General features: G+C 39.0%; 5 protein-coding genes and 2 long non-coding RNA genes across 11 annotated transcripts in view; 2 read left to right on the top strand and 5 right to left on the bottom strand.

Annotated features, from left to right (window-relative positions):
* Positions 1-206: 206 nt before the first annotated feature.
* Positions 207-44052, bottom strand: erf (Ets2 repressor factor). Of its 2 annotated transcripts, XM_088010492.1 has the most exons (6): positions 43877-44052; positions 43376-43516; positions 14129-14363; positions 7575-7690; positions 3699-4570; positions 207-3380 (listed from the first exon to the last, which is right to left on the bottom strand). In XM_088010492.1, exons 2-6 carry the CDS (start codon positions 43395-43397, stop codon positions 2778-2780), a joined length of 1848 nt encoding a protein of 615 aa, XP_087866618.1. In that variant the 5' UTR covers positions 43398-43516; positions 43877-44052; the 3' UTR covers positions 207-2777. The 2 variants fall into 2 exon arrangements, with proteins under 2 accessions (XP_087866618.1, XP_014857012.2); XM_015001526.2 differs by having other exon boundaries at positions 43376-44051.
* Positions 44053-70072: 26020 nt separating this feature from the next.
* Positions 70073-137028, bottom strand: pou2f2a (POU class 2 homeobox 2a). 2 transcript variants are annotated; one of them, XM_015001170.2, is made up of 16 exons: positions 135885-137028; positions 84196-84261; positions 83453-83481; positions 82702-82752; positions 81625-81771; positions 80723-80959; positions 79817-79931; positions 79621-79712; positions 78349-78603; positions 78134-78275; positions 77031-77179; positions 76333-76530; positions 75068-75116; positions 74506-74647; positions 74325-74398; positions 70073-72416 (listed from the first exon to the last, which is right to left on the bottom strand). In XM_015001170.2, exons 1-16 carry the CDS (start codon positions 135982-135984, stop codon positions 72055-72057), a joined length of 2208 nt encoding a protein of 735 aa, XP_014856656.2. In that variant the 5' UTR covers positions 135985-137028; the 3' UTR covers positions 70073-72054. The 2 variants fall into 2 exon arrangements, with proteins under 2 accessions (XP_014856656.2, XP_087866617.1); XM_088010491.1 differs by having other exon boundaries at positions 82702-82746.
* A 22408-nt stretch (positions 137029-159436) lies between these two features.
* On the top strand, positions 159437-162753 carry LOC148156591 (uncharacterized). Its single transcript, XM_088010490.1, has 5 exons — positions 159437-159657; positions 159864-160019; positions 160995-161032; positions 161118-161225; positions 161741-162753. Exons 1-5 carry the CDS (start codon positions 159590-159592, stop codon positions 161875-161877), a joined length of 507 nt encoding a protein of 168 aa, XP_087866616.1. The 5' UTR covers positions 159437-159589; the 3' UTR covers positions 161878-162753.
* A 368-nt stretch (positions 162754-163121) lies between these two features.
* LOC148156590 (uncharacterized) lies at positions 163122-164106 on the top strand. The gene is made up of 2 exons (XR_015764567.1): positions 163122-163464; positions 163555-164106. It is a non-coding gene; the product is annotated as an uncharacterized LOC148156590 (long non-coding RNA).
* Positions 164107-169672: 5566 nt separating this feature from the next.
* On the bottom strand, positions 169673-183972 carry atp1a3a (ATPase Na+/K+ transporting subunit alpha 3a). Its single transcript, XM_088010489.1, has 22 exons — positions 183840-183972; positions 183330-183389; positions 182857-183060; positions 181228-181341; positions 180815-180949; positions 180614-180731; positions 179567-179655; positions 179068-179247; positions 177030-177228; positions 175884-176128; positions 175589-175781; positions 174927-175102; positions 174373-174509; positions 174059-174209; positions 173792-173960; positions 173458-173612; positions 172445-172568; positions 172208-172353; positions 171927-172057; positions 171353-171454; positions 171039-171130; positions 169673-170919 (listed from the first exon to the last, which is right to left on the bottom strand). The coding sequence occupies exons 1-22, from the start codon at positions 183867-183869 to the stop codon at positions 170891-170893; spliced, it is 2979 nt and encodes a 992-aa protein (XP_087866615.1). The 5' UTR covers positions 183870-183972; the 3' UTR covers positions 169673-170890.
* Positions 183973-200767: 16795 nt separating this feature from the next.
* LOC106924781 (uncharacterized) lies at positions 200768-204931 on the bottom strand. Its single transcript, XR_001419707.2, has 2 exons — positions 204828-204931; positions 200768-202213 (listed from the first exon to the last, which is right to left on the bottom strand). It is a non-coding gene; the product is annotated as an uncharacterized LOC106924781 (long non-coding RNA).
* A 16797-nt stretch (positions 204932-221728) lies between these two features.
* pvrl2l (PVR cell adhesion molecule related 2 like) overlaps positions 221729-243793 on the bottom strand; it is a 318248-nt gene continuing 296183 nt past the window's right edge. The window contains exons 7-10 of one of the 3 annotated variants that reach the window (XM_014998419.2): positions 236207-236336; positions 233796-233853; positions 230665-230760; positions 221729-227183 (exon numbers count right to left, since the gene is read on the bottom strand). In XM_014998419.2, the coding sequence (XP_014853905.1) occupies positions 227019-227183; positions 230665-230760; positions 233796-233853; positions 236207-236336 (449 nt within the window). In that variant the 3' untranslated portion in view covers positions 221729-227018. The remainder of the gene's footprint in view (positions 227184-230664; positions 230761-233795; positions 233854-236206; positions 236337-243793) is intronic. The other 2 variants (XM_088010488.1, XM_014998496.2) reach the window with 2 other exon arrangements.

The raw sequence follows: 243793 nt of genomic DNA, 5'->3' as shown, positions 1-243793 counted from the left end.
ACTTTCCTATGATAACGGAGCACTTTCAGTACAGAGGAACAGTGACTGTACTTAGAGGTTCCTAGAGGCAATAGTCGCTTCAAAACAAAGGAAAAGCAGTGAAGCGGCATCTTCGTTGTTGGAAAATGTAAGACTTTGTTACTCTGTCCATCTCTCATTCCTGAAGAGGAAATCAAGATGTCAACATTAAATAAAGATAGAGGAAGTGACCATTTTCACCTTTTTAATGAACCCTGATTATTGTTTAATTACAAATGCAGATGAACAGATACAGAATGGAAACAGAAGCATGATAAAATAAAAAGCTCCGCCTCTCCTCCGGAGTGAAAATAACAAGAACATGAGAGGAGAGACGGAGAGGATAAGAAAAAAGGTGTCAAATAATACAAATGTTAAAAATGTTAAACAGTACAACACTCATTTTTTGTCCTTACAGAATCCACCATAATGAAAAATATATATACAAACAACTAAAAAAAAAAGTTAAAAAGACTTCTTCCCCCTGCTGTATGAGTTTTATCCAACCCTCCTCCTGCTGCTGTCTGCGGGTAGAAAAAGAGTGCAAACCAGTACAAGAACTCATAAACTGGGAATTCATGGGGAAGAGGTTGGGCCGCGGCACGAGGGTACGACATAATCATAAAGTAGTCATGTTAATAATATAAATCATTACAGGAGTAACAGTAATGCATGGAGGAAAGAGAAGAGGCTGTAAGGCAGCACAGGTCCAACAGTTCAGGTGGTTTAGTCCTGAAAACGTCTCCGAACGGTTTGGTGAAACAGGAATGAGGCGACGAACTATTTAAAAATGACAAATGTTGAGCCTTTTTCACAAAAAAGCTGGATGTTTGTAGACGGGGTAACCACAGAGCGCGCACACATGCAGAATGAGGGATTATGGGAAGTCCCTTGTCGCTCTGAGGTTTCCTGTGTGTGTGTGTGTGTGTGTGTGTTTGGGTGTAGTTTCTGCGACTGCGGAGGCGTCTAATGTCAGATGTGATGTCATGTTTCCCTTTATTGTAACCGCACTAACCAGGACGCTGCATGTTGTAGCTGCTCGAGTCTCAAACCAAAGTCCCGACCGTCCAATCAGAGCGAGCCGCCGGATCTGGGTCGCCGCAGCTGCATCAGAATATATATTTATATACACATCTTTGCTATTAAAAATAGGAGGATTTAGCTAATTCGTATCAAATGACCATATTGAAATAGAATATCTGATTCTAATATATATTTGAATAAAATATATACGTTTAGTTTTACAAAAAGCCGAAGGCATGGTGGTTTTCTGAGAGATAATACATGTTCCTGGGGGAGAAAACTGACAAAAAGGCACAATCTTTTTTAAATCTGATTGATAAAATGGGCACAATCTCTGTTTATATGTTAAAAATATACTTTTTTTTTTCATTTCTCAGTGAAGGTTTGCCTGAGTTAGCCTTGATGCTCCACATTCATTATGTTTCCCTCCCTCCCCCAAAAGACACTAATCAGTTTATCGTCTCTGCAAATGCCCGAAAAATACTGTCCATTTAAATCCAGAGGAAAAAATAAGTCTTTTTATTTTATATATATGTTTATATATATATAAAAAAGATAGGAGAAGCTGATGATGGGTAAGGTTGAAGGCAACAACGCTGAAAATGCCCTCGTTGGCGAAACTGGAGAGGAAGATAGTCTCTTCCAGACCAAACCAATCGATGCGTCTTTTCTTCTTCTTCTGCATTTATAATCTGCAGTGACGGGGCGTCTTCCAGGCACTTCTAGAATCTCTGTACAGGCGGCTGATCTTCAGTAACATCAGGATCTGTCGGCTCCATGTTGGGTTAAAGAAGAAACATACAAGAACCGGAGGCGACTCCCAACGTCCGGTCGCCTCTGCCGAACATTTATCGACTGGATTGGGCACGATTGTGATCAGAAGTGGACCGAGAAAACTCTGTAGTTGGGTTAAAGTCTGAGTTTTAGTGTTAAAGAAGTGATGATGTGTCCCAGAGCCGGTCCGGCTGGATTCACCAAGCAAACACCATGATTTCTACAGGATTCTGCGCCAACAGCTCGTTTTGTTCCCTGCTTTTCTCCGAACGGGTCGCTGCATCACACGGAGGAAGATGATTTGTTCATTTAGCTCAATTAAAAACTTTTACCTAAACTGTCAAGTTAAAAGTAATTGAGGGCCATGAGATTGAGTTTTAAAACATTTTAAATTAGAATTATTTTAAAAACTGCTAAATGTTAAATTTTTATCTGTGGGCAGATTTTGTATTTCTGCAGTGAACACAAAATTTATTAAAATAAAGAAATCTGATTTAATAGAAGAGGGAACTGCGACTTATTGTAGATCTGAAACATGAAATCTATTTAAAAAAAATGTAAATTTCTAATGTTGATTGTTTTTCTATTATCTTTGGATTTTTTGTTTATTCTGAGCAATGAAAACAGAAAACAGGTTCTCAGTCTTTAAAATGTTTGCATTAAAGTGTTCAGTAAAAATCGCTAAATATTAACTTTGTGTTGCACCTTCCATATTTAGGAGACTTACGGCCCTCGGGCCACACCTGAGACACCTGATTGAGCTAACTGAGGCCAGAATTTGTGAATTATTGCATGAATCTTCCTGCAAACGACCCAAACGTGTTCAGATAAAAGCAAAGAACAAAACAGTTGGTTCTGGTTTTTTAAAACATGATATGAAACCTGCTACGTTTACCAACGCCAGACTTTCAGATCGGTCCCAACGTCTAGATCTGCAGAACCTGCCATGTAGGGATTGTTTTTCAGCAGCCGGCGTTTTCCAGCGACAGCTGCGCCGTTGCTCTCTGCAGCTCGGAGCTCGCTCTGCGTTGGGTCGGCGCCGGCGGCAGCATCAGGCCCAGGATCACTCCTCTTCCTCCTCCGTTCTCCTCCTCTCCCTCTCTCTTCCCGTCTTCCTGCTCCTCCCCCTCTCCTCTCACTTTCTTGTCCTCCGCTTCTTCCCTGTCTCCGTCCGCCTCCATCCGCTGGTCTTCGCTCCAGCGGCGTTTGAAGCGCAGTTTGAGCGGGATGCAGCGGGTTCCTCCGGGACTGACGGGCGCCGCCGCCGCCTGGCCCGGCTCAGTCTTCAGGCCCATCAGCGGGAAGGCGCCGCCGCCGCCGCCGCCGGGAGGCGGAGTGGCGGGAGTTTTGAACACCTCTTCGTCATCATCGGGGTCTTCCTCTGGATGAGGAGCGGACGGGCTGCTGCCGCTCCCGTTCTTCAGATGGTGATGATGATGACGGCTGTGAGGAAGAGGGGGGAACATGTCTCCCTCCTCATCCTCGCTGTTGGGGTTCAGCTCGTCTTCTTCGCTGATGTCGGTCACCTCCACGTCTTCCTCGGACAGGTCGGAGACCGGCTCCACCTGCAGGCGAACGACAGATCAGCGATAAAAACAGAATCTCAGAGTTTTTGATTACAGAACCGATTTTAATAAAACTTTTTATCCATTTGTAGCTTGGCCCTAGTATCGTGTTGTGACCTCAAAATCCAAATAAACAGAAGCTGTAAAACATGTTTGTGAAACAAGATGGCTGCCCTGGGCGTGCTGACATCACTCTGAGCTACGGAAACACGAGGTGTGCATCAGTGAGAAAAGTGTCTTCATTTTTATAAATTACTAAAACTAATAATTGTATTAATATTCCAGCACTACTCTGAGATGCAACCAAAGCCGACTCACCTTGATCTTCGGCGGCGCTCCACCCACAGCAGACCCGACGTTCGGACCAGCGCCGGTAAACGAGGAAGCGTGGTTGGAGGAGGAGGCGGCGGCGGCCAGAGAGCTCCCCGCCTCCCTCTGCTTGCGGCCGAGCGGCGGCGGTTGCAGCTTGAACTTGAACGGCGAGGCATGCGCGTCGTCGGCCTGCTGCTGGCTGAGCGGCAGCGGCATGGGCGGGGCCTGCAGGTGGTGGGGGGCGGGTTTCTCCGGGGTGGGGCGGTGCGGCTGGGGGACGACGATGTTGGGGTAGTGCAGGAAGGCCCGGGGGCTGAGGTGGTAGTTGTAAACGGACTGGGTGTGGGCCTGCAGGTAGTGCTTCATGTCCTCCGTGTTGAAGGAGAAGTGGGAGCCCATCATGGGGGACGACAGGGAGGGGGACGGGGTGTAGGCCAGGTGGGGGGTGGGGGTCATGGACAGGGCGGGGGACAGCAGCCCTCCAGGCCCGGGCAGGGGGGACACGGGGAACGGGGACAGAGGGTCGGGGTGGACCCTGGGCGCGGGCCTGGGTAACCCTGCTGGGGTCGGGTGACCCCCGTAGAACCTGAACAGGGACTCGTGAGGCAGGCGGGGGGCGAGGAGCCCCCGGAAGGCCCGGTCGGGCCCGATGGCGCGCTCGTCTGCTGCCGCCGCCTCCTCTAGCTCGGAGTTGGTGGAGGTGCCGTCGCTGCAGTCGCTGACGGAGCCGCGGGCCATGCGGCGCGCCACGGTGCTGAACACGCCGGGGCTGCGCAGCTCCTCGCTGGAGGACAGAACCTCCGACGGGGTGGAGGGCGGGAAGCGGAAATGTGTTCCTCCGGTCGGGACAGGGGGCGCGCTCTGAGGGACTCCACGACCTGCGACGAACAAGAGAACAGTTCAGACTCACTTCCTGTAGCGGTGGACGTTTATAAGCAGTAAACTGTCCCATAACTTATCACGATAAATCATAATGTTGTTGTTTTGAGACCACAAGATACGGCAATGGTAATAATGGTAATGGTATAATAACCATTACCATTATATTAACAGTAATAGTTATTACCGTTCTCAGAGATCAATAAACTTTAAATTCAAATGAACATTTAACACTGGAACTGGAAGACATTTTAAATATCCAAAATAAATAAAACAAAACAACAAAATGAATCAAATAAAATGAATTATGAAGTCTCAGTAAACAAAATTGTCCTTCAAAAGAAGTTTTAGTTGAGATCAAAGCACCAGACTGATTCCTTCCTTGTTTTCCCAAGACATGGAGAGGATGGTCAGGGTTGTCCATAGTTTTCTTAATTTTATGAAGAATCTGCCTTTGCATCATCATCTCCAGAAATAAGGTTTAATTTCCACAGTCGTCCCCAGAACAGAACCGGCTTCTATATCAGGTTGTTGAGACTTTTTAGGTCCCTTGCTCTGATGCCGTGGCAGAAGAGATGACGTTCTCAACAACAAACTTGTGGAAGATCTGCAGCATCTTGCTGCAAACCTCAACGGGTCTTGGCTTCCTCCAGACGCTCTGTTTCTTCTTACAGACGCTTCTCTGCTGCGTTTCCAGTCCAGCCTGTTGTCCAGATGAACACCGAGGTATTTATCTTCCTCAACCACCTCCACTTCTTCTCCCATGATGGAAATAAGGTTTGATTTAACCTTCTTTCTTCTGAAATCTACAATCCTCTCCTTTGATTTGTTTACATTCAAGATGAGAGGAAGAGGATTCTTATATTTTCTCTTTGACTATAAGCCTTAGAAGCTGAGAGGAACCAAGAGTTTAGGCCGAGTCCTGATGAGCTCCTCATGCCTCCCCATTCTGAGCCTGTGGCACTGCAATAAATTCTTGGCATCTGAGCACATGCCGGGATTAAATATTGGAAAAGTCGACCCGACTGCCATTACAAACATGGGCTGGGTTCCTCAGTTTTTTTTTCCAGCGCCTGTCGTTTAAAAAAAGAAAAACACATCTGTGCCATGTGTGTCAGGAATGACGGCTGGAGGAGAAGCTGCAAGCGCGTACGAAACCATCGTATCACAACATGTCAGTGTGTGGGCCACATCACACAGAGGCTATAATTAAAGTTTCGTGCTTCGCTTATGTCACCCGGTCTCCAACGCTCCATATGGGCCGTGTTTACGCTGGGTGGCTGGACCCAAAGCGGCTGCGCCCCACGGAGGAGGGGAAAAGCGCAGACGTGGCGCTGGGGTCTGGAGACGCACGCGGTCGGTTACCGGGCAGATTAAGACGAATGTCAGAGAGCAGCCCATACGCCTCCACACCATCAACATGTTTCTGATTTGTCCCACTAATGAAACAACATCTTTAGGGGGATTTTTTTCTGGCAAACTGAGCCTGTGGAGAAAAAAGCTGCTCAACAGCTACCTCTAAAGGTTGTTGGAAACAAGAAATAAAACTTAAAAACTGAAATCTGAGTCAGTTTGGACAAAATGAAGCTTAACATCCACTAAAAATTTTTTTTATTTAGCTCCTCATTGGCTCGTATTTTCTCTCCTATTACAGCAGAAAGGTCCAACAACGGTGAAGCTGAAACGAGAATATTTCAGCTAAAACACAAAAGGTCTTTATAACTCTACCTATTGGAGTAATAAAGGTCGTGACCCCTGCCGTTAGACGACGGAGTGAGATTTATTTGTCCCATTAGCTGTAACTGAATAACATGCTCGCTTCTCTTTCCCATGTTTAAGAGAAATGTGATTCATTCGTACATCATGTTTATGTCCAGGTTGTCGTCCTGACCTGTAGCCTGAGCTCCAACCATTTAAACCATTTAAATTGAAAAAGCGTTTGTATTTTATTTTACATACAATAATTAAAAAATGTTTCAGAAATGTGAAACTTTGAAAGAATTTCTCTTTCGTGTAAAACATTTAAGCTCATGTTTGATGAGCGTAATGGCGATGCTCAAAGTCAGTTTTGATTTATTACAAATGGTAAAATATCTCTATACAGTAATTTATTTCAGTGCTTATTCTGTACACAACTGTGGGTGGCTACTTCCAATTCAGTAGACAAATAAATAAATAAAATCAGTAGCTGGGCCACCCCCAGTGATACGCTACCCTGGGCCATGAGCCACATCAGAAACCACCAATGTTATCATGTAAGGGAAAATGGGACTCATGGATGTAAAAAACTCTGAGTGGCTTAAATAAAAATTAAAAGAGGCATCAATTATTCCTAACTACTGTGGGTATTTCACATTCTACTCTTCTTACAGTTTTTGTTTTTAAACTGCAGCAGTAAACTTGCTTTAAAGACTTTTATGTGTTTTTGCCAGAGGTGCCAATAAATGTACAGTAAAGGGTGTAGTAAATGCAATGTAAAGGCAATTAAAAACAACAAAGCCAGTCTGCAGTTTTTTGTTTTTAACTGGATTTTATATGATGCAAAAAGTTCCAAACTATTTAAAATATGCATAAAATAATAAAAGTTATGCCATTTTCAAAAACAGGGTTAGAAAATGTATCAAAAAGAAGAAATAATCTTATTTTTGCGTCATCTGTAACCATAAGTAGTGTGAATCCTTTGCATCCATTTCCCCAATAAAAGTAGCAGATGTTGGAATATAAAATAATAAAAACGTGCATAAAAACAAGAAAGCTTAAAAGATTAAAATGAAACTGAATTATCTGTAAAACCTGAAAGTTCAGGAAGTTGAACATCTGATGAGTAGAAGGTCCAACAGCTGGATCTCGTTTTTCATGTTTCAGATTAAAATCCGACACAAACCAACAGAACCTTCCCCAGAAGGAGGCGCAAATCTTCCCTTCCTCGCTGCGTAAATCACCTCAGCGCGCTTTAACACCGAGCAGCCAGCAGTTTTCACGTTGCTGCGAATGTGTACCTACCAGAGCTGCCCATGTCGATGAAGGGGTAATTGACGAGCACCAGTTTGTTGAAGTTGAACTTGTAGGTGAACCTCTTCCCTTTGGTCTTGTGGAGGATCCGCTTGTTGTAGTAGTATCTGTGCAGAGAGAGGAGGACAGGAACGTGTCATCACCTGCAGGTTATGCACTGTGGAGCCAGATTTACTGAAGTTAGCTGCAGTTTAAATTCATCATGTGGAAATGGAAACCTTAGGAGAGACTTTCAAGCTTATGCAACACATTGAACATATTGGAAATTAAATGCAGACTTAGAAGCTACTCTCAATGCTACTTGACACACCATTTCCTGGTGTTTGTAAATGCCAATCCAGCAGCTTTATTTATTTTCTTTGAAGCTGATTGGCTGTACCCCCAAGAGTGGGGATAACTTAGTCTGAATTAATTAGCTTCTACAATATCAAACCAATCAATCGAAATTTTATTTTTCTAGCACATTTCAGCAACAAACTGCTTCACATCATAAAAACACAAAAAATCTTGGTCAGTGTTTCATTTATATTGTTTCAAAAGCAACGCTAGTTTTTAGTCTAGGAACTCGGCGTTTCGGCTGTTTTACAGTTTTCTGGACGTTTGTTCCAGATTTGTGGTTCATAGAAGCTGAATGCTACTTCTCCATGTTTGGTTCTGGGGATGCAGAGCAGAACCAGAACCAGAGCCAGAGCCAGAACCAGAACCAGAGCGGTCTGGAAAGTTCATACAACACCAGCAGATCCTTAATGTATTTTGATGCTGCACCATTCAGTGATTTATAAACTAACAGCTTTTTAAAGTTTATGCAATAATGCTAAGATGGTTTCTAATATGTGTATTTATGCATGTTGAGTGTTTGAATTATTAAAATAAGCAGTTATAATTGTTTTTTTTATTATTTAGTTTTGCTGTTTCAGCAGCTATTGGTCTCTAACTCTCATGAATACTTGAGGTCCACTGTAAAAATGTAAACATTTTTATTAACATATTGTGACAAATTTGTCACAATATGTCCTCTGTAATATTTATATTAAAGAGGATATATTATGCTTCCTTTTAAGTAAGTTAGGAAATGTCTGTGGGTTATAAGAACACAGTCATTCTCATACAATGAGATTTTAGCTCCTCAGTTCTGCTGTTTATGAACTTCCAGAATGAGCCGTTTTAGGGCTCTGTCACTTTTATGCAAATAACCTGTTGCTGGCCACGCCCCCAAGAGCCCTTTAGACTCTTGAAAATGGCTGTAAAACCACACATGTTGATGCTGAAGAGGCACAACCATCAAGGATGCAGCAGAGGTTTCTGAATGTTAAGCACTAAAACCAGCTGACCAATCGGGCTCGTCTTCAAATAGTGGAGTGGGCGGAGCTCCGCTTCGGTTGCTAGGTAACTGGGCTCTACCCAGTTACCTAGCAACTGGACTTAATCAATGGGTTTTTGAAACGGCTTGTTTTCAGACAACAAAACCCATCAACTTATTGGTAGAAAATGGTTACATGGGGTTGTTTTTAGTGTTGAATGGTTTCTAGAAGCAGTAAAGACCAGGATAGAAGTATAAAAACAAGCAAAAAGTGAATTTTCCACATAGATCCTGCAATAAACTAAATTATTTTTTCTTAATAGAGTCCCACCACAACTTAAAACCTAAAAATGGAAATAATGTGTCCTAATTAGAAATTCACTAAAAATGACCCGTTGTCATTTTTTCCAAAAGGTCATGTGATATTTGTGGCTGTAAGCAATTTATAAATCTGGATTGAGGGTAAAAGTGACTCTTTGGATCGTAAAGGTTGTGGACCCCTGATTAGAGGCTCGACACTTTGCTTTTCTCCACGTGCATGAAAGCACAGACTTATAAAACATCGTCAAAGGTTCTTTGATGCATAAATAGGAATAATAATTCCTTCCTTCCGTTGTATTCAAAACTACAGCCTCCATCAACGAAACTGCAGAACATTTCTTTTCTCTTTTATGCTACAATCCTTAGAATAAAACCCCACACAGACCATCCAGGTGGGTCAGCTCTCAAAGAAATAAGCCAGGAAAAGCCTGTTTGGTGCAGAAAAGAGCAAACACACCAAACAAAATGGGTAAAGATACAATGATGCACAGTGAGACTGATCAATACAGCTTAAAGAAACAAAATGCTGTCAAAGGAGGGGAGTTCTTGATGGAAAGAGTGATGTAAACCTCCATAAACAGGCCGCTTCCTGACTGAACACAACGCTTCAATTCAAAGCCTCACTGTAAGCCTGAAGGAGGTGAGACATCCATTCAGATTTAGTCTTATCCAGGCGGCTCCATTAGTAGGAGTGCATTAGTCATCGTCAGCACACAGAGTGATGCAAAGAGTGAATAGGCAGCTGCTGACAGCTCCTCCAAAAGACAAGAAAATGGCTCAGTGTGACTCACCAACAGCCACATTCATACTTCTTTACACAAAAACAAGTAAATCGTAGAGCCTCATTCAGCAGGGACTGGCGACTTCATTCTGGGAAATGTAATACGTATCATTTCCAGTTACATGAAGCACAGAGGAGCTCGGTGGGTGAATCTGCACTGGATTTAAGGATGGATATCTGGTTCACACTGCAAAAACACAAAATCTTACCAAGTATTTTCTAGTGCAAATGTTTTATTAAACTTGAAATAAGACAAAACTGACCAACATTTCAGCAAGATAAAGGGGCTTGTTTCAGGTCAATAATTCCTTATTATTGATTAAAGAAATGCTACTCCACTGGCAGGTTATACAACTGAAAGTATCTGCAGTGGAACCCCTTTTTATTAGGACTGGATTAATTGTGATTAATCGATTATTGAAATAATCGTCAACTAATTTAGTAAGCGATTAATCGTTAACAGACTTGAAAAATGGTTATTTGCTGGGAAACATACAAAATATTACATTTTGCATTTAATATGAAAAATATGTAAACCTGTTCAACCCAGAACTCCTCAAATGCCTTTTTTTCCCCACTTGCATGGAAAAATATCTCCCATTATGCCAATTCAAATATTAATCCCAAAAGAAACAAATTAGTAGACAGTATTTTTATTTTTTGTAGTGCAGGCTGAAAGAGATTATAAAAGCTTGTACAACTGCGCCCTATGCATCAATCAATTCATTTTTACACATCCATCCATCCATAAAGATCAATACTATTATTTACGGACACATGCGTAACAAATATTCATTCTGGCACAGGAAGAGAGATGATTAATCTTCAGGAAACTGAAGGTAAACATGAAGAAACGACAACTTGAGGTGATCGGTCACATTAGGAGCGACGGTTACAGAAATCACACAATGGTGGGGATATGAGTCATTCTGCTCAGGCTGAATCCAGCGTGGACACGATATTCGTCACGGGAGTTTTTCACAAAGGAGGGAGAAAGCAGGGGCTCATCGAGCCCCTCGGTGACTCAAAGAGTGAAGGGCCTCTTCTGAAAGAAACGGCTGCAATGAACTCCCACACTCTCGCATGGAGAGCGGCCGCACAAAGCGGCAATCGGAGAAAACCGGCCGGAACTGTGAGCAGGGGAAGTAATCAGATCATGAAGAGCTGAGGTCATTTAATCACTCAGGAACAAACAGGTGGGTACAGCAGGCAGGCCGCCTTCATCAGTACTGATCAATAAGAGACAATATGAATCCTGATGACTGCAGGTGTGGATCTTCCTTCCTAGACGATTCCAAGCACAAATGTTTGACTTTATAATCTTAGAGAAGATCTTGGAATCAATATTGTACATTGACGCTTTAAAGTTGTTTTGTTTTGTTCTTTTTTTGCAAATTTCAACATTTTGACAAAGATTAATCTTGAAATCTAGAGTTTGTTTTTTTAAATTCAGTTTGAAAAGTACTCCTCTGTGACTATATTGTTTCTTTTTTCTTTTATCTAGAATAATTAAAAACTACTGCTGACATGATGAATCTGAACTGTCAGCTAATTTAGTAATCAATTAATAGTTAACTAGGGAATGCAGACTCAAAAAGAGACAATTTAAACATTTTTAAGAAATTCTCTTTACAAAGTTCGTCTTCATCAGAAAAATGGCTTGAATGTACTGAAATGTTTAGTCTGAGATGTTCAGCAACGTTAAAACATTTAGGGCTGAAATGATGAGTCCGATTAATTGTGATGAATCAGTTATTGAAATAATTGTCAACTTATGGTATTGATCAAAATGTGAATTGTGAGTCTTTTTACAGAACGGTGATCAGGCCGAAGATTGCAATCTGTACACTCCTACCTACTTGCACAGACTGCACTCCTAGTAGGTTGTCAACAGGTAGTAGGTAGTTGTTAACAAAATCAGAAAGATTTGTAAACTTCTGGATGAAGTAAATATTCCAGCTGGGACGTGTGGACCACTCAATGTGAATCTAAGCAGAGCACATGGAGGACATGTGGTGAATCCTTTCCAAACAGTAAACATCTGGGTTTTAGCAAAGGTGCAAACCGGAGCAGAGCTGTGAAAGAAGCAAACACCAGGAGGAAGCAGGCGAGTTTAAAATGCATTGACACACGCCTCTTCTTATCAAATATCTTTGTTTAAAATAGACAGAGGAGTCATATTTCATCCATAAAATGCAGTAACATAGCAACACGTGCATACTGTACATGCATGAATGAAAGCACACGTGTGCACCACTGCTAGCTCACTTCAAAAGACGAAGAGAAGCATCAAAGATTAAAGGAAGTTTCTTCAAACGACGTCAGAATCAATTAACGGCCTGCGGTTCGTATAAAAGCTCCAGAAACCACAAGAAAGAAACTAGCAGAGTTCGGTTCCAGCTTGTCGTTGATGTGAAACGCTCAGATCAGAGAGAAAGTAAGACTTCATCTTTAAAACCGATTGTTTACGTGCTGATAAAACTTTAGATGTTCTGAAGAGTCTAGGACAGACTGACTTTCCAAATACAAGCACTGACACTAAATACCACCTTAATGTCCTGCAATCAGTGCTCCAAAGCACCAATTAATTAGCAATTTATTGTAAGTGGCCAATTTTCCCAGTGACCAGCAATCAGCAGGTCAAATACAAAGAGACTTTAGATCCCATCCAAAACTGAAACATTTCACTTCTTCCTGCACCTTAAAACAGCCTGCATCTTGTTTCAGTCAGACAGATTATCTAGCAATTTATGGCGCATTTGTGTTAATAGATGCCAGACATGTTTGCTTATTCAAACTATCCATTAAGGTGAAGCTTTGTTTCTATATCTGAAATGTGCTATACAAATAAAATTAGATTGACTGATCTGTGCTGTATGTAAAAATGCCCCACCAGGTTCCTGGAAGTGCCTGAAACCTGAACATCTCTGCTCTTCATTCATGCATCGTGTGGTTTCATTTCAGTCCAGATAGTTTAATTTTTGATGCTAAATCAGTGCATCATGAATTGCTTAAATTTAAAATCACATATGATAAATTGTGTTTTTTTATAAATATTTAAATGGCATAAAATACAATCTTCTTGCAAGAAGAAAGTTCATAAGCAGACAGGACAGATGGGCTGGAGGAGGACTGACACGGAGCAGGGTGTTAAGAGTGTGTGTGTGTGTGTGTGTGTGTGTGTGTGTGTGGGCATGTCTGCGTGACTGTGCGTGTGTGTGTGTGTGTAAATAAGGATGAGAACATACTGGTGGCTAAATAAAACCCAGCAGCATCCCACATGTGCTCCGCAGTGGGTGAAGGTGTGTGTTTCTAAATTGGCCGTCACCCTGGAGCTTCGGCGCGGAGAGCAGAGGCTGCTTCAAAACATGACAGGTCCTTTTAATTACACAACACAAACAGCCGCCACCACGACCCAACACAACGAGAAAAGATGGAGAACAAACCTGAAAACCACTCCTCTCTTTCCCAGATGGCCTGCACTTTTCAGGTCAAAGTTTCATCAAAGTTTCGTCCTTTTATTTACGCAAATTTCTGGAGTTTTCTGTCCTTTTAGTCAATGTTTAACAATAAAAGTGTAGCATGGACCAATGGAAGACATTTCTACAGACACAAATGTAAAAGAGACCAGAGAGGAAGAGTGAGGGTGAATAATGAAAGGATAAAAAAAGAAAGATGAAGGGATGACTAGACAAAGAGACACACGGATAGACTGATAATTGGATGGACCGAGAGATAAATGGACCAAGGGGTTAGGTGGGTGAATGGATGGATGGAGATAGACTGACGGATACACATAAGGTGTTACGGAGAAACTGATGGATGGATGGATAAGAGATGGATGGAAGGATGAAGGGATGATGCCTGGATGGCAGAACAGATTTAGGCAAAGCCTTATCTCGATCTGGAAAACACTTCAGCTAAATCCCAGGCTGAATTACAGCCGTTTTCACGTAAAATTGTAAGTGTTGAATTGGGGGGAGGGGACACATAAGAGGCCACCTTTAATTAAAAAAATTAATTAAAACCTTACTGGAGAGGAGAGAAAACTACCTAAACATGCCTGCAGAGTAAAGTCGAGTCTGAACTTCTTAACCAACCCGAGTTCTGGTGAATTAAAGAAGAAAAGGCAGAAAGCTTCACCTCAGAGCCCGACTCAGCTTGTCATAGTTCATCTGCGGTTTGCACTTCCGGGCCCCCCACAGGCGGGCCACCTCGTCCGGGTCCTTGATGACGAACTCGCCGTAGTCGCCCTGCCAGGCGATCACGTCGTTGTACTCCTGCTTCCTCAGCAGCTCCAGGATGAAGTGCCACAGTTGGATCTGCCTGGAGCCTGGGCTCGACTCCGGCTTGTAGGCCCACTCCGGGAAGGCGAACCCTGCAGGAAAAACACAGAAAAAAACATCTTACTGATGTTTCACCACAGAAAACACTTCATGTTCAGTTGCAGGGCTGGACGATAAATCCAGCTTTGGGTTTTTGAAGTTTTTATTTTTGGAAAATCTGGATTCCCTCCCCATCAATGTTGTTTGGTTTCCATAGTTTAGAGTGAAGTCAGTACATCCATGGCGGCCATCTTGTTAGACAAGCATGTCTTACAGTTTCTGTTTATTTAAACTTTGAATTAGGGTCAACAATGACGATGAAAAGGAGAATAAAGTGGTAATTTTATGAGAACATAAAAAAACAACATAAAATGAAGAATGTTGAGCATATTGTGAAGTTCTACAAGTTTCACAAATAATTCTGAGTAGAAATACTTCCTCTGTTATCACATCAGCATCAAATCATTATCAGGACTTTGAAATGATTATGTAAAACAGACTATTTCGAAGAAAGAACCACAAACTGAGCTGGTCATGTCAAACTTTTTTTTCTTGTAATTTTTTTCCTATACATTTTTTTTTGCTAATATTATGCCTATATTCTTGTTAAGTAAGTGAACTGGCTCTGATACTCTACTGTATAAAACAGAAAGAACGATTGAAAAACTACTTTTCTGTCATCTGTAATTTCTTTCTTAGAAAACGAGCAAAATGTAAACCCCAATCATTGTCGCCTCAAGCTGCAGCTGATGATCACTCCAGTTGAATCTGTTCCCACAGACGGCCGATGTATCAAACCACTGCCCCTATCAGCATCAAAGCTGGAAAATCAACACTGTTTTAAGAGATTATCAGGCCTTGAAACACGAGCAGACTAAATATGAGATACGGCCTGATAACTACTATCAGGACACACTCTGCGAGCCACACACTATTATGCAAAGGTTAAAAGTATGGGCTTCATGCTGCAAGCGCAGTAAAAGACTCAACACTACTTGTGCAGAAGGCCAGACTGAAAGGCTGGAGAGCGGAGGCGTAGTGACACACACACGCATGCATACACATAGAGAAACACACACACACACACCTTATTAGGACCAGATGTGCCTTGGCAATCAGGCTGAGAAAACTCAGGCTGGGAAACATATGGGCACAATATAACAAAGCTTAATTCTCCCTCTCTCTTTCTGTGTGTGTGTTTATGCAACTGCTGTAAAAAATCGTGCTCGTCTAAATACCAAGATTACAATTTGTTTCCCACACTTTAAAGCCCCTTGTATGTGTGCAGCGGCGGCGTACATGGTCACGGCCGCCGCCGCCACGCCGTCGTTCTGCGTCCGATTGATCACAGCAGGATGATGCAACACGACACGCCTCAATGTATGCGGTCATTACCCGAACACGCCATATGATGCAACTGTACTTTTTACTCCTTTTATCCTTTACTGCTTTCTGCGTTTGATAGGAGGAACTTTATTAAAGCTCACAGTAACAGTGGAGAAGAACCACAAAAAAAACGTAGACGAAAAACAGACGTGAGCTCCTAACTCTGTATTTTACAGGAAGTCTGGACTGTTTAACACATGTTTTAGGAATATTTACTTTTCTCGAGCTCTTCTTAAAATAAAATTCACTTTTTCAGTCTGACATAAAGAAGTGGAGCTTTCAATTAAAAACTAAACCTTGAAAAGTGGGGTGTATATTCATATGTTGCCACCAAAATAATATCTAGTGCAAACAATCGCCTTCAAAGCCAGCCAATTAGTAAATGGGCCCAGCTGTGTCTTAATTGAATCTCAGAATAAATCCAGATGTTCTGGTTCTGGTCTCAGAGGTTCTTTAGCATCATAAAGACCAAAACTCAGCAGACACTCGTGGAGAACGGGAATCCAAGCAGAACAAAATAAAATATATATTTTTTGTATTGGGGTTTGTGTAACTGTACCATGCAGTCACAGTCATACAATTACACTAAAAAACAAAAGTAACAGATGGTTCATTTCGTGACTTTCAATTGCTATCCAAACATTACCACAAAATAATGTGATAAAACTTTAAGTCAACATCGACTCCCTCTGTTAAACGGCACCACTCCCTCCCTGCATCCTCCATTTTGGTTTTACAAAGCGTCATGAAGAGAGCGCCACCTTTCTGCAAATAACCTCCGCCGTGGATGACAACATTGCAATTTACATTCACTGTGTGCAAATATTGCAAGCAGTGATGCCCAGTCTTCCCTGGTATTCGGTAAAAATCAAAATTGAGTCCAAATGTTTGCCTTCAACATAGATTGAGCCAGATGAATCTCTCTCTCTTTTGTTTTCGCTTTATTGTGTACAATTAATCAAAATATGATTCATTCTCGACAAATGGTTTATAAGATTAAAATTACTTCCAATTGATTGATTAATATCCTATGCTTAGACCTTTTTTAATGTTGTAATCTGCCAGTTAATACAGAAATAAAGGTGGCGGGGTCATACCAGAATGGGATGCGAAATGCACTTTATGCAGTTCTGTTCTGAAATATAAACACTCAACAACCTCCTTAAGTTTCACTTTAACAGAACTCAAGCAGTGTCAACATATGGAAAGTTTTACCCTTTATGTTACGGAAAGGCGGTTGGCCCCCTAGATACAAAGGAAATTCAGGTTTTTTAAGTAAATGGCCACTTATCAACTTTAGATTAACTGATAATTTGCACCCCTAATTATATATGTACTTCCCAGTAACGTCAGATGTCCAGCGTAGCAACAAAATGGCGGTTGACAAACAGTGAATTTGTTTTATTTTTTAATTAATTCTGAATCATAGTAAATGAGAATCTGAATTCTTTTGTGAAATAGGAGTGTGCTTTTCTTGGCACACTCCTATTTTTAGTGTTAGGATGATCAAGTCAAAGTCCAAACCTAAACACAATTAAGAATCTGCAGCAAGACTTGACTACTGACCCTCACTAGATGCTCTCCATCCAATCTGAGGTCGAAAACATCTCTACCTGTAGAAGCAGGTAGAGACGCCATAAAAGACGTGCAGGAGAGGCGGCTCTACAAACCAGAATGAGCTGAGTCACCTCAGAAGGCAACTGGCTGATTTTATGTAGGACTATGAGAGTAAAGTATCACTTCACTTCAAGGTTGTACTAATGTGTGTTGTTTTATTACATAAAACACACAAAAGCTTTTGTTTGCAAAAAGATAAAGTACAAAAAAGTTTAAATTGCAGACCTAGTTTTTCATTAGAAATGAGTTTGTGTTGCCAATTTGTTTTTGTTTTTTTAAATATACAATAAACCAAACGGGTAGTAAAAGGAGGTGTTTGGTTGTTTATTTACAAATCTGCACGTGCTCATTGGTTAATTTAATGCACACTTTCTCTAATCTCCACCCAGACTGACAGCATTTACACCTGCTGATAAAACCCAAAGTGAGTCATGCAAAAAGAGAGCTGGGGAGAGCAACACCAAAGTCCAGCCCTGAATGTGTGAAACGCAGCAAAGTTCAGCGCATGCAGCCGGCAGAGACCTGGCAACAATCCGGGTTTTAATAGCAGCTCCTGTCAAAGTAACACATTAAACAGAAGCCTGTCATTAAACTAGAAGCCCACTCAGACAGGAACAAACTATTCAGTCAGATTTTAGTGTGGCTGCTAGTGAACAGCGTTGCCACATTATAGCCAAAGGTCAAGTTCAAGGCTGTGGATCTACACTGTATCAATATTCATCAATATAGTTACACAATTTAGAGGTTAAAGACTAACTATTGAACTCTTTGGTTGCCTTTGAAGTTGAACAGAAATAAACACTGACTTTAAAAAACACCACAGTACTGAACTTAATAGCTTCAAACTGATTTTTTCCTGCAATACCGATGATCCTTTCTTGTTCTGGCCTTTAAAAATCATTAAAATAATTTGAACCTGATAAAAAAAAACTTGAGTTTCATATGAAAAGCAAAACTAAGCAAACGCATGCCTAGAAAGTAAGCTCGTTGCAATAAGCAATGAATCAAATAATTTAAATAGAGTTCAAGTGAATTTCCATTCTGATGATTAATGTATTCTGAAAGGCAACTTTATGTGCGTTTGTAATCCAGTTTTATTTATGGTTTCAGTTGGTGTGGTTTTTACTTCCTTTGTATTAATCATTTGTTGTTTTATTTTATTTTGAGTATTTAAAATATCTTCCAGTTCCAGTGTGGATTGTTTTGTAAGAAATTAAAGTTTACTAGACTATGAGAGGGTGTATTTGCATTATTATGCCATTGATTATGATTATAATAATATACAGACTCTTAAAAAGCTTATTTACTAAAAGAACAGCTCAGCCAGAGTGGTAATTAAGACAAAACTAAAATATATGTATTTTGTATTTCAGATTACAAACTCTTCTTTGTCTACAAATCTTTTCTACTTTAAGCTCAAGTTGCATTTTTAGCTTCACCTGGTTCAGATTGTGTGAATAAAAATCTACTATATCAATCTATTTGTTAATCCAAAAAATGATCAGTAGATGGTATTTTTCCTTTGCTACAAATGACTAAACGTATACTAAAGGAATGCTGACATTGCATTGAAGCAATAAACTCTTTATTTTCTTATTTTTTCAAAAACTAAATTAATTATTTGCATAAATGTGTAAAAAAAAAGCTTGAGTAGTTAAATAAAAAAATCTACAGAAGGTGCCAATTTGTAATTAACTAATCGTCAGAGTAATCATTTACTATAATAATCGTTTGTTGCAATCCGAGTTAGATTTATAAAAAGAAAAAAAATTGGAAGGAAAGTTTTGAATAGAAACATGTGGTGATGCAAAGCCAACAGCTGCACAACATCCTGCAACACATTTCCAAAAATTCAGAGCATGGAGAAAAACTTGTGTCTGGAAAACTGGAAAAACTTTATACTACACATAAACCCTGAATACATCCTTTATATATGATAAAAATGCAACTTTCTTGCTTTCCTTCATGTTAATCTAATGGCCGAAAGCATCAGATGCAGCAACTTTGTGTTTTAACCAATAAAGATTTGAGAAACGGCGTCATAAATCCAGGAAAACCGAATCGTTCCTGATGACTAATGGACCACATGCTGCATTCAGACCTCCTGTGGAGCTCAGAGGGAACGCCAACTGAGACAGACAAGCTGGCTGAGATAGCTAGCAGCCATCTGAAGACAGATTACTAATTTGGTCTGAGCATATGATTCATACTTCAGACAATAAGCCGGGTGTCACTGGGGACAGGTGAGGCGCCATGACAAAAAACGCTGCTGCTAAACGACGGGGCGTGTAGGAAAGTTCGATGTGTACAGTCAGGGTGTTTTAAACTAAAGTAGGTGAGCTAATATTTCACCGGCACAAAGTACAAAGATACACGAGACAGGTTAGTGAGGAGGTAAGTGGGTTCATGCGTGGGTGCGCAGAGCACACAGACAGAGCGCAGGAATAGCAACCATGCCCACTGCGTGTGCGCTGCAGATGTCCCCGCTGACTCATAGCTCGTTCGTTTGTCGTTAAGCTTTCACAGATTTCGCCTTTCTCCCCCTCAACGCTGCTGCCGTTTCTTTCTTTTTTCCCTTTTCATACGGGTCCCTCCCTCGCTCAGCCTCTCCTAAGACAAACCGTGTCCTAGCAACCGGAGCTTTCAGCGCCGAAAATAAACAGCAGAGTCACGACAAACGAGACAAAATGAGATTCTGTAACGGAAAAAGTTGCCATGGGAGTTTGAAGTTTTGGGCCTGGGTCCAGATAAATGGCAGTGGTGGTATTATCGGTTTATTGCTGCATGATGCTGGCAAACATAAATGATGCTGCTGCGGTTCCGAAATCCTGTCTTGGAAACATTAACGGAGAGAATCTAGAAGGACAGGTGATGCTGCAGCTAAATTATTAACGTTTGTCGTTTGATCTTGTGTACTACAGCTGCTCTAAAGTTTGCATTAACTTTTTAATCTGATGCACCAGATACAGATGGCATCACCCAATATAAATTATGGCTGGTTTTTATGTTCCTAGTGGACTGGGCCGATGGTCACAGATGTTGAAGATCTGATTGCTGTAATAGTCTGCTACTTATACAAAGATGGGAATGAAACTAGAAGAAACCAGAAGTACACCACCCAGCTTCCTGGCATCTGTGCTGTTATTTTAGCTTGTATTGGTCTGGAAAATAATTTATTTTATTTAGCTAGTTAAAAGAGAGAGAGAGAGAGAAACTGGACTGTTCAGATCTAATATACTGGACAAGTTTAATCCCTTGTCCTTTTCTGCTACAAGAAATGTTCAGAAAGCGATTCAGGCTGCTTCCACACCTAATAGACTTGGTTTGATTAGGAACTAAAATTGAAACATTTGTTACATTTTCAGCTGCTGTGGTTCTAAAAACTTTGAAAAACTTATTCCCCTCCTCGCCTGTGAGGGCGCAGCACCAAAAAAAGCCACTGAAGGAAACACCACCAAAACCTCTGAAGAAGACACTGAGCACAACTTTCTTCACGAAATGTAAACAAAACCGGAGTGAAATTGGATTTTAGCGGTTGTAGGATTTCTGTTTTGTGTTTGGTGAAGGATTATGAGTCATTTCTGCTGCTAGTGCTAGCATGCGCGTTTGTGTTGGTTAGATTTGCCCAGAATGCCCTGGGCTGTAGTCTACATGATGTTCACACATGCATTTGAAACGGACCAGAGTTCACTTTAACCAAACAGAGGCTGAGGTTTGTAAGTGGACCAAAGTTTGCTTCTTTGGTCTGAATCAGAGTTTGGTTTTGCATTCACAGCTCCCTGGACTTTCTAGGCAAACAAACAAGAGTTTGATTAAAGTGAACTTTATTTTTAAATCGCTCTCAGAAGACGTTTTAGCGCTACAACAGAATGTATGACTGGATCCTTTAAGTGACTTTTACTCAGCCTCAACACAGCAGCAAATGACTAATTTCAGTGAGGAACCAGTCTATATTTAAACACAAAGCGCGACCTTGTCCGTGTGTTTATTAGTCTTTATTGAAGGAAAAATGATTTTTAGGCTCTGTCATTTCCACCAATAGTAACACCCAGCTGTTGATCACGTGACGCCTGTGATGTGAATAAAGTGAACCACCTCATCCTAGCACAAAAAAGTATCAAAAAAACAAGTTTTTGCAAAATTGCCGTGTTTCCGTTAAGCAAATTTATTTTTGTAATTTCACTTTGCACAATTTTGTGATTAATGGAGTTTTGTACAGTTTGTTCTGGAGGCTAGAACTGTCAACTAACTAGGGTTTGAAAACATTCGCAAACTTCAAAAATTTGTAACAAGAAAAAGAGGCATCTATTTATCACTTTCTGAGAAAGACACTACATGGAGTGAAACTTTCTGGTTTGATAGAATTGATTAAGAAGCACCACCAAATAATAAAGCTAATGTATCATAATCATCTTTGTTAAAGATTATTGGAGTCAAATTAGTCTTTAAAGACAGCTCTGCCCCTCAGTGATCAGGTAATTTTCAGGAAGTGTACAAGCAAACACTCAGTTCTCACGGGACAAAAGCCTTTGTACAATAAAACAAACTCCGCTCCAGACAGGAAGAGGTGAAACGCAGCATTTCAGACCTCGGCTGAGTCTAAATATAGAAAAAGAGCAAAGCAGAATTCCCCATTAGCCTGCAGAACCGAGCCACCTGCGTTCTCCTTTCCAAGAGAAACACGCCAGCAATCAGTGAGTGTGCAGGTTCGACACGCAGCTCGGCTTTCCTCGGGGAATCTGACGTCACGGACGTTGGACCGCTGCTCATAATAACAGATTAACATCACTGGAGTATTGTTAGAGGGGGTAAGAGCAAACAGAGCCTCCAATAGAAAACTGTTTTCTCTAGCAGAAAGAAAAAAGTTTCTGCAGCACGCTACTTCATCTATCCATCTATCCCCCGTTTATTTTTCCCTCCCTTCCTCTCATTCTTTGCCGGATCTAAATTTAGCCTGTGGAAAGGTCGGTGTGCGTTGCAGGGGCACGCAGAGCAACGCGCGGAGGTAACAGGCCGGCTGGGATCTGCATCGGGTTTATCGGCGCCGGGATCAGGACAGCGCAGAAAAGCAGGAAATAAATGGGTACAGAGCAGGAAACGGGGAATCTCTGCTGGGCGGGTTATATTCTGGGGGGGAAAAAAACACAAATAAACACCCTGCTGCAAGCTAGGAAATCCAAAATAACAAACAGTTTACAATGATCAACTTATGGCCATCTTCATCAAACTGTCTGGTTTCCATGTTTACTTTACAATAACCATCCCTCTGCCACACTGGAATCACAAAAAGACAGCCTAACGCCGCTTTAATGAGGAGGTCTGAGCCTCAAACTGCTGTTTAAAAACAATCTTCTCCTCACTGAACTGAGCTCATAATTGCCCTTAAAGGATGGAGTACAGATGCGAGGAGCCAGGGGCTTACAGCAGGGAGGAGTCGGAGGCGGCACGAGGAGGAACTCAGGTGGAAACATAGAGATGAGGATGAGACGGAGAAAGAGACAAAAAAAAGATCAAAGAGAAACGAGGACAGCGTGAACCCTCAGGTTTCACATGATCACTTCGGCTTAAAGACACACATCCTAGGTTAGAGGATACCAGCTAAAGAGAACTGAGAATAATCTCCAACCAGGATGCAGACAGAAGCTTTTAAAGGTGAGCTAGAGTTACCTTTTCAGCCGCAAGACAAACAACATGAGACAGAAGGGCATGAAGAGAGACGGGAAACGTTCCAGGAAAAGCAATAATTGTACAATGAAAAGCTTGAACACAAAAATCAGATGACACTTTTCTGATCTATTAAAATAAAGTTGTTGGAAAGAGACTAGATTAATTTTTTAAATTGTATTTTAAGGTTTTTTCCCACCTGATAATGCAGTAGACTCAGTTTATTTCTTACATTTTCAGCTGGTATGGTTTGCTTTCACACTGCACTGCATCAATCTAAGCCAATTGAAAAACTTGTTCCCCTTCTCGCCTGTGGGGGCGCTGCACCAAGAACCACTCAAGGAAACGACACAAAATCTCCAAAAAAGACATGAACGCAACTCTCTTCTTCATAAAATGTCATCGAAAATAGAGTGGAGTCTGATGTTAGCAGCTGAAGGATTTCTTTGTTGTCTTTGGTAAAAGACCATAAGACATTTCTCTCGTAAGCGCTAGACACGTGCATTTGTTTTGGTTGCATTTACCCAGAATGCCCTGCACAGTAGTTCACTTCCTGCCTTTGAATCAGTCTCTGGTCCACTTGCCGTTCACATGTGCACTTCCAGTGAAACCAGATCAAAGTTTGTAGGTGGACCAGATTTCGCTTTTTTGGTTCCAATCAGTTTGATTCACACCTCCTCAAACAAACTTTCCAGAAAAACAGACCGGGGTTTGACTGAAGTGGACTAAACAGCGCTGGTGTGAATGCATTCATTCAGGTGCACTCAGTCATTTGAGGGAAAAAACCCCCACATTAGACTCATATTCTGGTCTAAACCAAACTGAAGTAGTGAAGTGTAGGAACCCCAAAGTGAGGGCGCGGTGAGACCGATGTCAGCGCATACACCGATGTGAACAAACAATTTATGGTGCATGCATAGCATGCGCTCGACTCTGACTCAAATGCTCCATAAATGTTGATAAATATCCCCTATTTCAAAGTGAAATGCTAAAAAAAAAAAAGTACAAAGCATCTAGAAAACACGCTATCCGAGTCCCTTCCTCAGATCTCAGAGCTAGAATCTGGCTTCTATGTCTTTGGTACTTCCTGCACTCTGAAACCAATAATTCAACAATGTTTCACCGTTTAGGGATGGACAGTTTCAGAGCAGGGAGTCACATTACTGTCATGTGCAGAACGATAAAGAAAATGTATTTTGTCATTACAAATCTTGCTTTGTTGCTTAATAAACGTAAAGTTCAAACACTCTCCTGTCTTTTTTTTTACTCTATATTTACACAACAAAATGTTTCTTGCTGCGGACTGCCTCCACATTTCAAATGAGCTGGAAAAGCAACAAAAAAAGCAACAAGAGGAATGTTTACAGGGAAAAAAGATTTATCTATCACAGATCTTTCTAATTAGATCAAACTGAGTTCAGTCAGAGGAAAAAGCAGAAAAGTGACTTCCTGGCTGCTTCTGAAACCTTCCTGCAGGTCCCAACTCCACAGTCAGAGGCAGGAAGTTGGCACCCAAACTTTTTCTTCTTACACGTTTTGTGGCAAAGATACCTTGAAACTTCTCCACATTCTTCTTCTTTGGTTCAGTCAGATTAGATGTCTAATTCTATGCTTGTCAGTATCAGTTTTTTATTTATTTTTACATTGGCTGTTATACTACTGATCTAAAAAAAAATCTAAAAACATCGTTTTTAGATGTTTGACCAAGTTTGCAAAGCTATTTAAGTGTGCGGTACTGGAGCAGATTTATCAAATAAATTTGTAATTCAGTACATTTTATGTATCGGCTTAAAAAAAACTGATTTAATTTAGTCAATTTAATTTAGCTAAATTGACTAAATTAAGTAAATTTAGCTCCGTTTTTCTGTATCGGATCGGAAGTGAAAAAGCGGATCGGTGTTGGATCAGTTTCAATGTGCGCCTCTTCATGTTCAGTCAGTCATTATGATGTGATACAACCAGCGAAGTCTTCATTGTTACACAGCTGTTTTGATTTTTCATAATTCCAATCCAATTAAAGCTCGTAATTAGGTCCTGGCAGCATGAGTGGGTGGAATAAAACTCTTCATGGGAACGCATCATTACTCGAGCGTTAATGAGAAACAAAATCCTTCAGCAATTGCATCGGTGATGATCTCACAGCTCAGGACTCTATCTGCTAATCTGGAGCGCCTGAGCCAAGGTTGAAGCCTTATCAGTTTTCCCAGCGAAGGAACACATACATGCATGTACACGTGCTGCCGAACGCGTTGGAGCATGCTTTCCCTTCCAGAAAATGACAACCCTGTAGAACATTCACCTGTAATGAGCTGCTGGCTGCGTGACTACCCTGCAGGAGATCTGCAGTGCATCCTGCCACCGTCGGGGCACGAGGATGAACTTAGTTTAAATGATTGAAAGAAAAAAAAAAAAGAAAGAGTGAAAGTTTTAAAGTTTGCATCTGTCTGTGCGCAGGAAGTGAGCGAAGCCGACACCCTGCAGAGTGAAGTCAACCAAACCAGACATCTCCACAGTCGGGCAGGTTCTTCGCTGATTAGGCGAATCAAACTGGGCATTCGGTCGGCGGGATGAAAAAGAGAAACTTTTTTTTACTAGAAAAGCTTGTTAAAAACCTGAAAACCTTTAGAAGTGGTTCTCGTGGCTCGTAAAGAATGATCAAACGAGACGTCAAACACAAAGCGTGAGGAGAAAGAGGCAAAGAAATAAAAGGGAAATTTTGTTTTTTACCGACTTAGATATGGCAGAAAATCCAAAATAAAATAAATATTATAGTTTTTTGTGGGTAAATCAATTGTTGTCTTTCCATAACAGATATAAAAATATGCAAAAAAGTAAGCAATGACTTACAAAGTAAGGTGACATTAAAGTTGAAAAACCAACTCTGACATTAATACACAACACCATTTCCACCAAACACAGCAGGAATAAATTCTCCACCTTAAATTTTAATTTATTAAGAGAAGATTTATATGACCAATCATCCAGTAAGGAAGAAGGCAGTCAGGAGAAATGTTTTCTGGGTGAACTAACTTGAAGACTTAACAAACCAGGACTCAATAGAAGGATTTAAAAGCTCAATATGCCTCATATTTACTACCGATATGTGAAAACCCAAAGTTCTGGCAGTTTAAACAATCTGCACTGGTTCTGACCTACATTTTCACTCTGTTGTGTAAAAGCATAATTTAAAACGACACAAAAGTTGGTTGTGTAGGTCACATTTCTCAAATGCTTTAAGTGAGTTTACCTTCTCTGAGCTTTTCTGCTGTTAATATTCTCACAACCAGTCAATAGTCCGCCATGCATAAATTCAAACTTTTACAAGATAATTGCTGTTTTGGTTTTATCGTGACTCTACAGTATAAAGAAAGTATGCAACTGCGATAATATTGCTAAATACTGTGATGTTGATTATGACCTGACTATATTTTCGCTGACTTCAGGAAACATTAACATCTCACTAGCCAAATATTTTATTTGCATGCAGAGTGAATGCATGTCACTCGAATATGATATATTGCTTCACAGTACTTATTTGTAATTGCAAACATTTACATTACAAAGATAACTGATTCAATCCATTGTGCAGCCCTGTTTCTGGAGTCAACAGGTTAAGAACAGCAATCAGAAACCCAACTAATATAAATAAGATGAAACAATTTTTCAAAAGCAAGAGTTTATCAGATATACATGTAACATATATTAATGATTATTTATCTTCATAATCATGAGAACTTTTTCCAAAATCTAAGAAACAGTACTTCAAGTACATGGGTATAACAAAAGGTGATTATTATAGCAATCGATTATTCTTACAATTTATTGACAAATGGGGTAGAAAAAACCCAAACTGCCACATTCTGCAGATTAGGGCTGAAACGATTCCTCGAATGATTCGAGTACCTCGATTACTAAAATTCCTCGAGGAAAATTTACCTGCCTCGAAGCTTCGTTAATTTATGTTTTATTAGTTAGCGCACCGTGTTCCGGCCGGGACTTCATTTGCGTTGCGCGGAGCTCTCACTTCCGCCTCTGAGTTGTTGACAAAAGCTAAGTCTCAGCGGCATAAAGTCCAATCTTCAACATTGGTCCGTGGGGATTTTATTGATTGATGATAATGCCCGACTTTTTATCGTTTTTGGGGAACCAATAAGCATCATTAAAATGACTGGGGGAATGCCTGGAGTACGGCAGCATTTCTCCTCCGGGGCTGCTGGTTGAAAGCGAACGGCGGGAAGAGCGCTGAGGTGAGCGGATAGCCTGAACAGGGCGGGCGGCTGAGTAGCTGATGCTTACCGTGTAAATGTAGCTTTACCGACGAACCGCACAATAAATTTCATATCCCGGTCTGAAGAAACGGGTGGCGGAGCGCATCGTACATGGCTGGTAGATGAGTTTCTGAGTGTGACCAGTGAAGGTGTCGTAAATATCCCGTATTGCTTCCCCCGTGTTCGTCCCCCGGTCTAACGGTTCGTCAGTCCGCTGGTCTATTTCCTCCCCTCCACCCCATGTTCGTTCATTCGCCCTCTCCTCCCACTCCAGGCGGCATTTCCCGTATTTTCAAACCCAAAGCGTGACAGGTTAGGTGGCAAGGTGAGTTTAATTAATCTATTAAACTCACTGAAGATGAATACATAAACTAAAAGCTGGATTGTAGACATTTTTTATAAGCATATTTATGAGCCTGCCTCTTTGTTATTAAATTCAATATAATTTCAGATTTTTCTATAAGTTTTCTTCTGGTTAACTTAGAAAGTGAGCTATTATTGTTACAGGTTAGTTTTCTAAACTACAAAAAAGCAACTGTTAGGGATGCTCAAATGTGAACAATTGGACTGATATTGATATCTGATAGTAACACCGGTATTATGCCAGATTTACCAATATTTCATTTTATAATTTTTTTTTATCCGATTACTCGATTAATCGTAAGAATAATCGATAGATTACTCGATTACTAAAATATTCGTTTACAACAGCCCTACTGCAGATTATATAGCATTAGAAATACACAAAGATGCAAATATACAATTCTTACTTAGAAATAAGAAAAAAAAAAAATATATATATATATATATATATATATATATATAATCACTACTCTGTTGTTCTGTCAGCAAAATAATTTTTTTGAGTCTGTATACTCTAGTTAACGATTGATCAATTGCTAAATTAGTCTAGGATTATTTGAATAATCGACTAATCATGATTAATCGTTTCACCACTGTACGAAAGTCGACTCAACCATGTTACCCCAAAAACATTTACATAAAAATTTAATTCAAAGTATACTGGTCCTTTATTACTTTACCTAAATATTTAGCATTAGAAACGCGACTTGTGACTGGATTAATGCAGAGCTGTGGTTTAGCACAGGGATGACATCTGAGGAAAGCAATATCTGCTTTTAAATCTCAAATCTGCCTTCTGTGTTGTGGTTTGTTCAGCAGACTACTCTCATTTTACTCCAATACACACACAGACACAGTAGCAAACCCAGCACCGCTCACTGAGTGACTTCAGATATCAGATTTAGCCGTCTGAACACTAGTGTGCATGCATACACGCACAAAACCACGCGCATACATGTGTCACCACAGCCCTGAATAGATCTATAGCTCTGAATCCGACGAGCTACATGAATGAGTCACTCTCGCTCTCTCTGCCAATCAAATGTCATCTTCTCATTTTGCTTCTTTCCAATAAGGCAGTTTTTCCTTTCAGCGCGTTTTCCAACAGACGGAAAGGCTCCAGCGTTGATTAAGACAACTGCATACAAGCAGTTGGGAGATGCGACAGAGGAAGGATGAAACGGCATCCATCCATCTATCTGAAATTAGCAACGACGGTGTCATAATTCCCCCTGAAGTCACAAAACCTCCCGACCCCGCCGAGGAGACATCACAGCGACTTTTATTACTACACGGTGCCAAACTCATAACACACAATATTCATATCTGGTACTGATTAACTCTCATTCCAAGGGTTTTTAAAGTGCTTTTAAAAAGTTAGCCTACACTCTAATGTATTAAGAATCAATATAAAAACCTTTTCACATCTGTTTAGGATGAGAACAACAACCACTGGGAGCTTTAAGACAAAAATAAGAAAACTAGCAAATAAATTACTGTATTATTGACAGATTTAGCTGCAGCTTCACACACAAGTTAAGCAAAAAATAAAGTAACATCCATAAAATACTGTTTCCATAATAATTAAAAAAGTCTGGAACTCTGGATTAGACAGGTGTTCTAATACAACGCCAAGCTGGAAAGACATCAGCAATGGCCTTGAGAAAGAAACATCCTGCTCCGCTTGGATGCATCCCTGCTCCAACACACCTGAATTTATAGCCTGAATTACCTCCTTGACACGTCAGCAAAGTCCTGCACTCGAGGACTGGAGTTGCACGCCCCCGCTCCATGGTGAAAAAGATTTGCAAGTGGAATTTCACCCCAAGGTCAGATCGAAAAAATGCTCAGATAAAATGCAGCAAAACCTGTAGCTCCATGTCAGGCCTCGGTTAACATGCGAGTCAAGAATCAAGGGGTGGGGTGGTCTAGTCAAAGCTCAGACCTCAACCTGACCAACCAATACCTTCACTTAGAGCCAATCAAGCCTATTTAAAACTTAGATGGATTCATTTGATTTAATTTCATTGTACAGTAAACTGCACAGTGAAATTAGTAGTACAGCTGTTCTTATGGCATTTATAAACAGTCAAAGCACATAAAACTGGTGTGATCTGGGGATGAAAGTCTCTGTGGTGGGCAGGACTTGAAGGATAGACTATCGGGAGCTGGAGATTTCAAGCAGCTGCTCTTCATGCAGCCTGTTGATGGTTGAGCCAATAATCTCTCTAAAACAAATTCACATCAAACTGGGGCTCCAGCTAACAATTATTTGTAGTAATCAATTATTTTAGGGCTGAAACGATTAATTGGATAAATTGTGATAATTGAAATAAATAATTCAAATAATTAATCTTACATAAGAAAATAATCATTTTACTGCCTAAAATGCAATTACACAGCATTCCCTTAATTTGCACTTAATCATTTGTAGCAAAGGTAAATCTGCAGCTAAATAAAACCAAGATGTGAAAAACATCAATACAGTGTAGGCTAATCTGTTTATTTTTTGGATAAACTGATTAATATTTGGACAGAAAGAAACTGCTTGAGAGATTCTTTTAAAGCATTTTTTCACAGCCAACAATTATTAATTGAGATTAATCGTTTCAGCCCTCGATCAAATATCCATAAACAACAGCCTGTGGGTGAAGGAAAAGCCCCGTCCTGAAGGGGTTGTGGGAAAAAAGCCAGACTAAAGTGCTGTTAATCTTCTGATGCATGTTCTTCATGTCTGATTAACATTATCAGTCAGTGTTTGTGGGAAGTTTGTTGATTGGATCCATCTGGCCTCTCAGGCATTCCTGACTAATAGTTTTCAAGCCCCTCCTAAACAAAAGCACCTCATCAGCGCCGCATGCAGCGGGTCGTCACTTCTGCAGCTTCATCAAGACTGTAACATGAATATTTGTTTTCTCGCCAGACGGCTGCGGTTCTGCCCCTGCCACTCTCCGGCGTTGGTTTGTGTAATTTATCTGCCATTTGAGACTTATAGAACAATCACAGTGACAGTGATCCGCTCTGGAGAAATGAGTCTGAACTTCTGAAAATCTTTAAAAAACGAGTGTCAGCAGACACGGGACTTTCAACATATGTGACGTCTGGGAGCGTTAGTCAGCCTTTCCTCAGAGGAAAAAGTCGCCGCACTCTTAATTCCTCCATTACATTAAATCTGGATCTTCCAGTCTGCAGACAAAGTGGCTCGCTCCGTTTGTAAAAACATGAAAGATTGGAGGCACGACGGCGTCACCGCAGGGAGATGGCAGCCCAAACGAGCGCAACACGCTCACGAGCTGCAGTGAGAAAATTAAGAGTGTGTGTGTGTGTGTAATACAAGACAGATATCGGCCGTTTTCATGGCACGTGGGGGGTCCAGACCCGTAATAAACGGAGCATGCTCAGAGTGGGCGAGGAGAATGAGTGGGAGTCTGAGAGATTAACGGGTTTTATGTTATGATTCTCGCTCATTCATCAATGTCACCGACTGGTGTTCACACAAACTACACAGACAGAAAACAAGTCAGATTATTAAAAAAACAACTGAAGTTCGCTCTTTACACTAAACTGCATCTTAAATGTTGTTTAACTGTTATTTTTATTAAGACTTGAGTCACGATCAGGTTGGTTTGTGTGCTGCAGGTGATTAAGCAACAAAGATCACCATTCATTCCTGTAGCCATTACATTTAATGGTCTTTTTTTACTACTTTATGAAACAGTTTTTAACATTTTATATGACTTTCCCCCAGTTATTATGCATCTATGCTTAATTACAATCTCCTACCTGCTAAGACAGTATGTTTTGATCAAATTCGAGACCTTTCAAGGTTGTTTTAGTCTCATATGCATATTGTTCTCGATATAAAACATTTTTAAAAACCCAGAAAAACACAAAATGGAATGGATAAACCAAGTAATAAACAGCCCTTTCTATTTTTTTTCTGGTAGATTGTCCATTGCATCTTAGACCAAAAAAGGAATCGCATTACAGACGCATCAAACATTTTAAGGTCAATTTGTGACTTCAGATTTTCTGAAATGCAGATTGGAATATCTCATTAAGACTAATAAATGTCATTGATTTATAGATGCCAACATTTTCCTATCCAGCGTGTTTTTAATCACAAATCAAAGTAGGAAACTGAAGATAAAACAGAAACTTTGCTGTAGAATGTTTAGCCTTCCTGTTATCCCCTGAAGTTGCTCTCTCTAGCAGTCTGAATGAACAATAGCAGCTTAGGCCATATAGGGCTTCACGTTTTTCAAAACCGTCAACATCAATAGTGAAAAAGGTTATTGCTAGTATGACCTGTTAGCATTTAGCCACACTGAGTTTCCAGTAAAAAAATTTTTAAAAATCCCCCATCCTGCTTTGAGTTGGGATGTTTTGCAGCATTTTATTGAGAGTCTATAAAGTTTGCTTCCGTCTCGTCTTTAAAGTAGGCGTTTGAGCTTTAGCGGTACGACACCTTCACACAGAGTCACAACAAACACACCACACACTGATTCCCAAGGCTGGCCCTGACGGCCATAAGAGAGAGACAAAGCTGTAGGATTCCCAGCGGAGTGATAACTGGAACAAACACGGTGTGAGCGCCGCTGAACCTGATCATCACCTGTTTGCTCCGTTCCCAGCAGAGATCCACACTCTGAACCTCTGAGGAACTTTCACACCTGAAGCTAATTTGGTCCAATCTGCTGATGAGTTTGTTAGCTTGATTCGGTTTCTAAATCTGTCGCAACAAACCAAATTAGTTCATTTATTGGTTTGATGTGTTCAGGGTTGGAATAGCTAGTGTGAATACAGGTAAGCCTTACGCAATAAGAAATAAATCAGTTAATTGCGTGATAAATTAAAACAAGCTCAATCATTTCCATTTGCATGATTCATCATTTCTCTTCTAAGTCCATTGATCTTTGATAATGTTTTCTTGCATTATTATGGCATTACCACTGACTTGAATGGTCTCAAAACAATATTATTGTTCATTGCAATAACTTCTAGCACAATTTATCAATAAAATTTTTTATTGTGACAGGCCTATAAGTGTCTGCCCCTCTTTTCTGGGTATTATTTTAGGCAATGTGAAATGAATAAAAGTGAGCTTTAAACAGATTCAACACCTCAGAGGTGAAAACACGCTCATAAATATGCCAACCTTTCCTAAACTTTCTCTAAAAGCCAATCCCAGTACCACAGACATGGCCACTATGTGTGATAATAAAACCTCCTGTTAGATTTTTCAGACATTATCCTGTGGTTCAGTACCAGGTGTAAGAGTTTCATGCCTCGCTGGATTTCAGAAGGAGCAAAGAGCTGCAGGAGGTTCAGGAAGCTCATGTTGGAGTAACTTTAACACTTCAAAAACCATCAAAAACAACAAACTTCAAGGCTTTTCAGCATTTACAGGTAGCGTGAGAGCTCCAGGTAAAAGTTTATGATTCATCTAGTTAAACTGTATTCAGAAATATCTTCTGAATAAAAGACATTTAATGCAGGAGAAAAAGGAAGCATTGTGTCTTCTGTGTGTTCCTGGTTTCTTTCACAGTGTTTGATTATGAAAAATAAGTTTTTAGTTCAGCATAAAACCTGGATTTAAGAAGGGTGGCCTGCAAATCAAAAGATCCTAGATGTTGAGAAGTGTGGACAAAGTGTCTCTGTCTGCCTTGCTGGGTCAATGTCTGTCCCAAAGGGATTCAAACAGAACCTTACTGTTGACATAAAGATAAAAAAATTTTATATTTCTACAGCTTTTCAGCAAAACTCTTCTTTGCAGAGTTTATTTGTGGGGTTATTAATAAAATATAGATAGTTTTCTGACAGCTGGATGTTTTCTATAGAGCAGTGGGAGCTTTAAAATGCAGGTGCAAAGCCAACAGAGATGCAGGGAAGGTCTGGTCTGGATCAACCAAGTCCAAACAACCACAAACCGAGCCGCTGCCGCCAGTTGGCAGGTTTCCCCTCAGAGCCTCTTCAGGTGGTCTTCAGGCTTATTCTGCATCAATCCTAAACGCTTTCTAAATTCAACAGGTTTGTTTTTACTATCAAAGACTTTCCACTGGTGAAGTAATGCACTGCTGATGAATGGATGGAAGTCATGTCAATACTCCCATTTTATTGCGAATTAATGACAGTGCCACCCACAGTGGGTCACCCTAAATACTTGGACATAACCTGGCTGGCTCCAATCTACCGCTCATGTTTGCTGGATCCAACCTCACAAACATGGTGGTGGATTTGGCTTCGACAGGAACACTGGAACTACTTTACAGAGCCATAAAGGCCTGAAAAACGTGTCTCAAAACATCAAATCCAGTAGGGAGCGTGCACCCTGTGAAAGCCTGTGTGTTTTTATACCACATCGGGAAAACATGGATTTGTTACATTAAAAACAAGAATGAAAAATGACAACATTATAAACAAGAATATGATGAAAATACCTTAATTCCTGCAAAAATTACTAAAAAAAAAATGTGAAGAATCAGGAGAACCTTACAATTATTGCTCCTTAAAATAGCTAAAATCACACACAGTGTTTGAGCAGCTTTGCCTCTAGTTAAACCTCAAATGTGTAGTTTGGAGATCTAGAGCTTAGAAAGAATCTAAAATCTGTTGTTTCAATGTACAAAAAATAATCTAAAACTGAAGAACATTCGAACAACCGGCAACCGAAGCAAGTTTACTCTGAAAGCAGACCACAAGATGCTAAAATAAATCTCAAATAGGGAAGCAGAAGATATTAGAAATGTATTCTTATCGCAATAAATCTGTACAAGTAGTGACTAAAGAAGGAAGAAAAGCACGCATGCATGATGATGGTTGTTGGATGATGTTGCACTTAGGTCTGTCGCGATATCAAATTTTGTTGGATGATAAATTGTCTCAGACGTTACTGCAATAAATGATAATATTGTTGTTTTGAGACCATTTTCAAGTAGCAAAATAATGCAAAAACACTCTTTTATGTATTAAAAAAGTGATTAAAAGTGTCAAAACCAATTAATCAAAATTAAGGCGTTAAAGTCGCCTGATTAAAATATCTTTCTGCGGGAAGCCCAGCATCCCGTCAGGTGTTTCAGAAACATCTGAGCTCCTCCTTATCTGATCGCTGAGGTGCATCGCTGGTTCCACTCGACCTGTTCTGCTGTTTTATTGGCCTCACTGGAGGTCAAATGTCACAGAGATTCACTCAGTCATAAATACTTACAGATAGGACCAAGCCAACAGGTCAAGCTGACACAGGTCCTGGACACATTCTTTCACTTTACTTTTGTCGTGCAAAATAAAATACTAAAACAAATCCTTCAATCAGGCAGCAACACGGCAACCATTTTAGTTCCTTTAGGCAAGGCACTCTGAAAGCCTTCCTGTTTAGATAGATGTTTAAACGTGAAGTGAAGCGTGTAAAATCAGAGAACATCACAGCTCACTGCCTGGCAGCCTGATGGAAACGTTCATTTAAGATCCGCTGTGAGAAAACTTTACACCTCCAGGCTCTTACAGATCAGCTCAGAATAAAATGCATTTTCAGTAACCAGAATAATACCCTGTGCTGATTATTTAGGCTTTCTAATAATTTGCAAATCCTCTAAATTTGAAAAAAATTAACTTTACAGGAAATATTCTTCCATGTAATGATGACATAGTAAGGAGTAAAGAAGTGAATATTTTCCTTTAAACGCTCTTCAGGAGCAAAGGAATCGTTTCAACCATGGATGATGAGCATTTCCACTCAGATCTAAGGGATAAAGTTGATAAAGCATCCTGTGCTGAAGAGTGATGGTTATCAGATGGAGGTAAGTGCAAACAGAAAGTTCACTCAACCACAGCAGGTTGTGGTTTAGTTCTGTTTCCTCAGCTGATTGAAGCTGCTAAAAAGATAAAAACACAACCTAAAATAACTTTTCCTGTAGTTCAACTTAAAGTTATGAGCTACAGTGAAACAAACAGGCAGAAATAACACATAGAAAATGGGACTAGGTGTTATTGTGTTAGGAAATCTTGTGATAATGTTGGTAAATATTGGAACCTTTAGCATTTTAAGCGACATCATTAACATAAATACAAGTTTATAACATTTGGAATATAGTTTATAACATTTGGCATAGCAAAATCCCACAATATCTGTGCTACATTTTGGTTTCTACTAGCAGGAAAAAACAAAAAAAGAAAAAAGCTTTTTTTGATTGTTAACCAACTCTGGGCCTCCAGAACCGGTACGAGCCTAAACCCAGCCCTGAGGAATCTGATCAGCAGGTAATCTCAGCTGGAAGCAGATAAAGAATCCCTCTTGGCTGTTGTTTTAAATTAGCATTTTATCGCTCCTCTCTACACCCAACAGCAACATTTCATTGATCCATTTATTGTCAAAACGCTTTAATTTGGCTTTTTATCTGTAAATTCTTTAAATTTCTCAACTTGTGATTATATCATAACACAAACTCACCTTGTTTTATTCATTTCTAAAACAATAGCAATTCTTCCACATGTAAATGGGCAAGGCACTTAACTCCAAGTTGCCCAACAGTCCAGCTATTAGATTATGAAAGCATCTGTTTGTCTGGTTTTAAACGCTTTAAAATTGTTGCTTTGATTGGAACAACAGTAATAAACATTCATGAAGACTCCATGTTTATGACAGTATCATATCAGTCTTATGCAAATTAAGCTTTACCAAATTTCCTTTGTGGAAACATTATTTTGAAGCCTGACTTTATATATTTTAGTAATAAATAAAGATGTGGGTGCAGCTGCCAGACTTTCCTGTATGTGAGATTTCATTTGTTTAGCCAGCATGGTCGAGCTTTGAGCAACCTGTTGTCTGGAGTCGGCGCTTGCTACAGGTCACAGAGCCACTGTGCATACACACTTCCAGGAAAAGAGGCCCGCCATAACATCAGGAGACGATCGAAGCGGCGCTGACCCAGGCTGCCGCTCAACGGCACATCAGAGAGGCACTGACGTCACTCTGCGGAGGTTTTTCCAGGCCCTGCTTGCCCAGACTTGGCTCGCTAGCAATCAGGAATGTGATCAGGTCGACCTTTGTCGAACTAATCACTCACAGTAACCGCATAATGGGAGGAAAACCTGAGGAAAGTACAATCTGTGAGTTTCTGTGTGGGTGTGGGGAAAAATACGTTTGGCTTTTTTCCAGTTGTCACGATTCTGCAGCTGCTGGATCAGCAAAAATAAAAGAAAGACTTGTTTTATGGTCTGATGTTACGTCATCTGGCTGATCCTAACATGACCCCAGAGATTGCAAAAACAAATTGTTTCTACTTTTAGAATTTTAAACAAATAATAAAATATACTTCTAGATCCATTTTATGCACCAAAATTTCCTCGTGTAGAGATTCGGAGAAAGGATGCATCTAAAAGTTGCAGGATCAGCTCAGGAAATCTGGTATTAAGCATCTCAGGTTTAGATCAAAGCGTATTTATATGTCAGGACGGCCTAGTCAAAGTACAGACCCAAATCTATTTGCTAATCTGTTGCAAGGCTATGAATCTGGTCCAATCCAAACTAATGTTGAGTTACGTTCCAGTCGCAGGAGGGTTGGGGTGTAAAGCATGTCTTCAGGGGGCTTGGATACTTCTGCTGCTTCACTTTTCAGGTTTTTATTTGTAGACTTGCTGAAGACGAATTTGTTTTGACTTTGCAGCTCAGCACTACTTGGTGCAGGTTGACCCAGTTTAGGGTTGTAGATAAGTCTGTCGCAATAAGCAATAAACTAATTAATAACATGATGAATTAAAACAAGCTTGATCATTTAAATCTGGATGACTGTTTTTTTTGTGTTTCTCTCTTTCTACCAAAAACTGGATGATAAAAGTCTTCAGTCTGGTACTTTGGTCTCAACTACCCCCTTTTTTTAAGGTAATGTTTTCTTAGGGAGACTTCATTTCATTTGTTTCTGTCTTCTAATTCTGTGTTAAATGCTCATTAGATATTAAAGTTTATTATTCTTATACAGGGAATACTTATATTTTATGCCAATATCATTATATTATTAATTTAAAATGGTCTAAAAACAACATTTTAGTATTAATTAATTGGACAATTTAACATCCAGCAAAGCTTGTTATTGTGAAAGGTGATAAACTAACAGAACAGGACGAGGTTTAAGGGTGTGAATACTGATCTGAGGCACCGAGTGGCTCCAATTAATAACAACCAAGTAGGGCTGTTGTAAACGAATATTTTAGTAATCGAGTAATCTATCGATTATTCTTACGATTAATCGAGTAATAGGATAAAAAAAATTCTAAAATGAAATATTGGTAAATCTGGCATAATACCGGTGTTACTATCAGATATCAATATCAGTCCAATTTTTCATATTTGAGCATCCCTAACAGTTGCTTTTTTGTAGTTTAGAAAACTAACCTGTAACAATAATAGCTCACTTTCTAAGTTAACCAGAAGAAAAGTTATAGAAAAATCTGAAATTCTATTGAATTTAATAACAAAGAGGCAGGCTCACAAATGTGCTTATAAAAAATGTCTACAATCCAGCTTTTAGTTTATGTATTCATCTTCAGTGAGTTTAATAGATTAATTAAACTCACCTTGCCACCTAACCTGTCACGCTTTGGGTTTGAAAATACGGGAAATGCCGCCTGGAGTGGGAGGAGAGGGCGAATGAACGAACATGGGGTGGAGGGGAGGAAATAGACCAGCGGACTGACGAACCGTTAGACCGGGGGACGAACACGGGGGGAAGCAATACGGGATATTTACGACACCTTCACTGGTCACACTCAGAAACTCATCTACCAGCCATGTACGATGCGCTCCGCCACCCGTTTCTTCAGACCGGGATATGAAATTTATTGTGCGGTTCGTCGGTAAAGCTACATTTACACGGTAAGCATCAGCTACTCAGCCGCCCGCCCTGCTCAGTCTATCCGCTCACCTCAGCGCTCTTCCCGCCGTTCGCTTTCAACCAGCAGCCCCGGAGGAGAAATGCTGCCGTACTCCAGGCATCCCCCAGTCATTTTAAGGATGCTTATTGGTTCCCCAAAAACGATAAAAAGTCGGGCATTATCATCAATCAATAAAATCCCCACGGGCCAATCTTGAAGATTGGACTTTATGCCGCTGAGACTTAGCTTTTGTCAACAACTCAGAGGCGGAAGTGAGAGCTCCGCGCAACGCAAATGAAGTCCCGGCCGGAACACGGTGCGCTAACTAATAAAACATAAATTAACGAAGCTTCGAGGCAGGTAAATTTTCCTCGAGGAATTTTAGTAATCGAGGTACTCGAATCATTCGAGGAATCGTTTCAGCCCTACTACCAAGTAATCGATTATTCCAAAAACTAATAAATAAAAGCTCAAAATAAATAACAGATTTGAAAAAAATGGTACATTCTACAGATTTTTAATTTAACTTAAACATTTTTCCATACATTAAAAGACAATATAAATATTTAAAGTAAATAAACAAAACAACATAAGGAACAAATACAATGAATTATGAAGTTTCTCGAACAAAACTGTCCTTCAAGTTGAGACCAAAACACCAGACTGAAGACTTCAATCACCAAGTTTTTGGTAGAAAGAGAGAAAAAGGAATTGTGCAACTGGAAATTATTGAGTTTGTTTTAATTTATCATGCGATTATTTGATGTATTGTTTATTGTGACAGGCTTGACCAGGATATGAATTTTATACCATACTGCACATCCCTTGCTGGTATATGTGATTTATTTTTATTATTCCAGGTTAAGCCGTGCGTCTAACAACTGTAGAGGTTCCTGTTGGTGTTTGTTGATGTTTTAACAGACAGAATGTGGTTCATTAGCCAAATTTAAGGCAGGCTTATTAGCGCTTTCCACTTCCTGTAAATACGACTTCACTCATCAGCCCACAACCAAGCGGTCTTCCTGAAGCGTGACAGTAAAAACACTTGTTTTGTTGTGACCACATCAACATCAGGTGGAGCCACGCTGCGACAGACCAGCAGTCGTACGCGTGTCTGCGCGCCTGTGCACGCACGCAATTAAGCCACCCAGTCGTAAACAGCAGCTCTCTGCTAATGTATGGCTCCTTTCACATGCAACACGGCGCAGAGCGGGCGGGCGGGCGGTCCCGGCCGGCCGCAGCTGTGACGTCTCACATGTGGAGTGTTGTTGATATAAGGAGGAACACCAGTGGAAAATTGGAGCTGGAGCTGGTGGGGCCAGACTTGTGACTTCCTGATAGGAAGACAGTGCAGGCTGACCCATATTTGTTTTGTTTAATGGAGATATTTATATCTGCAAAGGTCTGCAAGACCACAAAAGGGTTCCTAAAGTAAAAACTTTGGAGTAAAAGCGTCAACTGGAGTTATGAATTGTACTCCACTAAGTGTAGCACTACTTCAACATATCTTTACTCAAGTAAAAAATAGCCATCCAGGGAATTACTGAAAAAGTATTTGGTAAAAAGTCTAGTCAAGCACTGAGTAACTGATCAAATTATAGATCAATTAATATTGAAAAATTACATCAACAGACAGACCAAAATTTAAAAATATGTGGAAATGATGGTATTTTTTTGCACAAACAACAGCAAAATCAGACAAAATATTTATTTTCCAAATCAGTTTCTTTCAATAAAAAACTTATGAAACTTCAACAAAAACTGCAGGTGTGTGAATTTTTGGTTAAAATGCGGGTTTTTTTTCAGTGGGTAGATAATGCAGAACTTTTACTCAAGTGAGGGTAGCGACACTTCATAATAAAATTACTCAAGTAAAAGTAAAATGTACAGTGTAGCAAAAAGTTTTTTTTTTTTCCAAAAAAAGTTACTTAACTAGATGTAACTAGTTGCTACCCAACTCTGGCTTTAATCAACAGAAACTAATGGAACTGGGTTAACTTTCTTTAAGCTGCAACACAAACTCCTCTAAGCCTTTTGCAAGCTGCTACAAGCTGCACCAAACCAGAACTCGGGTCAAAAACACACAAAGGAGAGCGGCATGTGGGTTAAACTAGACGGTCTACTTTTAAAACCGAGCGGAAGTGTGACACAGCCCCTGGATGCTGGAAGTCATTAGGAGGGAATACAATGTTCAGGAGTCAGAAATAGGCGACAATGACCCGCTGGTCTGAGCCGTCCTCTAAAAATAAAGATGGAGTCATGAAAATAAGGAGGCTCGATTCAAAAAGATAAAGTTTTCACTCCTTCATGCAAAGATTGAGCTTCTTTTCGGCTCCTCCAGAGCAGTTTGGGATATAAAAAGGCACCTTCAGCTGCAACGAGATGGATGAAGCCACATTTCTAATTACGACGTTGTGTTGCGGCGAGGCATTCCCCTCTTTAAGCGTCTATTATGGGCCGCTGGATCCCTGCCTGCCCGAGGTCACCGCAAAACGCTCCTGACTAAACTGAATTTAAGAGCACCTAAATGCACAATGGGGGGAAAATTATAATCATTTCAGCAAAATCGGTGGTGTCACAGAAAAATGGGAGGAATGTTAACTGTAAGAGCCGTAAGGTCTGCTTGAATCTCAGGTGGAAGGTGGCTCCTTTTTTTTTTCTTAAAGCTCGTCTTTCTGGAAGTGGGATTCATTTGAAAGCTTTGTAAACAAACAGACAGCATTTTTCATTCCTCTTATTGCAACTATCTCCAAGTTTCCCTCTAGTTTCTGCAGGAGATCCTGTCTAACTTCAGGATTTTCAGTCATTCAGCTTTGATTAGTGGAACTAATGCAATTTGCATGGATCAATCAAAAGTTATATAGTAATAAAAATAGGATTTCAACTTAAAATGGTAAAATTTCATTGAAAATATAGACATTTTGGCCCAGAAATCACACATTTGTTAGCAATCACACATCAATTCATACCCACTTTAACAACTAACATTTTTTCTAAATGCATCTCATAGATTAATATGAATAAATGTAGTTATGTATTCACAATTAATACTATATACCAACTTAGAGTTATTCTGGTTTGATCAGAGGGCACAGTCTCTGGTATTCCAAAGGAATCAGAACCAAAATAAACTGTTAAACATTATTTAAATGGATGGATGTGAATTGATTTCAGGCAACAAAATGGGTGAAGGGTGTTCAGAAATCATATTCCTAATGACCAGAATGCTTAAAAAACTAAAATCTGAACCAAAAACTTGATTTAAACACCCTTTGTCAACCAGAGAATAAAGTTAGAGTAAGATTATCCCCCTTATCTTGGTCTGATTGCAGTTAAACTAAAAAGTGCAGAGGACAAGTTAATATTTAATGCACTTCTATACCAAGAATGATGTGAGATTAAAATTTTGATACAACAAGAGGGAAAACAGGGGGGAGAAACAACTATTTTCAGTATTTGAAGGGAATTTTCAATGAAAAATTGTCTGGTTATGATCTCTGGCAAACAGATTGGTGCATTACTACTTTGCAAACAAATCTCAATGAATCTCCATATTGGTTTCATCATTTCTGATGTTACATTGAGCCAAAGTATCCACCTTAAATGCTTTTTCTTGTCATTTGTTTGGATAGTTTTTACCCAGACATACTAATTATTGCCACTTCCTAAAGTTTCTGAAGCAACCATGTGACCGGCTTCAGTTTAATATAAAATCTCCAACATAAAGTGTGTCCTTTTGTAAAGTAGAAGGAGGATAATCACTTTAAATCCTCTTATTTCTCCTTCTCAACACCACTGAGTTCAAGGATTTTCACTGTAAAACTTTTTTTCCTGCAAAACCAAGTAAATTATGTTTGCTGGGCTTCAACTTTTCACCTTATTTTCATGTAAGTGGGTAAAAGTCTGCAACAATCACTATTTTTACATGTGGTTTGTAAGCTAAACTTTCTGCAATCAGTGATTTTATAAAGGGAACTCATATTTTGTTTACAGTCAGTTATAAATCTTGAATGTTTCTCAAAATTGTCACAAAGTACCTTATTGGATATGTTTAATTTATTATTTTTGGCTTCATTTGAAGCATTTTTCTACAGATGGATGTTAAATTTTAAACTATCTGAGATTATAAAAATGAAATCTCCAACATTAAGTTTGCCATTTTTGGTAACTAAAACCTGAATAATAACACTCAATTCTCTTAATTCTCCTTTCCAACAACTGTTTTGCTGCTAAAGTAAATTCAATGTATTCTTAAAAATTTATTTTGTTTTAATTACTTCATGTGCTTTTTATGACAACTGTGTTGCAGTTTCTTTGTTTTGTTATGCTTTGTTGACATAATTTGTTTAATTAAGTTATGTGTATAGTCTTTGTTTTAAGTTGGACAAAATGAGCATTGTCCCGGGATAACAAATGAAAAGTAGTATTTTGGCTAATTCTAGCGTATTATAGTAAAGTTAATTAATGTGCATTGCCCCTACCTAATATGTTCAATTAAATTTTCAAGTAAATCAAGACCGTGTTCAAATCACCCAGACTGTAAATAAACTGCAGAGTCTGTATTTGTTTACTTAGAGATCAAACTGTACTTTAAAATAGATTTCAATGATGTAAATACAGAGCTGTAATAGTGAACCGTGACTCCACAGTTTTTGTAAATATCTAAACATGGAGGTTTGTTTTGATGCAGGAAGCCAGGCAGGTTTGGGCCATGTTGGTTCTGAGCTGGAAGCGATAGAAACTTTTTAACAGACGGATGGATCCTCTGCAGCGCCATAATTCAGTCACACTTTCCCTGGAGCTGTTGCTGCTAACAGGCTAACTGCTGCCGTTTTCACCGGGAACAACAAACACCAGAGTCTGTAAAAGTTGGTTGGAAAACCACAGAAATGTCCACTCACCCGTCTCTGCCGGGGTTTTCATCTTTGTCGAAATCTTCGGCGGCTCCCTCCGTCACCAATCCCGTCGACGGGTAACTTCAGACGGTAGCTTTTAGCTGAGTTAGCAGCGGCTCCGCACTCCTTCCACCCCCCGGTGTTGTTCTAGCCAAAAAAAAAAAGAGCCGAGAAAAAAAAAACCGAATGGAGTTTAAAACACACGGATTCACTGTGAAAGTTGCTGGTTTAAATCAGCAAAGTTGTCCCAAAGCCTCTGGAGCTGTGGGGGAGGAGGGGGAGAAATCCAGTCCGGTCCGGCTGAATGGTGAAAGTTTGGAGGAGTCAGTCCGCGCTGCCGTTGGCCGCTTCTGGAGCAACGGAATGTGGAGAGTTTAAATTTTCACTCCTATCGCTGCAGCAGCGGCGGCGGTGTCGCATGTTGGAGTCCTCCGGGGCAGCGGCAGCATCTTCCTCCTGACAACAGCCGCGCTTCGGGGAGGAACAAAAGTACCGAAGCCAACTCACTTCTTTCTCTGTGCCCCCTCTTTTTCTTCTTTTTCCACTCAGTCACTTCGTGTTCTCTCTCCAGCACCCCCTCCTCCTTCTTACACAGCCGGGGTGTCGTGTTTCGCTCTCCTCCTGCCACACGGGGCCGCCCACGCTGACCCACACAGGGAGGGAGGGAGCGAGGAACCGAACGCCCACTCTTCAAAGATCGTCTATGATATGCCAAGCATTATGATTATTAATGAAAAGATGGAAAATGTTTTGTTACAATAACCAGTTACATTTACTTGAGTAACTTTTAGGGGAAAATTTTTTTAAGTATTTTTACTACGCTGTACTTTTTTACTTTTACTTGCGTAATTTCATTGTGAGGTATCACTACTCTTACTTGAATAACAGTTTCTGGACTTTCTACCCACTGTGTGTAACTTCACTGAATAAAGAACAAACTTGTTCTAACCAAAAATTCACCAGACAGACAGTTTTTAAAAAAAATAAAATTCCATAAGTTCTGTATTAACAACATAAAAAAAGATTTGGATTTTTTTTCTTTTGTCTGATTTTATTTCGTAGATATAGTGTTTATATGCATTACTCTCATTTTGTTCTTTAAAATACCGATATTTCCGCATAAGTTTTTGTTTTGGTCTCTGTTGGTGTAATTTTTAAATATCAAATAATTTATGTTTTGATCAGTTGCTCAGTACTTGTGTACTGTTATACCAAATACTTTTTTTACTCTTATTTGAGTAATTTCTTGGATGGGTTCTTTTTACTTTTACTTGGGTAAAAATATGTTTAAGTAGTGCTATTTTTACTTGAGGACAATTTTTGACTACTATATCCTCAACTACTTGTGTTTTAACCTGGTTTTGTGGGTGTTTTTCTCAAAACAAAGAGAAAGCCAGATTGTAATTATATGTTAATTTCTTTTTTTAGCAATTAAGCAAAAATTTCTTCTCATATTAAAAGAAAAAGTGGGGACAAAATCCCTCTGCTTACTAAGTTGTAAGCATGACCTCATTAATGTTAAGCTTCAACAATAAAGATTCACACCAGATACTGGTACCATATGTTATCCACATATATGAAGGAATCAAAGCAAATTAGTTTACTTTTAATGCAAAGTTGACAATCTGATATTTTAAAGCAAGTTTTAATGCATTTTTACTTTAAAAGTGTCATTATTTATCGAATAATGCAAAATTGATACTTTTAATGTAACCTTGCATTATTTATCAAATGATACTTCATGAAAACAGTCTGCTTCATGTTCATGACAGTTGCTGTGTCATGTTTATGACAGTGTCATGTCAGTCGTATGCCATCCTTCAAATGAAATGTTATCACACTAACTTAATGGTTCCACCTCCGCTGCTTCCTCACATTTACAAACAAACCCTATTTTCTTTAGTTTAAAATTAGGAAAAATAATTATCTACTTCACTTTGCTGATTTAATTACTGACAAAATAAATATATTTCTGTGTTTAGTACTTAACCCTGTTGCTTTTCTGTAACTCAAACAAGCAACAGATGATCCTTGAGATGATTATGAGGTAATGAACAATGGTGCCCCCCATCATACTAATAGACGATCTTTGAGGCAGACCCCGGTTGCTTGCCGCTTCACTTTTTGTCGCTCGCTCTCGTTTCGCGCGTCCAGGCGTTGCCATGGATACGATTACAGCCGCGGGTGACGAGAGGCGCCCGTGTTTATCCGTAAACCGCGACATCTAGGCGGCCAATCGGCCATTTTTTTCGGCCGCTGCGGGACGGAAAGGTCTAATCAACAGGTGTCCTGTCCCTAAAGGAATGACTGGGCCATTTACATTGATTGTAATTACAAGAGGACAGCGCCTGCAGCTCATCAGGCTGTCATTAGCATTATGTGGCTCGAAGTTACTCCCACACGCCCTTTTTCCGGGCTAATGAAGGGCCCTTCAGCTCTCACAGCCGCTCTTGGAGGGAGAGGTGTTTGAAGAAAGGAGCAGTAATTACACAAAGGTGGGCCGGGGAAGGAGATGAAGTGCCAGCAGCACTAAAGTGTTGAATAGCTGCGGCTCTTTCCACCTTATTTCCGGCTCATTAGTCACAACCATCACAAACTTTAGCCTTGCTATGATTCACAATCCTAATCAGACTGAGTTCTGGTTCTTATAAGAACATATTGAGAAAAGTGATGACATAACACCTACAAACAATGAAAAAGGCTCATTTCCGGCCTCTTTTCTACTCATTTCTACCCTTTAATTTCCCACCTTCTCCTGCTTGTACCCTCTTGAAAACAACCCACCTGTATGACTACTTACCTCCCCAGTAACAGCTAATATATTGATTATTGATCGTCATTTATGGAAAAGATACAACGTTCCTTGGCAAAGATTATTAGTTTACCGTCAGTTTACATTTAGGCCTGTTGCAATAAATCAATTGATTGACAATTTTGTTTACAGAGACTTCATAATTAATTTTATTTGTTGTTTCTGCTGTTTTATTTATTTTGCATATTTAAAATGTCTTCCAGTTCCAGTGTTAAATATTCACTATAATTTAAAGGTTATTGATCTTTGAGAATGTGTTCTTGCATTATTATGCCATTACGATTATATTACTGCTCCTTCACGTTGAGAGGATCCAGTTGAGGTGGCTCGGGCGTCTGGATGCCTCCTGGACGCCTCTCTGGTGAGGTATTCTGGGTCCCACCGGGAGGAGACACCAGGGAAGACCCAGGACACGCTGGAGGGAATATGTCTCCCGGCTGGCCTGGGAACGCCTGGCCAGCCGGGATTCCCCCGGAGGAGCTGGAACAAGTGGCTGGGGAGAGGGAAGTCTGGGCCTCCCTTCTTAGGCTGCTACCCCCGCGACCCGATCCCGTAAAAGTGGAAGAAAGGACAATAAGACAATTTTTAAGATATTCAGACTCATAGAACCACACTGAAAATCTTTCTACACACATGGAAAAAATCTGGAACAGGGCTGAACCTTCCCAGGAGAGTCCAGTCTACTGAAATTAAAGCTGCAGTGCCTAACTTTATATAAAAAATTTTTGTTTTGTTTTTTACATATTTGTTAAATTTATTATATCATGACAGCATGACAGATAATCTGAAAAAAATTGAGCTCCTCTGCTGTCTCCCAGTTACAAACAACCAATCAGAGCCAGAAGGAGGATTTTAGCGTTGTTAATCACTATTGTGTATGTGCTTGCTGCTATGCTGCACAACATAGCCTGCCACAAATGCTGAAGGTAGTTAGCATAGCCACTGAAGTTGGCAGATTAATGGTTTTCCTGTACTGTCAAGTTGTTTCTCCGCATTTAGTATATTAAGCAGCTAGTATGAGAATGACTGACAGCGCAAAGACCCTCCTCCTGGCTCTGATTGGTTGTTTTTGACCGGGTTTCTGGGCTTATTTTTCTGAGTTAAGATCTCAACAACTTCCTGTTTCTGTTACCATTAGCTTTCTACCAGAAAATCCTGCAGTAGAATGTGGGATTACCAGTTTGTGGTGCTAAACTCAGGAAGCCACCCCCCCAAAAATAATTTTGGGAGTTTTCTAGTCAAAGTCTGCACTTAGATCTGATGGAGTGGTATGATTTTGAAAAAGGGGTTTCATAGTTAAAAAACCTTCAATGTAGGCAAATGAAAGCATGTCTGTAAGGAAAACTCTTCATAAGTGTCTTCAGTCAGAGGGCTGACTGTAATACAGACTGCTACAAAAGATCTTTCCTGCCAACAGTCATCACTACCTACAAAAACTCGTCGAAGAATCTGAATTAATTTGAGTTACAGCAACATTTAATTTCCCTTTTGGATCAAAAAGTATATTTTAGTTTGAATTTGAAAAATGGGGCAAAATTCCTCCATATTGAATAAACTTTTTAGCTATCACATTTGGAGGTGCTAAGGACGTTTTTAGGCGCAGGGATGTTTAGTTTTTCACACAGAGACAGGCGTCATGTTAGAATGTGACTGCAGATGTTCCCGATGTGGTTTTCAGCTCAGGATGAACTTTTGCTCCACCTGAGGACGCGCGAAGAGGAGCACCTCGAGGAAGAGGAGCGTGAACGTCTCTGTTGTGTCTGTTTTCTTTCCACACGACAACCTCAAACTGAGAGGCGCCTGTGAAATCTAACAAAAGGCGCTTCAATTAAACCGTTAAAGATGAAACCAACTGTTTCCCTTTTCCATGTTTTTCTTTTTTTCAGTCTGGAGGTTGTGCTTTAAATATAGATTTGCGTACATGAATCCACCTAGTTCAATGGAAATACCATAAATTATAATTAATGCAAATGAAACAAAATTCTGCTTTTTGTTTGTGAGTTTTTAGACAGCGAAACCGAGTGGCTGTGTGGGTGGGGAGATGCCACACAGCATCAGGAAAAGGCTTAAATCAAAAAGCCAACCTCCCACCACGCCTTCATTAAAAATCAGCTGTACTTATTCCACAATAAAAGCACATCTTAAAAGCTTACAGTGTCTGTGTGCATCCTGACAGAAATTAGAAACACAAAAACAAAACACATGGAAGGCTGTTTAAACGAGTTTTTATGATGATTTTTACATTGCCTTTATAGTCATTTTGTAGCACTTTGAGATTCACATGTAAATGCTTTATAAATAAAATGTTATTATTTAGAAGCTATGTGACACACAAAGTCACATTTAATGTTTAATTTGAGTGAATTGTGATTTAAAACATGTTTAAAATTTGCCAACTGAGATTAGTTTGGGCCGCACTTTTCTAATGTTTCTTTATAGCATAAAAACAGACAGTTTTTCTCAGTCATAACTACAGCATTTTGTACAAACAGGAAAACTGCCTGGATTACTTGCAAAACTCAGTTTCTTTCTCTAAATCCTTAGATCATCTCTGAAAATTAAATAACTGTAAAATTAACAAGTCAAAGCCTCAGAATGTATTTTGTTTTTATGTTTTGATCAACAGGACAAAAGCAATTGAAAATGTATGAAAAAGCAGAGAATTGGACATAATCACCTGATGATGTACAAAAGCATCTGCACTTTTCTCAGAACAGGAAAACTCTTTTTTTTATGTACATAAATCACTAAATTATTTTAGTAATCACATTTTTACTCTAACTTGAGTGATAATTAAGTAGTTTAGAGAATTTCAATTCTGTTCTGAGAAATGGACCATAGCAACGGAGAAAAACTGTGATAAAGTACATAAAGTTTCATGTTGTAAGATGGAAAAATGTGGAAAACTTCAACTCATGTGAATCTTTTTCAAAAGCTTTGTGATTTACGTAAAATATAATCCTAATTGTGATTATTAACTCTAATATTTGACCTTCTTTTGAGGAGGCTTAAGTGAAAAATTGTGATATTTTCCATTTGAAAAGTCTGCAGAAGTAAAAATGAAAAGAATGTGGAAAATGTTCTGCAAATTAAATGTTTTGACTTTATGAAAAGGCTTCTGTGTTGAAAGCTCTGACCTATTAGCTTGTTTCAGAAGTTCCCAATGATTTGTTATAGATTCTTAGAAATCCAATACAAAAGTCACAGATGCAGAGAAACGGCAGAGTTTTACTTTCTGCAGTCGGGGGATGAAGCTGCATGAGAAAGCTGCAGCAACAAAAGCCCAGCAGGGGGTCTGATGGTTCCACTGGTGTGGAGTGCTGGGGTAATCGGTCCTAAGTGATCACCAGAGTCACTCTGGGTTCATTACTGAGGTGGTAATGAGAGGAATCAGTAAACAGGGCAATCAATCAGCATTGATTGGTAAACAATAAAGAAACACAGGATTTAACAAACCTGTACGTTTGGTTGAAGATGGGTTTAGTTTGGCCACAGATGGGAGGAAATTACATTTAGTTGACTAACATTTAGTATTACACTCCACTTTTTACTCTTACTTGAGTAACTTTATTATGGAGTGGTGCTGCTCTAACTTGAATAAAATGTCTGGATACTAACTTCACTGACAAGCTTGTTTTAAATGTTCACCTGCATTTTTCATTAAAGTTTCACAACTTTTATATTGAACTAAATTTATTTGGAAAAAAGTTTATTCTGTTTGAAATCTGCTGGATTTACTTAGAAACCTTTTTAAAATGTAATCTGAATAACTAATTGAGCATGCTCCACTGTTTGATAACTAGAATCAATATGAATGTCTGTGTGACTGAATTTAAATAATTTCTTTTGTAAAGTGCTTTGAGAAGACATTTGCTACAAATCGGCGTTATTTGAATAAACTGAACTGATTCTATTATTTCATAATTATGTTATTTATATAAATTATTTTCACTTTGGTCTTTAAAATACCAAAGTTTCCACATAAATTTATATTTTGTTTAATCTGATGATGTAATTTTTAAATATTAAATGACTAACAGTTTGATCAGTTCCAAGTCTAATTATTAACTTTTATTGATCTTTGTTGTTAGAAACAAAATATAAAACTAAAATCTTCTCATGTTTTTCCAGTTATGAATTTTAAAAGTGCTGACTAAGTGTTTTTGGGTGAATACCGTGATGGTGGAAAAACGAAATGAAACCCCAGAGGAAATGTTCCGGACTGAACCGGGATTATTCCCCTATTTATTTTCATAAAAGTGAGCGATTTCTGCATGAGGAAATCTGGCTTGTTTTGAAAATGGAAAACCGGCCCGAGGGGGTCAAATGGCAGCCAGGCCACACCCAGAGAGCGACGCGCACGGCCTCGACAGCGCGGCTTTCAACGGGAGAGGCCTTTTCACGCCGGCCCATCTGCATGCATAAGAAAACACAGCCTCCAACTCCAAGGGCCAAAATGAGAAGCCTATTAGGTTGGTGAGAGTTTGTGCTGATGTTTTTCTGCTAAAGATGGAGTGATGAGGACATTTTCCATGTCGTGTTGCTCTGCGCCAGCCCGACAGCGTGTTTGTGGAAGAAGGAGGCCCTTGTATGTTCCTCTCCGTCTGCCTGTCTGTCTGCCCTCTGGCTGGTCAGATGATGTCTGTCTGTCGCTGCTGCTCTTTGTCTTCTACTCAAAGCTGTCTTGCATGTGCAGATAAGCAAGAAAGATGTTGCAAATGGATGGAGGAAACACACAAGAGAGGGTTTTAAAGAAGGATAAAAAAACAGAGCTTGACAACTTCTACTTATTGAGGGTAAGTGGAGAGAAAGGAAGAGTGAGGCAGGGAGTGAATGGGTCCTTTGTGATCAAAAGGCTTGTTTATTTTCTTGGCGCTTGAACTCTTCAGGAGCCACATTGGGCCTGTCTGCGCTGCTTAACACGGGTCCTTATCGCCTGCCCGACATCCCAGCAACCGGACCTGGATCGCAGACGAGAGCCGGCTCAGCTCAGAACCAAAACAAGCAAACGAAGGATGGAAAGAAGATTTCTGGGCCACTTAAAGCGCAGGAAGAGGAGGAATATTCAGCTCAAAATCCATCTGATTCCCACTTAAAACTGAAAGTTCATCTTATTTAAATGAAATGAAATTTTATGAAATGAAATTTTATTCGAACATGATACAAATATAAAAATAAAATAGTGCACAGTAACAAGAAGTGCATAAGAAAGAAGAGAAAATACAGATTTTTTTGTTTCAGTTAACATATCATGCTCAAAATGGGGTAGGAAGAAGTGAGAACTTATAAACTCCTACCCCCTAAACACTTGAAACTTTAGAGTCCTACTGTCATTAAAAAAATCAAAATCAAAGTGGCAGTCAGAAGTAACAGTTACTAATATTTACCTATACATTTTCCCATTTTATGCTGGTTTGTCTTTCTAAACCCTTACACCAAGTTATCTGCAATACACACCTTATTGCTTTCTATCACCCGTATGTGTATCTATTGAAAATTACCTCTTTGTACTTTCTTTTGAATTGTGTTAAACTATTGCTTTGTTTTAAATCTTCATGTAACTTGTTCCATAACTTTACACCTTTAATTGAAATACAGAAGCTTTTTCTTGTTGTTCTAAAATTGCGGATCTTGAAGTTTGAGTGACCCCTTAAGTTATACCCCCCTTCTCTTTCAGAAAACGTGCTCTGTATGTGCTCAGGTAACAACTTTTTAGATACTTTGAACATAAACTGAGCCATTTTAAATTCTACAAGCTCGTCAAATTTGAGAATTCTGGATTTTATGAAGAGTGGGTTTGTATGCTCATAATAACCGACATTTATATTTACTGTTGGTAAATATTTCATTGATGTGAAAGGAGGAAAAAACACAATTTTCAAAACTTTTTACCAGTAAAAAAGGACTCAAAGGTCAGTATTTAGAACCATGTTTGACTTCAGTTACAGTTTCAGGGAGTTTAACTACTTGGAGAAACTGACCTCTCCCCCTCTGTTGTAAAAAAAACAAAAACAAAGCAGGATGGAAAACATCTTTGAACATCATTTTTCAAGTCATGCCACAAATTCTCCTCTGGATTTAGATCTGGACATTGATCTGTATTTAGCTCCATCCATCTTGTTGATTCTGGCATCTTCCCTCAGTGCAAAACACAAAATCTTACCTGATATTTTTGGCCTAGTTTCAGGTGCAAATATCTTACAAGATTAAACTAACTTAACTAATTTTTCAGCAAGACATAAAAGCATATTTTAAGTCTATAATCCTTTAGATATTTCACTTATAAGAAGTAATTTTCCCTGTGTTATAAGAGAAAAAATACCTTTTATCAATATTAAAGAATTATTGACTTAAAACAAGCTCCTATCTTGATGAAGTTACATGTAAGTTAGTTTTTGTCTTATTTCAACTAGAAACTAGACAAAAATAGTTTGTGTTTTTGCAGTGCAGTCCCTGCACCAGCTTCCAGTCGGGTTTTTTTTTAAACATTAAGTAAGTCTAAACTTAAGGAAATTCAGTGGATTTTGTATAATATCAGGTCCAGTCATTTTAACATGTAAACTGGGATCAAGGCTGTGCAGTTCACGGTGGTCTGCTGGGTTAGATTACTGTTGCCATGACGTCCACATCATGTTTGATTATTCTTCCAAATCTATCAATTAATCAATCAATCAGTCAATCAATCAATCAGTCATCTCCGACTTACACTTTAATGCTCTCAGTGACTCCAAATGGTCAGATAATTAGTAGCCTAATTAATCAGAAAGTAGGTCCTGCTGTCAGTTTCACTTACAGCTTAAATAATCTTTACATTTACATTTTTTAAGCAAATTTAAAAACCAAAATCAGAATAATCATCGCCCCACATATGTAGGCTGTTGGACTTCTTCCCTCCTTTTCTCTCAGTACATTTCCTGTCTGAATTCTGCATAAATAAAGTACCACAGAAAAGCCTTAAATGATTATTCACTACTTTGTGTAGATGTGTCATAAAATCCAGTTGAGGTATGTGGTTGTAATTTAACAAAATGAGAAAACGTTCAAAGGTTATGAGTAATTTTGAAAGGTGTTGTACAAGTAGTGCTCCCTTCACATATCTTCATATCAGGATTATGATTGCTTTATCTTTTTACAGCTTTGTCTTACTCCAATCCCTGGCTCTTATGCCTCATTCATGGAGGAAAGGTCTTTACAGTGGCTGTTAATTACCAAGATTATTAAATATATTAAATCTAAATTAAGTTGATAATATTAGTAATAGGATAACTAAAAATTAAAATAACGGACATCCAAAACATCAGGTGTATCTGAGGCAGAATGAAGAAAGATGTTGGCTCTATTGGAAAAAATGACAGCAAATATGAGCGTTATTGTGTTTAAAAATCTTTTTCTCAACAAAACCTCTGTTTGCAGATGGATTAGAGGTCGAAACACTCCGTGTTAGATGGGGCCTAAAATACTGATATGGAAATGTACAGGACACTGCAATGAGCATCTACAGATCACAACCATTCTCTCAGCTGCTACTTTCCTAGCTTCCTGTCTGCACCAGCTGTGCTGCAGCCAGCACCACCATCGTGGCGATTCAGCTTCAGCTTCAGCTTCAGCCATGTTCCTTAACCTTCTGGCCTTTTTTACAGCATTGCTATCAATGTCGGGTTCTGGTTGTGGTAGGATCTCAGCACACATTAACCAAAGGCTCTTAATGAGGCAATAAAACCGACTTTCATGATTCATATGGGCACACAAAAACAAAAACAGCCAACCAATGGAAATCAGATGTTGGACTTAATTCAAAGTAATTGTGTCCCAGCAGCAAAGAGGAACAGTGGGTTTTAATTAACTGTTGTGCTCAGTAACGAAGCAGATCAGAGCATTTCTAATATATTTAAAACAGAAGTGTCCAAACGTTTTGCCATGTGAGACCAAATTGTAGACTCAAAAGAAGTCAGGGGGGGAAAGAGCAAACTAAAAGTCAAGTGGCCTGATATTTATTGTGTATCCAAAACTTGAAAGGGATTTTTACGACGGTGTATTAGGGGTACTGGAGACAGAACATAAGGAGTACATTTAAGCTAAAAACTCAGAAATTTTGCGATTAATCTCAGAATTTTTTTAGAAAACTTGGAAATTTTCAAAAGAACAATTTTTGACATTTGAAATTCAGAAATTACGTTTTGTGGACAGAATTTCTGATGTTAAAAATGTGATTTTTTTTTGCTTGTTTTTTCTAGAAGATGTAGCAGATTTTGCCTGTTTTCTATATTAAAGTTATGTTGGTAACTATTTTTAGCCTGACTACAAATTAAAAACCATTTAATTTAAAATATGCCCATCTATGGACCAAACTTGGATCACTTTTGAATTGCAGTTGGGGGCCGCACACAATCAGTACCAGGACCACAAATTTGCCCCCGGGTCACAATTTGGACAGCCCTGATTTAAATGATGCAGCTTGGGAGGCTTCTTGCCTCCCCTCTGTCTCTCCCTCGCCCCTCCAGCTGGTATTCACACATCTATAATGGGATTAACACGCTGCTGCATCAGGCAGAGGAGAAAAAACAAAAGAGAGAAAAGATGATGAAGAAACAGTGAAAGAGAGAGAGATAAAGAAAGAGAGTGAAGCAGAGAGAGAGAGAGAGAGGTCCCAAAAAGGAAAACAAACGTTTAGTGGAAAGAAAAGTCTCTTTCCATCTGGGTGTTTTAGGCCATGGGAGGTCACTGGGAACTTTTTACACTCATTTGAATTTCAGGAAAAACTGCGCCTGGCATTTGTTTTCTCTAAGTACATTAAAATCAGCAGGAGCAACGATTATAAATACAAATTAGACTCATAATCATCAGATCTGCTGTGAAGAAGTGAAAATACCTCAGTAATCCCAGAGAGGATTTTCTCTGCTAAATTAGTTTCTTCACACTTTTAGTATTTAATTATGTTAATAAAAACCTTTTTTTATTTCATTTATTTTACTGCTTCTTAATAATTCCTAGAAATCATATTTCAGATCAAACTGAAGCACCTCAAGATAAACAACAGGATAAATATCGGACAAAAAAACAACAACAATTGAAAATGTTTGTTTTTCTGCTTATTTTTTTAAATTAAAGATCCTCAGAGTTAAGGAGGAACGTTTCATTTTATTTTGGGAGATGTAGATGTGTAATCTATTCAATCTGCACCCATCCCTGCGCGTCACACTGGATGACGTGCAGGGATGAGTTTCATTGTAAATATTTTTGGTTTATATTAAACCACCATGAAACTTCCACTGGTGCTTTAGTGCGTCACTAAAAACACGACATCCACTCGCTGTTTCTGGCTTTGTCAATATCTCAAGACTAAAGAAGTCCAAGAAAGATCTTTCCTTTCTTTATCTCATTATCCTGAAATGTTTAATTATCAGTTTAGTTGCTGATCCAATGCTATACATAATTTTTCTCCACATTCAGTTTCACAGGAAGCTCAGATCAGGAATGTGACGATGAAGGTTTAACCTACTAGTTGGGTAGTAATTAGTTATACTTATTTGGGTAACTTTCTTTGAAAAAGAAATACTTTTAGGAGTATTTCTACTACACTGTACTTTTTACTTTTACTTGAGTATTTTTTATGAAGTATTTCGACTCTTACCTGAGTAATATTTCTGGATTTTCTACCCACTGAATGAAAAACAAACATGTTTTAACCAAAAACTCACCAGACACAGACACACACCTGCAGTTTTTGTTAAAGTTTCAAAAGTTTTGTTATTGAAAGAAACTGATTTGGAAACATTTCCTTTTCCCTAATTTTGTTATTTTTTTTGTTACTTTTGTGAATTATTGTCATTTTAGTCTGATGATGTAATTTTTAAATATTAAATGACTGATAATTTGATCAGTTACTCAGGACTTGAGTAGCCTTTTTACCAGATATTATTTTTTACTCTTGTGTAATTTCTTGTATACTTGAGTAAAAATATGTTGAAGTTGTGCTACTCTTACTTGAGTACAATTATTTTTGCGAACTCTGCTCACCCCTGCCTATTTGCAGACCTGAGCCAAGTCTGTGATAAAGAGGTGAGTAAGGGAAACCTGAGAGGACAGACAGGAGGGGGGAGAGTTGGCAGGATGAAGAGTGAGGAAGTGAGGATGAAGATGAGCAGCAGCCAGCGGACCGGGTCCGGCATGCGTGGAACGGTGTCGGTCTATCCTGAGCTCATGTGCTAACGGGCTCCTTGGACTATCTCTGGAGGAATTCCCTCTTCCTATTGGCACGCTGCTCCACTTCCTCCCTCCACACATCCACAAATACCCAGACCGCTCCGTCACGCATCGGTATAGGCTCGCCGAGCGCGGCGGGGTATTCTAGGACTGGATCTCTGGGTTTAAAGGGTTGATTTACGTTTCCTGGGACGGCTTCCTAACCTCCTGAGACCCATTGGGTTCTGTAAATCAGGATTCAACGAGTCTGACTTTCTTGTTTCATAGTCCTTAAGGCCTTCTGGTGATTTTCACACATTTCCAGTTGGACATTTAAATATTTTTAATGGTAAATGTAATATTTAGGCACTCTCTAACTGTGGTTTTGGCTCATTAATCATCTCATCCTCAGTTGAATTCCAGGCTCTGTCTTTCTGCTGCAGATTGCTTTCAGACAGACTGGGGTAGTTATAGTTACATAAGCCGCTAATTAACTCTCCGTTGTGATGATAAGTGACTCGTTATTTGTTCATTTGATCAGTTTAGTAGTTTGACGTTTGCCGACGGCTCAGGGCGCTGATGCTGCAACCCGCCTGTAAAAATCCTAACGAGGTGTTTGATTTGCTCCGGTGTTGATTTTAGTATCTCTTGTCGGGTTCCTGTTTGGCCCGCTTTGCCAGCGTTTATCTCCATGTCTCGTCTTTCTGTTCCTGAACTCCTTCAGTTCAGTTCCTCCACCGTCTTCTCCTTTTCCCCAGCCTGGTTCTGGCCTTCGTCACCGTTTCCTCTTCTTCCCGTTGCAGACGGTTAAACAGACCTGAGCTCTGGCGGTCTGTCTTTATGGTTTGAATGTGTTGTGTATGTTTAGCCTGACGTGTATAGTCTACTGCCTTGTGCTTTACAAGCCTGTGAGGCCCTGCTGTCCGTCGACACATGCCTCTACCTGCCGCCCTTCAGGCTAATAGTACAGACTTCTGGAAGAGATTTAAAATAACACACACCAACACTTCTGAACGTTTAAAAAAACAAAACTTTAACCGTAACAGAACTTCGTCTGTCATCATGTTGGTTCTGGTCCACTTTTCCTCCAAAGATTCTTCAGTTCAAAATTTACCAACTTTGATTTCTGAAGCCCACAGCATTTCAATCAGGGCTAGCTCTGGACTTTGACTAGGTCATTCTGTTCTAGATCTGCTGCTGTTTTTGGGATCATTGTGCCAAGCTTTAGCTGGACTCATTTGACTCTAAAAAACTTTGGTACAGAGAAAATTAATGTTTGACTCAACAGCTACAAGGTGCCCAGGTTCAGCGGCTCCTAAAACAAGCTCTAGCCATCACTCCTCCTCCTCTGTGCTTCAAAGTTAGATTGATATCTTGCTTGGTTTCTCCAAACATCTTTGGTCATTCAGATGCAGCTTTACAAACAATGTTTTCAGTGAGGAAGTTTTCTTCTTCAATCCTTCCAAACAAGTGAACCTTTATCAACCTTTTCCTGTTTGAACGGTCGTAACCTTTACCTGAGGCCTCTAGTCTCTGAGATGGAGCTCTTGGGAATGTCTGATATTAATCTTTGTATAAATTTAATGGGATGTCTTTTCCTGGATCAATTTGACTTCAGATTGTTAAAAAAATCGCTTCAAAATCTTCCCAGCAACAGTTCCTGACGTCTTTCCAGCCTGATGTTGGTTTGACCCCAGTCTCAATGCTCTGCAGCTTGAGATCCTAACACATGGGATCAAATAATTGATGCATTTGTTTAGAAGCAAGTAGCTGCTGTTTCTTTCTTTAATCTTCTGGAAACATCACAGGTGATCTTAGTTTTTCCGTAACATGGATCAGTGGTATCCAAACTTTTTGTAATGGAAAGTTTTTAGCTTATTCTCAGCAACAAAAATAAGAACTTGCTTTGAAAACTCTTATCTTTCATAATTTATCTGTGGTTAGAGGTTTTGTCTCTCATTTAAGACAGAATTAGAGCTTGAAGAAGAAGTTTGCTCTTCATGGTCATCAGACATCGAAGTGATTCAGTTCCCTTCAGGGTGATCCAGCCACCCTGAGTTTGGGGGATTTCTCCCCTTCACTGCAGCTCTCTGTCGCCCTGGAGGCGGACTCCCGGCTAAATGATGTCTGGAACATAAAATATCAAATGTTAAGGCAGGGTGGAGAGCGGTGGGCTTGGCTGCACACAGTTACGTTTGGATGGGTTTGGATGGAGATGGAGTTCGTCTGGGTTGGGTTGAGATTGGCTGGATCTGTGTTTGTGTAGGTTTGGCTGGAAGCGGTGCAGCCTATAGGGTCCTGGAATATGCATGAGTCCTGCTCCTTTTTTTGGCTCTGGCTGAGAGCGCGATGGCAACAGACATCACACCAGGCCTGCTGCGATCAGCCAGCCAGACGACACCAGCCAGCCAGCCGACCGCAGCAGCCGGCCACCTACCGCACAACGTTTGGTTTCTACAGCGACAGAGTGACTGTCTGCATCACCGCGGCAGAATCTGGAGGAGTCTGGACCTCAGAGAGACACTCCAACATCAGGCGATGATGGGTTTTCACGTATGTTTACGTTATAGGCGTGCTGCCACGGGCTCTGATGCAGAAAGCTGAAAAACTGACGAGAATTCCCATCATCAGGAGTTTTATCTTTAGACATAAAAACCTCTGAAACTACAAACGTTTACATCCAAACTATTCACTTGGTTTATTATCATGACAACGTCTGATGGCTCCCAGTTAGTTGTCATTAAGAAAACAACCTGTATGTTCAAAAACGTACATCACAAATTCAGTGTAAACTACTGGAAACTACCTTATTTTATAGGGACGTACAAGAAGGTATTCTGTATGTCTCAAAAAAGTATTCCAGGAGTATTCCAGGAGTATTCCAGGAGTATCCATTTCTTGTAGGAAAGTAACCTGTATGTTCTAAAATGTATCCTATACATTTCAAAGCGTAACCCAGAGGTTCCCAAACTGTGGGGCGCGCCACCCGGGGGGGTGGGGGGGGCCGTGTCATTGCAGTGGGGGCGCGGGAAGCCGTCTGGATAAAAAAAAACCCAAAACATGAACACTGTATGCGCTGGGTTTTTACCTTAGAATGGCCAACTCTCTGTTATTCCTGTCAATTTGATACAGTAGAGGCTTCCACACTTCCCATATCTGTGTCCTCTGTCACTTTTATCAGCAGTTAAAACTGTTTAATCCGTTGTTAACATGTTGTAACCTGTTTTTCCGAGCCGCCTTTAAACGCAACATGAGCGCTACGACGCTCGCGCTGGGTTTCCACCTGTGAAGGAGACCTGCTGCTGCTGGGCGGAGCTACGTAGGTTTGGGTTAGAATCACGGCAGCAAACCAGCAAAACGCAAAGAACTTTTCACAGTTTTTCCCTCCAAACTTACCGACTGAGTTGAGTAAAGCTGGTGGATGCAGGTAATGTTAGCTAAAAGATGACTAGCTAACATCAATACAGAACCTTAAGCTTAACAAGTACCTTGTAGGCTACCGATGTTGGTGTCTATTTTCAGCTTCATTTTGCCCCCAAAAAAGTCGATGCCCCCGCCCCCGTCACACACGTCGTTTCAACCAGACAGCCATTTGTAATCCATAGTGGGGGTGCAGAAAATGTTTGGAAACCACTGGTGAGGCGCAGAAGAAAAAGTTTGGGAACCACTGGCGTAACCAATATCACCTCTGGAAAGTATCCTGTTGGTATCCTGTTTACATATCGTATCTTTCCTGCAAGGTACCAGAAAGCACCATTTTAAGTTGTGAGAGAGTACCCTGCAAACTTATGAAGCTTAGGAAAGCATCCTGTAATTTCCATGAAAGCATCTTGAAAAGTACTGAAAAGTATCCTGTTTTTAAGAGAAGTTCAAGAAGTTACACTGTATGTCTGAAGAAAGTAACATTCAAACTCCTGGAAAGTATCTGGTTTTGTAGAAAAGTACCAGAAAGTATCCTGTGAAATAGCCTCCTTTATAGGGAATTGAAGGAAGGTGCTCTGTATGTCTGAAGTAAGTAACATGCAACTCCTGGAAAGTAGACTGCATGTTTCAAGAAAGTATCATGTAAACAACTGGAAAGTATGAAATTTTTTGTAGGAAAGTACCAGAAAGTATCCCGTAGTTACAAAGAAATTACTCTAAAAACACCTGGAAAGCATTTAGACTTTTTAGAAAAATACCAAAATGCACCTTGTAGGTGTCAAGAAAGTAACATCCAAACTACTGGAAAATGCCCTGGATGTTTTTAGGAAAGTCCTAGAAAGTATTAAGCTTCAAGAAACTACCTTGTAAACTACAAGGAAAATGTCAATTTTCTTCTAGGAAATTACCAGAAAGCTCACTACAGGTTCCAGGTAAAATACATGTTTAAAAGCTGATCTCCACTCACTGAAGGCTCTTTTAACCATTCATAAACCTTCTAATGTAAATTAGTGACATTTTAACATTTTCTGGATGATCTGAATGTGAAATTCTTGCATTTAATACAAATATTAAACATGATAGTTTAACTGGAAACATTCTAAATATTATGTTTAGGGTTTATGATGGCGAACAGTGAGGTCTGTTTGCCCTGTGATTTTAATATTTACCCAAAATAACCTCGACGTGTGAGGAGTGTTGCTGTACTGGTTCTGCAGAGTAAACAGTTAAACTGTTGGGCGGCAATTTACATGTGAAATGCAGCGAAACACGGCAACTGTTACGAGGCGGCTTTCGTATTCAAAGCGGGGAAATGCTCATTTACATTTACTTCAGATCAAAACCTGAGAGCAGAATGGAGAGTTTGTTTACAGGGAAAGTCCTGTGGAGTCAAGGTTAGTATTCATTGACATCCGTTCAGACTGGACCGGCAGAATTTTAGAAGTTTACATTTTTGATCCCATGAACAGAGTCTCAGAATGAGGTTGGAAATAATCTGGATCTTTGAGGAAATAAACTCTAAGAGCGGATATCAGAAACACGATGCAATACATTAAAATAAGAAGAATACTACAAATAATGCTGTTCAAAATTAGTTTTATAAAGATGGACTCCAAACTGAGAGTCAGGGGAGATCAGGAGGTAGGAGTTTGTCCTGTAGACGGTAGACTCCAAGTTTTGTGGGAAAGTATAAGAAAATACCTAGTAAATACCAAGAAAGTATCATGGAATGTATCCTGTTTTTATAGCAAAGTACCAAAAAGTACAAACAAGTATAGTAAGCCAGGCAAAGGAAGTGAGGCTGGCAGACAAGATTAATAAAAGACCGGAGCATCTTTGTGTCCTAATCTGACTCACTGAAATTACTTTGTAAATAGAAGAACTCTTCCAGCAGTTTGGATGTAGAAAAGATCTTTGAAAGTAAATGGGGAAATGAGAAACAAAATCCTAAAAGCTGAACCAGAAAAAACTGGAAAACCAGAGAAAGAAAGAATAAAAAGTTGCATTTTTAGCTACTCTGTATTTAACTGACTTTAATTACCTTTATATGTCTTATGACTGCAATTATTCTATTATCTCATTGTGGAATAAGTCAAAGTATTTTTCCATCTAGTTTTTTCAGTTCTACTCTAAGTTGTGAAAAAAGACTAAATACATAAAAATGTGTTACTTCATGCAGAAACTCACAAAAAATAAAATGCATCCATTTCCTAAGAGTCATTTAGTTAAATTCAAACAATAAAACTAAGAAGGGATTCATTGCTGCATGTGAGGTAAGGATCTGGCAGTACTAACAGTGGTTAATGGCGCCCCCTGGTGGAATTTATAAAACAGGCATTCTCTCAGATTAAACGGGATTAAATGAAAAATGGCTTTCCTGATTTTTTTTTAATAAGAAAAATATCAGTATAACTTAAACATAGCATAAATATCTCGTGTAGTTATTAAATTTGAGGCCATTTTAAATCTTTGGTGTTCATTTTTCTACTCAGAAATTCATAGTTGCAATGTTCTCGGCCTTTATAGTTTTTCTCCTGATGAAGATAACGGTATTAATTTTAGAACAGGAAGATGATCAAATTTATTCTCACTCAGGCCAAACTTATCACAAAGTAAATCTTCTTACAAAGAAAAGTCTTTGTAAGATTGTTTTTTTAAATTTTATTTGTTTAACAACCACGTTTTTTGCATTCATGTCTATTCTGTGAATTTCACTAAAAAGCTGACTTTGCCGCATCCAAATCTGATTTAAATTAAATTATTGAACTTTGATAAATATGGCAAGCATTTTCAAAGAAACTATGACCTCAATCTTGATTTTACTGCTCACAATTTACTAAATTTTGTTCTATTTTTTTCCAACTGATACTTAGATAACTTGTAAAATTTATTTTGCAAGTTATCTAAGGAAAACCTGCAAAAACATGTTTAGGTTTTGGATTTATTTAATAAGTTACATACCCCTGTCCAACAACAAATCTAAATTCTTTAATTAAAGTATTGCATGCTTATTTTAGTGTTGAATGGGTAAAAGAACTTTATTTTTGGCCCTCATGTCAAGAGAGTACCAAAATATTAAACTTAAATAAGAATAGAACTACTTAAATATATTTTTACTAAAGTAAAAGAAAAAGTAGTTGTGCAAGAAATTACTCAAGAAAGAGTAAAAATGTATTTGGTAAAAAAATCTACTAAGTAGTAACTGATCAAATTATCAATCATTTAATATTTAAAAATTACATTATCAGGTGGAGAAATGTTGATAAGGAGAAATGTTGATATTTTAAGGACAAAAATGGCAATAATTCATTTCAGTAGCAAAAAATAAAATCAAGCAAAACAATTTTTTTTTCCAAATCAGTTTCTTTCTACAAAACTTTAAATCTGCAGGTGTGTGTCTGGTGAATTTTTGGTTAAGAGATATTTGTTTTTCCTTCAGTGAGTAAAAAAGATAGAAATTTAAAGAGATAGCAATACTTAGTAATAAAATTACTAAAGTAAAAGTAAAAAGGATAGTAAAAATACTCCTAAAAGTAAAATTTTTCGAAAAAGTTATTCAAGTAACTGTAACTAAGTAAATGTAACTAGTTACTATCCAACTCTGCATTTACTGTCATGCATAAGCACAAGTATCAAAATTTCAAGCAAGTTTTTCTAAATTAGCATCACAAAATCTAGAATTTTGATGGCAAAAAAACAACAAGAAATCCTGGAGGGACTGAAAAGATGTTCAGTATTAAATTTATAAAAGTTGGTTCATCTATTTTTTGGCAGCAGTGACTAATCTGGTTAATGATGTCGTCATTTTGGACAGAACTGTGCTCAGAGAAACTTGTAATGTGAAAAGAAAGAACTCAATAATCTGATGTTTTTCAAAACATTTTAGCATTTCTCGTCACCTCTGTGGTTGGGTGTGGAGCTGCCGCCTCACACCTGACGCTTCGTTTGGGTTTGGCTGATCCACATCTGGCCCGCAGAGTGTGAAAAGGTGCAAACACTGAGGTTCATTCAGGGTTTACGGAGCGGGGAGAGAAACAGCAGCTGCTCCTGGGGGACTCCTGTGGGCTGCAGCGCGATCGTTCCCAGAAGAGGGACCAGTTCTGACTGGAAACACACACACACTCACACACACACTCACAGGAGCCCACCCAGATCTGAACCACCCAGAAACAACTGCAGCATCATTATTTAATGACACCAAGGGAAGCCGTCAGAACTGGTTTCACACAGAAGCTTCATATCTGGGACTTTATTTCACCACAGCTGGCGGCTTCTCACAGTTGGAAAGCAAATATTATAAAGGAAGCATCTGGAAAAATTAAGAAAAGTGACAGAAATGACTTCAAAATGACGAGATTCAGAGATGATGCGGCCTCTGGAGGAGGGAGGCCTGTTGGCTCATCTGTGACATTACAAATCCAAGATGGAGCTCATGAAAAACAGATGAGAAGCGTGTCGAAACAGACTGCTGAGGAGATGCAGTTTTAAGAAAGCAGATTCGATTTTTGTTGCCTTTACAGCAACAACTCGCCTGTAAGCTTTGTGGCGCTGCCAGACATCCAGAACAACAGAAGCGAGGAGCTCATTAAAAATCCACAGTAGGATCCATGACAGGCTGCAGGGCTGCTGTCCTTTCCTGCCTCAAACTTCCCTGAATTTTTCAGGCCTTCCCTTGCCACACTGGAAACCAACAAACACAGAAACACAAAGGGGGAAAAGTTTCACTGAAACTCTGAACAAAAGTGAAAAGAAGTGAAAAAACAAACAAACAGAGGAATTGATGGAGTTTCTACAAAGATAAACAGATGTTTACATAAACAACTTTTTTTTTAAAAACTTTAAATCAGATTAATCTGTTCCTGTTTTAGGTTACAAAGCAAACAAAAAATGTTGGTACCTCTCTGTTATCACCCAGTTTTAACTGGAAGAACTTGAAACTAACAAAAGTAATAATAAATAAAAATGTACTGAAAATTAGCCAAAGAAAATCAGACATTACTCTTGAATTACTAAAAAACATTTGATCTAAATGGGCCTTTCAGGACACACAACAGAATCAACAATTGGAATAAAAGTACAATAAAAATAATAAAAATTAAACCAGCCTTGACAAAAACAATGGTACCTTGAGCAAGACTGAAATAAGGTGTAATAAACCAGCCTATTTAAAGTGTAACTAACCCATTAACTATTTTGCCAATAATTTGTTTAAATAGGTTATTTAGGATTCAGTCTTTATGTTTCTGTGCAAAAATACTGTGTAGTTATTACAAAATAAAAATATTGGGCTCAAGATCAGGGATATGCAACATAGTTGGATCATTTCTCCAACTCAGTTTTGTCTTTTCTTCCCAACTTTTAAATGTCGTCACACCTGGCTCCAGTATTAGCTAATTTAGCAGAGCTTGACTGCAAACTAGTTTAATCCAAGTGTGTAAGACAAGGAACACATCTAAAAGTTTTAATATTATATAATATTAAGAATGCAAACACTGTTATTTATAAATATTTGAACAGTTTGATAATGGGTTTTATCAATGCATTCTGGCACAACCGGCCCTTTGAGAACAGTCATGATCCTGATCTGGGCCAAACTGGAAGTGTTTCTAGAAATTGATCTGGCTCTGTTGTGTGCTTAGTTTATTATTGAGCAGGTAAAGGAGCTTTTTTTTGTGTGTGTTCACGTCCTTTTGACTTGGAGATTTTGACCCTGACAAAAAGTTTTGACACCTCAGCTGTCATCCTTTCGAGGCTGCAAGAGTGTGTTTTAGATTTTACCATTTCTGGTTTTGTCGGATTACAAACATCTCCTTGTTTTTCTTCACTTCTCCAGTAAAACGCATCAAAGGCTGCGTTCACACTGCAGCCCGAAGCGACCCAAATCCGTTTTTTTTTTTTTGCCTAAATAAGACCTGAATCTGATCTTCTCATGATAATCTCAACACAGACCGGGTTTTTTCCGAGTATGACTCACGGCCAGGTCGCATTTATACGTCGCGAACGTCATTGATACTCGACAAACGTCACTATTCTGCGTCCTGATTCACGCAAGCGAGAAGAAAAAACAACAACCATGGCAGCCGATAATGAGGATTAAGTTGTTAATCTGATGTCTCAGATCGGAAAGTAACTTCAAAAACCATGAGATATGCTCCACCGTTAGCATCCATGTTTACTTCCGCAAACAGCGCGCATCTTCTTCTTCTTCTTCTTTATGGCGGTTGGCAGAACACTGATGCTCGCTACGTGTGACTTAGTGCGCCCTCTACTGCGCATATGGAAAACCTCCAGGCTATTTGCAGTTCACACGGGAGATCACAGTCATATTTGAAAGTATGAACGATCATGCAAAACAAACAAACAAAAAAAAAAAAACTGATTTCACAAAAAAATCGGAATTGCATTAAGGCCTGCGGTGTGAATGCAGCCAAAATTTTAATTTCTCATGCGGATACGGACAGGAAATAAACCACACGGAGACAGGAAATGACTTTGGTCTAAATTCGCACTTTATTTCTAACACTTACAGGTTTGTTCTCGCCCCCCCAGCTTCCCTCCCTCCCACATCCCGGAAAACAACAGGCACACAGATAGCGATGGGTTAAGGGACAGTAACAGAACGGTTTCAAACCCAAACGTTCCCAACAGAACCAGGTTTCAGAAACAAACTCAGACAGAGAGAGTCTTGAGGTCAAAAAACAGCATATCGTTAGCATGATAAAAACAGAACCCCCCATAGATACAGAGTGGTGCCTCTCTGAGCTTCATCACCACCATCTTTAGGCTTTATTAAAGAACACTTTAGGAGTCCCGTCATAAAATCGTGGGGGTTGTACAATGCGGAGAAATCAAAGTGGAGCTCTTTGGTTTTCACTGTTGAGGTTTTTTTTCTTTAGCAGTAAAATCTATCTTTGCTGTCCTCTTAACCTTTGGATTTAAGCTGCATTGTAGAAAAAATAGAAAGGAATTTTTTTTTTAGCTTTCTCCTCGATAAATCAAGAACACGGGCCAGAAGTTATTCTCTCATTTATTCTGTCTGCTAGTCGCTCACTGAGGCCATCAGAAAGTCTTATTTCATGGAGATGGTTGCAGTAAAATGAACATTCACATCCACAGAAGAACTACAGTAGAAAACGCCCGCTGTATCCGTGTTTATATGAACATCAGGCGTTCGTTTCCTTTAAATCGTCACTAACAATATATATATATACACGTGGAACGGCGTGTGTTTGCGATGTAGCGGCTCGCTGTGGCAGTTTTTAACTTTGGTATCATTCTCGGTCGCCACCACAGTCCGACTGCACAGGCACACAAACGGATGAGTCAAAATAATAAAAATAAAAATAAAACACAGAACAGCCAGGTTTGAAACGCCTCTGACAGAAATGATGAGCGCACACACACACACACACACACCGTCCTGTCTGTCAGACCCTAAAGCACCTCAGTGAAAATGGAGGTTAAAGCCTTTAAACGGTTCACATCCCTCACTCCTGAGTTCAGACACGTCTTTGTTTTAGTTTTCATCTTTAAAGCTTGAAAGTCTATTTGGTTTTTTCATCAGAGCATCAGAGGTATTTGTTTTGAGTCCTGATCCCGCGACGGGACGAAGGGGAATCGGAAAGCTTTCCGGAGAACAGAGGAGAAGTAAATGGAGGAAATTCACTCTGGATTTAAAATCAAGTTAAAGGATATGAAAAAAAAAAACGATAGAAATGTGTCAAAACACTGATAAATGTGAGAAATGTGGAGCATGGTTTCTGAAACATGCTTCATGCTGCAGCTAGACAACTAACTGGGACAAAAAAGAGACAAACTGGGTGTTAAAAAGGCTTTTTAGTTACTTTATAACAATTTCTACTAGAAGACATTAAAAAGGAACGACTGAAACTTTTAATCGGATTAATCGTGATGAATTGACTATCAAGTAATCTAGTAATCAAATAATTTATTGGAGTATGCAGACTCAAAAAAGGCCCTTTGCTGAAAGAACAACACACTGAGAGCAGTAATTAAGCTGAAACTGTAAAAAAACATGTACAATTTATCCGATTAATCGATTAATCGTCAGAATAATTGATAGAATAAGCAGCTCTAAAATAATCATTGGATAAATCCTAGAAAATTTTGATTTAAAACTAAATGTGTAAGTTTTTAGGCACTGACGCAGCAGAGTGCCAAAGAGTGGAAATTAAACTAATATTTAATCTGGTAGAAAACAATATTTCTGCTGTAAAATATGTGGATAAAAATAGAGAAAATCTCCAGTTTGAGTCCTTGATCCTTGGAGAGTCATCCGCTGCTCTGATTGGTCCAATTAAATTGGAAAAATTTAAATAATATCTAAAGTTCCCGAGTGGGAGAAGCATGAAACACTTTATGAAGGAGATTTTGGGTTTGAATCTGAATCTGAATTTGGGGTACGACTCTTTAAAATGTATATATTTTTTTACATTATTTTATCACCATTAAAAACTACCAAGACTTATAGTAGAATACATTTTGCAGCATATATTGCATTTAAAATGTAGAAGTTGTCAGTTACTGAATGAACATCTGACTTTTTTGCTCATTTTTCCTGGGGTTGAAATGCAGTTTTACTGCTCCAGCCTAAAATCAGATGTAGTGTGGTTGGATTTTTGCTTCTGGATTATTTTATACTAAATAAACAGCGTTCCTGTGTTTATTTTCTGATTATTTTTCAGTCAGAACAATTAAGCAATTAGAAATCCTTCTTTTGTTTGTTCAGTTTTATGGTTGCAGAAGCATAAAAACATCAGAATGCTGCAAACTTCTACAAATAAAGTTTTGGTCAAGAAAACTGAAGTAAAGCACTAAGAGTCAACAGATAATGAGATAATTTTTGGACCTGTAAAGATTTACTGACCTTTTTAAATAAAAACTTAATGGGGAAAGTGAAGGTCATTGGAAAAATTAAAACATATGATATGGAAGTTAGTAAAATTAAGGCGTTTTATTAGAATTTAAAGAGGAATTTGTGACTCAAAGCTGAAGTCTGAAGGGAAAACTCAGCAGAACAAATTTTAAGTGTGTTTCCTCTTTTACATTTCTCCTCTTCCTCGCTCTCAGTCTCAGTTAAAAACAGTCACTAAAGTTTGTTTTGGTTTGAAACAATCTGAAGAACGCCTCTCTGCAGGTACAAGCCTCACACGAACCCCTGAAAACGAGTACAAAGGTCAAAAAGACTTAAATAGAATCCAATAAATACATAAATAATCAATAAATAAACAAAGTGAGGGACAGAGAGGTTCATAAAATACATTACACTTTTTTTTCCCTCAACACCCTCCCGCCCCACCCAGGAAAAGCACACATCTCCCTCATACAATAAATACAAATATCTTTTTTCCAACAAAGAACACATGAGAGAGGAAAAAGTTTTAAAGCTTTTGGTTCAGAAATCGTCGTCTTCGGTTTTCATCGGAGGATAAAAGCCCCAGCCTCGGTAAAAATGAGAATCAGACCAAAGGAAGAAACGGTTACATTCCCACTGAAAGTGGATGTTAAAAATCTGCCTCCCGAACCCCCATCAACATCTTCATCACCATCTTCATCACCTGCTGCCTGCAGTTCTGTGTCGCTGTAAAATAAAACCTGCTGGTTTCAACACTGGACTCGTTTTCTCTGTTCTTGCTAAAATTGTTTGCTAATGTCAGCCTGTTTGGCTTATTCAGAGAAGAAATTGTAATATTCTGTCAAATACGGACTTGAATACAAATTCAGCAGGTGGATATTTTATGATTTTTACACCTGTGGATCAAAATCATAACACAAAGCAGCACGTCTTAAGATAAACTATTTAGATCATTTTACATATATTTGTTTCACATTTTTAAGTCAAGGTTATGGTAATAGTGAGAATCTTAAATCTTAGAATAGAGATACAAGTAACAATCCTTTTCTCCCAATTTAAAATGATTTTTTACAACAATTTTTTTGTATTTATGTTTACAAAATATAATAGATTTGCATTTGGATAGAATTTTGCTTGCAAATTTTGAGCAACAAAAACATCATATTGTTTTGTTTTTATCCAAGGCGACACTGGATAGATTAAAAGACAGAAATCCTGTTGTGATTTCATTCATAAAGTGGAGACAAATAGCAAATCCAGATTTTTTCCAAACATCCAAATAGATAAATTTCACTTACAAGTAACTTTTCAGCAAGAAATATCTTGTTTTAAGTCAATAATTCCTTAATATTAAAGAAAAAATACTAGTTTCACTTCTAATATGGGAAAAATATCTTGTTTTGTTGAAAAAAGGAGAAACAAGTCCAGGTTGAAAAACAGAAACTCGGCCATAATTTCAGATCAGTTTGCGCTCAGACATTCGGACACACAGTCACTCAGCTTGTGCATTGGTTTGGTTCTTCTATTTGGTTTGGTTGTGTTTTAAAAAAAAATAGATTCAGTTTTTCTGGATGAACTGAACAGCATGTTTTCCCCCTGCTGCCTTTTATAGATCTTGGAAGCTACATTTTCACAGTCGTTTCCAAACATTTCAAGAAAAAGAGCAACGGAAGAGGCGATGGGAAGGTATGAACGAAGCATCGGAGAAACGGACACACAATGGAAAAGCAAAAAAAAAGAGAAAAAAATCAAATATATAAATTCTGAAAGTCAGTTTGTTGAGGTTATTCCTTAATCAGTTCAGGAACGGAGCGAACAAAGCCGGGAGGGGGCCGGATTCGGACTGAGGGAGTGATTCTGTCTGCTGAAACGAAAACAGCGATCACAGTTAAAGACGAACAGACAGATGGGAGTTACTCACCCCTCCATCCTGCCCCCCATTACTCTGTTTGTTTTTGGTTTCACTTCTTACACAGAACGAGAAGAAGAAGAAGAAGAAGAAGAAGTAGGTTTTGGTTTTGGGTAGTTTTTTTTTGGTCCGCTGCTTCAAGCGCACTTCCTCCTGCTCCTCTTCTTCGTCCTGCTCCCCCCCTTCGGCTCCTCTGCTCCTCCTCGCTTGTTTTTGGCCCTTTGATCTGATCTTTGGAGACAAAGGAGAGGGGCAGATGGGTTGGAGGGCAGGTTTTTTGTTTTTTTTGTAGGTGGTGTTGGTGGAAGGGGGGACGCCGGTGTTTCACCTCCTCCTTTTGTTCTTTTTTTTGGTCTTTCTTATGCTTGTGTTTGTGTGTGAGGTTTGTCTGGACACTCGTCTCCCGGGCGAATCCAGAGACGAACGCTGCCAGAGGCGATGCTTTGGTATCCAAGAGTGACGGTCTGGAGGATGACATGGTGATGGTGGGATGGTGGTGGATAATAAATCAAAGAAGGCAAATAATGTTAAAAAAAACAACAAAAAAACAAGAAATCCCTCGACAATGTGTCCACATCTGCTTGAGTAGAAGGTAAATCCTCTTTGTAGGCTGAGCTCGGGGTGTTTCCTTTGGTTTGACAATATTAAGATGAATGAATTTACCCAAACAAGAAAAAATCAGACATCTAATTTCAGCTTTTTAGGATTAACTAAAATATAGTTTTGCCTTCTTCTTACTGTCAAGACGAGCAGTGTAAATGTACGGCAGGCGGATCACTGTAAAGCTGGAAAGTGAGAGGTAGGTAAATATCCTGCAGCTTTAAAAACGTGGGATTAGAAATGCCTCAACGGTCGATGATTAGAAATGATAGAAAAATAGATGTTCTGACTGACAATGGAGAAAGAACTGAATCCTGAGTGGAATGGAGGATGTTTGACACAGAATAATAAAAGTTTTTTTGAGCTAAAGCTTTTCTCTCCGTTTGTTGGTTGTTTTTTTTGTCTTTCTTTTTTGGTTTTCAGTTTTTGGTATTTGGAGATTTTGGTTTACTTCTTTGCAATGTTTGGGTTTCTCTGGGAAAACACAAACATTTCAGTTTTTTTTCTCAGAGCTTCTCAGCTTATCAGACAAGTCTCTCCTCAGTTTCATTTTTTCTTTTTTGGCGTTTATTTCACGATGCCGAGCGAAAACAAAAAAAGCTCCTCTCCAGCTGTAGGTCATTATTTGGTTTCAAAGTTCCCCTCCTTCGTTCTGCGGTTCTCTCCATCCTTTCCATCCTTCCTACCCTCTTTCTCTCCTTCCCCTCGTCAGTCTGTGTGTATTTTTGGCTTCGGGAGACTTCAGAGGGGAAAAAAGGCCAAAGAGAGACAATCTAGAGATGGCTCAGACGGAGAGATGGCTTTGGTTGAAAGGCGATGTTGTAGATTTTGATTTTTAAAGCTCTGCTCCTCCTCTTCCTGATGCTTTGGATGTCGGTCGGCGATCACTCGGCCATGGCTCCTCCCAGCGGCGGCGGTGAAGCTTCGCTGAAGGAGCAGAAAGAGGCGGGGCTTGAACAGGGAGACGCAGACTCCTCTGGGCAGGAAGTGGGGCTCATGAGGTTGCTGGTGCCGCTGGGCGAAGATTGGCAATACGAGGGTCTGGGGCCGCCGCTGATCAGCCCCATGGGCATGGAGGAAGTCGGCGTGGAGCCGGTCACCATCGGCAGGAGGCCGGGGCGGTTCAGGAAGAGAGAGGGGCGCAGGGAGGCGGGGACGGAGTGGCCGCCATGTCCACTCAGAAACATGTGGCCCGGCGCCCCCTCCAGGCTGGAGATGGGAAGCTGCCCGCCGCTGGCTGCCAGCGCTGAAGCCAAGCAAGGACGGCGAAAGGAGGGAATAAAAGAGAAAGTGAATAAAAAGCAGAAGAAATACAGAATAAAACTGCGGAGCCTCGACAGAACATGGGGGAACTTTTTTTCTTTGCATTCCCACACAAAACTTTAACATGTTCTTGCACTAATGTAGTCAGTTCATGCGCCATGTAGCAAAGTCTTTCTGCTACAATATAAGGTTTTTGAACAGTTTTTCCATGTATGTTAATATTTAATTAGTGAGATATCTCATATTTAGTATTTTTTTCTTTACTGATTAAAATGCACCACAAACTTATGTGCAAAATGTTCAGTGAAAACATGTTTTCATTGGGGATCTTTAATATGTGCAGTTTTAAATAATTTATTGCGAAAGAACACAAAAGGAAAAAAAATCCCACATTCCCGATGGTGCTCCGTATAAAATAATCTCATTAAGCAGAAAATAAACCACAGCAAGAGGGAACGAATATAACCAGGATGATGGAAATGAGGATGAAACAGGAAACAGCAGATTAAATAAGTAATTATTACTCAATAGATTAATGGATTTGAAATGGATCATTTTCCAGACACCAAAAGTCATTAACATGTTGCTAAGAAATGTTTTTAGAAATACTTGAGACAAAACTGGAAGGACAAAAATATAAATAAGAAATCTGCGACAAATAATGTGCCAATAAATTAACACAGTAGCTTTGACATAATTTCTAATTGACATCGTCTTGTGTTTTGCTAACTTTACATTCTAATACACTATTTAAAAGCAGCTTAGTCTGTATCTGTCCACACAAATTGACCTCTTGCCTCCATGTTCAATTCCTAGCAGGAAGTTGTGCTTGTTCTGAAGCAATCTTAGTGGCTGACAGAAGTTTTGCACTACACTGCCCCCTATGGGTTTGGCATGTTTAAAACAACAATCAGGATGAAAACTTTTCTGAAACCGATCCCGTTTGTGCGGTATATCGATATTTTTTAAACGATGTGGTGATATTTGTTTGAGTAAATACCTAGATTAAGTCAGAAAAGGATGAAGGAAGGTTGCTGAGGACAAGACGTGCACAACGATAGCGTTTATCTGAAAAATAAACGCTTCAAGGCTTAAAAAGAGTTTTCTGCTAAATTACAGATTAACTCTCAGTTGAAGTGGCAGCATCTTTCCGCTTCCAGTGAGTTACTAAACACTTTAATCCATTACAGCGCCGTGAGTGTAAACATTCATATAACGCATGTGTGGCCCCAGAGGGAGCCAAAGCTGCAATCCTCTGCTGTCAACACTTCATTTCAGCCCCGTCTTTTCACCCAGGCTCCTCTTTTATTTCCTGAAACCCTATCAGCGCCGGCGCTGCCAGAGCTGCACTTTCCATAACGGACTGTATCCGTCTCATCAACACAAGGCCCGGAGGACGGCGGCACTCAAAAGAGAGATGTTCTGTGGCGCTATAGGCAGATGCAGGATTCAAAGCTGGGCTTATTTGTGATGCTTAATTGATTTGGCAGCAGATCATCTCACTCAGAAAGGGGGAAAGCCGGTTATTTAGCCAACAGGGGCGGACATTGTGAGGGACGGGATTGTGTCTGTTCAACTGTTGACTGTAAGCTGACTCGGCCTCCTAAGCTCCGCCATAAGGAGCCCTTGCCGGTCTGTGATAATAGCGCAGCATTGTATGAGAATGAAATTGAATCTTTCACCATACTGAGCGATTCAAAAACTTTGTGCTGAGGAGGAAGAGGAGGAAGGCTGGTGGTGACTGTCACCGGAGGCTTCACAAGAGAAATTAATTTCAGACAGAGCGGATGAAGGGTGAAATGGGAAGTGGTTTTTGGAAATGGAGACCAGAGGGGACACACACAAACACACACACATACACACACACACACACACACACAGACCGGTTTACCTTGCATGGTAGCCAGAGGATTGCTGCCAATGAGGGCCTGGTTCATCCCTGTGCTTACTCCCATCATTGTGTTCCTGAAATGATTCCCATAAACACTCAGACATGTAGGAAAACATCCATCCGTTCCTGAAGGCTGCCTGGTTTTTAAAGGTGTGATTTTGTGTTTAGCGGTGAGACTGACCCGGTGGCGAGCCCGGCCGTGCCGAGGCTGGAAGGAGCCGGGCTGGCTGTGCTGTGAGGAGGAGGAGGAGTGGCAGACGACGACATGGCCGCCGAGCTGACCGGGGTCATAGGGCAGGAAGCTGAGGGTGAAGAGCTGGCTCCTACGATGAAGAGGAGGGGCACAGTGGAGAGTTATGAACATTTCGCCGTTCTTCTTCCTCTGCGACTCCAAAGCAGGGAGAGGTTCGAGGCTACATGGTGCGAGCCGCGGCTCAGCGGGCCAATAAATTTCCAGCTGTGTTTGTTACCCGTCAGGTCGTTTGTCAAATCCGAGACGCCCGGGATCGCTCGGCCTGCGGCCGATAAATCACCGGGACGAGTCGTGACTCATGGAGGTAAACAGCTCAAGACGGGAGCCGTGGCTCCATGTCAACAAAATATCACTGTGTTCTGTTCCCGTCTTTCTCTGGCCGAAATCATTTTTAAGTGTTTCATCAGACAACGCGGACGCATGAGGAGCCGTTTCATCCGTCTGCGAGCGACCTTTGGGTTTAAAATCCCAGCAAGTAATTACAGCTCACCTGTTGTGCTGAGGCTGGTGGTGACCTGGGACAGACTCTGACTCGATATCTGGAGGAGAGAGAGAAAATCATCCACTTTCAGCTCACACTGCAAAAAGTAGCTCAGCTCTGGTTTCTAGTGCAAATATCTTAGCAAACCTGAAGGAAGACAAAACTGACTGACAAGCAGAGGTGGGAAGAGTTACCAAAAATTACAAAAATTCAACATGTTTTTACTCAATGTAAAAAGTAGCCATCCAAGAAATTTCTCAAGTAAAAATGTCCACTAAAGTACTGAATAACTGACCAAATGATCATTTAATATTTAAAAATTGTGTAATCAGATGGACCAAAATGTAAAGTTTAGTGGATATTTTAAGAACAAAATGACAATAATTCATATAAGAAACAATTCATATAAATAAAATCAGGCAAAAGAAAATGTTTCCAAATCAGATTCTTTCAATGCAAAACGTTTGAAACTTTAACAAAACTGCAGGTGTGTGTCTGTGTCTGGTGAGTTTTGGTTAAAACATGTTCTTCATTCAGTGGGTAGAAAATCCAGAGATTTTACTCAAGTAAAAGTAGCAATTTCAAAATAAAGTTACTCAACTAAATGTAACTGAGTAAATATAACTAGTTACTATTCAACTCTGCTTACATGTAACTTCTCAGGAAGAAAACGGGGCTCATTTTAAAAGTTTTGCATGTTTTTTACTTCCATTTTGGTTTGTACTGCTTGTAAAAACAGTCCAAGCTCTTAAAAACACCCAGCTGGTTCTTTTGGTGTCTGGAAAATGAGCTCTTTCAAAAACCTCCAGAAAGTAACGTCAGAAATCAGCAGGCACTGCCCGTTACCTAGCAACTCCGGCCACGCCCACCCCTGTTACCTAGCAACCCCAGCCCCGTCACCTAGCAACCCCTCAACAGAACTGACCATAGTAAAATGTCATTAACCAAGAATGATTTTTTGTGCAAAAACGGTAAATATGTTTTGTACAGGCCTTAGACCTATCCTAACCCACTGAAGGAAGAATAATAGGTCAGCTCTAATTCAATAATTCCTTAATATTGACGACAAGGTACTAGTTATAAGCTAAATTATCTGCCAGTGGAACAAGATTTTGTACTTTCTCATCAATATTAAGGACTTATTTACTTAAAACCAGCTCCTATTTTTACTGAAAAGTTAACTGTCAGTTCGGTTTGTCTCATTTTAAGTGTGCCAACATATCTGCGCTGTAAACCAGAACAAAAACAGTGTAGGGTTCGGTTCTGGACGGTACCATGTGGGGGCTGTAGCAGTGGGCTTTGTGCGTCACGACAGGCGAGGTCTGGCTGGGCAGGGGTGGGGTGCTGCTGCTCGACGGGTTGATGCGCTTCTCCTTCTGCCGGCGGTTGCAGAACCAGACTCGGATCACCTCCTTCTCCATGTTGAGCTGCTCCGCCATCAGCAGGATCTCCTCCGACGTCGGCTTCTGGTTCTGGAGCGGCAGAGGAGGGGAAAAGAAATAAGTCTTTGGAAAATCTGGATTATTTTTCACCAATCCATCTGAGATGATCATATAAGTGTCTAAATAATCTCTGCATAGTTTTTGTTATATCATCAAAACATTAAGTCAAAAAAACAACTTCTGATTAAATCAACAGAGAAAGGCTGATTTGAATAAAATATTTACATTGCAGTCAGTCAAAACGAGTAAAAACACCTAAACTATCGTATTGTTAAACTTTGCTCTTTAAATAATTAGCATATAAATATAATTCATGTACAATTTTTGTTGGGTTTTTACCAGACTGAAAATATCAGGCTTCTGGATAAAGGTCAAGAAAAAACTGAATAAAACTTCTGTATTTCTATGAATTTTTGCCATTATTCAAACCGAATCAATTCTAAAAACCTGCATGTTTTTGGTTTATGTTGTTAAACTAAAACAAATCCTGATGTTTCTCACTGATGTTTTAGTTTTTATCCGTCTCGTACCGTGCTGAAGTTGCGCTCCAGCACCACTCGTACGTTCGTCTCGATGCTGGTGCGTTTCTTTCTGCGTCGGCCGGGAAGACCTTCGATGCCCAACATGGGGGAGGAGATGGAGGACGGACTGGGCAGCATGCTGTCCACCGCCATCGTTTCTGCAGGAAACAGACAAAAGCAAAGAGAAGGATGTGTAAAAATTAACAGATCACCAATTAGAAATTAGAAAAGTAAAAAGAAAAAACTAAAATCAAAGAATATTCTCTATGCTTAACAAAAACATAGATGGTTCCACAATAAATAAAGATTAAATAAAGATTTCTTAATTTTGTTTTGGGGAGAAACTGGAGATAAGTAAGAATTAATGGAAGATATAGTTTTAATCTCAGAAATCAGAATAATTTATAGGTACAAAAATATGAAGATGAGACAAAAACCTCAATGAAAAACTCTTAATGTACAACTACAGCCTGTGAAATACCTACAAAACAATCCTGAAATTAAATATTTATTGTAATTTTTGAAGCTTTTGGACATTTTACAACTCAGAAAGTAAAGTAATTTAAATTTAATCTGCCATTTTGCATAGATATTAAAATCCAACCCAAACTAAAATCACATTAAAATAAAGACACCAGTTTTTACATGCAGTTTCAGGTCTCAGTGCTTCCTAATGTGATGAGTTATGGAGTACCACAGGGTTCTGTACTCAGGGTCCTTTCTTTATAAAATATGCATTACTACTCTGATGATGATAAGTTATTATTTATCCATAAAAGCTTGGTGAATCCAAAACATAAAAACCTCAACAACTTAATCTTTGAGTTTTGACCTGTTTGCAGCAGATGTTTCATATTTTCTATGCTTCCTCCTTGTCCTCTAAACCTCAGATTAACTGCGGTGGATGGCGGGTGAAGCCAAACCTGGTTGTGCAGGACGTTTGTTTCTGTTAATCTGGAGTTGTTCCAATCCACTGTCATCACATATTTACTGCCAAGACATCGCCATGAGCTAAATCTTGTCTACTTGAATAACTGAACTTGACAGGACCTGTTGATCTATTATGAGAAAACATGTTTGTTTTGATAAATTAAATGAAACTTCTGCCTCACCTGCGTCACTCAACCACTTCTCCAGCAGCGGCTTCAGCTTGCACATGTTCTTAAAGCTCAGGTTTAACGCTTCGAAGCGAGAGATGGTGGTTTGGCTGAAGTCATTTCCGTACAGTTTCCCCATCGCCACGCCAACGTCACCCTGACGGAGAAGGTAATGAATTAATAAACTGAACTTTGTATGTTCTGTTTGCCTCTCCTCCGCTCATTTTCACCTGTGTGAATCCGAGTTTAATGCGCCGCTGCTTGAAGGTTCGGGCGAACTGCTCCAGCTCCTCCAGGTCGCTCGGTTCTTCGCTCATGTGAGCCGTCTGACCGCCGGGATTCAAGCCGGCGGTCAAGGAGGAGGCCATGGCGCTGCTGGATGCAGAGCTGGCTCCGACAGACGTTACAGCGCTGCTGCTTCCGCTGGCGGCTCCAGAGGCTGCGCTGCTGCTGCTGCTGCTTCCTGCGTCGCTGCTCTTCTCCCTCTGCAACATCAGGAGAAAAAAAGTTACTTAGTTCACACCTGATTCTGATTAGAAACAGAAAAAAGTGAAAAAACATCTTTCTTTTCAACAGAAAAGAGTTGATTAAAGTAAACGATTATTCAGATAAAGATTTTTCCAATATTAAAAGATGAAAATAATTCAATTACTTTTTTGAATAAGAAAATAAAAATGGTATTACCTAAAATGTAATGGTGTACGTTTGATCGTTTGTAGCAAAGGATGAGCCTGTAGCTAAGAAATACTAATCCACTGATTATTTTTGGATTAATTGATGGATAGCCAATTATTTATTTTTATATAATTTGAACCAGGTTCAAACTAAAAATATGTTTTTTGTTTCTAAAACATATTTAGAAACAAAAAAGGTTTTTCCATCTTAAATAAAAAATCTATATTTTTTGTTCAGTTTTGGATTAATTACTGCTCTAACTATGTTGTTCTTTCAGCAAATGACATGAGAGTCTAGTTAACAATTAATCCATTATGAAATTAGTCGACTATTACTTCAACAATCGATTAATCACAATTAATCGCTGTTAAAACTGACAATTATTGCTTGTTCTTCTCACCCAGTTTCTTCTAAAAACACCAAGAGGTGTTGCTGTTTCTCTTAATGAGAGATAAATCTCATTACAAGTTTTGCATATTGTTATAGCAAAGTTTTCTCATCTAAACGAGATAAAACTGTATTCATTAACTGAAAGCTAAACACTTTGCTACTTCAGTTTTCACATATTTGTAGAAATATTTGAAAATTGTAAATATTTCTCCTTCTACTTAAGAATTAGATGCTTCTTTGAGTTGGTCTGTCACATAAAATGCCCTAAAATACACAGAATTGAATTGCAACATGACGTTAAAGTGGAACAGATAAAGATATAAATGTTTTTCTTACAGCAGAGCTGCCCTGCAGTGCATAAAAAATAAAAGTGGATTGTTTAGAGGAAGGTTTTATTTAGGTTTTATGTTTTCTTTCCTTGTAACAAGATGAGTTACCTGCGCTTGCAGTCCCATGCGAGGCGGGCTTGTGAGAAGTCCTCCTGCGCTTTGCTGAGGTAGCTGGATCAGATTTGCTGTTGAGAGCAAACCTGAAAAAAGGACGAGGAACCAATTAAAGACAAAACAATCCATTCGATCAGTGACAGCAACGAGATCCTTTTATCAGAGGGAGTGAGTGAAGTTTGTGTCCCACCCTGCTGCGGCTGCTGCGCCTGTGCAGGCTGGGACAGGAGGAACTGGGCCGGCGACTGGAGGGGATGACCCGGCATCAGAACCAGCTGCTGGAGCTGCAGCAGCTGCTGGATGTCCTGCAGCAAACACACATGTCAGAGGTGACACACACACATTTCAGAGGTGACACACACACACACACATTTCAGAGGTGACACACACACACATTTCAGAGGTGACACACACACACATTTCAGAGGTGACACACACACACACACATTTCAGAGGTGACACACACACACATTTCAGAGGTGACACACACACATTTCAGAGGTGACACACACACACACACATTTCAGAGGTGACACACACACACATTTCAGAGGTGACACACACCAGACAGTCGCTGGGTAAAGTAGCAAAGTCGGAATCGGTGTCGGATCAATACTTTAGTTTCAGATTACCTCTTCACCTCTACCATTTCCTTTTTTGCCTTTTATTTAAAAGAAACGTACACTAATTAATTGTATCTCCTATTGTTGATTGTTTCTTTTAGTGGCGGTAATCCTCTACCTTAAATCTATTCGTTAACACAAAACCTGCATTTTTTCATAATTATCATGGTTTGGGGATGTTATACAAGGCTGGAACGGATAAAAATTATTTTAGTTATTTTGAATAGAGATAATTTGTTTGAAATACGAGCAGACTGGCTACAAACAAAACAGAACAAATTAAACTCACATCTTGAGGTTCCACTTAACCATACTTAAGTATGGTTACCATTTAAGTAAATACTTACTTAAATGGTAAGTATTGGTATCAGTATTGGTATCGGTATCAGTATCAGTATTGGTATCGGTGATACTGGTATGAAAATATGCAGCATCGAACACGTCTCGCCTCCCGCCTGATGATCTGACGTTACCTGCGCGGTCAGCTGGATGGGCTGCGACAGCGCCAGCTGTGGAGGCGGAGCTTGGACCGGTTGTTCCTGTTTGGTTGGCTGTTGCTGCTGTGGCTGCTGCTGCTGATTGGCTTGTTGCTGCGCGGCGGCGTGGGCGGCGGCGTGAGCGGCGTTGGACTGCTGCACGGCGGCCGCCAGCAGCTGAGCCTGAGCCTGCTGGAGGAGCAGCTGCTGCTGGGCCGGGAGGAGAGCGGCGAGCTGCAGGGAAACCAGACAAACTCTTACCACAGCTGGTGGCAAACAGTTACATTTACAAAAGTAACCTTCTTGAAAAAAAATGACTTTCAGGAGTATTTTTCCTACTTTTACTTTAGTTATTTTACTATGAAGTATCTCTTAAGTAGTTTACTCAAATAAAGTTTCTGCATTTTCTACCCACTGCGTGAAGAACAAACATGTTTTAACACAGACACACCTGCAGTTTCTGTTAAAGTTTCATCAGTTTTACTACTGAATGAAACTGATTGGAAAAACTGTCTTTGGGCTGATTTTGTTATATTTTCTTACTTATATGAATTATTGTCATGTTTATCCTTAAAATACCAAAATTTCCACAAACTTTACATTTTGGTCCGACTGATGATGTAATTTTAAAATATTTAATGACTGATAAATTGATCAGGTACTCAGAACGCCAACAGACTTTTTACCAAATACGTTTTTATTAATACATACAAAAATACAAATGCTACTCTTATTTTAGTATAATTTGTAGGTAATCTGCCCACCTCTGTTCCTCACACATTGTAACTTAAAATTAAACAAAAATAAGTAAAAGCTGTTGAGTTTTGGGCATGATTCCCATCTCTCTGTGTGTGTGTGTGTGTGTGTGTGTGTGTGCAGGTGCATGTGTGTGTTCTCACCCCTGCCAGCTGACTGCCAGCAAGCATCAGCTGTGTGTGGTGATGCTGAGCCTGTTGCTGCTGCTGCTGTTGTTGGGAGGGCGGAGCAGCAGCAGGAGCAACGGCGGCGGCGCTGTGTGTTATCTCTGAGCTCTCATCGCTCTTTACCTGGAAGAAAAGACAAATTCTCCTTCACAAAGAGTCCAGATCAGAGCTACTTTGATGCTCTGCTGTTGCTCCGCCTCAGCTGAGGCTTTCAGAAGCTCACAGTGACAATAAGAGCAGCTAACACAACCCAAAGATGATCGACTCTGGAGGAAGGAGTGAAAATCACAAGGATGTCTATGAAATATTTACTGTTGCATCCTTCCTACACACGCACACACACACACACACGCACACACACGCACACACACGCACACACACACCCCCCCACACACACACACACACACACACACACACACACACACACACACACACACACACACACGTAATCTTTCAAAGAAAAAGTAGTTCTAAGGACACTACCGCATTATAAGTGGAGCCAATTTTTCCACAGAAAAATATTTGTACCTGTTTATTTTCTTTTGGTGTTTTAAAATTTTCAGAAAGTGACAAGATGCTAAAGTAAAAACTGAAAAACTGAGGAGCAAATAAATGTCATCAAACTTAAGAGAGAATGGATGGATGGATGGAGGGAGGGAGGGAGGGAGGGAGGGATGAATGGATGGATGGATGGATGGATGGTTTCCAGGTTAAATCTTGTTTGTTGGAAGGGAAAGCTTCCCTTAAAAACTCTCTCTTGCTTCTCTCTATTCTCCCTCGTTGGACTCAATCTTTTTTCAGTCAACCTCTCCTCGAGCTGCTGACCTCTGACCTCCAGCTGCTGCTTCCTGCCAGTCCTCGTCCATCCTTTCTGCTCTCTGCTGTCGTTCTCCACCATGTTTTTCCCCCGATTAAAACTCAACACGGTTCTCATGTTTTAGACATTAAAGAAAAGTTTAACAAGCAGATCAATTCTGTAATAATTTTAGTTTCTTTCAGCTGCTTAACAGATTATTTTAGCATTAAACCGACTGAACAGAATCAGGCGTTTACCTTGCTGCCTGCTGCCGTGGGTGAAAGGCTTCTCATCTTCTGGACCTGCAGCTGGAAATAAAACACACATTCACATTTAAATATTTCACTTTTAAAAACTTTTCCGCAAAATCTTTCAACGGTTCTATAATCTCTTAAATGAAATAAGCACTTTAAAAAAATCTTAACTTTTGGCATTTGATTAAACTGCTCTAAATCTTTGAATGTGCAAATTGAATAAACATTTTCCATAATTTTATTACATAAAGTGATCATACACTTCTCTCACAGTAAGAAAACACAGATTAAATTAATCTTTATATGATTTATTACTGCTATTAATATCTTAAAAACTAAAAATTAACTAAGTTGTCTGGTATTCATAAATTTAAATATCCTAAAACAAGAAAATCTTGGTTTGATTTAACTTCATATTGTGAGAAAAAAAACAACCCATGTGAATCAGATTTTTTGTTATCTTTAAATATCTGATTTCAACTGTAAATAACACCTGCAGTTTAAATATTCAACATTTTCAAAGACGTCTAAACAAAAGTGAAAACTTTCCAAACCTTGAAAACAACAAATTTAATTTTCAAAGATTTCAAGCAAACATAAAAACCCTGAAAATAAAGTCAAAAACACGAGATTCATGATTTTATATTATAAAATTCTAAATTCCACTTTATAGGAAGACTTTTAAATCGCACATAAAAAGTTCAGATATTCCTAAAGTGGTTGGATTTAATATTATGAAACTTTAAAAACCAACCTGGTCATCAGGACTGTTTCTGTCAGAGTCTGAAAAACACAGAAATATACATGATTATAATGCTATCTGAATTATATATTCATCAATTCATAAAATTAGGTTTAGATACTGACTTCTTCAATCAATTTAAATCATTTGGAGGGTAATTTATATCTGTTTTTTTAGTTTTTAAAGGAGAACAGACCCTTTAAAACAAAAACTGTTCACTTTTTTTCATGAACTGTGTTTTTATCCTGTTTTTTATGGAGGGGTGAAAGCCTCATTTTTTGAGATATTACTGGCTGTTTTATGCTGCCATCATCTCCAGAATCCATTAAAAGATCCTCCAACCGATGCAAAAATCTGTGGAAAATCAAAACTTTGTTTTCTCTTCTCACAGTATTTGTATTTATAATTATAAAAAGGTAAAAAAAAAAAAAAATCATGCAAACAAGTCACTTTTTTGTTTTCCAAAAAAATTGGAAAATTTAAGGAAAATTCTGAGCTGCTTCTTCATCACGGTTGTACAAAAACAGAGTGTCTTCAGTCAGAGGCTTTCATAGAATCACTGCAATACAGACTGCTACAGGAGATCCTTCACAATCAGTCATGCTGTTTTTATCCATTAGTAATTGTTTGCACGGTTGTTTTTGTTTTTGAGTGACAGTGGCATCGAATGAGCAACCTCAAATGTTTAATGTATTTATTTCCTTAAATTAATCAGAGAATAGGCGATTTATTTCATGAAACTGATTGTTTTGTACCTGAACCGTCGCCTGGATATTCAGCTCCAGGATTCTCCTCCCCTGGTGCTTTGGACATCCTGATATCTGCAGATAAAACACAGAGACACACACACAGGAGTCAGCATTATAAAACACACACACACGTTCACCATAAGAATCCTGACGCCAATAAAAACTTTTTTTTTTACATGTACATTTTGACACTGGATGAATTTTTTAGAAATAATTTCACATTGTTACATTTTTTAGACATATGGAAGCATTTTGTGTCTAATTTATGTAAATGTTACACAAAACCATGCTTGCACAATTTATTATTATTTTTTATTGCAAAAACAGAGTTGGCATTCCTGAGTCTCTTCCAGCACATTTTTCTCCAAAGTGTCCACAAGCAAGCATTCATGCATCTGAATCCCATAAACTAAGTTTTATCTCGTGCTTTTTCATCCAATTATAATCAGAGTTTCTCTGAAATCAGTGCCTCCACCACTGAATTGCAGCCAAAAATTGTTCCCGAAATAGCTGTGAGTAAATGTGCTGAAGCTGCTGCATGAAAGCAGGGGGAGGTTTAAAAAGAAAGTTTTCCAAGGAAACTTTCCTAATAAAGCTCTCTCTCTCTTCTTTCTGTTTGTGGTCACATCTGGGATTGCACCAGTAATTGGACCTGGAAGAAAAGCTGAAACTGCTTAGCTGAGCACCAGACATTAGTCAGTACCGCCATCCCAGATAAAACGGCTCTTTTCTCTAATCTTTTGTCTATCCTACATTTTTAAATATGCATCATTTTATTTATTTTATGTTGAAAAAGTTAAAATGCAGTTAGAAGAGGTTAGATGTTCAGTCTGCTAGAAGATAAATCCAAAAATAATTAACATAAATAATTCTAAAAATAGAAATAAACATGAATGACAGTAGAATTAATTTTAAACTTAAAAAAGACTTAATATTTATGCAATAGCCAGAAAAATAAACATATTAACTTAGAGAAATAATAACCAGTTGGAAATACTATAAAAATCCAGTGTGAGTTTTGTATGTTATCATGTGCTATGATGTCACTGTCAGGTGTAAAAAAAGAAGTTTAAGGTGTAAAATTTAGAAATTCAAGGAAGTAATTATATAAATAAAATCCAATCGGTTTCTGTTTTTTTATCTATTTTAGTCTTTTGCTCCTTTGAATTTAAATGAAAGATAAAATACATATAAACATCAACCTTAAATAAATTTCAGTATTTAATTGACATTTTGAAAATGAATGCAAAAAGCAGCTTAACGAGGTGCAGGTTTGAACAGTCTGCAGTTCCACGATCAAACCAGACGGTGGCAGCACTCTCTTTGTGTTCGGAGCGAACCAACAGCGCGGAGCCGAGCAAAAAGCCTCCGTTGAATGTGGTAATTTTTAACTACAAATTCTGAGTAGCTAATTGATATAATATATAACATTTCTGACTTAAACAAACACTAAAATATCAAACAGAGGGCCTAACTGAGATGCAAGAAAGCAGACAACATTCACAGTAACTTATTATTTTTTTTAAACAATTACAAGTCATGATATTTAATATTAAATGCTAAAATTAATTAGCACAGCTTAACTCATTTGTCATTCAGACACCCACTTACAGTGAACAGTGAATGAAATTACATTTCAGGAGACAGAAAGTTTTCAGTTTATGGAATAAATATAAAAATCTCCACCAATGATCACGAAAAAATAAAATAAAAAAAAATTAGCATGAACATCTTACAGAATGTAATCTAGATTTTATGATTCAGCTATTTCCAGAAAACGTCAGTGAAGTCTTCATGATTGGATTTAAACAAATAAAGTATTTATTTCGAACACAAATATGTGACTTTTTCTAGACTTTATATCTGCACACAAACAGAAGAATCCACTAAATTAATTTCATCCTTCTTGGATCCTTTTTTCTCTACCATTTTGTAAAAAAATCCTGCCTCATCTGTTCATCCGCATCCCGAATTCCTGATTCGTTTAACTGGAACATCTTTAAAACTGACTTTATTTCTGATTTTATTTGTTTCTGGTCTACACTGAAGATGAGTACCTAAAAAATATATTCAAGCAGAGATACTTAAGCATATGTTTCTAAAGTAAAAGTAAAAAGTAGCCATCAGAAAAATTACCCAGGAGCAAAAAAGCAACTCAAGTACTGAATAACTGATGGAAACATCAATCATTTAATGTTTCAATCAGATGGTCCAAAATATCAAGTTATGTGGAAATGTTGGTATTTTAAGAACGAAAATAAAAATAATTTATATAAATGATATAACTGTAAAATAATAAAATCAGGCAAAATATTTTTTTAAATTCAATGTCTTTCAATATACAATTTACAAAACTCAAGAACCGCAGGCGTGTGTCCGCTAATGACAAAAATATATTTTGCAATTGAGGCGTTTCCATTAAATAATTAAAGTCACACGTGAATAAATTTGTTTGCAATAAGTCTAAAAAACATGAACCACCATGATGCTCCAGCTCCTTCCTGTCGTCTTCCAACATGCGACGCTTACACTGCAGTTTTGTGAAATACATTAATTTCAGAGCCGGTCCAAGGTATATCCTTAGAGCCTCCACACCACCAGGGGGCCTCAAAGAGCAAAAAGCTAGCGTGATTTATTCTTTTTTTTAATAACACTGAATAATACAAACTCAATATTACACATAAAAAAGAATATTATTGTTTTTTTATGGCTTTAGTGGCGGCTGCCACTGTTGGGAAAATATAAGATATAAAACTTGTTAACTGTAAATTCAGTGTTTGAATACTCAACAGAAGATGCTATTTTCAAAACAAATCTATTCAATTAAACTGACTTTGGCGTTTTCCCCCAACTTTTGCTGCCGCCATTTTGTGGTGTATGGAGCGCCATAATTTGGCTGAAAAAATAAAAATAAAGTAAATTTCACATCAGTTAGAAAGGCTAATAAATAGATTCATAATCAGCAAAACAAAGGATGTTATATCTATAATTTCAGTATATTTTAGTTTTATAAACAGTGTAGTTCCAGTTAGTTATAGTTTCCCCCCATTATTTACAGTTTTTACTTATTCCTGGTAACAAACAATGTTTTCTTAATTTCAGTTGTCAGTAGTTTGCAGTAATGCATTTGCCCCGTTGTGCTGTTAGGGGCAGTTGGGGGCTGGGGGGTAAAAATGGCTGCAGGGGGTCCTAAACTCAGCGCCCCCTCCCCGCCTCGGTCACGCCTGTCAGGGGCCGGTGACAGACGGCGCGTGGGTTCTTGTGTGTGGACTGGAAAGGGGCGGGGGGCTGGAGCCGTTTGGCGTGTGGAGGTCAAAGGTCAGGCACATGGTCTCTGCCACCTCACGCTTCACACACACAAGCTGCCTCCATCTTTTCCACCTGTCTGCCCCCCCACCCGACATTCAGCGCAGAGAAAGATGAAAAAACTAAAATTAATATCAATCTGTTTTATTTAATGTTGGGGATAAAATTAGGATTTTAATCTGTTTAAATTAAACTTTTTCAAAGGAATTTGAAAAAAAAAAATCTTCTCATTTTCAATTATTTTTATAAATAAAAGTTTTTTTTGCATAAAAAAAAATCTCTTTGAATAATATAAAGATTAAATGAAGTAATTATCTGGATCTATTTTAAACATATTTTAACAACAGTCTGCATTTGATAAAGATGAACAACTAAAATGAAAAACTAACTGATGTTCATAACAGAAAGCAAATTAAATGTAATTTCTGTCTAAATAATCCAGAACATTTTAAAGCTTTTGATCTTAGTTAAGTTGTGTTTTAATTAAAAATCCATTCAGCTGCCATTAAACGGACCGATAAGTTCATGTTTCCTGATTCAGTAAATCAGGAAGCAAACAAACTCAGATGTGTTTGGATGTCAGTTTGTTTTGCTGCTTTATCTAAAGATAATTAACTGACATCTTGTTTTTACAGTGATGCTCCTGATTATAATGAAAAACAGCCACAGTTCGCAAAAACTGGATTCAAAGAGGGGATGAAAAATGTTTAACATTCCTGACAAAAAAAGGTTGTATTCTTTTGACTGGGCCTTTAAATGTAAGCTAACACACACCTTTTACATTTTCTGAATTAATTGGAATAACTGCATTTGAATTGATCAGATTTGACTCTAAAACAGAGGCAGAATTTAAATTTTTATTCTTAAATGCAAAGCCAGAAATTGAAACAATGAAAGGTTTGTAGCTTTTTGGTGTCCAGGTAGGCTGTCTGATTTATCTGAACTGTAATCCAGATTAACAGTTTTTAATCTCATCTATTCCTACAGGGATATCACTGGTTTTTGGTTTCTATTATTTCTTCTTTGCCCTCATTAATCAAAAATCTGCTATTTTCCATCATCTTTACACTCTTCTAACCCGTCCTAACAGTTAAATTATCCTTCAGTAATGATTTATTGCGATTTATTTTGTGCAAGTTTTAGTTTGCATGTAAATTCAATCTGCAGCTTTACAGCTAAACGCTGTCGCAGAAGGTTGTCAGTTTGGCTCCAGCTCCACTTCCCCTCATTTTGAAATGTCTTTTCCCGACGAGTCAATGTTTGAACATGTAAAAGTCTGCTGGAGATACATAAAAAAAACAACAGATTTTATATAATTTCCTTAAAAAAACAAAACATTTTAAGTTATTTGTTTTTTTTTCTTAAATAAACTCTGAGCTGAAACTTTGTTTAGGTGCTTTAGAGCAATTTAAACCTGTTTCCATGAATTTCCTGGAGATGTTTCTGCCTTTTTGATCCGTCTCTGTCCTGCCGTTACTTTGACAGACGAGTTCTGGGTTTCGCCAAAAAGCTTCAGCGTCGAGGTAAACCGGATTATTTCTGCCTCTGAGAAGCGTTTGTATCATTACAGCCACAGTTAGCATCTCTCTCCGCCTCCGACTGTCCCTCCCTCGCCACTCGCCTTTCCCCTGCAGCAGTGGTCAACGGCGGCGGCGGTCACAGCGCCGCTGGACAGAGCTAACGCAGGACACATGGACCCGTTGCCAGGCAACAGCAGTGTAAGATCGGAGTGTGTGTGTGTGTGAACATGGCTTCTGCTCAGATGTTGTGTGTGCACCTGTGAGAGTGTTAATCATTAAGAATAAGCATGTTTCTCTGCCCTGCAGGTGCCGAAGTGGAGCAAACTAAGTCCTGCATGCTAATGTCTGCTGCTCTCACATCAGCGCAGGACTACACGTTGTTTCAGATTTGTTTTTCAGGTGATGTGCATCTCCTCAGTTAGCAGAAAACAAGAGTTTAGGGTTAATGAAACACTCTGATTCTATTTATACAGGAGAACAGCAGAGCATCCACTCAGGTAAAGGTTAGAGACGAACCAAACAGTCAAACGCTGAAAAATCTGACATATTTTGGGACGTATTAAACCAGATTCCCAGTCTATAAACTGGAAACAACCAGCAAAACAAATCAGAGAAAGGTTAGTGATGCATGCTTTGATGTTCAACTCTCTAAGAACCGGACAGGACATTTTCCTTTCACTTTTATGCATCAAAATCATTAGAAAACCAACAGAAAAGGTAGGTCAGACCTGAAAGAAACTGGAAACATGATCAGTTTTCATCTCCGATCTGCATGAAAATGTTCCTGCTGAGCAGCTGAGGACTTCTTCTACACCTAAATATTGACGTCCTCCTCCTCCTCAGCATGCATCTGCTGCAAACAGAAGCAGCTGCCTGGGAGTGAATGAGTAAACTCATGTTTAGATGCTGATTTGTGGAGGAGTTTCTTTCTTTTTTTATGCACAATTGGAAAAGAACTGAATGTGTTGTGTTCTGTGCACACGTGCATCTTCAATGTGTGCACGTGAGCGTGCACGGGCGCCTTCTTGAATATGTCTCCAGAGTGTTTATTATATCCGATACAGTACCTCTTTCTCGCACCACATATTTCTGTGCCGATCGATTCCTCTGACTCTCGACAAGACAATAATCGCACCTCCCTCCCTCTCTCCTTCTCTCCACCATTATTACTGCCCTCCCCGAGGAGCACAACGCAGGGATGGAGGGATAAAAACACAGAAAGAACGGGAGGGAGGACAAGGGGAAGAAGGAAATGGCCACTGTGTGGTACTTCCTTCTTCCTCCAGAATCTCAGCGTTGAGGCGCAAAGATGGAGGCTGGGATGCTGGAGTAGAAGGGCGTAAACTTTGAAGAAAAATGGCAGACACAAAGAGACCAGAAGTGTTTTTAAAAAATGGAAACAACAAGAAGAGACGGCAAACAAAATGTCTGCTTAAGGGAAATTCAAAGGAAAATAATCAACAAATAACCAAAATACAAAGAAAGACATCTGGATTGAGCAAATGTGGGGGAAAAATTGGCCAAAATGAGAATGTGGAACAGAGAGAGCAGCAGCGTGACGGAGCGTCCTCGCAGGAAATAGCAGGAAAGGAGAAGATGGTGACAATTGGACTAACAAAGACACACAGCCTCGCCTTGATGGGCCGAGTGTGAGCGATTGGATGAGGAGGGAGGGGGCAGATTGTGTGCAACAGAGTAAATGACAAAAAGAAACGACGGGGCGGACAGAGAGATGGCCGAAAAACGAGGCGGCGGTCTGAGGAAAGCAGAGGCCTCGACGAAAAACCTGCGATTCAGAAACCAAAGCAGGAAGAAACAGTTGAATTAAAATGTTTTGCATGAAATGAATGAATTGTTTTTTAATTTCAGGACTGAAACGAGACGAAAAGCTGAACCCCGGAGGAGCGCAGAGTTTCCTCCGCCCCAAAAAGAAGATCGTATTATTTTTCAATCTGGGCTTATGAGGTTGTCATGTGACCGCCGGGATATTTATGTTCCAACTATTTGGATTGAGGCGGAAAATCCCAGCGGTGTGAGGCCGAGCCGGGCCGGCTTTCTTCATGCAGGGTTTTGTTGTGGATCAGATGCAATAAATCAATTACCTGCATGATACATTAAAACAAGGTGAAAAATTTCCATTTGCATGATTTATCGGTTTTCTCTCTAACAGAAACTGGAGTTTTGGTCTCAACCAGCCCGTTTTTAAAGGATAATTGTGATACCAGAGACTTCATAATTAATTTTATTTGTCGTTTTGTTTATTTATTTAGGATATTTCCAGTTCCAGTGATAAACGTTTAATAGAATTTAAAGTTTATTGATATTTGAGTGGGTGTAATTGCAGTAAAATGCCATCATTAGTTGAAAATGGCCTCAAAACAACAATTTCATCGTTTATCACATTAACTTCTGGGACAATTTATCATCCAGCTAAACTAGTCATGGTGTCAGGCCAACGCGTGCGGCTCCACAGGTGCAGAGAAACATGTGAAGGAGGAGAGCTGGACGTCCGGTGATCTATAGAGCGAGCTGCGGGCCATTAGACGGCCGGGTTTACAGCTTTATCGATTGGACCCGACTTAAATTGGCTCCCAATTAAACAGAGCACTTATTTGACCTCTTTACCCCTTCCCGTCCATCCGAGCTCGTCTCCATCCACACATCCGTCTCTTCTCCCTCCGTCTATTTACACCCGGCTCTTTCATCACACACAGCTGCTCTCCGGCTTCCTCCTGTCCTTTTCCCCCAGATGTGATCTTTGCTCGGCTTCTCTCTTACACTTTCTTTCAGTCAATCCGTCAATCTCTCCTTAAATAACAGCATGAATTATTAAGCGTATTTATTCAAACAGCATTAATTATAAAGAAGGGAAGCAGAAGAAGAAGTGGAGAGCTTGGAGGAAAGGTGGAGAAAGAAGACGAGGGAGGTGAAAAAGGGGGTTAGGAAATTGGTGTGGCTTGCGGAACAGCGCCTCGCCCTCCTCCTCCTCCTCTCCCTCCATCCCCCCGTCCTTCCCTTCCCCGCTCTGCTTTGTATTCTGTGGAGATGACAGGGGGAAAGCTTTATTGCTCTGAGTTTGTATCGATCGGGGCCCCTCAGAGGGGGTAACCAGACCCGCGCACGCCGGAGGCCGCCGGTTGCAGCCTGCAGCCCCCGCCTCGCACCAACAGCCGCTCCCTCCCCTAGTTTTTTTTTTTTCTTAGAAAATTGCTGCCTCCTCTTTCTGGTTTGGAGAGGTCAAGAGACAAAGCGCGGTGGCTTTTATTTACCGTCGGCTCAGGAAGCCTCAGAGTGCAAATGAAAGCGCGATCTCTCTTTGAAAACATGGACACACGCTGCAAAAGTGCATGAATATTCTCACTGAACCGGGTTGCCAGATCTGACTGACGATAACCAATTTTTCTGGATGATAAATTTTTCCTATAATTATTACAATAATTGATTATACTGTTGTTTGAGACAATTTTAAAGTAATTTATTGCATAATAATGAAAGTTTGCCCTCTCAAAGACAAACACTCCGCACTGGAACTGGAAGATACTTTAAATATCCCAAATGAAACAGAACCTAAACTATGAATAAAATGGATTATGAAGTCTCTAAACACAATGGCTCTTCAAAAAATATTAATCATCAGAATGGAAATGATTGAGCTCATTTTAATTTATTGTGATTAATTGATTAATTGCATTTTGTGACTTAAAAAAGAAAACAGAATCTCAACTTAATAGCTCAGCATTTCATGAAAAGTTTTATGCTTTTCTGTCACACAATGACAACTTGAAATAAATTTCCTCTGAAAACTTTCTAAAAACCACTAAACGTGTTCAAAAGCAGCCCAATCTGGCAACACTCATGCTCACTCAACAGGGTTGCCAGATCTGTCTGGCATTTTCCAGCCCAAATCTCAACTTCTAATGAATTCATCATAATAGCCCCAGATACAGTCAAAAAGTTTATGTCTCATATTTCATTGCCTGCATTTAGACTTGTGACAATTTGCAGCATTTTTGGTCGTCCTTTATTACATTCTGGCCAGAACCAGATCCCACTGGGACTGCAGAGGTCTTGACTCTTTGAACACAATGACCCTGGACTTTTTTGTGGTGATATTTTGGGATTTTTTTTTTAAATTGTGCTTTTCTGCCACAAAATGACAACCATTTCAAAAGAATTTTCCATTTTAAAAGCCCACCAAATGTTGTGAAAAGCAGAAGAAACTAACAACCTGCAGAAACCAGTTTTTTCCAGACAAACAAAAGCAGCTCAATCTGGCAACACTGATGGGTTGTAAGATCTGACAGTTTTCAGCCAAAAACTATGAAAACACCTCCAACTCCCAAAAACAACCCAAATCTCAACTTCTAATAAAATTCATGTTTTATAGAAAAACATAATTTTTTCTAATAATTATTTTTCTATAGCTCATGTAGAACTATGGAACTGTAGTTCTACATGTAGTCATTCATACCCGACTCTTCAAATCATGATGCTGCCCTGAGATTTCTGTTTTACAGTAGTGACATCTGATGATGTCACAGTGGACAGATACTACAGATTTTAATAACTACTGACTTTTAGTGAGAGCAGGTTACTAAACCGTGTTCAAAAGTAGTCCAATCTGGCAACACTGATGCTCACTGAACTGTGTTGCCAGATCTGACTACACAAAACACACAACTCCAATAAAAAAAAAATCCCAAAAGAGTTTTTTCTGTCCTTTTAAATCATGTTGGCCTGGGATTTATGTTTTACAACTCTACACTTGATTAACCCATGACTAACCATTGATGATGTCACATTCAACAGATTCTACAGATTTCAATAACAACTATTGGCAACAGTGACAATTTTTGTAAAAACCCACCAGATGTGAAAAGCAGCCCAGATTTTAACAACCTGCAAAAAGCAGTTTTTTCCCCAGCCAAACGTTTTCAAAACCCACCCAATCTGGCAACACTGTAACTGAAACACACACACACACACACACACACACACACACACACACACACACACACACACACACACACACACACACACACACACGCACACACACACTGGCTGCAGGGCTGAGCTGCTGTCCCATCAGAAATCCCTAATCTGGGAGCGTGACCGTCCTCAGTTCCAGCAGCCGGGGATCAGGATGCTGCGGGCGGATTCCAAATTTAAGGATGAGATGGGATGGGGATGCAGGTTCCTGCAATCACCCCGGGGGTGGGAGGACGGTTTGGGGCCGGGGGTGAGGAGAGGGAGGTCGAGTGGTGTGATTTACCCCCCTGCTCTCCTCGCTGCGAACCGAACCTCTCAGCATTTCACGGAGCGGACGACCACAAGAGGGTTCAGCGCTCTCTGCTTTCGTCTTCTAAACACAGTTTTAGGTGGAAGTCGGTTTGCTCTCCTGTGAGACTCTAAGAGTTTTATGACCTGGAGGAAAACGATCACCGCTTCACAGAAATAAAATGTTTACATGAGCTCACTGCTTATGTTTGGAACAGAAACTCACACTAAAATAATCTAAATTCATGAATATTATGGCTTTAAATATTTAATTAGTCTTATTTCGACTCACCGACTTCAGCAGAAATAACACTGACTCTATTTTCATTTTTGGAGTACTTTTTACTTTGTTTTGAAGTATTGCTACTCTTACTTGAGTAACATTTCCTGATGCACATTTGAGTTTAAAGCAACTCTTAGTTGTTTAGGTTTCTCATAAATAAAAATATTTTATTTTGTCTTGAGAATGGAGGATGTGTAAGAGCTTTCTTTCAGCCAGCTGACTGGGAATGCTCAGCAACATGCGGGGGAGGGGGAATGTCACACTACTTTCTTATCCACCTGGATCACTTTCTCACTTTCTGCATCATTTCATTTAAAAAGCTTTAAGCTGCAGGAACAAAATGATGTAAACTTTTTATGGTTTTTAAGTCGTAACCTTTCAGAGCCCGTTTGAGTAACATCATTAAATGCCCGTTTAGAACCGGGTTCAAACGCAGCTGCAGGAGTTTAGTGTCACAGTGCATCAGTAAAATGTAAAATCATGTCCTGCTTAATGAAATGCAGGTCATATTTTTGCATCAAAGCCAGTGAAAGTCAATCCAAACAACCGTATCAGCTTTCAGTGTGAATGCATGACACCAAAAGAGTCCAATTCATTACGTTCTACCGGTCCTCTGTTCCTGCAATAACAGGACGTTACTTTGCATGCATCTGTTAGATAATTTTACTAATAAGTTATATTAAACTTGCAGTTTATGCAACATTTCAACTGCAAAGCAACAGCAGGGATGAAGGATCTCAGTGTCGCCCTCATGGTGCTTGATATTATGAAAGGATTTATTTACGGTATTAATGCTTCATACTGCAGCCTAGGTTGTGATTAATCCACATTTTTCTCACTCAACATTACGACTCTGTCATTGGAAACTACAGCACTTTTTATTGAAAGTCCATCCAAACCATTTGATATATCGGTAAAGTGCAGAGTGTGAACGGCACTTAAAGCATACAGTCCAGTAAATGTTGCTTTTAAAATGTAAAGTTTGCACATCTTGTTGCTGCAGTTGATGCAGCTCTAGAACTGAGGGCTAAATGTGAGTCAGGTAGAGCAACAAGATGTTCGCTTGCCTGTATCTGCTTTTATTTTTTCTTCCAATATGTTCTGTAAAAGTCTTTAAAAAATTTTACATTTTCTGTAACCAACAGGAAGGATTTATGAAAACGGATAACTAAAATAAAAGTAAGGAAATGGCAGATTTTTCTTCTTTTATGAGCCTTTATTTTGTTCATTTCTTTAATTAGAAATGGATTATTTTCAGTTATATTTTCATCTAATTCAGTTTAAGTAAAAAAAAAATATTATTTTCATTAAGTGCTGAGATTTATCAGTGTTAATCACATCATTGTAGTGAATGTTGATGGTTTTCAAAAATCATTTCATCCATGAATTTTGTGTGCAGAAGAAAAGTTATTAGCGTATATTATGTTAACATAACTTAACCTAAATTATTGTAAACTTTTATTTTACCAATGTAGATTTGATGAAAACTTCATGTTGGAAACACACATTGAGCGAAATGAGGGAGGATCCCAGAGAGAACACGGATCAATCGAGCCAAAATGTTGAAAATGTTTTACTGATTTAACATCCTCAGCATCTCAACAACAGTTCAGACATTTTGTTTCGAGATCCCAGAATTGTCGCCACCTTCCACTTGAACTCCATTTTGCCGACGCGGGCCGAGCGAATCGTCATGCCAACCATGGAGAAAGACGGACGGACGCACGGATAGAAAAATAAAAATAAAAAATGGCCGTCCGTAGGGGCGAGTGAGCGCTGAAGGCCACGGCGTCCCCCTCCTTCTTGGACTGTTTGGCTTCAGAGAGGCTGTTATCTCTCTATTTTTACACTCCTTCCATCAACAGACCGCCCCAGACCCACTTATGTTCACTCACCAAATGACACGTGTACACACACACACACACACACGCACACACACACACACACACACACACACACACACACACACACAAATTACAGACGTAGACAATGAGCGCGGTGCTGTGAAGCCATTGTGAGTCATAAAGCGAGTTTGGACGCACTCTGCAACCTTTTCCAGACTCTTTCCTGCTGTTTGATCACGACTTATTTTCTTCAATTTGGAAACGTTTCTCTGAAAATGGCGACTCTCGCTTTGCTTTATTTTCTGAAGACATTTCGTCTGTTTTACATTTGACTTTATTGAATCCTGTTAGAAAAAAATAAAACGAGTATGATGAAAACTTCAAGCGCATCAAGGTCACTTCTTTCAGGTGATTTTTGAATAAAAGCATTTTATTTATTCTCTTCAGAGCTACTTCACAGCCAAAACATTTTATTTACCAGAAAACTGATTGTGTGAAAGAGGCTGTTTGAATCCATCTTTCACCTGAAAATACACACAAAACTGATAAAAAAGCTCTGAAACAATCACAACAGAAGGGTGAAGGCAACTGACCTAACACACACACACACACACACGCACGCACACACACACACACACACACCCAGACAGTGAGCCACAATTACAGGCATCCAGGGCAGAGATAATTACAACGACACAGAGAACATGGGTGTGTGTCGGTGTCATTGTATGGATCAGATCCACAGGGGGTAGACTATACAATAACGACCAATTTAATGGAAAAGTCTATCTTTTTCTGCTTGGAATATGATTGTGTGTTCGGACTGTAACACGACGGGGAAGTCAGCGTGACGCCATTATGCTTTCCCACCACAATAATACACTCAACACAATGTATGTCTTATCATTTGCACTATAATCAGGTCTTTTATTTCGCTGTGTGTGTGTGTGTGTGTGTGTGTGTGTGTGTGTGTGTGTGTGAGGAAGAGAGAGACGAAGAGAGAGAGATGAAAGCACGCCGACACACGCTGCACGGCCGCGGCGGCGTTGGAACGAGCACGCCCCCCGCCTGGCCCACCGACCTTCCACCATTTCACACCGCTGACCAGTACAAATTGGATAAGGGTCCATTCTCTCTGCACCAACACACACAACACGTACAGCGCACACAAACACCATGCACGATCACACACACACACACAAAAAAGACTCAAAATGGCTGAAATGCAGCGGTTAGAGTCGGTGGTATGTGAAGCTACAGCAGAGGACAGGTGAGGAAAGAAAGGTGAGTTTGCTCTTCCTCATCAGATATCTTCAAAATTTACAGAACTGGAGACAGTCTGATTTATAATAAATTGGGAAAAATAAACTTATTTTGTGTGAAAGTGTTACATGTTGGAAACTTCAGTATTTACAGCCTGAACACATCATGGTTCAGGGTTGACCAACAAGTGATAGCAGAAATTAGTCATGATAAGATAGTTCGTCTTTCTATGTGTTTTTAGCCATTTTTAAGATAAATTAGTTAAAAATAAAGGGAGCTTAAAACGTAATCACATCATATTATTAAAAAGGCACAAAGCAACAGCAGTTAATCTTTGAATTTGGTCCTGTGTCTCAGAGCAGATGAACTGGACCGAGGTGTGATATTCACAGTGTTCTGCTGTGTCAGACCCGGTTTGATGCTAAAAGATCAACTAACTTTTTGTGAAATCTCAAAGCTCTGCAAGTGAAATAAAGTGCTTAGAGAATTATTAGCCCCACTAATCACAAAGCAGGTCATGCTGTCAGTTTCACTTTCAGCTTTAAGCATTTGGAATGCTGAGGTGAGAGATGCTACAGAGTTAAATGGTTAAATGTGTATGGCAGAAGAACAATAATGTGATACGTTATTTATGCCCCTGATGCAGGTAAACAAGAAAAAAAAAACCTAAGGTAAATTATAAACAAATTAAACCTCAAAATTCAAACGTAGGAATGAATTTTATAATTCTGGTCTATAATTCTTATAGACCAGTATTAGTGGTCTATAATTTTCTCAACGTCTATTGGATTCGATATATGATTTTAATGAAGTTTTCTTCAGTTCAAACGGTTCAGTTTCTCTTTTGTAACTTGTGTCTCTGCAGCTTTTTCTCTTTAATGCCTTAAATATTTCTGCACCCTGAGGATGTTGCTATGAAACCCAAATGATTGGGAGCCGGTTTCTAAACCTCAGATCATTATGTTGGGTTGTATTTAACCCCCAACATGCTGACTCCCCTCAGCTTCGCTGTGTAATTACAGTGTGACCCCCCTGTAGGGTCCGGTTGTGAGGATTCCTGGCTGCATGCTGTGTGGGTCTCCAGTGTTTGCCTTCATGAGCCGGTCCGCTCTGGTGTGGCAGCCGCCGCATGGGATGGAAAACCAATTTCTCTTTAAGCATTTGTTTTCATCTGGAAAAAAATAAGCTTTTTTGGAGTTTTGAATGAATTCATGAGAAGTAAAGGAGATGAAACAGGTAAAAGTTTAGATTTTCATCATTAACTTGTAAATTTTTTTTGTTTATTCTAGAACAGTGAGCTGGAATATAGATATTCTAGATAGTTAGATCTAACTTAATGATATTGGAATAAATAAACATGAAAAAGGGAATCAAAGAGCGAAAAAAAACAAAGCAGGAGTTTAATGATATTTAACGACATGCTGGCTTATAAAAACTGTATAAATGAATCTGTTATGAATTCTCCTTTGTTGTTTATTGAGAGCAGAGTAAATGTTTTATTTCTATTCATTGCTCTTGCAATAGACTAAATAAAACCCAGGACAGCCCTTTTAAAACCGAGTCACATGTACGCACTCCGCCTCTCATTTTTCTATTACCATAACTGATTCTTAGTGCATAGTTTAATAATTTAGAGCTGATATAACTTGTGTGTATGTTTCAAGGAGAGAGAGATAAGGAAATAAAGATGTATGTTTTAATTTACCGGATTTAAACCCAAAGCTTTACACTGCACAGCTTCACAAACAAATATATTAACAATGATGAAACATTTCTGAAGTGTGTTTTCTGGTCCTAATGCTTTGCTTACTCACTACTTATCAGATGCAATGGCTTCCACTTTAACCTGTTTACTGATATCAGTAAGTATTTGTTACAAAAGACTCGATTAGACTTTTACACTGCAGGATATAAAAACATAAAACTACAAGAACTACAGATTTGTTGTATAATTTTTTACTTCTACTGGTTGGAAAAACAAATATAACCATGTTTATATGAAGATGCAGCACATTCAGCCATAAATACTTTGCAGAAGATGCTGCATGTCTGTACTTTAATGGAAATGAATCGTCTAAAAAGCTGATAATTTGAGAAAGAACAGATAATGAGTCCTTATGAACATAAATACATTTTTAAAATCAGCTAAATGTCTAACAGCTCAACAGTAATTCAACAGCAGGAGAAATATCACAAACATTACTTGATGTTTTGGTTCTGTGCAGTAATGTTTTATGTTTTTATCCATTTAGTTTTTGCCAAAGTCGTCATGTTCTGTGATACAGTTTCAATAAAAGCAAACAGCAGCTGTGATCTACATAAAAACAACTCAGAAATCCTCAAATTAACCTGCATAATATGCAGCAATTAGACAACAACACAAACATGGAAGTTATTAGATTTTAGAAAGACTAAACAGCAAGTTAACCAACATGGATTCACACCCAACATTTCTTTAAATGACCAAATCCAGATTAACAGTTTAGTGTTAATCTGTTAATCAACAGAAAGATATTAAGATGTGACTTTTTCCACAAAATTTCTCCCACATCTGAGTCCCTTTATTTTTTAAAAAAGAAAGCACTTCCAGATAAATTCAGCTAAGTGTCAGAGGAGATGCTTTAAGTTTCTACACTGATAAAGAAATTAAGTAGAAATTGACAGAGAAATGTATCCAGCATTTTACTGTGTTGACAAAAAAGACCCTGAAGGCGTTAAATTAACTTTATATTCACAATATTTTGAGAAGTTAAGTTAGATGAGAGCAGGACTGCAACAATTAATCTGACTAATCATGATGAATCTATAACTGAAACAATCGTCAACTAATTTTGTCGATTACTAACTGGAGCATAGAGACTAAAACATGCCATTTGCTGAAAGAGCAACAGAATAGGAAGACAACAAATTAATAAAAATATCTCAAAGCTTCACCTGATTTAAATTCTGCAAAAAAATCTCCTATTAGGCACATTATGAAATCCATTAGTTAAAATAATAAAAATATAATGAAATGATAAAAAATAAGTTTAGTTTTAAGCAGACTTTTTCACATTTTTAGAAGTATTTCTTAGCTGCAGATGCATCCTTTGGCACAAATGATCATAATCCCACTAAAGGAATCATGCTATTGTATTTTAGGCAATAAAACGTTTTTTTTTCCTTGAAAAAGTTGCATGTAAAATGTATTTCTAATATTAATTTCATTTAACGTTGAATGGAAAATCTGCAGATTGTGCCACATTTTTTTTACCTGATTAATCATCAGAATTATCGGTTACTAAATTAACTGTTAGTTGCAGCCCTATATTATCTGGTTTTGCTTTTTTAAAGTATTTATGTTTTTTTTTAAAGGTGAATTTAACTTTTAGATTTAAAATCCATCAAAACTAAACCATAAAAGTAATTTCTAAACATTAGGTAAAGAAATAGGAGGTAATTTAGCAGATCTTTTTAAATGACGTTTTACTGAGTTAGCCTAAATTTGAACATTTCCATATCTGTAAATTTGTGTGTTTATCCAGCAGAGGCAGCCATGTGGCCCAGTGTGTTTACATTTGTTGACAGGGGCACACCGGGTTATATCTCACGGTAATCAATGAACAAGGGAACGAGAAGAGAGCAGGAGGGAGGGAGGGAGGATAAAAATCGGTAAGGAAAGCAGGTTATCTCCTGTCATTAACGGAGGGATTCCCGCGTGGGTGGGAGGGAGGGAGAGGGGGAGTGGCGGGCAGCGTAAGGGAAAGACCTGGATTCATTGAGAAAAAACACAGCGTGTTTGGCATGAAGAGAAAGCAGACAATTATCTATATTGATTAAAGCCAGCCAGCCAGCACGGAGAAGACAGAAAACTATGGCTGGATCAATAGCGAGGGAGGAAGGGAGGGAGGGAGAGAGGGAGGAATGTAGGCCAGAGGAAGGAGGGATATCTGCAGACAAACGGGACGGGATGGGTTCAGAGGCGGATAGAAGAGGAAAACTGGCTGAAAAAAGATGAAGACGGACGGGATTTGATGAAAAGATGACTGTTCAGAATCTCACAGCGAGGAACGACAGTGACGGATTCATCAGAGAGGCAGGTAGGATGTTAATGAAGACGACAGCTGGATAATTAATGACTTTGCATTTAGTTTGTGATCAGTAGGACTGGAGGTGAGGAGGGACAGAGCAGCTCTGCTTGTTATTTATGGCTCAGTGGCCTCTCTGTACCCGTCCTGTCTAATTAAACTCCTCATCAACCAAAAATGACCCGACTCCTCAGCACCGCAGTGTTAATTGGTGCCATTTACAAAAGCAGGACTCAAAGTGACATGATAGATGTTAAAACTCTTCACTTAAGAAATTACAAGAGTGAGAAAATTAGGACATTTAGAAATACTAATAACTACTTTCTTATATGCATCAGGACAGTAAAGTGATTTATGGTGTTTTTCCACCTGATAGTCCGGCAGACAACATTTGTCAGTTTCTGTGTCAAACCAACCAAACCTTTAGAGCAACCTGTTCCCCTCCTCGCCTGTGGGGGCGCTACACCAAGAACCACTGACGGAAACATGAAAACCTGTGAAGAAAACACTGAGCGCAACTTTCTGCTCACAAAAAGTAAATAAAAATGGAGTGGCATCGGATTTTAGCGGTTGTCTCACATTTGGCGAATAGATGATGGATATCTGAAGAACTCAAACTAGAAAACTATTTATTCATCATTTATCTATTTTTATCGATTATCTAACTTTAGAAATGACCTACAACCTGAAGCAAATTTTGCATAAAACTGACTCCAGTTTCATAATTATCTCCGATATCTTTTTATTTTAAAAATAGCAGATGATGGATATTTGGATACCTGAGGAAGTAATCAACTAGCAAACTAATTATTCATTATCTATATCTATGAACAAACTTTAGAAATTGCCTAGAACTTTTTATTTTAAAAACCTAATGATCACATTTTGTATTTCTAGATAGAGCGCCGTCTTTAGTTTTATTTTTGACACAGGATTTATTAACTTTTTTCGCCATTTTATTTCCTTCTCTGTCACTTTCTTTCACTTTACCGACTGATTCTCTCCAAGCAGCCTCCCCTCCGACTCCTCTTGTTTTTCTCTTTTCAACTTTATCCACAATTTCTCCATCATCTCTTCAGTCCCGTCCTCATCTCTCCATCTGTCTCTCCCTCCACAGGGTCACGCTGATGGTCACCAAGGTGCTGTAGTGAGCAGTATGGAGGATTGTAGGTCTGGGGCAAAATGGCCCCTAAATGGCTCTCAAACTCACGCTGGCTTTATTGATGCTCTGGTCTGACGCCAGCTAGCCCACAACGCTATATGTGTGAGAGAGTGTGTGTCAGAGGGAGAGTGGCACTGATTGCTATGTTGATGAAACAGAATAGTCCCACATCTCTCTGAAAGCTTCTCAGCTCAGACGGTGCAGACAGACGAGACAGAGACAGGTGGAAAACACATGATTTTTCGTGCACTGAGCTGGTTGTTTCCACAAACATGCTTTTAAAAAAATACTGGAGAAGCTTCACAAACTAAGAGTTCATGTTTTTGCACTTTTAAATTCAAGTTGTTTTGGGTCCAGCGATGCCTCATGTTGCAATTCACTGCAAATGTTGCGCCGATTCCCTCCGATCCTGCTCTGATTATGTATGTGTAACTTAAAATGTTTTGAACAAATTCCCTGGCTCCGAGCTTGTAGGCGTTTCGTAATAAATAAAAAATACAAGAGAAAGTTGCTGATAAAACTTACAGCAATACAAGCAGACAGCAAAACACTGAATTTGTTTGGGTAATATTTCACAGGCTCCCAAATCAGCTCTGCTAACAGGGCAGGAGCAGAAAACTCTCTGTGAAAGTTGCTCTCCTCCTGGAGAGAGGCTGATTTTAGGAACATTTCAAACCGTTTTCACCTGCTGGGGGTGAATTAACAAGGCTGAGTCTACAGTCACATATTTATAGAACAGCACAAATCAACTACAATACTTGACTAAAGTCTATATTGCAATGAGTTTTATGTGAATCAACCTTTCTACAGACAGAGTGCAGGTTAACCTGTCATTATAACAGTTGCTGATACTTACAGGAGAAATACAAAAGAAAATGAATATTTTTTAATGAGGGAATAACATTAGAAGATGATATGAAGGTAAAAATGGTTGATTTGACATAATATTCCCCTTTTGAAGTATTTTGTGACGTAAACTGAAAAATCTCAAAAACTACCATGAAATAGAGGAAACACTGTAATACAAACAATTGTATTGAAATTTAAAAAGTCAAGATGGACACAGATTCATTGTCCTAATGTGGAGAAATTCAGGTGTAACAGCAGCAAGTTATAGTAAGTAGAACCATGTAGATTCGTAAAAAAAATATAAAAAAATAAAAATAACAGACCAGTAGAGTCGGGGCAACTTTACAGCATCAGAAAAATAATATGTGCAGTCATTAAAAGTAGCGAACGCAGACAAAGGGTTCATTCACACTTATTTAGTCTGCTTTAATCAAACTCCGATTTGTTTGCCAGAAAATCCGGTTTGTCTGGGGTGTGTGAATGTGCAACCAAACTCTGATGTGGACTAAAAATATAAAATCCAACTCTGGTGCGGTTCGAATGCGTGAATGAACGCCAAGCGGGTTGGAGACGATTCCAAAAGCACAAAGTGGACTACAACACAGGGAATTCTGGGTAAATGCAGCCAAAACAAACATGCTAGTCTAGCGCTAGCAGCAGAAATGTCTCATGATTCTTTTTTTCTTTTTACCAAAGACAAGAGAAATCCTACAACCTCTAACATCTGATGCTACTCTGTTTTCGTTTACATTTCTTGAATTAGAAAGTTGCGCTTATTGTCTTCTTCAGAGGTTTTGTGTTGTTTCCTTCAGTGGTTCTTGGTGCAGCGCCCCCACAGGCCAGGAGGGGAACAGTTTGCTCAAAGAGTTTGGTTTGATACAGTACAGTGTGAAAGAGCTAAAAATGTAATATATGTTGTAACTTTGGTTCCCCAGTCAAATATTGAACATAGATGCACCAATCAGGCTTTTCCTGACTGATATCTGATGTTAAACCTGTTTATAAATTGAAACTTTTTTTTTTAGCGTTAACAATGGATAAAAATGAGCTGAAGGGATTTTGATGAAGGACTTTGAATAGAAACCAATATGAAAATCATTAAATTACAAGATTGTCTGGATTTATGCAAGGCTTTATTGCCAACCTGTTTATTTCACCTTTAATTATGGACTGAAAATAGTTTTAAATTTTAATATGTTTACTGAACAGGCAAAAATGGTTCAAGAAACCAGTAACACTGAGAGCAAAGGAGAAAAATAAAAGAATAAATCTTTATAAACTCCATCAAGGTTTAAAATCAACACAGATTTTAAACCTTGATGCAAACCTGGAGACAACGAGTCTTGCAGGATTTCAGGTGTGGAAAAGAGCTAAGAGATTCTTTAAAGATGCAAAAAGCATAAGAACATTTCTTACTCACTCAAACAGACACGTTGCATCATTTTCTGTCGAAAGACATGAAAAATATAAGCGAGTGTCTATCCAGCAATGAGATATCTGGTTCTGATTCTCGAGTATCAACTTTTAGGGTAAACTGCGATTGAGAGAAAAGATTTTCAGAACTTTTCTTAAACCAACCAGGAAGTAGAAATGATCAATATTTCTTCTAGATTGTATAAAAGTCAATCAACTCACCCTGAAACTGATCATTAAAGATTCTGGCTGACTTTCAGGTCTGACCCGCCAGTTCTGACTGGTTAGAGATAGTGAAAAGTGAGACTGCCCCGCCCCCACCTGCTGCTGCACACCTCAAGTCAGCTGGCTGAAACAGGAATAATGTCGATTTGTCTTGCTTACAAGAAAGGAAAATTAATCTGTTGACTGTGAAGATGAGGAAATTGAAAGTAAATGAAAAAAAAAGATTATATCTGTGGGACAACTTCTGTTTTTTTGTTTAAAAATAAAAGACTTAAATAATGTTCTGACTGGGGTGAGCATTTATCAAACTGTTTATCAATTATAGTTTTAATCATCAGTTTTATCACCATCTTAATAGTACAACAAAATATCATGATAAAACTTTAAGTCTATATTGTCCATCCTAGTTATGCTTTGTTTTTAAATCTTTATTTATGTAATTGTTCATACCTGGAAGATCATTTTGAAACCTAAAGAAAAATAAAGGGATTAAAAGTTTTTTTTGCATTTAACTGCAGAACAGATCGATGTTTGTTGATCCGTTTACAGAGTGAAAACAATATTACTTAGTCATTTTGAAGCATTTAAACAACAAGAAAACTAAATCTGACTTTTTATTGTTTTACAGATCAAGGAAAATATTGGCAGATTCTGATCGCAGATCGATCAATTAGTGCATTATTATTATTAAAAACACAAACGAGCTAAAATTTGATCTACATGAGAAATCATTATAAATCTATGAGCAAAAGGATTCTCCTCTGGTCAATGTGAGGAAAAAACACTGGTGGCCACATCTTGCTTCTCCACACACACACACGCACACACACGCACGCACGCACGCACGCACGCACGCACGCACACACACGCACACACATAAATGTCTCCAGTCAGTCACACACAGTTAGGAATCTCATCCACATTCTGGCTGAATGTCCACCTTCGTTTCCTTCAGCTGACGCTGGCATGTTATTCTGGACATAATGCAACTCAAAGCAATGTGTATTCATCCTCTCCTCTCTCTCTCTCACACACACACACACACACACACACACACCCCCACACACACACACACACACACACACACACACTGTTTCCACTCTCCTCCATCTCACTCTCACGCAGACAGGCTCTGGAGGTGTGTGAAGTCTCGCCAGCCTCTGAATCTGTAAATAATATTCTCTTCACTAACTTTTTAATACCTGCTCCACATAAATGATATGCAGATACGTTATTACCGCACCGCAGCTTCGGTCAACAGACAGAAGAAGAATATTTTAATGCTGAGAGTAACTAGTCTCACTTTGATATTGCTTCTGATGTGCGATTAATGGAAGACTGAATTCAATAAAGAATAATCTTGTCTGGCAGATTCGGTGAAATTTGGGATGCAAACGTATGTTAAAGTCTGTTTCCTATAGGTGGGGGGGTTCAGGGATGGGGGTCCAGGAGAATCATGCTTATGAAAAATAAATTTCAAAAAGCCAGCATTACCTCTGCTCAGACCTGAGCTTCAGCCTTTGCATTTCAATGTGAGGTTCAGCCTCCATTATTTATGATGCTTTACACCTCAAAACCAGAGCCTACCTCACTCGCTCCGGTTCTCTCCACCACCCATCCCCATAGTAACTACCAACCCGGGGTTTCAGCCGAGCGCCGGACCTTCAGAACCAGCAGGGACTCGATGGGTCGCGTCATGAAACATGACATTTAGGGATAGTTCGAACGAGTCGCTTCGCATTTTCGCCCCGACTTTAACTTCGGTGTCGGATTCACACGTTTGCTCAGTGATGTCACGCATCAGGATGTCAAAATGTTCGCCGGTTGCAGAGTGCCTCATCCAAGTCAGGAGGAGCTTTTTTGCTTGACATGTCGAATGTTGCACGGTCAGAAAAATGACGGTTTGTTATCAAAGAGCTGAAAACAAATGGCAGAAACAAGATGCTGAAATGCTGCTTCAATTAATCGGATAAAATATTTGGCAGGTTTGTCATTTAGCCACTTAAGCTTTCTTGTACAATGTTAGAAATACATTGAAAGATGCAAATAAACAAGTATTTCAGTATCATTTTCAATAAAGAAGTGGTAATTATTTTAGTAATTGATTAATCGATTACTCTGAAGATTAACCGTTCGTTTAAATGGATAAAATATTTGGCACATTAATTTAAGCCTTCTTATACAATACTGAAGATACATTCAAACAAGTAACATTTTATTGCCTATAATGCGAATAGACAGCGTTCCTTTAGTGAACGCTGAATCATTTGTAGCACAGGATGCAGTTAAAAGAATCCTAACGTGAAAAGCTCATTCCTCTCTGCTTGACTTGACATCAGTACAGTGTACAGCTGATCGGGTGATTAATTTTGGGTTAATTGATTAATTGTACAGGAAGGCAATGGCCCGGCGAGCATTGAGATGGATTTAGGAAAAATATCGGAGCTAAACAAATTTATACCAATGTCAAAATTCTCACAGAAACTTAAATATAGAACCCTAAATAACCTACTTAGACAGTTTATCAGCACATAAATACTGATTTTGGGGTTTTAGTTACACTTTAATGGCCACTAAACTAGAGATGCACTGATATATTAATATTTGTGTCGGTCCTAATGATCCATAAAGGCAGATCTACTCAGTCTAACTCTATGCTTTGAGCTCCTTCATGCTTTATGATTCACTTTACATTTTATTTAGAATTCCTAATTGGACTTTCTGAACCATTTAAAAGAAGATTTGTTAGTTTATTTTCACATGTCAACCCATTGTTTTTATCAGTTTCAGTTTCTTAATGTTTTATTTTTATACTGGCTTTCATACTGCAGTGACTGACCAAGCTAGTGCAGCTACTGGTGCAGAGTTATCCAAGTAAGTTCATAATTCACTACATTTTTGTCTTTGTTTTAAAAAAATAAACGTTTTAAGTTAATTCAGCGTTGTTTTTCTGTATCAGATCGCTATCGGTCATCGGTAAACCTCAGATATCGGTAGTGAAAAAAGAGGATCGGTGCATCCTGACGCTACATGCTTGCTAACTTTGCTGGCCAGTTTTATTTGAAGGCATATTTATCTTTAAAGAGGCTACAAGTAGACAGACAAATATCTCTTGAAATACATGTAATCAGGTCACAGCAGTCACATTTAAACTCATTAAAACAAGCCAAAATAGTCATAATCTCCCTCTGATTATTAAATAAGAGCTTTTTCTTTCATGGCCGTCCAGATCGGAGCACATTTTGTGCTCTTCAGAGGTGGAGAATGAAAAGCAGGGCGTCCTTGAGGATCGTGGCGGCTGGGTTAATGGTCTCTTTGGTGCTCAGCTCCAACACAGCTATAATTACAGGAGAGCAGAAAGCCTAATTCAGAGGAAAGAGCGAACTTATACAGCGAGAGGCTTCATGAAGTTCAAATCTGGCCGACCTCCGTGAAGCTCCACATTGTTCAGAAGGTTGCTGTGCCCAGTACAGTCCTGGTGGGCCTGCATGCAGCTAAATTGTAAAATGAAACTAATGTAATAACCGCAGAGCCTAGAAGGGATGGGCCTTTTCATGGCGGAAGATTTATAGGTTCTGAGCGCACAAGAATCTCCATTTCCTGAATTAGAAGAGAAGTGACCCCAGCCCAGCGACAATAGTTGGTGTGTGGCGTTAGAGCATCTGCCAGACATTAGTCAGGCGCACCACCGCCTAAATGATGGAGCTTCTGAGGGGGTTGTAAATTACAAAGGGAATGAGGGGGAACATCCATCAGTCCGTCCATCTGGGGGAGTGTGTGTCCAGAGCGGCGGACAAAAGGGCCTGCTGCTGCCGCTCTGCGCTGACCAAAAGCTCTGCTGGTCAGACTTAATGAACCCATCCCCCAACTTCACACACACACATAAAAATATATATATTTTATATTATATATACACACACACACAGCCGCCACCCCCAGCAGTAGCAGTGTCACTACTAATATTGACGAAGCCCCCCATGACTCCCTCCTTCCTCGCTCCCTGCCCCCCTCCAGAAACCGCTGTTGTCCACATCTCACCTCATCCATAGTAGACAGTATTGATTTTCAGCACGGAAAATAAAAAAGGCCATGAATTTTAATGCCTGGCTGTCTGTCTGTCTGTCTGTCGCTCGCTTCGCACTCATCCTCACCTCCTCTGCTTTTATTCAAAGAGCCGTCTCTTTCCCTCCCGCTCTCTGATGTCGCTCTGTTTGTCCCTTTGCCTCGGACCGTCTTTCTTCTCCCACCAGTGATCTTCCACTTTCCTCTCACTCCTTACTGGGACTATTTTTTTGTTTTCAGATTCAGGGGGAGGGAAGGAAACAAAAACTGGCTTTAGGTGTGGAGGATTCAATCTTCTGGACATCTGAGTGTCTCAACTAATGAGCGTAAGAAAATAAAAATAAATGCTTTGTTGAAGCGTTTTCCCGTTATTGTATAAATATATTCAGTATATGAATCAAACAACAGTCTAAGGAAGCGTACCATCAATCACAAGACTAAGTTTTGAGTCCTGAACTGCATTTTTAGGGGAAACCTGACTGAAAAAGTTTAAGTTTTGTAAAATGTTTTCTGTTGCATCTCGAGGGAGAAAAATATATTTTCCATCACGTAAATTCTTAATATTCTGATTATTCAGTCATCAATAGAAGGAGACTCCACTTTCCACCATTTTCTACTGACAGTTTTCTTACTTGCAACAAACATTTTGCCAGATTTCACTGGGATTTTCTTTGTTAGACCAAAACAAACGAGGTGATAAGAGTAAAGTGGAAGCAACATGATGTTTGGTTTTATGACTCTGAATTCAGTTCGCCCAGTTAAAACTTTACAAAACCATTTTTTGCTAATCATGACTGATTTTCCCCTCCATCCTTTAAGAGGTTCAACAGCATCTCTGAACTTCACTTTTTAAATCATGCGACAAATTCTTTACTGAATTCTTATCTGGTCTTTGACTAGGCCATTTCAACACATGAATATGCTTTAATCTTTAGTCATTGGTGTCCAAACTTTTTGTCACGTTGGCCAAACTCGTCAGGTCACACACAACATAAAATCACCAAAACGGTTGCGATTTTTTACTTTTCTACAATAAACTAAGCATGAACTATTTTAATTAAACAAATAACGTAATATGATTTTTTTGTAGATCCAAACCTTCATGTGGTTTTTGCACATTTTCCTCATTAAAGGATCCAGTGTGATTATTAATTTAGGCTTGTTTGAAGAAAACAAAAAATAATTCATCTATTCTCAGCAATAAAGACAGGATTACTGGTGATTCTTCATCTGAAATCCTTTTCTGTGTTTAGCCAAGTTACAGTAAAGACATTAAAAATAGGTTTGGGTGCACAAAGGTGAACTTTAGAGTACCAGTCAATCCGTAGATGAGGTCCTAGTTACCATGGCAACGAAAGGAAACCAGAACGCTTGGGAAGAGATGATGACCTACAGTTACATCTAACACTTTTGCAAGAAATTTATCTGAAAACTAGAAGTTTTGTCCTAATTTATTTAATCTACTCGAGTTGTGAACGCGTGCCGGGCCGCACAAAATGAGTCCAGGGGCCGTAAATGGCCCCCGGGCCCTACTTTGAACACCTTTGATCTAAACCATTCGACAGCAGCTCAGCCGTACTGAAATGAAATGTGCCATACTCATATTTCCGACTGGCTGCCAGTCAAATCCATCAAGCTGCTTTTCTCCTCAAGCTAGCAGAGCAAGCGCTAAATGAAAAAAATTCTGACCAAAAAAAGACCAAAGGAACCATCAAAACGCCCAAACAACTCGAGGCCGACTAAAATCAGAAGTTATGAGGCAGCCTTTATGCTAAATAAATGTAATAATCATTGAATAGAAAATCAAAGTGAGAAAAAGAAATATTTGAAAAAACAGCAGTGTAACTTCTAAAAGTTGTTTGTTGCATTGGATTTTGTTTGGACAAATTTATGCCAAAATTGTTGGTTTTTTATTTGTTAAATATTTTAAAAACATGAACTAGCACGTGGTGCTTTATAAAATTCAATTTTAGTAAAATAAACCAATGTTTGTGACAAAATGTGCTAAAGTCAAGAGATATAAACAACTGCAGGGCCTGAGGATCAATTTTACAACGTCTTCGAATATGACTGCAGTGGAGCTCTATTGGATTTCTGCTGTTATTTGATGGTTATTAAGCCTGAGAGTAGCCACTGGTGACCATAGCATCAGACCCAAACTCACGCTGAATAAAGAAAACACATCCTCCAGGAATCATGGAAAGCTGTTTCAACTCGGACCCAGCTTTCCATTTTAAAGAAAATAATACGTGTTTTGATGGTAATTTCATCAATATGATGGAAAAAACACCACAGTGGAGGGAAAGGGCTGACAAGCTGAAGCATAGTGATTTCAGCACTCAGGGAGGGCAGGAAGAAACTGTCAATTGACATCAATGACGGGTTGCATGCTTCTGTCAGCGCTGACGGCACATCATCCAAACTGTTTCCGCTAAAAAGCTCCACTTTCACAAAAAGAGGAAAGATTTTCCCTCGATATCCGGTGCAGCGTGAAAGCAGGTGTTAAATCTGATAACTGAGACAATGTCATGCAAAAAATAACAATAACAACAACTTTTAGTTTAAGAGCAGAAACAAGCAAAAACTGGAGATTTATAAAAACTGGATTAAAAAACATTTCTCCATTAATCACTTAAATAAGTTAAATGAGACTGAAATGAAATATGGATTCCCTTTGAAAGCAACAACTCTGCTACATGTTTTAAAAGCATTTTGATTTCTAACACCCAGAGGTAAAGATATGGACTCTGTGGTACTAAAAATAACTTTCAGAAACATTTCTGACTTATTTTCTAGGTAACTGTATGGACGTGACCGCGTGTCACAGCAATTATTGCCTCACAAACACAAATCCTGCTCTTAAAAAAAGTTCCCATTTTTAATATGCTTCTTTTGGACACATGAAAAAGTGTAATTTTTTATCACTAAACTGCACACATATTTTAAAATTTATTGATTTTTTAGTGAACAAAGAAGGGAGAAAGCAGTAGAATGAGCAATCCTGAATATACAGACAGTTTTGGGTGATTTTAAACTTTATTAATTGGAATTTATTGTGGAATTATCAGAAATTCATGATGACATCACATCTACTTACACCTGGTGTGAACCTTGTTTATTTGTTGTATACATTTTAAAAGCTGCTCATATGAATCTACGCGTTTGGGTCAAGGCCAGAGCGCTGCCATGTTTACACAATTAAAACTCAGTTATTGAAGTTCGCCTCAAATCGTGAGTCAAACCAGCAACTTAAATGTTAAATGAAGGCAAAGAAGGAGAAAAAGTCAAAATATCATCAGTTATAAGCTTATTTTTGGTTACGTTTAATCTATGAATCACTAAAAAAAACATTTTTCCTGGTTTTCCTGTAAACAAGTTGCTCTGAATTTGAGGCAGTAAAGGTAAATATTTAAGCTTTTCTGATGAATGAAAGCCCTCAGAAAATGCTTTATCTGTAGGTTCACCTGAACTTTATGAGGCAATAGGAATAACTGTATTAAATCTAGTAATTTAGCACAGATTTAAGGGCATAGTGAGGTAAAAACACCTTAAGTACTTTATAGATCTGTTTTTACAAAATAATGCTCTGTGGGTTTGTGCCAACAACAAATCAGGGTTGCAAAGCAACAAGGAGGAAATTTCTATTTCATGAATACTTGATTGAAACAAACACCAAATTTGAGAAGTGTATCAAATTAATTTGTTAAAATACCTGCTAAATTACTCATTTGTATTTCAAATCAAGTCATTTTTCAAAGCCCAAGTCACATTTCGAGTCTGTTGTCCCAAGGTAAATCTCTGCTTATTTATGTAACATGTCAGATGCAAGCCTATAAATCATCATTGTTTCTGTCCATTTATGGTTCAAATAAGCAAAAACCTGTTGAATCAAACAGAAAGTGTATTATTAATCACAAATAACCTGTTTTTTCTCCATCTCTTACCTTCTTGACTGAACTTTTTTCTGCATCGACGACGTTCTCACAGCTTTTAAAAGAGCTAACTAACTAATAAACGCTACAGATGCATAAATTGAAAAATGAGGTCAGCTGCCCTGTTTCCCCTCCTGCATTCAGAGCTCATGTTTCATGCTCAACATCAAGCCTGGGTGCATCTTGAGAAGGCCAGTACCGGTCCAGCGTGCGCTGTGATTGCATTCAGCTCAGAGGAACCATTACCAGCAGGCTGGCTTTGGCTCACAGCGGCTGGATGTCATCCTCCATTTGCTGCATAACCTTCAGGCCAGCTCAATCAGCTGTCAATTGGGATGCTTTCAAAACAAACTCCGGCCCATTATCGGCAAGAATGCCACAAACACAAGCAGTGGGTTAAATGTCAGATTCCTGAAGAAATTGTTTTCCCACTTAGCGCAGCCTTGGACTTTGTAGAGGCTGTGCATCTCTTCAAGGAATGCCACTTTAGGCTTCTTCACGAAAAAAAGGAAACAGCAGAAAGAAACCAAAATAAAACATATTTGTATGTTTTTTTTAAGAATAATCAGAGAGGAATGCGGTGGTTTTTTTCCCTTATGTCATTATTCCACGCAGAGCAAGTGTTTATTCATCTCTGGGAGGAAACCAGCGCCGCTGTGGGACAATGAAGGTATTTTTTAGCTTAATAAAAGCTTAGTTATTTTCAATTCATTCATTCTGGATTACATCTTTAGACTGAAGGTCGCTGGGCATGACTGCTTTCATATACGCTCCATTTTTAATGGGTAGAGCACAAAATGTGTCCGCCTTTCATTATAAGCTACAAACTGACCCATTAAAAGCAGAAGCGTTGGGAGACGTTTAGCTTTAAGCCCAATTTCACAAAATATTTAATCATTTCCACGATGAATGCAATGTAATTTATTTCAAGTATTCTTATGACACGAATAAAAATCCACTGCAGGAGAAACGACAGTTTGTCCAACTTCCCTCCCTCCCAGTCTTGTTAATCCACTCATCCACTCAATGTCAAGTCCACCGTCTGTGCGTCCGTCTGGCTAACTGACCCACAGCCCCACCCACCTTGACCCTGACCTCTGACCCCCCAAACCGCCCCACCCCCGCAGCAGGTCCCTCTGTGGAGGACAATGGAGCCTCTGGACAAAAACAATGATTTCAGGCTGTAAAGATGGCATGCTGCAATAATCCCCAGCTCATCCTCCTCTCACACTCACACAATGAAAGCTTTAGGACTGATTAAATACATGCAATATACAGATTAGCTTATATGTGTGGGATTAAGATGATCAAATATATAAATCATACATAATTTGAAATCTTTTAGAGCAGTTGAACTAAACTTTAAAAGTCCAAACATACTCTTAAATTAATATAATACTTGGGTTCTAAATTATATCACAAAGCCAGGATTGGCATAAAGTATAAGGTCTGGGGATGGGAATTATATTTAACTTAAAGAACACAATATTTACTGACATATTATGAAAAAGCATCTTGGTTGTTGGAACAAAACAGCTCTACTTTGCATCAAAACGTCTCTTCCACTGTGATTTTATGGTGAACTTGAGTTATTTAAATAAGAATCAATGCTGGGTGTCAAAAGCAATCAATATGCTGCATGTTGGGGTGTAATGACGAAATAATACAGCTGCACTATTTACATCTGTGGATCTAAATTAAACTGAGCGTCTTTTCTGCCTCAGTCTCAACACTGAGGTGATTCCTGGAAAAGTGCATTAAGATTCAGAGCATCAGGGAGACGGAGCTGGTTGTGTAACGTTTCGAGCTTTAATTGGTGTTTTTAAAATGTTCAAAAAGTTTAAAAAAGATCAACTTTGAGTGAGATTTCTCTGGAATCGTTGGCTTTTTTCACACATCACCTCTCTTATTGGGTTTGATGTTCCTTTGATGCAGGTGTGGAGGTGCAGAGGTGCGTGGAAGATGGTCAGCCAGCAAACATCAACATTTATATTTGAATAGAAATATAATAATAATAAGTGAGACTATAAAGACAGAGTCTGCTGCATTCAGAGCAGTCGGCTTCTTCCTGAGTTTATAGCCTCACAAAAGAAGCTGAATTAATACCATAATCATGTGATCATGTCTCTATTTAGACAGAGCTTCAATAGACAGCGCCAAAAAACACATTTTTCTATTACAGAAAATCACAACGAACTAGATTCTGTTGACTCCAGCTGACAAAGAAATCACTTGGATTGAGTAAAATGTCACTCGAACGCATCAGAGACTAACTTTATCACTTTATATGTCCACTTTATTCTTTTAACATTGATCCGCTTCTTTAAATCCACCTAAAATCTAAAGCAACCTATTACTTTCTACTCAGTTTACCAGAGACGAATCAATCAGCAGATCAATAACAATCATAAAATAAAATGCATGAAAAACTAATAAATCCAACCAGTTTCAGACTGAAAAGAGCAAACAGCATATTTTTCTCCTCTGTGTTAAACTACAGAATAAAACATGAGGATTAATAAAATCTGAAAGAAACTGGAAGATCACCAGGAAAAGTCAATCAGTGGCTAAATGTAAAAGAAATTCAAACTGGAAATATTTAAAAAGTACTGATGACCAAAGTGTTTACAATAACCAAACACTTTGGTCATTGATTTATATTTATCCATTTATTATGATTCAGAATCGACTGACGATGTTGCAAAATTGATTTTAAAAAGCTACAGCCAGGGTGCGTCATATTCAGTCAGAAGATTTTCAGATCTTTATGCAGATCTTGAACTGAGACAAAAACCAACAAGAAGCAGGAGCTTGTTTTATTTCAATAATTCATTAATATTGTTGACAAAGATTATTTAACTGTTACTTCTTCAACATTAAGGAATTACTGACTTAAAACAAGCTCCTACATCTTGGTGAAAAGTTACTTTTAGGTTAGTTTTGTCATATTTTAAGTGTACTAAGATACTTGCACTAGAAACTGGAGTAAAATACTTAGTAAACACATGGAGGAATAAAGTATCCAGCATCACCCAGAGGGAAGAAATCTCGCTGCTAAAACTTGCTTTACGCCTGTTGTTGCTCTTTAAAAGGAGAATAAAACCAACATTCATCTTCTGCAGGTGGAAACTTTGGTTCAAATCACTCAGATTTTTATTAGTTTAAATATTTAAGGCAGAGGAGAACCATTAGAGTTTCTACAGTCTTATTATTCAGGTGCCGTTCGATAACAGATGGAATCCCCAGCTACAGCAGACATGTTTGTTATAGCAGAACTGACCCCTGCGTGTGACCCCAGCCCATCCCCAAACCACCGGCCAACCACCTCTCACTGACCCCCAATAAGAAATGAGCAACAAACACAACTCTTCCCCCCCACCGCCGTCGATCCTCGCTGCCTGCCAGACCTGGTCTGTTGCGGCGCGGCGTGACCCGGCGTGGTCGACTCGTCGCGGGACTTGAACTTGAGACTTGACACAACAGCGCGGACAGATGAAAGAGCATAAAAAGCGGGGATGGGGTCGCTTGCATATGAATCGTTGGGGGTGCTGCAGGGGGGAGGGGGGAGGTTATGGAGGTTAAGGGTAAAGGTCAACCCCCCGCGCCCCGGAGCCGTGCGTGGACGGCTGCCTAACTGACGAGCAGACAAAGGGGATGAGGAGGAAGGGGTCGGGAAGACACGGGGAGCTGGAGCCCCTGCTGCTGCAGGAGGGACAGGGGGGAACTGGAAACGAACACATGCAGATGGACTCTGCAAACACCAGGACCCAAACCACCAAGAAGCACCGAGTTCAGCTCGAAGTCAGACACACTAGTTTCCATCACAAATGTGTAAATCAGTTGATCTCATGATATATTAAAATTAGCTCAGTTTCCATTTACATAATTTACCATTTTTCTCTTTCTACCAAAAACTGGATGATAAACGTCTTTAATCTGGAGCTTTGAAGGATAACTTTATTTGCAGACTTTGTTATTTTGTATTTATTTTGTATGTTTTAAGCATCTCAGTGTTAAATGTTGAAAGTTCATTGATGTTTGAGAATGTTCTTGCATTATTATGCCACTTCCTTTACGTTACTTGAAAATGGTCCCAAAGCAACAATATTATCGTTTATCGCAATAATTTGTTATTGTGACAGGCAAAATCTTTCCAATATCCTGATAAAAACAATTTTATTTCCATTAGATAAGAAATGCAAATAAAATCACACCTGAGGCATCTTGTACAAGTCATTAAAACTTAAACCTCATATTTTAGAGAAAGCCACCTCAACGCAGCGCAGAAACCTCAGTGTTTTGATTTGGCAGGTTTCCATTAAGCAAATTTATTTTCATAATTCCAATTTGGCTTCATGGTCATTTGAAACGCAGCTGCAGAAGCAGGAATTACACACTTAGGTTTGTCACAGCTGCCAAAAAATGATAACTTTATATGTCAAGTAAGGATGGGGATTTATTGTATCACTTAGTGATAAATGTCTTAAAAGATTTCTTTACAATTGGTGATGTTTAAAACCCCCCAAAACTGCCCATATTGTTGGGATTATTAGTTTTACTGTTTTATCCACCGTTTGTTCAACAAGAGTATCAATAAATTTGAAAATATGTTTAAATTGATCAGTTTAGTGATAGAAAATACACTTCTTTATGTGACTGGAGTCTTAAGAAGCGTTTTTCAGGATCAGTATCTGTTTGTGGGGCTGATTGCTGCATCATGTATTCAGAACCATACAGCTACCTAAAAACATAATACTCCTGATCAGTGCTGTTACTATCATAATGATACCACAACATGTTGTGAGAACTTTAAGTCCATATTGTCCAGCCCTAATTTAAGGGTAAAACATAGATTTTAGCTGCTTAAATGTAAATCAGTTCACATGTAGCTGACAGCACAAATCCAACTGCAGGCGAGGCAACAGGATAAAAGCCCCCATTAAAGAAAAACATATAAAATGATTCATTTCACAAATTCTGAGCTCAAAGTCAGTCTGGTTAGATGCACTCATCATGGTTAAAGTCTATGCTAACATTGGGTTTGATTAAATGTCTGCGATCTTTTGTAGCCGTCAACAACTTTGGGATAAGTTCTGGTTTGATATTTAACTTGTTTTCCTGGTAGAATTGATGGATTTAATTTAAACTGATTCATTTTCTGGCACAGATGCAACTTTTAAGTGTTTTCAAAAAATATCTAAACAGGACTGAGGTTCCAGATGCTTAATACAAGCAGCTTCATTAATTTCAAAACAACTCAAGCGAGTTGTTTTGAAATTAATCCACTGGAATATGCATAAACATTCTGGAACTCAGATTAATCAGTGGATATGTGTCTGGGATTATTGATCACAGAACATCTCATCTTGTGCAGGTTTTAAAGCATCTTCCAGTCAACAATCATCTTGAAATTTGCCAGATTATTTCACTTACGACATGGGAAAATGTCGTTATAAGTTAAATAAAATAAAGATTTATTTGTTAATAAACTTGATTGATTAACAAGTCAACCCAGCAATTAATTTAAAAATTATTAACTATTCAAAAAGCTGGCAGGAAAGCTCCAACTCATTCACACTAATACAAAAAGCGGTTTGCAAAACCTGGGAATTTCAGTTTCTTCCCGTTCTTTCCCCACCTACGACGATCCTTTGGTGAGAAAACATCTTGTTTGAATCATGGACAGAGAGAAACAACCAGCATTTATTCACTCATGAGCGTGCCAAGTCTCAGAGTTTGAAGGCTTGAGTCAGAAACATTACTCCGTTTGATTGTATCAGTATCTCCCAGCAGTAAGGCCGAGGCCAACTAGGTGCAACTAAACTGAACGTTTGGTTTCCTCCGGTAATGGATGACTGACAGACTGTCGGCGTGAGCCTCCATCCGACCATGTTCTCTGACCCCGACAAGGCTGGAGCGAGTGTTTGGAGCAGAACATGACGATGGCTGTCAGTGATTCCTCGCTGCCCGGGGCGAATGGCGGCGAAATGGACGCCGACGTGGGCCGGGCGTGAAAACAGCCACAGATAGTGACGGCCGTGCAGCTCCAGCCACCGTGTTTAAGCTGCTGCTGCTGCTGCGGTGAGACAGATAGGAGGATTGAGGCGGGCCGGGGTCCACTGAAACCCCCAGGAGAGCAGGAAGGCAGTGAGTGCTGGGCCTAAATGCAGATCTTCTTAGCTTCCACCCCCCGAGGGAGGCAGACACTGGGCCATTTTCTGGAATCAGAGAATCGTGCTGCCGAGCGGACAGTGGGTTTACCATATTCATACCACTCTTTTTAGGGGAGGAGGGAGAGCATCTCCACCGTTTCCCTGCACTGCAAAAAAACACAAACCTTACCAAGTATTTCTGGTTTCTAGTGCAGATATCGTAGTGCAATTGAAATAGGACAAAACCAACTCACAACTAACTATTCAGGAAATACAGCAGCTAGTTTTATGTCATTAATTTCTTCCTTAAACAGATTAGGATACAAAACATGTTCATTACATTTTTCTCACTTCATAATGCGATTTTAGTCTGGTTCGTTCTGTCTATTTTGAGCTGTTTTACGGTCTCTTCAATCCATGTAAACTGCTGTTGGGCATGTCCTCCCAACTTTTACACTCACTTGTGAAAATGGCTGCAAACTGATGTGCAATTATACAACCGTTTATCTTTGAAAAGCAGAAGTGGAGCCTCCTGCACAACCAACAAGAATGCTCCAAGTGGCTTCTGGATGGGAAGTCAACAATAAAACACTCGTCTTTTCCAGCAGCCATTGTACCGAGCTGTGAAACCAGCTGACCAAACATTCTGGAACTCAGCTTAGGTAGCGGTGAAGTGAGACTTAATCAAGAGGTTTTTGAAACGTATCATTTTCCAAATACCAATAAACATCAACTCATTGCCAAAAAATGGCACGTGGTTTTTTAATTGCTTGGGTTGTTTTGTAAAAACAATAATAACCCAAATGGAAGTACAGAAAATGTGTAAAATATGTTTTTTGTTTAATAGGCCCTCTATAATATTGGTGAAGAAGTAGTACTTCACTAATAAGACATTTTCTCACATATAGGTGAAATAACCTGCCACCGATATTAAGGAGTGACTGATGTAAAACAAACGATATCTGGCTGAAAATTTACTTGTAAGTTAGATGTGTCTAATTTCTAGTGAATTAAGATATTTGCACTAGAAACCAGACCAAAAATCCTTGGTTTGATTTGTGTTTTTTGCAGTGTGCTATGACTGCATGTGGCAGAACAAGCTGGCAGGGGCTGCTGAAACCCCTGGGGGGGACCATTAAGGAGAACCTCGCTCACTCCCCACATTTCTCTTCTTCATCCCCTATTTCTCCCTCCATGCATCTCCCTGTCTTCTTTTCTCATATGAAGTATGAGGCCTCTCTCATTCATCCCATCCAGCTAATAAGGCAGGACGGTTGAGCCAAGGCCAGAGTTAAAATCCAGCAATATCTCCTGCCTCTATAGAAGAGGCTCCAATAAAAGAAGGAAGGGGTGGGGGGGTGGGACAGCTGTAAAAGAGCCATTTTCTAGGCAGAGGCACTGATGAAAGATTTGTCAGAGCTAAAAACGTGGAGCTGCTGTAATACTGCTGCTGCAGGCTGGGAGAAAACATCCCAGATTCATATCAATGGATTTGACTGAGGCAGAGGAAGGAACCCACCGGCTGACAGCTTGTCAGGGACTTCGGCATGTGCGCGTGTGAGGATTTTCCAAAGATTTGTTTAGATACCTGCGCGGAATGAAGAGTGCGAGTGTTTAAATGAGCGCGACAGTACGCCTGCGTGTGTTTGAAGCAATAGAGAGAGGGCCGAGAGGCTAACAGATTCATATCCAATACAAAGAGGTTAAAGTGACGACTCCGCGGAGCAAAGGGAGGAGGAGACGAAGGAGAGAGGAGGAAGAGGAGGGAGGGAGTAGTACAACAGATTAATTTCATTTCTGGACTGAGCACTCCTCTGCTTCTGGAAAATCGCAGAGGGTAATAAAAGAGGATAAAGAAAAGGAAAATGGGGGCAGAGATAAGGATTGCAAGCTTAGAAAAACGACAAAAAGAGTCTTTTTCCTCCCGTTTATCTGATGTAATAATTATACTGAACACGCTATGAGGCTCTGTGAAGACAATTATCTGGTGAAAAACATTTAATTTGGTAATACAAATAGAGCAAAAATTTGCTTTAAGACAAAAATGAAAAAGCCTCATGTCTAAGTTTAAATAAGAATTTGTTACTTTTTTCTTTTTACAAAATATTTTTTTAAAATGCATATTTGAGATTTAATGCTTTTACAAACTGCTAAGAGAATCAAGTTTGACTTTATAGAACGCAGTGCAAGACGAGAAAGATATATACAAATGAAATAAAACAAAAGCAAGGAAAAACAGTAGTAAAGTACATTTACATGTTTTAAGGAGCAGGTAGAAGAATAAACTTACATCAGCAGCATCATCTAATAAATTACTAATCATGTTAACTTGGTTATAACATTCTTAGTAGTTTCTATACCCATATCTGTTAAATTAAGGTTTAAATGAAACAGTCAGGAAAACACGGCTCTTAAAAAATTACTGCATTGCATAAGGAATAAGTCCAACATTTAAAGCAAACATTACATGGTTTGTTACTTTGGAGGCTACCTCAGTTTTGCTGTTTTATTTTCTTCCAGTTTTCTGTTGCCATGGCGCTCTTTAATTGCATCAATCAGAATTGGTTAGTGTGTGGATTATTCTTCTTATAACATAAGAAGAGACTGAAATCTTGACTGTTTCTTACGTTTCTGTGTTGCGGTGCAGTTCATGTCGCCATCAGAGAGAATCAAACTCTCAAACAGGAACAGGATCCATTCATGGAGGTTTGCTGCCATTAACTTCCTGTTCGCTCCGTTTTCCTTCCCCAGAGGAAAGCACCTCTAACTCAATGTTTCCTCTTCACTAGCTGCGTTTCCATTACAAATGTGTGAAAAACTTTATTGATATTCTGATTATATAAAACCCCCACACAATTTTGCAATTGTGGAGTTCCCAGTTTGAGTGATAAGTTTAGTTATCACGTGATAAATCATTTAAAAAATATGCTGTGGCATCATCCTACTCCTGCTGATGACAAATTCACTTAAATGAGGGACGTTCAAGCTGAAAACCTCTAAGCATGCAGGAAACCAAACCGTGAAAACTTGCCACTTATTGAACACCTTTCTGAACGGTTTCCGCTTCAGGAAGTGATTTTTTAAAACAGACTTTTCAGTCATGGCTTCAGTTTTATGGTTAAGTTTTGCTGACTGATCAGAAAGCACGCAGGACGTCAGTAGATTGTAAACCGTTTAGTGTAGAACTACAGCAATGCATTCTGGGAACAGAATAAAGGTTTGATGCGCCGCATCACAGGAGGAGAATGTGAGTTCTATCTAATTTGTGATTAATACATAAAAATATTCTGGAATAATATGATTTTATCATCTTCAGTTAATATCTATAAGGCATCCCTAAAATCGAGGTTAAATGCTAGTCTTTCACAGTATATATTTAAAAGATATAGTTTGATAAAATCATGTCTTTGGAAGACTACAACCCTTATTGAACTTGATTCAGCTCAAAGTTTACAAAACGGCTAAATGAATTAGAGTAAGTTAGCAATTTAGAATTTATCCAGAAAACTAAATCTGCACAAAAGTTTGAACATCTGAGAACCTAATGGGAAGCTAAGTGTGCTAAACGTTTTCAAAGTCAGCAAAACCGCTAGATGAAAAATTAGCTTTGCTGATAGAGTGTTAGCAGATTTTGGTTCATGTCCCCACCACTGCATCCATCCATCCATTCATTATTTAGCCAACACTGTATTCATTTGTTGAAACTGCAGCTTCTTCGCTTCACTCCAACCAGATGGTGGAAACCTGCGTCTGATTTGCCTCATTAGCCAGTGGATTAAAGCTGAGACTGATTTGCTGCTTCACTGCACATCCAGAGAAAAAGCCAGTCGATGACTTGCAGTAGCATTCAAACTCCTGAAAGGGTCTGACTTCCACTTATTTACAAAACTTAACACATCTGTGAGTTCCAGTTATGGCTCCTTGTAAGAAGTAAGTTCTCTGGATGGGGGTTAAACACTGGTGCAAAGCGGAGCGTTTATGAAGAGGCTGTTGCTCTTTCTATTTGCCGAGACCAAAGCCTGCTGTTTACGGTTGATGCGTCTGACAGGTAAAAGATTTTCTGCTATTAAGCTCAACTGTAGCTGCTTGACGAATAAGAAAATTACACCTTCCAAGCACAAAATGGACCCAAAAATGCAAGGTATACAGCCAGTAGTTTGTTTTCTCTGCTTTCATTTAACAGGCACTTAAAAAGCTTCAAAGCTGGATTCACTTCACTTTGAGCGTCTCATCCAGGTATTTGATGGGAGTGGCTCATCGTCCGGCTCGCCTCGCAGTCTGTTTTTACGCTTGCTGAAATTGCACACATCTACTTTTTACCTTTCTGGCAGTTTGTTGACAGCCGAGCCAATTAAGGAAAGACTGTCCACCGAAAGAAAAGTTCAAAGGATGGGAGGGCGGGCGGTCCAAATTAGTGTTAAATGCAACTGGTTTTCATTCTTTTAAGCTCAAATCTGGAAAATAGTCCAATTAGGAGCAGCATCAGCTGTACAATCAGGCAAAAACACCTTCTAAAAGCCCTTGAGCTCGTAGTCTGCTGAAAGCAAATGTGGGTGAAAATGAGTCATAGGGAGTAAGTGCATGTGATTTGGGCATGTGTGTGTGTGCGTGCATGTGTGTGTGTGTGCGTGCGCATGTGAGATGTGGGCTAGTTGAGTACAGGAGATTGAAGCACTAACCAGAGCACTCAGATTTATTAAAAGGGGCCGGACCCTCCGCCTGTCCACCTCCCACCACCCCAAACAATTCCTTTCACTCCCCATCCTCTATTGTTGTCACTTTACTTCTGTCTCTGTGCATACATGCTGCCCCTCCACCCCCCACTCAGATTCTGCATGATATTACTCGTTTCTCTTTAAAAAAAAAAAAAAAATGCAGTCACTGCTGGCCCCTGAATAAGCTCAGTGGAGGGACGGAGGGAGGGGTTGGGGACAGGAAGGACGTGGTGTTCCTTTGGTAAATCGGGGGACCCCGACCCTTCCCTCCTCTCTCATCTCAAGCCCTCTTCTCCCTGACCCAAGTTCATTACCATAACTCCTGTCTGCTAAATTAAATTGGGGGGTCTAAATCTTCCCTCTATCCCCAAAACAGCGCTGACCACCAGCCGACGGGACACAAAGGAGGTGAAATCCAATCTATCTGACCCCACTTTTGTCATCCGGCTTTATTAGCTAAATGTATCAGCGGCAGAAAGAAACGCATTGTTACCGCGGCGATTTATATTGCTTAGAAACACACGGACACACCTGCAGGCATGGAAATTGCCCGACAAAGGACACGCGCTTGTTTGCTATGTGTGGGTGTTTCTCAATACAAACTTAGCTTGCATTCACACCAGTTTAGTTTAGTTTGCTTTAATCAAATTCCAGTTCGTTTGGGAAGGTGTGAATGCGCAATCAAAAACAAAAAAGGGAACTCTGGTCTCCCTACAAACCTCAGTGTTGGTTTGGTTGAAGTGAACTTTGGTGTGGTTCGAATGCACATGTGAACACCAAGCAGACCTGAGATAGCTTCAAAAGCAGGAAGAGGACTACAGCACAGGGCATTCTGGGTAAATACAACCAAAACAAACACTCTAGTCTAGCGCTAGCAGCAGAAATGATTCGCTGTCTTTAACCAAAGACAAACGAGAAATCCTACAACCGCTAAAATCGGATGTTACTCCATTCTTGTTTAGTGAAGAAGGAAGTTGCGCTCAATGTCTTCTTCAGAGGTTATTGTGTCATTTCCTTCAGTGGTTCTTGGTGCAGCGCCCCCACAGGCGAAAAGAGGAATAGGTTCTGACACAGTGCAGTGGGAAAGAGGACCACAGCAGCTGAAAATCTAACAAATGTTGCAATTTTGCTCCCCAACCGAACCGAGTCCACTTGACTATGAGGTGGGAAAACAGCCGCAGTCGTTCTGCGCAGATGGGATTACAGAGTCGCACCTAAGCATGCAAACACTCGCAGATGAGACTACCAGACACACAGTCGCAGGAATCAGGCTGTAATCTCTATAAGAGTCCTGCACCTTTAAGCGAGCACCCAGATGAGCTCGCTCACACTTCCACAGGAAGGCTCTTTGTGTGTGTGTGGGGGGGGGGTGTGTGTGTGCGTGTGTGTGTGTGTGTGAGATCACACGCTGGCTTCATTATGTCAGAAAGCTGTGAAGGAGGACAGCAGCCTTTCTAAAGCCCCGTTCCATCTTATTCATGCAGGCGGGGGAACAAGATCGCTGCCTTCAGGTTGGCACAAAAGGCCGGCTCGTTTGGATTACACACACCAGCAGCAGGCAGTGACGGACATTACATGCAGCACACTCACACCTGCTACATCACACACGCCTTGTGGAAAACAGGAAAACAAATGTAAAAGCATATTCTTTTTGTTATTTTAATGCATGGAAACATCTGGCCAGTCTAAACTGTAGCAGCTGTTTCAGTCAGATTTCTGTGTGTTGCTTCTTTTATTAGTCTGCAGAGAAACAGACATTTTTATGGCAGATTTAACAGACAGAATTGCTCAAACGGACTGGATTTGTGATCTAGCAATGTGGTTTCATGGTCAGTTCTGCAACAACCCCGTGTCAAAAAACAATTTTTATATGCAGGAGGACATTTCTGTTGTTACATCCAGCGAGAATCGACATTGAATCCTCTGTCCCTCCAATGTTTTTCAAATTTGATGCTTTCAATTGTTTTGTATGTATGGCAAGGTGAAGGACAGATGATCTGCAGGCACCCAACTCAGAATATGGATCGCAAAGTTCAGGTTTTAGTCAATTATTTATACTTTTGTGGCAATAAATAAAGGTTAACAACAATTTTTAAAAACATATCTATATGAAAAGAGGTCTTCAATGAGGGCAAAGTGGAACTGAAGTCAAATTGATTGTTTGTGCACATAATTGGCAACTAAAGTTGATTATTAAGTTTTTGTTCAAACAATCTATTGTGTAGAAGTCACTCAGTCTTAAATGTGATTGCTTGTTCAATGATGAATTCATTTACAAACAAAATTAAAGAAGCTACTTTTAGTTTAACAGCTTCTACTTGGTCAAGGCTGACATTTTACGGCCAACGGGAAAAATACGGACTTCAGGATGTCCTCGAAAAGTGGAAAATTTCAGTTCTGCATGCTTTTATTTTGAAAAATCTACTTTTTATTATTTCAATTGCTGAGTAAACATCCTTAGTCTCCTACAATCAGTAGTAGGAGGAAATGCAAATTAGCCAACAATGTCAGCTTGTTAAAAAAAGCCTGAAGCATGAAGTGAAACTGCATTCAGTCAATGTTCTGACTCCTTTTGGTAAAAATAAAACATTTCCCAAAATTCACAACCACAAAGTTTATAATGTTTCTGAAGAAATTTTGTTTTAATTTGCATGATCTGAGCAGAAAATTATTTTTTTCTTTATTTAAAAGTAGCAACTCCAGTTAGACCCAATCAGGTTATCAGGCTAATGCAACATCTGAGACAAAATAATCATTAACTACGTGACTCTGATTTCATAGTTTAAAATTACTTTTCTTTTTCATAACCTTTAAACTTTGATCTCAGCTGACTGAGGAGAAATTCTGATTTCCAACAGCGATCTGTTCAGAATATATTAAAAGTACACAACAGAGAGCAAAAAATAAAAACAAAGCCATATTCATACTGAGTAAATGTGCTATAATTCAGATTATAAGCCAACAGTTTAAAAGCAGACATATTGATCATGTACCATGGATTTTACAGAGTAGATAAAGGTTGATATTGAAGTTAGCAAACTGAGGTTTCGTGTTTTTTTTCCAGTTGTAAGCCTTCCTTGTCCTCTTTTCTTTTCACCCCAACATCTTCATCCAAACTCGCTGGTTTCATCTCAGACCAAAACAGAGAGTAAAAGTGAAGGTGAAAGGAGGAAGAGTACGAGGCAAGGGAGGGAGGAATTCGAATGAATAGGCACGCCGTTCTTTATGGCATTTATGTGCAGTGAGTAGAAAGCCTATCGACGGACACCTTGTCGGACAAAAGGGCCGCGCACGCTGAGTGCATTCGATTAAGGGCGCGCGGCGGTGTTAAACCAGAAAAGGTCCCCCCGCTGCGGCCGCGATTCATTATTTAGCAGGAGTGTAAAATGGACACTGGCTTTATAAACGCATGCAGCCACTGAAGCAAGGCGTTGGGGAAAATTAACACACACAAAGTACCAAAGGAGTAAACACTCCTTGGACAGACATGGCGGCCCTGTGCTCATAAACGGTGGCGTATGATCGCTGATTACATACCCAAAGAGAGCAGGACGCATGGGGCAGCCAGACAAACCCAGTACAGCCAATTTAGCCCTTAATGGTGTTTGGGGCCATTAGGGCCAACCATCAAGTTGACTGTCCAATGCGGCATGCATGTGCAGCAGGACACTGTTTACCTGCACTCTTTTCCTCTCCTATATGTGTGTCTAATGGCCTATGGATGTTACCACGGTAACAATGGGAGTTTGAGCTGGTTGAATGGACAGATCGGTGGACAGCGGCGAGGGGAAGCAGAGTTCAGGCGGCCATGTTTGGCAGTTAGGGGGAAATATTCCTTCATATCTGCACAGCAGGAAGTGACCGTGAGGGGAAATGTTACTCACCATTTCCAACAAGACAAAATGTGAACAAGTGAGACTTTAAATAACACATTAAACATGATGCATCTAATTAGCTTTGGCAGTATTGATCTGTATAAAGTACTTTATGTAGAAAAAATGTATTGTCTCCTGGAGAAAATCGGATTTTAAACTTCAGAAAGTTTGAGTTTTTTCCGACTTGGGTTTATGGTTTGGCATCTCTTTTGCAAAACTGGCAGCAAAAGATAAATTTTAGACAGAGGCTGAATACCATTTTCTAGAGCTAAACTAATCACTTTTTAATGCAAGAAGATGGAGTAAAGACATTCATAAAGATGTTGAGGAAAAGCCCAGGGACCTGGTTTCTGTGACATGGAACAACCAGAAAAGGAGCCCAACCCTTCAAAACTGACTTAAATTTGCAGCCAAATGTCTGTAGAGAAAGGTTTCATCGAGCCGCAGTGAGAAGAAACATGTTGGGAGGAGTCGAGATGTGGCAGAGAACGCCATGACAGGCCTGTCAAACAGGTGGGAGAAGCATCACAACGCGAGATCCCCTTCAAAAACACCATTATTTTATTAGTTCAAACACAAAATACATGTTAATACAGTTGAAACCATCTTAGCACTACAGATTTTTGCAGTTTTAAATAACTCTGCTCTTCGTTGTCTTTTGGTAGTACAGCCAATAATCATCAAGAAAAATTATTGCAGCTCCTGGATTGGTTGCTTTGCTAATGGCAGCCAATAGTGTTGCATTGTGCTGCATTTTCTTTTTCAAAATATTTTAGATGTACTCTACAAAATAATAAAAAAAACACACAAATAGTTGGAAATCCACTCCACCTCCAGTTAATTAGAACTTTCTTTCAAATTAATAAAACGGTTGAATTTTGAAAACAGCCAGGTGTTGAAATAGGACAATAGTCTCAAATCTCATCTTGGAAAACACAAAGGAGAGTAACATCCAGCTTCAGGAAGAACCCTTTCCAAACTGCACACCTCAACAAACACTGGCCAAGGCCTCAACGCCACATCTCTGGCAGGTAATTAACCGATTCAAAAGGTTTCTACCATTTGTGCCAAGCAGAGAGGTGAAAGGTCAAACCAGATATATGCCAGAAGGTACAAAAAACGGCGTAGTCGAACAGCAACTTGGAAAGACAAAGCAAGTAAATGTTAGTTGGAATGGAGGTAAATATCTGAGCATGTGTGGATCAGAAAAAAAGAATTAATTTTTTAATCACTGAAGTCATGTGCAGTAAAATAAATCTACAAAATAAAACACTAATATGAGAATACATCCAAGTATTAGATACATACTTTGCTTTCTTTCATATTCTCTCTTTCTTGTAAAAAAAAAAAAGACCGGCAAAAGATAACCAGCAAAATATTTATAATTAAGAAATAAGCTGTTGTTGCCATCAGAAAACATCAGACCTGATGACTATGTGTTTGTTTAGATAGTGAGGTTAACGTAAGTGAAGGTTAAATCCCTCGTTTCTAAAAATGTTCAGTTTTTAAGCACTAAAAAGTCAAACTTCATTAATCCCACTGAGTAACTTAAACAATCAGGGTGAGCTTTATTCACACTGATGTACATTTCAGTACCAAACTCCTTAAATTCAGCTTAGTAGGACGACAAAAGAGGAATTAAAAGATTATTAGTAGGGAAATGTAGTAAAACTGTTCTGATTAGGCTTGGTTTCTTTCTCAAATGTTATTCCCGATGAGATTTTTTATTTCACCATTAAGTTTTTAGAAGAGAAAGTTAAATACTAAAAATGGAGGAAGAATAACGATCATAGAACGGTCAGGGTGTAAATGTGATGGACTCCTGTCAGACACGCAATCCATAACCGTCAAAGTTTTCATGTACTTTAATCCCTGCATGCACCTCGACCTGCAGCTAAAGATGCATCCTCAGATGGTGCGTGTGTGTGTGTGTGTGAGTGTGTGTGTGTTTTCAGAGCTCAGTGTGGGAGTGAGGCAGCTTAACGCAATAAAGCATGTTGTATTGACATCTGTGTTGTGTCTATTGATTCCCCATTATGGAGCTAACAAACCCGCCTGGACGCTTTGTCATTCGCAATCACGTTAACACCGGGACTCGCCGACAAACGCTGCCCCTTTTTAAAACCCGATCCATACACACACACACTCACACATGCATGCATACTAAGGCAGGTGCACATGAATGCACCTTCTCACATTCCTACACATCCACCATCACCGTTCACGTTGCCGCACACACACGGACGCGGCTGTGGAAGGGAAGTCAATGCCGGCTGATCAATACCGGTGGAAGGTTAAAACCACTCACACAATGGGCAGCTATGAGCTGCTTGTGGTTTACCACACACGCCGGAACGATCCATAACCGACCTCAACGTGCAGTTTTCAAATCGTGCGCCCGTCTGCCAGGTTTAATTCCAGTTTGCATGGGTTTCATCTTCCCTCGGCTATTTGCCCAGGAGACACAGTCACTCTGACCTGATCCAAACATCGGATCAGGCCAACACCTCCAAACATCCCCACGATCCGAGTGGGGAAGGTCTGCCACTTCATGCACAAACCCAAAGAAAGGCAATTAATGCCGACGGACGGCGACCTCTACACAGGCTAAGTTAGGTAGAGTTCAGACGCACAAACCCCCTGCTGAGCTCAGAGAGGTGAGGATCCGGAGTGTGAGGGCAGGTAGTTATCAGCACAGGGTTTCTGCAGGCTTCAGCAAGTGAAAGCTAAGACTTTTAAGATCTTTAATAAAAATTAACACCAAAAATGGTTGGGGATCTTGATATGTTGCAATCAAGCATAGCAAAAACAATGAAACATCTGGGGTCTGTTTGTGAGGTTTTCTTTGTTTTGTTTTTTTTGCACAAAATGAACCAACAAATATTGTCCTGGCAACTGACAGTAAATTTGCACTTAATCATTATAAACACCAAAAAGCTATCAAGTTAGCTAGCTATCTAGCTAGCCAGTAGCTCATTTCTGACCTGATGTTTGGAACAGGTCAGAAATAAAATACAGTTTCTAGCTGGCTAGTTACCAACGGCATTTCATTTCATTCACTCAATAAGAAATATGAATAGTGTATGTAGCAACTGAAACAAACCATAAATGAAAAGGAGGAGAAATAAGTGTGAACATCTAATATCTGCCCCCTATTCACATAAGAAAATTAGCTATTCAGCTCAGGAGACCGATACAGACCTACTTCGAATGCACAAAAAATGCACAATAAGACATCAGCTTAAATTTCTTTAAAATGCAGAAAGAGGTTCTGCATCGTTTTATCTCTTGTCAGGATTGTATCATAAACTGAATCTGAACTGAATCTAAGGTTTTTGAAAATTTCAGTTCCTTTCAAGTTGTATTTGCTTTCTTTTTAAAAAAATCTGTGTTATAGTTAGCAGTAGCGTCAATCTAGAGTCAACTGCCTCAAGTAAAGCAAAGTTTGAGCACAATTCAAACTTTTACCCGACATGGAATATACAAGATTAAATAGTCATGCAACAATAACATTTAAGACCAATTTAAGGCCAACATATTTTTTTTAAAAAGGAATTTAAGACATTATAAGGCCTTAATTTTAGAAACAATGATTTAAGACGTGACTTTTTAAGGATCTGCTGAAGGCCTGCAGCAGCACAAACTGCATTTATGTATTTGTGAAGGTTAGTGCATGTGTGGGCAGGAGGTCTGTGCTTTGAACTCTGCAATAAAAGTTTCTCTGCAGCGCTGCCACTGCAACACAGCCTCATTGTTTCCTTACTGTGGTCATTTCTAACCTCCAGGAGCTGTTTTCTCTCTTTGTTCCCTTTGTTTCTGTTGGCATAATCATGAAAGATAATGGCTTCCCATCACATTCACTTCACAGCGTCTGCAGAAGATCGATGACGGAGAAGTTGGAGCGGAGCAGCCGCAGCCTGAACAGGAGGACTTTCAGAGTGGCCGGCATAAATAAAGCATCTCTCTCAATCCAGAATCTGACAGCTCTCAGTTTTATATGGGCCACAGTGGCCCTGGAGGATTTTACAGCAGTGTACATAAAATAAAAGAGCATTTAGATTTCCTTTGTTGTGCTGCAGAGCGGGGACAAAGCGGAGGCAGCTACAGGTCCCTCTCCGCCCTGCCTGCCCTCTGAAAACCACACAGCAGAATAAAAACCCTCTGATCAGATCTCCGAGCTGCACAAAAAGGGAGGATTTAACTCTTAGTAGCGATCATCTGATGCTGAATATAATTCTGACAGAATGGTCGGCTTGCAGAGCGTTTTATGACTAAAATCAACAAAAAAACGAAAGCGGCTGCGTTTTGGGGAAAAGAGGATTCCCTTTCTTCTTTTGTTTGTTTTCCATCTGGTTTGTGATTGACGTGAATGAGATGTTGGAGTTCCTCCTGAGGATCACAGCAGGTGCAGAACTGACAAAGACCGTTTTACTTCATTCAGATTAAAGGTAAACATTACAACAACAAAAAGGAATGCAGAAAAAGTAACAAATGAAGTGAAGATTAGTGGCAAATTTCTTAACTTAATTAAAAAAATTAAAAGTATGCAGGACTATCTTCACATTTTAATGGAATACATATCGGGATACATTTCCATTCATATTTAATGCGCAAACCGCAAAGCTCTATATGAGGTGAAAACTCTTTTCCATACCCGCTTTAAGTGATAATAACAAAATAAACATTTTGTAAGCAGAAATTATCAACAAGTCCTATCAAAACAGAGGAAGCAAGCTAGCATTAGCCTAGCAGCTTAGCATACGTCTTCCTATTCAAATGCCTTTTTGTCGTGGAACCACTTAGAAACTAGAGACTCCAGCAGACAAAATGTTGGTCAAGCTAACAAGAAAAATTATCCAAAAACATCATTATTTTTGTTTGAGGGGTACGGTAAACCTAAAAAGATTTTTTCTTTACTTTCATTGTGAATACGTCTTCTAGGTTTTTAACAATAAATTTGTTGTATTGGGGAAATTCTACACTGTTAACATAATAAAACAATTTAAACTAAAGAACATGTTTACCTTGTGAAACAAAAAAATGGAAAATTAAAATATTTAAGCAGGTAATCTTAACCCAGACAGGGCCCAATGTCACTGTATACAAAAACTATTAAAAAATGTAAGATATTCTAATATCTTGACATCTTTTCGTATTTTAGGTGCAATTTATTTTTTATTCTTTGATGTAAAATTAAGTCAAATTCAATTTTTTAAAATAAAGTGGGTACTCATTGTGTTTTACTGTTTTACATTAGAGCCAGTTAGGATCAAACCATTTTAGCCATAAAGAACATTTCATTAACTTGTAATCAGTAGTTTGAGGCCTTAAACATGACAGAAATCAGATTTTCACTTTGCACACTTTAATGCTTTACTTCAATATCTATGAATGTATTTTATTGTATTTCTGTTATGTGCTATAACTGAATATTTTCTAATTTTCAACTGTATGCTGCCATTCTTTAGCCATGTCTTCTTGAAAAAGAGATTTTTTTTATCTCAGTGGGACAAACCTGATTACATAAAGATTATTATCCATCAGGAGTTAGAGGATCTACTCAGTTTGATTATGTTTGCATCCATAAAAGCCACCATTCCTCAGCATGTTTCTGTAATTTTCCAAAGCTAGTAAAGCAGAGCGACAAGATTTATTTTACTGAAAGGGAGCAAACAGACATCCTGCAGCAGTGTGAGAGTTCAGAAATGTAATTTGATCAACTAAATAAGGGATTTTAAAGCAGAACCTCAGAGCGTCTCAGTTTGTGCAACTGGACTGAAATCAGTGATTTAATCACTGGACAGTTTAAGATTCAGGCTGACAAACAAAGAGTTTAGATGCAGCAAAGAGCCGCTGTCAGCTGTTTTACTCACTCACCTCATCTGGGACACACCCAGATCGGTGCACACTCGCACACGCACACGCACACACACACACACACACACACACACACACACACACACACACACACACACACACACACACACACAGAGGTCTCAGATCAGAGCAGGTCTGTGGGTAACAGATTTAGCTAAAGTGGCTTACAAGGCCCGGCCAAAACACCAAAAGAAAATCCAATTCTGCAAGCCGTCCGTCCGCGGGGACGAGCCGCAGACGGGAGGAGAGTTTGCATTTCCGTGTCGAGTGAATCCTACTTCACAGAAACGGGAAAGACAACAGGAAACAGCAGATTCTCTGTTTGTGTGTCTCTGGAGAGCATCGATGAAAGGCGGAGAAAAGAAGAAACAACTGAGAAAAAAATGGACAGATGAGTGTTTGCACTCTTGTACAGTTTATTTCTCTCGTGTGTATCGGCTGCTTATCACAGCAATGTGTTTAAATAAAAAAGCAGCCGGAGCAGGAACTCCAACCCGTTCTTTCCTCACATGTGGAAACACACCGGGGAACCGGCTCGCTCTCAAACGCTCACATTTTACACGCTGGTCAGATTTCACTCACACTCTGCCTTTAATCGACGGATTCCTCCAAACAAACAATCTCTAATTCTTATTGCTTCCATTCACCGATGAGCTCACCTGTTCATTTGCTGACCCTCTTACTCACTCATTATTCATTCATGCACCCGGCCATTCTCTTATTCATCCAATCACTCCATGGCTCTGCTGCTCCTTTAACTTTAATTTCTTAGAGGCCCAGCCGGCGAAGGGACCCCACCCCCTCCAAAACAGAAGCTGCACGCCGGTTATGTGTTGCCTGTCAAAGCAGAAAGCGTTTCTCTCCTCCTGACGCCTACTTAGGCTGATAACCTCAATTACTGCCGCATGGTTCTGCTCGGACCAGCATACATCCAGTTTGTCAAATGGTTTTATTTTTGACTAAGAATTATCCAAACGTGAACAGTTTATAGCTTCATTTGAGTTTTTAAATGGTTTTCTTATTAGCTCTAGCAATAAAACGGCATAAATATCCCAGTGAACAAGTAGAAACATTTAAGACAATGATAAAAGCATTACAGCTACGGCAGGGTATTGATCAGCAATTCACCAAAGCATCATTAAAGTAGTGATGAGGTATTTAAGTGAGCATAAAGGGAGGCGATTATTGACCGACAGACTCACTTCAAACCCAATCAGTTTTATTTATTTTACTCCAAATAACAGATTTTTAACTCAAACCGTTATCGTTTCTAGTTTGTTAAAGTTTCTCCCTTCTCTAACTGGACTCCTGTTTTCCCAACAGTCGGGGATCAATACATCCTGATCAATAGACGACCATGAATATCACCCCCGAACCCGGCCGAGAAAGACTGGAGGAGAGGAGAGGAGGCAGATGGGATGGATGGAGGAGCAGCAACGATCTCTGATGGATGCTAATGAGATTAAATATTCATGCACACAGTTTTTTTGGGAAGGTTTTCCAAATGCAAGTAAGTAAGGGAGCGATTTTTAAAAAATAAGATGAAATATGAATTACATATTTTTGTTTTATTCACTGTAAAACAGAGGAATTAATGTGAATTATAAACAGAAAACTCATCGGAACAATTTTGATATTTTAAAAACATTTCTAAGTAAATGACTAAAAATATTCTCAAACTATTGCTGTGATTTATCTTTTTTCTGCAACCTCAACATATTGAAAAGCAGATTTTTTAAGGGAAAATGTGAACATATATAAATTTTACCTGCTGTAAGTTGAAAACAATTTAACCCAATTTTAGCAGGATGTAGGTAAAATAACTAAATGACGTGTTGAGTGGGACTGGCTGTGTGCAGGAGAGGCAGCTTACCGGGGCTGGACCGCGGGACCAGCGAGGACTTGAGTCTCCAGGCGCTGAAGTCGGACGTTGTTCTCTGAAAGACGAAGGGGACCGGCAGGGGGACAAACATGGTCCTCTGTCGACCTGGTGGTCGTTGGATTTTTTTGGTTTATTCTGGTCTCACTTCGCTGCTCCTTCTATCCGGGGTCCTGCCGTCGTTCTCTGGCCTGCCTGCCGGCTTTGCTCTCCTGCTCTGCGGACGCTTTGAGGACGCTGGGACGGTTCAGGAAGTTTAGGTGTTTTTCCTTCGGGGAGTCTGGACTCTTCCTCGGCAGATTTACATCGCTCTGTTTCCAGATCTGGTGGACGCTTGTGATCGATGCTTGATCAGTGGTTATCCAAGCAGGCTGGAGGTTTCTGAGCCCGGATGAGAGCTGCTCTCATTGCGCCCATGTGAACAGTCGGAGCAGACACAGTTTGTGCGTAAAGCCCGGTGAGGTTCCGTCTCTTTGCTTTGGTTTTGGGTTTAATAAAAATGGATTTCTCCTCCAGTTCTGTCCGTAAAAGTCTCAAACTGTCCACCCGTGAATCCTCGGGAAGAAAAAAGAAAAGAAAAAAGAAATGTCCGTATCTGAGTGGAGCTGATTTTAATTTTTGGTTCTAGTAAAGATTTGGTTAGTAGCTGGCTGGTCTGCAGAAGAATACACAAAGCGACACAATAATGCAACGTAAAACATTATTTGGTAAAGAATTAATGGAATAATAAAGTAAGGCTGTAGGCAGGCAGCACCCCCTGTTTGACTTTCGCTCCTCCCTCTCCTCCTTTCGCTGTATCCCTCTTCCTCTTTCTCTAGCGGGGGTCACTAATTAAAGCAGAATCGATAGAAAAATAAACGAGAGAATCCATATCAATCAGCGCAGCGGTCCTCCGTTTCCTCTCCAGCTGAGGAAGCGAGAAAAAGGAGGGGAAGGGCGCTTTCTCTCAGGCTCTGGTGTCTTTTCTTTGGCTCTGCTGCTCCATCCTCGGTCTTTTCTCCGCCGCCTGGATCCTCTCCTCTCTCTCTCTCCCTGGGTGTGTGTGTGTGTGTGTGTGAGGGTCGGGGTGCCTTCGGTTTATTTTGGGAACCCCAGCGGTTTCAGCTCCGACGCTGCGCAGCCTGAACGCACTCTGGCTCGGCTCGGCGCTCTCTCCGGGAGACAGACGGAGAGATACCAGCCCCCCCTTTGCTTTTACCCCATATTCCCTCCCCTTTCCACCCCGAGCCCCGTCACCCCAACACACATACAAGCACACACACACTTCCTCTGCACACTTTATATTCCGTATTGTTGCGTGTTAACACATTAAAACCCATCAGACAACCTCGTGCTTCACATTTCATTACCACCATGATCCTGTACAAGATCCAGCCATTGATCATCTGATTATTTCATTATAATGAAGCCAATAATCACATCATCGCCGGCCTCAGAGAGATCGATCCGCTCCTCACAATGTGCGGACATGAATTCAAAGGGGAGGAACCTTTGATGCATATTTCAGCAGGTGGATCTCTGCCTCTCTCTGTATGGATTTACGCAGCTCCGGCCTGCACAAGGTCACCTGCAGATCTCGGCTAATGTATTTCTTTTCCACAGAGGCGGACACCTAATCAAAGCCCCCACGGTCACGCGCGGCTCTTAAATTAGTAATTATGTTGGGCTCTGGAAGGCCACGTGCGTGTATGCGTAAAATGTGCGTAAAATGTCAGCTGAGTTGAATTTAAATTGCATGCTTTTCCCATTAAGGGGTGTGCGTAAGAGGTGAATGTGCCTCCCGGCCATAACCCCCCTCTCTCTCTCCCTCTCTCTCCTCCTTCTCTTCTTCTTCTTCTCCTCTCCGACGCACTGCGTTTACACTCCAGATTATCACCAACATGGATTTTTTTAAATAGAAAAATCCATGCGCTAAATATCGCGGTCAATGGAAGAAAAATCGACCACAAGTGCGCGCAGCTCTCCGTCTCCCACCTCCCGTATAAACTCCGAGGTGAGACTGAGCTGTTAATAAGTTATCGATCAATTATGGCGCTCATAGTTAGAAAGGCCCCGGGCTCTAAGCCAATGCTAATGCGCATGCAGGGAGAGGAAGGAGGGTTTATGAACCACCTGCTACGTGGAAGCAGCATCATCAGAGGCCCGGTTTACTCACTTTACGGAGGCGCCGCTCTTCTACTGCTGGGTGTTACTTTACCAACTCCCGCAGCTCATTGAAGTCAATGCAAGATTGGACTAAACGCCGCTGTAACAACCCTTACAGGAAATAAAGATAAGGTAACTGAATAACAGGGGTGTCTGTAGGAAGTTGGAAAGTGGTGGCTATGCACCAATAACTGATCCATAAGCTGAAGCTGAAAGCCAAAAGTGGTTCCCAACACGTATTTTTCTTGTTTCCGTGTTGTTAAAAACACTAAGACTGCTTTTAAATAAGTTATATCCTTCCTCTTTATTGGAATGGTTTATATGTTTAAATGTAAAAATAAAATAGAAACCAGTACATAAACTGAATGCTGAGCTATGGTCTTTCAGTTATTTTGTGCAGTAGCTTGGAGTTGCATCGCTAAAGCCACAACACTTTTCAAGATGTCCAAAGGATCCAGTAGAAGCCTGGCTTTGCTGGAGATCAAACTGAGCATGTTGGGGTCAAAGGGTCATTAATCCGGTGCTGGAGATTCAGGGTGTTTCCCCTGATAGACCAGCATACTCTGTTCTACTGGAGACCAAAATTACAAAACTAACAACATTTGTTACGTTTTGAGCTGCTGTCGTTGGCTTTCACACAGAGTCAAATGATCCAAACTAATTGGTTTGGATCATTGGTAGACCGATGTTTTTAGGACCAAACAGGGCTGGAGCTGATGCTCCCTTATTTACCCAAGGCAGCGTCTCTTCCAAAGCCAAGGCGGCTACACAGCAGCGTGACTGGAAACTCTTCTTCTCGTCAGGTTGAGCTGAATGAATTAGATCGGGTTTGCCCATCTCCAGTTCTCCAAAGCCATCATCCTGCATCTTTTAGAGGCATCCCTGCACCAACACACAAGGCTCAACTCCTTCATCAACCACCTCTGCAGAGGCCTTGTGACGAGGCATGCAGAAGACAAAGCTCTGAGGTTTCTTTTCTTCAGATGGAAACAGGGTGTCTGTCAATATGGAGTAAATAAAGAGCATTTTCAAATACCATTCAGTTTTCACACTTCAAAAAACAAAAAATATTACCAGGTATTTCTCTGTTTTCCAGTGCAAATACCTCAGAACACTTAAGTAAGACAACTAATTTACATAGGAGCTTGTTTTAAGTCAGGAATTCCTTAATAATGAAAATGTATTAGTTTCCCTGCCAGATTATTTCACTAACGAGACATTTTCCCCTAGTTATAAGTGAATTAATCTGCCACGAGATTATTTCATCAATATTAAGGGATTATTTACTTAAAACAGGTTCATATATCTTGCTGAAAAGTCACTCCCAGGTTAGTTTTGTCTCATTTCAACAGTCCTAACATATTTGCACTAGAAACTAGACTGAAAAGTACTGGAGAGATTTGATTAAAAAGCGACTTTGGTGAAAAGTTTAAGATTTGGAATCTTGAGTCCAGAACTAAAGCTGTCAGATAATCTGTGGATTAGAGGTATCCTCACAATCTGATAAATTTGGAAAACATTTAAAGGTAAAGTGAACAATGTTACAGAATATTAACAAAAAGAACTGAATGCTTAATGTGAATCAATAGTTTAAGTTTTGTTTATAAAAACAACTTTTCTTCACCTTATTTAAGTGGAAAAACCCCGTCATGTTTTTAGATCTACTAATTTATAGCTCATTTCGCTGCCATTTGTTCTTAATCTTAAATCTAATTTGGAGCCGTTTCCGTTACAAGCTGCAGCTTTTGATCTCAACCATGAATCGGCACACGTCACATCACAAAAGATCCCTCCACCCCCCTTTAAACTTGGAGAGAAAAAAAGCTGCTCCCATTTGACAGATGACATCCGCGTGCCCAACGAGAGGCACGGGGAGCGAAAAGAAAAGGAGCAGGAGGAGGAGGAGGGAGAGGCCGAATAAAGAAACGACCAGTTGTCCCTCATGATCCCCCCCTTCCACAGAGGAGGGCAAGCGCACAGGAGCCCCGATACAAACTCCTTCCAGACAAAAGCAATTATTTCTTGCAGAATATAGTGTGTTTTGTGCGTCCAACGCGAGGAGGAGGGATGTGTGTGTGTGTCGAGGGGGGAGAAGTGTGGATCTAAAGAAGAGGTGAGGAACACAACGCACGGCCGGCCTCGTTAATATTTCCTTTTCCTCTGAATCCTCTCTCAGAGGATTATTGGTTACAATACATTTCTGATTAATCAATGCAAACAAGGAGCCAAGACAACCTGGAAAACAATACAGACGCATTTAAAACTACAAATATTTGACAAAAAACTATTTATGGTTTGAAATATCATGCATACATCAATTTGTTGAAAATATATAAATATACTCTCAGTAAGCAAACATCTTTATTACAGCACTGCCAAAACAAAATTGTATCAAGTATTTTTAGTCTAGTTTCTTGTAAAAATATATTAGTCCACTTGACATAAGTCAAAATTAACTTACAAATAAATTTCTGCAACATTTACTTGTTTTAAATCAATTATTCCTTCATGTTGAAAAGAAAATACAGGTGCAATTTGCAGATTATTTCACTTAAAACAAGATATTTTTCCATGATAAGTGGAAATAATCTGCCATTATCAATATTAAGGAATTAGTCACTAAAAACAAGCTCACATTTCTCTCTGAAAAATTACTTGCAGGTTATTTTTGTCTTATTTCAAGTGCACCAAGATATCTGCACTAAAAACTCAAATAAAATACTTGCCAAGATTTAGTGTTTTGTTCTGAGGGTTTCTGCAGGTTTCACCAACAAAATGTAAGATTTTTTAAGACCATTACCAATGAAATCTAAGATTTAAGATTGACAAAAATGTGCAAAAGAATTTTATATAGTAGTAGTGCCAAACCTTTTAGCACAGAATAAATGCAGCATTGTAAGAGTTGGCAAGAGAAATGAGCCAACAGTGAAGATGAACGTCGCCCAGTCAACCGGTGATAAGTCCACACTTTACACTAGCTAGCTGGGGTGTATTAGCCGCTAGTTAGCGGTAGCCACAACCGGCTCAAGTCACCCAATCCAATGAAGATGTCTGCATGTGACACAAACTTTAGCCTGACATTAAAGTCCAACAAAAAAAAATAAAACATAGAATATGAGATTAAGATCTGTCATTAACATGTACAAGGCTAACTTACATTTAAAAAAATTATTTAAGACATTTTAAGGCCTGAATTTTAGACACATGCCTGTAAGACATAGGATGCCCTGTATTAATATAGAAGGACGAGATCTTTTCTGAATGCGTGTGTGTGTGTATGTGTACACGTGCGTGTGCGTGCGTGTGTGAGACGGAGAGAGAGAGTTCATTGTTAAATGGCAGTGTCACGTTGACAAACGAGTTGGTTGAATTAAATTCTCCCTCATCAATAACAAGGGGAGCCAATCAATACCGGCTTACAATTATATCACCACAAACCCCTCCGCTGCTGCTGTGATCACACACACACACACACACACACACACACACACACACACACACACACACACACAGCAGCAAATGAAGAGTTAGAATCATTACCAGGCTGTTACATGAGGCTTATTAAACCATAAAATATTAACACACAAACTGAAGGGAAGACAAAGTTTCTGTTTAATCCCGCAGACAGAGGGATTCATCTGCAGCCATTCTGGCGCATTATTTTTAGATTTTTTCCTCTCGTTATCTCTCATTCTGTTCGCCGCCTTTCCTCCTGCGGCCTGACTAAGTAATCAATTCTGACAGCTCGTCAATAGGCCCGTCTCGGCGCTGCCAATACCTCTCCTACGTTTCCATTATTCCTCTCAGGCCGCAGACGACAAACAAAAGAGTAAAACACGACGCCGTCGATACGCCACCTTGATACGATCATCGAGGCAGATCAATGCTCTTGCTTACAGCTCACGAGCTCGACCCGACCCCGAGCGCGCTGGAAATCACAGCGAGCGTGAAAATCGGTTTGTGCATACACTTTCTCCCCCCATGCTATGTTCTTATCTCCATAGGCTCTATAGGGATTTTGTTCATGTATATTCTCTTTCATTTTCACAGGTAATTTCATTCTGGCTTTGAAGACGCTCTTCCTGCCCTGAATTTGCCCGTGTTTGTATTTCACACATGTTCTGCATCCTGCTTCATCCTGGATGGCTTGTAATGGATTTAAGATTTAAAACGCAGGACAGCGCCGAACAGAGGGAAGGAGAGAGGGGAAGCAGAGCTGAAATATTGACTTTTTTTTTGCTTTTATGCCTTAAAGTTCACATGTAGCTTCGTGGATACAAAGCCAGACGTGCTCTTTGCTGCCCAAACATGCAAAAAATGCCAGAAACTGACAAAATCTGACATTATATCCATGCAGACACACACAGCTCTGGTTCTTGAGCCCAAAGAGCTTAGCTTAGCACAAACGCAGCATGAAGGCTTGAGGTATTGCCAGTGACATGGATGGAGCTTTCCGGCCGGTGCAGGCGATGTGCGCTCGCTGCAGAAATGGTGGGAGATGAGAGCCTTAAACTCTGAGCGGATCAGACCCGGCTCTCCTGGACGCCGCAGAATACGATCAGGAGAAACCAGAGAAACAGTGTGTGTGAGTGAGTGTGTGTGTGAGGAATGATGGCAAAACCTATGTTGGAAACATAAGACCTGAAAGGTGTTTTATATCATTTAGACAACACTGGAGCTGAAACAGAAGGACAGAAAATATTGGGATAATGAAGGAAATCTCAGTGCTTTTCATCTGATTTTTAGCATCTCATTAAATTAAGTTTCAACGTTTTCTCAGCAACTTTATTTAATTTGCTAATGTGCATAAATTTTAACCATCAATGTGTTGGATGGTGCAATATGCAAATAATTTCTAATCTTGCTTTGAAGATCAGTTTCTTATCCATTTGCTGTCAAATTTGAGATCCTATCAACAACTTTTCTTCTCAAGAACAAAGCTCTTTGTGAGATTCCCCATTTATAGCCAGACATGCAAATTATCATATAACTGGATTATTTTCAAAATCCTAAGACCTGGACATTTCTGTATAGTCTTTGAGAATATTTCAAAGTTTTCCACTGAGCTGCATGAAGTTTAAAAATCAGAAAATCAGGCTTTCATGCAGATGATGATGATTATGCATCAACCTTTACATAAACATGCACTGTTTACCAAGAATTTAGAAAATCATTCAGTAGAAATCTTCTATAATGAAAATGTCAAACTATGTTCTTCATATTTTTGTATATTTAAATAAATAAATGAGAGAAAAAATGAAACTGGGCCAACATATTCAATTTATATTCATTACTCTTATCACTGGTATATAGCCTACATTTTAATAATCCAGGTCAGAGTTCAAATGCCTAAACAATGGACAGTTTTAATTGAAAATATAAAATAATTGAAATTAGAAGTAAACAAACAAAAAAAACAACCAAAAGAAAAGTGAAGCTGGGTCTTTTGGATCCAATCAATAAACCTAGAACTGGATCATTTGAGCCCAGTCAATAAACCTAGAAATATGATCTTTTGGACCAAACTGTTACATCTAGAACATGAACTTTTGGACCCAAGTGATGAATAGAGAATGTCGTCTTTTAGTCCCATCCAGTAAATCTAGAACTGGATCATTTGGACCCACTGGATGCATCTAGAACCAGATATTTTGGTCCTTCAGAAGAATACTGATCATGTCTACTTCAGAAGATTACAATAATATCTGGCTGCTGTGGAGAAAGAAAGAGAAATGACGGATGATTCAAGTCTTTGCCCAAAACAGTACATGTATAATCAGTTCAATTAATTTGTAACAAACTTAAAGTCCTCCAGATGTTGACTCAAACATACATTTTCTCTATTTAACTCCACATAAAGGCCAACTCTCGAATCTCTGGTGTTCCCTCCTTATCTCAGTATAATTTACTTGTTCGCAGACATCCTCACAATCATACACAGACACAAGCTCGTGTTCAGCCTGCGTGGTTTTCCTGGCGAGGAGGGAGACAGACACAGAGTGTGTGTGGGTAGATTTAGAAGTGAGGATCAATGAGAAATGTAGAAATCAATGCACTTAGCAGTGGGAAATCAATGGGGCCTAATCGGGATGCCAATGGCACAAGTCAAAACAATTAAGAGGGAAGAAAAATGTTTAACAACCCCTCATCCCCACCCCTCCCCGATGCTTACACAGGGGCCGAGGAGAAACAGAGGAAGGAAGAGGGATGCAGGGAATGTGGAGAGGAGGACAACAGCGAAGGCTAGATGTTCCCATGAATCAACAGGGTTCGGTGTGTTCGCCTTGCACGCTGCTTTGCCTTGCTGCAGTCGGAGGCTTGATTCTTTAGGATCAGTCTCACCTGGAGCTCCAGCAATCGGATGTCAAAGAGGAAGAAAATGAGCCTGACTTGAAAAGGGCAAATCTAAAGGCAAATGCAGCGATTCTGGTTTGTCGGACAGGTGAAGGTGCAGCAGGTCTCACAAAAGAAATCACACCCCAAACCAGTTTGTATTTAATCAAACCTGTATTTAACGGATCAACATAAAAGTAGAGCTAAATTGTGATGTGAAAGCAAAAGGTCATGTTTTTATTGTCCAATAAATTCAGATGGAGAGGATGGACTTTGACTAGGCTATTTTAAAAGATGAATATGCTGTGGCCTAAACCGTTTCACTACATCTTTGGCTGTATGTTTAGGGCCGTTTTCCTGCTGGACAGTTGACGTTTAAAGGCTTCTGCAGCGTTTCTTCCATATCTGTACTGGATTTACCTCCATGACTGACCAGCTTCCCGTTCGTTAGCGTGTTTACACCAATAAACACTGAAATGTAAACATAAAATAAACTTTTAACAAGAAAATCCTTAAACTTTTCTGCTCAACTGGAACTGAAACCCAATGAGTAGAGTTGTGTTCTTAAAAAAGATCATCGTCATTCTGCACAGCGGTGATGTGATATTTAGGTACGACCATCAGAAGCTATAACATCTCCACACTGGAGCTGATTGGACCTTGATGTTCTGGTTAGAGTGTCCCAGATACAGCGGTGCCAAACCATTAAGATACCAGAAAACAAACAAAAACTGTTTGAACTGGAGTGTAAATGAGTAAAGACACCAGCAAAGGTTTGATCAAAAGATCAAAATACTTTCATTTCTAAAAAGAACAAGATTTCGAATCCCCACCAACTGGGGAAGTGAGCCTTCATCACCTGAGCTGCTGGAAAGCTTGTATCATTATGCAACTATCAATATATTGCTTTAAAAATGGTTTCAAAACAATAATATCATGATAATAACTGGGACAATTTACCACCCTGCAAAATGTGTTATCATGACAGTCCAACTAACCATGAATAATTTATTTTTCATCTCAGAAAATCCATTTATTGATTTATCACAGCAAATCCCAATCAAGCATGACTATAATATGTGAAAAATGTTCAAGGGGTACAGCTGCAGTTTCATTGTTTTTGCATAAGACGGCAGAAGAAACTATGCTAATTGTTTCATTTTAACAGCAGGTGATGTTGGCAAAACAGTGGATGAAAATCTTTTACTTGTTACAATGGATCAGATGGAGGTCTTATAAATATATAAACCTACAGGTACATGTGAGGAGGCTTGATTCCACACAGACAGAAACCATGAAGCCCTGGTCAGGCTGGGTGCTGCAGGATCTGTGTTTGGAGTGCACGGCGTGGCGGCGGTGAGGGAGGCGGCGGGGGTGGATTCTGGGGCCAATCAATAGCGGCCGGCTCTCTTACGACCCCCGAGTTCCTCGCGGTTTGGCTGGCGGGCTGGAAATCGATGTGCCGGACCAATAACTCAGGACGGGGTGTGGATTAGTGAACTGTCAACTAATCAGAGAGTTCCTGAATCTGACACCGCAGCCATTAACCTATCGATATGACACTTGGCACTGGCACACACTCTCACACATGAAAATATATACATGCCCTGATGAGGACACGCTCATAAAAAACCCAGCGGCTCGCACGTTTCTGCACGCCAGCCAGGGTTTCACGCAATAAAACAAAAGAAAAAGTCAAACTGAATATTAGAAATCCTCACAGAGCACAGCTGAGACTGGTAAAAGGCATTTTTGATCAGAGGAACCTTTATGAACTTAAATGATCCACAGTGTGTTTTTGTGGAGGAAATCTGAGTTTAACACAGCAGATATGCATGATATTTGTGAACAGATCTAAATTTTGTTGCTTATTCTTCACTTTTGATTTTTATTTTCTCAACGTTTGTCTCCAAAATGTTCTTTTTGTCTCTGACAAAAAGCACAGAAAACTCAAAATGTCCCCTTTAAATGTTTTTCATTTCCAGCAGTAAATGTTTTGGAAGAAAAACTGGAAGAAATCGGCGCCTGAAGGTCGGATGAGCTACACAAAGAGCATCTAAAACTTATCGAAGGGCTGCATTTAAACCGCGCTCTCTGGAGTCACTCCTGATTTACGGATCATTTGAACGGCCGTCCTTCAGTTTCATTACATGCGTTGTGGGCTGCTGCTGCTTCGACCTCTGACCTCCAACCAAATAAGGACCGTCTGAGCTGCTGAACCAGAAATTTTAGTGTCTTCCACCTTCTTCGTGCATGTAGCCCAGCTGTAACAAGGCAATTCAATCCTGTTTTAGGTATTCAGAGGTGAAAATGTTAAAGTTTCTGATGCGGTTGCCTTTGCTAACAGAGCTCAGCTTCAGTCCTGAACTTTCCAGAAAACGCCGCTGCTTCTATTTAACCTTTCTGCTCTGGGTCTTTATTGCGTCCACTGAGGTCTTTTCATATTCTCGTGTTCCTCTGGTGTGGCGCTGCAGCCTCATTCTGCGTAAAGGCTGCAGCTTCATTTTGCATTATTCTTCTTTATTCTCATGTCTCTTTCTACTTCTTTTTTGGGGGGCGGTAGGAGCAAAAAGGGGGATTATTTTGGGGGGTAATTCCATTGAAACCGCTCTGAAATAACTTGACTTGGCATGTGCCTATACAAGGCTGCACAAAGGCCTGCAGGAATACCATTCAGTAATGGGGTAAAGCAAGAGAAGAATCGGGACAAAAAGCCCGAATGTGAGTGAGAGAAAGTGCGTGTGTGTGTGTGTATACATGTGTGTGTGTGCAGCTGAACTCAGAGAACAAAATCACCTGCGAGGAAATAAGACAGCCAGAGGATGAAAGGGCAGCAGACTCTAGGAGGAAATAATCAAGTGTTGAAGAGGAGAGTGGAAACACTCACTGCATCAAATTTTATTCAATTTAGACGCCAATTTCAGGAAAATTTCAATATTCATTTAGGATAATATGTCCAGGTGAATTTAAAGGTGATCTACTATGCTTCCTTAAAGGGGTTAGAATACAATAGAAAACATGTTCATTACATTTTTTTGCACAAAATCAATCTAGATCATGAGATTTTAGTCTGATCAGTTCTGCCTAATTTGAGATCTTTTAGGGTCTGTAGCAAGTGGTTTCTGTATGTTAAGTCAACAACAAACATTTGTCTTTTCCAGCAGCCATTGTACAGACCATCTAGCAGAAAAACCAGCTGACCAAATGTGCTGGAGCTCCGCTTGGGTTGCAAGGTGATGTAAATGTAATGGATTACAAGTTTCTTTCATAATTGCAGCAGCACAACACACTGATACACACCAATAGCGTCAAAAGCTTGATCAAACGTGTAAACATCACAACTTTAATTTATTTAGTAAATGCAATTAAGTTCATAACAGCTGATGTAAAAATAAAAGAAGAAACTGAAAGTGACAAAATCTACTACCTCAGTCAAATATCTAAACATAAACTGCGGCAAATCCTTCAAGTGGTTAAGAAAGTGCAATTAGGAATTCTAAATATAATGTAAAAGAAATAATAAAGCACAGATCACAGACACTGTCACTACACCAGATATAGAATTTTTTCCAATAACGGGACCGATACAGATATTAATATTTGATTGGTGCATCTCTGGTAGTGATTAAAACCATCAGGACTGTTTTGAAATGACTCATTTTCCAGACACCAAACAACATGAACTTATTTACTTAGGCTGTTTTTAGAAGCAGTTGAGACCCAAATGGATGTATAAAAATGTAAAAAATGCAAGTTTTGTATAACAGGTGCCCTTTAAACATTGTGCAGTTTTTCACATGTACTCGTGACAAGTGGATTTCCTGAGAGACAAGTGAGGAAAAAACAGAAGATGTTTGCTAGAAATGAAGAAAAAGCAGAACAGACAACCAGAGGAGTGGTGGACGGGGGAAAGCGGGGCGGGTGGGGAGTGTGGTCTAATGATAAGAGCTGCAGGGAGAAAGGCGGAGAGCTAAAAGAAAGGAGGAACGGAGGCAGGTTACCGCATTACAGCCGCCGAGAGAAAAGGCGAAGGGTGGGGGGCGGGCGAGGAGCGGGCCTCCCACACACTCCGGATTAGGAAACATATGCAGTGGAGTAGCGAGGGATTAGAGGGTGAAGGAGAGCTGGAAGGAGCAAAAGAATGGTTTCTGGGAGGAGAGGAGGGCTGTAGGTAGTCGGCCAGGCGTGCGTTTTTCTCCTGCACCCCTTCCCCCCACTCAGTCCTACCTTCATCTTTGAAGCTGTGGGATGATTAGTGTGGAAGGAGCCGGAGGAGGCCGTCTGCTGGAAACGTCCGTAGAGCCGGTCGGTTCCTGAATACGAGACGGTAAAACTTCAGACCAGAGAGTAACGGTCAGAGATCAAAGAGGAAACACATTTTTTTTTGTCATTCATATTTTGTTATTAGTTTTTGTACATCACGAATGGGGCTAAACAATAAATAAATAATATACAGACATGTGATCTATATCAACAAATAATGCATCTGATTGAATATTAAATATATAGAATATTCACTAAACTCTGATCCAGAACCGCACAGCATTCTGGGAGATGTAGGCAGTGGAAAGACTTTAGCCGCTCAACGTCTGACAGCTAGCTAGGCTGAGATCATGGCATCAACTAACTCTCTCTCTCTTTGGTTACTTAGCAACTCAATCATTCTTTGGTTGCTTGGCAACAACCTGGTGAGTAAATTGCGCAGCAGCAGTTTAAGGTTTCACCAATGTGACTCATAACTGCTTTAAAATAAAAAACAAAATGACATGAAAGGAAAACTGTAGATAAAACAGAAAAATTCATGTAACCAGTTTGGCAGTATTTCAGATATTTAAAACAAAAAGACTAATCAATTATCAACACCATTTTTATGTTTTTTGTATTGGAGTAATCATGAAATTACTACTTCATTTTCCTAATATTACAACTTTATTCTGGTAATATTTCCACTCTATTGTCATACAAATTAAATAAAAAAAAAATTAAGTCATAGAGTTGACCTGAATTCAAGGTCCAAATAGATAGAAGCAGTAAAACACACTCCACAAACAAAATGGCCGCCCTGGGCGTGCTGACATCACTCCAACAAGGAGTGCATTGGTGGAAAATATTGAGATTTTTCAAAGATTAATCAAACTTTGTGTTTTGGAGGATTTAATGAATATAATTGATTTATCGCTAGGCTCTTCTCTGTGGTTATTTCAGCAGGATGACACAGAATCCAGTCCAGATCTGTGTCCAGTTGGGAATATTTGAGTCTCCGGCCTCTTTCACAAAACATTTCCGTCATAAACCCGTGAAGAAGAGCCGCCCCTGAGCTCCATCGCTGTCATCTCCTCGCTTGACAAGTCAGGTGTGTAACGGAGGCGAACTGACCTCTAACCTCCAAAGCACATCAACATGGCAAAATGGTGCTGTAAGTGTTTCGTGAAAGGAGTTAATCACAACAAGGGACACTTAAAACAATCATTTTGAATTTCTGTCTGCTATAAATGCAAAGAAAATTACAGATTTAATGTTTATATTGATCAATGACTCCACTGATTTCTTCTTCTTTGGTGAAAACCACAGACATCTTGGCTGATCCAGTTTGTTTCAAGCCCTTAAATTGCACATAAAAATGTATAATCTGAAATAAAATCATGCACATTTTTTAAATTCTGTATCTAAAAAGTTCAGGAGTGGTAAACATATATCACACGGCTAATGCGGAGGGTAAATGTCCCAGAGTTAGCCATCTGTTGTCACAGGACAGAAAACATGAAAACATCCCAACCCTGATAGATTAAAAATACGAGTTCATCCAACTCATTCTGGATTTAATATCATAAGCATAAATACGTTTTTAATTTTACTTTTTCATAAATATTGTTTTCTGCACACTCCAATTTCCACTGATGATGATAAACATGCTGCAGACTTATTATACATTTCAGATTCTTCATTTTTGTTCCCACGCTGCTGGATTCACTCCAAATATTCATATAAAACTTTGATACAACTTTCACTTTGTTATCATTAGTAACAATAAAATAAATTTAAAGCAGCACCTTAACCTAAAAGAATCTGCACACTTTGACACACAGTTTTACAAAAAGTGTTATTGTACATCTAAAAAGGGAAAATAATTTATTCTCTTAATTGTTTCGGGAAGTTAACAAATGGATGCATGTTTATGTTGTTTATTTCTTTTAATTTGGATGCATGTTAAAAAACAATAGAAAAACGATAACTGAAGAGCTGATCAGAGACTCAGTGACTGTTCAGTTTATGCTGCAGAAAGAGTCAACCAGGCTGTGTGTTTTGTTAGTTTGTAGTCGTGTGTTTCCCAGTGTGTGTGAGTGTTTAGATGCTATGTCATGGGCCAAGGTCAGGTGATGATTTACAGGAAATCTGTGGTGAGATAAAGGGAAGTAGAGACAGGAAGTAAAATCTAGAATGATGATCCTGAAGGTAAAAACGACAACAGTCACTGATGAACTGCAACTTTTCTGCTCAGGTTTGTTTACCTTTTATTAATGAAAACTAATTATATGAATTTAAAAGCAGAAACATGTTTAAATCTGCATCCTCTTTTCCCTCAGACTTATTCCTGAATACACACTCACACACTCTCCTGCAGCAGAAATGTCAACCTTTGTTAGATGAGGTCAGGCGTCTGGGATGAAGCTGACCTTTGACCCGCAGGCCAGACCAGCTGGACGGAGAGCCGGCTGATGTGTGCAGCATACGTGATGTTTGTGTTTCTGTGCGTCAGTAGTGAGGAGCTGGATTTACCTCATCAGATCCAGAGACAGTAGCGGTTCGGTCTGCTCGTTACGGCGCCTGAACACGGGCGCGGCATCGATCCGTCCGGGTCAGATGCAGCCCAATCCTGTCCTCTTTAGTCCGGCTCGCTCGCCCGTCCTCTTCTTCTTCTTTCTTACGTGGGTTAATATCTCATTAACTGCTATTATCTTCACACCAGTCACCGCGGCAACAGCCGCCTGGACACGAGCCGGCAATTCCCCGTAGCCCTGCATCCTGCGGATCAGACAAGCAATGAGCAGATTATTGGAAATCAATCCCAGGGAGTTACTGTTTTCCTGACCTCCCAGGCTGCGGCTGCAGTATTTACACAGGAACGCTGGTCAAATGTTGACTGCGGTGGAGTTTACACACGTGTCGATACATGCAATGATGGGAGTCAATAGGGCATGAGAGGGAATAATCATTCTGAGGTTCATAAATCATAAAATACAAGAACAGAATGGTGGTTTTTGATCTCATGTCTATCTTAAAAGTGGATTAAAACATTTTCAAACTCATGGTTTAAAACATATATTATTCCATATGATTGGTTACTTTGAAATTAATACCTTTAAGATTTGTGAGAGTCCCTGAAATGGTAGCAAACCATGGGGGGTAGAGTGGGCCCCTTATCAGCGTCTGAGCAGTCCTGATCCGTATTTTCCACGCTGCAATGAGGAAATATTATTTAAGGGTGAGCTGGTCAGGTTTGGCTGCACCACTGTGCCACCCAAATATACTGAGAATTATTATTATTTTTTATTTAAAAATTTATTTCTACACCCAAAACTTCAAATAAAAAGCTGAATATTTTTAAGATTCATTTCCTGTTCTTGAAATAAATTAAAATTTCCTCTGAAATTAATGTCTACTGCAGGTAGCTTATTCTTTTCAAAAAGGAAACATTGAAAATTGCCTTACATTTTTAAGTCCTGCTGTAAAATTACTACAAGGGAATCTTAATTTATTTGCTTGATTTAGAAGGAGACAGAAAAATCTGGCTGTAGATGTTTTATGTGATTTGTTGTTGTATTTAAAATATTTTAAAGAATGAAATTGTCTTTTTTTATCTCGTTTTGTTGCTGTATATCCCAGGACACTTTTGTATTTCTTTTTCTGGTTAAATAAAGTTTATAAACAAACAAAAACAGTCAGAATGCCTAAGAAGTCAGAATTACATGTTTTTGAATCAGAACTCTGAGATTAAAACCAGAATAAAACATTTACTAAAACAAGACTATATATATATATATATATATATATATATATATATATATATATATATATATATATATATATATTATTTGACTTTAAAATGACTTAAAAGAGTTTTTACCTGCTACTTCCGGGGTTTCAGCTGGTTGTTGACGCTAATTTAAGCTAACAGTAAAGATGGCCGACTAATATTTCAGTTTCGGAGTTCTGGGGGTTTAAACTTAAGCTACTATTTGTATTTTCCGATAAATATTTTCTAAATAATGCCACTAACGGGTGGTTGACGAGCTAAAAGCTAATTTTGCCAAATTAAAGCAAAGAAAACTCACCTGTCTCTCTTTGTGTTGCTTAGCAACGACAGTAAGGCGGCTGGAGGAACTATGCTGCCGCTGCGGAGGGATACCTTGTAATTTATAAAATAAACTCCAAACTAGGAGGCAGTATGAGGTGTTTCAGAGGGAATATGTCTCCTCAGGCCTTAAAAACGACCCACCTCCCCGCCGCTTCTCTCTGTTCAGGGTAGCTGATCGGCTGAGGGGTTGTGCCGATGGGAAAGTGGCCGGCTGACCTTTAACCCTGGGGTCGCTCCACAAAATGACGGTCCTAAAATAAAAGGTAAAGCGGCCGTCACCATATACAGATCATGTTTACCGTGAGAATAAAGGCAGAAAAATGTAGATCATGTCATTTTTTCCAACTGTTATCATGATTATTATTATTTGTCACCCTTATTGATTGTTTATCCGCTCACATTATGCTCATCCGTCAAGAATAAATGTAAAAGAGTAGGATTTGTACTTGCATAATATTTATTCTTTCTTTTTATGAAAGAGTGAAACAAACGTTTTAGGCTTCTCTGAAACAGTGTTGGACTCCTGGGGAACATGTGGCCCTCCAGATATGAATCTGTTATTATTCATCAATTCAAATGAAAGTCATGAAAGTGTCGCGACTCGGACGGAAAATCGATCGATGACAAATTTGAAAGTCTTTTTCAATCACATTGAGGGGATTTTTTTTTTCTTCCAGAGGTCAGTGTCTGTCTGGGTTTGATCTTCAACTAAAGGAGAATAAAAACATAAAATAATCTGTCTGGTAGCCTCTGGACACGTTATTTAAAATTTACATTTTTATCTATTATAAATAAAAAGAAAAACAGATTATTTATAATAATATATCACAGCTTCCTGCTGTACTTAACTGGGCCTATATGTCATTTATTTTTAGATACATATTTGGTGCTTTAAATTTCGTTAAATTCCACATTTGTAATTGTAACAATATGCAGTTTTTCCTCATTTTGTATATTTTTTATTAGAAAAACTTCTTCGCATTATGATGCAGCTTTTAGGTCGTTTACAGCCAATAAATAATCAAATTAACGGCAGATCAATAATTATATGATTGAAATGACCAGATATTATTTTTGTGTTGATTTATCAGGGAAATAAAATCTCTAAATGTCTATTTTCTTAAAGTTATTCTTATTTGCATACAACCAAATATGTTCTAATTTTGCGGGATGTAGTAAAGCTATGTTGATTCGTTAAAAGGTTTCTATTTGCAAAACGAAGCAATAAGATCATTTTTAAAATTCGTATTTAAATAATTTGAATATGTAGATTATTTTATTTTCAAAGCATTATTTCATTGTATTATTAGAAATATTTGAAAGGCTGGTGATGTACTTTTTTATCTAAAATGTATGCGTCGTTTTAACGGAAATACATCTGGAAATATTTATGCTCATTATGTAAATAGCAGCTGATTAACGAAAATCAACTAAATCCGCTTTGGAAATACAGTTTGTGAGATGCTTTAATTCTTGACAAATATTTAGTTTCATTTTTTAGTTTAGTTTTTATTTTTTTATATAAAAAAAATCCAGAATTTAAATACAATTTTAAGTTTTTCTTGCAGAATTTACCAAACGGAGTTCACCTAAAAATGTGCAAATGTTGGAAATAAATGAAATATTTCTGTCTCAGAATAAATTATAGATTAATTGTCCTTAAATTAAATGCATATTGGAGGGAATAAACATTTATCTGGCAGGAAAAAGTGAGTCCAGACGCGCAAACGGCAGCGCAGTGATTGGGCTGAGCAGTTTATTGATCTGGGTCTGGCAGTGGGAGTGGGGGATCAGCGGGTCGTGTCGGTCCTGCTGGGTTCAGACGGGGAACCGGGTCTTGGACTCGGTGTGTGTGGATCCCGGATCTCCGTTCTTTCAGAAGAGATGGAGCAGAAACACCTGATGGAGGAAATTGTTATTTGACAGCTATTCTGCCGTCATTTCCGGTCTTGTTTAGTAAAGATTAAAATAATCCAACGTGTTTTTGGTGCAGCATGTCTTCCTCCTGCAGCCGGGCTGCCCTCTCTCCTGCTCTCTGCTTTTAATTGATTTATACCGTAATTAACTCAGTGCTCCCATCGATCTCCCGGCAGCCGCCTCCACATCAGACACCTCATTATTTCCACGTTAAGCAGAATAATCCCGGCTAAATACAGAGAACATTCAATAACAATTAGAGCCTGCTGGTGATAAATACTCCCGCTCGGCACAGCTTTCCCTGAAAAGGTAGATCTTAAGAAAGAGTTTAGTTATTATTTTGGACAATGCATGACGGAAAACCAACAGATTTAGACTGGACACCTGCAGCTCCTCATGCAGACCAATTAACCGGATTAAATGCTGCAGCTCACGGCCTGCACATCAGTCGCTTTGATTCGGGGAGTGGAGCATCTCTGGGTTCGGTTCAGCAGCTGCATGAGAGGGGAGGAGGTCAAACTGGCCTCCAGGCAGCGGATCAAGCAGCGCCGGACTCCTGCAGCCTCCTCCCGGTTTCACCCAACGCTCTGCAGAGTTTTCTGCTCCTCACAGCTAAATCACCATCCTGTTAGGAGGCATGGCGACCGGAGCTGCTCTGATCACAAACTGAATGCCTGGATAATGAATTTCAATCCTCGAATTAACACTCTGCAGATTATTTTAGTGGAATACAGATTAAAGCCTGAATCTGTGAGGGAAAACACAGATTCAGGCTTTAATCTGTGTTTGCAATCTCTGAAAAAGCTCAGGTTTGTAAGAAAATACGACAGAAAATCAGCTAAATGCGTTATAAATGACATGTTTGTTTAAAAATATATATGTAAATGTTGCAAAAGGAACAAAAAGCAGAAAAACATGCAACAATTTGGAGGAATCTCAGGTGAAAATTAACATGTAAAGCAGATAAATGTTAAAATGACAAAACAGGAAGGAGAGTTACACCCATTAACACCTCAATAAATGAATCAATGATAAGAACTGCTACAACTAAGTCTAAATACAAAATATAAATAAAGTGCACACAGTCCTCCTGCTATAAGTAACATTCTGGAGTTGATTTTCAGGCTTTCATTCTCTCCCTTTACTGTCCATAAGAAAATAGAACAAAAACATCTGCAAAATGCAAAACAGCAGCTGCTTTATAAATGATATGTGATTATGTTGTATGGGCAATCATATTTTACAATAATTTTAGCTGAATGTATGTGTATACTCATTCAAAGTTGTGTATATTGTTTATGAAACAATTTCCCACATGGGATTAATGAACGATCTATCTATATATGAAATAAATAAAAGCTGGGTTTTAAAAATTACATTAAAACGCTTCAAAACAGTTTTATGAATAAGAAGTAGAAAAAGATGGATTGATTTTCAGAAACAGAGCAATGAAAATCAACTAGAAGAGATTAAAATATACAGTCAATACTTAAAGTGAATTAGAACTGCTACAATAGATAAAAATACTTGCAAATAAGAAATGTAAATACTGCAATAAAGTGAACACATTCCTCCTGCCTCATAATCAACAGCTGATTTTTTTTTTTTACAGGAAATACAAATGTTGAGATAGAGAATACAGAGGTGAAAATCTGAATCTTTACCATCCATAAGAAAATGGAACAAAAAAATCAATACATTTGAAGTCTAAATCTGTATTTGATATATGTTTGATAAAAACATATGTAAATGTTGCAAAAACAACAGTTCTATGAATAAGAAGCAGAAATCATGCAATGATTTGGAGAAACCAGGCAAGTTAAAAATATTAAGTATTAACTAAATGCATAAATAAAGTGAATGAGAACTACTAAAAATAATAAAAACATTATGCAAGTAGGAAATAATGAAGCGCACACAGATCATATTCAGTTGATTTTTTTTTGTTTTTACAGGAAATACAGACTGAATCAGAGAGAGAATACAGAAATAAAAGCCTCCAGTAGAAAGCAAAAGCAAAAAATCTCTGTGTTTGATGTCTAAATCTGTATATTATATATGTTGGATTAAAAAAGATATATATATATATATATATATATATATATATATATATATATATATATATATATATATATATATATATATATATATATATATATAAATGAAGCAAAAAAAAGTTTTATAAATAAGAAGCAAAAAAACAGGCATTGATTTGGAGAAACCAAGCAAGTGAAATTAAAATGAAGAGCAGAGAAATATTAGAAGACAGCAAATAATACCTAAATACATAAATAAAATGAAATAGAATGGCTAGAATAGACAAAAATATATGTAAATTGTGTTTTTTTATAAATAATCTGTGCACAAACAGAACAGCTGTGGAGCAACCTGCAGCAACGTTGCTTTGTTGCATTGAGGACCCAGCGACCTGCCAGCTCTCTGCTACAGTGTCATGGCTGGGATGGGAGGCATTGCAGGAGAGGTGTTGGAAAGAAAGGAAAGGGGACAGAAAGTAGAGGAAGAGGGAGGGAGGAGGGCTGGATGTGTGGGTTAAAAGAAGGGGGCGGTTAAAGCTTGTGAATTAAACGCCGTGAGGCCCGGTGTCCTCGGCACGTGCACAGGGGCCCGAGAATAAAAGGAGCTGCGGCCCATCTGGCTTTCAGGAGAAAAGAGAGGGAGGAAGGAGGGGGGAAGACAGAGGGAGAGAGAGAGGGAGGGAGACGGAGTCCTGAGCTGTTCAGTGGGCAAAACGCAGCGTCCGAGTTAATACAGCCACACATTCAGGACGTTTGACTCCAACTGGGGGTCAGCCAGGCTTAAAAATGCAGACTTTAACTGTAATTTGCCTCTAAGTGAGGCTGTGCTTTGATCCTGAAAGGGTCAGTGAGGCGAAAATCAAAAGAATGAGAAAAAAAGGAGGAGAGGGGGAATTATTTGAAACAAAGAAACTTTTAGGAACCAAAACGTGTGAAGGTGAGCAAAACGGCGTGCAGAAACGCTCACCTTAAATCCATACGGAGGGTTTCTCCTCACATCCTGTTCCTCCCCTGCACTCAGCATCTTAGCTGTTTCCATGGCGACGGAGTTGAGACTGCAACCTGTGTGTGTGTGTGTTTGTGTGTGTGTGGATGGCCACAGCAGCAGGTGATGAAGCTCAGCTCGCGGTCGACAGTGAGCTTCAGCGTCTGGGAAAGTGATTTCTCTCCCGTCTAATAAAACTTATATTAAGGTCATAGAAGATAAAAAAAAAGAACAAGAAAAAAGAAAAACCTAGAGACATCATTAGAGAAAGAAAAACAACTTTAGGTGGAGAAGAAAGACCTGGATGAGTGTGGGAGGAAGCCGAGAGTCAACAGGAATAAAAACACAAAGCCTTCAGTGAAGCGAGGAAGCTGATATCAGAGGCTAAATAATACAGATACTAAGATATTTAACCAAAACCACACATCTTTAACAAGTTTTCACGACATTAGACCTGACTCAGTTCTTCTTTTCATGTTTTTACAGCACTTCTCAGGCAAAAAGCCCCAATTTTAACACATTTAAGATGATCTATCTGGGCTGCAACCTGAGAGGGGAGAAACAGCAATAACTGATAATTAAGACTCAATTCCTTTGACACGTTCAAACATTACCTGGACAGTTGCAGCCAAAAGAGATAAAGCTGCAGCTGAAAAGGCTTTTAAACATTTTACAGTCAGTAAAGTAAAGGTAAGGAATGACAGCGGGGCGGTGAGGCAGCAATATACAGCAGCAGGCTCCCTGACTGGAGGAAAGTCGATCTCTTTATGTCATGACTTCCTGCTGGTACACAGATTAAAATAGTCTCATATAACTATTTTGATTAATCTGATCATAAGTATTCAATATCTTTCTGAAGCTTTTGAATGATTACAGGAAATCAATGTATTAGCTAAAAATGTTTTTAGATTAAAACAAAATCTTACCAACTGTTTTGGTTTGGTTTCTAGTGCAAATATCTTAGTACAGTTGAAATAACACAAAGCTAATTTATGTAAGTTTTCAGCAGGATACCAGCTTAAGTCAATAACTCCTTTATACACAAGTTAAATTAGCAGATTATTTCATTTATAACATGAAAAATGTTTTGTCTCCTAAAGACAAATGTGGATTTCTCTTTCCAGGTTTGATGTGAAACTTTAGACTTCATAACTCTTTTTCTCTTGTTTATGTTTATTTAAACTTATTTTTGCATGTAAAACACAATAACAACAATAGACTCGGCCACACTTTTTATTGGTAATGACATAACAATGGAACAAGTAATTAGGTAATATATTAGTGAAAATGTTGGTTTAATTTAAGGTCGTTATTCTCTATGGAACACCATCCAGGTCAAATATACTGAAATTTCACAGGTACACAACAGGTAGACAACACAAACATTTCAACAATGCGCTAAAATACGAGGCTGAGAGCGGAAGTTTTATGCGTATGCTTTTCCCCAATAATTTCCCCATAAAAGTTAATCTTGATAAAACATTTTTTTCTTGAGATGGTTGGTGTGTGTATTAAACCTGATTCCATCCGTCGAATGCAGGCATCTGAAGGATGCATCAGGAAAAAAATGCGGAAACCAGCAATTAACTCGTCATCTCTAGAAAACCCCTCAGGAAACAATATTTTAGGAATACGTCCGCTCTAGGCTTCCATATTAAAACGTTGACAATGTTGTTTACGTGTTAAAGTCACGTATTTGAGCTGGATGGCCCCTCACGGATGTCCCGTATGTATTTTTTGAGAAACTGGGGTAAAATAAACCCACCGAACTGGGAGAATCGGGTCTAACTCACAAGACTTGTCCTGCTGCTGATGGTGGGCGGACACTTCCCGCACACAACCCGGAACCTCCGGGAACACGCAGCTCAGAACAGCTTCAGCAAAACTACCCAGACAAACCAGCTCAGGTTTCCATCTGCGGGGCCACATGGGGTATGTGGAGATCAGCATAGATGAAGGTGAAGATATGAAGGTGGTTCTACACAATGACCTCAGGTACGAACTAGCTAACCTGAACCTCTGCAACTTTCCTGTACAAAGCTCTGCGTTAACTGGTGATCTAATGTAAACACCACGCAAAGTGTGACCAAAAACAACCGAACTTATTCAAACTTCATAGATTAATTTGATTTTCACCCACTAGAAAGAACCGAGACCACATCCAGCTGTTATTTTAACGAGATTGTCTAATTTCCGTTTAGGTTTCTGCTCAGACGGCTACGGGTAAATGATTTACAGCGGCACCTGGTGGCCACATGGCCGAACTGCAGCTGTGGCACACAAAGATTGGACGATGCCTCATTCATCCAGGTCCTGAAGGCCTTCTTCCTCTTCTGCCTCAGCTTGGCTCTCACTGCGTAAGGCAACATTTATTACATTTTTGTAAAAAAATAAAATAAAACATGGAGAGGAAAAACGAAGTTGAGAAAAACTTCTGTTTTCATTTTTAAAGTTCAGATGTCAGAAACTGGTAGAACAACATATTAATCATAAGCACTTACAGAGGAAGTTAGAGGTAAGCTTGGCTAGAATTTACATTTGGTGTCATCTGTGTGCCAAAAATGGTAAATTAGACACTCCAGTTGCTCAGATTTCCGCTATGGAAGTTATGAATCATGTAATGCAGGGGCGTCAACTCATTTACATTTTGGGCCAAATCAAAATCAAGAATGTCTTCACAGGGACGGTTGTGAAAAATGTATTTATAAAACTACCCATTAAACTGTTGAGATATTAATAAGTAGTTTCTTCTACGTTCAACAGAAAGTCTTGAATTTCTATATTATATATGGAAGATTTTTTCACATTGATATAACTTGGCTGTAACAACAGGATATGCAGAGTACATTTCACTGTCAGTTTTGAGAAGAATATGAAACTTTTGAAACTCAGAAATTTCCAAGTTTTTGGAAATTTAAGTTTTTTTTATTCTACCAAAGTTTTGAAAATGTGCAAAAAATGTCAATTTCTTTACTTTTGAAGCAAAATTCCCCCCTCCAAAATTTCCTAATCAATTTCTGAGATTAATCTGAACATTTCTGAGTTTTTTTGTAGCAAATTGTTGCATTTTCACACTAAGAAATTAAGCTGATTCTAGTAAAGTTTACACTTTTCAAGCCCAGAAATTTCCAAGTCCCCCCCGTCCCCCAGGAAAATTTCTGAAATGAATCTAAACATTTCTGAGTTTTTTTGGTGGAAACCTTTCTTTTTTCTGTCTTTAGAGTCTGGAGGGCCACATAATTACCTGTGGCGACCTGGGTTTTGCCCCAGGGCCTCGCGTTTGACACGTGATCTAATGTCACTGATAAATCCTCTTTTTTCCTCTTTCATAGGACTTTTTGTGAACTCTACATAACCACTCTCACACCATGTGAGTATTCAGAGCAAGAGGATCATTTTCCATAAGATTGAAAGACAATAAATGCATCCAACACTTTTTCTTTGCTCTCCTGCAGATTCCTCCGTCAATGAGTTTGATCCCGTTCCATACACAGGTCACCAAACCTGGAGGGATCGGATTTTTAACCTCACGTCGCCAGAAATTGTGTTCCTGGGATTGTTCAGTGAGTGAAACCTAAACCTGGATCTGTTATTTCTGCCACAAAGTTTCCTTAAATGGAGCAGAAACGTCTCACACACGCGGCCGTTCAAGCTGCACAGGGACTGTTTGATAACCCTGCAGAGGTAACGCGCCATGCTGGAGGAGGGGGAGCGGCCAGAGATTGGCTTTGCACGGACGCCTCGTGACTTTAAGATCCTATTTGGTCCACTGGCTTAAAATCTAAAAAAAGAAGGAGGAAATCGTAGAAGTAAGGTGCTTTTGAGCAGATAAGTCAAGCTGGATGTGAATTAGTATTCTGAGCCACATCTTGGTGAATTAAGGTTTCTTTTAACACAGAGTCAAACCCACAACTGGACACACAATCATAATGTTTTGGGTAAAAATGAATAAAAATGTGTTGCAGCTCTGTTTATTGAAGGCTTAGATGGAAATATATTTAAAAAATCGTCAAATGAAGTCTGTTTTGCTGTCATGTTACTGTAGAATCTCATCTGAAGTTTTTTCTGTCTCGTACAGCTGCCATCTTTGTGCTCATTGTGCTGGTGAGGGTGAAGAGCAGACCTTCATCAGAGGAAAAGAGGGTGGAAGTGAAAACGATCTCTGGTGACATCCAGCACCTTCGCTTAAACGATGAGCTCAATATTAAATCTTAGGTTGGCTTTTTAGGTTTACTCTTTGCTCCAAATGTGGTTCCTTTAATAAAATATCAGCTTGGAGGATAAAAAGGGAAATATGGCTGACTATTGAGTATTGATTGCTTTTACTCTTAGTCAGACAACAAACTATAAATGGATGAATTCATATAACACTTGTTAGTTACACTGTACACTGACAGCACCTTACACTAACCCCACATTCACCCAACAGCACCAATAAGCAGATGGAGGGCAGCTTGGGGTTGGGTGCCTTGCTCAGTGGCCCATCGATGTATTTAAATTGTTATTCATTTTCGCTCTGCATGTAAATAATCTTCAGTTTTTGCCAGTTTGATGAACTTCCTGCCCTTGATGCCCAAATGTGATTTAAGTTTTAGTGACAGAAGACAAATCTCTGTTTGTTTGTATAGAACATTTTAGCAATAATCATTACATTTTGTCAATGCCATCATCACAATCATCGATATACATTAAATATGTTGATGAATGTTCCATTTCCTGCTAAACTGGTGAGGAAAACTGAAGAATGAAGCATATGAGTTATTTGTAGCAGATATAATCACAATAATCAACTATAAAATCATTTCAGCATTTTTTTTTCTGATTTTCTCTTTATTTGAAGTTTTCTTGTTTTCCACTCAATGTTTTTTTCCCCGTTGAGTTTCTGATGTTAATTTGGGGCTTTGATATATTTTATCTGCATTTATGCGACTGCTGGAGTTAAGAGGATGATCTGCAGACGTCAACATTTACATGTTTGTTTATTGATTTGCATTTGTTTTGGTCAACATGTTCACCCCAAACGGCTGTGTGATCACATTATTGCTCGTCTGTTTTATGTTTACGGTGATGTAATAAACTTTGCAGAAACTATTTTTCCAAAAGTGATGATTAAAAACATTCGGTAACACTTTATGTGAAGGGGGGTGAATAAGACTGACATAAACATGACATAACACATGTCATAAACATGAATAAGCCTTCATGAATATTTATGACTGTTGTCATAAAGCGTCATTTGGTAAATTATGACACTTTTAATACAAAGTTGACATTATTCAAAATGTCTTTGTTATGACAACTTGACATTAACCAAGAAATCATTACTGATATAAATTTGTTATAAAAGTATTACTGATTGCACTTTAAAAATGAGGTAACTTTATGTTATTAAAGGTCAAGTTTAAACAGTAATGATTTCCTGGTTAATGTCAAGTTGTCATAACAAAGACATTTTGAATAATGTCAACTTTGTATTAAAAGTGTCATAATTTACCGAATGACGCTTTATGACAACAGTCATAAATATTCATGAAGGCTTATTCATGTTCATGACAGGTGTTATGTCATGTTTATGACAGTGTTATGTCATGTTCATGACAGTGTTATGTCATGTTCATGACAGTGTTATGTCATGTTCATGACAGGTGTTATGTCATGTTCATGACAGTGTTATGTCATGTTCATGACAATGTTATGTCATGTTCATGACAGGTGTTATGTCATGTTCATGACAGGTGTTATGTCATGTTCATGACAGGTGTTATGTCATGTTTATGACAGTGTTATGTCATGTTTATGACAGTGTTATGTCATGTTCATGACAGGTGTTATGTCATGTTCATGACAGTGTTATGTCATGTTCATGACAGTGTTATGTCATGTTCATGACAGGTGTTATGTCATGTTTATGACAGTGTTATGTCATGTTTATGACAGTGTTATGTCATGTTCATGACAGGTGTTATGTCATGTTCATGACAGTGTTATGTCATGTTCATGACAGTGTTATGTCATGTTCATGACAGGTGTTATGTCATGTTCATGACAGGTGTTATGTCATGTTTATGACAGTGTTATGTCATGTTTATGACAGTGTTATGTCATGTTTATGACAGTGTTATGTCATGTTTATGACAGTGTTATGTCATGTTTATGACAGTGTTATGTCAGTCTTATTCACCCACCTTCACATAAAGTGTTACCAAACATTCTTCTGCTCTCTTTGTGAATGTTTGATATTTTTTCAATAGAGTCAATAGAGATGCACCAATCTGTCAATCAGATTGGAACTTGATCAATTATGTTCCTTGATCGGCTCAATTACTGAAGCATCATGTTTTGTATTTAAAAAAAACATTCTGAGTTATGTTGTACCATGAGTTCAACATGCAACAAATTGATAAAATGATGCATAAAATAAAGTTTTTCAGTCAGAAATTGTCACATTCAGAGAGCAAAATCTGTTTTTTGTTGCATTTTATACAAAACGAGTTTTTCCACAGCAGTGGGATAAACAGGCCACCACTTTTGTATCTAAACATAATGTATCTATAAAATAACATGAAATGAAGCTGTTTATTTATATTGACATTATATATTTTACATCATTCTAAACTTAGTTCACTGTAAAACTAATGATTATTTTAGAAATTGATTATTCTGACAATTAATTAATTGGATAAAAAGTTGGCACACTTTGGATATTTCTTTCTACCACTTAAGCCTTTTTTAGGCAACACTGGAAATATATTAAAAGATGTAAATAAACATATAATAGAACTGCTTTTTAAATGAGACATTTAAACATTTTATTGCCTAAAATACAACAACATAACTTTCCTGTAGTGAAGGTTTGATCAGTTGTAGCAGAGTATGGATCTGTGGCTAAAAAATCCTTCTAACACCAACATGTGCAAAGCTCAGCTCTTTCTGTTGGACTGAACATCAATACAGTGCAGAACTGCTGATTATTTCGTCGATTAACCCATTGATCGGACAGGAAAAAGGCGCTTAATTGATATTTTTTAACATAATTTGAATCAGGTGAAACTTAAACTGCCACTTGAGGAGTTCTGGATTGAACATATTTACATAAAAAGAAGATTTTTTTTTCTTAAATGCAAAATGTTATGTTATTTTGTACAGTTTTAGCTTAGTTACTATTCTGAGCATGTTGGGTTTTTTTTTTTTTCATCAAAACTGGCTTTTGTTTAGTCTGTATGCTCTGTACAATCGATTCCTAAATTATTGTCCTTTTAAAATCTAAAGCTGTCAAATATGGAATCAGCAGGTCAAATCTAAAGGAAACTCCAGAAATCTGCATCAGTCAGGAGAAATCTGATCGGTTTAAGTCTGGGACTTAATAAAGTCTTTCTGCTGATGAATCAGCAGCTGGGTTTCCATTACAAATCCCACAATTTTGCTGTTTGCTTTAAATAAGAAACACAATTAAAATAACGTGGATAAATTTGTTCACAGACCACACAACTGACTTTCAACCACTTCCTGTCTTCTTCATCGTTTCTGCCAGTAGTAACATCCGGTTGTTGATCACATGACTGGTTTGTTTCCACTGCAGTTTTACAAAACAAACTAATTTCAATACGGCTGAAACCCACCACATCCTAGTGCAAAAACTTTTTACTACAAAATGTAAGTTTTGTTTTTCAAAATGGCTGTGAATCCATTAATCAAATTTGTTTTTGTAATTCCAATTTGCACAGTTATATGATCAATGGAAACGAGGCTAGAGATAATTTTCCAGGTTTCTGGTCTAAAACGTGTGAAAATATGAATCTGTTCCATAAATAAAGTGAACCGACGGCGTGTAGGAAGAGACGCTCAGATGTAGCGACCGCATGCAACACTATTCATTATTAACACACTCAATATAGCAGCACTGGACACGCACACACACGCACAGTTCCTATTAACACAAACACACACTTGCACAGAGACAGAAGCCCTCCAGGACCCTCCCCCTGACCCTGCGACCTGGACGCCATGGCAACCCTCTGACCCATCCTGCTGTTGCTGTGGTAACAACCTTGGAGCATGTCTGACCACTGCCCCCCCATACAACACACACACACACACACACACACACACACACACACACACACACACACACACACACACACACACACACACACACACACACGCACACACACACACACACACACACCCTATAGCCCTGCAGCTGCCCCCTCCTCCTGCTCCACGCCGAGCCGAGGCAAACCGATCGATATTCTATCACACAGAACAGTGGAGCGAGAGAGAGGAGGCCACGGGCCAGCCAGATTACTGGAATGGGGGTGGGGGGAGGTGTGTGTGTGCATGTGTGTGTGTGTGTCAGAGGAAGCAAAAAAGGTTTTAGGGAAGGTAGAGTGTTGGGGAGGTGTGGAGAAAGGGGTTTTAGTGTGCGGGTGTAATCGGGTAGGAGATTGAGAGATGGTGTGTGTGTGTATGTGGAGAGGATAAGGAAAGGATGTGAGTGTGTGTGTGTCATAATGAGTGGAGTGGAGCTGCAGCGCTATGAGGCATCTCCTCTCCTTTTTATATTCTAACAGATGTTTGCCGGTGGATCTGTGTCTGCGTGAGGCTGAGGATGAGGAGAGGCTCGGCGGCGCGCGTGCAGCAACAGCCTCCGACTGACGACGCATGCAGCGCTGCAGAAACCGCCTCACTTCCCTCACTGTCAGCTCTGAACGCAGTTCATGAGGTCTGAGCGTAAACTACGGCTCATGACTGTGTCATATGTACAAAACTGGACAAAAAGAGGAGAAAAACAGAAACTCTCCACAACAGAGAAGTAAATCTGTGAAGGTTTATGGAGACAAAATGTTTTCCACTTGTCAAACTGAATTCTTTTTATAAATTCAGCTAACAGTTGTGAACGCAACCCGCCAGAATGACCAGGTCAGAAAAGAAAATACAATCCTGGACATTATAGAATGAGCTATTATTTACTGTCATTTCAATACAATCTAAAGATTTTATTCAGAAATATTAACACTAAATACTAAAAGGTAAAAGTCCTGCTAATGTATTATTAGATAATATATAAATTCAAACATCAGTGATAAAAATGTGTTGAATAAAAAGTAAATAAAACAATTTAAATAACCCAGGATGGTTAAACTAAACAGACACTGAAAAAAACACTGGAAAAGTAAATTAAATGAAACTAAAATGTTTCAAGGCCAGACTGAAAATCTCTCCCTTTCTCAATGATTTAAATCCCTGTAAATACATTTATGGGAAAAAATGTGCCACTAAAAATCATCACACATCAGCATTTTCTGTTTTTCTTTTTCATAAGCTACAAAAAAACTGACATTCTCAAAAACACAATTCAATCCTTTTAAACATTTTAAATGCCAACTAAAATATTTTATTTTCATTAGTTATTACACGGAAACGCAAAAAAAACCCTAAACTTTTACTTGTTTAATCTGGTGGAAAATAGCAAAAATGTCAAATATCATCACATAGCTACAGTAATGCACTAAAATCAGTTATATTCATTGTCTTTGACATATCCAAGACTCTAATCATCCCATTTATTTTGTGGCTCGTACTTTTGTTGTTATCAATAAACAATAACTCTATAATGACATTCAAGAAGATCATTTAAATGGCTAGAGTGGAGGAAAAAAGTGTTGAGCTCATTTAAGAGTGTTTTATGAAAAAAAAGCTGGAAAACATATGCAGTGTTCATATTTTCCCCCACAGGCATTCTGAAGGGAAAATGCATCACAGCAATGTAAATGACTTGAATTTCCATGAATTTTTGCTAAAGAAATAACTAGATAAAAACTAGCTTCAAAAATAACCCAAGTAGACATAAATGATAGAAATATTTCCTATTTTAATCGACCGTCCAGAGAGATCCGAGCACGCTTGTTGAAAAAGAACCTTAAAATTGATTCTGAAGAGGAAAATCTTTATATCTGATGTTTCACCTCCATGTCTGTGTCCTTTTGAGGTTTTTTGAAGCACCAATGTTGTCAGTTTTTTATTTTTTGTTTCTAAAACTGAAGCAGGTTTTAAAGATCGGCGTTTGGGCGGTGGGTGGGTGGCTGGGGGTTCAGGTTGTAGAGAGAGATGGGATCTACATTTATCTGTCATTTCCAACAGAGCAGGACGTCGGGAAGACATTTTCAGCAAAAGCTTAAGTCAAAGATCGTTATCAGAAGGAAAGTTCACATCACACAGGTGACCTTCTGTCCTCCTGCGGATGGTAAATGTGCTTAATAAGACATCCATCCTTCCATTATCTGCACGGCCTTATCCTTCAGAGGAGAGCGCCGACACTGGGGGAGGAAGGGCGTTTTATTGCCCTTTTTATAACTGGGTTCTCAGATTTGTTTTAGTCTTATTAGAAGACGTCTCAAACTGGCTCATGATTTACTTTCCAAGCACTTGCAGCTGAGCTCTAATAGAAAATACAGCATATTTCTGCAGTTTTTAGCAGAAAGTATAAGGAGGTGACCCATTTCCCTGGGTTACGACGCTGGGAGTCAACCGGGCAGCAGCACTCATTTGCTCTGTGAGCCTTGTAATGGTATTCATGAAACATGAACACCAGTGCTCCCAGTCTGAGTGTGTTTATTTGCACAAGTGAAGGGATCCTTAAAAAAACATGATTTGCTCAGAAGAACCAGGGCAAAGACCGCAGCTGCAGGTGACCCACATGTTTCTAAAAATGTAGATGAATTCCTGCTGAATGCCAAATTTCAGTTCAACGGTCCAACATGGCTGCCTTCTTGTCTGCTGGTCGTTCAGTTGATCACCGTGATATGATGGTTTAATTATAGACATTAAAACACAGGTTTTAACTGTGTAGACACTGATGAAGATGCTGTTTGAGCTGAATGTTGAACAAAGTAGTGAAGAAGGTCTGATAAATGCCACCATGTTGGCCACATCCTGAGGGGAAATCCCTGATTAGAACATCCTTTGTTTGTATTCATTGATAATTCATTAATACATGTTAATATTTAGCTTATGGAAAATATTGTGTGTGCTGTATTTTGTGAAAATGTCTAAAGTCAATCTGTTCCTCCACACGCTGAACGTCTCCCTACAGGTTTCCTATTGAATTTTGGTCCAGAACTCGACTGGCTGCTGATTTCCTTTTTGGGTTCTTTATTCCGTAAAAACACAAATTCGCTTTTTAAAATGACCTCTTCAGGTTGATGGACTGAATCCATCAACTACAGGCATGCTATGGAACACACACGCCCGTACCATGACGCCTGCACCACCGTGCGTCACAGTGGGAACCCAGTGCTAAGATGTGGTCAGCTGACTAAAAAGAACAGGTTAGACCATAAACGTATCTCTGGTTTTCTTCAGGCCTATCCAGTTCATTTTTTTACTTCTGGACTCACAGGTAAATGCAGAGCTTTGATGACTCTGTAGCAGATCATTAGCTGAGATATTGGCCTTTTGGATTTTCTTTCATCTATCCAAACAGTAATTAGTTTTCTTCCAACTTCCTGGCTTTCATTTCCTTTTGAAAGTGTTTGAGATCAACTCAGCAGGTAATTTTGGTCTCTTCATATTTTCCAATTAACTTTTTAATCAAAGTACTCGTATTATTCTTTCAAAAGCAGTGATCTAACTGGTTGATGATGCTTAAAGCTGTTACTTTTAACAGGTTTTTATCTCACGAGCATTTTTTTCTACACAAAGGAGATTAAAAACACTGATGAAAGATAAAAAATGTTCTGACCAAGTGTCACCATAACTGAATGAGTGGGATGATCATTTTTAAGATAAAATTCAGAAGACAGTTAATGAAATTGTAAGAACAAGAACTCCCTTTGAAGGATTCCTCCTTAATGCTGCATTAGGGAGGAAATGAAGGTTTACATCTGTTATTTCATTTGATGTTTTTCCATTCTTTAGGAATCATAAATGCATTTTCAGTCCTGATTTGTTTATTGTGACTTAATGAAGCTCAGAGGGAGAAGAAGAGACAACTTGACACTGCTGCCACATGTAAGAGTTGGTCACAGAATTTATTCCCATTTTTTTGACATAACTCCACACAAAACAAACTGGAGATCAAGCTGAACAAGAGAGATCCTTCTGTTTTCATTTAATTTAACTCTCTTTATTTCATCTGCTGCTGTTTCAGGAGCTAAGGTACAGGGCCTTATTCCACATTTTCCATAGATTTAAAGACTGAAACTGGAGAGAAATCTCTTTTTCCTAGGACACAGAAAGATTGTTTTCTTTATTTTTTAAAGGAGAAGGGAACAGGAGTGAGATCTGGTCGGGTTTGAGGAGGACGGAGGGTTTCCACAGTGTTCACAAACAGACAGAAACTGGGACAGATCGACAGGAGGGGAGGGGTGGGGGGTAAGAAGAGGAGGGATAAGGAGGGACGGTGTGCTTTGTCATGTCCGAATGAAAACAAGCAGCTCTCAGACCCACTCTGAACTTAAAAAGAAAAAGAAACAAAACTTTTACAAACAATTGAGTTTTTAAAAAACACGCAGTCATCTATTAGAAAACGATTAACAGAGAAGAATACAGGGATGGGAGGAGGGGGGAGGGAGTGGAGCCTTTCTTCCACCCTGCCGGGACGTCGGTGAGCGCTTGGCTCACTGGTGAGAAGAGGAGGAAGAGGAGGACGGCAGTGAGTAAAGAGGAGGAATGGCAGTGATTACGCAGCTGGATCTGGGCCGTTCGACTCCAGGAGGTGGACAGAAACGGGACGTCCGCTCCGCTCCGGAGGCGGGCGCGGGAGCTGCCTTGGGTTTGCGGAGGAACAGTCGGGTTTTTTAACTCGTGGATCAGGATGTTTGCGGAGCACCGAGCAGCGGCGGAATATCGAGCGCGCTAACGATGAGCGGCTGAAGCCGGCAGTGGAGGAACGATGTCGGCACAAACTGTGGCTCTGGCAGATTAGTGCTGTACAGACTTTGGATAGAAAAAGGACAGAGGGACGGAGAGGATGGGGAGGGGCTGTAACAAGGCCACGCCTCCCCCATCCTCAACCCTTCTGCTGTTGGTCCTCTCGTTGTCTTGGCAGTTGTGTTTTTAGTTTAGAAATGAACATGGGGGAGTGAAGAAAAGATGGAAGGATGAGTAAACATCATTTTCTCTAGTATTTTAGAGAAAATGAAAGGAGCAACACATGAGTGGATGGAGAAGGGAAGGCAGGGGCGAGTTTAGGGAAGGATGGGATAGAAGCAAAGGATGTTTTGATGATTTAATAGTAAGTCTCTTTTTCCACCCAGCCTGCAGAGACAGAAGAGGAAGAAAGGGACAGGAGAAGAAGAGGGAGCCACCAGTTACTGACTCAGGTTCATGACTGAAATGAGCCTCTGCTATCAAAGTGTGCGAGGGTCTGAACTCACCTCCAGGGTCTCGGCGAATGATGAGTTTTCGGATTTCGTCGTAAACAAAGATGAGGAAACTGTACGGAAACGCACAGAACCACCAGGTGGGCCTGAGGAGAGGCAAGAGTCAGGGTGAGAGCGGATCGGGACAGACCGGGCCTCGAAGGGCAGAACAAAAACTAAAAAAAGAAAATCACTACGCCTTACTGAGCTGCTAAAGTAAAGTAGGAGAGGAGAAATAAGACTATGGTAACTAGATTTAAAGAAACAAAAGACCTTTATCTGAATTTATTGTCCTTTGCAGGTTTGAACGTGTAGTGTAGGTTTCTTACTTGAGTGGGTACATCCGGAGCCCCACGTCCAACCCGGGGCAGTAGGACAGGAACGCAGCCAGAGCCGTTTCCTCAAACAACCCAAAGATCAGGATCTTATTCCTGCAAAACAAACGAAGGAGAAACAATTTGAGCGATCACAGGTAAAATGCAACGTTAGGAGAATTTAAGATGTAGCAGGAAATCCAGAGTAACAGAGGGGAAAGTAGGAACCCAGAGTTCAGCCAGAAAAAAACAAAAGTGTGGACTCGTCTCAATTTGCTCTGTAATCACATCCTGTCAGAGAACATCTGGTTTATTACTGCCACCATGTGGCTGCAGTGAGGAACTGCAATGTTTAAAAGCTGATTGAAAGCTGGATCTTTGTTCCAGATTTTTCACCTGCCGTTAAACTCAGATCAGCTTGATGTTGATTGTTAAATAAACTTCCTGGTTCAAGAATTTTTCTGCCAATCTACTGGAAGACCTGTAATCATCTGAGGACACAAGCCATTTCTTTTTAAAGAAAGCCTTTCATGATCAGAATTTTTTAAGGTCTATTTTTGTCAATGCTTTGAGATCATTTCATCCTCACTTCATTCCCTGCTGGAAGACGGAGTTGCGTCTGGTCTTGCAGATGATGACGTCGGCCCACTGCACCACCACGATGCTGACGAAGAAGGCTGTGTGGCAGGTGAACTCTACGATCTTCCGCTGCTCATACGTCTGGCAGAAAAACAGAACATGTTCCTGTTTCAGTGCTGCTTGGCTTCACACCATCAATTACAGTTATTGTGATGTTTTTCATGTTTGTTCCATGTGGCTGACATCAACAGAGAAGTCAGAAGGCTAACATGACAACAGAGAGACTGGTACCCATTGCTGGCCGTAGCTGTCCTCCAGGTCGTTGTTAGAGCGATCGTCCCAGTTCAGCCGGATACCAACAAGGTGAGACGGCAGGAAACCATTTTCAGCCATGATAACAAAATAGGCAAAGAAGCCACCAAGAGCTTGGATCATGCCTGCAGAAACAGAGCATATCATGCTGGTTAGTGTAGCCCCAGTGTGAATGTAGTTCATGTTTTATAACTCTGGTGGTAGAAGATAACCCACCAATCTGTCCATATGAGATACTGATGAGCCTCTCGTTGACCAGTTTGTCCCTCAGCGGGTTCCTTGGCTGGCGCTTCATGATGTCACTTTCTGCTGCTTCGTAGGCCAGAGAAATAGCAGGAACCTCAAACAGAACAAACACGGTTTATTCGTCAAACCTCAATCAATTTAATGGGAACGTAAACAAACATTTCATTTACAGAAAGAAAAACAATTTCTAAAATGTTTACATGAACAGTTTCAGATGAGCAGAAGAAGCTCAACCGATCGACAGTAAACAAGTGAATGAGCTCAATTTGAAATTTTTCGCCAAAGGGACAAAATACTTCAAGTTATTTTATCATTCAGCTGCCCAAACATTTTTCACATCCTCACATCAGTGTGAGAATAGGAGCCTGAAAGCCACGTGCCTCAGCAATACTACAACAACTGTAGAAACCATATGGATGTAAACAGGACTCAATGTTGGTAACAAATCTACAGCTCTATATCTTAAATATAGAAAGATAAACGAAAAATGTTACATGACTCAGATGTGACCTGAAAAAAGTGATAAATTCACTGTTCACTGCTGTAAGAGCAAATTTAAACCTGACAGATGAAGAATGTTGTTTATCACTTTCTGTGTTTTCTTTATTCTTCAGAAAGAAAAATGAACATACCAAAGATAATCTTTTCATTAGCCAAGCTTTAAGAGTTGGTACTTTAACTAGTGTTGGTCTGTATTATTCTTTAGATACCTCTGCATTTATATGAGGCAGTACTTAGACAATGACATCATGATAAAACTGTTTTTGCAGTTTGCACCTAATTTGCAGTTACACTCAATGAGCCATATGTTTCCTAGTGACTCATTAACTGATATTGTTTTATGTTTATTTACAGCTCAGATATTTTGATTCTCTTTGCATGCAAACATATTGTTTAATCCATCAAAGTGTGTAGAAATGCTGAATCTGTGGGAAAATGTAGAACCTAGGAGTGATCGGTTCTGACTGACACTTTGTTCTCACCATGTCGGTTCCCAGGTCGATGCAGAGGATGGTGATGGTGCCCAGCGGCAGAGGGATGTTGACCAGGATGAAGAACAGGAATGGGGTGATCTCTGGGATGTTGCTGGTCAGGGTGTAAGCGATGGACTTCTTCAGGTTGTCAAAAATCAGGCGTCCTGAAGACAAAAACATGACAAGTATTTAGTCAGGGTTTGCAGACACAAAAGGTCTGCCTGTAAAACAGATCATATTTACAATATTAAAGCTGTTTTAATTGTGCTTTTATTTCAGGTTCATTTCTCAACTTTTTACTTGCTCCAATCTCTAACACCTGCTTTGTTTTTAAATCACACACCTTCTTCCACGCCAGTCACAATGGAAGCAAAGTTGTCGTCCAGCAGGATCATGTCTGCTGCTTGTTTGGACACGTCAGAGCCAGAAATCCCCATGGCAACGCCGATGTCTGCCTTCTTCAGCGCCGGAGAATCATTCACGCCGTCCCCTGTCACAGCCACGATGGCTCCCTGAGGGAACGTTCCACATTCATATTATCAGACCAAATATACAACAGGAGATCTACTAATGAACAGCTAGAATCAACTGTAATGTTTGTTGGCTCTACCTGTCGCTGGCAACCTTCGACAATAATGAGCTTCTGCTGTGGGGAAGTTCTAGCAAAGACTATCTCTGTGTGGTTCTTCAAAATATCGTCTATCTGGTCCTGAGTCAGGTCTTTCAGATCTGTGCCGTGGATCACGCAGGCCTTGGCATCCCTACAAAACAAAAACAATTTCAAGCAACAGTTTCCTCCAAATGATAAACACAGCTGTCATGAATCTAATTATTATATTCCTTCAATTGATGATCTAAATAATCCCTCATGTTTTTCATCAATGGAATAAGACTAGATGCATAAATGTGGGCCTGCCGTCTGACCTGGCGTTAACTTGGCTGACAGGAATGTTGAGGCGAGCAGCGATGTCTTCCACCGTCTCATTGCCCTCAGAAATGATCCCGACTCCCTTAGCAATGGCCTTGGCTGTGATTGGATGGTCACCAGTCACCATAATAACCTTCAGAACAGCAAATAGGAGGCATAATTAGAAAATAATCTACCAAAATAAAATGACATGTTAATAAGTTGCTGAACACACTAGGAAGCCTTTCATTTAATGTTAGAAATCACTGACACATAACGAGAGCAGAGTTAATCTTCAGTGTTAAAATGATTGGACAAATAGATGATAATAAATATACTCTTCAGAAATACGATTTGCCTAATAATTGGTCACACAGTGGATGCATTTCTCCTTACAGCACTTTGGTCTGTTGTGGTTGCATAAGCTTCTTTATAATTAAAGTTAAATTGAATTTGGACTGGAACTTGTATCAAAGAGTAGAACTGCAATAGAAACATATTTACAAATGTTTTAACTGTGCTGATTTTCTGGGCTTCTCTAACTTTAAAGTTGGAACTGGAAGGTTTTCACCTTGATGCCAGCGGAGCGACATTTTCCCACAGCATCAGGGACGGCGGCGCGAGGAGGATCGATCATAGACATGAGGCCAACAAAGCAAAGGTTGTCTATTTGGAAGTTGACATCATCTGTGTCGAAGGAAAAGCCTTTGGGATACTTGTCCTGTGGCATGAACAGGTGGCAAAAACCTGGAAGAAAAGGGGCAGGAAAAGAGAACTGTAAATACGTTTTGAATATGTCCATGTTAACCTTAGCATAACCAACATACAAATAAAGTTACAAAAAATGTTTTAATTCTAACTGAATAAAACAAGAAAGGTTTGGTCTGGTTCAACTTCAGACAGTGAGAAAAAATGAGCATGTGTCTTGTATGAAAATATCTGGTTTCAAGTGTGAATAATGTTTTCCAAATTTAGGCATTAATCAAACATTAGATTGAACTTTATTACGAAACTCTACAGTTTGAATATCAAGCACTTTCCAAACCTTGAAAACACTTAAATGAAATGGAAACATTTTCTAGGATTTCAAGCACCAGTACAAACTCTCAATATATTTCATTAACTTCCAAACTTTCGATTCTTCCCGTGTCATTTCAATTTATCACACATCATTTCTTTACTAACTTGGTTTAATTTCTTTGTGCCTGGCATTAACCTGGGGTTTATTCTTACCCAGTACTCTCTCCCCCAGTCCTCCCAGTTCCAGGTAGGCGTTCTGGAAAGCCTCCTTCATCTCGTCGTCCATTGGCTGCTCTTTGCCTTGGATTATGATGGTGGAGCAGCGGTCCAGGATCCTTTCAGGGGCTCCCTTCATCACCAGCAGGTACGGACTTACATTTTCTTCCTCAGTTTCATGAATTGAAAGCTGAATGGGAACAATATTTCGTTGTGTGTTTAATAAAGAGTCGTTTCAGAGTTTGCGGCTTCTGGTCTGACCTAGTCCAAGAACTATTGGATCAGCGACTACCTGATACTTGTTGGTGGAGTTGAAGGGGATCTCAGCCACCTTCTTGTACTTGTCCCTCATGCTTTTGACGCTGCCACAGGACAACTCGATGCACTTGAGCAGAGCTGACTCGGAGGCGTCGCCGGCTACATCACGTTTCAGGATGGGCAGAGATTCCTGACCGGCCTTGAACACAGCACGGTTGCACAGTCCAGCAACGCGAGCCAGAGATACCCATGTTACTGAACTTTTGTCAAAAGAGGAACCTAAAAGAGTCAAAAGAAAATTACTTTATCCGATGTCTGGCTGTTTCCTGCTACACAACTAAAATCTGATTTCTTATCGAGTCTCTTCTACACTGAACTCTTGAGAACTTAATGCTCTAAAACTAACAGGGAAAATAGCGGTTTTGTTTTTTTGTAGATTGCTGAACATATAAAAACTTTACCAGCAGTACATTTCATGAGGTGTTTAGCTGAATTTAAGATTTATTTTAACCTCTTATCTGCCATGGGGACACCAGTGTCCTCACAGACCTGTTGACCTACATTTAGGCGCTTTGGAAGTAACAAGGGCTCATGGTTAGGAATCAGATAGATAACATGCACAGTGTGTGTGTGTGTGTGTGTGTAGGTGAAAAGAGGAGAGTTGAGCTTTAGTTTTACAATTAAGATATTATTGTACAAACAGGTCAGATGATAAATTTTGATTTTCATAATACCAACAAGAGTAATTTTATTGATTTGTACAATTATTGTTATTTTATTATTGTGCTGTTGTCTTTTAGTCTGTCAGTGTTGATTTGAAACACTTCTCTATTATTTATATGATCTTAAATATTGATTAAAACAAAGTTTCCGGTCAGTGTTTATAAATCTAAACCAGAGGCCAGCAATGACCTCCTCCTCTAATGAGAAAAGCATTTAATATGTGAATTAGAGCAGCTGGTTGGGAATTCACTTATTGTAAAAATAGTTTTTATAGAAGACAAAATGAGAGCCTAATGAGAAAATATGATTTATCTTACAAATGCTAGGCGATGACATAATCAAGGTGCTAATTGGTTATTGAGCTACATATAAAATAAACTACATAAAAACCTGGTTGAACTCAGAACTAGTTCTTGTTAAGGATGAACTGAAACTCCTCCCAGTTCATATTTCTCACCAGACTGGTCTTCAGTCGTGTCAGCCTCGTGGATCTGATTGTCGAACCACATGTGGGCCACGGTCATCCGGTTCTGGGTCAGGGTGCCGGTCTTGTCGGAGCAGATGGTGGAGGTGGAACCCAGAGTTTCCACAGCCTCCAGGTTCTTCACCAGGCAGTTCTTACGGGCCATTCGCTTCGCAGTCAGAGTCAAACACACCTGGAAGGACAGAGTGATGCCAGAGAGGGAGGCCGAGGAGGAGACAAACGGAGGAAGAGAAGGATGGATAGATGGCGATTACAACAAAGAAAGAAAAGAATAAAGATAAATTAGTGCTTTATATGGGGAACCTGACGTTAGAGGAGCATCTGCTTGAGCAGAGTTAATTAGTAGGAAACTAAACCAAATAAGAAACGGCCCAAACGAGATTCCTGAACAACTTTATTCTCCTTAACAGCTCAGCAAAATGCACTAACATCAAGATTCCTTCTGAGAAGTATAAACAGCCAATAAAGCGATGCAGAGGCATGACTGAGTGAGGTGACGCAGCAGAACAGCAATGCATTATGGGACATGTGTCAAACTCGAGGCCCAGTGGCCAAATCTGGTCCGTCATAGCTTTTTTGTGGCCCTCTGGACTCCAGGGCCACATAAATAGAACCTTGAAGAGAACAGCTGTGTGTTTAAATATTATTTTATCAGTCAAATCAAACCAGGTTTTATCTGTACACTGTCAAATTTCATCAATCAGTCCCTCCAGTTTTTCACGAACGCAAAAATTCATGCAAAATCAACAAAGCCCTGCATTACTATTATAAAGCACAATTGTGAATTTATTGCAAATTTTCTGCAAAAGTGGTTTAAAACTTTGGGTTTAAGCAATGCTAACTCCCACCTGCAGGTGGCAGTGTTTCTTAATTGTAATACCATGCTGCCTCAGTCTATCTTGATGTCAGGTTATAGTCTGATTGATGTGGCAAGTAACACAAAGTCACATTTACTGTCATACATAAGCGTAAATATTGCAAAATTCCATGCAAGTATTTCTAAAGCAGCACCACAAAATCTGTGATTTTGATTGCTAAATATCACAAAAACAATTGCAAAATCTTGGAGGGACTGACCAGTGTGAAAATATGATCAATATGCATAATTTTAAAGTTCTCATTGAATGCAGACACAACTATTTATTAATATTTTAATTAAGAGGTTAATAGGTTTTAGCAATGCATTCTGGCACAATCTGCCCTTTGAGAACATTCCTCATCTTGATATGGCCCGAAATGAAATGAGTTTGACACCCCGGCATTATGGTATTGAGCCAAGTACAGCAAGGCCAAAGGGCCAAACAGAACAAGCCAAGGCCGAGCCAAGGAGGCCAAGTTCAGACTATCAAGCTAAAAAGTAGCAGACCTAATGTCATTACATTAACTAGCTGTTGTCATTGCAGAAAGCCCCGCCCTGGAAAAGAGGGGAGAGACATTACAGAGAGGAGAATGGACAAAGAGAAACACACAACCACATGAGTGCTTTGGTACAAAGACACACACACAGAGAGAGAAAGAGAACTGAACACATTCAGCACAGATACAAAAACTGAGCCAGACACAAAGTTACAGCACAAAAACACAAAACTAAGAGAAAAAACACCACAGGACAAAACATTAAGCATAATCACTGCAGTTACAAAACACACACTGAAACAAACACACAGCAGACTGACTGTAACAACAAATCTACCAATGTTCAGTAAAATAGTATTTTAGTGAAATGTTTTTCAAGTGCATTTGTGTTTGTGGAGCTATGCAAGTAAAAGTTACCTAAAAAAAGTAATAAATAATTCTTATCATCATTTTGTTATCAAAATACTACCACAAAATATTGTGATAAAACCTGTAGTCCATATTGCCCTCCTCTACCTACAACAAATATAAAGGACAACACACAAAATGTAGCTATAACAAAATCCCAACTCGACAGAAACATTACAGAGATGATTGTCTAACCCCTCCGTTTTTTTCACCACAAACACTCAAACCAGTTTCTCTGAAAACTCACAGTGACAGTAGCCAGAAGTCCTTCAGGGACATTAGCGACGATGATGCCGATGAGGAAGATGACAGCCTCCAGCCAGGTGTAGCCCAGGACCAGCGAAAGGATGAAGAAGGTCACGCCAAGAAAGACGGCCACGCCAGTGATGATATGGATGAAGTGCTCAATCTCCCTGGCAATGGGTGTCTGAAAAAAGATGAAAAACAAAGTCTTGTTCAAATGTAGATCTTTTATAAGAGTGCTGGCAGCTTTATGCTTTAAATAACCTGTTTTTAACCTTAAATGAAACGATGAACCTCATCTCTCTTTTTGAAGCTCAGATAAGCTGAAACTACTCTGTTATGGCAGAAAAATAAACGTACACAACCATCTGTAAACCCAAAAAGTAGAGAAACTGGATAAAGTAGGCATAAATATTTGATAACCATCTTTAACTGATGTTCTTGTGAATCAGGAGCTTTAATGCGCCGCTGCAGGGCGCGGCCTGTGGACATGAAGTTGTTACCTTGCCGGTCTCCAGGCCTGAGGTGAGTGTGGCGATGCGACCCATCACTGTACGATCACCGGTACACACGACGATTCCACGAGCAGTTCCTAGAGACAAGGTTAGAGAACACTGTTACACTTATGGCATTAAAAAAACACAGGAAGTTAAAAACAGAAACTAATCAAAATTATTACATAGAATCACAATAAATGAAAGCATAAACAGGGTTGACTGTTTGATTTAACTTGAAAGCACGAGACATGAATTGTGACCACAAGAGGGCACCAGGCGAAAAATGATAAATATAGCAGGAATTTTAAACTATTGTCTAATTAGGATCATCATAGTTTTATCTTTAATAGCAAAATGCATTACAAACATATGAAGCTGAAGTTGGAAAACAATAATTACATTCACACAAATGTCAAAATATCCCTGTAGTGTTAAATACATAAGAGCTTCTTCTATAAATTTCTAATCTACTTATTAGTCTATTCAAAGCATGTGGAAAAAGAATGGAAATCCCATCCAGCCTATTATATGTTTATCCCTAGTGGGGTCACGAGGAGTGCTGGTGCCTATCGGTTAACAAGCGAGAGGCGTCATCACCCTGCACAGGTAACCATAACCCTAACCCAGGGCAACACAGAGACAGACAGGACAAACAGTCATACACACACACAACCACACATAAGAAGAATTTAGAGAGACCAATCAACCTGACAGTCATGCTTTTGGAATGTGGGAGGAAGCTGGAGTACCAGGACAGAACCCACGCATGCACTGGGAGAACATGCAAACTCCAGACCCAGGCCAGGATTCAAACCCAGGACCTTCTTGCTGCAAAGCAACAGTACTAAAAACTGTACCACTGTGCAGCCCAAAAAAGGGAAGTTGCATTATTTTATTTAATAAACCATGTTACTTGATAATTAAAAACAACGTCACTTGTCTGCTACACCTTTCTACTCTATAAATACATTGCACAGATGAAAGGGTTGTTTGTTGTCTCCATTAATGTTAAATTTATAAAGACCATTATGAACTTGACAGTAGTGAAGTTACCCTCGACACAGTTGGTGGAGAAGAAGGCGATGTTTCGGGTTTCCAGAGGGTTGTCATGGGTACACTCAGGTGACCTGGTCTGGGGCTCCGATTCTCCAGTCAGGGATGAGTTGTCAACCTGGAAACGCAGGAAAACTGTTTAAAATTAGTTCTTTAAATAGATAAATTGATAGAGCTTAAGTTTTTTTTGTTTGTGGACACCTTGCAACCATGGGAGGAGATGATGCGGAGGTCAGCGGGGATCCGGTCGCCTCCCTTCACCTCCACCAGGTCTCCTGCCACCACCTGCTCGGCATCTATCTGCATCTTCTCTCCCTCTCGGATCACCAAGGCTTGCTGGGAACGGAAGGTAGTCATGAGATATTTCATAGCTAAATGTTTTAACTGGTATAGAAAGATAAAAAAGTTGTGGCAAAATAGTTGGGTATCAACTGGTACAAAGCAAAAAGTTTTACAGGAATAAAATTTAATGTAGAAACATCAGACTGCCACTGTAGAAACATTTTGGAAGGGTTCTTTTTTTTAAACACTATGAAAACAGCATAGAAAGATTCACTATCTATGTTTCTTAGAGATTTAGGAAAAAAATCAAAAACCACAAAAGACATTTGCACCTGAGGGACCATGTTCTTGAAGGACTCCATGATCTTGGAGCTCTTAGCTTCCTGAAAATAGGAGAAGCAGCCGGTGACGACGACAACAGCCGAAAGCACAATACCCAGATATAACTACAGAGAGAGAAGAAGAGAAGAGAAAAAACAGGAGACTTTCAGATCTGATGTAAAAGTCTGTCAAGTTAGATCACTTTTCTAATCTAAAAATATGTTGCATATATTTTTAGATTATACAAGTATAATCTAAAAATATATGCAAAAAATATATTCCTTTCTTTCTTCCTGAAACAAAGGAAAACTATTTTAGAAAAATGTGAAGTTATCACTGAAGTCTTCAAGCTGTAGCTGTTTTTATTGTCTTAAATGTTAACATGTGGTGAAACACGTTAACTAACTTCTCAAAGCCCTGTTATCTATATTTGTTTGTGGCTGGTCATTGGAGCATGAACTCATGTTTTGGTGGCTAACAGACAGGAGCGCTCATCCTGGCTCAACACTGCTGCTGTTTCATGACTCCTCCCTGCGGACTGACCCACAGTATTTTGTCTGGTCATGCTGTGTGCGTCAGAACCGTTTAGCCTCTGTTCTCGGCTCTGTTCTGTGCTCTGACCCGGCATGGAAACTGTGCTGAACCGACAATATCTTTCTCTTCCCCAAACGTTCCAAACACCAGGAGTCACCGTCTCCTAACGGCGTCATGAAAACGGACGCTAACAGGACGAAGTGTGTCATCCTGAAGATGGGCCAGTTGGCAGCGTCGGGACAAACAGCTGACACACTCATCCCGGAGGACTCTGCACAATGATCTCTGACGAGATGAGGGGAAACAGAGCAGCAAATACTCACCCTAGCACTGACACGTCTCCACAACTATCAGGCAGAAAATTATGACCACTGGGGGAGAAACTGAAAAGTACTGAAACTCTCTAATGCATATTAGCAGCAAGAAAACATTTTCTTCTGAGTTGACTGTTTAGAAGCTGAAGAATTGGGGGCTCTGGTCAAATTATGATGGGGAGTCCACTCTGTTGGGGTGTTTTCCCACCTGATACTCTGGTAGACTGGGTTCCACTGGGGGACCAAAATTGAAACATTTGTTACATTTTCAGCTGCTGCTGTTCTCTTTCCACTGCACTGTGGCAAACTAACCAGACCGACTGAAACGCCTGTTCATCCCGACATGAGGGGGCGCTGCACCGAGAACGACTGAACAAAACGACACATAAACCTCCAAAGAAGACATGAGCACAACTTCCATCCTCACAAAATGTAAAAAAGCAGTTGTAGGATTTCTTTTTTGTAAAAGTCCGCACACCATTTCACCAGCTAGCGCTAGACACACACTTTTGTTTTGGTTGTATTTACCCAGAATGCTCTGTGTTATAATCTGCACAGAGGTCTCATGGCAGTCGGTTTTAATTAGTAGTATGAATGTCCACACCAAAAAAAACAACATAAAAGATTTCAGCAAAAATTGAAATTGAGCATCAGGACCTGCTGTGTGAACATAGCCTGATTCAGTAACTATCTGCCATAGTTCCACTAAAATTACATTGCAACAATGTTAGAAGCTACATTTCCATTTAAAGCAACTTCAAGCATGAATGTTTGTGACCACCGTCCACTTACATTATCCCCAGGAGGATCATCCTCTGTCGCAGCCTGGATGGCATAGGCCAGGAAGCAGAGGATGGCACCGGTCCACAGCAAGATAGAGAAGCCACCAAACAGCTGACGGCAGAACTTGATCCACTCTGGAGTGGTGGGGGGTGGGGTCAGGGCATTGGGTCCGTCCCTGGCCAGGAACTCTGCTGCCTTGGCATTGGTCAAACCCTGGGTGTGGTAAACACAGAGAGGGGATCTATACCAACCAATCAGTAGGAGGGTCATAGATATAAACAAACATGAAAACAAATCACCAAAGAAAGGTTGAGCCCAGAAGCAAAGCATTTAGGACGGAGAATATTTGTTTTAAACAGAACATTTCTGGGGAAAAAAAAGAGGGTTTTGAAACTGATGTTCTAACTGAGGTGAAGCTGCTGTAGTTGTCCTGAAACAGGAAGTTTCAGACTGATCTGTGTGGTTTGAAGTTCATATCTTACCTGAACGATATCCGTGTTGTATTTCCGGCAAACCTCCTCAACGGACATTTTATGTTCCGTCTGCAGAGAAAACAGATGGGCGGTGAATTTAAAAACCTACATGAAAAACCACTAAACGTAAGACAGCAAATCCTTGTTTTTAATACAGCAAAGCATTTTTTTTTATCTTCAGTTTGATATTATTTAATCTGAAACATGTTAAGTGGCTTTAAATCAACAAGCTATGTTGTGGGTTTGAACTTCTGCCTCTTAGAGAAATAAATCACTCCACAAAGAAATTAAATAGGTCGTCCATGTTAAACCACACCCTGCAGGACGAAGTGCTAAAAACATCTTCTTTATTATTTCATTTAAAAACTGAAGATCAGGTGACTTGATTTTACTCTTCTGGTTCTGATCATCTCTCTGCTTCCACATTAACCATTAGTCATACAGTTCTTCATCAAATGAACCTGGGTAACACAGATGAATGCTGAACATCAGTATCTGAAACACAGGAAGAGCACGTACGATGGGGACTTCTTTCTTCAGGTCATCCATGTCCTTTCCTCCCTTCTTCTTTTGAGTCTCCTTGTCATCCGTGTCCTGTGTGGTGGCCACCCGGTAGCTGTCCGACCGTCCGTACTGGAACACACAAAGGCCAAAAAGCTTTCTTTTAGCCCTTCATAGTAGAGAGCAATATCTACTAATCAGGAACAAAATATAAGACAAATAAGGAACGAGATACCAGGCGATACAATCAGGACACATACTGATGGTTGGTGAATCTGACAACTGATCTATAGAGGATATAATACTGATATATTAAGATAACAAGAGAACCTTCACATTGATAAAAGTTTCCAGATTAGGTGTAATCTGTAATTTATCCCACCATCATTTCTGACTCTGTTTCTGTTGTTCAGACTGTGATGGAAGGAAGGTACAAGTTACACTGACCAGAAAAAAGAAAATTCAACTTAGACTTGGACTACGAACAAATCTTACAGTAGTTTATGAAAACATACAATAGCCCAGTCTGCTGAAACGTCCAATCGTTGACTCGTTGACTCGTTGAGGAGTTGCAGACTCAGACTGGGGACTCAGAGTTATTTTCAAAGTAGAAAAGCAGATTGTTTACTTTACAATAACTACATTCAACTGGTGTCGATTCAACAATATGACTCAGAAGATCTTGGTTAAAACATGATCAGTCATTTGGAAACATCAGTCTTAAAACTGAACAAATATAACTTTAGGAGATAAAATAAAGCACCAAGAAGAGATGAGAAACCATGAAAAACATAAAATGATGTTTTTCTAGCCTTGACCGCCCTCATTTCTATGCTGGTAACCCCTTTATGCAGATCTAAGTAGTTTTAGGTCTGCAGGTCACCTCCAGTTAACATAACATTGAAAATCAAGCATTTGATGTCATTTGTTAAATAAAAAACAGTTTTTCACTTGAAAACCGATGTATTTTCTTTCCTGTTTTTGGCAGTTTCATAAATACCATTACATAGATAGAATTACATATAAATATAAGATATTCAAGACAGAAAATCTAAATCTAAAGCTTCATTCGTCAGTATGATGGGCCACATTGTATTGATCAGTTGCAACGTCCACTTTTGTCAGAAGAAAATATATATTTAGTTTATTATTAAATGAAATTTACTTTTTCCATCATAGTTGCTTGATCTAATTATTTGCTCAACCTTGGATTAATAAATAAAATACTGGTTATAAATGAAGCATTATATAACACCTCATTAATGACTAACTATGTTTGTAGTCCTGGATTTCAGTATTTAATTTCAGTATTTCACACATTCCTGTTGAAGCTTTACTGCGCTGCCTTTGCACTGACAGAGGAACATCCCATGGGTTCCTGCAACAGAACTAAAATACCAGCCGGCTGCTCTGATAAAAACTGCTTGTCCCTCAGAAACCAGAAAATGGCACAAAGGAATGGGGGCAGGAGAACTTTTTTTAATTCCCAAAACTTGGTTTGCTTTCAGTTTATAGGTTGTTTAATTTCCTAACAAAAAAAAATCAGATTCAGCATTGAACTTTTGCTGACATTCCCAATGAGACCTCAGTAAAATCTTATCACTGCTGTATTCCTGAGAGATTATCTCCCAAAGGAGAAGGATCAATTCTCCTGGAAGAACCTGAAAGACCCAATTTCTACTTGCTTGCTGGAACCAAAAGGCTAGTCATCTAAATATCTAAAATATTCAAAACAATTGTTATAAAGGTGATATTAAACTTTATATGTCTGCCTCTATGAAAATATAAATAAAAACAATTCAAAACAACCTGATATCTATTGGACATGTTAAGTTTTCTCTTAACATGTAGGAAATATTTCTGAATCCTATCAGGACATCTTGTAGTTCATTAAGTGTTAATGAGCCAAGTACCAACAATGTCATATAAAAATTAAAATTTTTATTTAAGGGTGTCATATAAACAGAATCCAGTGTCTGTACATGTGTGGCATAACTAAAGTCAACTTGTAGTTTGGTTGTTGAGAGAAAAATAGTGAAACTGATTAAAGAATTTGGAGGTTCGATGAAAAAATCTAAATAAAAAAAGATTAAAAAACTACAGATGAACATGTGTTCATCCACGCTTATGCGTGAACACGTGGATTTACAAACACTGCATGTTGACGTATCTCTGGCCATCTGTCAGAAAGTGTTCTGAACCCTGGACAGTAGCATGTTTACTACAGCTACAGATTAACCCGCTGAACAACAATAATCCCCCTCTGTCACTCTCTCCTTTGCTGCCTCTGCATTCGTAACAAACACACATTTTTGTGCTGTAGTAAAGAAAACTTGTGACAATTAAACATTTTGTCTTTACAAGACTATAACTGTCATGATCCGTGTTTCTGTGTGTTTATTTTTGAGTTGTTTCTGTGCTTATTGTTATCCTTTTCCCTGTGAGTCTCTGTCTCTGCGTCTTCCACGTCCCCCCTTGATTGTCTCCCAGGTGTGTCTCGTTCCCTTGATTACCCCCTGTGTATTTATGTCCATCTGTTGTCTTTGTCTCTGGTCGGGCCCTTGTCTGTGTCTATGTCTTAGTCCCTGTCTAAGTGCGCTTATCCAGTAGAACTGCGAAGTCCTGGATAGTGTAAGCTCCCATTTCCAGTCCTGTTTATCAGTTGCTACCGGTGTTTAGCTGTGTGCTAGTCTCTCCGCCGTGCTGCCTGTATTGGACTGTTACGAGCATCATTATTATTAATGATGCTCATCATCATCATCATCTTCACCATAACCTGGGTCTCTGCGTCTATCCTCACCACTACCAACCACCAATTCTGACAATAACATGCTTCTTTATATTTAACTTAAGCTGACAAATTTGATAAGATATTGCAATTTGTTACTTTTTTCACTAATGTTGAAAGAAATTGTATAGCATTTAAATTTAACAGCATAAATTGTGAGCATAAGAATAATTTCCCCACACATTCAGGTAAAACACATGGTAAAAACTGTAAACTGTATTGAGATTCTAGCCTTTTTGAGGATTAAAAAAGGCATCTGGTTTCTCCTGGCGGTTTCCCGTTTATGATATTTAGAAATGACCTGTGTTGGAACTCCAGGATGAAACTCAAGTCCCCATTCCGTAAGTCACATAATCTGCAAGACACCAGGCTATGAGCTTGCCTGCATTACAGGTTACACACATTATTTTGGTGGCTGGTTAAATCTGGGTTTATAGGTCTTTAACCCAATATTGCGATGGAGACAGTGAGAGTGATTGAAGCCACTGTGGCTTCCTCTGGGTCATGTGACCAGCAGCTTTAGCTACGCTCAGGTATGCAGACAGCTGCAGTTAGTGATAGCCTAAACTTTAGTCATTCAATTTTTTAAATAAAAACAAAACTCTAACCTACTTAAACTGAAAAAAATATGTTTTTTGCACACATTTAAATAGAACCACAAAGAAAAATGTTAAAACTAAATTAATAACTCATATCAAAACAAGGTAAACATGCTGTTTACCTTGTTATAATCTCCTATGCTAACAAAAATAGGAGATTATTTAGTACACAAGTTCACTGTGACTACAAAACTTAAACATTTTTGTAGAATTGTGTTTATATTAACTTCAACGGCTCATTAGATTGTGACTCTGCAGGGTTTCCCCCACTGTATTGTAAATCTGGTGGGCCACCAGACTTTACTTGGCCCCTAAGCATTGTTTGTTTATTTTAAGCAGGGTGTCAGTAAAGACAAATTAGGGTAGGCTTATAGTTGATGCGTTGAACTGGGAGCGAGGGGACGGCCCTGCACAAAAACACAGTGAACCGCCAGCAGACCGCCCTAGTACCCCTAACACCGGGCCTAGCAGGTTTTCTGGAGGAAACTCTCCTCTGTATGCCCTGATGCCTATTCTCAGTAGTTGTCAGGGACAGAAAGTTCTGAGGACTCTCCTCCTTTCTGCCCCACATTTAAAACAACCCAAAATGTGTATCTCTAGCAAACTGAGCACAGACTGTAAAGAAAAAAGGCTACAGAGTGGTGCAGTTGGTAGCACCTTTGCCTTGCAGCAACAACCTCATTTGTTCGGATCTTGACTTGAGGTTTTTCTGCGTGGAATTTGCAGGTTCTCCCTCTGCATGTGTAGGTTACCACAGTCAGACTGTTAGCCTAAACACTTACTCCAAACTGCCCTTAGGACACTTTGCTGAGGAAACCATGTGTACATAATTGTAAGTCTTGTGTAGAGTGGTGACCTATCGAGGGTGTACCCTGGGTCCTCAATGGCTAGAGATGAACACCAGCCCCCGACATCATGCAAAAAGAAGCGCGTATAAACAGTGAATGGATGTAAAAATAAATGAACAATCTGGTTCTGGGATGACTTCTTCTGACACTCTTCCCACTAAAACTATCTCAAATCTACAAACCTCTCCAAGAATATTTCTCAATCTCATAAATTACTATAAAGCTGAATGGAGGAAGGATCTCATGATGTAAAATACTTTTCAGTCTGAGAAGTCTATTTACATGATCAGGAAAGATGACAAATGAGGAAAAACAACCTTTTTTCTCAAGAAACTGAGCAAACTGTTCAAAGGTTACTAAACTTTAAGACTTAAAAACAAGGTCCACACACAGGAACATGAAGAATCCTTGTATTCATCTGTTCTGCTGGTGAACTGTAACCAGACCAACATGTTTTATTCCTGAGCCGAGTCTGAGGAAAACTGGATTATCTTTTTAATCTGCAGAAATCAGGGGTCAAATGTTGACATCAGACAGAAATATTTTATGGCCATACCCCAGTTTGGGCAAATGGGAGTTTGAAAAGATAACAATCCACTACCAGCAAAACCTTTATCAGGTCTTTGCATCAGCGGATACAGTAACAGCAGCCTTGTTGGTGAAGTATCTGCCAGCTGGCACCGATTCAGCTGGTATTTAACCCATTTTTCAACCTAATCTGATGATGTTCCAGTGATCAGAATGTCACGCTGCTGGCTCTGAGTCTGAATGGAGGCTCCTGTCAGTGTAGCCCTGAGAGCAGAGTAGTAGCTCCGGTTGTGCCACATTAAATAGATCATAGTTCTGCACGCAAAAAGAAATGGATTACCACACAGCTCACCGAACTGACTGACCTAGAAAATATTGAAGGACTGCTTGTTAAACACACACAGGCAATAGCATAAGAGGGGTTCTTCATCATCAGCGCCTCCCTAAGCCCTCCCAGTTTGTTTACACTCTCCTCCCTCCATCTGCTTCAAGGCTCTCTTCCACTCATCTGCACTGAGGTTCAAACTGGAAGAAGCCGTCTGGACCACAAAAAATAACAACTGTGCTTATTTTTTGTAACTTATGCTTTTAAGAGATAAAATCTCCAAGATTTATTTGTGTAAAATATTCTTCATCAATAGCCATTGCATTTCTTTCAGTGTGGCATAACTAACAATAACATGAAAATAAATTTGTTCATGATGAGTAGTTGTAACAATTCATTGAATGAGTAGAGGACCTAAATATGTAAAAATCATCTGCTTTAAAGCTTTGTTAAATTATGTTTTACTATTTGGCGCTCTGTCTTCTGGCCAGATGATTATTTTTGTTGTGCAATGCTCCAACATCCGCCAATGAGGTGTTGACGAATGCTAAGTGCTTCTAGCAGCTACAGAGGGAGGAGGCCCAGGACAGACATTAACACTTTAAACAGAAAAGCTTAACTAGCTCAGTCCACTGCATAATGAAATTGGCGTTTCACATCAACATGTCTTCCACAATTCAGCACCTCAGCAGGAAACATTAAAGCTTAATAAGTCGAGCTAGTTGTAGTTTAACTTCTGAACCTTATTTTCGTTCTTTGCTCACCAGGCTGAACTCCCTGCTCCTCCATTTAGACTTCAGTAAATACATTAACATATCTTTACATTGTGTATTCTTGCTCAGTTTTCTCTGTGCTGTATGTAATGTAGGCTTACTAAAACTCGCCATAAAAGCCCGACCCAGAACTTAATCATATAAATTTGGTCCGACTTGAATTTTGAGGTTACTGATCTAAATTCTAGGAAACATCCACTACGTGCATCAAGCTCATTTGTGGCTGCTAACAGGTGAGGTTTTTGTTCCCTTTCGAAGAGACAAACTTATCTGTAACTGTTATAATATATTTTCCTATATATGTAGAGCATGCACAGGGAAATATATTGCACGTGCTTGCTGATCAAGAAGAATAACGACGTAAAAAAAAAATAAAATAGAAATATTTTATAACAAAAATTTTTCATACTTCAAACTTTCGACTGACAGCAAAGTATAACATACAAGGCATTCAATTTAGGGGTGTAGTGATACAATAATTTCACGATATGATACAATATACGATATTCTGGTCACGATACGATATGTATCATATTTGTTGAGTGATACGATTCGCTATGATTCAGTGCATTTTTACGATTTTCTGAAAGATTTTAGAAGGACAGAGTGATTTTAGTGACATTTTGTGTTCCATAGACTTGAATTTAGTTAACTGAAAACTGATTAAAAGCACCAACTACACAATACCTGACTCTGATTGGACAGTCTAACAGTCTGCAGCTGGACAAAATGAATCAAAGACGCAGTGAGAGAATTAGTTTCTGTCATTTAATTCATGTGGATTTGACATAAAACTCAAAAGTTTAAACGGTAATCCAGGAGCAGAGTGGGGAGATTATCAGCCTCTGTAGACTCTCAATATGCAAATGATTGCACTTATGTTTTTTTCTTTTGGACACTGTGGCTGCATTTTGGAGTAAAAATGCAGCCACAAATGCAGTCTTTTGGACTATGGGAAAAAAGGCTTTTCTACCTTGTCTCCCGGAGTTAGCCGTGGCTATAAGCTGCTTTCGTCTAACTGCTAAAGTAGTGGCTCCGCCTCACCCCGTAGTGATCGACTCCCTGCAGCTACGCAGCGCTGCTACTCCCCTGCTTGGATCTCTGACTGCCAGGATCTCATAGTACTCTCAGTCTCTGATACTTTTTGTCTGTTGCTAATAAGAATGATCGATCAGCCATTGTTATCATGGAAATCCTCACTGCGCCGCGGATTCCGGCTGGGGGTTTTTCCTCTTCGTCTTCCTGCTCAAAACACAACGCCGCTGCGCGCCCGCTTCGGATGTTATCAACCCATGTTCATTCTTCAGGTAATCCTTTATATACAGAACAGAAACCACTAAGCTAAAAACTAATTACGAAGTGAATGCTACCAGTCATAATTTGCATTAATTTCGCGATTTCACTGCTTTTGTAGCTGCTCCGTTCGCGCCGCTACTCCTTTCCGCTTCTCCGTTCCGCTTCTCTTTCACGGTTACTTGCGCAACTTTACTTCGTTCCTCAGCAACAAAATACAGCCCATTGTTATTGATTGAAGATTTTACATTTCCAAAAACACAGAAATCTAATGTTTCGTTTCGTTTTGTACGTTTGGAAGCTCATTCCCTCTCACACTGTACGCCGCCATTCCCCGGAAAAGCCGGGGAATGGCGGCGCTTTTGACATTTCTCTGACATTCAGAAAAATATGGTTTACTAATTTTAGCATAACTCCGGTTATACTTGGCCTATTAACACAATTTAAAAACTGGTGTGTAGTTTATAATGTGCACTTTAAGCTCGAGTTGAAAGTTAGACTGAGAGAGGTGGAGTCTTGCTGCTACGCCGTAACAAACTAGACGTTAAAAAGAGCTGTCAGGCTATGGACCCCTATGGTTTAACGGATCGATACTCGCGGATGAAAAATCGATACTCTCCGAGGGCGGAAAATATCGATATATATCGCCAAATCGATTTATTTATACAGCCCTAATTCAATTTTAGATAGTTTTTTTTAATTTTTAAGGTAATGTGAAATGTTTTTATGTTTTACTTCAAACTTGAGAATAAGATGTTTGAATTGTACAGTGTTTTACATAATTAAATGTATTAAAAAATAAATGAATTGTTTTTTACTAGCATTTTCTCTTTAACTAGCTTAGGAAGCTACTACAGAACAAGACAATGTCTTATTCAATTATCTGATTAATCATCAGATTCCTCAGATTGCTCGGTAACTAAAATAATCAGCCCTACTGATGCCATCAAATTCCAATTGCTTGATCTACATCTTCGAAGCAATATCCAGTAAAAATGACTAATTTTAATGCTTGAAGTCACCAGTAAAGTAGGAGGCCACATTAAAAGTGTGAAAAGGTCATATTTAGGCTTTTAAGTAATACTGTTTTTTTCCTAACATGAAAAGATATTCCAGAAGGCATAGGGACGTTTTGGAAAACCTCAACATCACTTTGCTGTTAAACAGGAAGTGGAGTCAAATGAGTCACGCGGCCTTTCACAAACTGTTCACTGCACTGAGAGCAGAATCAGTGACATTGGTGATCAACAATGGGTGATTTGCAGTTGTACAGATCGATGTAGTTTCTTACACTCTGCCTCACAGATGGAAACTACAGAGGGTCCTGAGGCTCAGAGTGAGTATTAATGAAATATTGACTGACTGCAGCAATTACACAACAAATTATATGAACAAAAGAGCATCCACTATTTGACATTATGACTTCTGTCTATCACTGAATAGTTTGTCCTCAAGTTGCCAAAAAACTGAGGATGTGCTGGACTGTCTGACATGTGCATGTTGGCAAAGAGTCTACCTAATGAGCGAAAATACTTATGGATGGGGCAAATGCCAAATTAGCACCGTATTAAATATAAAAGAGAAGGTTTTCCCAGCACAAAATCTCAGCTGAACCAGAGGAAAATTTAGTTCAGTGAATATTTTACATTGTAAATTTCCTTTAAATAGGTAAATTCAAAGTAAACATTTCCACCTCAAATTTAACAGAATAATCTATAAGATTTCTCACTTTAAAAATAAATTGCTTTTATACATCTGCTGCAAAATGAATATAGATAACCAAAGATTTAGACAAGCTATGCCACTGGTTTCACATTTTCTCTATCAAAACTATGCTTATCTGGTGCTTCATTTATCAAACAGACATTTATTAAAACAAAATTTATTCAAAATGTTCAAATAAGAAAAAGATGAAGTGTTGTCCTGCTATTTTCATCCCAACTATGACTGCTGTAGTTAAACCCAAATTATTTAATTATTTGTATCCTCAGCAGAATTATTTAAACTAATCTGTGAATTTTAACATAATGCTTTGGGGAGGCCCACCCAAAGTCCAAACTTGAATTTAATAGAGAACCTGTGTAGGGGCCAAAAGATTAGGGTGATGGCAAGGAGGCCTTCCAACCTTAAATCTCTGAACTCAATGACTTGAAAAATGCCAAAGTCTGATCAAGATTTTTGTGATGATGATTACTGATGTATTTTAGTAAATCCTAAAAAAAAATATGGAACATAAGTGAATGAGCATGAGAACAGCTGACTGGACTAGAGAACATGGGATCTCTGAACATGACAGAAATGTAGAAACGTCCATTTTCAGCACCACACCCTCACATTAGATCTTTCAAACTAAGAGTTGGTATTATGAGTGTGGTATAGATGTAAGAGGTGGCAAACCTAAGGCAGGGGTCTTCAATCTTTCTGATCCAAAGAGCCATTTCTGCCCTCAGTCCAGCTAAATACATCCTGCTTAGAGCCACCGGTAACCGGTGGCTGCTTTTGAAAGGTACCAGTACCTTTAGTAAAGTCAATATTAGTTATCCGTGTTTAAGAACATTAGTTGATTCTTTATCATTTTTAGCCAAAGTTATGAGAACCTTTGGGAGACAGGTCACAGACTCCCTGTAATAAGGACAGAGTTATGAATCCATTAATGTGTCGTTGCTTAAACAAATAATTTAAGTGAATGGTCTTTAAGGTCTGGAATTGTCTAATATCAGAAAATATAAAACTGACATGATATCAGTCATTCGCTTAGGAACAGCAGCTCAGTTCTCATTCTATAGCCAGGGCTGATCAGTACAAGGTGGCTGCAAAGCTAATGACAATTAGCCGTCTTTGAGGAAAACTAATTTACTATGTATAGAACATAATGTAATATGTTGTCAAACATATTTTGTATAAGCTTACAACATAAAAAGTAAGAAAGGATTGAAATTGCATTTGTTATGAACTGAAGTGATCTGGTGGGTGAGTCTGTCAGTCAACCCTCTCTGTCAGCAGAGCAAAATGGGACAGTGGCTGATTTTCAGACCCATGCAAAGGAGGATAGGATTGGCAGATGAGATCAGTTTCTCAGATCACAGATCTCCCAAATTTAAGGAAATCTGAGCTGATTTATTTAAGCTAGCTAGGCCACACGAGAAAATGTTGAATGTGTCACTTTTAGGTTGGTTCGACTCTCACAGCCTGGCAGTTGCTGCTTAATAGCCAAAACTGCTGAAAATGGAAACAAGGTAGTATTATAGATGAGCAAAGTGAAACTCTGCCCAGTTGTTAAACGGCTTTACCTTTTGTGTTGTTCAATCTTACACTTTATGGGTATAATTTTTAAATATTTTATTAAAAACTGAACATCACCAATCATCAATAGATTGGTGATGTTTGTCAATAGACAAATTCCTAGTGAGGAATTTGTCTATTGAACGGTGATTTATTTATCTACTGTGGTACAATGGAACACCTCAGAGCCACTGCTGCCTGATGTTCTGTCCACATACGGACTTTTATTTGTATGTGATAATAATCTGCCATAAAGTTTAGCCATAAAAGAGAGCTGGCTGTGGTAAATGAATAAACACCATCCTGTGAATCCCATACAGTGGTTGGCTCTCATCTTAAAGCATCCTCACAAGTGCACCATGCGACTTGAACGGTCTTTAAGGTCACTTCAGGTCACTTCAGCCAGGCATCTGTATTAGTGGTTAAACATTCACATCACTGAATCCTCCATCTCATCTCTGCACCACAAATATTTCCCAGCAGCAGCTTCCTTCCACTTCCTCCATCCTTGACAGGTTGCACTCTTCTCAAGGTGAGTCTTTGTCCTCCCATCTCCATCACTCTGTCTGCTGTAAGACGTAAATCAGCTGACCATAATTTCACCTCTGCCTTCCTTGTCCTCAGCCTCCATCCTGATCATTAGCTCCTGTCCTGATCAACTGATTGGCCGATCTCAAATGGTCCCAGCTGCTTTGGAAACTAACCCTCCCTCTGGTCTCCATCTGACTCCATGACAGCCCATTTTACTTGCATCTCCTCTCTCACTCCATTCATCCAACGGTAAATCAGAGAACACGGGAGTTTCCACTCACCACCTCCAACCCCCATGAGCTAACAAACCACTCTCCCCTCCTCCACCTCCCGCTCTTTAACGAAGTAGCCAGAGTTGTGTGCGGTGTCCCCCTCAGGCAGTCTAGTGGACATAGTTACAAACCGTGACAGAGCAGCGGCGATACTCTGCTCTAGTCTTCTCTTATCCCAACCCTCTACAGCTGGATATGGAGCACAACAGAAAGCACTTAAGGGTTCACAGAGTTCCCTACACTATATATTCTTACTAATCTAATTCTGATTTATCAGAATCCAAGGAAATGCTGAAATGACCAGTCAGAATCAGAAAAAAAATGTACTTCATAAAAATAGCACAAAAAGTGCTTCATAAAGCCTAACTTTATGAATTCATAAAGCCTAAGTTCGGGTCTGGATCAAGCTCAGTGTGGTTTCATTAGGCATCAGGGATGAAACGAGACGATGAGGGCTACCCTCAATGAGAGCATCTTCCTCTGGGACCCATCAGTCAACATGTTTAGGAGCGTGGGGGCTTAGGGGGAGGATTGTCACTGCTGAGGAACCATTTTGACGCACTTGTCCGTTTTGGATACCCAAAGCTCAATTGTTGCTTTGTTACCCTTCAGTAAACCCAGCCTCATCCATGGCAGCAGCATCATACCTGCTCTATTATATAATGTGTAAATGAGTTAGTACTAAATGGCGTTTGAGAAAATGAAAAGGGAAACAAACCAGAGGCAACACCCTCAGTAGAGAAGGGTTGCACATTTAGGCATCTGTGTAATTTTATGAATTTTTCTACTTTAAGGAGAACTGAAGAGAAAACTCGGTATGGGTCTACAGCCAATCAGGTAGGAAAGACTAAACTCGGCAACTTGCAGCTTACATATTAGTCCATAACTGTGCTTTTGCACATTTATTATCTCGGACTATGTGAGATATTCAATTCTGGCTTGTTTTTGGGAACGCGTCTGCCTTTTAGTTCGTGACCAATCGCGTCGAGCTTGTTAAAAGCGCATGCACTAGACAACGTATTTGGCCTGTTCTTAACCCCAAGTTGCTTTTTAGATCGCATAAAAACAACCCAGAGCACCTATGATGCCATAAATGAAGCGACAGGCTGTGTGAAACACAAACGCCCTGTTTGGATGTGGAGTAAATGTACCTGAGTCTGTCTCCCTAGGTGAGAATGGAGACTCCAGCGTTTAACGTGTCATTTAGGTGAGACTGAAATAAGGCTGCTTCAGTATGGATGAGTCAGAAAGCTGCACCATATTCTCCACAAAAATAAAATGAATAAAAATGAGTCCATCCCCCACTTTCATCCCACTTAATCCCCGTATTCATCGTTACACCCACTGATTTGGTGTTATAAACAGCAGATACCTAATGTAATGACTTTTCTGAGAGGAATTAGATCCGTTTGACTGCATTACACCTTTGATAAATAGCTAACCGGCCGTATTCAATGGCATTCTAACATCATACCTTCATTCATTTTAACCCTTTCATCTGCAGACTCACCTTTTAACATAGCCGAATCTGTCCCGAACAAACGGCCGACATTTTTGCAGCGGAAAACCAAAGTAGCGTAAATAATGTTTCTTACCCCCATTGGTGCGCTGTCAGTCGGTTCTCCTCCAAAGACGAACTCAGACTTGATTAAACCAGAATATCTGGATTTGGATTTTAAGACCAGAAGATGAAACTGAATTAAAAGGAAAAAAAACGAGCAACTGTCTTAAAATGTCGTCTGTAAACTACCGTTAGATAAAACTGTAATGTGAAAAATCCGTTAACTGACTAAAAGAGAATCCTGTGAACTGACATTTTTGTGAGGATTTAACACAAGGTACACTGACAAGGGAACGTCTCATTAAACACCTCGACAAAAAGCTTCACCCTCATTCAAAGGGAAATGAAAAAAAAGCTCGTTATAATTTTTTCGGTGTAAAATATTAAAATTAATCGCAGCCGTTCACCAACCGTCTCCCCGCGAGGCGAAAATGATGCCGGTGGAAAGTAGAGCCGGCCAGCAGCCTTCTCTCTCCCTCTCGGATGCCGTCTCCCTCCGAGGCTGCACGCAGACTGCCGTGACAGCCAAAGACCTCATCTCCCGACAACCATAACTCTCCGCAAAGTAAATAGTTCCCAGAATAACTCGCAAAGGTAATTCTATTAAGTGGCAAGTTTTCCAATTTAATTGAGTTATAGCATTATTATATAACATTAACTCCGATTTGACAAGTTTAAAGACTGCTATCTCAGAACACAACTATTTTGTCATCAGTGGTGTGTCTGTGCCTGATAGTATTGCATAAATACATTTATCAAATATAATTAAATTAAATTGTGATCTTTGTTGAATCAGTTAAAATAATTTCTACTGCAGAGTTAATAGCTTAGTAAGTCATTTTGAAGTTACAATCACAAACTTCAATGTATTTTTCTTGAAATTTTATTTTTCCACTCTGAAAAAATGGTGTTTAAAAAACTGTGGTATGTATGTCAATGTCTTGCAAAAACTACATCAAATTCTTATCATTTTTTTATGCACACATTGTCCAGTATGCTGAATCAATCAACTATAATAGCTAAAGTAAAACTAAGTAAAAAAGAACAACCAAAGTCCAAAGAAAATTAAAATATTACAGGAAAAACTGGCCTGCTTGGAAGCAAAATAATGAGAAATATAGAATAATTGTGTTTTGCAAAATGTTTTATCCCCCTTGGAAACTTTGATTAGATTATAATCTAATTTGCTGAATTAATCAGTAGGCATCTATCGGAGAAACCTTTGTCAACGTTACATTTTCATTACTCTAGAAGTCATCAGAACATTCACTGAAAAACTTGATATTAAGAAGAATTTAAAGCTTTTGTCCTGTATTTATAATTCAGTACAGATGGACATTTTTTTATCCAATGTTTCATAAATGCTTCTGAAATTGTGGTTTATTGACATCACTTCTGAGCAGAACTAAAGCTTTATTTATTGATGCATATCTGCGATTTGCATGGCATATTTGCCCTGGCAGCGCAAAGGAGGAAGCAAAACAGCAAAAGAAAATAGCTGGAAGAAGGTAAATTCAAAGAAATGAATCAGATCAATTTAACTTGGCCAAAACTCAAGCACAAGTGGAATAAAAATAAATCACAGTACAAGCTGGAAATAATGTCATATTCACAGTCTGTTGTAACAACATTACATAACAGATTGTTTCTGTGCTCATCACCTGCTGTGGAAGATTGCAGACAATTAGAGACCCTACTGCACCAAGAGGAGCTGCTGCCATTTATGCATAAATATATATTAAGCTACCTTGATACAGGAGATTAAATGACACCAAGCGGTGTCTTAGAAATCTTTTAGTATTTCATCATATAGGAGCATATTACTCAGTCATTTTTAAGCACGCATGCTGCTGTGAAAATATCTGGATGTGATTGTCTGCAGGCATTTCTGTGTCCAGGTAGGATCGATACTCTGTCATCACTCCGGAGTGACCTGGTTTCTGCGCTGCTCAGTCATCCATCAAACAAAAACAATCTTTTTACCCGGGATGTTCCAGAAATAGAAAATGGAAATATTGTGTCAGTAGTGTGCTGGGGTTTTTTCTTACAAAAGAAATGTATAAAAGTGTGATAGTTGGCAAAGTAAAATTTCTTTATATACAGGAATAATACCAGCAGATTTAGCTGAACTGACCCATAAACATTAGGAATAAAACAGTGATTGTATTTTGTGAGCGGACATTAACTACAGGTGCACCTCAGTAATTAGAGAGTTAATGTATTTCATAATGCCAATTCAAATACCAAAATATAATAAATATAAATATAATAAATGCAATAATTAGTAAGCAATAATATATTTTTTATTTTTGCAAATATTGTTTTCAGCTGTTCCTTTCACTGTGTCTGTCCGGTGCACATTTTTGGCAAAAAGTAGAGAAACTTGAAGAAATGATGCCCTTTTCTTGACTACTTTTAGTGCACACACTTGTATTTTTGCTCAAAATTACATAATCAGTCTTTCCAGAATTCACATTTTCCCTCTGGTATATTTCTGCTGCTCCTCTTCATTTATGCATTATTTTCAATGAATGCAGCTGTTAATGTTGCGTCTCTTCTTCGTTTTTCTTACCAAGTGTGCCTCATTATGTGGCACACATAATGTTTAGCTATGGAGTTTTTCCTGGATTAATTCTTTAACAAAACTATTGTTGCCATTAGTTTTATGTAATATCTTTGTTTTGTTTAATGTAACTGTCTGTTCTTCTTTAAATGATTATTGTTTTACCAATTAGCATAAATGCTACATTGCATATGACTGACTTATTTTTGTGTTGCTCTGTGACCAGATCTAAAACTTACATGACTTTATTGCTTTGCAGCTGAATTCTCCATTACTCTACATGAACTGAGTTTGTCTTGAAGTAACTTGAGCTGTTAAATTAATAAAATGAAATGAAAACATTCCATTGGAAAACCAGAATTATTGACTGCAAAAGAACATTTAAACCAAACTAAGAGATTAAATAAAAAATCTTCAGAAGTTCCAGTTTTTAATTGAGCTCGTTTTCAGATTTTGCACTTTTGAATGTCATCAGGATCTACAAACTGACAATGTTGTTCTTACCCATTTTTGTTCTTTTTTCACTGGATTTATAAGTTTAAAATCTAATCTTTTACATATTTAATGTAATATTTACTATAATTATGATGACTTCTCTACTTTATGTGGACAAATGCTTTAATTTCCAGTGAATTTTGGAGTTAAAAATACAATGTGATGCAACTTTCGCTCACTGGACCTTCAAGAAAGAAAATCAGCATGCTGCAGAATAAAATGATTGAAAAATATGTAAAATAATCCATTTAAGACTGGTTTACAAACGAGAAAGGAGCCAGAATGTATGGTAATACATTCATACTCGTTGGTCTCCTCTAAATTTCCATTCCTCAGCTTCCTCCTTCTCTCCTGCACCTCATCTTCCTCCAGCCATTTGATCCTCCTCTTTACTTTCCTCTCACAACTGCAGCCACTCTTGCATGTCTCCAGCTGTCAGGGTGTGTCAGAACAATGGAGGCAGCACTTCTCAAACGAGAAATATTACAGTAAACCTTTCCTCTCTTGCAAACTGTAATAACTGGCTGGAACAGGGGACATTTTTGAAAGAAAAGTGTTGAAAGCAGGATTGAATGCATTTATATGCCAAGTTCATATTTCCATGAAAACAACGCTGTTTTTTTTATTTTTACACGGTTCAGGGGTAATATATATTTTCTACAAAACGTTTTTATTGTCTGTTGTAAATGGCATAAGGCTGCATTTGTGCTTCATAAGAAAAGTGCTTCATAAAATGAACAAGCGCTTTAAAAACCAATATGAAGGTAAATTTATAAAAGTTATACGATTTTTGTGTTTTAAATGTGTTGATTCATGACCTTTGACCACGGTTGCAACAGGTGTATGAGAGAAACTCAGATTTCTTAGTGGTTTCCCTCCCAGGCTCCTTCTGTTTGAATTTAGAAGCATTTTCAGAGCAGAAGTAATAAATGTATTTTTTATTGCTCTGTAGAAACCCTTCTGATTCAGAGCTAGCAGAGTGGAAAGAAAAATGAATCAAATTTTACAACATTACATAAAAAAAAACAGTATAAACCTTCAGCTGACAAGACTATTCTGGGGGAAACGGTTTAAGGTCACCTAAAAGGTTTTGTGACAGGTGGGTTTAATACCACAAACACATTCCAGTATTTTATTATTTTTTGAACATTGATGTTTTTATGGAGTGAATTCTCAGAAAACCTGAGTTATACCAGAGAGACTCCTCTTGTTTTAAGCATTTAAACTGCAATTTATGTCAAAATGTCTCTGGATGGTTTTGAATGTAATTTGTTGTCCACATTTTGTCAGGAAACAGTTGGATTGATTTATCTAAGAAACCTGATTGGATGGCATATTTAAGAACTTGAAAACATGCAGGATGGCATGAAAACATGCTAAATAATAACATGCTGATAAAAAAATCTAGAAAAGGATATTAAGAAGCTCTAATGTTTAACGTTTTTCATATTCTGTAGCATTTACTTTTTCCTCGTCGTTTCTGGTGGTGCACAGCTTTTCGATGCACAATAAATAATTCACTCCACCTTAAAGAAGTTTCTATTTGTGTGTCGGTTTGTGGAAATCTGTGTGTCTGGATGGTTCTGCCTCCCACACACTCCGTGCACTTTCTGCTCCAGTCAGAGATCACATCTTTTAATGGAAACACTTGAAGGTAGAGAGAGGCTCGGATCACCAGAGTAAAGGTTCTGTTTTATGTTTTGGGGAGGAGAAACAATCTGAGTTCTGGAGCAATTTTAAAGCAAAATGTCTGCCATATTCCTCCTGCAGTACGTCTACTGTTCACAAGACATGAACTCTTAATTTGACGCTCATTCAGCAGCAATTTGCTCACCTATAATGCCAAGATGAGGACTTAAATTAATTTATAAACCTGTGTAGAGTCTGGAGTCTCAGTCCTTTTAATTTCTTCTCTGCTATTTTCCATTTAAAAAAAACTAAAGTGCCATTTTTACAAAGAATAAATTTGTATATACAAATTAAAAATTTTACCTGGAGGAAAAAAAACAACAACACAGATTGTGCGTTGTGTTAGTTACTGCAAGTGCAGTTTACAGCAGCTCATAACTGCTGATCAATAACTGAGGGGCAGGAAGTGAGTCTGACCTTGCTCTTTATTTGGACGCGTGAACAGACCAGAAATCATGGACCTGCTGGCTACTCTGACCACTATTTTTAAAGTGTGTGATAAATATTTTAGGAGGTAGTTTGGGAAAAAATCCATGAGACGAGCAGAAGTTGTCAAACAGTCACGCCTCCTCCAGCTGGTACTTTACTCTGGTAAACATGGCTGCCAAAATTTACTATGCAGCTGTTGCTTTAAGAACCTGTTCCACTGTGACAGCCAATCACAGACAGGAGAAGGTGTTTTAGACTGTCCTTGTCAATGACCTTGAAGGAAGCAGGACGGTGAACGTAAGATTGGTTTAAAGACCAGTCATCTTCCAGTTTTCCTCTCTCTGCTTGACCAACCAACCCATCGACTGCAACATCACCTCATCCCACTCACACAGTCCTCCCCTCCATCCTGTCGCCTGTGGAGCATTGCATAATTCCCAGAGTGGGGGAAGGAGGAGAAGATGGGTGAGAGAGGAAGAGAAAGAGAGAGAATGACTCACGATGCAACCATAAAGCTGAAGTGCTAAAGCCTCATCCTTCATCACAAGCAGGAAGAAACTCCAGCAGTTTTTCTGCAGCTTTATTATTAAAGTGACTGTATTAGTTATTTTACACACTTCATTAAAATTTTACTTTGTCTATTGAATGCAGGTTTAAAAAGATGTGACACTTGCTCTCAATGTAAAAATAATTAAAATTCAACAAAAAGTGTTGGATAAATGTGCATAATAGATTAGATTAGAAGTGCAAACTCACAATGGCACTGAAAAAAGACTGAAAAATATTGAAATGTTTTGTAACCACTTAAAAAACAGCACCCACCCTTTTTCTATACATGTACTGTAGATGGTTACTGCACATACGGGTAGATGATCTGGATGTAGAATTTCACTGCAGTTTTCCTCAGAACTCCACTAACAAAGAAGTGGATTTATATCACTAAACTGCTGCACACAGAAATTGTTCTCAATCATATTTTTGCATTTGCTTCCTGTGAAATCAATGGAGAAAATGGCTAAAACTACATTTCTGATAATACAGTTTTGTTTATTTGACATCATTAATTTAAATTTATTGAGACAATGATAAATTAAAATTCGTATGATTTTTTTTTTTTTGCGATAAATGATAAATGATGAGTGGGTGAGAGCCTGGTGCACCCTGGGTAAAATGCTCCAAGAAACATATTGAGTTAATAAATGTCACAATCAATTAATGGATATGAATAATGCAATTTTACATCCTCATTCTCTATTTACTCAGTTTAGATGATGAACTAGTTGTATTTACGAAAGTTATCTTGATAAATCAAATTCTCGTAATCACTTACATGTATGAATAATTTGCCAGTGGAAGTATAACTTTATCAATATCAAAGAATTATTGAAGCAATACAAGCTACTATGTCTTGTTGTAAAGTTACTTGTATGTTAAGTTTGTCTTTTTTCAAGTGTACCAAAATATTTGCACTAGAAAATGAACCAAAATTAGTTGGTAAGATTTTCTGTTTTTGTAGTGGAGGGAAGAGCAGATCTGTAACATTTTCACAGTATAATATTAATTCCACTCGTGTAAAGAAATAGAAAAGTAAGAATTTTCTCATCCAGGTAGTAAAAATCTAAGACACTCAAGTGAATCAATTTGCAAAGTAAAACCTCAAGTCTACATATTCTAAATCTATCAAAAGTTTGACCATTAAATCAATTATATTTCAGCAAGTTCATGTTCTGAGTTAGGTTGTTTATATTGGTTAAATACTTCAATGCTGCTCCTTTAGATCTGCCAACCAGCTAGCCAGAGTAATGAAACAACCTCAGACATCCATCTTCTCTCTCTCCCTGTCCTCTTATCTTCTGTAATGTTGATGTTTCATTTGGCCCACAAACAAATGCCGCCCTGGTTTCCCTGGGAATCCATGTCTGGGTGACCTTGTAGAGGAAATCACCGGTCGTCCATCATGTACCGGCGTAGGGAGCCTTAGATTCGATAAGACCCGAGGATAAAATTGGTTAATTTACTCCGCCAGGGCCACACGGGGCTTTGCTGCGCCTGGGGAAATCTACGGGCATTAAGCCAGTTATGGCATCCTAAATGTTGCAATTTTTTAAAAACACACAGGGTTTTGAATTTTCTGTATAACTTTTCTAACTTTTCCAGTTCAGGCATAGCAAACCAACCGATCACATGTGTCAAAGTCGAGGCCCAGGGGCAAAATCTGGCCCACCATAGCTTTTAATGTGGCCCTCTAGACTCCAGACGCCAAATTACCTTCCTCCAGAATTTTTTAATTTACACAAAAATCAAAAGATTCACGCATTTTTTGCTCCAATTCATCCCTGATTTCACTGGAAATTTTCCACAAAAGTGGCCAGAAACAGGCGGTTTACATGCGATTCCCATCCGCAGGAGGCAGCATTTCTAAACTTCTACTACACTGCTGACTGAGTTTTATTTAATGTCAGTTATAATATGATGATCTGAAACACTGAAATGTAACAAAAGAAGCAAAAACAATTATATGGTTGTACGAATAAGCAATCTAGTTGCTTTAGGTGTCTTGTGTTGTTTAGCACCTTCTTGTCTGCCACCCTCTCTTCCATCTTTCCTCTCATATCAGTCACACTTTTCTTTTGTCTCTGCTCATGCTCATCTCTCCCTCGCAGCCCGTCACGCTGTCACCTCTCAGGCTCCATCCATCTATTACACAGACAGCTGTTGTTCCTCTCTGATTGGCTCACCATTTTAGCCCGGCTGTGGCTCGGCGCCGTCTAAAATGGATCCCCTTCGTGGGACTCATGGAGACGCTGAAGCTGCAGAGTGATTTAACTTTGTGTGCCGGCAGCTCTGACAGCAACGTTAATAGGAAAAAGTCTATGATTTAGTGCATTGAGGTTTGTCTGCTATGGACTTTTATGAAGTGAATTTCTGACATTACGAGTCGTTTATAGTGTGTTAGCGTAAACATTTGGGATTTTTTTCCGTTCATATTTAGAGATTTTGGTTTCTCTGTATGAGGTGAACATAACTCACTTTATCTGTTATGATTGGATGGCATTTCACAACTAGACCTTCTGTCCTCTCACGCCCACATTCCCGACGTTCCCTGGTCGCCGGATCTCGACCTCATTTCCACTGCATCTATGAATGAATGTGACAAAAAAAGTGAATGAAAAAGAGAAAGAGATGGAAAGAGAGGAGGGGGATTATAGTGAGTTTAATTTTAGACACGACACGTAATTCCCTCGTTTTTCCAGGGCTTCTATAAATAAACTCTGCTCTCACTCTCAACCCCTGTTCTCACCCACACGATCGCTGTTCGATGGGTAACATGGGAGGGTGGGGGCTGTTGCTAAGCAACCGTATCCTGAATTGGGAGGTCATGTGATTGGCGGATGACTGCCACCATGATGAACCCACATGTAGGCTCAGTGGAAACATCTCTAGATATCAGTCTTTACTACAATAATAGCTTTTCTTCCATTCTGTGAGGTCATGATAAATCCATCCACAAAGTGACAGACGGGTTTTTCTGCCGTCTGACTGCCTGATGGTTCTGTCTGGTTTAACTGCAGTGTTATGTAACGGTACATCCAGGCTTTTAGGTGGTGGGATAATGGGCTGCAGCTCCTTTAATGGACGGCTGTAGATTAACCCGGCCTCTTAACGCATCACTTAGTGCACAAGAACGTAACAACTGAGGAATTTACTCTTACTGTGGCTATTTAGTGACTGAGTAACAAGTGGGAGAAAATCCAGACTGATGATAAAACCTGTAATCACTGGTGACAGGATCTGGGTTTGGAAAAAAGATTCCAGTTTTCAAAGATTGGTGATTTCAGACTCACTAACTTCAGCAGTTCTCAGCGTTTCCCAGATCGTAACAGAAACTTTCCCATAGATCTAAACCAAACATTTCCAGTTCACCTCAGGTCTGTCACTAACCCAACCAGAAACAAGAAGAGATGATCAGTTGACAACCTTTCTTTTCAAATCTGTTCAAATGACTCCACAGGTCTGATGATACGATTACAAAAACACGCATCACCAACACTTGGTCAAAGATCGTCTGATACTACATACACAAAACTGTGGTCAGACATGGACAGCAGCTTGCACAGAGTCAGACTGGGAAGGCTCAAACAGAACAGAATACGCTCAAACAAGAATGAGTAATCTCAGCTGATGTTGGGTAAATAAACTCTAAAAAGCCAAAAAAGGAAGATCTTCATCACAGAGACGAGTATTCCTCTCGCTGCAATTCTAAAATTGAGTTAGAGCCTAAACTTTAATTGAGGTGAGTCCAATTAGTTGTAATCTCTCAACAGTGCACACAAACTTCTGCTCCTTTCCCACCACTGAGTCAACATCCTGCATCCAGAAAGTCAGATTATGATGTCCAGGGATTTCTCCTGGCAGAAACCAACTAAATATGGAGGGGGCTTCCCGACACCGGCTGACCCCCAGGAGCCGAGCCTCAGCCACCAGCCGCTCGCTGCCATGCTCCCCGGCCCCCAGGAGGGAACCCCGGAGTCGCAGTCCGGGAAATGTTTGCCGATTGCTGTGGTCTGCAATTCATCAAGATCATGATTCACAAAATATGCTGGTGCTTTTTGTCCAGCCATGTGTAGCACAATAAGCTAATTGATCATTTTTCTGCAGGCATCCATCAGGACGGCTCTTCCAGTGAGCTCTGAGGGATTTTCATACCATCAGGAAAATTAGAGAAGCCTCTGGACCACAGCGGCGTTCAGAGTCTGCAGCAGTTTCTAAAGCTTTCAGAGATCCAACAGATTCAGCAAAGTGTTTCTCCGTCTTTCATTCCAGCTTTAGAAAAATTAGTTAAATGTTGAATATTTTCTGTGCAGATTTTCAGATGAAAACGTCTCAAACAAATAAATAAGTCAGATTGTTTCATATTAATTTGCAAAATGCAATAATTGTGCCTTCAAAAATAGCTTTGAAAACCAATTGTTGGTTGGTGAAAAAGATGAAACCATCCAAGTCCATATTCAGACTAAAACTACGCTTTTATTCCTCAATAGAAGAAAAACAGTTATTGATCTTTTTTTTCTGTCATTCCTTGAATTTTGTTTAACTTGAATTTAGCTTTTTCTAATTTAATTTATCATGCCAATTTTCAGTTTTCAACATTTTAGTTTATCAAGTTATTCCACAAGTCTTTTTAAATTTATACATAAGAAAAAAACACAAAGAAAAGAAAAAAACTGTCACAGTCTCTGTTCTACCACTGATCTGATGACATTCTCAGGCGAAAGAGGAAGTGAGCTTTAGGATCACGCCTTCCTGAGCATTCACCTTGACGGGTGCACTAAACCCCCCTAAACACCCCTCTGCCCGGCTCTCCCATTGGACTGTCTACGGGAACAGAGTCCGCTCTGATTGGACGCCGAGACCCAGCCTGTTGCTGGGCTGTTTCCATGGAGATCACTATGGCCTCATCCAGAAGCAGAAGCACAGAGCAGGATGGGGAAGGAGTGAGAAATGATGACGGGCTTGTGGAGTGTGTGAGAAATGTGCGAGAAGGGAAGAACGAAATGTCGAGGAATTAATGGAAAACTGCAGCCATGATGGAGAACGTCGCTGCATCCTACTAATTTAACACTGTAAGCCTGAAAATGACTGTCCTCCAGCTGTGTCACACAGGAACATTATTAGCATTCGATGAACATTTCTGAACTACTCACAGTCTCTCAGGCAGAAATGGAGACGCCTGTTTCTGCAGCATTTTCCAGTAGGAAACAAGAAAACCACACAACTGTACAGTAATTGTAGTTATGTACAACCCCAAATAGATATTTTCCTGAATGTTTTAATCTTAAAAACATGTTTTCATGAAAGATTTTAGAGTCCAAGATAAAGAAGTGAAGAAACATCACAGCAAAGCTTTCAGTCCTAAGCTGCTCTAATTGTCTTATTTAAAGATCCTTCTTTTTATCCAAGCTAAAAATAAAAGGCATCCGGTATGATTCATCTGAGCGCACTGTGCAGCACAGCTTGAAGAAACCTGCAGGAACAATTCAGACCAGGATAGTTACCTCCCTGTAAAAACAGCCTGAAACTATCTGATCTTTACCAGATGCAAAAATGACTAAATATATATAACCAGACGTTAAAGTCTGGATGCCAGATCAATCTACTGCATGTGCTTATATTAAAAAGAAAAACAAAAACAAACAAACAAGAAAAACACAGATCTTAATCCAGGGCTCCATGTCCTCCTGAATCTGGCCCTCTGGATGTCCCATCAAATTCACCCCAAGGTGACAGCATAGTGTAGCGTAGCATAGCATAGCATAGCATAGCATAGCATAGTGTAGCGTAGCATAGAGTAGCACAGCGTAGCGTAGTGCTCAGTTCTCCATCCCAGACTTCACTGCTCACAGTTTTCACATTGAATGTTGAAGTTCCTGACTGGACGACTAGAGAAAGACTAATTATGTTTTTCTATTTTTAAGACCCACAAAGAAATTAAAGATTTTTTTACCTAAAAAACAAACAAAAAACACAACCACACTCTTCAGAGTGGAGACTGTTACTGAGGGAAGAAGCTACAAGTTTCCAAGTTGGAAACAGATGTTTGTGATTAATTCAGACTGTAAGAGAGAGCGAGACTTTCAGCAGATAACAGGAAGTACAGTAGTGTGTTTTCAACCTGTGCCTGTCACAGAACACACTAGAGGGAACAAGCATATGCAGCTGTTTTTGTGTTGATTATTGTTCTAATTACTAATAAAAGAGCTAAAAATGTTCGCTCCAAATCTGTGTTTTAGTTTTAAAATAACTGGAAAACTCTTATTGGAACAGATATCTGATGTTATGCAGTGTTGCTTCTGCTATTGTGAATATTTTATGACTGCTAATGTTAGGAAAGGATAAAAACATTTTTAATATCATGTAAAAACTGTAACTGAAAGAGAGCCTTTTTTTTTTTGCTACAACAACTCAGAGAAATTTAAACTCTTTATGGAAAAATGCAGGTGAATCAAAGTGATGAATCATCACTCAGAGCTTTGCTCCTTTCAGGAACATCAAATTGCCCCTTTTGTGTCCGTCATAAACTTTTCAGAAATTCCTTTTCCTGCAGGAAGCCAGATTAAAGAGCAACAGCAACACAAGCAGAACTGTGAGGGAGACAATTTATGGCACAGGAGATGATTTAAAAATGAAAACAAAGTGGAGCCACTTTAATCAGATGGAGACTGAGAGGGAAAAATGCCAGACGACTCACCAAGCCACGCTACGATTTATCAAACATTTTCTATTTTTTAAAATGAAACCAACAAAATTCAGAAACAAACTAGTGACACTGCGTGGGAAGTATCCTCTAGAACTTCTCTTACAGACAAAAATCAGTCAGTATTCCTTAAAAATCAACAGTTTAAGAAAAGAATAAGGAACGTGCAGGAAGATTCAAAACATATACAAAGAGATTAATTAGTAAGATTTGAACTTTATCTGCAGGTGAAAACTTTCAACATTTCCATAGTTTGAAAATGGAGAAAGAAGTTCTAAGATTCATAAGAGTTCCATATCTCCACCATCCAAAAACAAGAAATGTTAATGCACGTCATGCAAAAATACAATTTCCTAAAATATTTTTAAATTTCTCATGTTTGCTTTAGATTAGGGATGCCCAACTGCAATCCTCCAGAAACACTGTGCTGCAACTTTCAGACACTTTCCTCCTTCAACTCTCCTCAGTGAAAATGCTGAATAACCTCCTTCGTTCCAACTCTGCAGAACTTAAACTTTTCTGTTAGGAACACGTGACTTTAAATTCAGAACCCTCCACCTCATTTCTTCTTCTGTGGTATTTCTTAAATTAAATTCTCCATGCATTTCTAAACTCTTCTGTAATTTCCCCCCATGTGGAACATGGTATTTATTTTTACATTTAATTAATTTTTTCATGAAAATATTGTTTTCCATATTGTAGAACTGTTAGTGATGCTCCTCCTTTTTTTGATCAAATACACATTATTTCTAGTTTGTGTTAAAATTTAAATATAAAGCTCAACATTGCACGTGATCTATTCAAAGTATTTCAGTGTTACTTTTATGGGACCGACTGCAGTTTTAAATTTGAATTAAATGGCAAATTAAAGGTCTTTTTTAAAATATAAACTGGAAAATCAATTCAGGGATGTGCTGCTTTGTGACACATAATAAAAGGAAGCATTACTTTTGTTTTTGCAGTAACAAAACATGTCATTTTACTTTAGTGGTTATTAATTCTAGAAATGAGAATCCAGGTTTCATTCCTGATCTTCACCCAAACCTAAGGAGCCATTTTCACTCAGTGATGAACTGATGATGATGATGTCCCCTTCCTCCTGACCTTTCATCCTTTCTGCTGTCGCTTCCTGAAGCTCCATCTCGTCTCCATCCATGAGGAGGAAGTGACTATGCAGCTGACTGCGCCCTCTGCTGGAAGCATGCTGGAACAACATCTAGATTGAGAACCAGAAAAATTCTTATTTTTAAGCAAGGAAATAAACATGCACCTATGTAAATAAAAATCAGTTAAACATTGTTAGATATTTACATAAACTATAGATAAATTAGTCAGATCGGGGTTATTCAATCAAAAAAAAAGTTAATCAGAAGAAAAATATTTTATTTGGGAATAGAATACATGCTTAATTATAGCATTATATTTTATAATTAAAACAATATCAGCTGTAATATTATTATTACAGCTGGTATTTTATCAGTGGAAAACTTGTCATATTTTTGGTGTACAATAAACCTCTGTTAAATAGTGAGAAATAAATGTCAGCTTAGTAATTTTGCTTAATTTAAACATTGAGTTGTTCCTACCTCATTAGTAAAAGTTCAAAGATATAATATATGTTGGTTACTATAAATAATGAGCTTTAAACATGCTTTATGAACAAGACATTTTCTGCAATGATTAGATTTAATTTTTACAAACCAGTTATTCTTTTCAGACTGTATTTTCAAGATTTACAAAAAAAAAACAATAAAAAAACACATTGCAATTTGCACTAACATGTTTAAAGTAAATTTAAATGTCATGAATTCTAGTATGCCTCACTCATTTATATCTAAACACAAAAGTAAAGATTTTAAAATAAATTTAGTCCATCTAAATCATTTATTTAATCAAAATAAGTTAAATTGATCATTTTTTATGACAAAGATTGATTATTTGAAAATATTTTCCTGTTTGTAGCTTGTTTTACTTTAAGTAAATCTTAACATCCATTAATACTACACATGGCAAATCACTTTCAAAATACATTAGAATTTAGTTTTTACAAAATTTAACAGAATTCTACATATCTAAATGAACACTGTGCATTGATATATCAGTGCAGTGTTCATGCAATCATGCACTGATGGACATATATTAACTGCCACCATTCAAACCTCTCAAACTATTCTCTGAACTTTCAGACAGTGGAAACCAAAGTCTCAAAATTGGGTGGAATCGCCCTTTAGTCGTTTCCAAGGTTGGACTTCAATCAGACGCCAACTTCAGCTTCATGTCACTATTTTTATATGGTTCTGATAGACCTGGCTGTTCTGTGAAATAAGCAGTAAATCAGTATTCATCACAAATTACTTCAGGTGTTTGGGGAACATTGATGATTTAATGTTTGCTGAATGGCTGATCCACATCCACATCATTCCAAAAAGCTCTAAAGTCTTTTGTTAAATCATGATTTAAACGTGTTTATCCTCATTTATGACCTTCTTCCTGCCTGAGCAATAAAAATCAAGAAGTTACTCTCAATGTTGAAATTGTTTCAATGCTTATTTGATTCCAGAGAACCACAATGAGAGCCAATTATCCACATGTGGAAAAACCAGAATCCTAAAGCTCAACAACTCATCCAATGTTTCACAGAAAAAAATCTAAACAAAAACAAACTCCACAAGTCTTACTGCCTCTAAGGTCAGAGGTCAAAAGAGAGACCGGGCACAAATGGCCTCCATGGGGGTTTTCCAAGTTCAAAACCAAAAGAAAAAAAAACAAAACCCAGAAACTGTCATGAGATTTCCAAAATAAACAGGTTCAGTTTTGTAACTTGTTGATGCAAAGCAGCACTTTTTAAAATGATAAAAACTGCTCACCAAGTTGTTCAGCTCCCTGCATTTATTGCTGAAATCATTTTTTCCCCTCATAATATGAGGCTGGATTTCCCAAAACACACTTTCCTCCAACCTTGAATGTGAATAATTTCGCTCCATGAGTTCTTAACACAGGGGAGTTTTTACAGCAACTGTTCTGAGCTGCAAATCTAATTCATGAAATACAGTAATTTCCCCTTCCCTCATTTGAATACTGCTGACTGATTGGTTTACGACTCAGCAGCAGCTCCGGCGCACGCAGAATGCAAATTGTGCTGTTGACATGTTAATGGCTCAAACTTTAAGAGATGCAGAAAAAAAATGGAGCAATAAAGAGAGCAGAATGATCACGAAGACACAGAAACGGCTCTTTGATGGCGGAAATTACACATCAGAGAAGCTCACAGCTCTGAGTTCAAACTAATGCTAAATGCTGAAAATGTAATTTATACAGGAAATTACCGTTTAACAGCAGGACATTGTTCAGCAGCAATAAAATCTCATTTATTTTATGAAGCTGCTCATGAAATGACAGGAGGATTTTTATTGAATTAGAGTATCTTTATTAATAATGCTCATAATGATAAAACATTCACACCCAACTACACACCTACACTGATGTACAGCAATGATAAAACATGCAGCAGGGGTGATAAAATATGGAAATAATTTGCATGGATGATACAATCAGGGTTCTAAAACTAACATTTTCATTAGTTTAGTCATATTTAATTGTGAATGTCTAATTTAGTTTCAGTTAGTTTTTAGAGTGCATTTGCTAGTTTTGATTAAATATTACATTTTTTTCCATACTTTGCCCATTTTTAAAATTTTCCTCCCAAAGATTTTAACTAAAGTTTTGTGTTGTGATGATGCATGCATGGATTGGGTAATCAAAAGATACCAAAAAATATATTCAATTATTGTTGAACAAGTGCCACCAGGAAGTTGCAGTGTATGAAGTGCCGTAATTTGCCTTAAGCCAGTGGTGGTTTCTGATATGGGCAACCGCCCAGGGCGGCATCTTGTGGCATGAAAGGATTAACTTACAAAATTTATATAAAAAAAATTAAAAACAATTATGGAAAAGTATTTGATGGTTACAAGATGGCAACTACAGATTGTGTCCTACCTGGTTTGGTTTTGCATTTTCTTTTTCTGTTTATAGTGATTTTTATATAATAAGTGAAAAGTTTGGGGGTGGGTAAATATTGTAATGACTATAGGAGTAATTTAGTTTAATTTGATGACTAGGACAGGCATAAATAAGCCTTGTGCTTCTGCCTTTACCTTTTCAGTGAATGGATTTAAAATGTTGCAGTGTTTTGATGTAACTGATGATTCAATAAATCAAAGTATTTACTAAAATGTTGTGGTTTTCTTGGATGTCTCAAGCTGCATTTGATTCTGTTTTTATTTTCCTCATCCATCATTATTCCTGCTATATCTGCCCGCTTTAAGACTTTACCACTTTCTAATAAATTTGTAATTAAACATCTCATTAAACACCAAGCGCCTCCCGGCGGGGTTATGCTCCAGGCCGCACTTCCTCTGCTTTGACACCAGGGGGCAGTGTTACCACAAGCAGCTGTTGAATAGACTTATCAGCGGAAACACACATGTTCACCTTGCAGAAACACACATTTGAGCATGAACAGTCAATAAAGTCTATTGTGTTTGGATCTAAAATGGTACCTGGCAGCTTGTCGCTCCTGCTCTATTCTGTACCACACACACACACACACACACACACACACACACACACACACACACACACACACACACCCACACACACACACGCACACACACACCTACACACACTATACAGGGATGTATTCATGAGAGTGTGTGTTTGGTTAGTTCCCGCACTGTGAATAAGTGTGTTGTATGATGTATGTGTGGATACAGTGGAGCTATGTGTGGGTGAATATGAGGAGAGCATGCAGGGGGTGGATGGAGGTGTATTTCTGAGAAAATGATAGTCAGCATGGGAACATGTGTGTGCGTGTGTGTGTGTGTGTGTGTGTGTGTGTGTGTGTGTGTGTGTGTGTGTGTGTGTTGCAGTGTCTGGGAGGTTTCTGAGCCAAATTCATTTGTTGCTCCAGCTGAGACAGACAGAACTAATCTACCTGGATTTGTCAGAGAGAAGAAGAATAGCAGCCTCCCAGGTCTGTAATAATCATGCCAACACTTGGCATTCTGTGAATTAAAATATAATTTACAACAGTATTAAAATGCTAAGCAGCATGCACACAGTTTTTGTTTAGCTTCTACTTAATTTAATAAACACCAGAGTTTCCTTTTAATCACAGGCAGATTCACAGATTGAGGAGGAAGAATGAAGTTTGCCTTCAGATCTTGGAGTGTTTTCATAAATTAAAGGATTACTTGATCCTCTGGGTCTTGGTGAGGACTTTGACCAATCAGTCACAGGAAAAATGGAGGAGCCGAGTGGTTTGATGCACCTGTGGTGAAGCAAACGCAATTCAGTTCATTTCAGTTTGTTTATATGCCACTGATTCACAACAAATTCTGTCCCAAAGTACTTTACAAAACAGATTTCAATAAATTAAAGCAATAGATGGTGAATTCAGACCAGATATCTACCGCTAGCTAGAGTTGGCTAGGAGTAGTCCACAAAAGATGGTGTCCTGAATATTTTATTCTCCGTTCCAACACATGCGTCTCCAATGGTTTAATTACCTCCACCTGGTTCTACAGGAGCCTGCTAATGAACCATTTAATTTAAGAGCGTTGGACCAGAAACACTAGAGATGTGCTGGTCGGCCATCTTGTACATATTATTGAAAGTCTGAAATATGAATATACCATTAAACTGTCTACGTCCGTCACTGCCATCATTTTTAGTGACTTTTCACGTGAACAAAGTTATTCTCATACAATTTTAATTTAATTTCTTATCAAATGGAAACATTGTAATTGGGAAATTGTGTTTTTCAACATTAACAGAATATGGACAAAGATTTATAGTGAAAATGCAGCGAATGACTCAAAGCAAACTGTTCGATTTCCCAAGATCAAAAACTGATAGGATAATGAAGTGAACTAAATTTACTGTTTGATAAGTAGAATCAGCTGTGATGCATGTTTGACTGAACTGATTTATGTAAAGTGTCTTGAGATGATTTGTTGTGAATTGGCAACATTTAAATGAACTGAACACATTTTTAATGTTAAGTCCATTTTGCTCATATCAAGTTCTTGTTTGCATTTTTGTTCAACATAAAAAACATGACAGTCATTTCTTTAAAGACAGAATTTACTAACATTTTTAATGTCCATACCATGGCCAGTCTAACTGGTTATCTAAAAATCTAATCAGCTTTTAATCACTGTTGTGTAATTTACACCTTAAAGAGTTTGTTTAGAGCACCAAATAAAACTTGAGACAAAAATTTAAGTTTCCTAAAAATAGTGGAAAAAATTCTAATAGTAAAACTAATGTCAAAGCATTATTAATGAACTGAAGGACTTAAGAGACATAAATTACAACCTACAAGACAATTCAGTTTCCCACTTATTGAGGAATGGTCATTTTAAAGATGAATGCTGCGCCGGCTAAGAATTTAGCTCATTTAAGACTAAATGCTGTCAAGAGGAAGATTATATTGATGGCCTGACTCAGAGTTTTATGACCTACTTTTAATGTTAGAAGGGACTTTAAAGTGTGGAAACTAGGGAAAGAAAAAAAATGACAGTTCAGGCGTTAAAAGGCACCAGAGACTCGGCCACACCGGCTACAGAAAACTAAAGGAAAAAGTCCCTTGATTTAAATTTGGGAAGAGGGTAAAGGTGGTGGTGGAAGATGATCGAAGAAACCAAAGGTCTGATTTAAACTGTTTTAAATCAGCGACGTTCAAACGGAGAATCTTTATGGAGAAAATAAAGCCGGAGCTCATCTGATGTGATCCCTGCTGCGACTTTAAATGAAGATCCATAACTCAAACCACAGGCAGGTTTATTTTCCCCCTGAATCCACAAATCAAACAAAAGTCCACAATCCTCTGCTGATACCAAAGGTAAGTCACAATGAGCCGATGTAGAAACAGGAAGAGATGACATATACAAAATATATCAGCATCCTTCAGATAAATAAAACATCTCCTCCTGCCTGAAGCGATAACATCTCTGCTGTTCTGACTGGAATATTTTCTCTATAGGCCGACGCTTCGGTGCTGAAACAACAGAAAAGTCAGTCAGTAAGTGGGATGTTACTTTTTCTATTAGATTATGAAGCTGGAGCCAACAGAACTTTGACAATAAACACGTTTATGCAGCTCCACCCGGCCAGATATGAAGACAGGAATATTTTTATTCACAGCTACGTCTTCCTAACATCAGAATGGACCTAATAATGCATAAACAGGTTTTCCAGAAAAATCACATTCTAATTTATAGTCTTTGGACACAATGATGGGCGTAAACACACACCTACACACACAATTCACTAACTTAATCTGCATTAACTTCCATTCACTTTTCATTAATTTCTGTTGTCTAAGCTTTACCCTAACTAACCATTATCTGCTCATGGTATCGGTGTTACAGTTCATTGATAATGAACAGAAGGAGGACAGAAGGTCCGAACCTTCACCACTAACCCAGTCCAGACAAATATGATGGAAACAAAATCCTGCTTGTTTGCTGCAGAATTTTTTTTTTGTGATTTTGAAAGAAATTTTACTAGAAGGTTTGAAATGATGAAAAATTATTTTTAAAATGTGATTTTCACTTTTGTGGAAATTAATGTCAAAAATAAAAAGTTTCCAAAGAAATTACAGAGAAAATAAGTTTAAAATGTTACAGGTAGAACGAACTTTTTGAACTTTTCTGTGCAACAACTCCAAGTCATTTGTGGAAAACTCACCTATACAGATTTATTTATTTCCACAGAGCATCTCTAAAACATTCAATTGAAAATTCAGCTTGGGAAAGTGAAATACTCGACTTTTAGTACTTCTTGAGGAAGACTGATTGCAAAACTCTAGCAACAAACTACGTGAAAGTTTGCAGCGAACATAAAATAATTTGTTTTTTCTCAGACCAAACTCACTTTGAGCAGCAGATGTGATGATTTGGAGTAAATTTTGGAACAAACCTTGATTTCTTTTTTTAGGTTTGCTCTTGTTTACAGTCTAAGTAAAGTTTACACTGAGCTTAACTTTTTGCTGCCCTTCTTATCAGAATTAAATGAGGACATTTGATCCAGCAGAAATCCGTCACACCCACCTGCTGCTGATGAACTTCCTGAAACCGTCTCCAGTCCAACCAGAACTCTCACTGCTCCAGATGGGAGTGATTTTGCCACACCTGTCCCTCATTCACACCAATCAACCTCCGGTTCTGATGACACCCACAGGCCGCTTTATTAGGTACACCAGGTTTCATCCCCTTTGCCCTCAGGGTTTCCTCAGGCTACTAGCAGCTGGAGGAACATCCAAACATTCATGATGAGTAACTTCTTTAATTTGCTGCTTCTGAATATCATCAGGATTATTTTCTCCTCTGATTGACTGAAATTCTGTCTAACAGACGAAGGACTAAAGGCTTAAATGGAGCCAGTCATTTCTAAAACAGTCAAACATCTTTTAACGTTTTGTGGGTTTTGGTCTGAGTTCTGGGTATTTATTGTCCCTTTTCAGCCTCACACAAACTGTCAACAAGATTTAGCAGCTTGTTTTCAGACAATAATTCCTAGGACTTGTTTCATTGGCACTTATGACATTTTCCCATAAACCAATGAAACAAGCAAATTTTCATCAATTTTAAGGAATTATTGACTTAAAACAAGCTCCTATGTCTTGCTGAAAAGTTACTTGAAAGTTAGTTTTGAATTATTTCAAATGTAATAAGATATTTGCACTAGAAATCAAAGATATTGAAAGATTTTCTGTTTTTGCAGTTTTTCGTTCTTAGCTGACAGGAGCATTTATGTCACTTGCTACTCTGAATAATCTATTTCAAAATCTGAAGTGTTGACACTCTTTGGCTGCATAAACTGATTACTAAAGCTACTTTTGCCTTTTTATCATCTTAAACCAGTCTGCCAATTATCCTCTGCTCACTGGACATTTTCTCTGCAAACTTTAGATGTTTTTGCGTGAAAACCCAGCAGATAATCAGTTTCTGATCAGACCAAAGTCTTCCTCTGTCTAATCTCCCGTCTTCCTCATTCAGGAAGTCGTCTTCACATCCAGGTGCCTAAATATATTCAGGCTGTCATGTGATTGAAAACTATTTGTGTAAACAAGCATCAAAACGGGTGAACTTTGTTTGTTGGGGTAGGGATATTGCTCTATTCATTTTTATGCAGTCAAGTTTTCTCTTGCATTCCCAAAGGTCTTTTGAACGTCCTGCTGAAATATTTTGATATTTTTAAGAATTTTGAAAACCATTAAAAAACCATTAGGTGCACATTTTACTTCATATTGAGTGACTAACCACCTTAACTTCAATTATTCACACTTAAGAGTCTGATTTCTAAAGCCAAAAGAGCGGGATTTAAGAACAGGCGGAGGAAGAGTAACGATTGTTGAGATGAAAAGAGGCAGAAAAGGAGGGCTGTGAGAAAAGAAATGAAAACGTGAGATAGAGGGATTAGTGTAAGCAGGTAGAAAGGTAGACTCAGAGAGATTAAGACAGTCAGATTGACGGAGTGGGGAGTGAATCAATGAGCTCGTCGATAGTGAGTGGGAGAGATGAGATGAGAGAGAAACGTGGCCTGGAAGAGCAGGGGAGGAAAGCGCCCCCTGCTGAGCCGGCGTCCCGCTGAGACAACCTGGCCCAAGAGAAAATGAGACTCTGCAGCGCTCTACAAGTGATTGAGGAAGCCTGTTTTTACTTTGTCTTATCACAGAAAACAGGTTTTTATATTCAAGATAGCGCGGCGACGGCTATTCTCAGGGGGAGCAGAGACAAAATGAGGTAATATAAGCTTAATGTTTGATTTGAAAAATTACTGAGACTTGTAATAAATCTTTAATAGCGGTAAAAGATTAATTATTCTGGGCTGAGGCTGGAGGATAGATGGATGGAGGAATAAATGGAGAAGGTAATGAGAGCCGTGATGCAGAAAGCCAGAGGCTATTTATTAATGAGGATTACCTGTAATGTTATCTGAAGCAAGCAGCACAATGACAACAAATAAAAACAAATGATTAAATCACTGCAGACAGTTCAGACAGCTGCACACAAAAAGCCTTTAAGCTGCGTATTCAGTCACTTTGTTCAGTCATTTTAACTTTAATCCACTTTATGGTCATGAATTTTATACACAAAGCCGTTTATAGACGTCATACATCTGCCCACAGTTAATTATTGTCACTTTTTAATGTTAGAAAAGCAGAAGACTATAATTCTCAGATATCTCAGCTGTAAAGCAATGATCAATAAATATTTCTACTGAAACATTATTGTCTTCTTTTAAGTCATCAGTTAAAACTTGAATAGTAAGAATATAAGTCTGAATTTCTTTTGTATTTTATTTCATGTTGTTTTACACGTTGCTACAGATTTTAATAGATTTGGTTCACTTTTTGTTTCTTGTGTCATTTTTGATGTTTTAATTTTTTTAATGTGAAGCACTTTGTGATATTTGTTTAAAAAATGTTTTACAAACAAGATATAATTATTATTGTGTCAGTCAGGTTTTCAAGTGCTGACAATAAACATTTTGGTATCAATTTGATATGTTTGATATATTATGTAACCCCTGATTGTTAGTTATTTTGTGGTTTTTTTTCCAGAATTTGGACAGTTTAAGTGTCAGCAAATTACTTTAAAAACATAAACATCACACAGAAACAATAGAAAAACAAGTTTGTGTGCATTTTTTTTTGCTAAATAAAGTGCAAAAATGATTTGAGAGCTAATCAAAACAACCATTTTAGAGCAGAGAAACTACAACACAAAAATAAAATTAAACTTTTGGAAAAAACAGGAGCTTCTTAAAGAGACAGAGGCCAATTTCAAAGCATCAAATTTTAAGTTTTTGCATTTTTATAGCTTAACATAGCTACTTTATTGTGCTATAAATGGAAGTATTGTGGTAGAAAACACATAATGCTGCCCCTTTAAGCAGGTATTAAACACTGCTTTCATTAAGACTACATTTCTGTATTGAAAATGTTCTTTTATTAGTTTGATGTGACATTCTAACTTTAAACATCAGGTTTTCACGAATAGTAAGCAAAAAACCATCATAATTATATACATAGAGAGTCAGACACAGTAAAACCGTCTATTTTTCAAATAGAGAAACGAATTTCTCTGTTAAGGTTTCAGAGGAAACTGTTGAGTATAAGCTACAGCAGACTTGAAAGTGAGTAGGTAAAATACATTATTAAACAATGCCTCCGAGTAACAATAAAGGGAAAAGAGGAGTGTAGAATATAAAGTACAACAGGTTTTTGGGATAAACTTGTTGAATGAGCTCGTTTTTCCGGCTCTGTTTGCTTCTCCGTCTTCATAAGTCACGACGAGCATCTTTAATCCAGATATAAGAAAAAAAAACAACTGATCAGTCAGAGAAATCAAACTTCAGCTGCCAGACATGTCAGTTTTCAACCCAACACCTCCGGATGGGAAACATATACGGTTGAAGGTAACGCTGAGCTGCTGCCCTGGGGTTTTCTTATTCACGCTGCTCCTCCGTCAGCAAACAGATTTTATTTGAACTAAACCGCTTCTGATGTCGGAGCCTCTCCTCACTCACTTTATATCTCTGTCAAACGCTGAGCCCAGCAGGGACCAGGATGAACTTAACGATACGGTTAATTAGCCACAAAAGTGAACAAATGCTCGCTGACAATGAGCTTGTCTCATCTCATCTGATCTGACAGCAACTAGGTGGCAGCTACACTGAAGGATAAAATGCAGACACAGAAAAGAAAGTCAGGCAAATCCAACGGCTAACAAGATCAAAAACATGTTCAACAAGCTTCTCAAAGCGGAGCTACAGTAGAGTCCTGGATTCAAAACATGGAGGCTTTCTTATACTTTTCCAAAAAGAACCAAATTTGTCTAAAAACAATTTAGAACTGCAGAATTGTGTCAGTTTGCTTAATTTTATTAAAGTGGATTAGGGGCATTGTAGAAAATAAAAAGGAGTACATTTCTAAGTTTGACGAGTTGAAAATTTGCTTTAAGAAACTCAAATTTCTTTTAGATCAATCTCAGAAATGCTGTATGAGAAAAACAAGGAAATGTCTGAGCTTCAAGTTAAAAATTTGCAAGAAAAGTGAAATGTTGAGATTAATCCCAGAAATTTTCTAGAACCCCCCACCCCCACTGAAATTTTGAGATTTATCTTAGAAACTCAGAAATTTATCTCAGAAATTTCAGTTTTTTTGTAGGAAATTTCTCATATCTGAGAAAACTTACAGTTTCAGGAGAACTGCTTGTCCGTCGTCATTGGTGGCCATCTTAATTAGCCTGAGCATTCACAGCAGGCTCTGCTACCAGGAGCCTGTTGCAGAGAGCAAGTGGGAATCAGCTGAGCACATCCATGATTGACAGCGCTAAGGCCCTCCTCCTGGCTCTGATTGGCTGTTTCCAGGTAGCACTGGGAGATGACAGATTATCTGTCTCATACCAGAAATCTGAAATAAATCAAACTAAAAGTGTAGAGCAAAAACAGAAACTTGAAAGATGCTTGGTCTGTTTTACTAATCTGAAGATTATAAGCAGTTATTCAGAATGAATAAAAATGAGCTTATGATTTCATGTAGGGGGATTTTTTTCCTCATAATTTCTAACATATTTATTTTTTTCCTGAAATAATGATCACAGTCTTTTTGATTTACATTTTATTTGACAAGACAGTGAATTGAAAAACATATACAGTATAATTCCCCAAAAGCATACAAAATGATAAGTGATACATAAGAAAATGAAACTAAATCAATAACATTCACAAAGATATGATTATATTTCCAGTGCATGAGAGTGGCTTTGTTTCAGCATTCCTATTTTCCTTTTCAAACACATCCTGTGTTTGTTACTCGTCTCATCAGCGCTTCTACTGTCAAAGAATAAAATGTGAGAATTGAAAGGCTAAAAATAACAAAAGAAGGCACGTCTGGCTCCGTGACGAAAAGCTGAAGTGACAAAGGATGAAGAGGAGAGACAGAAGGAGGAAAAAAATGTTGGAATAATTAGGCTTAATGAAGGAGAGGATTCAGACTGATCAACCTTATCGTTGACGTGCACAGCTTATGGTTGTGGCGTTTAACCCGTAATTGTGAAGGTGGGGAGACCGAACAAGCACCTTGGCCGAAATGCAAAGCAGCGACTGAAGGGACAAACTCTTCATCTGTTAAATGATCCGTCTGGAGCTACTGCAGGATCTCCTCATTATGAACGTGGAGCCCTGTCGGCCCATGCACAGACTCACACATTTGATTTCTTTTCAGATTTCGCAGTAAGTGTCGACCTTCATGACCATCAGGAATTGGCAAATCATACATTTCAAGGTACCTCTAAATGACACACTGCATTTAAATGTGAGGCGCTGGGTAAAGCCAAATGATTCTCCAATGAGACGGCAGAGCCAAAACTCATAACTGAACGCTTGCAGTGTCATTGGTCTCTGATGTAATGTGTCCTGATGATTGTCTTTTCCCCCTTTCCTCAATCTATCAAGAGCAGCCTGCTGGCAAACACATTAAACACATTAATCCACAGGAAACTAAACATTCATTCATTTAGTGAAATTAATTTACAGACAAAAAGAGGCAAAAGCGCCACGTTCCCTCTTTGAAGACAGCTTTTTGTTCTGCGGCAGGGCTATAAAATACATCACACATGATTGTCCAACACTGCAACAGAAAAGCAAATTAAAAAGCTGGGCTGCTAATGTGACACAAGCTTTTCTGCAAAATATGGAAATAGCTTTTTTCTCCCAAAATATCCATGCAGCATGCAGACATTCCCTTTAAAGAAAAATAACATCAGAGCCTACAATCAGAGGAACTTGAAAAGCTTTTACTCCATTAGCATTCTCCCTCCATAACTAAATATTTTCAGAAAAGAATCAAAACTTACAGTTAAAGAAAAGCAACTACTTTTCATATATTAGAAATTTTCCAATTTCACTTAAAAATAAATGTGTACATCTGCTACTTCCTCCTGAAAATAGACTAAATATTTGAGTGAGCACGCTGTAGCAAAGGAGACCCTGTGGTGAATGTTGTTTTCTTTCATTAGTTTTTCTACTGCTAGCGAACAGGCCGTGTTTTACTAGAAGAATCAGAGAAATTATGGAAGTTGCTAACTTTAGCTACGAGCTAATCAAGCTAGCAGCTAATCAAGCTAACAGCTACTTGAAACAGGACCAATCTGAAGCAAAATTATGTTTATAAAAATAACTTAACTTAAAACTTTTTAAAATTATGAAGAAATCCTACATTAGTAATGTTTTACAACTTTTACCTGATATTTGTTTATCTGCGCCATCTATTTAGCTATAGATACTATACTGTTTTGCCGTAGAACAGCCAGCTGGACCTGTCGATTTCCAAAGTCTGAGCTGGAATTCACAGAAGAAATTTGAGAGAAAACAACAATTACCTGTTTTCCTCTGTAAATCAAAAGCAAACTGTTCAGCCACAACCTTTTTGACTTGTGTAAATTGAGTTGCTGTTAGCTTAAGTTTCAGTTAGCTAGCTTCTCAAATGGGACTTTTCCCCTCAAAGTTAACCGACTGCACCGTTTACATCACAAACTAGATTTTTAAAGGATTTTTAAAAAAAAACGCTTCATCACTTTTTCATAACAGTTATGTGGTCTATTAAACTGTAAAATGTTTGTGTTGCTACAAATAGGATAAAGTAGATAAAATCTAATGTTTTTCTAGAGTCTGTAAAGAATTGTTTAAAAAATAAGCTGGAGTAGCGATTACACTGCAAAAACACAAAATCTTACCAAGTATGTTTTGTCTAGTTTCCAGTGCAAATATCTTTGTACACTTGAAACAAGACAAAAATGAATTTCAAGAAACTTTTCGGCAAGAAATAGGAGCTTGTTTTAAGTAAACAATTCCTTAATAATGAGGAATTAAAAATTAAAAATAATCTCAGTGGAACTAGTACTTTTTCATGAATTATTGACTTAAATTCCTGTATCATGCTGAAAAGTTAGTTTTGGTACTAAGATATTTGTACTAGAAACTAGACCAGAAATACTTGGTAAAATGTGTTTTTGCAGTGTAGCTTCCAAAGTGATAATTTCTTAATGATTCTTCACATTACCGTCACATTGGATGTTCAACAGCAGGAAAGATACTGACTAAACATAGATACTGTAAGTTTTATTCCCTTATTATCTCAGGAAATAAGTGTATTAGGTGCCTGTGGTTCATAAAAAGTAAGCGATCATCCATCTCATCATTCACTCAGCTTTTACACATACTGACCAGCTCTAGAAATCTGCAGTTTATCCACCAGCTCTGTGCTGGTTGTAGCCGAGACGGTCAGCTCCAACCTGCTTTCTGACAGCCGACATGATGAACTCAGGACAATTTGTGAGGCTCAAGGAAGATGAAGCATGGTAAGGAAAAAACAAAGAAACAAACTGCATTTCTGTGTGTGTTGCACTCTGTGGCTGAGAGAAATTCAGTGACTACTGTATTTTTGGATTTGTGCTGAAGACAAACACAGGCAGCCTGGGGAGCTGTCACAACACAAAAGAACACACGCCTTAAATTAGATTTAAGCTTGTGGTGTGCATGATTATGACAGATGCATCGAGACACAGATTGTAAAAAAACAAAACAAAAAGAAAAGCAACGTTCTTTTCCGATATTCAGAAATGTTTTTACAAATGATGAAGATTTCTTTTGGGCAAACAGCCTCGGGAAAGTGTTTCTACAAGCCACTGATCATGCCATGCAGAGCAACATGAACAAGGAATAAAATCCACACCATTTATTTTTTTATACTCAAAACATCTTCGTATTAAGTGACGACTTTAATGGACTTGTGAAAAGCAAAATAGTAATATACACTTTGTTTTTTTAGTCTGTTGTTTGACGTTTAGCTGACTTCCATCCCCTGTACAGAGGCACTAATAACACCTACACCTGTTTATTTTATGTATACACATGTCACCAACAATATATTATAAATCAATATTATCAATGCTATTTACAATTTTTATCATTTGGTACCGTTTGACATCTGTGTTGACCAATTTCAGTTTCAGCCAGAGGACATACAGCAGGATGAGGGGAGGTTGGATTTTTTTCCCTTATTAGCTAAAAAGCAAAATGTTCTGCATATATCAGAATAGTTTATCATTTCAAATGGTTGAAATGGTTTTAATGGCAGTTTTTCTCCAATATATGCTCAGATTTGAAACATTATGACAGTGTATTTATATACTTTAAATAATTAAAAACAGTGTGATTTCTGAAAGGAGGAATGTGTCTGTGTGACAGTTGGTGAATCTTTATGAACCCCAACGTTGTGCATTGCTATGAGCTGATTTACGCAGCTGCAGCGCCACCAGATTTTGCAATTAACACAACCAATACGGATCACGGCATCTTAATTATGGGATGTTGCCAGGTTACAGAGCTTCGAATTATGACTCGTCTCCTTTGTTCACGTTAACGAAGGCTTTGCTGCTCAGACAACAACGGCGCCAGAAAATTCACTTTTCCACATATACTAGAGACTTGTTTAAAGGTTGAATAGTTTTATTAAAAAAAGAAAAAGTGAAAATGCTCTGTACCAACAACCTGAAAACATGGTTTTCAGTCAGAGGTACATAAGTGCACCCTCCCATTGCTATTTCACTCAAAATGGAGCCACTTTGAGAGCTTTCTGCAGCTTAATTAGAGTCCAACTGTGATAAATTCAGTTGACTGAAGATGATTTATACATTTATCTACTTAAGATCTCAGACTTAACGGTTCATATTTAAACAAAAATTCAAAGATTTGTCTGTAAACATTGTGGTTATTTTTGTGCAGCAGAAACTGGGACACTGCTTTGCATCGGGGTGAGACAACCACCAAACACAAGGATTGTTTTGGAGTCTCGGGTGATAATTCAGCTTCCAAAATGGCAGCAGGCAGCCTTCAGAAGCAGATTTCAGATTGTCTGAAAAGATCCAAACATCCTGAAAGACTCGAGTTTCAAACAAAACCCGAGGCTTCGATTGATGCCAAAGTTGCTTTTCCAAAGTATTAAACCAGGAGTGTTATGTTTACATTTTTAAAACACTCCAAAATGTCTGAAAACATGTTTTCACTTTGCTATGAAGGGTGTTTGTTGATTTTCTGTTAGAAAAATGTAAAAAAACAACAAAAAGGGTGTGAATCCGTTCTGGTAGAACCGTTTCTTCACTGGTGTGTTTCTCAGACAGGAATATGGGAGTTTGTTACTTTCTGAACAGATTGGAGGAATTTTTTAAGGTGTTTTTTTTTTTTTTTTTGTCAGACGAGTGTTACAATCTTGTTTTGAAAGAAAAATTTGCTTAAATTATGTCCCATGGCTGTAAACAGAGAAGCTGAGACTCAGCAGCCTCCCTCTCACACTTTAACAACAATTTGATGATGTTAAACGTCATGGCACAAAACGTTGCATAAAACATCTCATATTAAATCCCAGGAATAGGCAGTTTTCTGACTGTTTTTGGTGGAAATGTGGATTTTAAAGAGTAACCAATCAGAGCTCCGGTTCATCTATACAGCGGCTCTGCATGCGGTGTTAAAGCCCGCCTCATCTTATGCAGTAACACATATGATTTCAAAGGCTTCCTGGCTTGAGAAGACAGAAACTTTAACTGAATTTCACAAGTGTTTAAAGAAAGAAAACTGAAAAAGGAAAATACAGGCTTGATACTTTTGTTAGCCATCCCGAGTTACAAGCTGTGGCTTCGATGTAAACACAAAAAGGAAATGTGAACGCAAGAAATAAAACCGAAAACCATCCGTGAGCAGATTACTTTAAAAGTTTAGAGGTTAAGTTTACAATGAAAAGCAGAAACAGGTGTCATGGCCTCTCCCTTCGTTTTCCTTTCTAATTTAGGTGACCTGAAACTTTCCCGTGTGCCTCTGTTGTGGTTTCGTTGCTACGGCTACACATACATGGGGGTCGATACGAAGCTCTCGCCACGAGGAATGTTGCCGGACGAGGGCCCGTGATTGGATGAGTCGTTGCCGTGGTGACCATCAGAGCCGTCCTTGTTCAGGACCGGAGGGGCTCCGCCGTTCAGCGCGTCGGTGGCTTCCTCATCCAGCATCTGAAAAAAGGTCAACAAGGTCATGTTTACAGCATTTTATCAGGAAAACTCAAGTCAGAAACTGTTCAGATATTTATATTCATTTATGTTTTCTTCTTTAAATTTAATAACTTATAAACAGTAATGCTTTGGTGGTTAGTGTTGGCAATAAACACCTACTGCAAGGGCCCCTTAAATAAAAAAAAAAAATAATAAAATAAATAAATAAAATAAAATAAAATAAAATAGTTTTTTCAGCTTCGCCAAAAATTCCTGCCAAAGAAATCAGGAGTCATTTTTTAAATAATGTCCATTTTGATATTTTTCTGGACAGAAGCAGGGCCGATGTGAGATGCATCTGGGGGAACTGTAAAAAATAATAATAATAATAAAAAAATCATTAATTTTATTTTATTTACCTATTAGTTTGGATTTAACTTTAAAATGAATAAAAACATAATTTTTTAAATATTTTATTTAGGCGACTCTTCATCACTGTCAAGACATTTTGCCACATGAGTATTTTTGAAATCTTTTTCAAAAATAAGTTTGCATTTTTTTTGTAGTCCTAATAATAACTTTACATGCAATATTTTGATAAAATTCACTCAGTGGTCTGACCTTTGTAGAAAATGGATCTGCAAACTGATATTCATTTGAAGAAAATGTTGCAAACTTCAAAAACACGTCGCATCCAGGTAAATTTAATAAATGGGAGCGCACAATTAAAATAAAACTTTAAGAAAAAATACAAATAAAAGACAGATTTGTCAGTGTAAATATACTTAAATGTTTTCTTTTACATCAACTGTTCTTGCAAATTTATGTCAGTTGACAAAATCATTTTAAGGGCTGGAAAAGGAGCCCAAACCGAACTTTAAACACCCTGAACTGAAATAATTCAATGAAAGTTTTCTTGTGGCAACCAAATAACTGAAATAAACTTTTGTAGTTTATTATCATAAAGATAAATACAGACATCATCTCAAGTTTAAATCCCAAGGTTTTGCATTTCAGTTCTTTACAATAATCTAGTTCCCAGATTCTTTGAAAGTTTCTAAAAGCACAAAAAGAGAAAACCACATATATACGTAAACCCTGGAACCGACAGAGAAAGTATTTTCTTTGTATTCAAAACAAGAGAAGCCACATTTCTCTAGCATCATAAGTTATAAAAACGTTCCAGTGAACAAGTGGAATATATTTCAAAGTCTGGGAGAATAAGGCTTTCTTGAAGAAAGACACCTTTCTTAAAAAAGGAAGAAAAAAACTGATTTGTTGGAGATTATTAGAGTATAGAAAAGAAAGATCAAAGAAAAACGCTGCACTCTGGACAAGATGGATTCTCAAGAGGTTTGTGAGATCACAAGGTAATCATTTGTACTTGGCTCCAGGCTACGAGAAGCTAAAGAGAAAATAAGCAATGGTTTCTCTAAAACAGGTTAACTCAGATGTTCCTGCAATGTCATCAGATAAGACAGAAAAGAAGAGTTCTTTTGCACTGAGAAAATCTCTCATTTAGACAATATTCATCACTCAGTTGGTCTGTGCAGCTCTACATGGAGACTCGGCTGCTTTTTAAACAATCTGAGAATTCACTCTGGATCATAAGAGCCAATCAGGAAGAAAACTATAGTTTGGCTCCAGACAGAACAGAGGAGCAAGAATAATAACAGAAATCTGGAGATTTCTCAGTTGCTCGTATAAACAGTTCAGTTTAAAGCCAACTAATAAAGCGCTGATGGACAAAATGACCGATAAAAACCATTTACTGCAGGAATCTATCACAGGGTTCTGCTTCATTGTTTCCTTTTTTCTGGACTTCAATCTAAAAAGCAATCCCTAAAACTAAGACGAGGTCAGCAAAGTTTAAAAGAGTGCCAATTGGGGTCTTAGCAAAAGTTATGTGCTTTAAAACAAAATGCGTTTGTGTTGATGGGGCCTTTAATCCCTGCAGAGGAGATAGAACCGGCTGGAAAACTGACCATCTCAGCAGCACAATCACATCTTTACGGCTCTGCACTTAAAAGCTTTAAAAGGTGCTGCATGACAATTTCCAAAGCGATAGCATAAAAAATTTAACACAGCTTTTTCAATTATCCTGTGCTTGCATTATTTTACTTATGCACATTAAAAAAAATCAAAAACTATTATCCGAGCAGGAGTTTTAGAGAGATGATGTCCTTTAAATGCTTAGTGTTGTAAAGTCAGGCCAAAGCTGAAACATCAGAACTGGTCAGTGTAGAAAGCGTCATGCCAAAAGCAAAACAAAATCAGTTTAAACCTAAAAACACATTTGCAGCTTTCTCACAAGGCAGAAAGAGGATAATTAGTAAAGAACTGGAAGGAAAGTATCATTAAGAAATTCACCGAACCACACAGGACAGAGACAGGAAGCTCTGGATTTCAAAAAACCTGTCAAGAAAACGAGGGACAAAGTCTCCTGTGAGCCAATAAGACCTGCTGGGGTTATTACTAGATTCCTGCCCAGGATAGAGAGCAAGGAAAACTCTGCATGCTGGAACCACATCTGTTGGTCAGATCCAACTGAACTAGAACTGTCTGGCCAAAGAAAAGCATCTGGTGTTTGAGGAGGAGCAGTGAAGCATGAAGCTCTGAAGAACTGCAGAAAGTCCTGCCTTTAACTACAACAGATCCTGGAGGTTTTCTGCTAGAAGTGGAATTCATTTGTGTCAGGGTGGAAAGTAAAAATAATGCAAACATCCAAAACAGACACTGGAGAAGTTGAGATGAAGCTCATTTACTTTAACAGTACTTCAGTAATACTACTTCTTCCAGAGCTAAATAGGAACAACCAATCAGAGCCAGGAGGCGGGTCTTAGTGCTACCAATCACCGCTGCCACGCAGTGGGTGCTCTCTCTCCCACTGCGCCAAGGGAGAGAGAGAAGGGTCACCCCCTTCTCTCTCTCCCTTTTTTTCTCAGCTACACTGCAGCTAGCAAAGCTTGCGGTGAATGCTAATGCTAGTTAGCATGGTTTATAAATGGTTTTTCTGTAATGGTAAGTTGTTCCTCCACCATTAGCATATTGAGCAGCAAGCACCTGAGGTTGATTGACAGCGCTAAGTCCCTTCTCCTTGCTCTGATTGGTTGCTTTTGTTCTCATATTACTCTGAGGACATAGAGACAGTTTTAATAAAAAACATAACCAGTTATTTTTTGTTTTATAAAAGTCACATACTGCTGCTTTAAGCGACCAAACTGAACTACTGCAGTCAGAGTTGATGCCAGAACTCTCACACTAAAGGACTCAAAGCTCCGGTATACAGTTACAAACTTCTCCTTAGTACTCCACACAACTTCACTTCAAAAAAATCTGAACTGTTCCTTTAAGAAGTAGTGAGTGACTGGAACAAAGCGGACAGCTCCTACTGGTCCATATGCATGCAGTTCTCTGTCACTGTTCGTCTGCCAGCCTTAAAAGCATTGGTTTGGATCTGTGTGCACGTTGTGTTTGTGCATAAACAGTGTGTGTTAGTTACTGTGACAGGCTCTCCCCCTGTGGGCTCGTAGTAAACCTCTCCTGGGCTCAGAGGCACAGTCTCTGTGGCTGTGGGCGGCTCTGACGGCTTGTTCAGCTGCATGCACACAAATCAGCGCAGAAAGAGAGCAAAAAACACAAAACAGCACAGAAACAAGCAGTCAAGTGGAGAAGACAGGAGAGGGCCTTTGAAACAATTCAACAGAATCTGTTCAGAAGATAACACAGCTGTCTTCAGGAACGCTCCGAGTCGGACTACACACCCTTTGAAAAGAGAAGCACAACCCTTCACTTGCACCAACACTGAATCGTATCCTTCAGCTTTGGTGCATTCAACAGCCTCTCATTTACATACAAAGAGCAGACACTTTGCTTCGACTCCCTTTGAAAATTATAATTTTTAAAAAGGAAAATAGCTTTGGCTTGAACTTTGAGACACTTGTTTTTCCACTGCAATTAAGCAATTAGTGTGGCACTTTGACTACATTTCCTCAGATGCATTTTGACCTAAATTACTTCAGCTCTCTTGCTCTTGCTCTCTTTTTTACCCAACCAGGCTCGTAAATTGCTCACTTCAAACAAAACTGGAGAACTTCTGTGCCCTCCACAGATTAAAGCTGTGACAGATGTTACGGTTTATTTAGGCCTTTTTAGGTGTTTCTTTAAATGAAAAAAGCCAGTCGCTTGTTCCAAGTCTTTTATTTTGCAATTTAAACTGTATCCAAGCACAATGACATGAAGTTGAGTGGAAGGAAAAAGTGTGATAGAGAAAAGGTGTACAGGAAACAGGGTTAAGTTTAGTTTAAATAGGATTGGTAAGAGGCTGCACAGTGGCACAGTTGGCAGAGCTGTTGCCTTGCAGCAAGAAGGTTCTGGGTTCGATTCCCGGCCCCGGTCTTTCTGCATGGAGTTTGCATGTTCTCCCTGTGCATGCGTGGGTTTTCCTCCCACAGTCCAAAAACATGACTGTCTCCAAATTGCCCCTAGGTGTGAGTGTGTGTGCATGGTTGTGTTGCCCTGTGACAGACTGGCGACCTGTCCAGGTGACCCCGCCTCAGAACGTTAGCTGGAGAGGCACCAGCACCTCCCGACCCCACTGAGGGACAAGGGTGTAAAGAAGATGGATGGATGAAGGATTGGTAAGCAAAGCACAGCCAAAGTGAACACTTGGAGAACCACCACACAGGAGCTACAAAGTTACTTTACTCGTTTTTCACCATTTTCTTGTACTTAGTTTCCCAACAAACAACCCTGACGTAAAACTCATTGTATGTGTCTCCATTTTAGTTTTTCCTTTCACTCAACTTTCCTTTGAAATCTAATAGAAGGTTCAATTTTTGAATTGAATTTACTTTTCAACTACATCCTGATCTATCGAGTCATAAAAGGATGTTAGTATGAACAGGCTGATGCACCAAATGGTTACATCTTCTAAAAGGTGAACATTAATCAGATCTGCTGAGATATTTTTCACAAAGATCTTCTGCTGACAGTGAGATGTAATGGATGACTATTTCCATTTTTTTTATTGCTTTGATTGGTTGGAAGGCGATAGTTTCATGGTCTGGATGTCTAATCTGGACCAGAGTGGAGAACCCTGATGTCAAGTCACTCAGAGGAAAATCTTCCCTTCCAGCCGCCAGCAGCCACAGACGCAGCTGAGAGCAAACAGTTGGCTGAGCTGCTCCAGCACCAAACTATAATTTATCCTTTAACAAGATAACAGCTGTAAGCTTGAGAAGTTATTCTTTCAAATTTGCATCTGCGGCCTGAAACTTCAATTAGCCGACACTCACACTGGACAAAACTCGCTCATTATGCAAAAAAAAAAAAGAAAGAAAAAAGAGGAGACTGGATATAATTGTATGTATTTTTAAATACAAAATAATTGTGCTTTTCATTTTAGTAATTTCAAAAAGCATGACATCAGTCAAGAAAGTTATAGATGCCACTGACCTAAATCTGTAATAATATTAGAAATACATTAAAAATGCCTAAAAGTTTCTTTGTTAGATAAAGAAATAAACATTTTATTGTTTAATCTGCAGCAGCATAGCAATCTTTTAGAGTAAACTTGATCTTTTGTAGTAACAAATGCATTTAGAGCTAAAAAATACTTTTAACATCAAGATGTGAAAAACTCGACTTTCTGCTTGATGCAACATCAATACAGTGCAGGATTGATGTGGAGATTATTATTCAATTAACCAAAAAATAACTGAATAGCAAAAGCTGCTCAATGAGAAATTTAATTTACTGAATTTGAACCAGGTGAAGGCGAAACTGGAGGAGATTAATTACAGACAAAGTTTCATTTTTTTATATCTTAAATGCAAAATCCATATTTTTTGAACAGTTTTGGTATAATTACTGCTCTGACTGTGTCGTTCATTCAGCAACTGGTCGTTTTTCAGTCTGTATGCTCCAGTTAACGATTAATCGTTAATAATCTTGATTCATTGCGATTAACCTGACTGATCGTTTCAGCTCTACTTTGACATCAACTCACCAAGTCTGCGATAAACTGAGAGGGTCTTCAATCAGAGTCATTCATAGTAAACACATGTGGGTATGTTGTACAACAATTTGAGAACTTTATCAACAAAAGTGAAGGAGTTCTAAATGCTGCAGCACAGAGCATTATTTAAAAAGCGTTCAGATTGAGCCAGAAGACTCGTCGCCGCTCACCGCCCTGAAAACCAGAAGCTTTAGGAGTCACAGCCTGGTGATGTACCACAGGTGCTGCTTCACAGAAAAACCTTTAAACGTCTAAAAAAGACCCTTTCGCTGCTGAACCACATGAACCGTCCTTTTAGCCAGGGCATTAAAAGCCATTAGGCACCTTTTTCCATGTCTAATCAACATAAAATTACTGGGTTTTTAGTCACATTACATAAGCGCACCAAAATGCGAAGGAATGATAGGGAAAATAACGAAGTGCTCTAATGGTGCTCTTTACAAACCAAGATAATTATTTGGGCACATGGAAGCCAACCGAGATCTCCAATCAATAGCCATTAGTCCCATTATGACTGCCCAAATGGACTGTGTGTATCTGTGTGTGTGTGTGAGAGACGATAATATAACTGTGGTGACAATAAGGATTGATTTGAAGCCACGCCGATCACTCACCATCTCCGTTGAGCTGCCTGCCTTCACCGGAGGAGGAGGCTTGTGCTTCGGAGGACCCCTGATTGGTCAAGAGGGGAAAAGCAATGTGGTTATTGATCTTCGCTTCGTTAAGACATCAGATTTTCCTTTGTGTTTTAAAAGATGGACAACTTTGGCCGCTGAGAGGCTGAAGGACAGAAATGAAATATTGACCGCTGAAGACGTCCCTTTGTGTCGCAGCTCAGTCAATGTTGTTTTTGCAGAAAATCCAGCAATCAGTTGGAGAAAGAAATACATTTTAGTGAGCTTAAAGATTTTTTTTCTACTGGATGACTGAATCAATTCAAACACAGGTGGAGAAATCCTTTATGGGCGTGAAAGAAACCGTTCGGACTGAGCAGAACTGCTTCGCTTTCATCGTTGAAACGGTTAAATTGAGGAGCTAAATGAATGTTATTGATATTAAATATTTTCTTTCTAAACTCTCAAGACTATAATTAACATTTTGGTTATAGATTTCCTCTATGGTTCCAGTACATTTAATGGTATTTCCCTCTGGTAAGGAAAGTGGAAGAAAAAGTTCTACTGGGTTCAACAAAAACCTTAAAATGCAGATTAAAAAATGCACCAAAGCAGCACCAGCCTGCTTAAAGTCACAGCCCAGCAGATGTGGATGTAAAATTAGTTTTTTTTCCCCCCAATACCGTGAAATAAGGAGCAAACCAAAATCAAGACAGAACCAAGAACAGATCCTGTTCTTCTCAACTCGGGTCCAACTGTTAGAAGATCTAAAACTTCTGTCAGATAATCTCCATTATCTCTCCAGTTACTCTGAACGTCTGAGCTCCTCTCTGCTGGCCGTAATTATGTTTGAACTCTTAAATATGGGCACTTTAGTCCAACAGCCATTAATATATTAAATCCCTCGGAGTGATTGATGTGATGCTCAATCTGCCTTATAGTTGGTCTATATAAAGCACCGTCTGCTGGTTTATTTCATTAGTTTCCATTAGTAAGGCATGCTAATGGTTATTTATACATCATCACTGACAAACATTGAAGCAAGAACAATATAGATGAGTTATTAGTGGTGCTGAGGTGGAGTGGAGGATGGGCTTGGCTTCAATTAGGCCTGCTAATCAACTTCTACTGAAGGCTCCGATAAATAAAACAGAATCAGTGCAACATCAGTTTCCTGCTCTACACTTACTACAAAACAAAAGTAGTGAATGGAGACAACATTATTATTATTATTATTTATGGCCCAAAATAATGGAAATAATCAAGCAACAAAATCAATAGAACTTGATGATTCATATAAGGGAGATTATTATCCTGTCAAAGTTTAGCACATTGAAAAACTTCAGTTTTTATTTATTCTCTATTATAATTAAACAAAACTTTTGGTGTGTCAGTGTGTAAATTCAGAATCAAACAATCTAAAGAGGATGCTTATGCTAAAATTAATAACAATCTGTCTAAAATAACCAGAAAGAGGACCAATTTTTACTTTTGAGAAAATAAAACTATTATATTATATCAAGGTACAATGAGTGCCATTTCATGACAAATATGATTAATTTACTTTATTATTATTATCTTAACACATGAAGGTGTATCTACATGAGTGACTGCTTATGATTTAAGAAATTTACTTCTCAAACTTATTTTTATTGAAACTTTTGTTGATGAAACATCTTAATTTTAAACTGTAAATGAACAAAATAAAAAAATAAATAATTGTCCCTTTTTATACAACTTATTTTCTGCTCACTATAAGAAAAACAAACCATTTCACCAACATCACTGATTTATTTTCCATCAGTTTCATAAGGCCTGTTAGATTCATCCATATGTTTGTTACATTCAACACAAACTTTTTAAAACGGTTCTAAAATCAGAATAAAATTACATTTTACAGAATAACAGCAGAGTCTTTTCTTTTCAAACCAACAAGGTTTGAGATATTAGCCAAAGATTTCTTCTGTTTGTTCTGATTTACGGTGTGAGCAGCGTCTGTTTCACAGGCTGACTGATGGCCTGGATGCTGCACCTTTTCCTTTGGATGCATCAAATTTTAATCACCGCATAATGAATGCTGGAGCTCCCATTTGCTGGCTCGTTTATAAAACACCCTGATGATCTACACGGAGCTTTAGTTTGGAAAATTTCATCTGAAACGCGGAGCAAAAGCCCAGAAGGTTTAATAAATCTCCGTCCTCAGCTGCAGCCCAGAGGAGGATAAATGGGAACCTTGAACCGGGTTGGTGCCGTAAACTTCAGGTCCGGATTTGTAACCGAGTCACCACTGCTGGATCCTTTAATGACGTGTGATAAGTTTTAATGAGCTGCGGCCCCAGAAGGAGGGATTAGTTTGCTCAGGAGGTTAAACAAACGTTTAAGTTAATGCAGAATTAGTGAGGAAGACTCACTCCGTGTCCTGCTGGTACTTCCTTACGAGGAAGACGATGCCGATGATGATCCCGATGAAGATGATGGTGCCGAAGACGCCTCCGACCAGAGCGCCCGTCTGCTGCTCCTGGACAGGTTCTCGTTTCTCTTCTTATACCGGTGAAAAGTGGGTAGGGAGGGAGAGAAAGAGGAAACAAAGTGTTATTACAGGTTCATTTAAATTTCATGAGGCCGATCTCGGCATTTTAATGCTGCTCACTGGCGGTATTTGTGTTTTATGCGTTCTCCTGCTGAGAAGAAGGAATAATCTGCAGCCGTGTGATTCAGGAGTGCTTCATAAAACCGAAGCAGAGCAAAACATGTAAAACAAACAAACAGGGTGACAACGCAGCGCAGCCATAAAACATAAAGAATTCATAAAGGCAGCTCTGAACTTCCTGCCGTAAAAATGCCATAAAGCTCCGACTCGATCCAGTCAGAACAAGTCATTTCTCTTTAATTAAGGATTTGTTTATGGTTTCCAGAGGGATGTGAGGAATCTGAACTGACTGTAAAAGCTGCTCAGATTGAGCTCTTATTTGAAAAGGCAGGAAAAAAACGCAGTCGGCAGCAGCTGCACGCAGCGTTCCCTCGGCACAATCACCGACTATCCCTGGGAATTTGGCAGGAACAACAAAGAGGGAGGCTGAAAGGTTTTCACAAGTTATTTAGTCCTTTGTTTTGATTTTTTCCCATTTACCCAGTGTAACTGAAGCGTGCCCACACCACTGTCTCTGGTACAGAGATGATAAAAGGACAACCTGCGGTGTCTGAACCCTGACTTCACTCATGTTCCAGTATTTACAGATATTCACCATTCCACCACATCACAATTCCAGGAATGTTGTTGGGATTTCATGTGACAGAACACAAATAAAATTATAGAACATCAATAATTTCTAGCACTACTCTTTGCTGCAGGTGCAGCTCAAAGTCTCAACCTTTGACTAGTCCTCTTTGAAAACAGTTCAAAGTCAACCAGACTGGACAGAAAGTGACTCTGAAGAGCAACTGTTGAGTCTCTCGACTGGATTTAGGGCTGAACTTTGACTGGGCCGTTTAAACACATTAATCGCTGTAACCTCAAACTGGTTTCCTTCCAGGATTATCCCAAGTTAACTTCATTCATCTTATGACCAGATTCCTTGAAGGAAAGCATCCCCACAGCATGATGCTGCCACTATCACCTTGCAGAAGCATGACTCAGGGTAATAGTTTGGTGTGTATTCTCAGTCATCCAACATTTAGTCATCATAAATGCTTAAAAGGAAGGTAAACAGACTTCTTTCTGTGTTTCCTGGAGATGTTTCTGAATATTCAGAAATGATGAATTCATGCTCCCATATTTGTGGGAACATTTTAGGAACTGCAGTTGAGACATGAATGCAAAACCAGTACATGAAGTAGGCTTGACAAGGCCTTGAATAACAGTATTGTTTTGGAAGAACTCAGTAGAGTCCAAACTCTGTATCTCAATAGGATGAGAATTTGAGCCAGGACTTCTTGCCCAACATCAGTGTCTGACCTCACAAATACTCCTCAAGAAGAATGGTCACATGTGACTGTAAAACACGTTACTAAGAGAAATCCCGTCTCTTTGGTCTTTCAGGAGTGCATCAAAGTCAGGCTGAATGTCTGAGACAAAGTGAGAGAGGATCTACACCTAAATTTTGTAAAAATACTTTCTACCTCTAACTGACAAGCCTGACTTTAGCTGGCAAGGCTTCCAATGTCTGCACCCTTCCAGCACCAGTCAACTTTTTTATTGTCTGCGTTTCATCTTGTAGTACCGACTCAAACAAACAGCTTTACCACCGACTTCAGCAAATAAATACTTGGAAATCCATGTTTTGCTAAAACCTTTGCATTTGCCTCCTGTCTAGATTTTTGTACAATAAGTGATCGTTTTTGGCGGCTAAAGTTGTGACCTCCTTGTGACACATTTGGCTCCCGTGTCATTATGTGAACAAAGCAACTTCAAAATAAGATCAGTGCAGCTTCAGCCGAGACATGAGGTTAAATTAGAAAATATATTTACGTGGGATGGACAGACTCAACCAAAGATGATTTATTATTGAATTAATTTGTTTTCTTCCTAAACAGCAGGGGGCAGCCTGTTCATATGCAGGTACATTAGATGGACAGGAAAAAGCAGCAGCTTTTCTTTCACAGCTGGACGCAGAAACAGACAGAAAACACCCAGACGGCTTCAATCCGTTCCTCCCTACATAAGAGTTTCTTCAAAGCTCAACTGATGTGTCAAAGATCACAATTTATATCTTTTTTTTTGTATACAGTTAACAGCAAACCAGCTTTTCAACAAAGACTGGGTTACCCTGCTGCTAGGGAAATTCCCAACAGGTGACACAGGAGTCAGGATTTAATACAGGAACAGAGATCTTATTGAATTCAGAATTGAGGTGAGAGGAGGCTGCCTCCCATGAGGAGAGGACTGCTGCAGAGAAGATTGATGGAGGAAGCAGGGAGTTTGTTGGAGGGCAAATGCAAAACGTGTTAATAATCTATCAGAGAAGCCCATCGCATCTCTCTGAACAGAAAAAGCGCTTCAGGAATCCTCATCAAACACGACCGGCGCTCTCTCTGCAGGGAAACCAGAGGTGCACCAAGCAGTAATAACTTTGTTCTTGTGCACCTGCTCAGACGAACAGCTTGAATCCAGAAAAAAAAACACGTTTCACTGTCGAAATGTCATTTAAAAAAGTTTTTGCATCCAAGTGGTAGAAAAGTTTGCTGATATGGAAAATATGCAAGTTGTTTTCTGACCAATATTCTAATTACAGGGCCGATATTTAGCCATGTCCTTTACGGCAGCGCAGTTCCACCACGCAGCCCAGAAATGAAAGAATGAAAAGGGCAGGAAATGCCAGGCGGTGTTTGTGGACACAGAGAGAATTTGATTTCCATAACTATGGAAATGTGTGAAATATATTATCAAACTCAGGGTGTTATCAGTCTCCATGCAAAGATTATAGGAGCACAGGGTCAGAGTATGACGAGCAGAGAAAACCAGAAGGTTTTTTTACCGTTTATCTGCTTTTGGTTGAATTTAAGCAACTAAAAAGGTCAGAAGAATCGCAGAAAACTGCAACACTTGCTATATTTTCAGCTGCTGTGATTCTCTTTCAGTTTTAAGTGTCAAACAAACCAAACTAATAGAAATACCTGTTTCCCTCCTCTCCTGTGGGGGCGCTGCACCAAGAACCACTGAACGAAACAACATGAAAACCTCTGAAGAAACTAAAATGGAGCAGCGTCAGATTTTAGCAGTTGTAGGATTTCTCTTTTGTCTTTGGTAAAAAAAAACCCAAAAAATAAACCATTTCTTGAGCTAGCCCTAATGTAGCATGTTTGTTTTGGCTGTATTTACCCAGAATGCCCTGCACTATCGTCCGCTTCCTGCTTTTTGAGGTCTCTGGTCCGCTTGGAGTTTAGATATGCATTCGAACTGTACCAGAGTTCACTTCAACAATAGATCATGTTATTTTGTATTGTAGGAATTACCAGATTCAGAGAAACAAATTAATTGGGAACCTTAGAAATATGAAAATGAAATCTAACATTGATGATTAACTAAAAAAGGATTTTACACAGAGCCAGGTTGACTTGTGTAGCTTTTGAAAACTGCATTTTGTTTCAATCAGATTATCTTTGTCTGATATTAAGATTGGTTTTATGATCTTAAATTTCTTGTCAATAAACAAACAAACAAATAACTGATGCCTGGCTTTTACCACCCAGCCATGCTAACCTGTTTCCAGTTTGAGCAAAGCAAACTGGAGAGTGAAAACTTGGTGTGGGCTGAGGGCTGAGGGTTTTCTGGCATGGTAATTGGCAGACTAACGCCTCCACCACCACTACGCCCACCTCGGAAACATTTGTATCCACATCAACAATGCATGCAACAGCATGTTCAGCTTGGACACCATCTTGCAGTGAAAATAGACTTTCAGGACCAATATTAGGGAGAATAAAGTCAGATCTTGTCCAAGAATTACATTTTAACCACAATAGAGCATCATATATTGAAGAACAACATTAATATTTGACAGAAAACATATCCTCATCCTCACAGGACAGTAGCTTAGACTAAGGATGGAAATTATTGATTAATGAGTTAATCTAAAGTTGGCTGATTTTATCAATCGATTGTGGATTAACTGATACGTGAACATTTTCTTAAAAAAATAGTTTTTTCTTGTATGAGTTTTTTATGCCGTCTCTGAATTTTTTTTTAACTTGTGTCAGGTGCATATTGATAATTTCTCACATTAAGAAATGTGTATTTATAAAGTATAATCCAACAGCAATCTATTAAATTGCTGAAAAGAAAAGTAAAAAATAAGATAATAAGCAACTAACAATCATAAACAGAGCTGTTACCGTCTCTAGTTGCTCTTGAATGTTTTCTCTGTTTTCCCCTCCCGTTTCTGTGTCTTCGTAGCTCGGCTGAATGTTTGCTTTCAGAGTGAAACTTAAGGAGCTGGTCGAGTGTTTATATTTCAGAACAGAACCGAATAAAGTGCATATAAAATCCTGAACGCCGGTCTCTGTTTGAACAGGTTATCTTACCAGTTCCGGTATTGCTCCGCCATCTTTATTTCTCTAACTGGCTCCTCGTCGCCCTCTGCTGGATGGCGGCCAAATTACAACACTAAACTAATTTTAATCTAATAACATATTAATCGATAATTAGAAGTTGATTAATTGTTTGCAGCTCTAGCTCAGACTTTAATGAGCGACACAAAAGAGGCAGAAATTCGACTTTTTATGACATCTATGTGGAGCCAACAAATCCGCTGTTAGTTGGATTAGATCCCAGGTTTTCTCCAACTTTCTGGTCAGTTCTAAAATTGAATCAGCATATTAAGTACTGGTGTCCTTTTGTTTTCTGTATTGACAACTGAACGAATGGGGACTTATTGACGTGTAGAAGGAAGCTACAGTGGCTTTTCCCTCCAGATAACATCCTGTTTGTTTCTCGCTCCACCGCCTGGGTCAGCCTGAATCCGCACACATTACGCTACTATCAAAGTGACACTCAAATGATCTGAATTTCTGACTGCATCACATGCAATTTAAATGGATTTGAAATAACAGCCCCCTGTGTTAAGTGCTCCATCGCTCTCACATACAGTGTGGGGGCTGTATTAGCAATCAGAGAAACACACTGTGCCCAAGGCCTCCACTTAAACTGCCTCTTTCTGCTTTCTGCTGAATTATAAAAACACAGATTTCTGCTCCACAGAAAAACAAGTACTCTCCACAAAAAAGGCTGAAAATGATGTTCAGGAGTTTGTTTTCATTGATTCCACACAGCAGCTATTACTATTAAATAAAGATGTATCGCATAATAAAAGAATGGATATGTCAGTTCTATCGACAACTACGTTATAAAAGTCATTTAGCGAATAATTGGACTGGTTCATGTGGCTTGGATCTGTTGGCTCCTGAGAGTTCAAAATATAATTTGATTATTGAAAAACTTTAAAATCAAATTGAAGGGAAAAAACTTGGTTGGGTAGAAAGTCTATGTACTTAATACTCCTGATGTTCAGGAGGAGGGACTGGTGCAAAGTCAGCTGAGTTGACTATTTTGATAACTTTTGACTAATATGCATTATATTCTGAATTTTGCATACTGTACATTTAGGATCAGTTTGGATTGTGTCTCATTTAATATATCTCCATAATTGAACCCCTTTTCTCCAAATTGGCCTTAATATGACATTCATTGTTCATTGTCAAAGTATAAATAAAGTCAATTTTAATGATTTGAACAGATTTAGCAAGCCAAATAAATTTCTCTTTTCAATCCTAAATTCTGTCTTTCTTACACATTTTTAAACAACACAAGTGTGGAGTTTGACAATTACAACTAAATAGCCCTGCATTTAGCCACACTCCAATAAAATGCTCTAAGAATTCAAAGAAAAGCCATTTTTTCTGTACACTAGCAGTTATTATGCTTAAATATACAATAAAACAGTCTGAAAACCTGATGAGATAGGATATTACAATCCAATTCTGCAAAAAAGATATTTATATCAGCTTTCCTACATGCGAGTAAATTAAAATAGAGGGAAAAAATGAACTGGTACACTTCTTTTCATTCCGCCTGCTGCTCCCCGTGAATGTGGTTTACAGTAAAACTATTTATAAATCGCAGCTTCAGTGTTGGAGGGAAGGTGGAAAAGAGGAGGGGAGAACGAGAGGATGTGAGTCGGTGGGAACAGAAATAAATGAAGGAGGGGAGGAGGGAAAAACATTTCAAATGAACTGAGAAATGGAGGAAAACAAGAGCATGTGGGTGATGCAAGGAGAGATGGAGAGAGAGCGAGAGAGGGATGATGCGGAGGGGTGTTAGCTGCCTGTGGAAAAGAGGAGATTTTAAAGGTCTAAACACTCCCGAGGGAGGCCATGAGTGACACTGCAACAACAACTGCTTCTGTCTTCCACTTTTCCCTCCATCATCTGCTCTCTCTCATTTCTATATTCTAATAAAACATCCCCCCTTTTTTATTCTTTAAATTTAGTCCTTCATCAAACTCTGTATACAACTCCAATTACTGCGTGTAGCAGCATGAAAGCCGCCACCACGGGAACTTTGTTCTTCTCAAAACTGCCTCCCCCACATCACAACCCAGCAGCGGCTCTGGCAGCAACATTAGCTCCCACCATCAGCGAGCACACACTCACACACTCACACACTCACGCAAACACACACTCACGCAAACACACAAATATGGCCTGCAGTGTGAGCTTGCCGTCGCTAAAACGACCACTGGAGTTAGGAGTGTGCAGAAATGACTGCAATCAGCGAGCGATAATGATGAATCAAAGGGCACCTTTATTCCTTTCAGCAAGGCACTTTAGAAAAGAGGCATGAGAGCAGGTGCGTGGGAGAGGGAAAGGTGAGTGGAGAAAAAAACACAAAGACCAACAGCTTTGGAGGGACCGCAAGTTATTTTTTTTTATAAACCTGGCAACTCTATGCACATCTTTCTTGTTTTTACTCAATTTAGCATAATAACTGCTTCAGTTTTACACCAATTTATCATGTGTGATGGGTGGAAATTATACAAATTATGAGGTAAAATGGAGATGAATAAAATGCATATATTATAAATGAAAAGCTGACTCGGTTATTCTGGTTTATTATACAGGTTTCCTTTGTGTGTTTGGAACCTGTATGTGCTAATAAAGTGCTAAAAGTTGTAATGGTTTTGGATATTTTTAGTAAATACTTTGGTTTTTAATGGTTTATTTATGTTAAATTGAATAATTTCAAACTTCAAATCAATGGTGGACCACTTTATCTAGAATAAAGAGACAGCAGCACACATCTACAGCCAAGTCAGGCTCACTTTCAGGACCAGATTAAAAAGCTACATCAATTTCCACATGAGGGTAAAACATGTGAAGTGGTTTTTCACCCACATGTGGATAAATGAAACACTGACCACCAGATTTCACGTGTATGATTTTGGTGATGGCACTCGTCAAAACGTAACGCTTGTTAAATTGCTGACTGAATGATGTTTACTTTA

Source organism: Poecilia mexicana, unplaced genomic scaffold (genome assembly GCF_051168715.1).
Source record: "Poecilia mexicana isolate PSO_F unplaced genomic scaffold, ASM5116871v1 scaffold_11, whole genome shotgun sequence".
Lineage (NCBI taxonomy): Eukaryota > Metazoa > Chordata > Actinopteri > Cyprinodontiformes > Poeciliidae > Poecilia > Poecilia mexicana.
This window is presented reverse-complemented; position numbering and strand designations above follow the sequence as displayed.

Bases quoted from the DNA above. Each gene is read 5' to 3' on its own strand.
- atp1a3a (XM_088010489.1), bottom strand. From the start codon at position 183,869: ATGGATGACCTGAAGAAAGAAGTCCCCATC. The intron at 177,229-179,067 runs GTGAGTTTTCAG...CTGTCCTTCCAG, and splicing joins GACTTCTGGCTACTGTCACT to GTGTGTTTGACTCTGACTGC. The intron at 175,782-175,883 runs GTAGTCGCTGAT...GTTCCCATTCAG, and splicing joins ACTCCACCAACAAGTATCAG to CTTTCAATTCATGAAACTGA.
- LOC148156591 (XM_088010490.1), top strand. From the start codon at position 159,590: ATGGGGTATGTGGAGATCAGCATAGATGAAGGTGAAGATATGAAGGTG. The intron at 159,658-159,863 runs GTACGAACTAGC...ATTTCCGTTTAG, and splicing joins GTTCTACACAATGACCTCAG to GTTTCTGCTCAGACGGCTAC. The intron at 161,226-161,740 runs GTGAGTGAAACC...TGTCTCGTACAG, and splicing joins TGTGTTCCTGGGATTGTTCA to CTGCCATCTTTGTGCTCATT.
- pou2f2a (XM_015001170.2), bottom strand. From the start codon at position 135,984: ATGTTTGTCCCCCTGCCGGTCCCCTTCGTCTTTCAGAGAACAACGTCC. The intron at 78,276-78,348 runs GTGAAAATGAGC...CTTCTCCGTCAG, and splicing joins TTAAACTCGGATTCACACAG to GGTGACGTTGGCGTGGCGAT. The intron at 72,417-74,324 runs GTAAACCGGTCT...GCTTGGCTTCAG, and splicing joins TCCTCTGGCTACCATGCAAG to CGCTGGCAGCCAGCGGCGGG.
- erf (XM_088010492.1), bottom strand. From the start codon at position 43,397: ATGAAAACCCCGGCAGAGACGG. The intron at 14,364-43,375 runs GTGAGTGGACAT...TTTTTCCTGCAG, and splicing joins GAAAACCCCGGCAGAGACGG to GGTTCGCCTTCCCGGAGTGG. The intron at 3,381-3,698 runs GTGAGTCGGCTT...GTTCGCCTGCAG, and splicing joins GAGCGCCGCCGAAGATCAAG to GTGGAGCCGGTCTCCGACCT.